Source organism: Diadema antillarum, unplaced genomic scaffold, assembly GCF_040938485.1.
Source record: "Diadema antillarum isolate AM-2024a unplaced genomic scaffold, OU_Dant_1.0 seq00001199_RagTag, whole genome shotgun sequence".
Lineage (NCBI taxonomy): Eukaryota > Metazoa > Echinodermata > Echinoidea > Diadematoida > Diadematidae > Diadema > Diadema antillarum.
This window is the reverse complement of record NW_027271993.1, coordinates 14435-302792: the sequence shown is the minus strand read 5'-3', so window position 1 is coordinate 302792 and position 288358 is coordinate 14435. Positions and strand designations below refer to the sequence as shown.

The 288358-nt window shown below is 38.6% G+C and overlaps 4 protein-coding genes and 1 non-coding gene across 5 annotated transcripts in view; 3 read left to right on the top strand and 2 right to left on the bottom strand.

The window, feature by feature from the left end:
* The first annotated feature begins 84171 nt into the window (after positions 1-84171).
* Positions 84172-84244, top strand: Trnai-gau (transfer RNA isoleucine (anticodon GAU)). Its single transcript has one exon. It is a non-coding gene; the product is annotated as a tRNA-Ile (tRNA).
* Positions 84245-116187: 31943 nt separating this feature from the next.
* Positions 116188-121831, top strand: LOC139744634 (uncharacterized). Its single transcript, XM_071655064.1, has 4 exons — positions 116188-117495; positions 118027-118162; positions 120652-120784; positions 121701-121831. The coding sequence occupies exons 1-4, from the start codon at positions 116756-116758 to the stop codon at positions 121784-121786; spliced, it is 1095 nt and encodes a 364-aa protein (XP_071511165.1). The 5' UTR covers positions 116188-116755; the 3' UTR covers positions 121787-121831.
* Positions 121832-137940: 16109 nt separating this feature from the next.
* Positions 137941-197694, bottom strand: LOC139744626 (uncharacterized). Its single transcript, XM_071655056.1, has 19 exons — positions 197407-197694; positions 173297-173463; positions 166389-166738; positions 163979-165328; positions 163328-163398; positions 162258-162339; positions 161140-161265; positions 160218-160289; positions 158287-158341; positions 155064-155218; positions 154365-154447; positions 152360-152395; positions 148945-149130; positions 146228-146342; positions 144803-144985; positions 143987-144120; positions 141560-141752; positions 139401-139511; positions 137941-138384 (listed from the first exon to the last, which is right to left on the bottom strand). Exons 1-19 carry the CDS (start codon positions 197508-197510, stop codon positions 137941-137943), a joined length of 4017 nt encoding a protein of 1338 aa, XP_071511157.1. The 5' UTR covers positions 197511-197694.
* On the bottom strand, positions 197695-283723 carry LOC139744625 (uncharacterized). The gene is made up of 4 exons (XM_071655055.1): positions 283541-283723; positions 272376-272494; positions 197797-198857; positions 197695-197752 (listed from the first exon to the last, which is right to left on the bottom strand). The coding sequence occupies exons 2-4, from the start codon at positions 272415-272417 to the stop codon at positions 197695-197697; spliced, it is 1161 nt and encodes a 386-aa protein (XP_071511156.1). The 5' UTR covers positions 272418-272494; positions 283541-283723.
* A 3654-nt stretch (positions 283724-287377) lies between these two features.
* Positions 287378-288358, top strand: part of LOC139744624 (GPI transamidase component PIG-T-like) — a 14624-nt gene continuing 13643 nt past the window's right edge. The window contains exon 1 of the mRNA XM_071655054.1: positions 287378-287573. Coding sequence (XP_071511155.1) covers positions 287378-287573 — 196 coding nt within the window. The remainder of the gene's footprint in view (positions 287574-288358) is intronic.

Below are 288358 nucleotides of genomic sequence, written 5' to 3'. Positions count from 1 at the left end.
AACCCCGTCCCCCTTATAAGTAACCCCCGGGGCACCCCTTATAAGGAGTCTCCACGCTTTTTTGCAATGCAACGCGAAAATGAAAGGACTGCGGCAATTCGCTTGATTATGTCCATAAAGCTTCACAAGTTTCCTAGTTACTCACGAAATTTGAGCAAAATCGGTTTGAGGCATCATATCTAAAATCATGGATTTAAATGCGATGTCAAACGACCCATGCGAATGCTGAAATGCGAGCGATTACTGGCATGAGTGTCGCCAGGCGCGGCGGCGCGGCAATGCTTGAGTGCAGACGTGTGCACTCAAGCATTGCCGCGCCGCCGCGCCTGGCGACACTCATGCCAGTAATCGCTCGCATTTCAGCATTCGCATGGGTCGTTTGACATCGCATTTAAATCCATGATTTTAGATATGATGCCTCAAACCGATTTTGCTCAAATTTCGTAACTAGGAAACTTGTGAAGCTTTATGGACATAATCAAGCGAATTGCCGCAGTCCTTTCATTTTCGCGTTGCATTGCAAAAAAGCGTGGAGACTCCTTATAAGGGGTGCCCCGGGGGTTACTTATAAGGGGGACGGGGTTACTTATAAGGGGGACGGGTTACTTATAAGGAGGGGCCCCCCTTGTGAGTGGGTTTCCCGAACTGAATTGACCCCCCATGGCAATGGCCCGACCTCCTTTGTCGGTAAGGCAGTTGCAGTTTGCTTCACACATAATTTCTGTCCATCTAGGTCTTTAGCTATTGCAAAACACAAACTTCATCATTTTTTTATTCCCACACTATCTTCATAATTCCACTCAGCCTGTTATATTCCAGGCATAACTATTCTGAACTTTCAGTTAACCTCATTTGCGTTGAAATTTCCCCTGAAATTTCCCCGATACTGAAATGCCCGTGCCGTGGCCGTGCGAAATTTCACCACGCAAATTTCACCACACAATATTAATACTGTATGTAGCAGCACGTGTCACGTACGAAGTCGTACTCGACATGCTATTTATACTAGGCCCAAGTTCAAACGATAAACTTTTCTTGGCAGTGTATACAACCACTTTTAAACGCGGGTTTACCACCTTCATCATTGTTTCACTAAAATACATCATAGTTCTAACAAATATGAAATTTAACTCGAATAATCTTCACTCATGTTCTACTTACATCATTGGTCTTGCGTGAAAACAGCAAAAAATAACAGTGATAAGGGATGTAGCGCGCACGCACCAAAAGACACGCATGGCGCACCAGCCACGAGCCACTGCAAAGAATCTCTTTGAGCCACTGCTTGCTGCGTGCGCTTCTATTATGTCACTGTACCAAATCTCTTTGCACTGTACTCTTTGATGTGCACATTACAGTTGTACTAATAGCTCGCTCGCGCTCCTCGCCAAAATCATTAGCGCCCTCAACGGCAATACTCAGAAAGGACGATAAAACTCTCGCTTCTGACGTCACAGCACTATCAGAACGTAACAATACAAAACCTCTGTAATTACGCACGACATAAATGATGAAGACGGGTCCACAAGTTTGACATTGAAAATACAGTAGGTCCATTTCTATTCATACAGCTCACGAGTTGTAGAGCACATAAATTTGAACATATGAAAATTAAGTCCAAGACTGATAAGAGTTGATGCCAAAAAAAAAAAGAAAAAGAAAATAGTGTCACGTGAGTGACTTTTTTTTCTCTCTCTCTGCTACTCTGACACCGAAATAATGGAAATTCAAACTGTTCGTATACAGTTATGTTCGAGTTTAATCTTTCAAGTCTTTGTAGCTTTCTCGTTCATAACAATACATTGAGCATAAAAGATAGTATGAAACAAATCACAAATACATAACTGGGTTATCTTGGATGGCCTGAACTGGTGATCCCCTCAGCTTGGCTCAGTCGTCATCGATGCCGAATACACTCGTCGTCGACCTCGGCGCAGTCGCTTGGCTTGTCTCTTGGAAGCACCCCTTGACTTGGCCACTCAGCTAGACGCTACCCTATCGGCGGTCCTCTCAGCTCCTCGGCCTTCACTAGTCCCTGCAACCACGCAGACTCCTGACGCCGGACCCGCGATGCCCGAGCTCAAGCGACGACGAGCAGGCAAATGGAGATTGAGCCCCGTTCCTAAGTTCGGATTTGTCGAGTTCAGTTTTATCGGCAGCTGGAGCTCGCATCTCACCTATTGCATAACACCTCTATTCACTCAATTTCTATAGTCTGAACTAATACATAATACCGCAAACCAGGCATGCTGTTGCCATGCTATTTCTTTAACTTTTGCTTTGTCTCATTTAATGTAAATTTCAAGACAGTCAGTCTCTTGCAGTTCGACCTAGTGGCTTTCTAGGACAACTTTAAAGCTCTAAATCTTTACAAATTCAAACAGGTTCGATTTCACTATACTGGCAGAATCAAATATAAATTTCTCTCCTGACAAATAGATGTATTGAATATGGGGAATATAATAAAGGTTAGTATAGAAGATAATTTTAGGGCCTTGTGTGTGTACCGGTATTCAAAAATATAAAGCGTTTATAATGACGTAATTAAGATTGATTATTGACATTGTTAGTATTTCTTAGTATTGAATATGCACACTTTGTGTGCTTAAAGCGTCTTGTTAAAATACACACAGTTTATAATGATAGTATTAAGTAGATAGGGGAAAAAGCTATATTTATATGTGTTTGTATAGATGCAGTGCATATACTGCACTATTAACGGTGGAGGGAAATTGATCTCGCACACTGTCACTTGACAAGTAAGTCGAAACCTAGAACAGAGTGAACGTGATGTGATCAACTGAACTGAGCTCATAGACTCTTTCATGGACTCTTCATAGTATGGACAGGTCACACCTCCCTGGTATGGAGAAGACGTGGCGTTTTTTGTTATTATTTCCTTTACACAGCCATAATAATATTACATAATATGTGGTCGCGATGCATGGAGACTGATCTTGTAGAGTATGGATTAACTCGCTGGGGTAAAACTCGCTATTCGGGAGCAAGGCCATTCAAAATTTTATACATGACTATATAGTCCAGGTATGTTTAACGAATTGTAACTTCAAAGAATCTACTGGTAGCATAATTTGAACTGGGGTATATGATAGGTTGCATCTAACACTAAGATGTTGCATCTAACACTAACATTAATGTTGTGTTATTTTGTGTATGAAAATGTTGTTGGAAATGAAATAAATGAAATGAAAGAGACAATATTACTTGTTTTGACACCTCTGTAGCCTCATTAAGTTTTTCTTCGACAGTGAGCCCCACACAGTTGAACAATAATCAATATAAGGAATTATCAAAGTGAAATATTATCAAAGGAGTACTGTGGCCCGTTGCATAAAACTTACCCTTGAATTTCAACGGTAACTACCGTCAAAATTAGGCGTCACAGCCAATCAGCATTAAGGATTATAAAATTTACCGCTAATTTGAAGACTTACCGCTAGAAAGGAGCGGTAAGTCCAGCGGTAAGGGTTTTATGCAACAGGGCCCTGGTTTCGTCAGACAGTGTTTAATCCTTCGCATTATTATGAGAGGATTCATAATTTTCTTGACAATATCGTTGATCTGAGAAGACCAATCTAAATTCTGATTTATATATACAATAACACCTAAGTATTTAAATTTGGTCACACTTTCTAACAATTTATTTTCCATTCTAATGTGTAATTGAACTGAATTTTTCTTCCTTCTACCCGAATTTAACATAACTCTAGTTTTATCGGTATTAACAACTAATCCATTTTCATTCAACCATTTACATAAAACATACTCATTCTGTAACTGTGTTTGAACAGCCTGTACTCCATATCCTGAAGAAAAAATGGTTGTGTCGTCTGCGTACAATGAAATATTCGTACTAATATGAAAAGGTAAATCGCTTATGTCATTAATGTACATAATACAAAATAAAAGGGGGCAAGTATTGAACCCTGCGGTACACCGGAAGATACTGGAAGAAAATCACTTCGATAGGGTACCTAGACACATTGCTTTCTTCCTAATAAGATGATTCAAACCATAATAACTTAATCCCGTCTGTACCAAAATAACTCAGTTTCTTAATAAGAAGATCATGGGGAATGATATCAAACGCTTTCCTCAGGTTTAAGAAGACAGCGCCAGTATATCGACCGTTGTGAAGGTTATCGTATAAATTTTTTTCACAAACTTCCATTAAACACGTTGATGTAGCGTGTTTACTCCTGAAACCAGGCTGCTGGTCACTCAATACAACGTACATCCTGCCCAATAGTTTCATCTAACCAAGTCTCAGACAATGACATTGCATAAGGATTTCAACCTTTCAACAAACAATTTACGTCACTAGGTTTTATTTCTAAGACTTCTAACATTTAAATGGGCAATTTTAAGCCCCTTTTCAATGGAAAATGAACATTCTTCAAAATTCGACTCACTTTTATTTTCATTGACAGTGTTATCAAATAAACCTGTACTTGTCTGCTGTTCTGAGTTAATATCATACACAAAGGGTAAAAAACAGAAAATAAACATTTTATTCACTGCCAATCCACACATTTCCCATACTGATCATTATACTGAGCACTTGAAATGCTCCAGCTTGATGGAAAGTCCCTATTGTTGCTCGTTTCAAGCTGGCATAGCTCACCCGGAAAGATGGGACAGCTCCGTTAGTTTGCATGCATAAACTTTTTTTTTTTTGCAAAAAATTCTGCATCGAGACTACCACACGTGCCACTGGCACTGTGCGTCCCATAGAGGCTTCCTGCGAGTGCCCGTGGTGGTTGTAGTAGTCTTAGCGTAGGCAGACTCTTTTTACGTTTGTTCCAACAAAATATGATGAAAAGTGGCCTGTAAAATTTTACTGATATCGTAATTTGGAGTAACATACTACGTGGTGGGGTATTCATGGAGGTCCCATCTACCACCCTGTATAGTCAAACCTTTTCTGCGGGGTGGGTTGAAATAACTCTTTAATTGCCCCTTACAGGAATTAGCGCCTTGACGTATTTTCAGCCTGAGTCAATCCTTGATCGCCAGTCAATAGAGGGCGCGACTTATTCAGGGGAGCTCCAAGAGATTTTTCTCCTCCCCACCACGACACTGGGGCAAATCTCTTTGGGGGGAGCTTCTAACCGGTGTAGGGCTCACACCTGTAAATAAAATGGACTGTCCCAGACCCCTCCACAAATTCATACCAAAGATACCAAAATAGATGAAGAAAAAAATTAACTAAAAATCAATGATGTAGTTTGGCAAAAATCTGAATAGCTGTAGATATCGAGTATGAATTCCTCTACAAACTGCATTTTGGTTGGAAGATGAAAGCTTTTCTGATGGAATTTGAGGGGACTATATTTCATTGGGTACGTGTACGTAAAATAGGTGATTTCTTGAGTGACAAGAACTCGTAGTCTGGAAATTTGATGGATGAAAGGTAATATCTCACTAAAATTATCCAGGTTAGTGAAGATGAGACACCTCATTTCTCCCAGCTATTTTACATAATTTTTTTGAAATTTGAATTTTAACACACGTCTCTGTGGGGTATTATTTACCCGTGTGAGCCATAGCTGTAGTGTGGTCGCAGCATGAGCTGTTAAATCCAACTCTTTGGGTAGCAGCTAGTTGCCAGTCTTCAATATCGAAGTTTCATTGGGTGAGCACCAATGTCTATCCAAGGAGGTTCGAGAAATGGAGTCACAACAATTTTATTCGTTTTGATCTCATGCTCGAAGCCGCCACTCAAAAATGTTTGAAGTATGTGTCAAACTGGATCTGCCGCTCAGATACGAAGACAATAATTATTGACTCGTGTCTCATTGCATAATCACTAGCCACTTTCCAAGTAAGATATAAGTCCATGGGCCAAGACCCGAAAAATTGGTTGTTGGTACCACCCGAGGTGGCAAAACCTTTTTGGTGTTATTTTGTTTGTCGGACATATAGATACAGTTTCAGTTTCAGTTTAGTTTATTTTGCACCAAGCATTAAAAATATACAGAGCATACAATAAAACATGAAAGTACAAAATGAGATGCAAAAAGAGAAAAGTGCATAGGACATACGACATACAAGTAAAAATAATGTGGCGGTATGACTACATACACAGACAATGCCATTGGTGGGGGAAGCATGTAGAAAGAAAAAAAGCCCTTGTGAGTAGCTGACCCATATATTGCAACATACATACCTTTGACAAATTTAAGAAAAAAAAAAGTCAGTTAAGTTGACAAAACAGAACAAGTCAAACCAATGCAATCATTACAGAAGAAAACTACGGAGGTATGGACGATAACAACACAGAAAACAGCAACATCAAAAATACGCCAGTGTTTATATCTAATTTTGAAATTATTTATAGATTTTGATGCTTTAATTTCTCCAGGGATAGAATTATGAGGGCCCTGATATATAACTGAATTTTTGAAAAATGAGGTGCGCATGTGATATAGATGATAGTTTGCAGAATTTATTGTTTCGTAATTAATGTTTTTACTCGTAGTGGTGATTCAGTGTACGCGACAAACCGTATGAGGGCGTGACACCCGAGGATTGCGATACGCCGAGAACTGCGATACCCGATGGGCACGCAGTCTCTCGATTTAGGGCTCACACGGGTAAATTATTCCCCATGGAGACGTGTGTTAAAATTAAAATTAAAAAAAAAAATCTGTAAAATAGCTGGGAGAAATGAGGTGTTTCATCTTCACTAACCTGAATAAGTGAGATATTACCTTTCATCCATCAGATTTCCAGGGTGGGTTGTTCTGCTCTAATTCTGTCCAGGAGTCCGAAAAGCCAGACTACGAGTTCTTGTCACTCAAAAAATCACCTATTTTCCGTACACGTACCCAATGAAATATATAGTCCCCTCAAATTCCATCAGAAAAGCTTTCATCTTCCAACCAAAATGCAGTTTGTAGAGGAATTCATACTCAATATCTACAGCTATTCATTTTTTTTTGCCAAACTACATCATTGATTTTTAATCAATTTTTTCTTCATTTATTTTGGTATCTTTGGTATAACGAATTTGTGAAGGGGTCTGGGACAGTCCATTTTATTTACAGGTGTGAGCCCTATAGTGAAGGTCATATTTCTTATTTGACTTTTAAACATCATAAATTTGTTTTTTATGATATTTGCCCCTACATCATGAGAAATTACACATTCAAGGATTATAAAGCTTCTAAAAGGGACACTTTTGGAAAATCATGCCCTTCAGGGTTTTTAAAAAAAATAAATCTTGCAGTTTTGATCAGTTCTTCATAAGATGAACACATAGATCCAGGCAGTTGTCCTTGATTGTGGGTGTGTCATCATCACCTTATAGCCTACAAAGTACTTGATAAGACTTTGTTTTGTCAAACAGACTAACTTTATGTATTTTGAGCTGTTTCAGTGGTATAGCCAAAACAAAGAAATACATTAGAATAACAAATAACAAATAACATTCAAAGTTGTGTGATACTGATGACTGACTGTTTGTTTGTTTGTTTGTTTGGTTTATTTCTGCATTTTCTTTCTCCGAATACAATTGCAAATGAAAACAAAATGATACAGATACATACAAATCAATACAAAGAAAAATCATTTGCGTAACAACATTCAGTCTGAAGTGGCATAATTATGAATCAAAATAACATATTAAGGCATACTAGTACTGCATCTATTAACAAAGGAGAAATCAATACAGGGGACCGTCATCATAAGCAGAGCTTGACGTGGATGAGGCCCTATCTGAATATGTGATACCAATGTAATACAACACCAAATAAACTCTTAATCTTAAAGGACAAGTTCACCTTCATAAACATAAGGATTGAGAGAATGCAACAATATTAGTAGAACACATCAGTGAAAGTTTGAGGAAAATTGGACGATCGATGCAAAAGTTACGAATTTTTAAAATTTTTGTGTTGGAACCGCTGGATGAGGAGACTACTACAGCTTGTGAGTCATATGCGTACAACAGTATAAAGAAAATGTAAAAGAAAATTCAACATATTTTCACTTTTTTTCGCATAATAAAAGAGCTCTTGACTTGCCTCTTTCTAAAGGCAGGGGGAATAATATTACCCATAACATTTGTCGGTAACGAGTCGGGGGAATGTGTACTTTTTTCAAAAGATGGAATTTTGTGAAATTCTCTTTATATTTTCCTTATATTGTTGTACGCAAGTTATTCATACGCTGCAGTAGTCTTCTCATCCAGCGGTTGCTGCACAAAAATTTTAAAAATTCATAACTTTTGAACGGATTGTCTGATTTTCCTCAAACTTTCAATGATGTGTTCTACTAATATTGCTACAATCTCTCAATCCTTATGTTTATAAAGGTGAACTTGTCCTTTAATACACTCTTAATCTTAAGACTGCTATGTACTAAGAATACCCTAGTGACAAGAAAATAATATTAAGAAAAGAAATTGTAGTAAGGCAGAGTTGGGGGGGGGGGAGTAGAGGAGAGAGAGAGGGGGGGGTAGGGAGGGGAAGGGGAGGGGGAAGAGATCTGACACAATACAAGATACACATTACAAGAATAACACAGACATTCAAAGTTGTGTGATACTGATGACTGCTATGTACTATAGATCTAGTACCACAAGAACATAATATTAAGAAAAGAAATTGTAGCAAGGGAGGGTGGGGAGGGAGCAGAGGAGAGAGGTAGAGAGAGGGGGGTGGGAGGAGAAGGGGGAGGGAGGAAGACATCTGACACAATACAAGATATACAATACAAGAAGTCATTCAAAGTTGTGTGATACTGACGACACTACACTTACTAAGATCTAGTACCACAAGAACATAATATTAACAAAAGAAATTGTAGCAAGATAGAGTTGGGGGGGGGGGGGGAGTAGAGGAGAGAGGAAGAGGGAGGGGGGGGGGGTAGGGAGGAGAAGGGGGAGGGAGGAAGAGAGATCCAACACAATACAAGATCGACATAAACCAGCAGAGCTAGTATGGGATGAATACTTCCCATAGACTTGCATGTATTGCGTGCATTCTCTATGTATAGGGCTCACACGGGTAAATAATTCCCCATAGAGACGTGTGTTAAAATTCAAATTTAAAAAAATTCTGTAAAATAGCTGGGAGAAATGAGGTGTTTCATCTTCACTAACCTGAATAAGTGAGATATTACCTTTCATCCATCAGATTTCCAGGGTGGGTTATTTTGCTCTAATTCTGTCCAGGAGTCCGAAAAGCCAGACTACGAGTTCTGGTTACTCAAAAAATCACCTGTTTTCCGTATACGTACCCAATGAAATAATATAGTCCCCTCAAATTCCATCAGAAAAGCTTTCATCTTCCAACCAAAATGCAGTTTGTAGAGGAATTCATACTCAATATCTACAGCTATTCAGTTTTTTGCCAAACTACATCATTGATTTTTAATTAATTTTTTTCTTCATTTATTTTGGTATCTTTGGTATAACGAATTGTGAAGGGGTCTGGGACAGTCCATTTTGTTTACAGGTGTGAGCCCTTTAATCGCAATCAGAAAATTTGCGCCCTCTCTTGGTTTATCGCACCAAGGAAAAGGGGACGGAGCCCAGACTTCGTGACCATGATGCCGCCAAAGACTGAGTATCTTGAAAAACTGGATAAGCAATATCTGACGCCTTCAAACGCCCCGGCACTGTGTCGATGAACAGCTATGGGCGTCAATTCCTACCAGAGTTAGAGCGGCCGACTCTCGAGCCCCAAAACTTCAAAAAGCCGTAGTGCGAGGAATGATCGGCGAACGTTTGCGAACGTAGCGAATTAGAGATTCGCCAACTTTTCTGACGAATGTTTGCTAAAAATCAAAGTTCGCTTCTGCCATTAGCGACAGTTAGCGACTTTTAGCGATGTTTAGCGACAATTAGCAACACTTTAGCGAATGTTAGTGAAAGTGTTTGCGAACACAGGTGGCGACTATTAGCGAATGTTAGCAAATTTTAGCGACAATTTTGCAAATGTTAGCGACAGTTTTGCAAATATTGGCAACTGTTTGCAAATCCTTTGCGACAATTTTGCGAATGTTCTTGGACCTAGAAAAGTACCAGGCGATTGTGTATAGTAAGACCCATAAAACGACATAAAACCTTCCACTGAATTCAGATCTCTTGTGACAACCGTTCAAGATGGATTTCCAGGATATGGAAATAAATTTCTGCCAAGAAGAGGCTCAAGGTGTTGCTATCCTTGAAGACCTGTTTTGTCAGGCTGCTGCTACAGCTATTCTCTCTAAAAAAGAAAGAGTGAAAATGTTCACTCTTGAAGAAGTGAATAACAGAAAAGAGTGAGTTTCAAGTGAAATTAGAGTGATTTTGGAGTGAAAATGTTCATTTTCACTCATTTTGGAGTGACCTCAGGGATCACTCCAAGATTTTCGAGAGATCCCTGAGGTCACTCCGAAATGAGTGAAAATAGATATTTTCACTCAAAATTCACTCCAATTTTACTCAAAATTCACTCTTTTCTGTAATTCACTCCTTCAAGAGTGAACATTTTCACTTTTCCTTTTTTAGAGAGTTGTGCAGCATAAGAGAAATAAAATAAAGAAAAACAAGAAAGAAAGAAGAAAAGAAAGAGAGTCAGAGAGTGCTTGTTGCAGAGGACAGACTTTAGTCAATATGAACAGCTTTGAAGCAATTACAATCATGATGGAGATGTCAAGAGATTCAAGACCTTTCTTAGAGTGGAACCTTGTCTGTTTCAGAAGCTTTTATATAGGAACCATGTGGTTACTTGTTCGCTAGCAGTGGTATCATATAAAAAATGTTAGCGACACCGTATTACGACCGTTTGCGAATTCTTACGAGTGTTTTGCGAATGTTTGCGAATGTTTGCAACTGTTAGCGAAAATACAAATTCGCAAAGGTTCGCAAAGAAATTTTGAACATGTTCAAAATTTCTTTGCGACAAGATAAACTGTTTGCGACAATAAAAACCATTTGCGAACTTTCTTGCGAATGTTAACGAACCTTTTGCAACCGTTTACGACCCCTGGCGAATTCCCAAATTCGCTTATATACGTTCGCAAACGTTCGCCGCTCAGTGAGATACCCCCATTATACGCCCATACCCTGGCAGAACTTCATGATGCCGCCGACGACAAGAGGGCAGTTGATGTGAGCCGCGTCAAACGATTGGCGCTGGATGGGATAACCAAGGAGGTTAGAGATGGAGTTCCAACTGGCTGTAATTATTCAAATAGTTGTCACTCTTCTATTGATGTACAAAAGAATTCCACAGGTGCACCTGTGCCTTTGGTGACGGAGTTTGATGACGCCGTCTTGCTGAGCAATCTGAAGATTTATATTTAACGTTAATTTACTGTTGGCTATATTTTGCTTGTTTATCTATTAAAATGATGAAACGAGATCTCACTTGATGATAAAGCTCATTAAGCAAAGGTCGATCCCTTCAAGAAATAATTATGGGGAAAAGTGTAAATCAGAGCTGTATCATACTGTGAAAGTGTTTGAAACTATACCCTCCCGGAAAGCCGGCTTTATCACTTTTCCACTTAATTCCTCCAAATAAAACTGATATGGAATAATCTTCGAGTATAATTCTATATTAATAGATATATCAGATTAGTGGCCGGACACGGTCAGTCGAGTAATTTTCATTTTCATTTCATCATTTTTTGCGCAATTTCTATTCCCGCATCCCCGTGTCTTTACCATTATAATATACCACCTATCTTTTATAAGTAGGGATGGGGAAAAGTAATTACCATCACAAAGACATATTGTCGTTAGAAAGTGGCTGATGATTATGCAATGAGACATGAGTCACTTGTCTTCCTATCTGCGCGGCAGATCCAGTTTGCCACATGCTTCCAATACTTTCGAGTCGCGGCATCGAACGTGACTTCAAAGGAAATACGACAGTTGTCTGCGTTTCTAATATGGCGTCGAGGAATCCAACGGAGAAAACACTGACGATCATGACGGTGTGTCGAATAGTGAGCGAGGAGGAAGCTTGGTCGGAGTAACTTCGGGGGATAGGTCGGAGTAGTGCCCGTCTGAACATGGTCGTGGTAACTTCCTCCGATTGGAGGAACTTACCACGACCTCTTCTTCCGAACGATCGAGATACTCCTGAGTTTTCTCAGGAGAATCTCGCTACCACGACTAGCCGGTCTGAGTAAATTGCCCTTGCGGACAAGCCCTCGGAGTATCTATGAACTTACATGCCGTACGACCTAGGTAAAACGTCCTGGGTCAAATCGCAATGTTGACATTTTGCGACTACACGTGCGGGTGTTGTAGTGCAATTCTAACCTAGTCGATCACGACGAAGAAGCTAGCGCTCATGCAGAAAATTCCATCAACAAGAATGGAGAAGACAAATGCCACTGGTAAAAAAAAATCCCATGGTCGACGTGCGCGGCGCTGCCAATTCAGGAAGTTACACCGACCCTCGCACATAAATTGGTCGGAGTTTCTTCCCACGACCGTCGTGTGGACACAAGGGTCGTGGTAAGATGTGCATTAATTTGAATTTTAATTGCCGTGCCATAAATTTTTACTCCGACTAGAAATACGTCTGAACATGGCTTCCGAGAGATCGCATCGCGTCGGTTCTGTTAACAAGGCGGAGCAAAGGTCTCGAAATACTCGCGCATCACGGAACACCAAAGAAGAGCCTCGTCCGATCATTGTGAAGTTTGTGCCATACCGAATGAGGAAGCTTGTCATCTCCAAACGACGAGCGCTGAAGGGATCCAACATGAGAATTGACGAGGACCTCACAAAGCAGAATGCAGCGCTGCTACACACACACACAAAAAAAAACTAAAACTAAAAACAAAAGTGTGCCGTCAAGTTCTCTCATCCTGGACATCGGATGGAAGAATAATCGCTCTTCTTCCTGCTACTGGATGAAAGACAATCAAGCGGGTCATCAAATCAGAGAGTGACTTAAGCCCAGCTCACACCTTTGCGGCTTTAGCTGCGTATAGCTGCGTCAGTCGAACGCAGCCTTAAAGGGAAGGTAAACCCAAAGAGCAATGTGGATTGAGTGAAAGCAGCAACATTAGTAGAACACATCAGTGATAGTTTGAAGAAAATCGGACAATCGATGCAAAAGTTATGAATTTTTAAAGTTTTGGTGTTGGAACCGCTGGATGAGGAGACTACTAGAGGATATGACGTATGAGTGGACAACACTACAAAAAAAATATAAAGGAAATTCAACAAAAATTCACTTTTCTAGAATTATGAAACAGCAATGGACCAATCGCTTTCAGGAAGCAGGGGGAATAATTGCTGCCCTTAACATATGTCAATATCAAGTTGATGGACTTTGTAATTTTCATGAAAAATGGATTTTTGTAGTATTTTCTTTATATTTTCTTGGTATTGTTGTCCACTCATACGTCATAACCTCTAGTAGTCTCCTCATCCAGCGGTTCCAACACCAAAACTTTAAAAATTCATAACTCTCGCATCGATTGTCCGATTTTCTTCAAACTTTCACTGATGTGTTCTACTAATGTTGCTGCTTTCACTCAATCCACATTGCTCTTGGGGTTTATCTTCCCTTTAAGGCAGCCTAACGCAGCACTCCGCGGCAAAATATTTTGTAACAGTCACATTGTTGCGTTGTAGCTCGTATATTTTATACAAAATGGTTGCCTACGGTTGCCTTAGTTTGCTTTCACCTCGCTCCAGCTCGCTTTTGCTCGTAACAGTACGATTCAGTACGAAGATTGCTCGCCCCGTTGCGCGTGTACCTCGTTCGCCACTCGTTCGTTGCTCGCTGGCATCTCGCACTAGCTCGTAGCAGCTCGCATGAACTCGCTTCTCGTCGTTTCACTGATCATCCACTCGACTGTTACTCGTTCCGGCTCGATCCGCTGCGTATCAATTCGCCCTGCTGCGTATAAGCTCGTAGAGAGCTACACTGGTATAAAAAATTTGACATTTTACAGTTACGGGGGAGGGGGGGGGGGCACAAGGACTTTTTGGTTCAAATTCTTCAAAAAGCACTAAATTTGGTACACGTGTTGCCAAAAGCATACTAGTGTATTTCAATTTTTGATGGGCGCCAAGAAGGGCGCCCTGAGTCCATATTGGCCAAATCCAATATGGCCGCCATCTGAAATTCAAAAGTCAATTCCATTGTTTAAAAAGGTAAATATTTCATAATAATTTTCAAAATCTGTATTATAGGTTTTCTGGGTCAATGAAATCGATTCTGAATGTTGTTTTCATGGTCTGAAGTCAACTTTTCCTTATAGGGTCACCCTTAACGTCGCTTTGGGTCAGGACATTATTTTCACTACAGGTTATTTCAAAATGGCTAGGAATGACAACCTTGCTCATTACCTGCAGTTGTTGAGGACTAAACAGAGCATATTACTGTGTTAAAAAATTACTTTTCAGCAATATACATTGTGTGGTAATACAATTCTGAGAGAGAGAAAAAAAATATTTTCCACAAAACCTACAATAACAGCGGGAAACTCAGTTTGAGGTGTTTTTAAAAACTGATATGTTTGAATCTGATGTTGCTGAAAGCACACAATCATTCCAAAAGCTTCATGATTTGATAAGCATATTGTGTTTCTTGGTCAACTAAGTGAATTCTAATCAAATCTAACTAGATTTTGTATGAACGGATGTATACGCAGTCATAGCGAGCTAAAGCGAGCAGCATCGAACAGGATCGAGGAGGAACGAGGTAAGGCGAGGATGAACGAGGGGGAGCGAGCGACGGACGAGCTAGATTCGCAATGAAGCGAGTTACATCCGCAACGGTCCCTGCTAATGCAAGCAGAGTACTAGGAGTAGAGTGAGGTGATGCGAGGTAAAGCGAGGTAACGCGAACGAAAGCGAGGTACTTAGTAATATCAGTATGTATGGTTATAAAGATGCATTCTCTTTATATTGAATTAGTGCCTTTTCATAAGAAGTTTTGTTTTTGTTTGGTTCTCTTTTTCCGTTGGTAATTTTTAGTTGACACCGATAATTTGAATTTCTTTTTTCCTTATTGCACTGATTCACTTTAAAAGTTGCTTGATGTTTTCATGACTCTATACCCCTGTGTATCATGTGCAAAAGCAGTAAAAAAATAATCAGAGAGGACAATGTACTTCACGTTCTGCCTGGATGCACACTACTTGTGCGGGAATAAATAAGGAACAATATGATGACATTCATTACTCATTATCAATTGGAGATGCACAAAATGCATTTTCCAATACTTACCTTTTCATTCGTCCTCATTTATATACTAAACCCAAGAAGAAATATATGGAATGGAGTGGATTAGTTGATCAAAATACGAGAACCCCACCGATAATTGAAGGAAAATTTCGAACTTACTGTTGTACAAGTGCAATGGTATGAAAATTGCTGTTCTTCCGTGGTTTAGCTTATAGATGAAATACGCCTCATTGTCAAGCAAACAGGCTTACATATCCTGACCTAAAGTGAAACCTACCTCTCTGATCTTATTGAAGATCCTGAAATTTCTTGTGAAGGTTATTTTATCGAGCGCAGAGCTATATACAGATCAGTGGTGGAGGTGTTGCTGTCTTTATCAGAGAAGATATAGACTATGTCGTTAAAAGGGATTTTTTTGTTTGTTTATGATCTAGAAATGATTGTCATTGTGGTTAAACGACCACACACCCCTACCCCTTCCACGTGTATTGTTAACTGGTACAGGCCGCCCAACTCCAATGCTGCAAATATAAATATGTTTGAATCAGTATTAGAGAGGCTCGACTCAACTCGACGATTATGTAATACTAGGTGATATGAATTGTGACCTTATGAAGATAGATAAGCCTCATTAAACGAAACGATTGTGTGAAACAATGGAAAGATTTGATTACAAACAATATTCTTCCCCCACAAGAGTGACAAAAGACACGGGGACTCTAATTGATTTAATCTGGACGAATGAATCTGAGAAAATTGGTACAGCTGACGTCATTGAAACGGCGTTCAGCGACCATTATTATTATTATTATTATTTACAATCGGGGAAAAAGAACTGTGGTAAGAAAAATGAACACAGATATAAAGTGGGACGAAAAATGAATAAAGTATATAATGAAAAACTTAGGGAAGACATTGCAGCTTTATCATGGGAAGAAATTGAATCAATGGATGATGTAAAAGAAGGCGTACGATTTGTTTGAAAAAGCAATGCAACTGATCGACATGCACCCATAAGAAAAACCCAAATTAAGAAAAAAGAATCCCCATGAATTAGTAATGATGTTTTGCTTTTGATAAGACAAAGAAATGATCAGAAGAAAAAAAAAGCAAAACTTTCAGGCTTATCTGAAGATTGGAAACACTTAGAAATAGAGTAACTGCACGTATCCGAATAGAGAAGAATTATGTTACAACCTGTATTAATAAAAGTAACGGTCGATCGGCTGAAATCTGGCAATCTTTGCAAATTAGTGTTTAATGCCACATAAGTTTAATTCTGTGAAAGTTTCATGCATCAAAAAAGATAATGTTTAAGTTACGATAGGGTTGAATTGGCTGATGGCTTTAATAATCATTCTATTGATATTTGACGAAAATTACAGGAAAGAGTTCAAGTTTCAGCCAAGACCTGTTTAAATGAAAACATACAATCTTTTTCCAGTGATGACTTGTATTCCCTATCTAAGTGTGACAGTATATTTTCTGTTTTGAACCAGTAACTGAACAACAAGTTTTAGATGTTATTAAGAATCTTAAAGAAAATAAGGCTTGTGGTCCAGACAATATGCCGGCTGCCTTCTGGAAAATGGTATAGCTGATGTTATAGTTAACCCTTTTACGTATATTATAAATTCATCATTCAGTCAGGGCGTTTCCCCTATAAATTGGAAAGAATCACGTGTTATTCCGATACATAATGCGGGCGAGAAGAGTGATATGAATAATCACTGGCCAAAATAAATTCTTTATCTCTCTTCTAAATTCTTGAAAAGTTGGCATTCGACAAACTATACTCTTACGTTGATCAGTACGGCATTTTAAGTAGCTCTCAGTGTGGGTTTAGACCAAAGCATTCTACCGCGACACCTCTACTCAATATCACGGAAGACTGGTCTGAGAGTTTAGACAAAGGCCAGTATGTCGGAGTTGTCACCTTTGACCTACAAAAGGCGTTCGATACAGTTGACCACCAAATCCTATAAGCTGCGCCTCATAGGGGTTGATGAACTATCTGTCAAAATGGTTCACTAGCTACGTTACTAATCGCATGCAATATGGAGTTGAATTCTAGGCCCTTAACTTTTTGCTGTATACATCAATTATTTATCATTGTGTTTGCGTAAATGCAAAATTTCGTTATGTGCTGGCGATATAAAAATGTCCCTCATTACGCTAGTAATGATCTTGAGTCCGTAACTGAGACGCTGAATACAGACTTGTCGATGATCGATGAATGACTACGATGGAATAGATTAGCTCTTATGCTAATAAATGTGAATTTCTCTTGATCGGAACTAAAAAACGACTCAAGTCTGTTCAATTTCCAGATGTACTCCAGTATATCTAAAATATTCCAATTTCCCGGGTTACTCACTGTAAGTACCTGGGAGTTTTCGTAGATGAATATCTAGACTGTATGGGATAAAAATATTGAGTATCTGGTGAAAAAGATAGCCAAGAATATGTTTAAGAGAATAAAATATTGTGTTACTCAACAAGCTGCACTTACATTTTACAAATCTGTCATACAGAGTATATTTGACTATTGTAGCATTATTTGGGGAAATGCTGGGAAAGGAAGACTGGATAAATTACAGAAATTGCAAAATAGAGCTCTCAGGATTATATTGAAGAAGGATTGGAGTTTTCCCAGTCAGGATTTGTTTGATATTGTGAAAATTGATAATCTTTCTGATACAGGAAATAAGCAAATTTTGTATTAAGATTGCATATGATATGATACCGGGAGAATTTTTAAAACATTTTGTTTTTAAAGAATATTATTATGGTTTAAAAAATATGTATAAATGCTTTGAGCTATTTAAACCACGAACCAATATTAAGAAACGGAGTTTTTCATTTCGAGGAATTAAAGAATGGAATCGATTACCTATAGGAATCTGAAAGAAATGTCCTTCACTAGATTTAAATTGAGTATAATTATATAGTTGCTGTTGTCTTTTTAAACTATTTATCTATTATTTCATTTCTATTCAGAGGCACGAAAAACAATGAGCTTGGATTGGGGACTTCTAAATAATCTTGAAAATTCAGATGACCGAGCCGTGAAAGATTTTGGGCAAGATTACTTCCTATTTGTGAAAAATACTGGTTAAAAATATCAACTATTGAGGAAACATCATCAAAAAATAAATCGCCATGTTTGATTTATGTAATACGGGATTTCCACTTATTTTTGTTGATAGCCATATTGATAACTTTCCAAGTATTTTGAATATCATGTTTTAACAAACTTACCTGATTACTGAAATATTTCCGTTTCTCCTAACGTTATATTTGTGTAAGGACGTTTTTATATGAAGTGTATTTATCATGAGATTGCTGGGTACGTTCAATTTTGTCAGTATAATACTAATAATACTAATAAGAATTATTATATACATTTGTGGTTAAAGCTATATTAGGCGTATTTTTTTTCATTAAATTTTTTTGTGATGACATTTTCCCGTCTTCTCTCTCTCTCTCTCTCTCTCTCTTTTAAAGTGGAGAGCGTTTTGCCATCTCGCCTTTTCATCCCATCACGTTTTTCTGACACCTTTCCTAATGATGAAAGGGAGAAAACAACTACAACAACAAAAAAGTTCGTGAAACACTTTTTCCTTTCCCCGTTGCCCTGAACGTACTGTATCCCAACTCGAATTTTAGCGCCATTGTACTGCGTGTTTTGTTTCATCAGCCACGTGCGGTCTAACTACACATAGAGTCTTGTAGTCTTTGATGACATCAGTGTATCAGAGATGGCTCCTAAATCGAAGAAAACTCTCGTATGGAACAGCTTTAGGGCTGGAAGCTTGTCTGCTTTCAACTGCAAGGGACATGGAACTCGGTCGTCAGAATGGCGCTGGTCAAGGGGGTGCAGCGGCAAGAAAAACTGCACGTTGTTTGGCACTGGACCTGGGCCCGTAAGTTTGCACTGCACTAAAACTGAATTTACTCATGACATTGTTATCAGGGAGGTGGGACCTCCCTGATGTTTCATGCTGTAACAGTGTTACTAGTCAAGGCGATAATTCCTGTAAGGGGCTTAATAAAAGGAGTTCGTTCAACCCACCCCGCAGAAAAGGTTTGACCTCACAGGGTGGTAGATGGGACCTCCGTGAACATCCCCAGGTAGTATGTGTTTCCAAAATGTAGTATCAATGAAATTTTACAGGCCATTTTTTTCATCATTATTTGGTTGGAACAAACGTAAAAAGTCTGCGTACGCCAAGACTACTACACGCACCACGGGCACTTGCTCTATTAGCTCTATGGGACGTACCGTGCCAGTGGCACGTGTAGTAGTCTTGACGCAGTTTTTTTTTCGACAAAAAAAAAATGGTTTGTGCCTGCAAACTACGAACGGAGTAGTCCATGGGCCAGGCCAGATATTGGTACCACCTGAGGTGGCAAAACCTTTTTGGTGTCATTTTGTTTGTCGGGCATAGACTTATCAAGCTTTGATAGCAATTCCAAATGTGTAGCTTACTCATAATAAATGAATTTTTAAACCAATTTAGTCTCGTTGTTATATCCCTATACTTCTGAATCGAGACTAACCTGTCCGGTACGCGTGTTTTTTTTTAGACGGCACAGATTGGGGAAACTAAAAATCTATCGGGGACCCTATCCCTAAACCTAACCCTAATCCTAATCCTAACCCTAACCATCAAACCCTAACCCTAACCCTAACCCTAACCCTAACCCTAACCCTAACCCTAACCCTAACCCTAACCCTAACCCCAACCCTAACCCTAACCATAACCATAACCATAACCAAAAACCCTAATCCAACGTTTTTCCCATAGGTTTAACACGCGTCATGCCCCAATCTGTGCCGTCTTAAAAAAAAACGCGTCCGGTACGCGTTTGTTTGTTTGTTTGTTTGGTTTTTTTTTTTTTAGACGGCACAGATTGGGGCATGGGCGTATTAAACCTATGGAAAACACGTTGGGTTAGGGTTAGGGTTTAGGGTTAGGGTTAGCGTTAGGTTTAGGTTTAGGTTTAGGGTTAGGGTTAGGGTTAGGGTTAGGGTTAGGGTTAGGGTTAGGGTTAGGGTCCACAATCTGTGCCGTCTAAAAAAAAAAAAAAAAAAAAAAAAAAAAACACGAGTCCGGTACCCGCGTACAGGAAAATCCTTACATGTACCAAGCCCGCGTAGCTTGCCCGAAAGGGTGACAGGGCTTAAACTTGACTGCGGGTTAATGGGACTTCCGTGCGTAACTCCGGGTAACTAGCCTACGGGCGAGATTCATACTAGGTGTTTCAAAAAACATTTCCCACTTTTGATCATTAATAGCTAAAAAACCATTCATCTGATAAAACTGTCATTGATATAAATAATAGCTGAATAGTGTACAATTTGGTTGAAGGTGCTTTGAATGTAAAAGCATAAATCACTTTCATTAAATATAAGATTGACTTTGAAGTAAGGTTTCAGATTTTGGCCAAATTTTAACCCTCTGTACAAAAATTGAACCTTGCACAGGAACCAATGATGTGTATGTGAGTGTGTGCTGACAATGGCCCTGAACAATGGACATGCCTGAACCACCTGTTGACTAGGCGTCAGTCTCGTGCTCCCAGGCACATGAATGCTTAATCAATAATTCATGTGGATTGCCCTGGGCACTGCTAGTCTGGATTCATGCACGGTAAAGGGTAAACTGCATGCACATGGAAAAAGGAAGCACACGTTTCCATGTGCTTGCAAACACCACATTCCATTCCAGCTGGCAATCATTTTAAATTTTTGCTTCACATATCACTAAATTTTGGATATAAATAAGCATAAATGATCTAAAGTTCCTCGTTTTAATATAACTGTCTACTGATTAAATAGTCTGACAAATGTTTCGCTTTTTGTTTTTATCATTTTTGGTAAAGAGTTCAGCAGCATTTATCATTGGGGCGATATGTTTCACAGTAGATTTATTTAAGGCTCCATTTACACAAGTGTATACTCTAATTGATTTTCTTTGCTGCCTGTCACCATGTTTACGATAGAACAGAAGGTATTCATTGTAATTTCGTTTTTCAGAAGTAGGGAGAGCACTGTCGAGACCCAACGACAGTATCGGCAGGCGTTTGACCTTACACAGATACTGCCAGAGGCTGAATAAAGACTAGTTGTGATAGTGGGATTTCTCATGAAAAAATAATGAAGCATTCAAACCCTAACCATTGTTTAGGACCATTGTCAGGGTGTTAATCACACACTCCCATGCACACCCATTGACCCCTGTGCAAAGTGAAATTTTGTACAGAGGGTTGAAAATAGAGCAAAATCTGGAACCTAATCGTGAAATTAATCATGGATTTTATGAAACTGATTTATGCTTTCATATTCAAACCACCTTCAACCAAATTGTACACTATTCAGCTATTACTCATATCAATGACAGTGTTATCTGATATATAGTTTTTGACTTATTAAGAATCAAAAGTGGGAAATGTTTTTTGAAACACCTAGGTACTGTCATGTGCCGTTTATCTGCGGGGACCTTTCCTCTGCACTTTTCCAAGGTTGTTTCGAATAACAATCGTCCTGTAAATACTCAAAAGAGTTAACATTAAAATACTGTGTCATCGGCTTAATTGCTCTCGGTATTCACATATATTTTTAAGGGAAATTTGTGTCCATACATTGCTAAAAACTACATTTCCGTGTACTTTGAAGTAAAATTTGTGTTGACAGTACGACGGATGCAACTTTCTAATGCATTTTACTGGTCGAAAATGATTGTATCTTCCTTTCAATGACTGTTTACTCAAAATTAGTTTTTATATTCCTTTGTTTACAAATTTTGCTGTAACTTGAGATTGCTTCGATATTTTCTTCCTAAATGCGGCGCCCTTTAGTATGCAGAAGGACATGCTTATCGAGCTTTCTGAAATTATGTGCTTGAGTTTTTAAGTTATTGACAGCTGTATCCTGATTGGATAATTGCCATGGCAACAGGAGAACTTTTTTTTTTAACAATAATCAATAAAAAATATGAACAAAATACCAAATTTTGCATCAGTGGGCATTTTGGGGTTACCAATCACATGTAAGTATCTGGTTACCATGGTAACCATGCACAATATTACCTTACAACGAATCCCATCGTCTTGCTGACATCTCTAGCAACATGTACATGTTTAATGGAGTTTTGATGAATTCTTCATGAAGTAAATGCAAAAACTGTGGTTATTTTGTCATTTTATAGCGACAAGCGTTACCGGCCCTAGTCTAGTTTCTAGCCATTTTTATTTCGTCTTTATTTCTCTCTTGCAGCGTGTGTATGTGCAGAAGCCCGTCAGAACAGTATCCGCAAGTGTTAGGACACGATCTGCCGGCGAATACTGTTTTACAGCAAAAAAAAACGCCGCGGAACGCTATGTCCCGCTATTATACCGACCCATACCTAGTCTAGCGGGCGACGTATTTTTAGCCTAAATCAGTGATTGGCAATCAAAAGAGGGCGCGACAATGTGGAAGTCATTTATTGATAGTGTCAAAAACAGGCAGCAACAGTGACGAAATCGAATCAGCCCACATTTTGATCAAGCAATAAATCAACTCGTCATATCACTTCATTGAGATATACGTGCTTCTCAATGTGCTTTGTCAAGGTGTTATATCCAAGAGATGTGTCCATTGGATTAGAGGGCTCAAGTGCATCAGTCATTTGTAGATAAAGGGTGACGAAAACAGGCAACAGCGGTGACGGAATCGAATCAGCCCACATGTTACTCAAGTAATAAATCAGCTTGTCATATCACTTTACTGAGAGCTGTCTGCTTCTAATTGTACTTTATGAAGACATTTTATGCAAGACATGTGGGCTTGGATTGGAGGGCTCAAACGCATCAGATAGTTGTAAATAACGGGTGATGAAAACAGGCAGCAGCGGTGACGAAATCGAATCAGCTGACAATATTCTTTATTACTAGTACACCAACTCATTATATCGCTTTACTGAGACTTGTATACTTCTCAACGTGCGATATCAAGACGTTATATCAAAGAGAAAAGTGTTTTGGAATATATGGCTCAAGTACATCAAAGAGTTGACAGACAGGGGAAAACCCCACGACGAAGAGCTGTACGGTTCATATTATGCAGTGACTACATTTTCCGCGATCCAGACTGTACAACGTGCATGAGGGAGAAACTGAACTTGCCAGCTCTTACCTTGGGATGCCAGGTCCGGAGATTAAAATCATTCTTCAAGGTGGCAGAGGGGTTGGTCCCAGCCCTACATTCTGGAATTGTTTTCATTAAAGTAAGACCCAAGCGAAATATTACAGCAAAGAAATATAAAGAATGTAATGTAAGAAAAAATGTCGAAAATTACGCTACAAATCAGACTAAATGTTACACAGTAATTCACTGTAGCACATCAGTATACCGACAGAGTTTCCATCTTTTTTTTGTGAAACTGATCCTGGTCTAGAATTAACTTCTAGCTGAAGTCGTTAACAGTATATTAAGGAGGTTTTCAAAGCAAAGATTGAGCAAAGTCTTCTTCACTTTGACTACCAACGCTCCCAACGTGCACTCTCTCACCCGCTGCCCTATACCGCAAGGTCCTGCACCGTACTACATCCAGAACCAGTGATGACGAAAAAAGGCAGTAACGGTGACGAAATTTAATCAAGCCACGATGTGTAGGTAATGCATCAATCCGTAATACCACTTTGCTGAGAGTTGCAGGTTCCCAAATGCTCTACATTAATATGTTTTCTCCAAGAGACAAGTGTTCTAGATTATAGGCTCAAATACATGATGACGAAGTGAATAAAGGGTGATGAAAAAGGGCAACAACGGTGACGAAATGGATTAAACCAACAATATACTAAAATATTACATCAAATCGTTACACCAATTTGTTTAGACGTACGTGCTTCTCAATGAACTATTTCAAAACTTTTTTTTGTCGCAGAGATATATGCTTTGCATTCGAGTTCTTCAAGGACAAGTTCACCTTCCTAGACATGTGGATTGAGTGAATGCATTTATATTAATTATGTATAATTCTTAAATCATGCAAATAATATTATGAAGTATAGTTCGAATTCTATTAATAATAACGAAGTACAAGTATTCCGAGGGTTAGCATATTCCGCGTGTTTAGGCAGTGCATCACACAAAGGCAATTTAAAGTAGTTAAGATAACAGTGTGCGGAGTGTGAGGTGTTCACGGCTATAAAGGAGTGGGGGAGTGGGTTTGTAAGGAGTGTTCATCTTTCAAAGATAAGTGTAAATGTACCAGTAGACTGCACGGTTACTGACTTATTCTTCCCAGGCAGATATAAGGTATTACTTAAATTAAAGAAAATGCTAAAAGCATGACTGTCTTTATTTAAAGACAGACAAGATGTTTATGGATTTTGAGATTTGAATATGGCAGTAATCGTGTCGAATATTAAGAGTAAAAAGGCTGTATACAGATTCATTCCTGCACATGCGGATGCATCCACCACAAGCAGTACAATAGGCAGAGCACAATCAGTCATTGATGCCAGGCACACAAGGCACGTCAACTTCTGTGAAACACGCGGGTGGGTGAAGGAATTGAAAACGGGTGGGACCCTCTTCTACTTGTACTTCGTTATTATAAATAGAATTCCAATTATACTTCATAATATTATTTGCATAATTTAAGAATTCTATTACATAACACTCGTACAAGTATTCCGAGGTTTAGCATGTTCGAAGCAATTGACAGAAGTTGATGTGAATGGATAAGACGTCATAACACAGACGCAAGATACGCCAGCTGTCTGATTAGTATACCTGACTTTATTACAAAGATGCAGGACATTTTGTCCCTTGTAGTCTTTTGACTCAACATTATCCCAAATGATAATACAAAGGCAGTTATCATTAATATAATCTAGAATATATGCAAAGGAGTACTTCCTCTTTAAAATCATTTACTGGCGGTTCTAAAAGAAAAAAAAAAATAACATTTTGCCGCCAGAAAAACCACGACTGCCATCCTTCTACTACCTTCTCCTCTTAACCGTCGGACCGCTAGAGACGGTCGTCATCACCGAGAATTACGCAGTAGAATTAAGGACAGCCGAATGATAAGAATCGTCAACAATTAGTTTATGATAGAAATCTCTGAATGTAGTCACGCGAGATAAATTAGCGATTGACGTTATATCCTTTAGGGTCGCCCCGTGAGCATAGGCGGATGAGGCTGATGCGCTTCGAAAACTATGCGCTTGAAATACTGAGGTATCTATTCCTGACAATTTTAGGATATATTTCATCCAACGTGCCAAAGTACAGGTGGTCACTCGAGTATGTCGCCTCCAGCTGGAAACAAAAAGCCTAGTCTCATTGTTATGTTCACGGAGAGGGGCGGTTCGTTTAGTGTACTCATTGAGGGTTCTTATCACACACATTTTATTGTTCGGAGTGTATGACGAAAACTTGACTGATTGACTTTTCAGAGTATTCTTAACCGAAGTAGTTTTTAACAAATCTGTCATGTAAAAAGTAGCGTGATCTTCAGAAATGGAACATGAAGAAATATCGAGATGAGACAAAGTTTGTGACCTCTGGGCAGAAACGAGCGCCATCAAAGACACTAATTTCTTACTCAATTGTAACAGGGACAAATCTTTATCATCTGGTAAACCAGCGATATAGTTTAGAACAATAGAAACCTCCCATGTGTTACAGTATTTCGGTTCGGATGGATTTTGATTGAAAATGCCTTTCATTAATCAAACAACATCGGGATGTTGGCCTATTGGCTGACCATTCATTCGTGGAATCGCAGATGATAAAGCAGATCTGTAGGAATTAATTGTAGAGTAAGACTTGCCTTGGGAATGTTCAAAGGCAAAGAAATTAACAATGTCAGCTAAAGTAGGCATGAGTGGATTGGTCTTTTGTTTATAACACCAATCAGTCCACTGTTTCCAGGCACTGATAAGTCAGTAACAGTATCTTGAAAACTATACGTGACTGAACAGGAAGCCAATGGAGCTGTTTCAAAATGGGGGTTATGTGTGAATTCTTCTTCGTGCGGGTGATCAATCTTGCAGCTGCATTATGAAATGCCTGGAGTTTATGTAGCTGTGAGTCAGAGATATTATAAAACAAACTGTTACAATAATCTAAATGACATATAACAAAAGCCTGAACAAGCTTCTTAGTGGTCTTAACATCCGAAAACTGACGAACTTTTCCAAGCTTATATACTGTAGAGCGAAGGAGGCTGATTTACATTTCTCTGAAACAAATTTGTCCATGACCATATTCTGATCGAATATCACACCAAGGTTTTTGGCTGTTTTACCAGGTGCAATGGAAGTACTGTCAATCTTTATCGCAGGAAGTTCCGTTCTTCTGCGAAATAGAGATGTAAGGTGTAAGATCTCATTTTTTTTTCATCATTCAGTTGAAGACCATTTTGGATTGACCATAGTTTAATCTTTCTGATACAGCATTCTACTTGAGAGATTGCATCCTGCATCTTACAAGGTTGAAATGAAATGTATATCTGAGTGTCATCAGCATAACACATCCCTGACATTCGGTTGGACACGATAATATCGTGTAAAGGTGAAAAATACATGGTAAACAACAGTGGGCCAACCAATGCTCAAAAACCGAAATATATGATTTTCAGCAATACTGTTGATAGTTTAAACACAAATATAGTTTTAGATGATTCTCATCTACGAAGAGTATCAAATATTAAATTCTTGGGGGTCATTGTAGATGATAAACTTTCCTGGAAATCACATGTTGATAATACTTGTAATAATCACGTAGTACAGGTGTTATTAATAGATTGAAATTTAATATTCCATAAAAAACATTACTTATGTTATATTCGTCGTTAATATTGCCTCATTTGAATTATGGAGTTTTAGTTTGGGGCAACACGAATGATAATTTACTCGAAAGAGTGTCCCTCTTGCAAGCCCTCCGCATTATCTGCCATTCCCCTGTACGTTCTCATACAAACACGTTGTTTGCCTCTAATAAGCTCTTAAAAATCAAAGATTTATTTTTGTATAATTTAGGCCAATTTATGTATAAGTATTGTAACAATTTGCTTTCATCTACTTTTGAATCCATGTTCCTAAAAAACCAATCATTTCATGAATATCCCACTAGGCGTTCCAATGAATTTCATTTACCCCTCTTACGCACGATCCTTGCTAAAAATACACTTATATATATCGGCCCAAATTATTGGAATTCTCTAAATCATGATATAAAAAAAACGCCCTTCAAGAGGAGACTGAAGTCCTTTTTATTGCAGTCGTATGACTATGCAGGACACAACTAGCCATTTGGCCTTCTTTCTCACATACAGACTTACTCATTTCTTCCTCTTTAAGAATAAATTGTAATCTTTTGGATGTCTGCTGCCATCTACGCTTTCGCCGAAAGAGTCAAAGATATCATGTCTGTCTTATTCCTGTTCTCACGTCCCTCCATTTCCTTGCTTTTCTCCTTTCAGACGCTACAATATCACTTTTTTCCCTCCACAACTATCATCTGTTTCTCTTGACACGCTTCTGTCGAAGATTGCAGTCTATGTTGTGCGTTTTCGTTTGCTATTTTGTCTTCTATTTGTTAATCGTTTCCATTCCGCTTTGTCCCGTACAGCCTTTTCTTCAGTAGTTGTCTTGTTGTCTAGTCTTGTCCTATGTTGTTCTATGATAGTAAGTGTATTTATCTGTGAATCTAATTCTCAGTGGGCTTCCAGACTTCTTCCTCTCTTTTTTCTCCTTTTGTATTTATGATGCTTCAATTAATCTTTCCATTGATGTTATTATTCCAGAGGGGCCCACATTCTACAAGCTCTGTGTTTATAGTGGGTCTCTCCATTTTTCGCACTTAAAGTAAAGTTATACATGTACTTTAGTTCGATCACTTCTGTTTTTTTACTATAATGTATAATTACTATAAGATCCTTCTCAACTGTTTTACATTCTTTTCGATATGTAACTTATAAGGTTCTGTTTACCTTATTCTCTGTTGTCAAAAGAAGTGTAATTTATATGTTTTGTTGAAAAATGAAATAAACTTTGAATTGAATGGAATTGAAATTATATCGCACACCTCTAATTCTGGAAAACAAAAGTCCCCGTGATGTCTTACTTATGAGGAATTGTCTATGTCTTCTGATACATTTCATGATGTCATAATGCTTATTCGTTAGTATAATATGTCTGGTGGGAAAATTATATGATTCCTTCATTTTGCATATTTGTTCATTGGGGGAGAGTGTGAACTATTTATTGCATTTCAGTCAGCCAACTACCCCTGGCCTATCATTATCCCAATATACACATGTATAAGACCCACACTATAATAAGATTTTGCATGTTATGCGTGGGGCACTTCTATGGAGTATAAGAGAATCGGATACAAAATGCAACTGGCAGACTGGTTACGAATGTGGTATTAATTTTCTTTTTATTCATCTTCGTCGACAAAAAATCGTTAGCACAATAAAGCATGCATAGCAAAATGATCATCTTGATTTGATGTGCCATTATTTTATTGAAATTCGTCTTTTGGGCATTTGGGTTTGACAAATTCATGATATTTATTCTGACCAGAATCCCGAACATGAAGGCTCAAAGTTTGAATGTTCGAAAAGACGCCCTCTCTTCCAATTCATACGAATTGAAGTGCTCTCGAAATAGGATTTTTTTAATAAGGATTTTATATGCCACTTTCAATCACTGAAAATCGAATATGAAAGACTACATTCCAAGTATAGTTTTTCTTCTTTTCTTTTCTTTTCTTTTTTTTTTGCGCGAGTACTCGAAAGTGGACTAAAACATAATTGAAGAAAGGGACAAATTTACGCACATAATGGCGAAACCATGAGTATTTCAAGTAATTGTAGAGTACAATTGGAGGTATGTATAGTGTAATAGTTTTGTAGAAGGAGAAGTGGTAGTGGTTGTTGTAGCACTGCTACTATATACTAGTAGTCAGTGCTATAGTAGTAGTAGTAGTAGTAGTAGTAGTAGTAGTAGTAGTAGTAGTAGTAGTAGTAGTAGCAGTGGTAGTAGTAGTAGTAGTAGTAGTAGTAGTAGTAGTAGTAGTAGTAGTAGTAGAGTAGTAGTAGTAGTAGTAGTAGTATAAGTCTTTGTATTAGTAGTACTAGTAGTAGTAGTAGTAGTAGTAGTAGTTGAAAATGCACTGATTAATAAAATAACGATTTTTCGTGCAGGTGGTGTGGTTCTTCGGCGACAGCCTATTGCGGTCAGCAGCATCAGGGGCTGTGGCCGTAGAGGACAACTCCGTCAGATACATTCTCAATTGCACACCAGGTGCAAAACTGGCGCACATTCGCCAGGAGCTGGCCGGGTTTAATGCCGTCGACCCCCATATGATTGTGCTACACGCGGGTACAAACAACCTACCAGACAAGGACATTCATGCCACAATCCAAGACATGAGGAGATTAATCTCTCAAGCTAAGAAAAGGTGTCCCCTGGTAAATAGTAGTTCCAAAATGAATCTCGTTCTGTATATGACTTGTTTCGAGACTGCTGTTACTATACCACGACAGACATGAGACAATAAGGTATGGGACAGCTCTTGTCAATTCACGTCTTCCCTCATTATCACTGTCCCTTTTTTTACACTATCACAGTCTCAAGAGTTTTTGAAACCTTGGCCACAAACCTCTCAGTTCTTAGGAATTCAGGAGTTGGTATAAAGCCCCATGATATACATGGGTAATGATTTTGAATTGATACAAAACAACACTCGATTTTCAAAGAGAGGATAACTCAGGCATGTCAGATTTTATTTTCTTGAAAGAGTGTAATTCAAGCATTTTTGAACCTAATAATACCAGTATTTTTTTTCTTTTTTTTTCAACCTTTTTATTTCCATTCACCACTGAAGTTGACAATGTCCAGAGCGGTGAACGTCGGTGTGGCCTCCAATGTCCATCATTATATTCACAATAATACCATAACACATCGACTTTACAATCTGTTTCAGTTCAGAATTGGAATGAAATACAATGTATCTACATTAATATGTGTATGTGTGCACAGAATGAGTTTGTACTATCAACCGATATTTAGTGGAAGACGACTGGAGATTTAATCAAATTTTTATTTAGAGGTTTTACAAGATGGCTTACCTGTTTTCATGAAGAGAAATCAATGGCAATTCTTTTTTTTTTCATCTCTCGTTGACGTATTCAATGTGACGAAACAGGCATTCTCGCTAGTATTTTACTTGAATATACCGTAAATACATTGTACATGTATTGCAACTGTCATTTCTAAATTTATGCACAAAATTTCAGAAATTAAAGTTTCTCTTGATTCATATAAATTCAACTTCAAAATAAGCATTTGAAAAAACGCATTCGTTCCTTTTTTTATGCCTCCGCCACGAAGTGGTGCTGGAGGCATTATGTTTTCGGGTTGTCCGTCCGTCCGTCCTTCCGTCCGTCCGTAATGAATTTTGTGGACAAGGTAACTATCAAAACCTTTTGAGGTATCCTAATGAAACTTGGCATGTAGGACCCTATGTGTATTAGGGGATGAAGTTGTGCCTATAAACTTTTGGTTGCACATGCTCAAGGTCAAAGGTCAAGGTCAAATACATAAAATTTCACTATTTCCATCATATCTATGCAATGCCAGAAGATATTTTCTTGAAACTTAGTGTATGCATGTATTACCCAATTAAAATTCTCTGGTGAAAATTTGGGTCACGAGGTCAAATGTCAAAGGTCAAAAGATCAAGTAAAATATTAAAACTTCACCTTTTTTCTCTGTACCTTGGAAATTGCTGAAGATCCCTTCATGTAACATACATGTTATGTAGTATATATACTTGTACTGACTGGCAGGGATTATCTAGTGAATTAAGGGTTCATTGGGTCAAAGGTCAGGGTCAAAGGTCAATGGCAACACTTCAAAATTTTACTAAATATTTCCCTTACTAGTATGTTTATGCAATGCCAGCAGGATTTTTTTTTACACTAGCTGTATGCATGTTTAACCTAATAGAGATTCTCTGGAAAGTTTTTTTTTTCTTTTGTTTTTGCCTCAAAGGTCAAAAGGTCAAAAATCAAGTGAAAGTGCTGAACTAAGTTTTTCCTCCATATCTCGGAAGTGGTTCAAGTTATCTTGAAACGCACTACATATTTATGCATCTTCTGCCTGACATTGATTATCTTATTAAATTTAGGGCCAAAGGCCAGATTAAAATGGTAACGATTTACTGTTCAATACAGAAATTGCACTTTTTCTCCATACCTTGAAAATTACTCAATGCATAAACGTATGAATGGGTCAAAGTCAAGTTAAAGTCCATAAATCCCAAATACATGCTCTCCTATTCATCCAATTAAACCTAGGTCAAGGAACGTGAGCATTCAACACATTTGTGACAAACTTGTCATTTTGACATTTTGCCAGTTGTGTGAAAATGTAATCACACATTGTCCACATGTACTATTTAGACCTATTAGGAGAAATATGCATTATGGCGGAGGCATACCAGTCGCCATAGCGACATTTCTTTCTTTTTTTTATTTCAGAGTGTGAGTTGCATCATTGTGGAGTCATGTTGAAAAAAAAGAGTAAAATTTAATGAGTAAATCACTTTGGAGAAATGTCCGTAAAATTCATCACAAGCTGTTTCCTGCCCTCAACTGACTGTTAAACTTTGAAAAGCCGGGATTTCCTTATTCCATACCAGATTGGCTCAAACTTGCGGTGATTAATTCAAACGTATCCAGCATTTGAATAATAATGATAATAATAATCTAATATGAAGGAAATGCTCCTTTTATGCATGTCAAAGACAACCTTAAGGAATTTAAATGCTATTTTCTGTGTACAGTATTTTCATTACTGCTATACAAAGACAGGTAAATTGACATTTTCCATTTATTTGTTGAGGTTTTAGGTTTCTAACATGAAGATCGGTTTTTGTCGAGCCCACCGGACTTGTGGGGAGACTATGGGATCGCATGCGGCATCTGTCCGTCCGTCGTCTGTCCGTAACGCTACAAAAACTGGAATAACTCTCTACTGAGGATTTCAATTTCAATAAAACTTGGAGGGAAGAGTGGTTATACAAAGTTGCACATTCTACCAAACATGAAGGGCACCATACAGGGGTCAACGAACTTTTAGGGCCCAATGTTAAGTTTTTATGGCGCGTTTAGATTATGGCTCATAACTTTTGATCCATAATTCCATTTGTGACCAAACATGGACGGTAGATGTCCCTTGGGGAGTGAATGGTCACCACAAGGTCAAAGGTCACAAGCAGGGTTCAATGAACTTTTAGGGCCCAATGTTATGTTTTTATGGCGCGTTTTGATTATGGCTCATAACTTTTGATCCCTTTGTCCTTTGTGACCAAACTTGGATGGTAAATATCCCTGGAGATTTAATCAAATTTTTATTTATTTATTTATATTTTTGATCCCTTTGTCCTTTGTGACGAACTTGGATGGTAAATATCCCTGGAGATTTGAAGGTCACCACATGGTTAAAGGTCATAGGTGGGTCAATGAACTTCTGGGAGCTGGAAAATATTAATTTCTTGTACGTGAATGGGCGAGACACAATTTGGCACTTGCCTTGTTACTCAAGTATATATTGCAAAAACGAACACACACACAGACACACACAGACACAAAGATGACGTTGAGAATCTCGAGGGGGCATTTGTTGTAGCGTTTTTCCGTCATAATTATCTATCGCACAAATTTGCTCTCAACCAGTTAGATGCAAGGATTTTAGTAGCGTATAACATTTTGTCACAATAATGAAATGTCTGACAAAATGCTTCATGAAAAACATCACAGATTTCAAAAATTTAATGCCCTTCTATCATGAGACCGCATTACAGCGCACTTCCATTGTAACGAATACGCAATCAAAAATTCTCTACAACGGAATGTGCTTGCATCAAATAGTCAAGGATTCCGAGCGTAATTGACAAAGGTAAATAAAAGAGAATGCACAGACCGTTTCTTGAAGGACAGCTACTTTTCGTTTTTTATACGTTTGTATGTTTTGCCTTTTCCTGAATTTATAGAAATCGCTTTTCTTTTTGCTCCTGTGTGCTACGCCGTCACCAATGAGAACTGGCGTCATCATTTAATTACATAAGATATAAGATTCACTATTCCGAAGGTTACTTGTTATTACAAGACAAACTTCATGTTCGTGAATTAGATATAAAATACTGTTTATTACGAACATTTTTGTTAGCACGTTATACGTCAAGGTTCGTCATTACGATGTGTATCGTTATCTGTTAAAAAATGCGTATTCCACTTCAGAATTTCACCAGACTCACTTTATAATGTTCTTATCTTAATATTGCTTTCCTCTCCACGGTGTACATTTGAGAATATTTAGAGGAAACACTTATACAAAGATACAAGAAAAGCATTTGATCTGTCTGTAATTAATTAAGGGCATCACCTTAGAAGTGAATTTAGTGTCAAACTTACACCTGAACTGAATCACATGTGTCAGCATGACATAATGTCGCATTAGAAAAAAGGACATCGTGCTAATTGTCTTTGTGTTTTTAAGGTGTTGGTTGTAGGAATAACTCCACGACTGGACAGGTACGGAGAAAGCGTGAATTTCTACAACGCAGCGTTGGAGGAGTGTACCAGAGCCTCTGGTGCACATTACCTGGACGTCTCCTCGAGCTTTCCGCAAGATGACTCTGGGTTATGGACAACGGATGGCTTGCACCTCAGCGACGGCTCCGGTCTGCCACGGTTGCTACGTCTGGTGGCGACCGAGGTCGGGTTCCATGTATGGGACAGCAACTTCCTTGGTATGTGGTTTTCATGAGTTTATTGTCTGATTCATATAGATTCGTGTTTTTTTCGATTTTGCACTCTTATATTTATGGCAATGTTTATACAAGGTAAATCCTATCGTTCGATTCAAGCTATTCGCGTGCCCTCGAAAACGAGCCCCAAATACCCGAGTAGTATACTTCTATGTGAACGCAGCCTTAGACATATTGGGCATGCACACCCTCTTTTTTATTTAATGTTTTTGGTTAAAACACAAAAAATAAAAGGGGAAAATGGAAGAAAGGGAAGCGTGAATGCACTCCCCTTTATTTTGTAAAGGCGCCTACCCTCTGCTTTACGGAATTCTTTATCCACCCCTGATTCCTGTCATTATAATAAAATAGCAGGAAACACAAAGCTTGAAAACGGACGAAGAGATAGTTCTCACGTTTGAAATGTTATTGTATTCTTGTAACTATAATATCTTGAATGTAATTATATTCTACATTTTCCATAATGTGAAAATTCACTTTTGTGCATTCAAAATCCAATAACGATATGTTACAATACATTTAGGTGGAGCTGTTCGAGAGCAGTCTGGCGGCAGGGTTTTCACCCGAGTCAAGCCAGCCAGAAGACCTTGGACTGGAACCCGGTAAATCTTATTCAGTACTTCTCTTAGAATTTGCTTCCTACCATATCCTTCATGCAATAAGATGTATGCATCTCTGAGCCATGTTTATTTTTTTTATTTTTTTTTGCTGCACAATGTCTTTTATTTTTTAAAGACTCCTTTAATGAGTGTTGAGGGAGGCATTATGTTTCGGAATGTCCGTCTGTCGACTACCCGTCCGTCCGTAATCAATTTTGTCTATGTTGTGGAGAGCATTACTCAAGAATCGTTTGCGGAATCCGCAAAAAAAAAAACAACCAAAAAAGAATTACATAAGAATACGAGTGGGCGAAGTTGCACCCACCATGAGTGCACATGCTGATGGTAAAAAGTCAAGAGCAAATTCTTATAATATAATTGTGGATCCCATGTCTTTGCAAGGCCCGAAGATAACTTCTTGGTTTGGAAAGTTTTAAAAGGTGAGATCAAAGATGGAAGTTCATAAGAAAAATGCTGAAATTCATTTTGTTCCTTTTTTGGCTCAAGAAAACTTGTCGAACCCTTAAATATAAATTTACTGCCAGACAATTATCATCATCATCATTTATTTATTTATTATTATTATTATTTTTTTTTGGGGGGGTAGGTCATGGAGTAAAAAAGTTGATGGTCAAAATGTGTGATTAAAATGCTGAAATTCCACACACACACATATACACACACACGCACACACACACACAAACACACACACAAAACAAACAAAACACGAGAGTCCCAAAACAAAAAAGAGCGAGCTACACTGGAAGGTTTTATTTTTCTGAAGTATCATGCTTTATGAGATATTCATGAATAGACAGATAAGATTCTGTTCGTTCACTTATTATTATAATATATATAATATATATATTATTTATAATCATAATTCATGCATGACTGAGTTAAAATTTGCACCAATTGCGAATTTCAGTGAATTTTGTATCAGACATTAAGCATTTTTTTTTTTTTTTTTGCAAATAAAGCGTAGCCCTACTATACATACTTTGTCATATGACAATTCAGGCATAACAAATATTAACACTATCTTGAAAAGACTTCCTGCAAATTATCATGATCCGATGTTACCCACATAGATGGCTAGTTGAATAAGAAGCTATTTAACTTGGCAGATAACAATGGCCTTCATGGTTCGATGAATTCACACAAAAGAGGAGGGTGGAGATGAGATGATATGATTAAAGGAAATTTACTCGCGCAGATATCGAATCTATCAATGACTATATTACTGAGTAGGGACAGGTGAATGCTTGTTTCAAATACATGTATATCCGTCGAATATATAGGTACAGATCAAGCATGTTTTTAACTTTTAAGCAACTTTTTCCTCGAGAATGGGTCGTTCATATTCCGTACGCATTAGGTCTTGTAATATGTTATGAAAGAAGAAAAGTATGGATATATTAGTAACTTTTGTTAAAAGATAACTGTTAAAGTAAAAGTTTGATCAAATGATCATCGCAGTCATAAAAATGACGGAAATGTGATGCATTGAGCCGGAAATGGCTAGGCCTAACACCGGCATCTGGTATATGAATTATCATTTTACAGATCCTTAACTCACAGAGTATTACAGATGTTGCAAACAATCTTCCACATGGGATGGCATGTTTTCCACCATGACATGACTGCAGGACGGATATATGCAGATATTCAGGAAGGGAGGGTCAAAAACAAAGTACTAGTAATCCCTGAACCCTCCCCCGATTGCTCACCCCCCCCCCCCCCCCCAAGTAAAGTAAAAAAAAAATAATAATACCGGACAATTACCTCCAATGACATTGCGAGAAAGTCATGACAAGTTTACACATTCTGGCTGGCTTTCCAAGATTAAGTTTTTGAAATAAGTCATTTAATTGAATAGAATATGTAAAACAGTAGCAATTATGTGTTCATGAACGCTATTTTACGATTGTGCTGTTAATTAAAAGCCTGTGTCCACAATTTATTAACACTTATGTTTGTTCCGTTTATGACTTTCTTACGTGTTTAGGGACGGAGTCATCTATCACCTCTGCGATGGCCTCGCAACATTCGTGAGGCCATCGAATGCAGGGTGTTACGGCAGCAAAAAGGTAATTGTACACCGTAGAACACCGGGACAGCAAATCCTCTTTTTTTTGTTGGTAATGTACATCGCTTTTATGAGAAAATAAAAAGAACATAATAATAACAGAAGTACAGAGAGGAACACCCGCTCCCGACTGTTATACCTCTGCCCCCCCCCCCCCCCCCCATCATGTTTCTCTTGCTTCGTTTCTGGTACGAGATTTGAAGCAGTATAGCACGAGGTACATCGAATATAATAATTTATGTCAGAGTTACTGGAGAAAAGTCAAGCGATGCACTTTCTTTTAAAATAACTTGATTATCCCTACCCCCTCAATAAAAAAAAGTCAAGCTTAACTTGAATAGTAATACATCAGATGTTTGTTGTTTGTGGTGTTTGGAGAGAATCTAATATTGGTCATGACATCAAAATTTGTTCCTGCGACAATCGCTCCGGTCATATTTTCTCCGAAGGCGTAATGTAAGGATTATGATACGGTTGCAGGTTTAGTTTAATTTGATTACAAGGATTAGGGGGAAGGTTATATATTTGTGGACAGGCTTAACCCTAACTAGGCTGACGTTCCGCGCAATAGGGGGTTAAAGGGGGTATCACACCGGGCTTTGCGTAGGGTTTCGTAGTGTTACGTAGTGTTGCGTAGTGACTATGCAATACTACGCCACTCTACGCTGATGACTTTTTTCTTTCGAGTCTCTATAGCATCTTTTGAAACCAAATTTGCGCTGCCCGGGCGCCCGGTTCCGAAGTTGCGCATGTACATGTCACACCAAAAATTGCTCAAAAACGTGAATTCGTGTACAATTTCAATACAAAATGTGCTTACAGGCAAATTTCATAAAAGCATGATTATTTGGGGGTTTTATTGATTAAAATAAATCAAAAACATATTTCCTTGTTCGGAACAATGCCGCAGACAAATTTCATCGAAAAAACAATGAAAAACAAAGAGTCGAAAAAAAAGAGAGAAATACATACGAAATTCAAAAAACAAAAAGAAATACGTAAGAAATCTTTTACTGATGGCACAATTTCTTCTCTTATATTTGCTCAGGACACTAAAAAGAATATTTACCCAAAAGATGTGCCCATTTTGAGCTTCATTTAGTGATTTATACGAAATTGTCTGATTTCATGCATCACTATGCATAAATTAGCACAATTCAGCATAAATGATTATTATTATTATCTTTTTTTTATAATTTAACTTTGAGGTACTTTAGATTACATCATAGGCAATATGTGTGCTAATTTTCGTTGCGATCGCGCGGTCGACGGCCGAGATCTGGATGGGGGACCTCTACCTAAATAGCCCGGCCTAGTAAGGGTTAAAGAATTTGACTCGAGACTCGTAATAGAACACTCGTAGCAGAACACTCAGCCTTGATACCACATGACGTAATAGCCCTACACAGAAGAAGTGCTGTGATGCGAGACATCACGTAAGATTAGACACGTCCTGGTCGCCTAAATTGATTAATCAAAAGGGATAACAGGATCGAGAGCAACGTCCGCTTCAAGTGTAGTTTATTTTTCCACTCACTCCCTCTCTCTCTCTCTCTCTCATCTCTCTCTCTCTCTATATATATATATATATATATATACATATATATATATAATTATATATTTATATATATGTATATATATATGTATATACATATACAACATATAAGATATAATAATATCAATGATGATGATACTAATAATGATTTTAGTTATAAACAATGTTTTTCTTGCAACTGATTGACAATTTTGCCCTACATCGACGTAAATAAGCTCTGAATTGATCAGTGTTTTTAGTAGTAGCCATGATAAAAAATCATGGGCGTACATACTCGAGCAGGATTCGAACCTACGACCGTCCTGATCACCGGGCAGTCGTAATACCAGACCAACAAGCTTTCGCTCGACAGCGTTGGTTCTATTCTTCAAATTTTCAAGGTTTTATTTACCAAATGTAGCCACTTAAATCTTGCCACTGCTCTTCCAGAGGGCCCTGCTATCATTGTTATTATTACCCTAGCGTTGCCAGATACCAATTCATACTCCTGAGTCGAGATGGACATTGTGGGTATAGACATCTTGTTTAAGGATATACGCGCTGGGCGGGAATCGAAATTGGGTACTCCCATCGGGAGTCGAGAGTCCTATCCATTGTACCACATCACACATACAATATTATATATATACACACACACGCACACACACACAAACAGACACACACACACACACACACACACACACACACACACACACATATATATATATATATATATATATATATATATATATTAATACGTTATCTCAACTATGTATTTAATGAAACTATCTATCTACATTTGATACACTCTAAAGTGAGACTGTTTTCATTCTCAATGTTTCTTCAACAGAAACGTGATGCTGGTGTCCGAGAAAGTAAGTAATTACATGAAGAATGATTATTAATCATTTGTAAGGGGGAGGTTTTCTTTTGAGCGCTGTACGGATTGCAGCTCTCTTTCGGAAAGTCTTCAATTTAGCATAGAGGTTTATTTAATATTTTAAGAAGAAGAAGAAGCCTATTTTTATTTTTTTATTTCGATATGCCATTGCTATGTTCCCGTCTCAACACACAGAGAGGTATGATCTTATTTTGACCGTGTTTCTCTACAGATTTTTTTTATTTTTTATTTTGTTTTGTTTTGTTTATTCAATAACTTCTTTGTTACTCATTCATTCATTCATTCATTCATTCATTCATTCATTCATTCATTCATTCATTAATCCATTTAATATCCACTTTGTCACCTGTTTAAACTAAAGGCTCTTCCTCCACAAGTCCGTGCATCTTCAGAATAGCTTATACAGAGTGAAGTATGAGTGGTCAGTTTACATGTAGGTATCTACGCTCTGAACGATCTATACGATCTTATCACGCTTTCACCCCTTTCAGAGAGCTGAAAAGTGCCCAATGTGCCCCGATGTACCCCGATTCGACTGTCGATCTGCCGTCAGACAACTTATTAGCATGCAGAACCGACGAAGAAATATACCGTGGACCTCGAAGAGGCTCCTCTTCTCACGGTTCTTTTGCAGCAATGCATTGTTATAAACAAAGACGTGCTGATTTTTCCAAGGCTTCTTCTTGATGTCCTTGCTTTTATAGTCCGTCTTCCTCCAATTGTAGATGATTTCATGTTCTTCAAAATTCTGCTATGTCCTCTTCATCCTCTTTCAGCATCACGTGCAGTCTCTCTTTCTTCGCCTTTTGGGTAGCTGCTTTGCTGCTTTCTTCTCTTCTTTTTTCTTCATCTTTACTTCTTCTTCGAAAATTACAACTAAAATTACTTCCCCTCCTTGTGCCGATGTTACTACGCTCAGAAAGACCTTGTTACGCTCCTCCCGCTGCGTTTACGCTGTCACTGCGCTCTCCCCGCTTGCCGTACGATTAAAAATGTGTCAATTTTAATCGGGGAGATCGGGAAGAAATTTTGGACCGGTTCAAAATTTCTTCCCGATCTGAAAAAATGCCAGCTCCAACCCCGACTTCCACACGCTGCTTCTACGATGCTTCCGATAATGGTGCGTTCCCACTGCCGATCAGATCAACTCGATCAATCCCGATCAAGCTTTTTTTGGCCTAGTCGGGCTCGCTCGGCATTGGTATTCGGGGTCGATCTACCTTGATCGGCATCGTTCCTGCTTCCTTCCCGATAATTTTGGACATGTCCAAAATATTCGAGTAGGAAGCCCGAACATCAACAGCTCGGGTAGTGATCGAGAAGAGATCGAGCTGATCGGGAATCGATCGTATAGAAATCTAGTGTGGTCGGGACGGATTTTCCCCCGAGCTCAGTTCCCGATCATCTCGAGTTATACTCGAATGCTACACGATTGATTTCAGATCATCTCGATCCAGGATTCATCAATTTCACGAATAACTCGACCGCTATACGACCGATACAGGACTGCTATTAATTGATACTCGACTAAACTCGATTACGCTTCGACCGGCACTCGATCAAATACGGAACACTTTTTGACAGTGGTTGCAGCATGTGCAGACGTACTTTCTTAGCACGCATTTTTTATTGTTCAGGTATTAAGAGAAATTACATGCAGTCCTTGGCCACGTTAGAAAGTTAAATATCGTCAGTATTTTCAGCCACTCCTGGCCCAGTGAAGAAAAGAATAGGGCCACGAAGAGAGAAAAGACAACAAACAGCAGACATGGGAGAATTAGAATCTCCAGACAAAATACCAGAAGAAAGAAAGGAAACACGACTGAAACTATTAAAAAAAAAATAAATGAATAATAAAAAAAATCGGTATACTGGCAATATGACTGTAACGTGAAAGAAAATTTTCTACATTAGTTACTTTACTTATAAACTGAGAAATGTTTCTTGAATTCTTTTGCTTGCTTGTGTGTTTCAAAGTTGAAGTTGGATACGTTGATATAAAATCTATTTCTTACGCTGACCTGTTAAAACAGGAGTTGTAACGTAGATTCATAAATGCTCAGTGACTTACTTTACTTCTATTTACGGAGATGTTACACTTTTGCTTCGCTTGATAAGGTTTTGGTTATTCAGAGTTGTATGTACATTGCTTGAAGGCCACCTTGATATCGATTGGCTGGGATGAGTTGACAAAAAAAAATAAACAACCAAGATTTTCATCATTTTTGCTAATATGAAATGTTATATATGCTTCATTTTAGTAATAATATACTCTCTTCCACATATCAGCACACTTCATGAATTTAGAAATTGATATGATACATGTATTTTCTTTTACACACTCTTGGGCCTATACTTTATCAATGAATACATACATATTTTTTCATTCACTTTTTCATTCTTTAACAATGAGAGCAATAAAGTCAAAGAAAACGATTCATTAGGGTTGTAGAACAGTCAATTTCTTTCAACTCTATAATGATGCATTAATGGGCATATAGGCCTATGTTTCATTTTAGACCAATCTAATTTCAGTCCACCTATCTAATGCACTTACGAAGCGTGGAGGTGTAACATTTTTTTTTTTTTTAATGAGACATCAAACTTACATGTAGATTTGCTATTCTTCTTATATATCATATTAGTGGGAAATGGGCAAAGAAAATTGGATTCCATCGGGATTCGAACCCGAGAACTCCGGATTGCTAGCCCGGCCTCTATCGACTGAGCTATAGAGAGACCTAGTACAGTGTTCTTCCCAGAAACCCTTAATTCTCAATGCTGGAATGGTCAGAAGCTATAGCAGTGTGTTAGTGTGTGACACACACGCGCACACTTAAACCTGGCATAAACCCGAAGGATAATTCCACTTGGGGATAAATGCGAGGGATCACCGAAGCGATGCAGCTTTTTGAGTATGTAACAAATAAAGACAGAATAAACTGACCAGAAAGAATACTGTACATATATTTTAGTGGAAAAATGAGCAAAGAAAATGGGATTCCATCGGGATTCGAACCCGAGAACTCCGGATTGCAAGCCCGGTGCTCAACCGACTGAGCTATAGAAAGCCCTAGTTTAGAGCTCGTCCCAGAAACCCTTAATTCCCAATGCTCGGGTGGTCAGAAGCTATCAGTGTGTTTGTGTGTGACACACACGCGCACACTCAAACCTGGCATAAACCCGAAGGATAATTCAACTTGGGGATAAATGCGAGGGATCACCGGAGCAATTCAGCTTTTCGAGCATGTAACAAATAAAGACAGAATAAACTGACCAGAAAGAATATATATCATAAGTGGAAAAATTAGCAAAGACAATGGAATTCCATCGGAATTCGAACCCGAGACCTCGGGATTGCTAGCCCGGTGCTCTACCGACTGAGCTATAGAAAGTCCTAGTTCCGTGTTCGTTCAAAAAAACAAAACCCTTAATTCCCAATACTCGGATGGTCAGAAGGTATAGCAGTGTGTTTGTGTGTGACACACACGCTTAAACCTGGCATAAACCCGAAGGATAATTCAACTTTGGGATAAATGCGAGGGATCACCGGAGCATTCAGCTTTTCGAACGTGTAACAAATAAAGACAGAATAAACTGACCAGAAAGAATATAAATCACAAGTGGAAAAATTGGTAAAGATAATGGAATTCCATCGGAATTCGAACCCGAGTACTCGGGATTGCTAGCCCGGTGCTCTACCGACTGATCTATAGAAAGTCCTAGTTCAGTGTTCGTCAAAAAAAAAAAAAAAAAAAAAAAAAACCCTTAATTCCCAATGCTCGGATGGTCAGAAGGTATAGCAGTGTGTTTGTGTGTGACACACACGCGCATGCTTAAACCTTGCATGAAACCGAAGGATAATTCAACTTTGGGATAAATGCGAGGGATCACCGAAGCGATGCAGCTTTTTGAGTATGTAACAAATAAAGACAGAATAAACTGACCAGAAGGAATACTGTATATATTTTAGTGGAAAAATGAGCAAAGAAAATGGGATTCCATCGGGATTCGAACCTGAGACCCGAGAGGTGTTCTTATAATTATATACTGCAAATATTGAATGCATGTGAACGAACCTATTATATCATACATGGTGTTCCGGCAGACAGAGTGCTACAAAACTGTCTCTTATATAAAAAGATATGAGCGACTGAATGAAATCGTTGCATTACCTATCAATAGAAAGAACATTTCACATTTTATTTGACACAATGATAATCCTACTTGACCGAGCAATAGTGAAGCCATAAAACGGATAACGAATGCATCCAATATAGCTACTGAAAACGGATAAAATGAATGAATACAACTGAATGCATTTTTGTACCTTTTTGAGTGGCTCACAAACAATAGTGATCAGTCTTTGTCATCGATTTATAGACCAGCGCAGCAATTTTTGTCGGAAACTTTATCTTGCAAAGTTGTCAAAGTTGTCCCTCTGTCAAGAATGGCTAGTGGCAAAAATATCAAAAATGCAAATCACAAGTTTTCAGGAAAAAATAATGTAGAAGCGAAATGCCTGCACGAGAATTTGATGATTGTGGTTTCAAAATAGGTGTTCGTCTATCAACTACTAAAGATGATAATTTCTTTCGTTCATTCTTGCTTTTGCAATTAAGAGTCAGTTTTATAGCACTCTTTTGGGCCATGCAGTATACAAGCATAAATACTGAGTTGTCTTATATAACCAAACGAATAACTGTAACCAATTCTTCTATCACTCGATCAGTGTACGAACCTGCCGACCCATTCGATGCAAGATCTTACACAGATCGAATCGTGTCGACCTGGTCTAAGAGGTCTAGTAGAAATCGGGTATTGACCGTGAAGTGATCGTGTATTGATTGTGTGTAGATCAGGATGTTCGAGTAGAGATCTGTGTGGTTGTCGAGGAGAGATTCTGGAGATGTCGAGAATGGTCGGGTGCATGTGGATCGTAAAAGATCGAATAGCGGTCGGGAAGGGATCGTGTTGAAGGACGATCGATCATTTTGGTCGGGATTGCTCTGGTAAAAATAGGTGATCGGGATTGATCTCGCTTGATCGAGTTGATCTGATCGGCAGTGGGAACGGGGTATAAACGTGCGCTTTTGCCGCTCTCTCCCGATCTGCTAGATCGGGACAGATCGGGGTCCAAATCGTGATGGTGGAACGGGGGCTTTAGATACGATGGTAGTTTTGTATTGTAAATGACACAAATTTTCATTGACAGCGCCCACATTGTTCAAACATTTTGTATGATGATATGTCACACAGAGTATTCCTGGTGATAGTTAAGATGTGCTATTCCATCCTCATTTCTCAGTATATTTATTGTATCTTGCGACTGTTATCGTATTATGTATTTAACCTTGAAAAGTCATAAAAATGTAAAGTGGAGGACGGGTTTGGGGTATACATGTGCTCGAACAGTCCCCGTGTGAGTACTTTAGTTGTATAATACTATTTCGAATCCAACATCAGCATGTAGAAGTGTTGACACAAAAATAGTGATAAAACCAAAAAAAAAAAAAAAAAAAAAAAAAAGCTTGTGTACTTCTTGAAGTAGCCGAAAACATAGTTTAGCATGAGTACGATTTTACTGTTATTCATACCGTGTTTGTCGTTAATGTTTGTTATGTTCAATAGCCTCACATCGCGGCCTCAATAAAGGAAAAAAGAAGAGCAGTGCCCAGGTGAGGTGATAACAGCATTACTAGTTTGTATTCTATCCTTTTGGGACTATAAAATTGGTTTGAAGGATTTAAAATAGGTTTTTCATATCTGAAAAGGAGTTTATTCCAACCACATTCAGGTATTTATCATGCTACTCTCACAAAACTCTCTGAAGACTTTCTTCTACATCTCTCAACATTCTTGTTTGGTTGCTCAGAAATTCAGCATAAATTGTTAGACTCCATGGAGTTTAATGACTTCAAACTCGTAACAGAACACTCGTAGCAGAACACTCAGCCTTGATACCACATGACGTAATAGCCCCACAGAAGAAGTGCTGTGATGCGAGACATCACGTAAGATTATACACGTCCTGATGAAGGCCTGATGACATGCCGAAAGCTCGATTGATTAAAAGGAATAGCAAGATCGAGAGCAACATCTGCTTTCTTTTTTCACAGGTTTTTAATGAATGCATTTATATTTCTAAATATATTAATAATCACAATAATAACCATTATAATAACGATTTTGATAATAATAAAGTTTTTTTTTGGCAACCTATTCACAAATTACCCTACATCGACGTAAATAAGCGCTGAATTGATCAGTGTTTTCGTAGCAGCCATGATAAAAAAAAAAAAAAAATCATGGGCGAACATACTCGAGCAAGATTCGAACCCACGACCTCCTGATAACCGGAGAGGCGTCATCTCCACTAAACCAACAAGCTTTCGCTCGACAGCAAGTGTTGGTTCCAATCCTTATAGCATGTAGCGTGTACTGCGTAAACATTCAAATTTTCAAAGGTTTTATTTACCCAATGCAGCCTCTTTAATATTGCCACTGCTCTTCAAGAGGGCCTTGCTAGTATCATTATCATTACCCTAGCGTTGCCAGATACCTATTTATTTACCTGAGTCGAGAGGGACATTGTGGTATAAACTTCTTGTTTATACGCGCTGGGCGGGATTTGAAATGGGGTACTCCCATCGGGAGTGGAGGGTCTTATCCACTGTACGACAGCACAACATATGTACAATATTATATATATATATATATATATATATATATATATATATATATATATGTATATATAATTTTTTTCCAAAAGGCGAAACATTTACAGATAATTATTATTTCAACAAAGCTACGCACTAATTTCTTCTTTTCTCATTTCTCAAATATATACATATAATTTACATATATATATATAAATTATCTCAGCTATGGTTTAAATGAAACTATCTCTCTACATTTGATACACTCTTAAATAAGTTTAACACTGTTTTCATGCTCAATATTTCTCTACAGAAACGTGATGCTGGTGTCAGCAAAAGTAAGTAATTACATAAGTAATTGTTATCAATAAATTTCATTGGTAACGCGGATGTTTTGTTTTGAGCGCTGTACGGATTGCAGCTCCTTTCGGAAGGTCTTCTAATTTAGCATTAAGGTTTAATATGATAAGAAGAAGAAGCCTATTTTTGTTTCTCTTTTTTGACGATGTGCCCTTGCTTGATCTGTCTCACTACACAGAGAGGTACATAGTCTTACTTTGGTCGTGTTTCTCGGAAGATTTATTTTCCTTCATAATTCATGAAGGATATTATAGTGTATTATAGTCCAGTTTGGAAATAAACCCATACCTACTGTATGGTAATGCTGCCCACCCCGTTCTACTTAACATGATTAAAGGTCACTATCGGGTCAAAATTTGCTTGAATCTTTATTTATTCAATAACTTCTTTGTTACTCATTCATTCATTCATTCATTCATTCATTTGTGTCCACGGTGTCACCTGTTTAAGCCACAGGCTGTTCTTCCACAGGTCCGTGCATCTTAAAAGGTCCAGTTTACCTTTGGGAGCAGTCATTTGAAAATGTTCAAGATATCGCCTTCTATGCGTATGTTTAGGTCTGTTGTACCACGAAACACCCTCCCCATAAAACTTTTGCGATAAAGCATTATACGGTTTAGTCTGGAACCATCATTATTATAGCTATTTTTCACATTTTCTATATTTAACAATAATTATCATCCCTTGTACTGATTCAAATTTTAACGGTGGTTGTTTCGACCCCTAACTCACATTTTAGAGCTATTTTAAAGCACTAATTCTGTGGTTTTTTTTTAAATCGTCAAATGGTAAAATATGCATTTAAGAATAGCTTATACAGACTGAAGTATGGGTGGTCAGTGTACATGTAGGGCACAGTAGTTTGTGATGATAGCGCCTGCAGTGTTCCGACGTGAATGCCATGTCACATTTCTAGTATGCTCTATCAGCAAAATTTTGTGTCGAATCATGTTCAAACTTGCTATTGTGGTTTTAGATACAATGGTAGTTTTGTAAATGACACAAATTTTCATTGACAGCGCCCACATTGTTCAAACATTTTGTATGATGATATGTCACACAGAGTATTCCTTGTGATAGTTAAGATGTGCTATTCCATCCTCATTTCTCAGTATATTTATTGTATCTTGCGACTGTTATCACTATTATGTATTTAGCCTTGAGAAGCCAAAAAGATGTAAAGTGGAGGACGGGTTAGGGGTATACATGTGCTCGAATAGTCCCCGTGTGAGTACTTTAGTTGTATAATACTACTTCGAATCCAACATCAGCATGTAGAAGTGTTGACACAAAAGTAGTGATAAAACACACAAAAAAAAAACAGCTTGTGTACTTCTTGAAGTAGCCGAAAACATAGTTTAGCATGAGTACGATTTTATACTGTTATTTTTACCGTGTTTGTCAAATGTTTGTTATGTTCAATAGCCTCACAGCGCGACCTGAATGAAGGAGCAAAGAAAAGCCGTGCCCAGGTGAGGTCATAACAGCATTACTAGTTTGTATTCTATCCTTTTGGGACTAAAAAATTAGTTTAAGGGAATTAAAATAGGTTTTTCATATCTGAAAAGGAGTTTATTCCAACCACTTTCAGGTATTCATCATGCTACTCTCACAAAACTTTCTGAAGGCTTTCGTCTACATCTCGCAACATTCTTGTTTGGTTGCTCAGAAATTCAGCATAAATTGTTTGGCTCTACGGAGGTGACATGATACTCGTAACAGAACACTCGTAGCAGAACACTCAGCCTTGATACCACATGACGTAATAACCCAACAGAAGAAGTACTGTGATGCGAGACATCACGTAAGATTATACACGTCCTGATGAAGGCCTGATGACAGGCCGAAAGCGAGATTGATTAAAAGGAATAGCAAGGTAGAGAGCAACGTCTACTTTCTTTCTTTTTTACATTTTTCATGTATTCGTATATATATGACTATATTAACAATCATAACAATAACCATTATTATAATGATTTTAATAATAATATTTTTTTTTGCAACCTATTCACAAATTGCTCTACATCGACGTAAATAAGCGCTGAATTGATCAGTGTTTTCGTAGCAGCCATGATAAAAAAAAAATCATGGGCGAACATACTCGAGCAAGATTCGAACCCACGACCTCCTGATAACCGGAGAGGCGTCATCTCCACTAAACCAACAAGCATTCGCTCGACAGCAAGTGTTGGTTCCAATCCTTATAGCATGTACCGTGTACTGCGTAAATATTCAAATTTTCAAAGGTTTTATTTACCCAATGCAGCCTCTTTAATATTGCCACTGCTCTTCAAGAGGGCTCTGCTAGTATCATTATCATTACCCTAGCGTTGCCAGATACCTATTTATTTACCTGAGTCGAGAGGGACGTTGTGGTATAAACATCTAGTCCAAGGATATACGCGCGGGATTCGAAATCGGGTACTCCCATCGTGAGTCGAGAGTCTTATCCACTGTACCACATCACACATATATACAATATTTTATATATATATACATATATATATATATATATATATATATATATATATATATGTATATATATATATGTATATATATATATATAAATACATACTTTTTTCCCGAAAAGTGGAACATTTAAAGATATTTATTATTTCAACAAAGCTAAGCACTAATGTCTTCTTCTTTTCTCATTTCTCAAATATATACAGATATATATATTTACATAATATAGAAATTATCTCAGCTATGTTTTTAATGAAACTATCTCTCTACATTTGATACATTCTTAAATAAGTTTAACTCTGTTTTCATTCTCAATGTTTCTCTACAGAAACGTGATGCCGGTGTCAGCGAAAGTAAGTAATTACATAAGTAATTATTATCAAACAATTTCAGTTATAACGCGGAGGTTTTGTTTTGAGCGCTGTACGGTTTTTTGTTTTTATCTGCAAAATGGTAAAATATGCATTTAAGAATAGCTTATACAGACTGAAGTATGGGTGGTCAGTGTACATGAAGGGCACAGTAGTTTGTGATGATAGCGCCTGCAGTGTTCCGACGTGAATGCCATGTCACATTTCTAGTATGCTCTATCAGCAAAATTTTGTGTCGAATCATGTTCAAACTTGCTATTGTGGTTTTAGATACAATGGTAGTTTTGTAAATGACACAAATTTTCATTGACAGCGCCCACATTGTTCAAACATTTTGTATGATGATATGTCACACAGAGTATTCCTTGTGATAGTTAAGATGTGCTATTCCATCCTCATTTCTCAGTATATTTATTGTATCTTGCGACTGTTATCACTATTATGTATTTAGCCTTGAGAAGCCAAAAAGATGTAAAGTGGAGGACGGGTTTGGGGTATACATGTGCTCGAACAGTCCCCATGTGAGTACTTTAGTTGTATAATACTACTTCGAATCCAACATCAGCATGTAGAAGTGTTGACACAAAAGTAGTGATAAAACCAAAAAAAAAAAAAAAAAAACAGCTTGTGTACTTCTTGAAGTAGCCGAAAACATAGTTTAGCATGAGTACGATTTTACTGTTATTTTTACCGTGTTTGTCAAATGTTTGTTATGTTCAATAGCCTCACAGCGCGACCTGAATGAAGGAGCAAAGAAAAGCCGTGCCCAGGTGAGGTCATAACAGCATTACTAGTTTGTATTCTATCCTTTTGGGACTAAAAAATTAGTTTAAGGGAGTTAAAATAGGTTTTTCATATCTGAAAAGGAGTTTATTCCAACCACTTTCAGGTATTCATCATGCTACTCTCACAAAACTTTCTGAAGGCTTTCGTCTACATCTCGCAACATTCTTGTTTGGTTGCTCAGAAATTCAGCATAAATTGTTTGGCTCTATGGAGGTGACATGATACTCGTAACAGAACACTCGTAGCAGAACACTCACCCTTGATACCACATGACGTAATAACCCAACAGAAGAAGTACTGTGATGCGAGACATCACGTAAGATTATACACGTCCTGATGAAGGCCTGATGACAGGCCGAAAGCGAGATTGATTAAAAGTAATAGCAAGATAGAGAGCAACGTCTACTTTCTTTCTTTTTTACATTTTTCATGTATTCGTATATATATTACTATATTAACAATCATAATAATAACCATTATTATAATGATTTTAATAATAATACTTTTTTTTTTGCAACCTATTCACAAATTGCTCTACATCGACGTAAATAAGCGCTGAATTGATCAGTGTTTTCGTAGCAGCCATGATAAAAAAAAAATCATGGGCGAACATACTCGAGCAAGATTCGAACCCACGACCTCCTGATAACCGGAGAGGCGTCATCTCCACTAAACCAACAAGCTTTCGCTCGACAGCAAGTGTTGGTTCCAATCCTTATAGCATGTACCGTGTACTGCGTAAATATTCAAATTTTCAAAGGTTTTATTTACCCAATGCAGCCTCTTTAATATTGCCACTGCTCTTCAAGAGGGCTCTGCTAGTATCATTATCATTACCCTAGCGTTGCCAGATACCTATTTATTTACCTGAGTCGAGAGGGACGTTGTGGTATAAACATCTAGTCCAAGGATATACGCGCGGGATTCGAAATCGGGTACTCCCATCGTGAGTCGAGAGTCTTATCCACTGTACCACATCACACATATATACAATATTTTATATATATATATACATATATGTATATATATATATATATATATATATATATATATATAAATACATACTTTTTTCCCGAAAAGTGGAACATTTAAAGATATTTATTATTTCAACAAAGCTAAGCACTAATGTCTTCTTCTTTTCTCATTTCTCAAATATATACAGATATATATATTTACATAATATAGAAATTATCTCAGCTATGTTTTTAATGAAACTATCTCTCTACATTTGATACATTCTTAAATAAGTTTAACTCTGTTTTCATTCTCAATGTTTCTCTACAGAAACGTGATGCCGGTGTCAGCGAAAGTAAGTAATTACATAAGTAATTATTATCAAACAATTTCAGTTATAACGCGGAGGTTTTGTTTTGAGCGCTGTACGGTTTTTTGTTTTTATCTGCAAAATGGTAAAATATGCATTTAAGAATAGCTTATACAGACTGAAGTATGGGTGGTCAGTGTACATGAAGGGCACAGTAGTTTGTGATGATAGCGCCTGCAGTGTTCCGACGTGAATGCCATGTCACATTTCTAGTATGCTCTATCAGCAAAATTTTGTGTCGAATCATGTTCAAACTTGCTATTGTGGTTTTAGATACAATGGTAGTTTTGTAAATGACACAAATTTTCATTGACAGCGCCCACATTGTTCAAACATTTTGTATGATGATATGTCACACAGAGTATTCCTTGTGATAGTTAAGATGTGCTATTCCATCCTCATTTCTCAGTATATTTATTGTATCTTGCGACTGTTATCACTATTATGTATTTAGCCTTGAGAAGCCAAAAAGATGTAAAGTGGAGGACGGGTTTGGGGTATACATGTGCTCGAACAGTCCCCATGTGAGTACTTTAGTTGTATAATACTACTTCGAATCCAACATCAGCATGTAGAAGTGTTGACACAAAAGTAGTGATAAAACCAAAAAAAAAAAAAAAAAAAAACAGCTTGTGTACTTCTTGAAGTAGCCGAAAACATAGTTTAGCATGAGTACGATTTTACTGTTATTTTTACCGTGTTTGTCAAATGTTTGTTATGTTCAATAGCCTCACAGCGCGACCTGAATGAAGGAGCAAAGAAAAGCCGTGCCCAGGTGAGGTCATAACAGCATTACTAGTTTGTATTCTATCCTTTTGGGACTAAAAAATTAGTTTAAGGGAGTTAAAATAGGTTTTTCATATCTGAAAAGGAGTTTATTCCAACCACTTTCAGGTATTCATCATGCTACTCTCACAAAACTTTCTGAAGGCTTTCGTCTACATCTCGCAACATTCTTGTTTGGTTGCTCAGAAATTCAGCATAAATTGTTTGGCTCTATGGAGGTGACATGATACTCGTAACAGAACACTCGTAGCAGAACACTCACCCTTGATACCACATGACGTAATAACCCAACAGAAGAAGTACTGTGATGCGAGACATCACGTAAGATTATACACGTCCTGATGAAGGCCTGATGACAGGCCGAAAGCGAGATTGATTAAAAGTAATAGCAAGATAGAGAGCAACGTCTACTTTCTTTCTTTTTTACATTTTTCATGTATTCGTATATATATTACTATATTAACAATCATAATAATAACCATTATTATAATGATTTTAATAATAATACTTTTTTTTTTGCAACCTATTCACAAATTGCTCTACATCGACGTAAATAAGCGCTGAATTGATCAGTGTTTTCGTAGCAGCCATGATTAAAAAAAAATCATGGGCGAACATACTCGAGCAAGATTCGAACCCACGACCTCCTGATAACCGGAGAGGCGTCATCTCCACTAAACCAACAAGCTTTCGCTCGACAGCAAGTGTTGGTTCCAATCCTTATAGCATGTACCGTGTACTGCGTAAATATTCAAATTTTCAAAGGTTTTATTTACCCAATGCAGCCTCTTTAATATTGCCACTGCTCTTCAAGAGGGCTCTGCTAGTATCATTATCATTACCCTAGCGTTGCCAGATACCTATTTATTTACCTGAGTCGAGAGGGACGTTGTGGTATAAACATCTAGTCCAAGGATATACGCGCGGGATTCGAAATCGGGTACTCCCATCGTGAGTCGAGAGTCTTATCCACTGTACCACATCACACATATATACAAGATATTTATTATTTCAACAAAGCTAAGCACTAATGTCTTCTTCTTTTCTCATTTCTCAAATATATACAGATATATATATTTACATAATATAGAAATTATCTCAGCTATGTTTTTAATGAAACTATCTCTCTACATTTGATACATTCTTAAATAAGTTTAACTCTGTTTTCATTCTCAATGTTTCTCTACAGAAACGTGATGCCGGTGTCAGCGAAAGTAAGTAATTACATAAGTAATTATTATCAAACAATTTCAGTTATAACGCGGAGGTTTTGTTTTGAGCGCTGTACGGTTTTTTGTTTTTATCTGCAAAATGGTAAAATATGCATTTAAGAATAGCTTATACAGACTGAAGTATGGGTGGTCAGTGTACATGAAGGGCACAGTAGTTTGTGATGATAGCGCCTGCAGTGTTCCGACGTGAATGCCATGTCACATTTCTAGTATGCTCTATCAGCAAAATTTTGTGTCGAATCATGTTCAAACTTGCTATTGTGGTTTTAGATACAATGGTAGTTTTGTAAATGACACAAATTTTCATTGACAGCGCCCACATTGTTCAAACATTTTGTATGATGATATGTCACACAGAGTATTCCTTGTGATAGTTAAGATGTGCTTTTCCATCCTCATTTCTCAGTATATTTATTGTATCTTGCGACTGTTATCACTATTATGTATTTAGCCTTGAGAAGCCAAAAAGATGTAAAGTGGAGGACGGGTTTGGGGTATACATGTGCTCGAACAGTCCCCATGTGAGTACTTTAGTTGTATAATACTACTTCGAATCCAACATCAACATGTAGAAGTGTTGACACAAAAGTAGTGATAAAACCAAAAAAAAAAAAAAAAAACAGCTTGTGTACTTCTTGAAGTAGCCGAAAACATAGTTTAGCATGAGTACGATTTTACTGTTATTTTTACCGTGTTTGTCAAATGTTTGTTATGTTCAATAGCCTCACAGCGCGACCTGAATGAAGGAGCAAAGAAAAGCCGTGCCCAGGTGAGGTCATAACAGCATTACTAGTTTGTATTCTATCCTTTTGGGACTAAAAAATTAGTTTAAGGGAGTTAAAATAGGTTTTTCATATCTGAAAAGGAGTTTATTCCAACCACTTTCAGGTATTCATCATGCTACTCTCACAAAACTTTCTGAAGGCTTTCGTCTACATCTCGCAACAATCTTGTTTGGTTGCTCAGAAATTCAGCATAAATTGTTTGGCTCTATGGAGGTGACATGATACTCGTAACAGAACACTCGTAGCAGAACACTCAGCCTTGATACCACACGACGTAATAACCCAACAGAAGAAGTACTGTGATGCGAGACATCACGTAAGATTATACACGTCCTGATGAAGGCCTGATGACAGGCCGAAAGCGAGATTGATTAAAAGTAATAGCAAGATAGAGAGCAACGTCTACTTTCTTTCTTTTTTACATTTTTCATGATTTCGTATATATATGACTATATTAACAATCATAATAATAACCATTATTATAATGATTTTAATAATATTTTTTTTTTGCAACCTATTCACAAATTGCTCTACATCGACGTAAATAAGCGCTGAATTGATCAGTGTTTTCGTAGCAGCCATGATAAAAAAAAAATCATGGGCGAACATACTCGAGCAAGATTCGAACCCACGACCTCCTGATAACCGGAGAGGCGTCATCTCCACTAAACCAACAAGCTTTCGCTCGACAGCAAGTGTTGGTTCCAATCCTTATAGCATGTACCGTGTACTGCGTAAATATTCAAATTTTCAAAGGTTTTATTTACCCAATGCAGCCTCTTTAATATTGCCACTGCTCTTCAAGAGGGCTCTGCTAGTATCATTATCATTACCCTAGCGTTGCCAGATACCTATTTATTTACCTGAGTCGAGAGGGACATTGTGGTATAAACATTTAGTCCAAGAATATACGCGCGGGATTCGAAATCGGGTACTCCCATCGTGAGTCGAGAGTCGTATCCACTGTACCACATCACACATATATACAATATTATATATATATATATATATATAATATATGTATATATATATATATATATATATATATATATATAGTATATATATATGTATATATATATATATATATAAATACATACTTTTTCCCCAAAAGGTGGAACATTTAAAGATATTTATTATTTCAACAAAGCTAAGCACTAATGTCTTCTCTATTCTCATTTCTTAAATATATACAGATATATATATTTACATAATATAGAAATTATCTCAGCTATGTTTTTAATGAAACTATCTCTCTACATTTGATACATTCTTAAATAAGTTTAACTCTGTTTTCATTCTCAATGTTTCTCTACAGAAACGTGATGCCGGTGTCAGCGAAAGTAAGTAATTACATAAGTAATTATTATCAAACAATTTCAGTTATAACACGGAGGTTTTGTTTTGAGCGCTGCACGGTTTTTTGTTTTTATCTGCAAAATGGTAAAATATGCATTTAAGAATAGCTTATACAGACTGAAGTATGGGTGGTCAGTGTACATGTAGGGCACAGTAGTTTGTGATGATAGCGCCTGCAGTGTTCCGACGTGAATGCCATGTCACATTTCTAGTATGCTCTATCAGCAAAATTTTGTGTCGAATCATGTTCAAACTTGCAATTGTGGTTTTAGATATAATGGTAGTTTTGTAAATGACACAAATTGTCATTGACAGCGCCCACATTGTTCAAACATTTTGTATGATGATATGTCACACAGAGTATTCCTTGTGATAGTTAAGATGTGCTATTCCATCCTCATTTCTCAGTATATTTATTGTATCTTGCGACTGTTATCACTATTATGTATTTAGCCTTGAGAAGCCAAAAAGATGTAAAGTGGAGGACGGGTTTGGGGTATACATGTGCTCGAACAGTCCCCGTGTGAGTACTTTAGTTGTATGATACTACTTCGAATCCAACATCAGCATGTAGAAGTGTTGACACAAAAGTAGTGATAAAACCAAAAAAAAAAAAAAACAGCTTGTGTACTTCTTGAAGTAGCCGAAAACATAGTTTAGCATGAGTACGATTTTACTGTTATTTTTACCGTGTTTGTCAAATGTTTGTTATGTTCAATAGCCTCACAGCGCGACCTGAATGAAGGAGCAAAGAAAAGCCGTGCCCAGGTGAGGTCATAACAGCATTACTAGTTTGTATTCTATCCTTTTGGGACTAAAAAATTAGTTTAAGGGAGTTAAAATAGGTTTTTCATATCTGAAAAGGAGTTTATTCCAACCACTTTCAGGTATTCATCATGCTACTCTCACAAAACTTTCTGAAGGCTTTCGTCTACATCTCGCAACATTCTTGTTTGGTTGCTCAGAAATTCAGCATAAATTGTTTGGCTCTATGGAGGTGACATGATACTCGTAACAGAACACTCGTAGCAGAACACTCAGCCTTGATACCACATGACGTAATAGCCCAACAGAAGAAGTACTGTGATGCGAGACATCACGTAAGATTATACACGTCCTGATGAAGGCCTGATGACAGGCCGAAAGCGAGATTGATTAAATGTAATAGCAAGATAGAGAGCAACGTCTACTTTCTTTCTTTTTTACATTTTTCATGTATTCGTATATATATGACTATATTAACAATCATAATAATAACCATTATTATAATGATTTTAATAATAATATTTTTTTTTGCAACCTATTCACAAATTGCTCTACATCGACGTAAATAAGCGCTGAATTGATCAGTGTTTTCGTAGCAGCCATGATAAAAAAAAAAAATCATGGGCGTTCATACTCGAGCAAGATTCGAACCCACGACCTCCTGATAACCGGAGAGGCGTCATCTGTACTAAACCAACAGGCTGTCGTTCGACAGCAAGTGTTGATTCTTATTCTTATAGCATGTCGCGTGTACTGCGTAAATATTCAAATTTTCAAAGGTTTTATTTACCCAATGTAGCCTCTTTGATCTTGCCACTGCTGTTCCAGAGGGCTCTGCTAGTATCATTATCATTACCCTAGTGTTGCCAGATACCTATTTATTTATCTGAGTAGAGAGGAACATTGTGGTATAAACATCTAGACCAAGGATATACGCGCTGGGCGAGATTCGAAATCGAGAGTCTTATCCACTGTACCACATCACACCATATATACAATATTATCTCTCTCTCTCTCTCTCCCTCTCTCTCTCCATATATATATATATATATATATATATATATATATATATATATATATATATTGAAAGATAGTTATTATTTCAACAAAGGTAAGCACTAATTTCTTCTTCTTTTCTCATTTCTCAAATATCAACGTATATATATTTACATATATATAGATTATCTCATCTATGTTTGTAATGATTTCTCAACATTTAATACACTCTTAAATAAGTTTGAGACTGTTTTCATTCTCAACGTTTCTCTACAGAAACGAGATGCTGGTGTCAGCAAAAGTAAGTAATTACATAAGTAATTATTATCGATCAATTTCATTGGTAACGCGGAGGTTTTGTTTTGAGCGCTGTACGGATTGCAGCTCCTTTCGGAAGGTCTTCTAATTTAGCATTAAGGTTTAATATGATAAGAAGAAGAAGCCTATTTTTGTTTCTCTTTTTTGGCGATGTGCCCTTGCTTGTTCCGTCTCAACACACAGAGAGGTACATAGTCTTACTTTGGTCGTGTTTCTCGGCAGATTTGTTTTCCTTCAAAATTTGTGTAGTATATTATAGTGTATTATAGTCCAGTTTGGAATTAAACCTTTACGTACTGTATAGTAAATCATGCTGCCCACCCCGTTGTACTTAACATGATCAAAAGCCACTATCGGGTCAAAATTTGTTTGAATCTTTATTTACTCGATAACTTCTTTGTTACTCATCCATTCACTACGTCATTTGATGTCCACGGTGTCACCAGTTTAAGCCACAGGCTGTTCTTCCACAAGTCCGTGCATCTTAAAAGGTCCAGTTTACCTTTGGGAGCAGTCATTTGAAGATGTTCAAGATATCGCCTTTCATGCATATGTGTAGGTCTCTTGTACCACGAAACACCCTCCCATATGAAAGTTTTGCAATAAAGCCCAAGATATGAGGAGACGTCACAATTTTTCTCAATAAACCGTAGCATTATAGGGTTTAGTCAGAACCATTAGTATTATAGCAATTGTTCACATTTTCTATATTTAACAATACTTGACACAAATTTTCATTGACAGCGCCCTCATTGTTCAAACATTTTGTATGATGATATGTCACACAGAGTATTCCTTGTGATAGTTAAGATGTGCTATTCCATCCTCATTTCTCAGTATATTTATTGTATCTTGCAACTGTTATCACTATTATGTATTTAGCCTTGAAAAGCCAAAAAGATGTAAAGTGGAGGACGGGTTTGGGGTATACATGTGCTCGAACAGTCCCCGTGTGAGTACTTAAGTTGTATAATACTACTTCGAATCCAACATCAGCATGTAGAAGTGTTGACACAAAAGTAGTGATGAAACCAAAAAAAAAAAAAAAAAAAAAAAAAAACAGCTTGTGTACTTCTTGAAGTAGCCGAAAACATAGTTTAGCATGAGTACGATTTTAATGTTACTTTTACCGTGTTTGTCAAATGTTTGTTATGTTCAATAGCCTCACAGCGCGGCCTGAATGAAGGAGAAAAGAAAAGCAGTGCCCAGGTGAGGTGATAACAGCATTACGAGTTTGTATTCTATCCTTTTGGGTCTATAAAATTAGTTTATGGGAGTTATAATAGGTTTTTCATATCTGAAAAGGAGTTTATTCCAACCACTTTCAGCTATTTATCATGCTACTCACAAAACTTTCTGAAGACTTTCTTCTACATCTCGCAACATTGTTGCGTGGTTGCTTAGAAATTCAGTGTATTATTGCTTGTTTCCATAAAGTTTTTGTTCCTTGATGGGTTGTCGTCAATAACGCGTTGACATCAAGCAGGATCTAATGTTTATAAATGTTATTTCAAGGTAACAAATTGTGATGGAAAAGGAATGTTTCAACATTTATCTGAATTATATTGAGCATCATATCATATCACACTAGGATTCAGAGTTATTTCCCGTTTTATTTTTGCGATGATAGATTCTTTCTTTGTAGGAATACTTGATTTTCGGGACGTACCTCTTGAACAGGCAGATTTGCACTTTACTAAAAATGACATTGACGACCACCAAAAAATGCAAAAATATTCGACAATGCCTTTATTGTACTGTTGAGTGAGAAGATTTTCATTTTAACTTTGTACATATCATCATTGCATTCATCTTTTTTTTTCAAATTGCGTTGATATGTTTTCTTGTTTTGTGAAGATAAACAATCTTTCCCAAACCTTGAATTGTGGGGGAATGGGGACTGGACGTCAAAGAAACCAAGGCAAGTTCGTTATTTCAAAGACTTTTTATTTGTATGTTTGTCTGTAGAGCAATATTAAAAAAAGGAGTGAAAATCACACACAAAAGTCATTGCTTATAAGAAGTGTACGTTGCACTGACTTGTTGTTGACCTATGAGGTTAAGGATTATTATTCTTCTCCCTGCTTAGTTTAACCCTAACCAGGCCAGGCTTTTTTGGGTGTTCTGTGGCCGGGGAGGGGTTGATTCAACCCCCCCCCCCCCCCGAGATCTCGGCCGTCGATTGCGCAATCGCCATGAAAATTGGCACGTGCATTACCTGCGGCGTGATCTACCAAGCTATACAAAAAGAAATTGAAATTTTCGTCATAATAATTAATTATGCTAATATATGCATAAAATAATTCATTTTGCTCTAAATCAGAAATTAAAGCTCCTAGAATCCGAATTTGTGGTGAAAACATTCTGTGTAGCATTCCTAACTATGTACTTGAAAAAAAAATTGGTATCAAAATCAATTTCTTATGTATTCTATTGTTTTATGAATTTCTTATGTATTTCTTTGTTTTTGACCTTTTGTTCTATCATTTTTTTCACAAAATTTATGACAGAACCTATATCAAGCACAATTATGCTAAAATTAATTAGTTTCAGCCTATAAAAGTGAAAATAATCATATCTTTATGAATAAGAAGAGAAAACTCCATTTGCATAGACACACAAAATTACGTTTTTGAGCCGTTTTCGGTCTGACAGGCATGTATAAAACGTTATGCAGGGTAACGGTATGCACGATTTTCGCAAAAATGGTGTCAAAAGATGCGCGAGACTTAAAAGTAAAAAGTCAGCGAACGGCGCGGTCAAAAAATTTCGCGCGGCAGAGTAGTCGCGAAAAACTTCGAGGGGGGGGGGGGTTGACTCAACCCCCCCCCCCGGCCTTTTTAGGGTTAAAGAGGTAAGTCAAGTGTGCTTTCAGTGAAGAGGAACTGTTGAATTTTATGGCGAAACAAAAAGTAAAGGTCACATCTCCATAGAGCCTGTGATATTGCACGCCTATCAACGAAAATTTATAATGACCACTGATTTCTGTTGTTATTGCCAGACATCAGAAGCCATCCAGTCTTCTGCAATAAATAAGATTGTCTCCCTTAACCCTAAAAGGACGGGGGCGCTCACCTCCATCCCCCGACGTTTCGCGCGATGATTCTGTAACGCGAGAAGGCCTCGTCGCGAGGCTTCTTGACTTTGTTTGTTGAAGTCTCGCGCAACTTTTGAGACCAAATTTGCAACGTTCGCGCATACTTTTGCGAAGCCAGGTCCATTTTTGTAACGGAATGTCGCCCCAAAACGGGCACAATTTTGTGATTTTATGTACATTTCCAATGGAAAACAGTGCTCCGTCATAGAAGTCATTAAAACCTGATTATTTTTACAAGTAATCACTTTCACTGATTAATTTTGTGCTAACTATAGTAGAAAAGTGGTCAGTGACAACGACCAATGCAAAAAGAAAGAAAAACAAATTTGAAAAACAAAGAAATGAATTAGAAATTCTGAAAACAAGACTGTCAATGCTTTTAATTCGGCTGAAATATGAACTTGAGCTAAATTTGCGTAATCAACAAAGAAATTGATTGTTTCATAAAATCTTATGACTCAATCTTGTAGATTATGACGTGGGTCTCACGCATGCAAAATTTCATCGCGATCGCACCATCGATGGCCGATGGCCGGTCTGAGCATAGCCAAAAAAGCCCGGCCCTTTTAGGGTTACGCCCGCCAAACGAAGTGCGGCTCACGACTTCTTAGTATACGACCTTATGACCATAAGGCCAGTGCTCTGTTTTATGAAGAGTTTTGATTGATCACATTACGCCTATAGTTGATTTCTATCACAAATCTATGGCAGCATGTGTGGCAAGGAAATTCATAATCTATTCATAAACTTATGATAAAAAAGTGCGCAGCTGGTCGTACGACCTGGCAACGCACACTTTACGACCTGGGGGGCGTTTCATCAACGAGTTCGTCGGAGTTTTCACCGACGAATTTGCTATCAGCCAATCAGACCAAGGATTTCATTAGCTTTTAACAGTTGTCAGTGTAAATCCTTGCGTCTGATTGGCTGATAGCAAATTCGTCGGTGAAAACCCCCGACGAACTCGTTGATGAAACGCCCCCCTGACCTGACAACTACTGTAGTCGTAAGACCGTTCTGGCTTCAGCAAACATGCGACCAATGAGTGTAATTATGGAAGAGCACGCAGTGCGCGCGCTTCTCTCACTCTTTGGTCAATTGACGCAGCTGTATAATTGGAAACTGGCAGTGCTGGTGATGTCAAACTTCTCATCTTCAGGTCGTATGACTGGTCGGATCGTATAAAGTGCAGCGGGCTTTATTTGTGTTTGTTTGTCTTGTATTTACTCTTGTTACATTATTTCCTATTGACCCAAGATTATGTCACATATCACTGTTATGTTTCATTCTGAATTTCATGGCTTGTGGTTCATTTTAGTATTATCATTATCTGTTAGAATATTGTTTTATTGTTCATCTTAGTTTGTTATACTCTTTGATGAATAAGTGCTTGGGTGACATTCAAGTAATTGTTCACTGAGTGAATTTTTGTAATTATTCCGACGTTCAATGTTGCAATCTTCAATATGAAGTAGAAAGGAAATTCCACATCATTATATATATATATATATATATATATATATATATATATATATATTATATTATAAATATGTATATATATACATATGTATATGTATATAATACATAATATGATATATATTATATATAGAAATCGTGAAACCTTTGACATCCACACCAAAGTATACACGCTTTATCAAAATCGAGCAAGCAGATTTCAAAGATCATCAAAATTCTGAAAATCGCAATTGCAAAATTTCCTTCTTAATAATATAATAAAACATTAAGTGCTTCCCTCTGCTGAAGTCGATATCATTCATATATCATGTGTAGAAATATGATATATTTATTGGAACAAAGAACCTATTGTACCTAGCAATGGGCTTCCTCACTGAATTATACCCTTTCCTCTCAATGCCGTTCGATCACATTTATTGATAAATGTGTTCATGTATTTATATGTTTTTATTCTTTCATATATTGCAATTTTGGCACTTTTATATGAATTCATCTCAGATACAAAAAAAAAAAATAATAAGAATCGTTACTTGACAATCCGCGATCATCTATCTCTGAAGTCAAATCGTTTCAATAAAGTGATCTATTGCATTTGTCGTAATTATGGACACAAATACCTTTTAAATTAATTATAAGTGCAAACGTTTGCATCTTAAGATGTTATGTATTGCACAATTATGAAATGCCGCCTACGAGATTGTAACTTCAAATTTCAACATTTGAAATCTGTGGAGTTTCCTTTTCATTACAGAGCATATTCAATTTGTGTGTTTTTTTAATATATGTATTTAACTGTTATTCTACTTTTTTAATTGTTCGTTTGTCTCTTGAAGGACATATACCATCAACCTGGAGCGAAAAAGTCATGTTGAGCTGGAGTCACTGGAAAACCGTTTAACGTCATTTGGCTTTTGTTTTATAATTCTATCACCTGCTACGTGACATTTATAACGTATGCACAACGCATAAAAGACACATTTTCTTTTTAATCACATGACTACTTTACATTTCTGCTCATTTTGTGCTTGTCATGGAATAGCCTATCAGACTTTAAAAGGCTAACGAAATATGGTGGCTATTTGAAAAGTGTGATAAAAGATGATTTATCAATTTGTGTAATAAAATGTTAGTGGATATATAAAGTGTAAAATATTTGTTAATATATTGGACATTGTTATCAATTCGAAAGTAACGCGGATGTTAAACGCTGAACACTGAAATAATTTCCCCCTAAAACAAATCGCTGTAACTTCTTAATCTGGGATTTTTTAGAAAATCTGAATACAGGGGCATGCATTTCTCAGCTACCCTTCATGTGATATTCAGGAAATATCAATCGACAACGCTTCAGTGAGCATACTCTATAAGCAAAATGGTCACTTACTGATGTTCATCTGCTCAATTTCGTGACTTCAATTAAATGATATCGGTACAAATTTCTAATTTCAAGTATAGGAAGGCAGACGGCAAACAATGTATGTGTTTCCTACTGTACCATTTTAACTTGTGAACAAGATATCAGGGTTGAGTGACCACAGGGTTAGAATAGCCAATACTGCAGTTTCGACATGTTTTTCTTTGAAAATTTTATCTTCAGAGATCGAATTCATGTTTTGGAAAGCTACCTAGGACATTTTAAACAATATGTGTCATTCCTCGGTTGAATAGGCAAGTTATAGAACAAGAACAAAAACAGTGATATTGTGCGGTATGTACTGATTTCATTCTGTGCACTTAAAATGAACTGAATAAGATGTCCATCACTGTGTTATGTAGCAGATGTAAATATAACAATAATCCTATTACATTTCTTTCAATGATCACGTTGTTCTGGAAAACCTCATTTACGCTAATGGATTTACTTTCAATAGCTATCTTTGGTTAAATATTGAAGTGTTATTGTGCCAAATTTCACTTTTGTTTTATTGAAGCAATAAATGGGTTTTTAATGCAGGCATCTTTTTTCCCCGAAAATTAATCACATCTTACAGGCAGGAATATAGTGATAAGCTACACTTTTCAAGATGGCGACCTCCATGGTAGCAGACAGAAGGGTGTCATAAAAATATCTAAATCTGAACAGTGAGGAAACTTTTTCATCTACAAAAATGAGTGATTCTGATTCATAATATAACTTGTACTCTTCTGCCAGGTATGAAAATGGAGATGAGATAAACATTAATGAAATTTTAAGTATTTAATGAGTATTTTTTGTTAATTTTTGTACTGTTGGGGTTAGCACTATTTTCGTGCTTATTCCACTGATCATGACATTTTTCGCCAGTTTTTTATTTTTGTTGAACTTATCAGGAAAATACCACAATCACTGGTTTTAGGAGTATTTTAGCATTGTGCATTATGACTTATAAGAAAATTAATGAACATTCATGGTCTGTCCCAGCACCTTAAAGTTTCATTAGTGGGTTAGCACTTTACTCATGCTGACATTTCGCTAATGTATTACATACCATATTGAAGATAATTTGATTGGCTATCAACCTGGCAGGTCAACAAAAAGGGAAACTTTACGCATGAGTGAACACCCTTGTTTTTCTCTTCCAGGGCATAAAAGTAAAAATTGCAAAACTGAACAAGTTGTCATTCATGCGTATGTGCTCTTCCATAGAACAATAAGAACAAACAACAAATTTCAAACAAAAGGAAACATGAATTAAGTTGCAAAAATAAACCTATGATCTCTATGATGTCTTTAAAGCCCAAAAGCTCAATGAATTATAAAAATATTGGAGGAAAATAAAGCATCTTATGTCAAATCTAAATTCAAATGAAATAAGAGAAGAAGTGAAAATTAACAGAAATGGTAGAAATTGGAGTGTTTTTTTTTTCAAATTAGGAAATTGTAAACAATGTTTGGTTCTGGAAATTGACACATGGATTCTTAAATCACTAGATTTAAAGAAATAAATGAAGAAATTCTGCTCATTTAATCATCTTTACGCTTATCATTCCCTATGTCATTTGAAGTTTGACTTGACAGAAAATTCTTATTTTCCCCTTTAGTTTCCCACTTTGTTTTTCTTAGAGGTTATAAAAAGATAAAAAGAACAGAAACTTATTTTTCCTATTTTATTCATGTCTCTCCTTGTGTTAAACTGGTCTTTTGTTGTCAATTTTATCGTGAAAGGCATTTCCAAATGTAAGAGAACATGTCAATTTTTGCACTTTTCAATTTTGTGCCTTGGAGGACAAAAACGAATGTGCTCACTCATGCGTAAAGTTTTCTTTTTAATTAACCTATTAGCGTAATAGCCAATTAAATTACCTTTAATATGGTATATAATACATTGGTTTTTATAAAAATCTTCTATGAAAAATATGACCTCGAAAAAGCGCTTACTTTCTTTTTTTGCTGAGTGTATATATCTGAAATAATTTTTTATCTGATTCTACGAATATGCCCCCTGAAACATTATGTTCAGAGAATCCGTTCAATTTTCCTCTCCTTCTGGGCTTTCTAGCAATATAAGAACATTATTCATTGCTCGAACAGTGGGATAGCGTTAAAGCTTTTATACTGAATACATTTAAGAGTACAACCGCATGCCAAATTGTCGCTAACCAATGCATGCTGGCGCGGCCTAGCCTATTAATGCACGCAATGAACCAAGCGGCTCATCCGCATTAAGAAATCTTAGAGCTAATGGCCACTCGCAAGATGTTGAATGAGTAATACTTGAGTGACTTTACCATAAACATTTCCAACAGTTTCATTAATAATGGAATTATCTTTAGAGGCAGCTATCAGTGTAGTTGAGTATACGAGAAACAAAAATTTACGATGATTCTTAGCTCTAGCTCGCGTCGTTCGCTTATTTTATAAAAATAATCATGTCTGGGAGGAGCATTGCATGACAAAATGTGACTTCTGTTATACTGCATTGAGTCATTAATAGCGTTTCACAAAAATTAGTCGATCAGACGCGAAAGTCTACATTCCGAAGAGTTCGCTCGCTTTCCCCATACTATAGTAAAGTGAATAGTCTTCGTATGTTGTGACCTTAGTCATTTGTGATTTTTTCATGTTTATTTCACTAGATTCTAAATTCTCTATTATTATTATTTTTTTTAACAAAAAGTCCCTACCGTGGGAGGGTATTCCCCCCCCCCCCCCCCCCCCCCCTCCCGATGCGTGGTTGTTTCGCTCCCTCGCCGGGAATCGCACACCGTCAAATGAAATAATGTCGTCCCTTGTTAGTTCCTCCTTCGCATTTATTTTTTTTTAAAACTGTGTTTAATTCCACATACAGTGTAATAATAAACACGTATTTTGTACACTGTACTGTTTCAAAAATGTCCATACTGAAAGAAAGATATTATTCAGAGGGGTGAAGGCTCAGGTTTGAGTTTCTTCGGTTTGTCTCCCTCTACAAATGAAAATTTGCTGAGATCGCAACTGCTGATCTGTAAATTAACGAAAATGTCGGGGTAAAAAGGATATTTGTTCCATGTTTTTCGTGTCACTGCCGGCAACCAGGGACAGCCTGGTGGTAGTGTCACTGCCCGGAAAGCAGTAGATGACAGGTTCGAGTCCCAATGTCCTTTTTTTCTGACATGTTTGTTAATCATACGATCTCAACAAATTTTCATTTGTAGAGGGAGACAAACTGAAGAAACTCAAACCTGAACATCCCTACTGTATGGGAGAGGATATGCCCCTCACACCCTTCCCCTCGGTCGTTCCCTCCTTCTCCGAGGATGTCATCCCTTCACATCATTATCATCTACCGCGAGTTATAATAATAGTCCTTCGCTGTGATATTTTTGATTACTATATGTTTAATTTCCCTAGAAATGTGTTCTATAAACACAATGTGTACACTCTCTTTTTATCAAAAGTCCTTACAGAGGTTATCGCGTCGTCACATATTACAATGTGCTACCGTCTAGATTCTGCCCCCCCCCCCCAAAAAAAAAAGAAAAAAAAAAGAGGAAAGTGTTCTGGCGGGCTTGTGATCAGACTTCCTATTATTCAGTCATTCTTGAACGATGTATGGCTATGGTAACAGCAGATTTTGAAAAAAAAAAACATCATTCACAAATACATGTATTGTGAAACAGTCCCTCACTTTAGTTTTGTTGTTGTTTGACTTCAATTTGGCGCATGTGACCCCTGTATAATTCATATGTACAAACTGTATATTCTGTTGTTATTGTCAAGGTCTTTACAATGAAAACCATACAAGACACCCAAGCCCAGCATCCGCGTCAGCTGAAGCCATGTTGATAAGGTCTATTGATGAACCGATAGCTCGGCGCGGCGGCCATGAAACCTGTCGAAGTCTATACGCCCACCTCTTCTTCTGACTTCTCACTATATCTGGCTGTCATGTAAAAGCAACAATACATATATCTATATATAAGAACGATTGAGTTTGGAAACTCATTAGGCTTGCTACAAGCCTGAATTGTGATATTTAAGGCATTAAATTTATTACGTTCTAGGTGAATTTAACTGATGGTCCGGTTGGTCAAGGGTTAAGCTAAAACCCTTAAATCTCACCTCGAATGCAACCAAGAAAGCTTTGAGCGTAAGTGATGCAACATTTAATTGTATTGTGATTTATTGTAGAGTATTCATTGTTTTAAGCATACCGAAATATCCCTGGATTCCATGTATCGAAAAACATGTTTACTGCGACGAGTTATTCAAATTGACGTATAGCCTCGACGAGGGTTACTATTTCAAATAGATTGTGATACGACGTTTCTCGTCATAAAGAAATATATTTTATTTTCTATTGGTTTTTTTTTCTGTGTTCCATTAATTGTGTTTGGTTGCATATTGTTCTTTTTCGGGTGTTAACGGCTGTGTGTTGTTGCTTTGTTGTTACTATTTTTCAAATGATTATCATTTCATTATTAGCATGTATGTAAGTCTGGGCAACAGACTGTCTCTGTTGATGTCACCTCGTGGCAAGACTTTTTCAATCACTTTTTGACTGGTAGCCTAATATCAAATGAAACGTTGACATCTCACTGATTTGTGCAGTGATTGAAAGATGCATTCCGTACCTCAAAGTGTATCAGACAGCAGAACGTAGTCGTAGTACAATGTATATGTCCCGTTATTTTTGTATAGGAGGATGCTGAATCTGAAAGGTTCCTCCTGGTCTTTGACGTATGTGAGTTTGACTAGTCCTCAAACAAAAAATAACAGCGTCCTATTACGGTTACAAAAGCTCACTTCAAAAAAAAAGTAGAATTATGTTTCGATTTTCTATGTTAAGATGATTAAATGGATTGGGTAGTTTTTTGTTTTCTAACATGTTTTGTTTTGCTTTGGTGAGATAATGATAAGCCTCTTATAAAATATGAAAGAGCATGTGTTTTCATGAGGATTTCTATGTTTATTTGATGACAATTGGTTAGGAAAGGCTGAGATATCCAAAACAGAGCGATTCTAATGAATTGTGTGTCCCACACTATATTACGAGAGCTTTGTTTTACCATTTTTTTGGACGTTTCACTCATTCCAGACCCGATTTTCATCAAATAGAGTTTGAATTCCTCTAAGATTTGTATGCTCTTTACTATATACAGTAATAAGTTTTTTCTTGGTATCTCGCAAAAAAACTTAAAAGCCAAATTCTCATCTCCATCAATACTGTACCATCCCCTTAATGTCTATATAATATCCTATTTTAAAGGATTGATGAAAATCGATGACTGCCCGTAAAAAAGCAAGCTCTCGTAATGAACTGTCATATTTGTTTCCACAAAGAAAATTTAGACACACACACAAAAAAATGCATATATTGCTTGCAAAGTCATTTCATTTACGAAGAGATATCCTAAATTGGTATCCGATTCATGTATTTATTTTTCCCGCTACTTATTAAGACATTTGTATTTGAATGTTATGCGTCACAATTTCTATATTATTTCGTATTTTACAGCACCAAAACGGAGGGTGTGGCTATGCCCCAAATGCCATGACAACGCCTCAACGGATTCCGTAGAATGTTGCAACTGCTTAAAGTGGATACACTTTAGATGTGAGAATTTGTCAGTAGATGAAGTAAGTTCTTTGTCCAACACAACCCTTCCGTACATTTGTTCAAGATGTTCCAAGTGCCATTCTACTCATTTCAGTTTTGAGCTATCCCTTGAAAGGTTGAGTGACAGGGCTTATAATATGCGTACGCTGCGCCGAGCAGTTGCTCTCGAAGAAATACTTATGAGGGATACAGCCCCATTCTCTCCATCTCAAAGGGAACTGTACTTTGACAACACATCATTAGCAATAGATACGATGTCATACAACATTCTATCTCCATTCAGCAATGGCAAACAATTGCCAAGGTTGCCCGTGAGCGTTACTGGAGACGGCAACTGCCTGTTTAATGCAGTTAGCGTAGCTCTAACGGGCAGTGAAGAAATTGCATGCGAGCTGCGCGTTCGAACGTGCATGGAATTAGTATCGAATGAGGCATTTTACACTGAACATTACAAGAATACAGAGGTAGGTCTGGTGAGCAGCACCTACGATGAGGCCTGTATCGACTGCGCCAAAAATCACAGATACTCAGGAGCTTGGACAATGGCTGCCTTGGCAACAGTAATTTGCAGGCCCATAGTTTCATTGTATCCCACCATGAATGGCCTCCATGACATGGCAGTTAGGGTGCTTAACACTGTTTTTCAACCGAGGCAACCCCACCAAAGTTACCCCACCGTTGATATATTATGGACCCGAATTTCCCCTCAAATGGGGTCTACATGGGTTCCTAACCACTTCGTACCCCTTATGAAACGTAAAATGACTGAAGTAATTGACCTCACGCTTGATCACGATGACGAGCCGTTGTCCGACTCACAGAAAGCAAACAATGAGCACAGTAATGACGTTCCATTAAATTTCGACACTTCTGGCTTTCACAAGTATGGACAGGACACAGGAAATGTAGATGGACGAAACGAAACACAAGTGGAGGGAGTTGAAAATAATAATGATGAGGATGCACGTAACAGTAGTGAATCATCCCCTTCACACACTTCACATGTAAGTTATTCTTGTATAAAGAAACCTACATATGACAGTCCACGTTTTTCACTTTCTGAACCTGATGAGTCGTTAGATACCAATTACACTGTAATTGACTCAGATAAGGTTGAAGATATTTGCGAATCGCACTGTGCAGAAAATGAGATCTCATCTGAGATCTTAGATGAGATCTCAGATGTTCAATCACTGACAAGATTATCCCCAGAATCTGTAAACGCAGTATCTAGTAGTGAAGAAAGCGATGACATGCCGGAAATGAATATCTATCAGCCTAAGTATCGCCAGAAAATACGCAAAAGGAACTTCAAGGAATGTGACAGTGATGTATCGAGTGATGATGACACTTCGTCCTCTAGTAGTCTGTGGGAGAGTAAGCTAGAAGCATCACCTGTATTTGGGCGAAAGACGTTACCGGCAAATCTTTCAAATCGGCACGAACGTTCCCCTACACTCAAGAACGTCGACATAAATACTAGTTCACCCTTGATTAGTAATGAGGCTAAAGATATCTGGCAACAAACATCATCTCCTATATTCGGACCGAGAAATATCTCGAAAAAACACCATCCTCTCCACTCAACTCCATCGAAATATGACGCAATTCACTTTTCAACATTCCCTTCCGCAAAACAACCCGTAGCGCATGCTTCTCGAGCTAAAAAAAGTCTTTATGATTTTAATGATAACAGCTTGCGTGGAAAATTCCTTTCTCATCAAAGACTTTATGATATAGCACTTACCAGGAATGCTAATTGTTCGTTTATTCCACCAGGTGTTAAGAATAACACCTATTTCGTATTAGATGACACTAACAATGTAAGAAGAAGAAAAAATAGGTTGAAGGGCGATTACACGGATGATTGTGGTATTTGGGATTCGAGGAAAAACGCAACAAATATAACCAATTTTGTAGATATTAATGGAATACTTCATCATATTCATAAAGTTGGAGATGTCTATTGTCAAATGGTAAGTGGCCAATTAGTTCCAATGGAGCCCCAGCCGGCAGCGACGAACGTTGTCATGTTAAGGAGATATTATTCATCTCTGAAAAGAGATTTGTCATACAAAAGAAGAATTTCGTATTTTGTGAGGACTGGGGGACCAGAAACTGTAAAAGAAAACATTACAATTGTTGAATACCTAGGAATTTTCCCCCGTGATAATAGCATTCATGGCAACTGCAAATTAAACAGTAATTATTATACACGTTCAGATCTCGACACAAGAGATATAATAAGACAGAAAGTTTCTGAATCTGCCCCAAGAAAGATATATTCAGATCTGGTTTTAACAAATGAAAAGAAGGCCCCTCGAGATCTTAAACAGGTACAAAATTTTAAATATAGAAATGGCTCCACCACGGATGGATTGAAAAGAAAAAATTTAGCCGACGATTTCCAAACCATAATAAATCAATTTCACGAAAGTAATATTATGCAAGAAATTATACAGACAAAAAATAGCCCGCCATCAATCATTCTGTACACTAACGAACAATTGATCGATCTGAAAAGCATAATTGCAAATGAAAATAGCACAGTCATTGGAATTGACAGAACCTTTAATTTAGGACCTTGCTATGTAACGTCCTTGGTTTACCAAAGTACAAAATTGGTCCGTAAATCAGTTCCAACTAATCCTATTATGCTTGGACCAGTATACTTGCATTGGGACGGCATGTACCAAACATACCAACGCTTTTTTTCACATATACAATCACAGTTGGACTTTGACATCAGAACTGCTAAATTAGCCACAAATCACATAATCATTGGATCCGATGAAGAGAAGGCTTTGAAAAAAGCAATTCACAAATGTTTTAACAATGCGGTTACTGTACTCTGCACACGTCATTTAAAGGACAATGTGAAAAGAAATTTGGCACGTGCAGGGTACAATGACCGGCGGGACGTAGACACAGTCCTTCATGACATATTCGGCTCATCCGGACCATTGTCCATGACCGATATGTATGGTTTTGACAGCAAAATGCAGCAACTGAATATATCTATTCAATCAAACCACCCCCGTTTCCATAATTATTTCATCAACAGAGTTGCCCCCCTATTGAAAGAGTATGTCTTTAAACCCCATCTTCAAAATAAATCAATTCCCCTTGACTGGAAAAACAATTGCTGCGAAGCAATGAATAATGTAATGAAACTGAAGTGTAATTGGACTCCCTCGAGACTGCCAAGTCTCGTTAACCACATTCAGGAAATCGTAAGACTACAATTTGAAGATGCAAAACGAGCCATATACGGTAGAGGTAATTTCGAATTAGCTCCATGGATGAAAAGATTACGGGTTCTTCCGCAGGTGTGGATAGCTAAAACAGAAGACGAAAAGCAAAAGCATTTTCGGAAATTTCTTTCCCATAAGCGGAAAAAAATGAGCACTGTCGTATCTTCCGATGGGAAACTTGAACTTCCTCATACCCCCCTAACAGCTAAAAAACCCGGACAAAGGAAAAGGGTTAGGGCAGAGAGGATCTCTCTGCAAAACAGGCTGTAGTGCTTGACGTGAAGCGAGATCATTTAACGTCCCTGCTGCGATCTACCCCTCAATCCAATTGTGTGTTTTGTTTTGTTTTTTCGCACCCACTTCGTAAATAGGGCTATGACTTCTGATTAGAATTTTTTAGACCTCTAGTAATTTTGCAGGGGAGCTTTAATCCACTCTTTCAGATTTCCTCAAACCACCTGCACAGTTACACTATTTCTCGCTGAAGTTTTGTCGAGCCCACAGGAGGTGAAGGAAGACTTGTAAGCCGTGGTCACAACTCGCCGTACTTGCAAGTGCGTGCTGTCTACTTGCAAAAACGTGGGCAAATTTGAGGATCCGTACGTAGCAAGTACCGCCTCAGTACGGATTTTGGAGCACGCAGACACGCCGTAGCACTTTTAGGACACGAGGAACTTTCGCTGCGTTCGGGATGCGGATTCACCCGAAGTGCGGGAAACGTACGTGCCCTCTACAGCGAACGTGCGTACAACGCACTGACTCCGTGCGTCTTTTAAATTTTTCCCATCACTTGCTCGACGGACGGCGCACGTAGCACGTACGTGTTGAGCACGTAATATGTGCGAAGCCCGTGCTTATTCGACACTTCCCTGAATTCAACTGTTTAATAGAGCACGCAGACCGTACCGAACTTGCCGAATAAGCACCTGCTCCGCACTTAAAACGCAAGTTGTGCGCAGTGATTTCTGCAATGAACACGAGCCGAGCCGGCGGAAGAGTATCATCATTTCGTTTCCAAGATGTCCTGATGTTGGCAATTATATATTCATACTGTTCTATTTCACCTACCGGGCAGAAATGACCTGTAAGGATTATGGGATCGAAAAAAATCGCATACACAGAAAAATGATTGTTATATTACTAGAAAGGGCTTTCAAAACTCTTTCGAAGTTATTAAATATATATACATATATATATATATATATATATATATATATATATATATATATATATATATGTATGTATGTATTTAAACTACGGCGATCACTTGTATAATTGTACATGGTTATCTTTGATTGATCACGTTTGTTTCTGTCGAAATGTGTGCCGCAGTTTCATCAACATGTTATTGTGTTTTTTTCTATATGTTTTTTTTTTCGGTTTTTAAGTATGAGTTTTGTTTTTGTTTGTTTGGTTTCTTTGTTCATTTCTGTATAAAATGTATATCTATGTTGTATTTTTATCCGCACGGACCTGCGGAAGAACAGCCTTCGGGCTGAAGTATGTGCCGTGCATAAATAAATGAATGAAATGAAATGAAATATATATATATATATATATATATATATATATATATATATATATATACATTTGTATCATATTTTGCGGCACATAAGACACAGTCAAAAACTGCTTGAAGAAGCAAGGTACATAGAAATCTTTAGCTCTGAGTGGTCAGTACATGAATTGACCAGGTTTTTGGAGTTTTGAAAAATTTTTATATTTAAGAGCTGCACAAGCGTGGTTAAAAAAAAGGCATTGACCATCGTTGTCTATGTAGAACAGTTATAAAGTCAGTACCATTCTCTGAAATTGAGAATGTGTATATTTTGAAATCAAGCAAGGAAGAAATTTCTATGACAGTATTACCTTATAGGGCCTTAATTGCAAACGTGACACCTTCAGACTCAGATAAAACTGTGCAAAACCATAGGCCTACATTCATTGTTCTAGTAATATGCTGATAAATCAAGCTCAAAAATACCTCCATGGCTGAAATGCCACCACCTCTGATACTGGATATAAAGATGGTAGACTTCATAACAGCAAATCATATGCATCTCACCTCCAGTTCCATTGTGTTAGGATGTTTCAACCAAAATAACGTCATACAATGTCATTGTATACCAGTCCTGATATTGACAGTAGCCTATTAGCCTACATCAGATATACAATGCCATTTCATAGGTGATGTAACCTATGTCCTATACCTGATATAGCTTATTAACCCTTTCTCTGTCAGTGAGTCAAATATGCACACATTTCACATATTTCATTTAGTTCATTTATTTCAATCTCATTTTCTTTCAACAAAATATAAAAACCTAAACTTATAGACATGAAATGAATATGACACACAGAAGGTTAAACTACCATTTACACGAATGGAGAAGACGCATGATTATACATATTCTGAAGAACCTCGGAAGGTGGTCCTATAATAGTATTAGGCCTACCCCTAGCTTCTGACGGGGAACAAAATCATCGCACCTGCACGCACTTACAACATGCGACAGAGTAGGGATACCGTACGTGAGCAGCACGTGTAATTACAGCCTCCGCAAGAGAACGTGGCAATCGCACGCAGATTTTAAGTTGTAAGCACGTACAACTCACTTCCCACGTGCACAACGTACGATGCACGTAACCCCTCACGGCCAGGCGTGGCGTGCGGGCCACGTACTTACACCCTGCGCAATCGTGCGATTGTCGTGCGTTGACGTACTTCCTCCCTGCGCTAGTCACTTCCTCCCCACGTTTTTAGAAAAAACGTGAATGCCGTGGCCTCCGCCAAGAACGTACGGACGAAAAGCACGCACGGCGAGTTGTGACCAGGGCTTAAGTGCTTATAGTCCGTACGTTTTTGGCGGAGGCACGGCATTTACGTTTTTCCTGAAAACGTGGGGAGGGAGTGACTAGAGCAGGGAGGAAGTACGTCAACGCACGACACTTGCACAGTTGCGCAAGATGTAAGTACGTGGCCCGCACGCCACGCCTGGCCGTGAGGGGTTGCGTGCATCGTACGTTGTACACGTGGCAAGTGAGTTGTACGTGCTTACAACGTACAATCTCCGTGCGATCGCCACGTTATCTTGCGGAGACTGTAATTACACATACTGCTCACGTACGGTATTCCTACTCTCTCGCATGTTGTAAGTGCGTGCAAGTGCGATTATTTTTTTTTTCCCGTCAGATGTTGGGGGTAGGACTATAGGACCACCTTCCGAGATTTTTCAGATGTATAATCATACGTCTTCTCAATACATGTACATGGCAGTTGAATCTTCTGTGTACCATATTTATTTCATGTCCATAGGTTTATATGTGAATTAAATGTGTAAATATTTGACTCACTGACAGAGAAAGGGTCAATACATCTGGGCCCTATTTCATAAAAAGTTGATATGATAGCAACTCTTGCTGGAATGGCAATTGTCAAAGTAACTTCAAGAATCCACCTTCCTGATTGGTTGTTGCCATTGGAAGTTGCCATTCCAGCAAGAGTTGCCATATTATATCCTAACTTCTTTTATGGAATTGGACCCAATATTTTGGTTTAAATAGACTAACACATTGGCACTGGAGATGAGCTTAGAATATACGTTTGTTATTTCAGATGCATATGATTTGCTGTTATGAAGTCTGCCATCTTTACACGCAGTTTCAGAGGTGGCCAGTGGTTCATTTCAGCCATCCAGCATATTTTGAGCTATAGATTAACGGCATATTGCTGGAACGATGGATGTAGGCCTATGGTTTTGCATTTTCTCTGAGTATGAAGGTGTCACGTTTGCAATTTATATAAGGTAATACTGTCATCATAGTAATTTTTTTCCTTGCTTAATTTCAAAATATACACAATCATGCTCAATTTCAGCTTAACTGAAATTGTACTGACTTTATCACTGTTCTACAAAAACAATGATGACCAATGCATTTTAACCAAGCTTGTGCAACAATTTGTCAGAACTCCAAAAACCTAGTCACTTCATGCACTGACCACTCAGAAGATTTCTAAATGCTTTTGCTTCTTCAAGCAGTTTTGACTGTCTCTTATGTTGTGCAAAATATATATATTTTTTCGAGCCAACAACCCCTATAGGGCATTTCTGCTCCCTATTAGGTGAAGTAGAACAGTACAAATACCTAATTGCCAACATCTTGGAGACGAAAATTAATGACACTCGTCCATCGGCTGGGCTTGTGTACCTTGCAGAAATCAGTGCGCCCAACTTGCGTTGTAAGTGTGGAGCAGGTGCTTATTTGGTACGATCTGCGTGCTCTATTGAATCACTGAACTCACGAAATGCCGAATAAGCACGGACTACGCACTTATCACGTGCTCAACACGCAAGTGCTACGTGCGTCGTCCGTCGAGCAAGTGACAGTAGGAAGACGCACGGAGTCAGTGCGTTGTACGTACGTTTACTGTAGAGGACATGCACACGGTGTACGTTCCCCGTACTTAGGGTGAATCTGTAGCCCGAACGCAGCGAAAGTTCCTCGTGACATAAAAGTGCTACGGCGTGTCTGCGTGCTTCAAAATCCGCACTGAGGCGGTACCTACTACGTACGGATCCCCAAATTTTGTCCACGTTTTTGCAAGTAGACAGCACGCACTTGCAATTACGGCGAGTTGTGACCACGGCTTGCAACAGTACTCCCTCCCCACGTTTTCAGAAAAAAAGAATGTGAATGCCGTGGCCTCCGCCGAAAACGTAAGGACTAAAAGAACGCACGGCGAGTTGTGACCAGGGCTAAAGGGATAGCCTGCGGCGTCTGTCGTCCGTCGTCCGTGCGTCGTCCGTGCGTCCGTCCGTCGTCTGTCCGTAACGCTACAAAACCTTCAATAACTCTTTACTCTGGGCTTCAATTGCAATCAAACTTCAAGGGAAGAGGGGTTATACAAAGTTTCACATTTTACCATGTATGAAGGTCACCTGAAGGTCAAAGCTCACAGGCAGGGGTCAATGAACTTATGGCCCAATGTTGAGTTTTTATGGCGCGTTTCTATTATGGGTCATAACTTTTGATCAATAACTACATTTGTGACCAAACTTGGATGGTAGATGTCCCTTGGGAAGTGGATGGTCACCACAAGGTCAGTAGTGAGAAGCATTGGTCAACGAACTTTTAGAGCCCAATGTTAAGTTTAAATGGCACGTTTATGACCCATAATAGAAACGCGCCATAAAAAAACTTAATATTGGGCTCTAAAAGTTCGTTGACCCCTGCTTGTGACCTTTGACCTTGTGGTGATATATCCACTCCCCAAGGGACATTTACCATTCAAGTTTAGTCACAAACGGACCTATGGATCAAAAGTTATGACCCATAATAGAAACGCCCCATTTAAACTTAAAATTGGTCATTTCGTTGACAAAATGTTCATTAAAGCCGTGGTCACAACTCGCCGTACTTGCAAGTGCGTGCTGTCTACTTGCAAAAACGTGGGCAAAATTTGAGGATCCGTACGTAGCAAGTACCGCCTCAGTACGGATTTTGGAGCACGCAGACACGCCGTAGCACTTTTAGGACACGAGGAACTTTCGCTGCGTTCGGGCTACGGATTCACCCTGAGTGCGGGCAACGTACGCGCCCTCTACAGCGAACGTGCGTACAACGCACTGACTCCGTGCGTCTTTTAAAATTTTCCCACCGTCACTTGCTCGACGGACGGCGCACGTAGCACGTACGTGTTGAGCACGTAATAAGTGCGCAGCCCGTACTTATTCGACACTTCCCTGAGTTCAACTGCTCAATAGAGCACGCAGACCGTACCGAACTTGCCGAATAAGCACCTGCTCCGCACTTAAACGCAAGTTGTGCGCAGTGATTTCTGCAATGTACACGAGCCGAGCCGACGGAAGGAATATCATCATTTCGTTTTCAAGATGTCCTGATGTTGGCAATTATACTGTTCTATTTCACCTACCGGGCAGAAATGCCCTGTAAGGATTATGGGATCGAAGATATCGCATACACAGAAAAACGATTGTTACATCACTAGAAAGGGCTTTCAAAACTCTTTCGAAGTTACTATATATATATATATATATATATATATATATATATATATATACACACACTTGCATCATATTTTGCGGCACATAAGACATAGTCAAAAACTGCTTGAAGAAGCAAAGCATATAGAAATCTTGAGCTCTGAGTGGTCAGTACATGAAGTGACCAGGTTTTTGGAGTTTTGATTTTTTTTTTACATTTAAGAGCTGCACAAGCGTGGTTAAAAGGTATTGACCATCATTGTGTATGCAGAACAGTGATAAAGTCAGTACCATTCTCTGAAATTGAGAATGTGTATATTTTGTAATTAAGCAAGGAAGAAATTTCTATGACAATATTACCTTATATAGGGCCTTAATTGCAAACGTGACACCTTCAGACTCGGATAAAACTGCAAAACCATTGGCCTACATTCATTGTTCTAGTAATATGCTGATAAATCTATGATGATAAATCTAGCTCAAAAATGCCTCCATGGCTGAAATGCCACCACCTCTGATACTGGGTATAAAGATAGTAGACTTCATAACAGCATATCATATGCATCTCACCTCCAGTGCCAGTGTGTTAGGATGTTTCAACCAAAATAATGTTATACAATGTCATTGTATACCTGATATTGATAGTAGCCTATTAACCTACATCAGGTATACAATGCCATTTTATACGTGATGTAACCTATGTCCTATATCTGATATAGCCTATTAACCCTTTCTCTGTCAGTGAGTCAAATATGCACACATTTCACATATTTCATTTAGTTCACTTATTTCAATGTCATATTCTTTCAACAAAATATAAAAACCTATAGACATGAAATGAATATGACAAGCAGAAGGTTAAACTACCATTACACGTATGGAGAAGACGTATGATTATACATCTGAAGAACCTCGGAAGGTGGTCCTATAATTAGGCCTATACCCCTAGCATCTGACGGGGGAAAAAAATAATCGCACTTGCACGCACTTACAACATGCGACAGAGTAGGGATACCGTGCGTGAGCAGTGCGTGAGCAGCACGTGTAATTACAGCCTCCGCAAGAGAACGTGGCAATCGCACGCAGATTGTAAGTTGTGAGCACGTAGAACTTACTTACCACGTGCACAACGTACGATGCACGTAACCCCTCATGGCCAGGCGTGGCGTGCGGGCCACGTACTTACACCCTGTGCAACCGTGCGAGTGTCGCGCGTTGACGTTCTTTCTCCCTGCGCTAGTCACTCCCTCCCCACGTTTTTAGAAAAAACGTGAATGCCGTGGCTTCCGCCAAGAACGTACGGACGAAAAGCACGCACGGCGAGTTGTGACCAGGGCTTTAGTTAATACAAAATGATGTCATTTCATTGCAAATAATCATTTCATCGACGAAATGACTGATTTCATTACAAAATATTCCAAGCGACACTTGGCACTCCATAGTTTTTGTCCATAGTTTAAAACCATGGTTTCATTTGTACAGTGTACCACCTTCGTGAATTAGGGACATTATGGCACTTGCCTAGTTTCCTAATCATTGGACCGAAAATCGGTGATTACACCTCCCTGTATATACCGAATTTCGATCCAGTGTAACCTTTTCTCTACCCAGATGGATTCTTTTACTTTATTTTGACCGAGAATGCCTTTCAAAAGGCAGTAACGTGGCATCATAATTTATCCAATATTCTGCCATGTGTTGAAGGCGCAGCTTTAATAATGATGGATGTGCTTGGCCTTTTCTAAAAGGGCTGTTTATTTAACTTCATTTGGTCATGTAGGGATCTGACAATTTCTCAACCACACAACAGTCAAAGCGATCTAAAGCAGGTCATATGCATGGCCGGCGCAGCTGTGGAGGCCGTGGGGGCTCGGGTTCCCACACTTTTTGTGTACCACACAAAGGAATACATAAGGTGTCATCACTTTGGGCCCCCACACTTTTAAACCCGGAAGTACGTAAGTGGCGCTAAAATAGAAATAGGTAGGGATCTTGAAGTATGACGGCGGTAAGGTTATGGTTTTTCTCTGAAGACCTTTTTTTTTTGGGGGGGGGGGGGGGCTTGTTAGCTCATGAAACCCGGAAGTGGGCCCCAACACTTTTGAAAACACTGCACCGGCCCTGATATGGTAGAAAATGTACCTGTCCATTATCCTCTTTGTTCTTTGTCTCCAGGGTGAACCATGGGCGTCACTAGGGAGATGCGCTGGGTGCGACCCCCCTTCAGACCCTTAAAAGAAAGAAAAAGACTTCAACATGCGAGCAACCTCAACGCCGGACGCTAAATGATCATTAATTTTTATCATCTTTTGTAATTATTATTTTGTTATTTTGCACCAGGAGCAAGAAATTCGTGGGGAAAAATTGCACCCCGGGCTCTGGCAGCACTGATTTTAAAAATATCTATTTTACAATGTTTATTATTTGTCAACCGTACAATGCACATCGTACGTTAAGGTGCACATACACTTTTGCGTGTACGTGTCCGTGTGCTGCAAGGATGTAGCGTCTATATATGTACAGCACTTTACTTCTTACCAATCGACATTGAAACTGCGAGAGCAAGTGCGAACCTTAGCCCAATAGAATTTTCCGAGGGGCAAGCATATCATTATTTTGCCCCCTCCCCCATGATAAATTCCCGAGATGAGAAGACTTCTGTAGATTTTTTTTTTTTCTGATAGAAATTTGTCCAAATATTTCACACAAAAAATGTGCACCAGGTAGCAGAATTTCACTCCTAAAAATGACAAGTCACTCTCGTGTGGGTGTGGGAGGGGAATACCCCTTCCCTCACCCTCTCCCGGTGGGTCTTTTCTCCATAATGGACTCCACACACCTCTAACGTTAGATTGATAGATTTACAAATGTTTTATTGCAAGTGTGCACCAGACCTGTCGCTTCACTTTCAAATGCAAAAATCCGTCGTGTGGGAGGGGATAATCATCTCCGTTGAATTAACCCTTTCTCTTCATATAATTAGTACACAAGGGCCCGAATTCACGAAGGTGGTACAGGTGGTGCAATATAAGAACAAATTGAATTGCTCGAACAATGCGATCACTTTTAAAGCTTTTGATGAATACAGTTCAGACTGACATGACGAATGATAACGTGAAAGTGGCTCGCTTTCTTTGCCCTTATACTGAGAGTAAAAGGAATAGTTTTCATCAATGATCACCGTCCTTCGCGGTGCTTTTTTTAACTATGTTTAATTCCAAAGAAATTTGATTGAAGATGATCTATAAACGTGACTTTTACACTCTGTTTTTACAAAAAGTCCCTCCAGTTCCCCCGCTCGGTCGCTTCGCTCCCTCACCAGGGATCTCACACCGTCACATAATGTACCCCCCCCCCCCCGGACGTTATAATAATAGTCCTTTGCAATGTTGTTTCCACTTCGTTTAATTCCTAGAAATTTGCTTTTAGATGCTCTACAAACGCGACTTTTGTAGTCTGCTTTCCTACGAAAAGGCCCTACCGTGGGAGGGGGTAGGATATCCCCTCCCATCCGAGGCTCACCCCCTCACCGCTTGGTCATTTCGCTCCCTCGCTGAGGATCTCACACCGTCACATAAAATGTACCCCGACGAGATTTTGCCCCCCCCCCCCCCAAAAAAAAAAGAAAAGAAACAAAAAACAACAAAACAGAAGTGTTACGGCGCGCTTGTGTGAGTGTGTGTCACTTTGTGTGTTTAATAAAACTCTGGCTAATTTTAAATTCGGTGTAGTACGTAAAGTACATCTAAACTTCCCGTGACAATTCGTGAGTCCAATAGTGAATACAAAAAATTATGTCTTGAAGTATAATGTTTAACCCAAAAAGTCCAAGGGGGTGGGGGCACATTGTGCCCCTCTACCGGATTTTCGTTTGCCACTCCTTCGCCCTTAATCCAATTTCAATCAAATTTGGTGACTTTTCCTAAAATCTTATTGCAAACATTTTGATTTATAATTTAGCTATATTTGATGTTGCTGGTTGCCATGGCAACCATAAACTGACAACCATGTCAGTCAGATTTTGCATCTTTTTTCTGTTCCCATTTCATTTAACAGCATTACAATTATGAAATGGGTGTTTCTTGGCTGAAATTTGTTGAAGGATCAACATTTGAAGTAATTATGGTCCTGGAAAGTTTTTCTTATTATTTCCTTTGTTTTTATGCGACAAAGGCATAAAACAATAGATATAATAAAGATAATTGAAAACAATAATATTTTCTAAAGATTGCCCTTATATTTTGAGTTCTTTTGATTCCTTCACCAAAGTTATGCCTCTAATATCATTAGTTTATCATATTATCAATTTGCAATCTCAAAATTCCAGTATTATGCAAATATGAAATGTCATAACTATACATGTACCCATCCCAACCATTTCATCTCAGGTCTCATAATGTATCACTATGTTGATATGAATAGCGCCCCCAAGTTGTGTCCTTGAGAAATTTCAACCATAACAAATAATAAAATTCCACTTTGTTATCATTTGTGGCGAATATAAAAATGATTGGTCTATAACAAGACATATATAATGGGGATAAAGAAATTACATAGAAAAGTCATGTTTTTAGCATATTTCCTATGTATTTCTCTATATTTTGGCAAATAGCGCATCCATGGGTGACCTTGTGAAAATTCAAATGTACGGTCACGTAAAGTATGAGTTACTCTACCCACGTGCCAAATATGACGATGATACATCAAAACTAAAAAAAAAAACGTATATCGGGTGGGGGGCCCAATGTGCCCCCCCCCCCCCCCCTTGGGCCTGCGAGGGGTCAAAATAGCTTGGGCTTAATAGGGTTAAAATAATACTCTATAGTATCAAGCGTGCACCAGATCGCACAATTTCACATCCGGAAAAAATGTCTGCATTGTAAAGGTGATGCAGAAAAACACTTTGAAAACAACTTATGCTAATGAATACGTGTCACTAACAATATACATGTATTATGCACAGTTTATGATTATGTAAATGGACATGATGATACAGGAAAAAAGCTGGGACGCCCTTGTGAACCAACCTGCTAATTACAGTGTTGGGACTTTTGAAGGCAAGATTGTTTCGTAAAGGAATGCTAGTTTCAGACGTTGAGTTATGTATTCTGTTATATTCTATTTCTTATCTCTTTTGGGATTTTTTACCTTTTTCTGTTTTTTGCTCTTTGCTTTACCCATGGTCAGTGATCTACATGATGCAAGCATCTGGTCAATGTGTTGAAATTCGCTGTTGCATCGCTGTCTGAAGTGATATTCCGGGCTTTCGATACAAAGAGGTCGCAACTCCAAATGCAGTGTTGAGGGTTGTCTCTTTCAAAGTTTAAGTAAGAATTAGTATGTGTACGTCTCCAGTACTGAGTGGTAGATACTCACAATCTATCGTATAAATGTACCTTGGAGTCTGAAAATGTTCAGCAACCTTTTTACGGGGAAACCTTGTAATTTTACTGTCATTTCGTTTAAATTCACACGTCTGGTCTTGAACTATGATGAAAGAGGTCTTAAAATACCTTCACCATATATGCTTATAGGAAGATGGGGTGGAAATGTGAGAAAATCTTTTCTTCCAGATATTTTAGAAGATGTATGTAATTAATATTGCACACCATTTTGGGATAGATAGACCCATGAGTATGTTTTCAGAAAGTGGCCTTATGTATATGAAACTCTGCCTTGAGAATACATGTGTTCTCAGGTCACCAATCCAGTGGCGTATTTTTTTTTTTTTTTTTTGGGGGGGGAGGGGGGGATGGAGGCACGTGCCCCGGGACCCACTCGTAGGGGGCGTAGAAAACGAAAAAACAACAACAAACAGACAAAGAAAAATAAACATAGACTACGTCGATGTAGGGCAATTTGTCAATCAGTTGCAATGAAAACATCTCGACGGAAGAATTTGTTGAATTTGAATAACAAAGCAGTACCCGCTGCATGCTATAAGGATTAGAACCAACACTTGCTGTCGGGCGAAAGCTCGGTGGTCTAGTGGAGATGACGCCTGTCCGATGATCAGGAGGTCGTAGGTTCGAATCCTGCTCGAGTATGTACGCCCACGATTTTTTATCATGGTTACTACTAAAACACTGATCGATTCAGTGCTTGTTTACGTCGATGTAGGGCAATTTGTCAATCAGTTGCAATGAAAACATCTCGACGGAAGAATTTGTTGAATTTGAATAACAAAGCAGTACCCGCTGCATGCTATAAGGATTAGAACCAACACTTGCTGTCGGGCGAAAGCTCGGTGGTCTAGTGGAGATGACGCCTGTCCGGTGATCAGGAGGTCGTAGGTTCGAATCCTGCTCGAGTATGTACGCCCATGATTTTTTATCATGGCTACTACTAAAACACTGATCGATTCAGTGCTTGTTTACGTCGATGTAGGGCAATTTGTCAATCAGTTGCAATGAAAACATCTCGACGGAAGAATTTGTTGAATTTGAATAAAAAAAAGAAAATAAAGAGAATAAAAACTCACCTGGACCGGGAAGGGGGGGGGGGGAGGGGTGAGAGAAAAACAAATCAAAAAAGTTAAAAACAAAAAATGACAAAGTTTATTGTGTTCACACAAGAATTCCATGTTTTGTAAGCTGAAAGTTCTGCTCGTTCCCTGCTCTCGCTCGCTACAATTCATGTATATAAAAAAGGAGATAAGAACAAAACGTGATGATTCAATGATGACGCGGACAAACTGACATTGTATCTCGTGTTTACACATGCCATAGTTAAAAGGCAAAATGTTACACGGAGCAGCGGCTGCAATTTTATATCTTTCGTCTTTCCTTAGCCATCGCCCATTGGATCAAACGAGGGCGCCAAAGGTGTCGAACATACGGGGGTGGGCGCAAAAAACAAATCAAACAAGATAAGAACAAAGCATAATGATGACGCGGAAATATACAAATTTCGGCTCACATTATTTTTCAAGTCCTCAGTTTGGTGGTCTAAATCATTAACTATGAGGCCGACACTATATCTTGATTAGAATTGTAAGATTTAATAAGCAAAATATAAAATGAAAAGAATTACACGTTTCGTTAGCTTATATCATTATTATTACACATATGATGTAGACTTCACGGGCAATTGTAGTTATTTTGGTTGGTCGTCAAGGACAGTTGGCAATACTGTATTAGCGGATATTTTCCTTCTATAGGGTACCCTGTTCACTGTTGACAAATGTTCAGTCAGACGGCCATCCGATTTTTGTCACCCATGCGTTGCCGAGTTTCCATAAACACCTGGGTCGAAAGGGACGACGCTGGCAAAAAAAAAAAATAAATAAATAAATAAAAAATAATGTCCTCCGACGAAAACGCTGGACAGAATTCAAACTCGGAACCTCTGATTGGGAGTTGGCGGTCTTATCAACTATTAAGCTATGATGACCCCTATAACATTCCTTGAAAATAAAAAGGGTCTTCAACACGTCGCGTACAACAACGGATCATTGACGTGGGGTAACATGGACCACCTGGGATTGCCTTGGAATATGCACTCTTTTAATCATCAAGATTTTGTAGAACAATAACTCCTTTATAGATATGATGAAATGATCTTTTTTTTTTACCGGGGTTAGCCTATTCATTGCCTCTTCGTCATATAAAAAGGCGATGCTCATCTTAAACTAATAATAATAACAATAACAAGGTTTTATTACCCAATACTTATCGAAGGACGTACCATGCACTTGGCGGGAATCTCACTCTGGTCCTCCTATTGGGAGTCGGAAGTCGTTCCAGTATGCCATAGTCTCCCCACAAATTTTACTAATGAACTTACCTGAAGTAGCAGGTGCAATCGTATGCACCTTAAACGGAATACATGTACTGTATGCAGTCTGTAAGTATTCCCTGGGAGTAGTTTTGGCTCCTCCCACAAATAGGGGTATCAATTATATTATGTACTGGCCTTGAGGAGGAAACGACATTTATTGCCCGAACTAGAAATGTATTGCCCGAGTCGAAGACGAGAGCGATACAATTCTAGTGAAAGCAATGAAACGGAACGGGCCGAATGCATAAACGCTAGCAATTGCTTGTGCTAGCCTTTTACTCGAATCCGTATGCATAAAAACAAGCAATTGCTTGCAAGCAGAAGCTTTTGCTAGCAAGCACAAGCAATTGCTTGTAAGCAGAAGCTTTTGCTAGCAAGCACAAGCAATTGCTTGCAAGCAGAAGCTTTTGCTAGCAAGCACAAGCTATTGCTTGCTGCCCGCAAGCAATTGCTTAGAGACCAAGCATTTGCTGAAAAACGTATGCATAAAACATACCATTTGCTAGTTCTTGCTAGCAATTGCTTACGATTTTCCAAGCTCTGTAAAATGAGCTTGAGCTTTTGCTTAACTGGAACGTTCCCTTTTAAGTATCATTTTCATATTTATGAAAGAAAGACCACACTTGTGAAGGAGTGGTATAAATCTACAAGAAATTACTCATAAGTAGTGTAAGAAACTTTTTCATTTCAACAACGGGAATGTCCAGTGGTTAGCACGCAAAATGTGATGAAAAACGGGTAGGATGTCTGACTTCGGTGAAGAGCGAGGAGACCTCTCTCCACGTGCGATCTGGCAGATCCGGGCTGCTGTAAGCCGCAGTGATGGGAATCAGCCAGTAATACGTGTGTGTGTATAGATGTGTGTGTATGTGTCTGTGTGTGCATTTCATAGCTCTTCTGCTATGTCAGGAAATGTTTCCACACACACATGCCCTTTCAAATACATGCTGCCACACTCGCCTTTTTTCTTGTGTTCGCACAGGCGTGACATCCCTTTTGTTGAAAACGCAAGCAATTGCTTGTGCGGGGCAAGCAAAAGGTATTAAAAGGTATAGAGCAAAAGATTATGGATATGGATTTAAGCAATTGCTTGAGCTAGACCTTTTGCTAGACGAGCTTGTGCTTTTGCTTGAAGCAATTGCTTACAAGCAATTGCTTGTTTTATGCATTCGGCCCGTTGTATCCGCCGAAAGTAGACAGTCCATATTGTTATTATTACGAATATTGTAGTTCTTATTTTGGTTGGTCGTCAAGGACAGCAGGCAATATTAGCGGATATTTTCCTTCTCTAGGAAACCCTGTTCACTCTTAACAAATGTTCAGTCAGACGGCCCTGCGATTTTTGTTACCAAAGGGTTGCCAAGTTTCCATAAACCCTTGGGTCGAGAGGAACGACTCTGGTTTAAAAAAAAAATCATGTCCTACGACGAAAACGCTGGACAGAATTCGAACTCGGAACCGCCAATTGGGAGTCGGCGGTCTTATCCACTATTAAACTATGATGACCCTCATAACATTCTTTTAAAATAAAAGGGTCTTCAACAGGTAGGGTAAGACTACGGGTCATGGACGTGGGGTAACATGGGCCACCTGGGATTGCCTTGGATTTTGTAGAACAATAACTCCTTTCTAGATATGATGAAACGATCTTATGCTTTCTGTAAGTATTGCCATGGGAGTAGTTTGGGCATCTCAAGTAGGGATATTGATTAATTGACTGGCCTTTAGGGGGAAACGACATTTATTGCCCGAAATAGAAATGTTTTGCACACGTCGAATACGAGAGCAATACAATTCTGGTGAGAGGAATAAAATAATGTCGAAAGAAGACAATCCACATTATTATTAAGAGGCATATGCAGTACTTTTGACGGGCAATTGTAGTTGTTATTCATGTTGGTCGTCAAGGACAGCGGGCAATATCAGCGAATATTTTCCTTCTCAAGGGTATCATGTTAATGTCGAAAAATGTTCAGTCAGACGGCCCTGCGATTTTTGTTACCCATGCATTGCCAAGTTTCCATAAACACCTGGGTCGAGAAGGACGACGCTGGTAAAAAACAAAATCACGTCCTCCGACGAAAACGCTGGACAGAATTCAAACTCGGAACCTTCGATTGGGAGTCGGCCGTCTTATCCACTATTAAGCTATGATGACCCATATAACATTCCTTGAAAATAGAAGGGTCGTTAAAGTATGGTGAACGAGACATTAAAATCAAGAAAATCATATAAAAGAAGGTGTCAAAGCAGAGGGAAATGTCTCCTAAAACAGATTTTTAATGTGACTTATTAAAAGATATTCGCGCCACTGAGAAATCGGGAGTTAAAACTGACTGATTTACTTCGCCAATTGTCGCTCCGGAACAGCCGTCTTTTTCGAGCCCTAAAATATGACGTCACGAAATGGACAAAAGTCTTTACGAGTGCAGCGGCACATCGAGGACTGCCATTAATAAATCACGTTTTTCTTGGTGAGCGGATGCAATATGTGGCCTGTCTTTAGTCGCATCTGCTTTCTCGGCTGAAACATTAAAACGTCCAAATTTTTACCTTATATTGTTCGGAAAGACTTTGATTTATAAAGGCTGCGCTTGTATTGACCGACTGATGCTAAGTTTGACTTTCTTGATATGGGCCTAGCTAGCTAGCGGCATGACACACGTCGCGACGCGTCAGCATCCTACTACTAGACTATTTTCTGTACTAGTAACGTTAGAGGTTCTACTACATCTGTATAGGGTCTAATGCTTCTTGAAAATGTCTCACGGTTACTTCTACTAGTAGCTAGCTGCCCCTAGAATGCATGACAGATCAAATTTGGTTAAGGATTTCTGTGTGAGGAGATTTGCCAGCGGCAGGCACACGACGACGATGTTCTAAACGAAAACAAAACATAACCAAAGACGATTTAGCGTGACATCGCTTTACCGGGAAAATACAACCTACAAGGTAACAGCCACGACTGGTTTGTACAGTTTCGTATGCTTGATTAAATTACTCGAAATTGCTAACCTAACATTTTAAGCAGGTCTAACGTTACAACTTTTTGCGGCATTGTCCTTCCTTCTAAGTTCTCACGTGTTAGCGTTCTAATGTTACTTCTATAGCAGATAGGGCCTAGGCGCCTACATTCATTGTATTTAGCACTTACCGTAGGCCTACTCTGCCTGTATAGGCCTTATTAGTAGAAGGGCCTACTGCTGGTTATGCTACCCATACTGCTGATATATAGAGCCTCTGGCTCTACTACTGGCAAGTGGTAGTTTTACCAAGGATCGTACACTTGGTGCTAATGAGTGTGCCAATCACTGTAGGCCTATCGTACGGAACAAAATTCAAGTCTTGAGACTGCTGGTCACTGCATGTTGTCAGTGTTGACCTACGTTATTACTAGTACGTATTACGTAGGTCAGAGTTCTGGTTCTAAGTTAGCGTGCCTAGGCCTACTACGAGCCGTTTGAGAGTCGAGACTGAGGCGCGAAAGTGCAAGCAGAAGTCTAAAACGGTTGTCATCTGTATATTTAATGGTACCGTAATCCTAAGGAAGATGGATTCAAGAAGTAAAATTATAAATCACTAAACCTTGTGCCTGATTGTGTGAACAACACACCTCGCTGCACTCAGGTCATCATGCGGAATTGAACCACGGCGCCGCGTAGCACAGCGCATCAGCGCAGGGCTGATTCGTCCATTTCGTGACGTCATAATTTTACTCACCAAAATTTCGCCGTCAGGTCGGGTTCAGATGGTCTAAAAAGGGTCTCAAAACACCATCTCTCCATCGTTCTAGATACGTTTGCACCTTCTGAAAGTTGATTATTCATATTTATATGGACTTAAGCTCTCCAGAATTTTATAAATCACCTTGTTTATGAATATCGTTTTTTTTTCACCATACTTTAACAGGTCGCGTACGATTACGGGTCATGGATGTGAGGTAACACGGGCCACCTGGGATTGCCTTGGAATATGCACCGTTTTAATCACAAAGATTTTGTAGAACAATAACTCCTTTATAGATATGATGAAATGATATTTTATCGCGGGTAGCCTCTTCTTTGTCTCGTTGTCATAGAAAAAGCAATGTTCAACTTAGAATAATGATAGTTATAATAAGATCTTATTACCCAGGGTAGCCTCTTCAGTGTTGCCAGTGTTCTAATAGAGAGCCCTGCCATTATAATTAATCTCGCGTTGCCATGTACCCATTTATACACCTCAGTCAAGAGTGATATTGTGGGGCGCAATACTTTGCACTTGGCGGGAATATAACTGTGCTCCTCCTATTGCTAGCCGGCAGTCATATCCACTTTGCCACAGCGCCCCTATGAATGTTACCAATGAACTTACATAGTAGGTACAATTGTATTCACCTTATACGGAATACTGTATGCTTTCTGTATTGCCCTGAGATTAATTTGGGCACCTCCCACAAGTAGGGATATTCATAATACGGACTGGCCTTGAGAGGGAAACGACATTTAATGCCCGAATTAGAAATGTATTGCATTAGTCGAAGACGAGGGCAATACATTTCATTCGTCTCAACGTAGTGATATATCATGAGACCTGAGATGAAATGTTTGGGAAGGGTACAAGTATAGTTATGACATTTCATCTTTGCATGATCCTGGAATTTTGAGATTGCAAATTCATGATATGACAAACAAATGATATTAGAGGCATAACTTGGGTGAGGAATCAAAATAACTCGAAATATACCGACAATCTTTAGAAAATACTATTGTTTTCAATTATCTCTATTATATCTATTGTCTTATGCCTTTGTCGCATAAAAACAAAGGGAATAATAAGAACAACTTTCTAGACCCATAATTACTACGAATTTTGCTCCTGCAACAAATTTCAGCCAAGAAACACCCATTTAATGCACTGTAATGCTGTAAAACGAAATGGGAACAAAAAAAAGCAAAATCTGACTGATATGGTTATCACTTAATGGTTGCCATGGCAACCAGCAACATCAAATATGGCTAAATTGTATATCAAAATGTTTGCAATAAGATTTTAGGAAAAGTCAACAAATTTAGTTGAAATCGGATTAAGGGTAAATGAGTGGCAAAGGGATATCTGGTAGGGGGCACTATGTACCTCCTTGGGTTTTTATAGTTAAACAGACAGAACAGACAGACTCTAAGAATCCTTTTACACTGAAAAAAAAAATATCAGTGCAGTAAGATTTATTTGTGGATACAGTGCACTTCCGTTTTGACAAACGCGGTAAGAATTTTAATCTATCTGTCTATACATTATTGTTCTGTTTACTGTAATAAATCGAATTGTAGATATAACAGGGAAAAAAGCTATAAGGGGGTGCTTTCTACTGCAACTAGTTTCTTCTTGTGCCACTGATATGTATCTCACTATACCAGAAAATATCCCTTCTGAGATTATGGGTGAGCCTCATCTTTTACCAGGAACTTTAGTGATAATTGCACCAGAATGAGGACAGAAAGATCGACACGATGTCTTGTCATACAGTTGTGCTGAGGGCTCAAGTGAGCTATTGCGATCGCTCTTCATCCGGCGTCCGTCGTGCGTCGTCCGTCGTGCGTCGTGCGTCGTCCGTCGTCCGTCGTCCGTCGTGCGTAGACTTTTACATTTTCATCTTCTTCTTGAAAACCCCTAGACCGATTTTCACCAAACTTGGACGGTAGCATCCCTAGGGAGATAGGATCTCAATTTGTTCAAGTGGGTACCATACCCCACCTGGGGGCTCCCAGAGGGGCCCAAACCCCCCAAAATTAAGGAATCTTTAAAAAAAAAAAATCTTCTTCTCTAGAACCAGAAGTGATAGAGCTAAGTTAATACTATGAATTAGTACATTGATAACTGTAGTTTCAAGATTGTTCATGGTGCGATCAGAGGTGCCCCCCTTGGGACCCATGGGAGGGGGATGGGGAGGGGTCCTAATGGGGCCCAAATTGTACATTTTCATCTTTTTCTTGAAGATGCCATTATGAATTTTCACCAAAGTTGGCAGGTAGCATTTCTAGGGGAAAGAATCTCATTCCCACATGGGGGCCCAAGGAGGCCTAAATATGGACCGAAATTGTAAATTTTCATTTTTTTTTGAAAACCCTTTCACTAATTTTCACAAAACTTGGCAGGTGGCATCCCTATGGGGATAGAATCTCAATTCCACCGCCAAGGGATCACACCCCCCCCCCCCTCCTGTAAAGAATCTTTACAGATTTTCTCTAGAGCTGGAAGTGATTGAACTAAGTTAATAAAATGAGTCAGTATATTGATGACTGTTGTATAAAGTTTGTTCATGGGAGAATCAGGGGTGCCCTCCCTCCCCCACCCCCTTGGGACCCAAGGAAGAGGGATGGGGTGGGGGTCCATATTCGGGCCTGAAATTTCATCTTCTTGCTGAAAACAACATAATTGATTTTCATCAAACTTGTCATGTAGCATTCCCATAGGGATAAGATCTCAAAGTGTTTGAATGGGCACCATGCTTTCCTTGTGGACCCCAGGGGGTCCAAAGCTCATAAATTAATGAATGTTAAATAATATTTTTCTCAACTTCTAATTAAAAGTGATAGGGCTTTAAGTCTTTTTTTCCCAAGCTGCATAATCCAACATTCTATAAAGTACAGTGTACTTGGCAGGTATTTTTACCAGTATGATAGAATATGTAAATGGACACCATGCCCCCATTCTCAAAACTACCCCCACCATAAGTTTCCAATGTTCTCAGGTAAGAGTCTGCAAGAATGCATGGAAGGTGAACTTGCGATACTCGTGACCCCCGGGTCTCTTGTTGCTTTTAAGAATGTAATCCATCATGGTATTTAAGTGCATAGGATCGTTGTGTGATTTTCCAGCAAGACACCGCTCAACCCTTTAAGTGTCTCTTGAAGAGTTCAATGGCAAGTGGTGACAAGACAGATGCCTACAAGTCATTCATGTCCAATGCTGAACAGTTCTGAGCCATTATGAACACTGCTTTGGGAGTGAAGAAACTGTTGAAAGCTTTGTTACACACTCAGCTCAATGGCACAAATCTTACCATCTTAAATTCGATAATTCTACATTGGAGAAGACAAAGACTAGAAATGTCGCTATGGCGACTGGTATGCCTCCGCCATAATGCATGGTTCTCCGAATAGGTCTATAGCACAATGTCTTGACAATGTGTGATGACAGTTTCACATCACTGGCAAAATATTAAAATGACAGGTTTGTCACAAATGCATCGAGTGTTCACTTTCCTTGAACAAGGTTTATTTGGATGAATGGCTACACTGTCTAAGGGTGCAGATATTTCGGGATCTGAGGATTTGTACCCAACTTTTGACCCTTTTATAAGTTAAAAGAAGAAATGACATTCAGGACTTTCACTTTACCTTTATCCTTTTGGCAAGAAACTTCCAAGAGAATCTGTGTTGGATAATACATGCATACAATAAGTTTCAAGAAAAATCCTTCATGGATAAATGAGAAATAATGACATTTTGATGAATTGACCTCGACCTTTGATCCCATGACCTTTGACCCATGACCCCTAACTTCCGTCCCTGATCACTGCCAGTCAGTACATGCATACTAAGTTCCATGAAGATACCTTGAAATATTTGTGAAATGTGGAGAAAAAAGTAAAATTGTAACATATTCATAACATATTCACTTGACCTTTTGACCCTACACCTTTGACCTCTTCACCCAAAACTCTCTGTTGATAGTTCATGTATACGCGAAGTTTCAAGAAAATACCTCCAGGCATTGCATAGCTATAGGGGAAATAGTGAAATTTTGAGCATTTCACCTTGACCTGTGGACATTTGACCTCGAGCATGTGCGCCCAAAAGTTGATAGGCACAACTTTGCCCACTCATACATATACACGCTAAGTTTCATTAGCATACCTCTAACATTTTTTTAGATACGGTGTCCATAAAAATCTATGACGGACGGAAGGACGGACGGAAGGGCGGACGGACGGATGGACAACCCGAAAACATAATGCTTCCGGCGACACTTCGTCGCGGAGGCATAAAAAAGAGAGTTCGCACCCCAAATGAAGATCAGAAGAGGCTCACAAAGCGTAGAACATTAAATATTCGTAAATTTTTCTTCTGTGAGAAAGGAGCAGAGGGTGGAGGATGTCCTCCATGAAGTGTCAACATCCGACGCAGATAAAAATATTCGGGACCTGATCACAGAGCTCAAAGTCACCTTACCAGTACAACTGCAAATGACATTTTCAAGGCAGGACAGACGCCATGAAACATAGATGAAAGGGCTCTTACTCTCATATTGTATCATGATCTCAAGGAATCCGTATGCCAAATGTGAAACTTTTATCCGCCGTGTAGGAGCAAAATGAAAAAAAAAAACAATCAAAAGAACAAGCAAGCAGCATCCTTTCTTCTTTTTTTTTACGGGAATCCCATCCCTTTTGCTCTGCCACCCCTCCCCCCGCCCCCCCCCCCCCCGAGTTAAGACACTTATTGTTATGCAAAAATGTTAACAATGCTTTTACCACAATGTCCAAATGAAGGTTCTAATCGCACCCATATGGCATGAAAAGCGGGCAGTTTGCCATATGGGAAAGTGCTGACCATTTTAGAGCTTGATTTCTTGTGTGTGTGTGTGTGTGTGTATGTGTGTGTGTGTTTCTTAAAAATTGCAGGACTCTTACTCTAATGAGGGATCCGTGCGCCAAAATTAATGCTTTTATCCGCCATGTATAAAGCAAGACGATACAAAAAAAGTACGCAAGAGAACAAGCGAACCACCACTTTTTAAGTTGAGGACCGCCCCTTTGCCGTACCCCCTCCCCCAGCCGTTCATAGACTTTACATTACGCAAGAATATAAACAATGCTCCTACCGCAATGTCCAAATTCAGGTTTTAAGGAAAACAAAAAATGAAGATACATATTCATATTGATTTCGTATCAACCATTCTATAAGTAATATATATGAAGAGTGATGGGTTTGCAATAAATGTCGCCCATTGTGAAATTTGATCTTGTGTGTGTGTGTGTGTGTGTGTGTGTGTGTGTGCGCGCGTAGTTAGTCTGATATTGCTTCCTAGTCCTCAAGGAAGCCGTGCGCCAAATTTTATGTTTTTATCCCCCGTGCATGGAGCAAAACGAGAAAAAAAAAAGATGCAAAAGAACAAGCGAAAAACCATTTTTTTTTTTTTTTTGGAAGGGGGAGGGCGTCCAGCCCCTTTTTCCATAATACCTCTCCCCCAGTAGTTCAGAGACTTTACGAGGCACAAGAATATAATGCTCCTAACGCATTGTTCAAGCGAAGGTTGTAAATCCAACCAAAAATTACAAAAACAAATGTAATATATTGTCATCGTATCACCCATGATATGAAAAAGTGAGAGTTTTGCCAATTAAGTTTCGGCCGTTTTGAAATTTTTTCTTTGTAGTGTTTTTCTAAAAAAGGAAAAAAAATCCCGGAGGGCTCCTATTCTACTAATGTTTAATAGTCCTAAAAGAATCCGTGTAAAAAAAATGCTGCTTTTATTCGCCGTGTAATGGTAATTTTGCACCTGATTATTACCTACGCAATACATATCATATTATGAAGAAATATCAAAATTCAGCATTTTCACCCGAAAATCGAAAAATTGCAGAGGACTCCTACTCTAATATCAATGAGTATAGGTCCTAGTGGGTCACCCCTCCAAATTTGGTGCTTTTATCCGCTCTGTAACGGTAAGCCCAAATTTTGAAATTAACATTTTGACTACTACTAGTGATTATCTAGGGAATGTTTGGTAAATGTGGTCGAATGTCAGGGTCAAAGGTCATATCTGTTCAACGCCTGAAATTACGTTCTTGAAACTTAGTGTATACCTGTATACATATAGACATGTATTTCCCGATCAGAGATTCTATGGGAAGTTTTTGACTATAATGTCAAATGAGCAAAGGTCAAATGTCAAGTGGAAATACTAAATTTTACGTCTTCCTCAATATCTCTGGAGTAGGAGTCATCATTAATCCAGTATGTATTGAAGCATGTTCTGCCATGTGAGTAATTCTATTGAAAATTATGGGGTCATGGGGTAGGTTTTCCCGGCCAATAGTTATTGTTTTGTAAGCAAGCATTTCATATTTTCGTATTCATTATTTTTAGACATTTTGGCAAAGTTTTTTTTTTCATATGTGCTTGAGTCTCCCAGTCAGAAGAGAGTGCATGTGGTCACAACTTATCTGGCCGTTGAGCGCTTTATTCCGAGTATGTCGGCCAAAGTTCTATGAATACGAAGTTATGAATATCAAATGATCCTAACAATTCTTTCTCTGTCTTCTTGAGATGTATGTCTGTATCTAACTTGTGCTCTCATGACTGTAAGAAGATGAAGTTAATCGGTAACATTGGCACGTGTAGGCCTATATGTATGAAAGAATAGGGGCGTCACAAAACAACATACTTGAGTTATATAGGTTAAAAATGATACTTTTGATGCTACAGAGTGTATCGATGAAACAAAAATGCACATAGAAGGCACAAGTTTAAATGTTCTCACCTCTTCAAAAAAGAGATAACATGACGTTAATTTTAACGAAAATGTATCGAAATTTACTGCCCATTCCCAAAAATGAATGACTCAAATACTCTTTCCGGTGAGTGGTGGCGAATTTAAATGAACATATAGTACCAGCCAAATTGAATGACCTTTTTACGAATTCCAAAGCCACATGTGCAAATTTAATTGATCAAAATGCCAAACTGAACGCAAAAGTTGCAATTTTCAAAATCAGATTGTGCAATAAGGAGGAGTTATGAAAAGGACTGACAAAAGTGCGAAATTGGCCGAGGGTATCCTCTTCAGTGTATGCTGAGCCTCTTTAACCAGAGGTCCCTGCTGTTATTATTACCTAGCGTTGCGAAATAACCATTTACACATCTTAATCGAGAGGGACATCGTGGGTAAAAGTTCTGGTCCAAAAACATAGGTGCTGGACAAGATTCCAAGGAGGACCTTCGATTGTTAGTTCGTAGTCTTATCCGCTCTGACATGGTAAGTCTGAATACAATGTATGCATATACATATATATACATATATATACATATATATATATATATATATTGTTTTATATATATATATATATGGCAGTATGTGATATAAAAGCTCACGGTGACCTTTCACTCTTTCCCTCAAATAAAAGCCGCGAAGCGCGAAATCTTACCGCCCGGGAGCGACTGATGCGATCTAGCAAAAATAAATTGAAAAATAATACACCCCTCCTCTCCTCGATCTGAAATTCAAAATCCCATGTTGTATGACATCGTTCTACTCGCTGGGGCTAACAAGAGCAGCAGCATCACCACAGCATACCTCTTTAACGTATACCTATACACTGCAAAAAGTCCGGTGTTAAATAGTGAACACCGAGCTGGTGTTAAATTTTCGGTGCTCATTTATGGTGTTAAATTAACACCCCCAGGTGTCATTTCCAAATTTTAAACTGTTTTTTGAAGAGTTTCTTAGTAACTGCACTTCTTGTTGATTTTTAATTTAAGCAAGACGATCAAGAATTTTACATTAAAATACTAGATTTTTGAAAAAATGTGAAAATAAATTTACACCAAAGTAACACCAGCTGGTGTGGTCCCTTATTAAAGCTTGACGGGTGTTAATCCATTGATATTAACACCAACAAATATCAAATCAGCACCATGTGGTGTCATTTTTGAATTAACACCAGTACAGTGTCAAAATAACACCAGATACAGTGTCAAATTAACACCACGAAGTGTCAGGTGAACACTTTTCAACACCATCACAGTGCATTTTTAACACCTGTGGGTGTGGTCCTTTATTGAAGTTTGATCGGTGTTAGATTTAACACCCGTGGTGTTAAATCTAACACCCATGTTTTTACAGTGTACCTGGTAAAAATACGTAGTATTTAGACGTCTTTTTACGCCTGATTCGTAAAAAATAGATAACTTCTTCATGACGTCTCTATGACGTTTCCCTTTATGCAATCAAAAAAAGCATTCAGGCTGATAAAACTCACGTGATATTCCCGTGTTCTAAGGTAGCAGCGACTACATAATAAGTTTATGTATTGAAGATGTTATCGTGTAAGAGGTAATGTCCATAACGTCTATATTCATGTCTATAAGACGACATTTTGCACCAGCGTATAACCTTATGGGAAGCGTCATATTTGTAACGTTTTCTCCCCGTCTCATTTGTTTAAAGATGACGTCGGTACATGAAATTTACGAAAAGGGTTATATTGTGGTCACAAATAGGAGAAAACATGTGTACAATTGAATACGTCATGTTAACGTTACGAGTAGTTTCAATGGCAATCGACCTCTGTCAGGTTTACGACACCTGAGATGCATTTTGAAAATAGGGAAATTGACGCCATGAGCGTACATGGACGAGTATTTTCGTAAAAATGGCATCATTCCACTTAAGTGAAATTAAGCCGTATTGTCGGCATCTAATTGTTTATGTGAAGTTCGTCTATGTGATGTTATACTTCTTACCGAAAGGAAACTTTAATACGTTTTCCTGCGATAGTTAAAATTTGCCAGAGTATAACAACGCATTTCTTCCTGTCTTAATTACAAATATGCATTGGTCGTTAAAGTGAAGTTACACCTAATAAGATTTTTAACATGAAATACGCATCAAAAAATGGAGAAAAAAAATATACAGATTGCATACAAACAGTAAAAATTAAACTCGGGAAAATATTTGAGTGATCCCTGAAGGCAATAGAAAATTAGTGAAAATGTTTGCTTTTTTTTTAACCCGAAATTCGCATCATTTTCACTCTAAAGTCGCTTATTCTGTTACTTGGCGAGTATTCAATCCTTGAAGAGTGAATATTTTCACTCCTTTTTTCAAGTGCAAATAACTGGTTTAAAAATCTGCATGCAATTAAACATGTTTGTTTTTTACGAAAATACAGAAAAATATGCTAATCAGGAAGGCATACGAAAACCATAAAGCTGTTACCCATGGTAACGTATAACGAGTTCAACAGTTTACGACTAGCCTTAAACAGACGTAAAATGGCGTCTTATTCTTGACTTAATCATGGCTAGTTGATCGGCTAGAATAAAGGGTCCATTGTACGCAATATTTTGTCTGAAAGACGTTCAAAGAGAAGTGGTATGAGGTGTACGTAATTGCTTAAACATTTAGCCTAGAAATTACGTCATAGATATGACGATAAAAAGTTGGTTATATAACGACTTCATGCGAAGTCATACCGTCATTTTATATCACGTAGGGCCTATGACGAATTGACCAGTTTATAGCCAGCCTATGTCATCATTCAGAGGTCAGTCTGCTATCAGGGATACAGTGCGTATATCCCTGACAGGAATACTTAAAATAGCTAAATTGGTTTAAAATTAGAAATAACAAATAGATTCTAGTCTACTATTCGAGACTGACATAAGTAGATGTAATCAAAAATAATAAAAGATAAAAACTGAGAAAGTGTGTACATCAGGTTTCTCAAGCAGAGTTCATGTCTTGGAACCTTGCTTTATACAACTTAAACACCATTGGCAGACGAAACAAAAACCCAGCTTTAGTGCTTCAAGGTCTAAAATTTTATTTAGTGTAGAAACAACCAACGTAAAATTGCTTAGCAGTATAATAAGGGGAAATGCAAATGTGAGCAGTAGTTTTATCAAAATATTTTCTAGAATAAACCATTAATTGCGCTGTGCAGTTACTGTTTATAAAAAGAAATCTTGAGTATCCTTAAATCTTATGCTTCATTGTACAATTTTTAGATGGTTTAATATAATATCTTTCAATCACTGCTCCCAGTGGTAAACAGTAATGAATAAGTTTAGGTTTGCAGCCATCACCTTTCAGTGCCTACCATGTGTTAATGGTCGTTATGACGGAATGATGTTGTTCTTAGAACAAATTGCGTATGATATTTGTAAGTACTTTAAAGTACGTTCGATGACAAATTCCGTTAAGTCTTTGAGTGCGCTTACGTAAAAGACGAGAAATTGACATAATGGAATGCATATATGATCACAGATTTCAGAACACTGTCAAAGCTATCCAAGTTTCTTCGCATTATCACATTACATAGGGAACCCTATGTGAAATGTATAATATAATGTTACATGCATAGGTCCTTTTGTCATGTTATGCAATGACGTCAATCAATAATGTTTTGTTATTGGGATAGGCCCGAAATGGTACAAGTTTCAAGTTAATTGTTCTACCGGCAACCGCTGTCCCAATTCAGCGTAAATGTATTGAGACTGGTGAAATCTGTGTAATGAATGTCTCTGATGCTGCTAGACTTATGTAATAACATCCAATGAAAACAGAAAATTCGCCATCTTGGGATATTGTTTTGAGCACCGCCATAATCTACTATGATGTAAGAATATCAAACAACACGGAAGGATTGTGTCTCAGAAGAAGAATGTAATTTTCTCTTTGATGACTTTGTAAGTTTATTGGGATTTAGGGACAGTGTCTCACCTAGAGTAAAACCTACACCAGGTTGACTTTTACTCGTCGAAATTACAAGGATTGCAAATCTACACCGAATTCGTAGAGCCGTGCCTAATTATGTCACAAATTTATGTAAACATTTCTCTGCCCCCCCCCCTTTTTAATTTCAAATGAATGGCTTTTCTCTGTGCAGATGGTGAAACAGAGTAATTTTGCCATTAATAGTTTTACATTGCGTGTGTTGCATTGTGAACCACTGTATTCCTTATGCAATATCACATTCAACCATAAGTATACACCAGTTGAAAGACTATCATTTGATATTTCATGTTCGAAAAAGACTGGGAGCAGGCCAGTTTAGCAGAAAATACATTTTTGAATACTTTTACAATACAATGTCAAAGGAGGACTATCTATCTATTTTTTGTTTATTGATTATGCTCGACAAATGGTCATGATCTATGCTAAATATCGTTGTGCAATGCCTCAAACACAGTGGACACTTTTTCGTCTAGTGAGAATAGGTTTTCACTGAACGTTGTGCTTAGAAATGTATCACGAGTCTAGATACTCCATCAAGCAAATCTTTTCAGAGCGCGGCAAATCTTCGTTAACGGTAGAATGCACAGAATCTTTCACATGAATATTTTACTGAAATGCACCAAATCTTTTGTGCTGTTGTCAACAACTTTCTTTCAAATTCAAAACAATTTAATCCGCATATTTTCGATGTTTCATCCAGTTCCGAACAATAAAGCGTAAATCACTTTCGTGCGATAGAGGGATAGATAGGCTCAACATAATTTGCATACCAAACGCCTAACAACTAAAGCATCATCTTACAGACTCGAAGGCAGAGTGCGTTATATTTATAACCCTTCGACTAGCTTACCTACCTTCAAGTAGCTTACCTGTTGAATATAATACCCCTTGGGAGCTGGAGGTGTTCTGGGCCGCGCTGATGCAAAGCATATGGTGAGCTGATAAAATTAGGAAGGCACTCGTCAACTTATGAGAACCGGTAGAACTGATTTCTCACTTAAATACCATCGTTTATACTAGACACAGCCATCGTGGCATGGAAGAGTGGGTTAAGAAATCTACGAAATCAATAGAAAAAGTGAATTTGAATTCAGAAATGCTTAATACGACAAGTGAATTGTAACCCGAAAAAAAAAAACCAGCAACAAGAGACGAGAGATGAGGAAGAAGGCAAAACTGACGTTGGACGAACTGGCATAAGACAACCGAGTGGTGTTCTTGATATCCGGTAGGGTATTTGCACATTTGAGACAATATAAAACAAATTCAATCGTCGAATGATCACGTAACTGACCCAGAAAGGGAGGTTTTTGAATACTATTCACACGTAACTCTAAACGGAGAGGAAACATGTTACACATAGGACATTTATATTCTCGTCACCGGCCGCCTGGTTGCAGATGATGTAAAATATTGTTACGACACATTAACTTCCCTCCCCTCCCCTATTCGTTGACACATACATTAAAAACATGCATACATTATGTTCACACTTTTCTAGGTTGATGGATGAAGATGTAATGCACAGTAGACGTTTTAGGAAGTTAGCGGTTTCATAATTGTCGGAGCCTAAAAATCAGATTTTATAAACGCGTTCATTCAACGCAGGATATACAGGGCTTATAGTTTGTAGTAATCCGAACCCTAGCATCTACATGTACAATATTATTATCGGCATTAAAACTCGCTCAATGTCATATCTTATGTTAAATCAATTATAAAGTGTTGCAAAGCCTTGCAGTGTTGGGTGTGTAATATGATATGTTTCCAGTCATTAGTTTGTTTGTCTTGTCTGTTTGTAATGATTTCCTCTGTCAAGTCTTAATGCTGTATGAACTTGTATGTCTTGTACTATATTTCAGAATAAAAATTAAAATAATTATATATGAGGATAAACTTGTGTCACAGAGTGAAGTGTTCTGTGCTTTTTGTTGTTGGTGGTCATCAAATATGAAATCAAGATGTATTTTGTATGCGTGTGTGTCTTATTACTGTGCTTCTGTAATTATAATTCATGATAAGAAATAGAAAAGTGTGTAAGCATTGGTGAGTACATTTTGATGTGCATGACTTGTGTAGTAAGTGTTCACAATATGTCCTTATTGCGTCTGCGATGAATTAAAAGTAGAATAAGCTAAATATCAACTTGCCCTCACAATCAAATTTTTCATTTCATTCCATCACAATCCATATGTACTTAATTTATGAAACATCATTTAGAAACTCAAAATCTACCCAAAGACCTCAGGGCTTTACATAATAATGTCTATATGTATTTACATATGCATAGATTAATGGATAGAGAGATTTATATATAATATACATATATATATGTATATATATATATATATATATATATATATATATATGTATATATATATGTATATACATATATATGTATATATATATATATATATAGTTTTGTATGATAATGTATATATGTATTCATATATGCATACATTATATATATATAGGTTTTTTTATTACAATGTTTATATATATATATATATATATATATATATATATATATATAAACATACATTTATTGTTGAGATTTCATGTATTAGCTGCGCAAAGAAATTATGAAACAAACTGTTCAAGCATTAGACAATTTCAGTCCAATAATCTCATGCTTTATCAGACATTATATGCATTAACAGTGTTTCTCTTCATATATATATATATATATATATATATATATATATATATATGTATATATATATATATATATATATATACATATATATATATACACATATATACTGTATTTATACAGTATATGTATATTAATGTAGCTATCTTTCCGAAGCGCAGCTCGGGAAAGGTGGCGGATATATATATATATATATATACTGGAAGAAATTGGACTGAGGCGGACGTTGCTCTCGATCTTAGTCTGCCTTTTATTTGTCAAGCTTTCGGTCAATCATCTGGCCTTCCTCAGGATCTACCAACAGAATAGTTATTATATGAAGAACCTGATGTGTCATATTATAATGTGTAATACAATTTCATATATTACCACTATTCTTAATCATTTCCTTTATATTCTTACGACCAAAATCACACTGAGAATGATCGCACAAAAGAAACCATTAACTAATGTTCAGGCGGTTTATTAACAGTGATATTGTGGGTACAGACTGATAATCGGTTTCACATTAGTACAATAATGATCAATAGAAACAATTACAAATCGGTAATGGAATCACTTACAGGCATCCAAATCTTAAATCACAAAGTCCCTACAGTTCCCTGGTAGTGTACAGATACGCTGTTCGATGCACAGATGAATGATCCTTGACGCACCGATGAATAAATTTTCCAACGCACAGAGGGCCAGAGAGATACCAAAGTACGCCAAAAATCACTTTGGGCACTTGGGATTTTTTAATTTTTGACATGCGCCTCTTGAGAGGCAATACTTTGAAGAATATATCATTAAAATATTTAAATCAGGTATGTACATTAAAGGGGTATATTTCCACCCTGAAGTAGCAAAATATAATATTTTAAGAGTTTCAAAGCAAATTGTAACCTCTTTAATAAATAAGTAATTTCAACATGCAGTTTTTGAGATATCAACCTGTAATTTCTCCCACATATTTCTCAGAGTTCATTATATGTTATCAATGCCGTAAAAATGCAAAGAAACTTAATGTTCATGAATATTTTACGCTAAATATCCTGGAAAAGAGGCTAATTATTTATCTTTTTAATATACCCTAATGAAAAGTTTAGATGGCCACGGATTTCCAACTAAAATATATTACCACCACATTCCCTGATGTCTCAGCTTTAAGCTGATACCAGATTTGGCTGCCACGTTTTGCCACTTTTTGTGTTAGAGCCGATTTTCCGCGACACGTTACGTCTATTTTGGACCTTGCAGCCGCTATGCTGTTATATCATAGGGGGCCGCACGAGGGCGGCATCTTATTTATTTATTTATTTTTTTTTTTTTCTCGCACGTTAAAGGCACAGAAACATGAATAACACTGAATAACAGGCAAACCCTCATTGTGGGGGATGTTCGCATACAACGAATTTACATCGGCTGTCACTAGTAATTATAAGTATGCTTTCTGGGGGGAGGGGATTCTGGGCCAGATTCAGGTCATTTATGTGGTTGAGAAAACCAGTTGTGCCCCTTAGGTAAGAGGGTAATTTTTCGACCAGGTGCGGAGGTGGAAGTCAAGGAATCTTGAAATTTGCACAGTGGGGCACGCACACACTGAAACAATAGGGCGCCCCGGGTTGTTGGGCTTGTGTTTTGTTTTGTTTTTTTGTTTTTTTGGGAGGAAGTACATGTTTGGGCGACGTGGGTCCTTTGGAATTAGTTTTTTCTTTAACCCTAACTTACCTGTGGGGGAGGGGGCCATAATGCCCCCCCCCCCCCCCCCGACGAAATCCGCCACCATTTCGGCGCGCATTTTTTTTTTTTTTTTTGACCGCGCCGCTCGCTGACTTTTTACTTTCAAGTCTCGCGCAACTTTTGAGACCAAATTTGTCGCGCCCGGGCATACCGTTGCGAAGCCACACCCCTTCAAAAAATTTTGGTCAACCCCAAAATTGCTCAAAACGTGATTTTGTGTGCAAAGTCAATACAAATATTATTGTGTTTTTTTCAATAAATTCATATAAAGACTCACATTTTTAATTGTAATGGCTGAAATCAATTCATTTTAGTATAATTATGATTCTAAAAATATGCATGACAAATTCTGCTGAAAAAAAACAACCAAAATTTCGAAAAAGCAGAGAAATACATTAAACCATTATAAAACAATAAAAACATAAGAAATTAATTTTGATACTGATTTTTTTGTTACGCACAAATGTAAAGAATGTCACTAGAAATATTTACATATAAAAACAGCATTCCATAAGCTTTAATAAGGCAATTACAGACGAAAATGAGGTTTTTTGCATATATTTGTATAATTAATTAATCTAAAATAGAAAATGCAAATTTCTTGAAAATTTTACTTAACAGTCTTATAGATTACATCTAGCTTAATGTTCATAGCAAAATTTTGCGGCGATCGCGTGATCAACGGCCGAGATCTGAAGGGGGCCATTATGCCCCCCCCCCCCCCAGGAATTCAAGCTCGCTAAAGAGCCGAGGTAAGTTAGGGTTAAGTCTGAGTCTACGTCATGGTTTCCCACAGCTGTTCTTACCTCTTTTAGTGTTTGGGTGTTGTCATGATCTTGGGCCTTGTATGTCCCACAGCTGTTCTTACCTTTTGTATATACTATATATATATATATATTATATATATATATATATATATATATTATATATATATATGTATATATATATATCTATATCTATATATATATATATACATATATATATATATATACGTATATACATATATATGGAATAGAAACAAGACTACAAACAGGTTAGTCATCGCTCTCATATTCTAACAAAAACAAATTTAAACAGATTGCAATGCTGTCAAATGAATATGCTCGTGTAGTATTGAATGGAGGTTATTACATGTCAGCGAAGCTCTACTCATGCTCTCAAATGGCAGTCGAATGAACAATAAATGCAATATTATTACTGTTTCCTGGCGTACAAATTGTTAAACAATTTAGACCCTTCGTACTATTATAGTCAAACTTGTGACCAAACGCCCTACTACTTCTACCACTCGATATGCCCTTTCTTGCCTTTCTTGGCAATTGCATATACCCAAACCTAGAAATTAATATACTTATGCTGCAAGCAAATCATATGAGTAACCTATTTCTTAATTCAAACAGCTTCCTCATTGCAAACGTTTAAGTATCGGGTACTCCAACACCACTCCCTCATATTTTGATACGAACCATTTGTACACACTTTGACCTATTCAAATATTTGTATTCTCCGCTCGTTTTATGTTCTTTCTTATGTTTTTTATGTTCTCACGAACCGATTGTTCTTTAGCTGTGTCATATCTTTAACGGTTTCATCTTATTTATTTTATTTCATGGTTTAATTCATTTTTCAAAAGAACATAAACATTTCACTTTCTTTGGTAACAAAGAATAAGGTTGCATAGTCAAAACAGAGTATATTGAGAAAAATATAATCGAGGAACCTTGGGATAACAAATACGTTGTAAATGAAAACTTACTAAAGTGACAAAAACGATATAAATACGCAAAACATCGAAAAATGAAGGGGGCCATTAAAAAGACTGTGCTTGTGGACCCCTACAGTTAAAAATGTCAATAGAAATTGAAGTGATGCAAAAAAGGAAGAAAGACTGGGAATAAAGTCAGAAAAAAAAGTCGGGAAGCCCATTAAGAAGATAGAGTATGAAACAGAAGTACATACGCAGACGAATAAACATAAAACGAGACTGGGACGACGAAACTAATAAAGGGAGACTCACAGACAAGACAAAACGAGACAAGACTAACATAACAGGAAGACAATACAACGGACAGAAAGACAAAACAGATCCAGTGATCCTCGACAGAATTCATTGCAAGAAATGATGGCTTGCGTGAAAATGATACGGAAATATAGAAAAGTATAGAGAAACAGATGCCGAAATGATATAAATGATATCAAATCTACTCAGTAAGTGTCTCAAGACAAGAGGGACGAGAAAATACGTGACAGTAAATCATTTGTAATCCAAGTTCTTCGAAAAGGAATTGAAATAAGCCAACAGGCTATTCAAATCTGTGGGATCATAAAATTGCAATAAAAAAGACTTTAATCTTCTTTTAAATGAATATATGGAGGGGCCTTTTTTACATCATCATTCAGGAAATTCCAGTTGGGCCAGTGTAAGTAAGTGTGTTCTTAGGTTTTAGCAAACATCGTTCATGAAAAAGGTAAATGAAAGTCATTGGAGGGTCGAGTTGGATACTCATGGAATGATTGATTTATTTGAAACATATAATAGAAGCGAAATGGACGGGAGTGAGTTGTTGCTGTACATAATTGTTCGTTTTGTTCTTGTTTTTTATTCTGTGCACATGACGTAATGTAATATTTATCAACGCAGGGCTCCCTTGTAAAGCAGGCCTTTCTGACTCTGAGAGGGACAACCCTGCTTTTAAAGAAGACTTAATGAATTAATAAAATTCAAGTAATGTGCAGTTTAATGCTTTAAGTAAGCATGCCTGTCTCGATACAGTGACGGGGTGATCGTTACGTTGAATTGCACATCACTTGAATATGAGACCATTCTGAAGTAAATAATTTTCACACAAGAATAGGTATATTATGTACTCTTAAATGAATCCCACAAGGATTGGAACAATCATCCCCAAAAATTTCCAATGATTCCCGCACTCATCAGTTACTCTCTAGCCACCCCCTTTAAAATCCGTTTCTGAAGCAGACATCCACACAAGGGTAACGTCTGCTCCTGGTCGGACGGATTTCAAAACTAACCTGCTTGTGATGGAATGCGTCTAGTCTGGTAGTTGCTGCCACAGTGCATGGTAACAGAGCAGTGTATTGTGCGCGTTTGGGGTAGCAACGAGACATCCCTGGACTGGTTCCCTCCATGATGAGCCAAAGATGAAAGGATTTTGTTCTCTGTAAAAACAAAACAAAACAAAAAATGACAAGCACAAATGCCGCTGGTACCTGTTCATTTGAATTTTGTCAACGTTGTGCTCCTTTCACAAAGATAAACCGTTAAGAGACCCAACTCATTGTCTTTCACTGACGCAATCTCACACTAAAAATATCCGGCCCCCATAGAGACATTCCATCCACTAGTTGTGCCCTTTTCCGTGATGGAATTCTGTATCAGACTTTCCTGATAGTAAAACAGCCTTTCCCGGTAGTCACCGAAAAAGAACAAATAGAAGTGAAAAACCTACATTAAAACACTCTCGCTTGGCGAGGAAAGCGCATATTATAGAAAGAAGACACCAAAATGTTATTCATAACGGTCAGCTATGAAAAAAGAAAATGTTGGTTGTGAGGAAAGAGGAATTCTTCCTCTTTCTATATGGATACATAATTATATTGAAAATGCGCCGTGTATGACCGAGCACATCCAATCAACTTACATGAAACAATGACAAATTGCACCTTTTTCAAAGGTTGAGCGTTGTCGTGAAGGAACAACGAAAGTCTTGTGAATGACTGGGATCTATCAAGGAAAGTGTCGACAGGCCAGCCTGCATGACTACAGGTTTGTAATTAAGGGATTCTTCTAATCTTTTAAGTGTCACCATGCCTCCCTTGTTGATATGTTGGTCACTCCCACAAAGGTCAAACAATCCAAACTTGAATTACAATTTTTTTTTTTTGATAGGCTCTCTGTATATATTCACTTCAATTCGTGTTTATATTAAAAAAAAAGAGAAGAAAAGTCACACATGGGAGGTACATTTATAAAGTGATATTGACCATACAAACGTTTAACAAGATGTGGAGGCAGCTAGAAAGACAAACTTTTATGGGTAGCTACTACCAGAACAAAAGCATTTATTATAAAAGTGATATTGAATTGGAAAAAGGGTATAATACATGAGCATATAAACTAGAACTAAAGCCTAGTAAAGACTATATAAACACATGTTCAGATAACTGTCGCTTTACACAAGCGTTACGTTACTGTAGTTCTGTACGATGTGAACATAGTCTGGTAGGAACGGGGGGTCCCCATGCACCCTCCGAACACATTTTTTAACTTACTTTTTTGTAACCCTTAGGGTGTCTAGTTGATAACTTTTTTTTTTGTTCCCAAGAAAAAATCGAGTAGCTCATGGGGGTCATTGGTCGCCATCTTGGCAGCCATCTTGGATTTTTCAGGAAAATCATTACCACAACATTTGAACTACACAGCATGAAATTACAAATGAAGCATTTCTTCAGGGTAAATGTTACATTAGCAATCCATTGAAATGGTTGTTTACATGATCAAAGCAAGTTTGAAACAAGAAAAGCCTAAAAATATGAAAATTTCGGTGTCATTTACACCGAAAATTATCCAACTAGTTTAACTTTTGATTTACACAACATACAGGGACAAATAACTCATTTCTTCAGAGTTAATACGGCAGGAAGAATCGTTAGAGATAATAATTTACATGATTCAAGCAAGTTTCAGAATTAAAGATTCAAGTCCAAAAAAGCGAGAAAAACCAGTGTCGTTTAGTCTAGAAATTGCCCAAATAACCATATACATACATTGCAATCTCATATCTCATAAGAGTGACTAACTACTTTGTCTTAACAGTCTGGTGGGAATGGGGGGTGCACGTCACGAGACCGACACCCACGAGTCATACAGCCCACAAGTTATACAGCTCACAAGGCATACAGCCCACGAGTCATACAGCCCACAAGTCATACAGCCCACCAGATATACAGCCCACGAGTTCGACATCAAGTAAAATAAGCCCAGGAGTTATACGGCTTACCAGACCGACACTACGCACAAAAGGCTCCTGAGACCGACACTAGGCAAACAAAGCCCACGAGACCGACACTACACTTAAAAGGCCCACGAGACCGACGCAACGCATACAAGGCTCACGAGACCGACATTACGCAATACAGAGGTTCACGAGACCGACACTAAGCAAAGAAGGCCCACGAGACCGTCATGATGAACAGCGCCACCTATAGACCAATAAATTGTATAGGGTGTCCTGATAATGGCATAAGGAAGATACGAGAGATAGAAAAGAAGAGTTGCCAGGGTGTTACCCCATCAGTTGCCCCCCCCCCCCCCCACTGCCTGAAATGATCAGGATCTTTAATTGTGTTTGCGTGGGTGTGTGTTTGTGAAACTCAAGTGAACAAAATTCAGTAAAAGTGTGCAACAGTTCTTTCCACATTAACTAAAGATGCAAAGACACCCTCGTTTGCATGTTAACCCTTTGAACTCTTTTATATATTCCAACTCCCAGCCCCCCCCCCCCCCCCCCAAATAAAGAGAGAGAGAGAGAGAGAGAGAGAGATCTGCCTTTGGTGATTGTTATTACATTCTAGTGGGATCATCGAGAGGCATTTTATAGAGTGAAAATCGGCATGATTCGAATATGCTTATGGGTTGAATAGAGAAAAAACGGCTTGTAAGAAATATTGTTCGTGCAATTCAATCTAATCTGTATAAACAAAGTGGCTACCAAAATCATTACGTTTTTAATCTTGTAGGCGGTTGCTGGTAGAAAACTCGTCACAGAACTGGCAAATTAACATCACTTAAATTACATGATGTGAAGGTGGAGCTGCAGAAAAGAATTTAATACAAGTCAACGAATTAGGAAGAAAATTAAGCATATACATTTTTTAATGCAAATACAATACACTGAATTGATGAGAGATAAGTGGTTTTGCTATACTTCACGGATTTTAGGAACTTATGAGATATTGTTGTACTATGATGTTAATCTGCATTGGTTCGACGAATCACATTATCAAGGACAAAATATCACGAAATGTGATGGCAGTAAATGATTAAAAAATGACAATTTGTCATATAGATCCTATAATATATACATATTCGATTTGGATTCGAAAAAAAAAACAAGATGCATCCAAGAAAACAGCTATTGTATTTCACGAAAAATGTACTGTTTTGGAGGAGAATAACACAAGCCACAAATCGAGGTGAATCCCTGCGATATAAAACGTTTTAATCAGTTGAATTACATACATTATAGTTACAGAGAAAATTACAAATAGATTTTACTCCAAAACGTCTAAGCAGGGGGGTAGGATATCTAATATAGCCTAAGAAAATAGTGAATAGAGAAAGGGAAGAGGTAAAAAGTACATCCTGTCCATCTTCTAGCTAAAAACTAGGAAAGCCTATTAAAAGTAACACGATGACATTATCAAAGCTCTAAAATTAATCCAAACGTCGGTCTTTTCCTCTTTTATCAATTAATTTGAATTCATTTCTTCTCCTTTTTTGGGGGGCGGGGGAGGGGGAGGGCATGAAGAATGCAATTCTATTTTTCTAATTGATAACGATGTCGCTCCCTGACAGACCTGCCCCCTGGAAGTATGTGGAAATACATATTTGATGTCGTTCATATGTAGATGGTTACCATCTTTCACTAAACGTGATAGCGTGACGAAATTGCACCCGCCAGTATGTTATTTTTCAATTCATTGAACACACTGTACAGGTAATTGACATGTAGATGGCGCTGTTTATCTTGTCAGTCTCGTGGGCCTTCTTTGCCTACTGTCGGTCTCGTGGGCTTTCTTTGCTTAGTGTCGGTCTCGTGAACATTTTTTGCTTAGTGTCGGTCTCGTGGGCCTTCTTTGCCTGCTGTCGGTCTCGTGGGCTTTCTTTGCTTAGTGTCGGTCTCGTGAGTCTTTATTGCTTAGTGTCGGTCTCGTGAGTCTTTATTGCTTAGTGTCGGTCTCGTGGGCTATGTTTGCTTAGTGTCGGTCTCATGAGCCTTTTGTGCGTAGTGTCGAACTCATGGGCTGTATGACTCCTGAGCCGTATTTCGTGGACCGTATGACTCGTGGGTGTCGATCTCGTGGGATGATCCCGAAGGGTGCACGTCACGAGACCGACAGCCACGAGTCATACAGCCCACAAGTTATACAGCTCACAAGTCATACAGCCCACGAGTCATACAGCTCACAAGTCATACAGCCCACCAGTTATACAGCCCACGAGTTCGACATCAAGTAAAATAAGCCCAGGAGTTATACGGCTCACGAGACCGACACTACGCACAAAAGGCTCATGAGACCGACAGGATAAGCAAACAAAGCCCACGAGACTGACACTACACTTAAAAGGTCCACGAGACCGACGCTACGCATACAAGGCTCACGAGACCGACATTACGCAAAAGAGGTTCACGAGACCGACACTAAGCAAAGATTAAGAAGGCCCACGAGACCGACAGGTTGAACAGCGCCACCTATCGACCAATGAATTATATAGGGTGTCCTGATACCTGTTAATAGCATAGGAAGATATGAGATGGAAAAGAAGAGTTGCCATCTCCGGCAGGGTGTAAGCCCATCAGTTGCCCCCCCCCCCCCCCCCCCCCCCCCCCGAAATGATCAGGATCTGTAATTGTGTTTGCATGGGTGTGTCTTTGTGAAAAAAAATGAACAAAGTACAGTAAAAGTGTGTAACAGATCTTTCTACAATAAACCTGCGAGGGTGTTGATTTAATATTGATTAAAAATAAAAAATAACGTAATCGTCTATTAAGGTAGCATTAGGGATTCTGAAAAAAAAAAAAACAGATGCATCCATGAAAACAGCTATTGTATTTCACAATAAAATGTACTGTTCGGAAGAGCATAACACAAGCCACAAAATTGAGGTGAATTCCTGCGACATATATCATAGTTACAGAGAAAATTACAAATAGATCTTACTGCAAAACGTCAAATCAGGAGGGTAGAATATCTAAAATAGAATAAGTAACTAGTGAATCGGGAAAAGAAGAGGTAAAATTTACATCTTATCCATTTTCTAGCTCAAAACTGGTAAAGCCTATTAAAAATAGCACGATGGCATTATCAATGCTCTAAATTAACCCATATATAGTTATTGTCCTCTTTTAAATTCATTTGTTTTTTGTCTCTTTTTTTTTGGGGGGGGGGGGGGAGCGGGGGCATGAAGAATACAATTAAATTTGTCTACTTGATAACAATGTCGCTCCCTGACACACTTGCCCCCCCCCCCAGAAGTATGTAGAAATTGATGACGTTCATAATTATGTACATGGTCACCATCTTTCAATTGATAGCGTTACGAAATTACACCCGCCAATATGTTATTTTTCCGTTCATGGAACACCCTGTACAGGTGATTGACATGTAGATGGCGCTGTTTATCCTGTCGGTCTCGTGGGCCTTTTTTTTTTTTTTTTTTTTTTTTTTTTTTTTGCCTACTGTCGGTCTCGTGGGCTTTCTTTGCTTAGTGTCGGTCTCGTGAGCCTTTTTAGCTTATTGTCGGTCTCGTGGGCCTTTTTTGCCTACTGTCGGTCTCGTGGGCTGTCTTTGCTTAGTGTCGGTCTCCTGAGCCTTTATTGCTTAGTGTCGGTCTCGTGTGCTGTGTTTGCTTAGTGTCGGTCTCATGAGCCTTTTGTGCGTAGTGTCGAACTCATGGGCTGTATGACTCCTGAGCCGTATAAGTCGTGGGTTGTATGACTCATGGACCTATTATTGATGTCGGTCTCGTGGACCGTATGACTCGTGGGTGTCGGTCTCGTGGGATGCCCCCGAACAATATACCTATGTTTCATGATACAATACTACTTATATCATTTACATGTTCATTCCAGGTATAAGATTAGCGCCGATAGTCACACTAAGAAATTGAGTAGACTTTTTTTTTCTACAAGGGGTAACCCATCAATATTACAAATTACATTCAATATCAGAAGAATTAACGTTTTTAACATGTATAAAACTAGTTTTATCAATATTTAAAGATAATTTATTGCATTTGAACCAGAAAGAAACTGTTAACCGATCAACATCTTCCTTTCTCGTGTTTGCAGTACTGTGATTGGTGGAAAGTTAACATTTTATTTCACTCAACAACCCATATTCTGGGTATCAAAGTCCACCGTAAAGTCATATTTCACGTTATCAACTGAATAATATATACAAACAGAGTTGCAAGTAACTTTCGAAATAGACAAACTGACTATAATAAAGTGAATAAAAGTGAAATACGATTGATGAAAAGAACAAATAAAATATACATAGATAATTATATAAGTCTATTGATCCACAATACAGTGGAAAAAAAAAAGAAGGAAAATATTACAGGGGGATAGAGGGGAAGGGGGAGAGTGAGAAGGACCCAAAAACTGATGGCACGAGTACAGCTGTCAAAAAAAAAAGGAGAAGGAAATACTAGTCCCACATAGTCAACCTGACAGTTGAGATAAACAAAAAGGTGAAAAATGCAAAGACGTAGGGCCTACTGACATAATTATATAGATAAGTGAAGAAAGTATCAAGGGAAAATGAAGGAGAAATGAAGGAAAGAGGGGGAGAGTGAAAAGACATGATAGATAAAGAAGTCACAACAGTAAAAAAGGCTTAATGCAGTATAAAAAAACTAAGAAAAGGACAAAATACTATAGCAAAATAAACAAGTGTAATTACGCCTATATAACTACAAAACTAGGATTAGTAACTCAAAAGGACTGCCCTGTTTTCACAGTTATTGATCCACCCTCATTTCATATGTGTATCGCTTGTGATATCTTATTAAGTTTTTTTTTTTTTTTTTTTTTTTTTGCTGTTCACTAAAGAGGCTGCAATGAAAAGGTAATGAAATCATCACCAATATCATTCTTATTGCAGTTGGTACAGAATCTTTAATTTCCAGGAATGTGATTATATTATCTTCCAGAAACAATTGGCAATTTGGGATTAACACAGCCGAATTTTCATAAAAATTTCTCTGAGAATCATTTAAGTATTGGGAGTATTTCTCAAAATAAAGCTCCTGCTTGAAAATTCGAGAATTCTAACATAGAGAATAAAAATTTCTACTACATCACTACCCCACTTTTGCTTGAAACTGCAATTCAATCTGGTGTTAAATAAATTTACGCTTCTGCAAGAATGAAATAATGTTGATACAGGAATGTGATTTGCTTGAAACTGCAATTCAATCTGGTGTTAAATAAATTTACGCTTCTGCAAGAATGAAATAATGTTGATACAGGAATGTGATAGAATTCTGTGAGACCAATTTGGTTTTTTTTTATGTCGAGGTGTTATATTTTCCGATATTTGTAATCAATTTAGGTAGTTTTCACGTAGGAAAATTTTTTGTTTTGGATTTTGCATTACTATAGTGTTTCGATGTGTCATTTTCCGATATTCGTGATGAATTTATATTGTTTTCACATTGGAAAACGTTGTGACTTGGAGTTTGCATTCAGTAGTATTTCGGGGTGTCATTTTTCCGATATTTGTAATCGATATAGGTGGTTTTCACAAAGGATAGCGTTGTGTTTTTGAGTTTGCGTTGAGTTTGCGTTAATTAGTATTTTGGGGTGTAATTTTCCGATATTTGTAATCGATATAGGTTGTTTTCGCATAGGATAGTGTTGTGTTTTTGAGTTTGCGTTGAGTTTGCATTAATTAGTATTTCGGGGTGTCATTTCCCGATATTTGTAATCGATATAGGTTGTTTTCGCATAGGATAGCGTTGTGTTTGTGAGTTTGCGTCGAGTTTGCATCAATTAGTATTTCGGCATTTATGATCGATCATTAATATCCGTATTTCTGTGCATCATTCTGCTTTACATTTTCTGAATTTTGAAAGCGAAATATATTTAAAACGATATCTATTTGGTCAAGAATTTATGAATTTAATTAAATTTTTATAAAATGTTTTTTTTTCAAGTTAGTGTTGACTGTTGAGCAGTTGCGTTTAGTCATTCTTCGATGGAATGGATTTACTTGATCGATACTAGTTTTTGTTTCGAGAGGACTAACGTGAGAGTGGCCTCGGAAGAGCCAGGTCCAGGTACTGTAATTCACCCTAATTTTCACCGATAATGGTTTGTATTAGTTTGCATTAATTAGTATTTTGCATTAGTTTGCATTGATTAGTAGTTTGCATTGAGTTTGCATTGAGTTTGCATTGAGTTTGTATTAGTTTGCGTTAGTTTGCATTAGTTTGTATTAGTTTGCATTAGTTTGCATTAGTTTGCGTCAATTAGTAGGACCGCCGGTACCGCATTTTTGTGAAGAGTGATGTGCTGTGTGTGAGAGGATTGGCTGCTTATACGAGGTTCAGTGCATGCGAACAAATGTGTCCATCGTACTGTACCTCTCTGGTAGAAGAAAAGGCGAGCTAGCCTAAGAAAGAAAGAAAGAAAATAAGGATTGATGGGCGAGATAGGGCTGTGAAAGGTCGTATAAATCTGAATCGCATTGTGTGAACCACTTGATTGGGCTCTGGACTGCGACTGTGGACAATACCACCGCCACCAGGCAGGGAGCTTGAGGGACGGGGTGCTGCGGATCTGTGCCGCATGCTGTGGACTGTCGAGTGTCGACTGACGACTGCCGACTGTGTGAATGAATCTTGCTAACACTGTACTATCAGTTATAGAAAGTACTTTACCAGCTCGATGAAGGCGTGTTTCTTCAGCAAAACAAAGACAGTTGTAGTGGTTAGTGCCCATCGTAGTGACCTGGCTTTGTGTGTGGGAACTGGCCGTTTCTATTCTAACACTGTTGTAGGCTGCCTACATTTCTAATTTCTATGTTACACCACTTGCTTACTACAGACAGTCACCAGTGGCAGTAGGCTTACAGAAATTTTATTGCCATGGGAAAACCTGTTAAACAAGACAAGGAGGAGGTAACGGCCACGGTGAAGAGAAATTTTGCTCGGATTAGTGAACGGATAGCAGAGCTACAGATCAACCATGCAGAATGGAAGAAGCTTGTCACGTCCAAGAAGGAATTTGACCTAGCCATCGATGGATGCAACACCAGCAAGTCCACAGTGTATGACATTATCAGAGTCCTTATCGGTGCAACACTTGTTATCGTCAGTGGACTCTTTCTCTTCTTCGCCCTTTGCTCAGCCGATGTAATTCCCGAGGAGTCTTTTCTGGGATCTGTTCACTATGGATTGTCCAAGTTTATCGTCGAAACAGTTGATGGGGCAGAGCTCGATGAAGAGAAATGCATCATCCCTTTCCATGAGGCTCTGCAGGATTTGTTCAGACCTCCTGTTGATTGCAACATGTGTCTCAACATGACTTCGATAGACACTCGCGTCGACCTGAGCCCCGAGGAATTTAAGGAGCGCTATGCCTACTCGGGTCGTCCCTTGCACGTCACTGATGGCATGGCTGGATGGACGGCCGTAGAAACTTTCAGCTTCGGGTACTTCAAGAAGATCTATACCCCTGGCTCGCAGGCGCTGAACAGCTCCGAGAATGACTGTCAGTTTTTCCCATACAGGACCAACTTTGAGAAGCTCGGGGACGTGTTTGAAATGACAGAAGATGAGGCCTACTTGCGAGATGATTCCAATAAAAAGCCGTGGTATGTTGGATGGTAAGTCATGTGTGCGCTCAAATGTCATCTCTTCTACTTCTAGAATTTTAAGGAGATGGTCAATTATTTTTTTTCCAAACAATACAAAGTGAATAATCATGTATTTTCAGTAGTGATGATGTGAGTTCCTAGGCCAGTTAAAGATGGTTATACATTTGTATGAGGAAACTCTTTAGATGTTAAGAACAATTTCAGTATGTTGACAATTATTATGTAACAATGGTATTGCACGCTGAAGAAACCTGTACCAGTACAGAACATTTATATTCTGAAAGTTATCGGCAGGAAATACTTTGTGCAAAGACAGAAAGATGGGAAGATGTGTAGGAAAAAAAAAATGTATGGGAGGTAAATAACACCCTCCAGTTGTGAGTAAATTTTTCAAAACATGACTATTACATAGGAATCATAAATATGGGAACCTGAGTATTGCATTGAAGTCTGAGCGTTAAGAACCCTGGAATGATTAATAGACATGCAATATTCTTCTGTCACACTATAAATGCTGTTTCCATCTTGTCATTTGTCCAGGAGTAACTGCGACTCTGCTGCGGCCAACATGCTGAGGAAGCACTACAAGAAGCCGTACTTCTTGCCGGAAGACTCCGAGTCTAGTCGCGTTGACTGGATTTTCATGGGTAGCCCTGGCTACGGCGCACCTAACCACGTGAGCCATCCCGCTGTCTTCTGTGTTTTTAAGATTAAACGGAACCCTGTGGTGGTGGGCAATTTGCTTCAGAAAAAAAAAAAAAACATAAACATTCAGATTAGATTATTAATTGATTTTGATCATTAAAGGACAAGTTCACCTTCATAAACATAAGGATTGAGAGAATGCAACAATAATAGTAGAACACATCAGTGAAAGTTTGAGGAAAATTGGACAACCGATGCAAAAGTTATGAATTTTTAAAATTTTTGTGTTGGAACCGCTGGATGAGGAGACTACTACAGCTTGTGAGTCATATGCGTACAACAGTATAAAGAAAATGTAAAAGAAAATTCAACATATTTTTACTTTTTTCGCATAATAAAAGAGCACTTGACTTGCCTCTTTCTAAAGGCGGGGGGAATAATATTACCCATAACATTTGTCGGTAACGAGTCGGGGGAATGTGTACTTTTTTCAAAAGATGGAATTTTGTGAAATTCTCTTTATATTTTCCTTATATTGTTGTACGCATGTGACATCTAAGTTATACATACACTGCAGTAGTCTTCTCATCCAGCGGTTACTGCACAAAAACTTCAAAAATTCATAACTTTTGAACGGATTGTCTGATTTTCCTCAAACTTTCACTGATGTGCTCTACTAATATTGCTACATTCTCTCAATCCTTATGTTTATGAAGGTGAACTTGTCCTTTAAAAGCAAATAAAACAAAATAATAATCGGGCTTTTCTGAAATCTGACTGAAAACACAATTTGCCTTGGAATTGTAAGTGAATTCACGTTTTTAAGCAATTTCTTGTCCAACATGCATATATTTATGCGTGTAACTTCAAAATCACACGCATAGGTATCACATATGTGGTCTAAAGATGGGAGACTGGAAAGCAAAAAGTCAAACATTGTGGTGATAGCTTTTTAGTATGGTGACATACATTGTATCTTGCAGAATGTTGAGGGGGGCCTCGTGTAGTTCATGATGTCTATGTGGATGACAAATCAAGAAAATACATTGTATAAAGGAGAATTCCACAAAATTTCTTTTTTTCATGAAAAGTTGTGCATTCCATTGACTTTTTACTGACATGTGTTAAAGGGTGTGTACAGTTCTGGTCGAGGTGAAGATTTAGCTTTTAATGTTTTGTGAGATATTCAGAAACCACTCTATGAGATGTCAAAGAGCATGCAGTTCTAAGGGGTATCAAAAGTTTATTCAATGAAAATCGGTTTTGAAATGGCTGAGATATCCAAAAACAAGGTAAAACAAAGAGATAATAGTAAAGTTGGGGCATGTCGCCTTTTATTATTAGCTCTTTTTTGGATATCTCAGCCATTTGAAAACCAATTTTTATCAAATAAACGTTGAATCCTTCTTAATATTACATGCTCTTTCATATTTCATAAAAGGCTTTTCATTATCTCACATAGGAATGTTAAAAACGTGAATCCCTACTTCAACCAGTACTGTACAGTCCCTTTAAGGGTAATATTACTCCCCATGCATTCTGAAAGAGGTACCGGTACTGTACAATAAGTCAAAAGCTCTTTCGTTATGGCAGAAAGGTGAAAATAAGTTGAATTTTCTTTATATCTTCTTTATATTTTTGTTGTCCCCGCCGAACGAGTTCGAGCAGGGGACTATGAAACGGGCTCCGTACGTGTGTGTGTCCGTCTGTCCGTCTGTCCGTCTGTCCGTCCGTCCGTCCGTCCGTTCGTCTGTGCGTCCGTGTGTGATCAAAATGTTCAAAATGCTACTCCTTCGCCATTTCTAACCTGATTTTGATTCTGTTTGCTTTATATGATAGCACTACATGGGAGCTTTGAAACTTCTATACAGAATTTCAGTTGTGACCTTTGACCTTGACCTTTGACCTATATTGTACATTTTGCTTCAAAATGCTACTCCTTCGCCATTTCTAACCCGATTTAGATTCCGTTTGCTTTATATGATGGCACTAGGTGAGGGCTTCAAAACTTGTACACAGAATTTTGACCTTTGACTTCTTTGACCTTTGACCTTGATTTTTGACCTATATTGTACATTGCCTACAAAATGCTACTCCTTCGCCATTTCTAACCCGATTTCGATTCCGTTTGCTTTATGTGATGGCACTAGGTGAGGGCTTCAAAACTTCTACACAGAATTTTGACCTTTGACTTCTTTGACCTTTGACCTTGATTTTTTACCTATATTGTACATTTTGCTACTAAATGCTACTTCCGGCGGGGACATATATTACGCACCGTGTAATTTCTACTTTTCCTTGTTATATTGTTGTCCATAATGATTTTGTGAAGTGTAGTAGTCTCCTTATCCAGCGATGATGGCACTGAAACTGGTGGTTTGTTTGTTTGTTTGTTGTTGTTGTTGTTGTTGTTGTTGTTGTTGTTGTTTTTTTTTTTTTTGGGGGGGGGGAAGGGTGTAAGACCAAATGCTATCTTCCCAAACACACTTTTTTACACTTTACTATTCCTTGTATTTACAGATTGATGCAGTTGACCTCCCCTCCTGGCAGGCTCAGGTCAAAGGTCATAAGATATGGACCTTGACCCCTCCGCCTGAGTGCTACTTTCAGTGTGGGTCCTCCATGGATGTCACTTTGCATCCTGGCTCAATCAGTAAGTTGGACACTCGAGAAATCTCAAATTCATCAAATGTAGATAATGCGTAGTACTGGTATAAAACAAACATAATGATATGGTGGCGGTCATCATGTGAAATCCCTGTAGATATGTATAAATCTATGAAGATGTAGTTGAGGGAATGGTATCACAACACATTAAAGGGAATTTACTTTAATTAAAATGCTTGTTCATTTATAACAAACACCAGCCTAAGATGACAGTATTCTTTTTGTTTTGTGAGAATGAATATATTTTCAAATGAGGGTAAAAATGTGTTCTTCTAGGTAACTACAGGCCTACACCATGCCCTGTACATTTTATCATTCGTCAGATGGTTTTAGTCATCAAATATTTTGATGCAAACTGCAGATAAGTCCCACTGTGTAGTATTATATGACCACATTGAAGTGTGTGAGTTAGCAAAGAGTGTGGGCACAGGAGAAATATGACAAATTGCAGGACAGAGTTTGCCAGGAAGGCAGGCAGGCAAGTCCAGAAAGGATTGAACTGTAGGTATCTTGGAAGGATTAACAGACACTAATATCTGTATGATGTCAAGAAGAGACTTCATAGGGTTTATTCCTTTAAAGTTATATGGTACTGTACCTGGTAATTGGTATGTTTGAATAGTCTGCCATCCCATGTACTGTGTAAGATTGTAAACCATAACAGAGCAGCTTACTTCAAGCGAACCTAAATTATAACGACTTGCTTGGGACGACTGAAATTTTCTCATCATATGTGGCATCTCTTCTTATTAGGGATAAAACATCAGAATATAAAAGGAACAGGACCTACACAACATTGTATCAGGTATCTTGCTATATCCGGACTCATTTTAAAGATGCTCTTTATCTGTCCTATAATTTCGCTCCCGAGTGATATTTCCTCTCTGTATTTCTTTCTGCAGTCATAGTTGATACGAACTCGTGGTTCCACTCCACGAAGGTCGTTGGCGATGAGATGAGTATCACCATCGGATCAGAGTATGACTAGAGCGTGGAAGGCCAACGTCTTAAACAGTCCGGGACTGCTCCATCTTTTGACAAAGGCCTTCTTCTGTTCTTACAGTACCGGTACATGTAATGGAAATGTCATTAAGCCGTAATACACTGTCAAATCCGTCTTTTATCAGCCACTTGTCCATAGTGGCTATATTTCCAGAGTGGTCACTATAAAAGTGTTTGCCAAAATAATCAAGCTCTGTCTCAACCGTTTGTGAAGTAATCTATGTTCTGTGGTAGTCTGTCTAGTGTTGTCACTGTTGAGTGTGGTGTACGGTGTATGGGAAATTTTTATTGCCCCGGTATATTTTGTGGTGAATATATCTGTGCTTCATCAGTACTACAATTACTACATTTTGTGGTGTTTGAAACTTATGTTTTATGGGTGCATTAAATAAGTCTAAGAAGTAGAAATTTGTGCTTATAATATTTTGTAGTGATCATCATGTTGAACAAAATTTTTATCAATCTGTAATATTCATGTTAGGATATATTTTGGTATTGGAAAGTTGTTGTTTTTTTTTTCCTCAAAGTAGTCATGCTATTTTATATAATGAAAATCTATGTGATAATGACCAGTAATTTGTTGTGGTGTGTAGAGTGACTTGGAGCATAGTTTATGAATAAGCTTTGTACAACTCTTATAGAATGTATTATGTATATACTTCGCATAAATAATTTTCTTAAATACACCGTACTGTCATTTAATTTTTGTCATGTTGCTAGATGTTTACCAAAAAAAAAAAACCCTTATTATTTTACATACGAAGTCTTTCCATTTATATAACAAATTGGCATTACCTGGAACAGAAATATTTAGTCTCCAAGGATCAGAGCTAGAGAAATTATGCATGAATGGTTGATAGGTGGCGAATACTGTCCACTCCTTCATAATCGACCTGAAATGATAGCGTATAAGCTGTTATTTTGGCTTAAAGATATTTTTGCGAGGCTATAGTAAGTGACAATTACTAGTGCATGGCAACATTTTTATGTGTTGTTAAATTTGCGGTCCAACGGTGATTTGCGATATTTAAACCCTCGCAAACATAACAGCTTAAATAGTGCTTGACTGGTCAAGCCAAATGTGGCTGTAGACAGCCAAGTGTATATGATGTACTGGAATATAGTTGGGTGAAAATTAAAACAAGAAGTTGTTGTGTTGTTTACGTTTTGTCTGCATGAATTAGTCTTCCAGGTGTACACGTTGTACAAGTTGTATCATTAGCTGGTCAACAGCGAAATAAAGAACAGGCAAAATTCTTGTTCTGACCAATTAAAAAAAGTGTGAATGATGCAGAGATGATCTCTGTGTGCTTGTGGATGTACATGACACAATGTATGTCAGCAAATTGTATGGTAAACTGGAGATATTGAGAAATATTAATCATGATAGGCATTTCTTAATACATTGTATTAACAACATTGTGAACATTTCACAAGAACAGAACCTAGGGCACTTAACCCTAACTAGGCCGGGCTATTTAGGTAGATCATAGAGCCGGGGGGGGGGGGGGGGGGGCTCCCAGGCCCCCCTCCAGATCTCGGCCGTTGACCGCGCGATCGCGACGAAAATTGGCACACACATTGCCTTTGACATAATCTAAAGTACTACGAAGTTAAATTAAAAAAAAAAAAAAATTATCATTTATGCTAAATTATGCTAATTTATGCACAATGATGCATGAAATCAGACAATTTGGTATAAATCACTAAATAAGGCTCAAAATGGACACATTTTTAGTGTAAATATTGTTTTTAGTGTCCTGAGCAAATATAAGAGAAAAAATTGTGCCATCAGAAAAAATTTCTTAAGTATCGGGTGTTTTTAAATTTCTTATGTATTTCTTTGTTTTTTAACTTTGTTTTTCATTGTTTTTTCGATGAAACTTGTCCGCGACATTGTTACGAACAAGAAAATATGTTATTAATTGATTTTAATCCATAAAACCCCAAAATAATCATACTTTTATGAAATTTGCCTGTAAGCACAGTTTGCATTGAAATTGTACACGAATTCACGTTTTTGAGCAATTTTTGGTCTGACATGCACATACATATTTATGCGCAACTTCTGAACCGCGCGCCCGGGCATCGCAAATTTGGTGTCAAAAGATGTGGGAGACTCGAAAGAAAAAAAGTAATGAAACGTCGCGGCGATAGCTTTTCGCGTTAGTGATACATCGTGCGAAACGTCGAGGGGGGAGCCTCGGAGGCCCCCCACCCCCCAGCCTAGTTAGGGTTAAAAGCGTGATGTTGTCGAGTAAATGTCCAACAAACCAACTATGTGTGACACCTATTCTCTTTAACGTTGGCCAAATTTTTTATGTCTTTCACAGTTCTGTGCAGATCTATTTTGCTATGAGGAAGTAGGAGTTTGAATTTCAGTATCAAATCCTGGAAAACAACCTTTCTAATTCCTTCTGTTGAGGTCATAGACTTTGGGCCAATAAAACTTGACTTTTATGTTTCCCTGTAGCAGAGTTTGCTACAAATCTTAATGGTCTTGTTTACCTTTGGGAGCAGTGATATGAAAATGTTCAAGATATCACATTTGATGCATATACAAGTTGTACACTATGTACATGTATGTGTAGGTCAGTCGTATCACAAAACATCCTCCCATCAAAGAATTTTGCAATAGAACGTAAAATATATGGAGATACCACTATTTTTCCTAATTAACCGTAACCGTAGATGGTTTAGTCTGGAAATATCTTATTATAACCATTGTTCGCATTTTGTGTATTTAACATTACTTACATTGATTATACTAATTCAAATTTTTTCATCGGTTGTTTTTATCCCTAACTCACATTTTGGAACTATTTTGAAGTATCAATGCAGGGTTTTAATTGTCCCCGCCGAACGAGTTCGAGCAGGGGACTATGAAACGGGCTCCGTACGTGTGTGTGTCCGTGTGTCCGTCCGTCCGTCTGTCTGTCCGTCCGTCCGTCTGTCTGTGCGTCCGTGTGTGATCAAAATGTTCAATTTGCTACTTCTCTGTCATTTATGAGCCAATTTTGATTCTGTTTGCTTTATATGATAGCACTACATGGGAGCTTTGAAACTTCTACACAGAATTTCAGTTGTGACCTTTGACCTTGACCTTTGACCTATATTGTACATTTTGCTTCAAAATGCTACTCCTTCGCCACTTCTAACCCGATTTCGATTCCGTTTGCTTTATGTGATGGCACTAGGTGAGGGCTTCAAAACTTCTACACAGAATTTTGACCTTTGACTTCTTTGACCTTTGACCTTGATTTTTGACCTATATTGTACATTGGCTACAAAATGCTACTCCTTCGCCATTTCTAACCCGATTTCGATTCCGTTTGCTTTATGTGATGGCACTAGGTGAGGGTTTCAAAACTTCTACGCAGAATTTTGACCTTTGACTTCTTTGACCTTTGACCTTGATTTTTGACCTGCATTGTACATTTTGCTACAAAATGCTACTCCTTCGCCATTTCTAACCCGATTTCGATTCCGTTTGCTTTATGTGATGGCACTACAGTCTGTAGGTGAGGGCTTCAAAACTTCTACACAGAATTTTGACCCTTGACTTCTTTGACCTTTGACCTTGATTTTTGACCTATATTGTACATTGGCTACAAAATGCTACTCCTTTGCCATTTCTAACCCGATTTCGATTCCGTTTGCTTTTTGTGATGGCACTAGGTGAGGGCTTCAAGACTTCTACACAGAATTTTGACCTTTGACTTCTTTGACCTTTGACCTTGATATTTTACCGATATTGTACATTTTGCTACTAAATGCTACTTCCGGCGGGGACATATTTTACGCACCGCGTAATTTCTACTTTTCCTTGTTTCATCTGCAAATGGTAAATTATACCTTTAAAGTTTAATTTTATGTATACTGTTCCAAGGGTTAATGGCTTTTGTATTGCAATAGACTGTAATCTGTGTACCTGGTACTCATCTGGGTCCCGTTTCATAAAGCTTGTTATCAGTAACCACTGCCACATTTCTATGACAAATATGCTCTCAGCCAATCAGATGCAAGGATTTCAGTAGCTTGTAACAACTATCGTAACTTGTTATTGATGATAACTTTTATGAAACAGGGCCCTGGTTGGCATCTCATGTTACTGTCCACTGTACGAATAAAGACTTCAGACTTACATTTTATTACAGAGTACGACGTTCTTGCTTGCATAGACTGTATCAGCATTATTTATTAGGTTCGTGCTGTTCTGTTAAAAATGGGTTTGGTATTATCTTGAGTTGATAAAGAGTGTACGTATGCACTGTAATATACTTCAATAATTGTCCCTGATGTGGTGACTGCATATTTGAATACCTTGATATTTATAATTGATAAGAGTGAACCTTGCAAAAGTCAACATCACAAGTCCCAACTTTTTCCTGTTTTCACATCATCTACAATTCTTCGCCTAAGTTTACAATTACAAGTTGACAAATCGCCTATGTCAACTTGATTTTGTAGTCCCAATAGTGTAAAGTCCTTTGTGAATTGCCTCATGTATGTCCCTGGGTATTTTTACTTGGATAAATATTACACAAAAGACACAGAATGCTCGATCTTTGAGGAATGTGTTTCAATTCTCTGCAGTATTGACCGATGCCCCAAAAATCAACATGTTCCGTGCAGTTTGTCTTGAAGTACCATATGTGTATGATTGTGTCAACTACATGTGTGTCTGTGTGTGCGTATGTGCATGTTTCTGTGAATGTCGACAGGCTTACTGTATTAAGTTCTATTTAGTACATTGGTTGAAATGAATTCCTGTGTTGTGCAGTACTTTGTGCTGCTGAGTGTACTTAAACAATAATATGCAGCTGATCTCATATACAATATCAGTACGGTACAAGCTACTGTACAGTAACAATCGAAGACAACCACAAAGCCACGCCCACAAAAAAAGTACTTGTAGGAAAATTCTCAAAAGTTTATTCCACCTCAAACACTTCGAGGTAGACAAAAACAACAATAAATATAGGGAAAAGAAACAAACGGAAAAGGTGATCCAAATTTGTCATGTAAAATCTACAACATCACAAGTAAAGCTGACTAAAGAAGTGACCGACTCTCCCTTTCCACAGAATTGTACAATCCTACACACCTTTGGCTTTTAACCTCAAAATATCACATCCACTGTGCACTTGTGTATCTGAAAACTCTATCTATAACTATTTTTTTTTCTTACGTTTTGTACAACTATGACACGTTTTTGTATCCTTCACTCAAATTTCTTGCATTTTGTCATATCTTACATGTGACTGTCGGAACACCTGTACACTTCACAGCCTCTTCACAATTTCCTCTCTCCACTTGATATTCTATCCCTCCGTAGTGCCTCGGGATATCCTTATGGAATCAATTCTCTGTACAACATCACAAAGTGCATCCTATTTTTCTGCCAATATCCACTGTACAGCATCACCACCTCCAAACTCTGCTATTCAGTCTAGCTCTGTCAATCGGCAGAGCTGGACAAACTACGTTTCATGTCCACTGCAAACTGACCATCCACCCACTTGGTCACCTGAAACAAACCAGCGTCCGCCAGAGATACCTCCTGAAATTCTTCTCCAAGAGGAGAAGCCGCCCGCGGAAATTCATTCTTAGTGCACAATCGAATATTCATGATGCCAAAAGACACGCTCTTCACTTGTGCTAACATCCTCCGACCCAAAAAAGTCAATCTACACTATAAACGTTACGGTATTTCTTCATGATATTTCAACATCTTGCCACTTTTCTCACCAACATTTCGGCAACTTCAGTCAGTACAGCATTATATTTCAGTCCTCGCCAATGCCAGCATGCCCACAGTTTCCACCCATCCAATTTTGAGCACCACTTTGTGCATTACATGTACACAACCTGGAAATTGCATGCAGCTTCCAATATCGTTCAACTTCCCCCATTGGTGTTAAATTTCTCGTTTGTCATTTTGCAGCTACATTGTACAATGTAACAGTTCTCTGCTTGCCTGATCTAGTAAAATCATCAAAAGATGACTTTTCCATCAACTTCAAGATGAACTAGGCATACAACAATAAACTAAGCTACCGCTACTGGTCAAACAGAACCTAAAAACTAACATGCACAAATGAATCCAGGCACAAGTCTATTAAACACAACACTCAACTACAACATGTAAAACCATCATGACTACATGCCTAGATCTTGGATGTGATAGGAAACGTGTTCTCCCTTTCGTCTGATTCAGTGATGGACAAAAGAAGCCATTTTAACATTCCCTACATAATTGCATAATATTTTTTTCTGCAATATAAAGTATGACATTCACACACAGTTTACACCAAGGAGGATCGAGGGATATATGATTGTACGTGGTAAGTTTGCTTCGATATTGGTCAGAAATAGAGTGAATTCAACAGTGTAAGTCTGACGAGGCACGTATTCGATGTTCCGAGAGAGAAAGAATGAATACATCGACTGGGAAGTCGCCAGGGAGAAGAACTTCATGCATATCTTCTGTTCTTTCCCCAAACTACAAAATTTTGAGTAATTATGCAGACACATGTGATGTCTCGGAGCATGGCATCAATGATTTCATCTACATGCATTCACTTAAAATCATAAAACCATTTGATAATAAAAGACAGGTATTTTTCTTATGAGGACCAAAAGAGGAAAAACATATTTCCAAACTGCGCAAACCTCACTAAATACCGAGTTCCCTGACAATATCACACAGAATGCACAGTGTTCATTAGTCCTACATGTACATAAAGCTTACTATGTGTCTGATGCTGTTCATACAATCAAAGGCAAATATGTAAAAATAAAAAACAAAGTTCAGATTAATGAAATTGGTCACAAAAAAAAAAAAATGGGGTAAAAAAAAATGACACAGAAAGATAATCAATAGGTATTTCAAACCTGGCTCTTTAAAAAAAAAAAAAATAAAAATCTATGATTCTGGACATATCATAACATTTTTATCCACAAAATATTCAATATACACAATTTCCTTTTCTATATTTATTTTGAATAGATCACTTTTTAAAGTCTGATAATAGAAAGAACATTGCATGTAGATGCAGGACGTACTAGTAAACCCCTATTTCAGCATCTACCCCGAATACAGCATTGTTTTGTGTCAAAATACCAAGTCAGCATGAATGAACAGTTCCACCAGCTGTTTTCTTTCTTCTTACAGCAACTATCACAAATAAAGTAGCTATGTTGAAATTCATCATTTTGTTTTTCATTTTTTTCTATGTACCTTCCTTACACAAGAAATACGTCCAATAGATTATCACCTATTACCATTGTGAAAAATATGGAAAGTATTTTCTGTATACTCGTAGTTATCTCATAATCAACTCTCTGACTTGAATCTATAAATATATTCTGTGACATCTGAAGAAAAATAGAGAATTTTGCCACACCCCTGTGAGCTGAATACTAAATTGTGGGGTTTACGTTTTTTCTTTTTCCATGTATGAATTAAATTTATTTACATCTACTAAAACAAAGGATTATTGGATATGTTCCATGTATAAACAGGTTCAAAGTTGGCGAGTATCTTCTTGCTCCATTCCAACTATCACTGCAGCAAGTTGTAAAAGACGAATAACTTATGACTTGATGCAAACAATCTCGGGCTAGAAGTATTGCCGATTTTTACGCCACCTGACATAATAACAAAGTATCAAAAACAAAATTTAAAAAAAAATCCTCCACATTTTTTCTCAACTGAATATGTGAAGCAAAGATTACAGAGCAATGACATCCAGATTCACCTATTGACAAGTTTTTCATAATCTGTGACGGCAAGTTGAGATAAGTACCTTGAGCACTCGTTAGATGTCATGCTGGAATAATCAACTGATACTCATTAACTCAGAATATCTGATTAATGACTCAAAACATGTGTGATATGCTGCTTTCACTTGAAGGCTCATATTAGAAATAATTTATCTTTGTTAATATGACTTTTATGCCAAGGACATGTATAAACTGTATTGTTCTATCCCAGAGGATGATGAACACAAAATGACCGACGACCATGATGAAGGATTACATTACTGGGCGATCATGTGTCCAGCACATTGATGACTGAAATGCTCAATAAAGACAAAACACAAAAACTACACCCAAACTCTGTTTTATGAACCACGAGGACTCTGCCATAGTACTTGTTTCAATGTATCTGTATAAACACACTCAGTGGAGCCCATAGAACACAGGATTTTAGCATGACACATCATTCCAAGTGATAGTAGAGCCCATTGTAATGACAACAATGTCGCATGTTATTGTAGCAACTCCCCAGAGTGCCATGGACAGTACATTCTGGTGTGACCAGCATTACATAATATTGTACCTTGTTGCTACCTTGACCAAATTCTGTCAATAGAGGGCCCATGGCAATGTTACATCTTTATTAAACAGAAAAAGAAAAAAAATATAAAATTTTTCCATCAAAACTAGCCAGAGCACACATAAAGTACTCGGCTAAATAAATATTGTGGTGGTACATGTACTTCATGCTTCAGCCGACACTTTAAATTGGTGCGGCAGGCTTTGTTAGCCATGTGAGGTAGGCAGGTCCATTCACAACATTTAGGATAATGGACTGTATCAATTCTAAACATTTTTCTTGTCAGTACAACACCAACTGTGAAGACGAAACTGGGCTCAAATACTAAGCAAGAAAAGAGAGCGTCAAACCCTTTCCACACTCTAGTCACTGGGATCTACAATGTATGTCTTGCACAATATTCTCTGAACATTTTGCTGCACGTAACCAATGTGCGAGACCTTATCAAAATTAATCATATTAATCTCTGTTGTAAGTCCTAGGTTCAATGCACATTGACATTTCACCATGGAAATTGTTCCCCAATTCAAATTAGCACAAGGCAGTTATGTTTCACTTGCATACAGCACATTTGCCTCTTCACACCTTCCAGTGTGCCAAACCGTACACTAGAATTAGCCATTAAAAGAGAAAGAAAAATGAGAGAACACAAAAAAGTCAACAGTAACGCTCAGAATGAGAGCAAAGTTAGCCGCAAAGTAGGAGAGCCACGAATACGGAGCCTCTTCACCTGCCACTTCTTGAAGGTACAAATTTGTAGCAATCACTGTTGGAATCGACAAGGATGTGTACAGCACATATACTGAGGATCCTTCAGTAAAATCACCGGGTGAAAGTACCATGCTCATCTGACTACAATGTACAATGTACACCCTTTGTGCATCTAAAGCCAGTTTCAAGCAATTCACAAACAATAACTTCCAGCTTCTATGTGCGTCAGTGGACTCCGATAACTGGTTCCTCCTAAATGTTTCTTGGACTCTACGTCACTGCATCCATCTAATGTTGTCTACAACTAAATACTAAAATCACAAGTCAGGCCAGTGACATACAAACATCAATGGGAAATTTGAAACCGTCATTGCCTTTTTTTTTTCAGAAACTTTGTGGAGCCTTGAGCCATCTTGAGTTACACGCTGTTTTTATTGCACTTCTGACGACGTACTCGCTTACTTTCACGGCATGGCGGGTCACCTCTTGCCTAACGAAACCAATAAACTATAGGGATTGCCAAATGCAATACCTGATAGAAAAAAACAAAACGAAACAAAATGATTGCCAATGCTCAGAGAAAAAAACAACAAACATAAGAGGGGAAAATGAAATATTTCCCAACAATGTTGGTATAAAGCCACGTAACTGTCTTCGTGGAGACCATGCGTCTATATCCATAAACACGCAACTACTGTCAGTAGTGGTCTCTTACACATTGCACCTGTAAGCCAAACTCTGAAGTCCTGACATAATAAAAGCAGATGATACCAATACAATAATCCTCACCTCCTTCTCATGCACCTGACGACACTGCTTTCGTAAAGCAACAACTGGAAGTAGCAGTGAAAAGAGAAAACAGTTCATGCCCGTCAATCAACAACGAAAATTATTCTCTTCTCCCAATTTTTGCAGTGTTCCAAATTATTATCACACACAGGACAGGGCCAAGATGTGAATGAACCGACAATGAGCATTATACGACATCTGCTGTTGAGATGCTAAAAAACGCCACCTGCTCCACAAACAAATCATTTAGAGTAAACTACAAGATGGTCAAACTATTATCACAACAAAAATCAAGGTTTGGCGATGATCAATATGCGGTGAAGTCAGCCCCTAACTGGATCAATGCGACATTTTATCTACAAACGAAAAACGAAAAAAGAAGCGTCCCTGTACAAATCATGATGGAATGTTGCAGAAATATACATGATTTTACACACGAAGAGAATTATAACGCAGAAAAACAAATGAAACTCATTAATGCTCTGTAAAACAGAAATATAAAGCAAAATTGTACAATCACAAGCATCTATTATCCGTTTCTATTCATGCTCAATTTCCACAATGAAGGCTTACAAAAGTGACCTGATTTTCATTAACGTTGGACATTACCCTGTGTAGATCAATACATCAGCACAACTCTATTATCTTAAATGACCACAATTTGATCACTGTCTTATACACACACACACATGCACACACAAAGAAATATGAAATTACAAAATTACAACAAAAAGAAAAGGAACATCTAACTTTGATTGGCTCGCAGAAATAACAAAAGGTATCTATGCTATTCTAGGGCTAATATCAAGAAAAACCAGCAGGAAAAAAAAAGGTGCATTGGCAATATACAATCGTGCAATGTAATGTACTTTGAAGTACACGTATGTTCCATTATTAAGACACTAACCTCCAATGTATTGGCCACGAAAAACTAATTATTATTTAAAAGAGCTGGAAAAGTGAGATAACTTAACACTATGTAATCCTTCAGCTTCTTTTGTTTTTTCTCCTTCTTCTTCTATTCAATAATGCATAGATCTAATTTTTGGTACTGGACAAATTGTGAAAATAAGATCTAAACAATTTCTCAGGTTTGTATAGTAGGCAAGCACACTTACAAACCAACAGGTGAGTTCTAAACAGGAAAGCATGGACCAAATTGTGATAATCTACTATTAGACTGTGATACCAAGGTACTCTCTCTGTGATGGGTCAACATTTCTGCACTGTAGTTTTTCATGCAAAATCACTAAAGAGAACCTTGCTCACATATGACTAATTTGTTCAGGTTCTATTCACAAAAATCTCTAACCAGCTAAGTCTTTCATTTTTTTTTTCTCATTCTAGATTACACATTTTATGTATTTCATCCGTTGAGAATGAGAAGGGCGTTAAGTTGTCTCAAACACTATTGGTGTAGTAGCAATTTAACGCCCTTCTCAGTCTCGTCCAACGATTTAAAGTTATATCCTTTCCCACAATTTCAGACCTAGTTGATAATCTTTAGTGGTGGAATCACGTTTGTGCCACTGAGCGGTGATGCACCCTCTACATGCTCAAATGAGGAAGTTTTTCAGCCGCGAGAGGTATCTTTGGGAATACGCAAACTGCAAATGGATCCCACGAAAGAAGTTGTGTTTCTGCAGCATACCAGGGACCTGAAGATTGCAGTAGCCTCATCCCAAAACACTTCAAAGAATGTAGGAGGAAATCACCGGCACGTTCTCACAAATTCAAATTGATTGAAGCAGCGTTTAGATACTATAGAAGCTGTTAGTTTTGCAAACGAGGTCACAGGCATATTTGCGAGGTGTTGTTTTTACAATTTGACACCGAGGCTATCGTAAGTGCATGCCACTTAACTGTACATGACGATATTTTTATGTGTTGTTAAATTCGCGGCCCAACAGTGATTTGTGAAATTCACAAAAATTAGACCCTTGCAAAAATAACAGCTTATACAGTACTGTTCCAGATTATCCTTTCTGTAGAAGCTGGGAATGAAAAAGTCTGAGAACAAGAGAGGCAACCTCAAAGATGCAGAGCAGTTTCCAGAGCGGATGAAGACCAAATAGGTAAATACATCACAGGATATAGCATAGGACAGCCCGGATGTGACACGTTGTACCTGATGTACAAGAAGAATCAAAAAGTACCGCTTGGCAACGAGGTGAAAATACGTCATCAAAGGCGTCACTTTCAGAAGACAAGAAGGCAAATATCCCGGTTTGATGCAGCATGGCTGGGAGACGAACTTCAAAAAAGCGACACGACACGACACGTCGATACGTTGCATATGGATTATTAGAACGACAAAACACAAATCAAACAAAGAGAAGATGGCAGCATTGAAGCTGAGGTCGGAAAAACAAAGTTTTACCATAGAATAGAACCAGAGGCAAGAAACACCTCTTACTGGCACATGTACACAGAGCCAGATACAAGATCACAACAGTTTACATACTGTGTCTACACTGCAGCCCTTATACGTCATGGTAAGACCGACTTGTTTTGTTTTTTTGTTTTTCTAATCAGGTAATAGTTGCATCCACACTTAAAGTTTACACTGACGTCAAAACCCACAGGTAAAGATCAATACTGATGTATCTAATGCATGACATATTCAGGATTTGTATGCCACACATATGTGGTCTTTACAAAGCTCATGTCCTCATAAACATTTTCTGCATAATTACTGCTGGGAGTATGAAATGCAGACCATTATTAACAACTAAAGAGTTCATCTTGGACATAAATTCAATGCAGCATTTGTACATGTGAGGATGTTGCTATGGCAATGTGACCGCAACACAATCTGTAAAGCCTTGAGCAAATGGGTTCTATCAATTTGCAATGTGTGGCAGGATGTAGAAATACAAAATGTACTACGGACACAAAATCTTGGTGGAAAAAGTTATTTCCAGATATAATTTCCTTTGTGATGCATCTAGGTAAGCATCATCTAACAGCATTCCTATCAACAATGTTAAATACATTTACGCATCGAGACACTTTCCAGAAAAAACAATGGGGCAAAATTTTCATTCTATCAGATCCTCATGAAGAAAAGCAGCTCTCGAGGCCTATTACTGCAATGAAATATTCAACAAATATTGTCCAGCAGCATGAAGGATTAGTCATCCAAAACAAAATCAACACATAGATAATCTGAACACATAGATGACTCTCATGTCATCATTTTGGCCATGTTACTACATCACTAGGAAGGAAAACAGTTATGATTTTTTTTTTCTTGCCTATCACACTTTGCACAAAATGAAATTATCTATTGCTGAAGGTCATTCACACAATAATAGAACACATTCTTGGAACCACATCCAGAGCTTGACAGATTACATCTATCTTTTCAGTATTGGACATCATTTTTGATAAGGGGAACAACAACCACCAAACAAATCATGAGATCATCAACGAGAAAGATAGGTGACTCTTTCCGGGTGCAGCAGTACTAAACATTTTGCATATTTTCAGGGAAAAAAACCCCCCACAAAATCGATATGTCGATTGCAGACATGCCGTGGGCGAGGAAAAGTTAAGAAAAACGAAATACTGAATCAGTAAGGCAACACTAAGTAAGATGTACTGGGAGTATTTAGTCTCATACTTTAAACGTGCATGACTCTGAAGATTTCACAATAATTGAAGTACACTGCCCATGGTTAATGATGACAAAAATATACTCTTAATTTCTCTCTCCCTCTCTCTCTCTCACACATACACACACACACACTCTCTCTCTCTCTCTTAAGAACTTACATAAGGACTTTTTTACTTCGATAACTGTGAGGTAAAATACAAACATGCAGATATCCCCAACAAGGTATAGCTTAAGTTCACACGTACAGTAACGACACGCAGTATACAAAATAAGATGTCGTTTCTCAAACGATTGAATATGCAGCATTTCGTAATCAAAAAAGAGACAATTGCGAGGAATGTCTTCGTTGCACAGTCTGCAGCAGTTTATCGACGTCAGGTGGAAATTCATCTGACTCATGCACCTCTACTACAGCAGTGTCTCTGATCTTCCTTTAATAAGTTACTTCCGTCGTTAAATGTCTCCCTCTATGGGTAATCACTCTCCTGGGTTCCCATTTGCTGCCTTCGTTCTGTCACTCATTAGTCATTTTCTGACTGGTTCACAACTTGCTTCTTAGCAAGTATTTTTTGCTTGTTTATTTGCTTGTTTTTAAGCCTACAGGCCTGGTGATCAGTCTTCATATTTGATCATGGTAGAATCGACTACAGCTAGATAATCTCCCGAAAAATTCACAGCAGCAGGATTTTATATAATTCAACCAAAAAAAATTATCATCCTATGCTTTGTTTGTTTATTTGTTATTTAGTTTATTTATCTGTTTGTTTGTCTGTCTGTTTGTGACAAGTCACGGGGGGGGGGTCCACAGACTGGTGAACATTGGCCTGAAGAGCCAGGCAATCTTGAGCTACAGAGGGCACCACAGTGGACTTGCTGGCCAACTACACTGAAAGAATCAACCTCTTGATTGAACCAGCTGGGTGGTTGGGGGGGGGGGGGGGGGGGTTGTAATATAACATAATTATGCAATTGGTTAGGAGACCAACACGTGGTATGTATGATCTCAAACTGGATTTAGGGAGGAAAATACAAAGAAACTTATTTGTACTTGATGGAAAATGATGCAATGGTATGTACAGGCAGTCTTTGTAATGACCACTGTGAATTGAAATCAATATCAATTCCCAGCCGAAATAATTGGAACACATGCAGAATGCTTTCATAGATACATGTATTGCATCATTCCTGTTGAACATGATAAAAACCTGACTTTCAAAAGTCTTAAGACAACAGCTTTCATCCAACATGCTGCTGGAATCCCCATTTCCCGTACCCCATTTAGAAATGCTTCAAAAACGGTAGTCCCTTGGGCAAGTTACAAATTTTAACTCCCCTTCATTCCTGCAAACTTCCCAGACAAAGAAGAATATGTAATTAAGAAGCCATCTAAATAAATTTGTTCCACCACACACAAAATGACAACGTTAAAAACATCTACAGTTTTAAAAAATTCATGTATGATCATCACAATAGCCGTGCCATTGCATCTCTCGACTGACTTCCTGACTTTCACAAACATTTCCTAAAGTGCTGCCATAATTTCTTCAAGAGCATTCACTTTTGTCAATCCAAACAGCTTGGACTGAATACTTTCTGAAGTCATATCCTGCTCTGATTTGTGTTTTTTCTTGTTTTATGTTTTAAGAGTTAGTGGTTTTGGGTTGCTTTTTTTTTTCCTGCTGCTGCTCACTTCAAGCCCTTGTCCTGTACGCGTCCATTTTCCAATTTTACGTTTGCCTGGTCCTAGTCCCATTCTCACTACTTTATGCACTGCTGTAGTATGGAAGACCAGATGATACTTTTTTTTTTCTTGCATGACCTGGTTGGATGGTTAATAACAGTAGCAGCATATAATCACAAAATACTCTGGAGTCATCAACACATCGTAAGAGACATGATTAAGAAGTTTCATCACAATCACTGCTTAGTACATTGGCCATCACCACGAACAAAGAGATTGATGAAAAAAGGAAAAGAAATGTGTGGGTTTTTTCCTTCTTTGCTTTTGGTAATATGTTTTCATCATCAACATCATCGTCACCTTCTCCTGGCCATTGAAACTAAAAGATATTACTACAACCCTAAAATGGACACTTCTTCGTAGAGAAAATGTTTGGGACAGTTGGAACACATACACACTCTCTCTATCTCTCTCTCTCTCTTTCACACAGACAGAAAGACACACACACACACACACACACACACATCACTGCACTGAAGAAGAGTTACCGAACGCTCCAGACGCACACTCATAGATACATAGGACATTGCCACCATTTTTCCACCTCATTCATACTACTCCCACGCCATTCATCCTCTAACTGCACCATCCTCCCTACGTCTAAAGGAAAAAAAAATGAAAACTATAACAACAATCAAGATATAGTGCTACAGACGATAAGGCTCTAGTTTCTAGCGGAGACGTTGCTAACCCACACGACGATTCCCTACTGTACAGGTAGACTGAATATCACATAGAAACGGAGACACTGCAAAAGCATTTGTTATTGACAGTGATAATATAATCCTGATGCTTCGAGAAGATGCACTTTATTATTGCATTGTTGCCATGACGATAACTCCAGTCTCTCGGGAGCCCACATCGTGCACCCTGGGGACATCCTCATACTGTTTGTTGTGACTGTTGCTCCGAGCAGAACGTCTCTTCTGACTGGATCTATTTCTTGCGTAACCTGGACTCCGAGGGTGGAATAGCTACTGTTGAATTCGCCGGACAAGATGGCGACGATGACGCATCATCGGGCTGTGGCACCGAGTCGGCAGATGATGGCGAGGGTGATGGTGATGGTGGCTGTGGCTGTGGTTGTGGTTGTTGTTGCTCGTTCTCCTGTTCTTGTTCTCCTTCTTGTGTTGGCGCTGGTGGCATGGGTGGTGGCTGGAGCGATGCCGGCACTGAAGTGGTAGTACTCGTGGTGGCAACACTCGTGGAAATGCACTCGCCTCGCGACGTTTCTGACACCTGGCGAGTCGAAGCTGATGTTGCCGTCGTTGTGGTTGCCTGCGTGGCTGACGTTGAAGCTGACGTTGCTGCTGACGATGACACTGTGTCTACCACACTGTTGGAGCACTCGAGGCTCGTAACAAGATCCCTGAGTTGGCTCTGTAGTGGTATTGCACAAATGAAGGAAAATTAATTCCTTTGGAGATAACATGCTGGCCAGACCAGTAAATACAAATGTCAGTAAAGTAACCAAATGTAACCACTTAAATTAATTTTCATCCCTACTATAGCCATCCCTTTGATGATAAAAACATGGTCCTGTTACTGAAACTATCTGAAAAAGAAGATGAAATCAAGAAGCTTTTTTTTCCAAACTTAATACAATAATTTCCAAATTATAACTGCCAAAAACTTCCTACTTCTTTTTTTTTTTTTAAAGGAATGTACTTTGCAACTTTACTCTCAAAGATGGAAAATGGAGGTCAAATTAAGAGATTACTCACTTCAGAAATTTGGCATCGTTCGTGATTTGGCATCGTTCGTGCACAAAAGATACTAAATAGCACAATCTAAAATGTTCAATATCAAAAGATAGGCATAGATGTCTAACCTAACATCAGATCCTTTCCCAGAGATTACTTGTCAAAATCACAGTCCATGATGTATATGTTTATCATCTTTACTACCTTTACAAGAACTATCGCACTATCACCATTGTTATCATCATAATCACCATCATTAAAATTATAATAAAATATCACCATTGTCCCATTATCATAATCACTACCATCATAATGACAATCATTATCATTAAAATTGCCATCATCATATCATATTATCATCGTCATTATCACCATCATCATCATCCTTAGTATCCAATTACATCATCATCACCACAATCATCCTTACTATCTAAATCAATCACTATCATCAGTATCATCATCTTCATCCTCCTCCTCCTCCTCATCATCATCATCATCACAATCATCCTTAGCATCTAAATCAATCACTATCATCATCATCGCCATCATCATCGCGATCACAATCATCCCTAGTATCTATATAAATCACTCTAATCATCATCATCACCATCATTATCATCACAATCGTCCTTAAGTGACCCAATCATCATCATTGTCACTATCATCACCACAAATGTCGCCATGACAACTCACTTCACTGTATCTGTACAGCAGCTTGAAGTTTCGTCCTGACATTGTGGTCTTGGTGATCACCTGTAGTGCGTGCCGCAGACAGTAGACCCTGTCTTCTCTCTCATTAACCACCTGCCAGGGACAGACAAACATGAAAAAGAAAAAGTAGGTTGGTATCAACATTTATCAATCCTTCAAGCAACTCTCACCACAGGAGTTCTGACTGTTACAAATAAAAATTAAAAATCAATCAACTTCAGGGCAACAGACCTACAAAATTTGGAGCACTAATTGGACCTGCAAGAATGTGAAAATCTTGGAAGAGAAGATACGACTGGTCCCTATGGAACCTGATCCAGTCACAAAAAATATAATGTTTCATTAGATTCTCTAAACTCTAGTAATAAGATTTGTTCCGCTTTCTTTTGAGTAAACCCACCAGACAAATACTAAGACAGCTGGCAACCAGGGGGGAAAAAAAGTGTTTGGAAAATTGGCTTTGAAGTTAAGATGCTGTATGACGGAGATTGGGCAAAAGCAGAAATTTTCCAAACATTTTCAAACTGTCAAATTCTGAGAACAGGTTTATTAAGATATCAGATTTCTGCTTCTAGAACCAACATGGACTGTCCCTATTTTCTAGCAAAAGTTGCCTGGTATACTCGGCACTACAGTCTACAATTTTGTCATGAGTACGTGCTGACACATCACACATGGGAAGGAAACTATGATTGAGCCACTCGTGAGTCTCTCCCCCTTTTCTTGTGTGTGGGTGTGGATATCAACACAATTATCTTGATCATGTGACTGCTTCTCGTTTCTACAATGTATGTGGTATTCCCTTTTGGTTTTTGTGGGTGGGGGGGGGGGTGTCTATGGGATATCTTAGAGGTGTATTACATGGCATCATGGAGAAAATAGATGCTTTGAAAGAGACAGTGAATTCTATTACACACTGCAGAAATGAACCAGTATAATGTACTTCATGTTTGCTTCTCCATTTCTTCATGTGTTTCAAAGAGGCCAAGAATAAAAGAAACCCTTTGTTCACACTGCTTCCAGCTATTTGGGTTATTTGATATACTGTACTTAAAGGACAAGTCCACCTTCATATACATAAGGATTGAGAGAATGCAGCAATATTAGTAGAACACATCAGTGAAAGTTTGAAAGTTTGAGGAAAATTGGACAATCCGTTCAAAAGTTATGAATCTTTAAAGTATCTGCGCAGTCACCGCTGGATGAGAAGACTACTACAGTGTATGATGTCACATGCGTCCAACAATATAAGGAAAATAAAAAGAGAATTTCACAAAACTTTACTTTGTCAATAAAGTGCACATTTCTTCGACTTGCTAGTGACGTACGTTAAGGGTAATATTATTCCCCCTGCCTTCTGAAAGAGAGAAGTCGAGTGTTCTTTTGCTATGCGAGAAAAATGGAAATATGATGAATTTTCTTTATTCTTTCTTTATATTGTTGTACTCATGTGACATCACAAGCTATAGTAGTCTTTTCATCCAGCCGTGACTGAGCAGAACTTCAAAAATTCATAACTTTTTAACAGATTGTCCAATTTTGCTCAAACTCTCACTGATGTGTTCTACTAATATTGCTGCATTCACTTAACCCACATGTCTATAAAGGTGAACTTGTCCTTTAATAGGTCGATATTTCTTTTATCGATTATTGATTAGCTAAACACCTTTTATGCACTTTTGATATTTCAAAGACTTTGAATGTCAAGAAAAAAATTATCGGCATAGCTTTATCTCGCAATGTTAAATATCTTGATAGAGCATCTATCACATCCATATTCCATTAGGTCAAGAAATACAAAGGGGTATGTACACATAAAATTAATCAATTGACTACAGATACCAGTCTTCTTTCAAAAGTTTTCATGTCACAAACATGCCAGGTAACCGACGGAATCTTTGATATCTTTAGTTGACATTTTGTAACATGATTTGTTATGAAGAGATTTTTGTTTCCATATGCAAATTATGACATAGATATATTTAATTGTTGAAAAACAAATTATGTGGTGTGCCATGTTCAACTGATCTTGAATTTTTTAGGCAGGAATTGGATAGCTGTCAGCAGTTCATCTGAAAAACCAGGCAGGTCATGAAGGGTTCAAAATATGCTTCAAGAAACTTTGGATCTCCAGTGCTGACCATTGAGAGGTAGCAAAGCTGATGACATGTATAGCAGCCCTTCTCCGATGCGTGCTGGCTCCGATTCTTGGCCGATGAGGCGGCGGCGGTCGGCGCAGACTGACCGTCTGCAGGCGTCTCGGACTCGGTGAAGCAGATGGAAGACTTGAGGCCGGCAGCGAAAAGTTGTTGGCGCAGACTCAGTTCCGTATCTCTGCAGCGGATCGGGAGAGCGTAACGAGGAGCAATTAGTGAAATCTCCGGCCTCACCGACCGGAAGGAAAAATGGGAGGAGACCTTTGTCGCCCCTTAGGGAGCATCGTGGTGCAGAAAACAACACCCCCTGTTGTACGGTGAATGGTATGCCACAACAATATATGACAGAAAGCTGCACGGAAGTCCAGCACAGAAGCACCGTGCACAGTCCCACACTATGCATTGTGTGTATGGTCTTCATTGAGCTGAAATGTCACATTCAGCATAGACTCATGTAATGTCATCTCCTCCTCCCCTCCCCCCCCCCCCCCTTTCCATTTTACCAATCAAGCACCAAAACAACAACTGGTCAACCCAAGTCTAAGTCAAACAATATTTACAGTATATCACCACTGCGATTCTCCTTACGGCATAAAACAATGAGCTCAACCAGCATGTTGCTTAATGACTTATGGCTGTACGACTCATCACATTTTTTCTTTTTTGTATTCTTTGAATTTCGTTCAATGGCACAAAATTCACATTCACAAAAACAGAACAAAGCATTTCACAACTTCAAACAAAATGCATTATACACAAACATTGTACAGAAATATGCCAATCTTTCATTATGACCCATTTGACCAAAAATATTTGAACATAGATATATATATCGTCGCTGGGGTGACAAGACCTCGTATCTCAAAAATGTCCAAAAAAAAATTTTTTAGCTTAATGGTCAAATAATGGGTCAAGTGATGTCCTGGCCAAAGCCCAACTGTCTTACTCCAAAAATGAAGCCACCATGACATGTCAAAGAGAAGGCTTTCCCATTCACTACAGTGCTTTCACCGCCATGTTTTTTCGCTCTCCTGAACATTTGACATTTTTGAGATACGAGGTTTTGTCGCCCCAGCGACGATATATATATATATATATATATATATATATATATATATACATGTATATATATATATATAACTCTGTATATGAATGTAAGACAGTTGTTCAGTCAATAATTCATATCAATAAGCCACTCCCCTATTTCAAAGTCATCACTGCACATAACTGTTACAGCTCTACAGCAACTTCACACATAAAGGATACAAATCTTCCTTCCTGAATTCCTGTCCAAGAGGAAGTCCAAGGAAGATTTATGTGTCAGTCAATAAGATTCTTATCCATGACTTCCTTCACTCTCATCTTCATTTGCATAAAATATTATGACTGTGACTAATATCACTCTTTTGTCCTTGAAATTCAGTTTTTCTTAATTCTTGTTTAATTCTAAGTACACTTTTTGTTTTGTTTATCAAATTCTATTCCATTCTTTTTTTTCATCCTCTTTAAGGCCCAGTCACACTGCCCAAAAGTCATGTAAACGCATGTATCACGTAAGAAATTTGAGCCTTACACGATACATGCGCGATTTGCGCATTTCATGAGTTTGTCTGACGTGGGACCTTCCTAGTTGTCCGCCAATGTGCGCTGGATCAGTGCTTTACGCGATTCCAGGTTTTGAGCAGCTCAAAACTCGGCTTCGCGTTGTTTTACATAATTTTTGCGTACTTTGCGTAGTTCTTACGTGAACAATGCGCGAAATATGCGTGGAATATCAGTGATCGTTCGCAAAAATGTTGCTGCTATCACGTTCATGCACGAATCATGCGCGATTCATACGCAGTTCATTAGTGATAAAGCGCAGATTATGCGTGGTTTTCCGTAGACATTAGTCATCGTGCACAACCACAAATTCGCCCTATTTGGGACCTTTGCGTGCCTATGCACTGAAAGTGCATGGTTTGTTAGTGATTTGTTATTTGATTTTCATCGCGTAAATCAGCAAAAATTCTCAACGGACAAGCACGCACAAACAAATTTCTTGCGTGATTCATGCGTTTACGCGACTTTTGGGCAGTGTGACCGGGCCTTTATGAAAGTGATTACAAACCAAAGAGATTTTTCTCCTCCCCACCACTAGAAGGCAAACTATACAATGGTGTTAGTGATTTCATGGGGGCTGCCATTACCCACTTAGTAATGGCGGATTTCGCGTACTGAAGTAACATTTTTACAGCGCGTATTACGCAAACTTGCAAAGTACTCCCCGTGCGCTCACAAAACAATAGTACAGGGCCTATGAAGAGTCCGCACTCTAGCAGTTACTGGGGAAAAGCTCTTTGTTACAAACATGGGGGTGCATTTTCACTTCAGGAGATTCTGGTCGTCTGTAGACCCGCCACATCCCCTCACCTGATAGCTGCGAGCTCGGTTCTGAGTTCCCTGAGGTGGTGCGGATCTATCTGGTCCGTGGCAGCATTTTTAGCTAGGATGCAGAGGAGATGTTCCAGGGAGAAGAGGGTCGGCTGTTTCAACTCCCGCGAAATCTGCCGGACGAAGGGGGAATGATCTTCAATCATTTCTCTTAATTCTGAATAAGCTGTTATTTTCAAAAGGGTTTCATTTTGGCGAATTTCATGGATCACAGTTGGATCACAAATTTAACAACACGCAAAAATGTCAACATGCGCTAGGGTAATAGTGCATTTACGAAAGTATCAGTATCAGTTCGTGAAAACAACATCTCGCAAAAATGTCTGTGATCTCCTCATTCAAAAAAATATCTGTTTGCGAAAATAACAACTTATAGAGCAGTTTTGATACACACTAACATAGGTACATACATGTACATCTGAGAGGGGAGATTGTGGTGTACGGCACACAAATTTATATCTTCTACTGATAATAGTGATACAACCTCAAAAGTATATCAGACAATCCCCATAAAGAGAACTCACCAACACTGATTACATACCAGCAATGGATAGATGTAAATGCATAGACAGATGAAGAGGTACAGTATAGATAGACAGACAGACAGACACACTAACAGACAGACAAAAGAGATAGACAGATCAATCTAAAGATGTACACATTTTTTTTTATGTTGTTGTATATAACAATCACAGACAACTTAAAGGAAAAAGAAACTTTTGCTGAAACATGGAGAACAAGATCATTCGACACGATTGGTTACGCTGCCATCACCTAGCCGAGCCTAGATCGTACCTCGAAAGCTTTGAAGCAGTGTTGTAGGCTGGAAGGCGAGGCGAATGGGATGCCCTCCGACATGCTGTACCCCGTGCATAGGGTGGAGCGGGCCGCGCCCTGGGCAACGATGATGAACTCCCCCGGTTGCTGGAGGAGGCGGTAGACGGGAATACCATTGGCAGCTAGTACTGATGGAGGCACCTGTGAAGGATTGGGGGGGGGAGGGGGGTTAGAGTGGTAAAGCACATCAATGACGGGTGCATGTGTCATTTAAATTTTGCAGTAACGATAAAAGTGTGATCAGTAAGGTGATGATGAATAGAAAAATAATCCTTTATTTAAAGACTGTATTCTGCCTCCTGTATTCCCAAGGAACAATAGACCATTTTGGTAACGTATGTAAATTTTCATGCATGTTCACACGCCACAAGGCTTGCAGAGGCTTGCCCTACCTAGCAACAATTACGGGAATTACTTGCGAAGGGACTTAATTGAAGGGAGCTGGAAAATAAGATGATTTGTTACCAGGCTGAAGAAAAAGAAATATTCATGAATTGTAACACATTACAGAAATGGTCTATAGGGCAGTAAAATAATGCAGTTCTTAACCCGTTGAGGACGAGTCCGGAGTATACTCGGGTAGGAGTCTATGGGAAATGCGTGCTGTAGAAAAATCAGCCCATCCTCGACGGGCTAATATAGATCCATACAGACATAACTGAGAGAGACAGAGACAGATATGAACAAACTAAGAAGGAAAGAGAAGAAAGGGAGAATGGAGTAAGCAAGAAGAAATGCAACTATAAACAGTCACAGACAAGGAAACACAATACAGTATGTCCCCCAAAAGATTACAATTCGATTTTCGCATTGATAATACCCAATATGATTAAACCGTCTAAATGCTACTTCAGGGTCTTAAAATATAACATCTTAGCTCTATTTTGCAGAAAACCCCATTCAATTTGGTTAAGAGGTCACAGAGAAATGTGGATTGTTGTAAAGCATGTCATGAATCCGATTCTTCAAGTTTAGCAATTGGATGCTCTTGGAACTGCACGTTAATGTGTGAACACAATAGACAGAGCTTGGAGGGAAGAGATTCCTGACATGCTCTACAAAATTCCTCATTTCTCTTTGACCATTGAAGAAAATCGAATGAGGTTTTCTGTAAGATGTGGGCAATGAGTTATAGATTCATGCCCCGTAATTGTATTTGGATTGATTCACTATCTTAATAAAGTTATTGTTGCGGAGGGAACCGTTATCGTTGTAATTTTTTTTTTTTGGACATACGGTACAATGAGGAATAGAGTGAGAAAGAAAGAGAGAGGAGAGTGAGTACAAAGAGAGACAGACAGACAGACATACAGAAACACAGACACAAGCACAGCGAGAGAGAGAAAAAGGGGATACAGAGGATGAGCCAGCAAAGGTGCTCACCATGCAATGTAAGTTCTGTTTGTAGAGGCAGTGAGGTTCGTTGGCGCCCGGTCTGGGCTCGTCTGATTGCAGCACATGTTGGAGATTATTGCAGTGGCTGGCTGGAACGCCATACCTGTAGGGGAGAAAAGGGAATGCCATCATGTATCTGTCCTTCAAATACACATTCATCATATTTCTACCGCCGACTAAAATCCCAAGTACAACACTTGTGCATTTAAATGAACTTTGCAATGCAAATGCATGTTGACTTGAGTTTCTTCGTGGTATCTCAACATCACTTCTATGGTCAAATGAATACCTAAATATAAGCCATATATGTTAGCATAATTTTTCTACTATTTTCTTTTTTTAGATTGCTTGAATACTCACAGACACAGACACACACACACAAAAACCCTTCGAAATCAAGATTCTGCCAGTGACATCATCAGTTAATTTCTCTAACATCATTGACAAAAGACATTGGGATGCACCTTCCCCGACCCTTGATATTAGTCACATGGAAACATGCAAGTTATGCTTGGTCTAGGGAAAGGCACACTTCATTATCTTTTGTTTATCATACAGGGGGGGGGGGGGGGATACTTTAACAATGATTGACAGTTGATATTACCGACAGAATCTTGGTTTGGAAGCTTTTTCGCTTGAGGGCACATCAATATATTCTGAAGGAAAGTAATAGAAAAATTATCATAAAATATAGGGCACGTACTTAGAATTTTTTTTTTTTGCCACTTACAAGATGTTTAGGGTATTATGAAGCAACACTGGTCAACATGTATTTGAATTGCATAGTTCCTTTAAGGATAGATAGTCCAAATTCCAGGGTTTGTCCTTGAAAGCATTCCAACTAATCATACTTGAATTTTAAACTGAATTCTGCCCGCTGATTATCATTTTATCTGGCATGCTTTCTCTAATGAGGGGCAAAAATTAGAGACATCTAAATCTCAATGAAGAACATGATTATGTACAATACCTTTTATCACTGAATCTGTCTATGGATTATGTGATTCCCTCCACTCAATATTCTCTACATTGACCTTTTCTGGGGGATTGACGCACTGTCACGCCTGACAGAATTTGTGTGATACGCATCAAGGCCAAGGTAAGTGGGCAGTTACTAAATGGTATAAAACAAGTGTGAAGTGACAGTGCTTTGCTCAGGCACGTATAGCATTGAGATTAGAATAAATCAATGTTGTTGCTTTCGTAAAGCACAAGTGCCTGGGAGATATCATTCATTGACTACAACCTGTCACCTGAGATGATCCGCAAGGAGTCAGCATGTTTATTTGAGCCGTTTCCTGCATGGAGTGTGAAACGGGCCACTTCACTATTAGTTGTCATGCTGCTCTTTGTAAAGGTGTGAAGTGGGTTTCTTTAACCCTTTGTCTGCTTTTGAGTATCAATTAGCACAGAAAACACCATAGCATTGTACACACTGTGCAAGGTCCCTGGCACAGAAAGTGTTAATGTGCATGCATCATCACTCTCTCACACATAGGACTTCAATTTTAGGCCTCATCTGAGCGATACGGTGCACTGCCTCCCAGCAAGTAGGGATTTGGTTTCATGCGACATTTATCATCTAATCTCTCCGGGCCTTGAACCCATGACTTCTTGATTGTAATACCCTTCTTCCACAGAGCTCTTTGCTCACCAGTTACTCGTCTGAAAAAGTTTTGTTTTGTTTTTTCCTGGTCACCCACTAAAGTGTATCATATCACAGTCAAATGAATCTGAATTGCGTTGCTCAACTATCAGGTCACTGTCAGACGTGTTGGACATGGACCGAGGAGGCAGGATTGTCCAATGAAGGAACTAAGCTCTGAGCTTAGTTCGCCATCAGATGCCATTTCCAGGCGCAAGTCGGGTCAGTGTTGGATTAGTGTTATTGTGTTGGTCAGTCCGATGTGTGTAAGATTTATGTTGTGCGGCTATCAGGTGAGTCTAGCTGATGTCCAGAGACAGTCTTTTGTTTTGAGTGTTCGATGATAAACAGCTACCCCACAGGTCAACTTGAGTCTTAGTTCTAGGGCTAGCTCTGGCATTGTTCACCCTTGGTGAGCCTTGGTGCAGGTCTGTGGAGCTCGTTGGCTCAGATTTCATCAGAACTCATCAGAATGCTGACATTTTTTGAATTTTGGGGATAAGACGAGCTTTAGATGGTCAGTGGGAGAGGGGTATAAGGCAGACACACTTCTAACTGAGCTAGCTTGCCACTCTTTGAATCGACAGCAAATGGCATGTGACACAAGTATACAGGATAGACAGTCAGTCTGACAGTCCCGGAATAAGAGATGAACCATTCTCACCGAATCTTAATAAATGCAAACAAAGAGAAACTGACCAGAAATCTATATAATATAAAGGACAAAATCAGCAAAGCAGCTGTGGAATCTCATTTTCTTTGCTCATTTTTCAGTCATATTATATACATTTCTGATCAATTTCCCTTTTTTTGCACATATTATATATTCAACAATCTGCATCATTTCGATGATCCCCCGCATTTATCCCAAACTTGATTTCTATCCATTGGGTTTACAATCTCAGCTTCTGACCATACAAGCACTGAGAATTAATGGGTTTCTGGGACGAACACCGCACTAAGGTTTTCCATGGCTCAGTTGGTCAGCGGTCTAGCAATCCGGAGGTCTCTGGTTCATATCCCGATGGAATCCCATTTTCTTTGCTCATTTTTCACTCACCAGATCTTGGCGGAGCCCGTGTGGAGGAACTCAAGCTGGGCTAGTCCCTGACCGTCCACCAGCCAGCCCTCCGTCCCGTACAGCATGGACAGCTTCAGCTCCGGGACGTTGACCCTCAGCCGGCCCGGCAGCAGGTGCAGGACGTTGGCCCGATTCTTGCCCACGTTCTTGCAGTTCCAGTTGTGCCTGTCAGTGCCACATGTACACGCACACGTACACACACAAACAAAGTAAACATACTTGGATTGGTAACGTGAAATACTGTACCAACGCATGAGCTGAACACTGCTGTATACTCACACGCATACATACTCACAGTCACACACTCAGTGTGTACATAAAAAACAGAGAGTGAAACTAGCTATCCTTGAATGAGAACAATACAGACATAAGAGTGCACTGGTAATAAGGAGAAAATCACGTGTGAACTGGTGTATGGTTGACCTTTGACCTTTGACGAATGAGCTCTTATCCCTTTTTCTTCATCTTTCACCCTGTTTTTTGTTTTCTACTATGTTTTCTTTCATTCTAGGTTTGATACAGACAGCATTGTATGATGAAGCATCAAAATGAAAATAAACCAATTGTTTGTTTGTTTTACCTTGTTTGTTTGTTTGTCTTTATTTTAATATCTATTTTTTCTAATGCAGTTGATCAGCAGAACAGTCACTGGAATGGTTTCAAATCACACATTTATTCACAACCCACAGGTTTTGATTGTTCCAGCCAACTGGATGATGCACAGTCTAGGATATATCAATCTCTTGAAAGATGACATGTTTCTTTAGCATTCATTTCAAGTCACTGCCAGTGTTCCTATTCTCAATTTGTCTGTGTGCATGTCTGTATTTTGACTATGTAGACACAGAAATTATGTGTGAGATAACATCTCCATGCATGAACAAAGTCTTATATGAAATATACAAATGAATATACAAATTCTATGTGTTCATTTCTCAGTCAACACACATGTTACTATAAAATGGTAATGATAAAGTAACAATACAAATACTGTAATCTTGCAAACTGAACAAAAAGAAAAATGAAATTCTGCGTCCATCGTATATTACTTTTGTAATTCATAGCACTATAGTCAACAAAAATTTCAGAGAGTAAAATATATAACTATATATACATGTATGTGGCCAGATGGAGAAATTGTTCAAATAAATCCAAAAGAACAGAAGAATTGGGATATACAGTGTACTACTGCTCTTTCCAGGCTAGTAACTCAAGTTTGTTAGTGCTTTGCAATTAGAGACACGATGCATACTATAAAATCATATTGCATATGATTTCAAGTGCCGAGTAAGTTGCAGGGGTCAACATTAGCAGATATTAATGGGCATGCTATTTATTCATTTTTTTTTTTAAGTGGGGGAGAGCAATAACTGGAAAGATAAAAGAACAGCAAAATTAATCAATATAAGGCATGATGCGAATATATATCTTGCTAATTTTCCAATACTTTTATCTTTTTTTCATGGAGGTTAGTGGCGAAGTTTTGGGCTTAAATATGTTAGCTGCATTTACTTCTTCCATGCGGGGGTCATTATTTCTTTTAGGCAAACTAGAAATAACAAAGGCATTCCTGTTGAGCATATCTAACTATCAAACAAAACTTGCAGGCATGATTTCTTTCTTTTATTCTTTCTCTCTTTTTTTTTTTTGGGGGGGGGGGGGGGAGGAGGGGGTAGCATGTGCTAACAAGACGTGAGCAATTTGAAAATCTACACAAGAGACCCGCGGGTCTAGCGCTCACCTGAGTATCGCAAGTTCACCTTTCACGCAGTCACTAATCTTATTCACAGCTCTACCAAAATTTGACCAGGCATTCTCAAGTAGAAGATGAAAATGTACAATAAGGGCCCAATTTTTTTAAGATTCCTTAATTTGGGGGGATTGGGGCCCCCGGGGCCCTCTGGGTGGGGCATGGTGCCCATTTTGATAAATTGAGATCCTGACCCCCTAGGGATGCTACCTGCCAAGTTTGACAAAAATCCATCATGAGGTTTTCAGGAGGAAGATGAAAATGTACAATTCAGGCCCCCATTTGGACCCTTCCAACCACCCCCCCCCCCCCCCCTACCCAAGAGGGGCACCCCTGAATCTCCTATGAACAAACTTGAAACTACAGTCATTAATGCACTCACTCATAGTATTATCTCAGCTCTATAACTTCTGATTCTAGAGAAGATTTATAAAGATTCCTTCATTTGGGGGGTTTGGGACCCCTGGGGGCCCCCTGGGTGGGGCATGGTGCCCATTTTAACAAATTGAGATCCTAACCCCCTAGGGATGCTACCTGCCAAGTTTGGTGAAAATGGGTCATGGGGTTCTCAAGAAGAAGATAAAAATGTACAATTTAGGCCCCATAAGGACCCCTCCTCACCCCCTCCCCTGGGTCCCAAGGGGGGCACCCCTGATTCTGCCATGAACAAACTTGAAACTACAGTCATCAATGTACTAACTCATAGTATTAACTTAGCTCTATCACTTCTGGTTCTAGAGAAGAAGATTTTTGCGGATTCCTTAATTTTGGGGGGTTTGGGCCCCCTGGGGGCCCCCTGGGTGGGGCATGGTGCCCATTTTAACAAATTGAGTTCCTAACCCCCTAGGGATGCTACCTGCCAAGTTTGGTGAAAATGGGTCATGGGGTTCTCAAGAAGAAGATGAAAATGTACAATTTAGGCCCCATTAGAACCCTTCCCCACCCCCCTCCCCTGGGTCCCAAGGGGGGCACCCCTGATTCTGCCATGAACAAACTTGAAACTATAGTCATCAATGTACTAACTCATAGTATTAACTTAGCTCTATCACTTCTGGTTCTAGAGAAGAAGATTTTTACAGATTCCTTAATTTTGGGGGGTTTGGGCCCCCCTGGGGGCCCCCTGGGTGGGGCATGGTGCCCATTTTAAGAAATTGAGTTCCTAACCCCCTAGGGATGCTACCTGCCAAGTTTGATGAAAATTGGTCTTGGGGTTTTCAAGAAGAAGATGAAAATGTAAAAAGTTTACGCACGACGCACGACGCACGACGGACGACGGACGACGGACGACGGACGACGGACGACGGACGACGGATGCCGGACGAAGGGCGATCGCAATAGCTCACTTGAGCCTTTGGCTCAGGTGAGCTAAAAATCCAAATGCACACTATCTTGGGAGATAAAATAGTGTTGGTAGGTGCATGATTGTGGCAAAGCCTGTGCACGAACTATGTGACAGAGATCATGCTATTAGCAAGATTAGGCATTTTTTTCCTCTATTTTTGAATGTCAGCGGGCATGACGTTTTCTTTCGTTTTAGCAAATGGCACTAATTCTACGAAGGAATCTTTTCTTTTCTTTCTTTTTGTTTTTCTTTTTCTCAAGACAGCACCACGAACAGGAGGAGGGGCCGGGGGAGACACTTACTTTGCATACATGTTGGCTCTATTAGTAGTAAATCCACTACAATTAGAAGGAACAAAACACAGAGAAGAAATTTGAGACTTCCAAAAAAACGCTCCAGATCATGTGGAGATAACAGGATGCCGAAAAGCGCAAGACCACACTCTGTTCAAGTTGACTTTTATAAATAGGGTAAACTCTTCACAAAAATTACAGGAGTTTCATTACAGTCATAAATAGACACACACACACACACACACACACACACCAACACACACACAAAAAAAAAACATGCAAGAAAGACCTTATTAATTTCCAAATTTCACACGATTTGGTGCAGCATATACTAATTAGTTGAGAAGACGATTTTACAGCCTCTTCCTAACTCTCCAGCTGGCCTGTACATAACTTAAACTACTCCTCAAATTTCTCTTCTCGGAACGGCAGGAGTTTCATTACAGTCATGAAAGAAAAGAAAAACATGTTATGAAATTTCAAGTTACACACAGTTTGGTGCTACATGTGCTACGCATGTGCTAAGTCTCTAGTTGACCTGCAAATGACTTAAACTTTTCCAAAAAATTTTCATATTGACATAAAATGAAAAAAGAATAAAATGATTGTACGGCGGTATTGATAGAGTACAGACAAAGGGTTCTCGCTTAGAAAACATAATTTTCATCATGTTTTCATTTACAAACATATAACAAAGGTATGCAGCAAAAAAAAAAAAAATAAAAAATCATCATCCAATCTTATTTGCATCTGTATAGTAATTGTAACAACCAATTTTGCTGTATAATGAAAATGTGGGACAATTTAACATTCCGGGGCCTTCTTATATTTTGTCCAACATCAATGAAATTTTTACAGTTCTTATTTATTGGACTTCAAAGGTTTCTTGCTTTTTGTCCAACAGTAATGAAACTTCTTTAGATCTGTTTGTCTTGTTTTATTCTATTTATACAAGTCAACTTTAAACATGGGGTGGCTAAGGACTTTGCTGTTTGAGTGGTGAAAGGCGATATTGCTCACTTGTTAATTTCACTCATGTAGTCAATTTGACACACTTCAATCAATCAATGCATTTGTCAGTCTTTGGATTGATACTGAAAGAGTGGAAACTTTTGCACGATCACCTTTTTGTGCTGGGCCAAATTCAGAGAACTTCATTGTTTATTTTATTTTTTTACACATATGAGCATTTTCTTAATGATTTGAATACCTCAAAATATTTTTGTGTAATTTCTTTCACGATGATGTCAGTGAGCACAAATGAGCAAAAGTTTCCACATTGCCGAATATTTCAAGTTTACAGTATTCATCCTTTTGTCAGTACCCTTCACAAACCACAACAGACCAGTTATGTCTTGCCATGCATGCAGAGAGGGAGTCTAAAATATTGCTTGAACACACTTCACAACAGGGCTTATAAAAACACTGCACTATTAAAGTCACTACAATGGTTGTATAATCATCACAAATAATCAAAATATCATGATATCCCAACCCCCCCCCCCCAAAAAAAGAAAATAAATTACACAAAAAAGATACTTTGAATCCTCTAAGGGACACTTTAAACAGTAAGTCTCAGTATTCCTAATGACTTCCCCTTTGAGAGCAATTTTTCTTTCATTTTTCATAAAAAACCTTGAGTTAAAATATATTGCCTGTTAACTGCAACAATGAAATAAACTTTTGAACTCTAGTTGTGTCCACACTTCATCCAATCGTCTGACTCCCTTTATTGAAGAAGATGTCATCCCAGACTGTTTATTCAACTGCAGACTTTCCTTTTTCAATTCAAACGATTCATTGTGCATGGTAATACTGTCCCCTGTTTTTTTCCGGAAGCTCAATGTTTGTTTTGTCCACTGATTAAAACTTGAGAGACCTGCCTTCATTTGAGGCAAGTCCTGAATTACAGTTAACGATTACATAGTGGCAGTGGCACAGTGATGATACAAAGGGTAGTAATACCCCCTAGTCTCTTTCGAGGCTTTTCTTGTTCGCTAAAAGCAATGTTCACCTTGCAGAGAGCGTGGCATTGAGCTGCCCAGTGTGGATGGCCACATGAGGCTCTCCAAGGTCCAGCATCTGCCAGTAATCGTTCTGGAAAAAGGATACGAGCAAAAAAACAAACAAATAAACCAAAGTGACACACAAGAACATTTTACACAGAATCTGCTGACTATTCTTCATGATTGACAAGACATAAAGTACAGGTATATCTAAACAGAAGTGAGATAACTTACGTAAAGTTTATTTTTAATGACCATTCCAGAAATTCCTATTTTTGAAAGAGACAAGTTGAATTTATGCAGACACTCAAGTGTTGGTCTGTGAATCAATATTTCCCTAATTCATCTGACAAAAGAGCATTATAAGCCATCGAAAAATTAATGTTTAGTTGTGATATTGATAGAAGTGCCACAATGAGGTCCTAAGAACATACTAGAAATCAAACTGAAACCTAAATATTGTCTGTATCAATAAATATTACCAGTTCCCCATTAAAAACAAAACATCATATCCTCTTAATGTTGCTTCTCATTTTCCCTTCTCATTATGAATCATTATCAAAAGCAGACCGGTGCTCCACAAATACACTGTGCCTGCAGTCATCAAACCTTCCGCAAAACCATTAAGCAAACTTAATAGATTGGGGGGGGGGGGGGGGGAGGGAGGAGATTGTGATGTATGGATAGAAGGGTCAAAGGTCACTCACCTCTATGCTTTCCGGTGATGCATTTGTCCTTCTGCAGTGCATTTGTTGTGACAGGCCCGCCATGCGACAGTAGTTGGACAGTGTCGTGGGCCGGCCTTTGCAGACAACTTCCTCCGACCTGTCGACTTCCGTGTTCTGTGACCTCAATCTGGCTGCTGCCGTTCAGAGAAGTACAAAAAGGTAAAGAATGAAGACATTAATGGGGTTAGTCGCGACCTGCACCGTAAAGACACCAACAACTGATCCTATAGCTGTAAATGTTGATGACTATAATGCCTGGTATATCTAAAATGTATCACAAGTCCTTGAGAGGTCATGTTATCTACCATTGTTTTTGATGGCATGGTATATTCAGCTGACACGACTGATTGCCATAATGATACTTGAGAAATAAAATATATATGGAAATACTGTATGACTTACTGGACATAATGCAACAAGGAACATTAGTAAATGACTAAATAAATGGATTTAAATAAACATAATGCTTGGTCTAAATAAAAATGATAAATGAAAATAAATGGATTAAGATAAGTAGAATGCTTGATGTATTTAAAATGTTCTACAAGTCCTTGGTAGGCCATGTTATTTAACATTTTGTTGATGGCATGGCGCATTCAACAGGTATGCTTGACTGCCATCATACTTCACAATATTTACATGGAAATATAACTAATTGGACACACACTTGTAATACAAATAGGTACATTAGCAAACAGATGAACACATAAATAGATATACAAAGTATGTATATATATGATTAATGTACATATAAGGTATACATGAAAAGAAAGAGAGACTCCTCAAAAGAAGAAAAAAAAAAGGAAATCTTTATTGGAGAAGCTATAGTAATTAATAAGAAGTTTTTAATGAAAAAAAAAACTGAACATTTAAGCCAGTTCAGTTTAAGTATATCTTTGTGAAATGCCTATAAAGGATAGTTTCTAATCACTGTATAAAGAATAATTGAATACACAAAGATATTTTGAAAATCCAACAATCTGTTCGAAAGTCATTAATTTGTTAAGTTTTAATTCCATGCGCTGCATTCCTCTAGATCAGAAATCTACAAGTTGTGATACCACTACGGCATCACAATTGATATCACGGAAAATATATGAAGAATTTCACAAAACTTGATTTCTTGTGGAAAGTAATCATTCCTTCAACTTGAATCTGAGATAATATGTGACTGTGCACCTCAAAACGAACATAAAGTTGCACACACTGATTTTGCGTGAGGACTGAAAATAAGTGAAATGGGTCAACCTAGCCGAACTTGACTTTTTCATATTTTCTGAAAGAGCGGGTCTTCTTTCACATTATGCTAAAATTTGGTATCATAAAACAGGCAGGAAAGTGTGTTTTTTTAGCAGTTTATCTTGAACATTTTTTGTAGAATAGTGTGATTAGGTATGTCTTTGAAATCCCTTTTTCATTTCTGAAAAACCTTGTCCACACTCTTCACTTTCAACTCTGATATCTTTTGAAAGGATAGCGCTACTGCTTTGAAAGTTTGCATTGATTATGGACAGAATGTGTTAATGAGGCATGCTTAATTTCAGTTTAATCTGATAATCCCTTCATTGTTGTTACTCTGGTGGTTTACTTCCTGTTTTTTGTCTCATTCATGGCACAGCCAGCACGGTTTGGTAAAGATTAAGCGCTTGAATAGACACTGTACTTCAGAGCCTGTTTTCTCAGTTCACACTTTTCCTGAGTTTGTGCTTTCTTTCCAATATTTAGATAGGTTAGGAGAGTCTATTTGATTTGAGTTATACATCATTTTAAAGCTTAAAGTCTGCTCTTTCAGAATATGGTCTGAACTGAAAATTCATGTCGGGCGACTTTTTGTTTGTTTTGAGGTGCGGGTCACATATGTTGTAAGCAATATCATTCTCTATGCCTTCTCGAGAAGGCAAGCCATGTGTTCTTTTCTTGTACTGAAAAAAATAAGAATGATTGCTGAACATGTTTAGTAATCATAAACCCATGAAAATGTTTGGGGAAACATTCCCTTTAAGTAATTATAGGTAATTAACACTCTCTCCTACTCCAAATAATGTATCCACAGACAGATATTGCTCATGGTTTCCAATGCGATCAATCTCATTCTCTTTCCTTCCATAAAGGGATGGTTTAGTTTTGGTTAAGGAGCGGTTTCAGGTTTCCAACTATTTGTGAGATATTGGAAAACCTTATCTGAAATATGAAAGAGTATACCTTTCTCAGAAGAATTCAAAGTTTATTTGACGAAAATTGGTTTTGAAAAGGCTGAGACATCCAAAAGAAAAAGTGGTCCCAATTAAAAAAGGGACCCACCTTTGACCACTTTGTTTTATTTTGTTTTTGGATATCTCAGCCATTTCAAAACCAATTTTCATCAAATAAACTTGATGAAAGTAAGAGGAATGGAATTTAAAGTTTATTTGATCAAAATTGGTTTTGAAATGGCTGAGATATCCAAAAAACAAAGAGGTCCTAATAAAAGATGGGACCCACCTCTGACCACTTTGTTTTATTTTGTTTTGGATATCTCCGTCATCTCAAAACCAATTTTCATCAAACTTTTAATTCCTCTAAGAATTTAATGCTCTTTTATATTTCAGAAGTGGTTTCTGATAATCTCACAAAAACACAAAGTGCAAACAAAGAGAAAACTGACCAGAAATGAATATGATCTATTATGAAAAATTAAGCAAAGAAAATGGGATTCAACTGAAATTCGAACCCAAGACCTCCGGATTGCTAGACTGGGGCTCTGCTGACTGAACTCTAGAAAGCCCTAGTACAGTGTTCGTCCCAGAAACCCTTACCGGTAATTCTCAATGCCTGTGTGGTCAGGAGCTGTTGTCGTGTTTGTCTGACACACACACACACATATTGACCTGGCATAAACCCGAAGGATGTCAATCAACTTGGGGATAAATGTGAGGGATCACTGAAGTGATGCAGCTTTTTTGAATATGTAATAAATGCAAACAAACTGAAAACTGACCAGAAATTAATATAATTTATTAGTAAAAAACTTGAGCAAAGAAAAATGGGATTCCATCGGGATTCAAACCCAAGACTTCCAGAGGTCTTGAATCTCGATGGAATCCCAATAGAATCCCATTTTCTTTGCTCAATTTCTCACAAAATGTTGAAATCTGAATCACCATCTCAATCAAAATTATACCATCCCTTTAAGAGGGTCAGATAAATGTATAAATATTCTCACCAACTTGTTGCTTCCTCAATAGTTCTGTCTCGATTTCCAGTTTCTGTTTTTCCTCCTTGAGTAGTTGAGAATTGTGGATGAAAAAACAAAAAGAGTGTTGAGGAGAGATTTATAGTGTCCTCACATCTTTGTCTATACACTGCTCTCAGCTAAAACAGAAAAGAAATAAAGATAACACTGCCTTCTTCGTCCCCTTCATATGCCTCCCAACAATAAAGATTATGTTTTGTCACGTACGATAGAAATACCACTTCGCATGGAATGCAAATTCTCATTTCTTCAATAGCCATTGATTCTTTTAGCTGACCCAGCAAGGACTGAGATGATGATGTCTGGAAAAGATTTCGAGTGCCACTATTGTCTGACAGGAAAATTCAAATTGCATTCAAAATTTGTCAATCACTGTAAATGATACTAAAGCATCTTTGCCTGAAGGCAAAAGCTTGCTTTGGCAATGCTCAATTTCATCTTCTGTTAGTTTAAAGGTATTATATACCATTTGCTAATGAAGCAAAAACCTAGCTTTTGTGCTTCAAAATAGTTCTATAATGTGAGTTAGGGATACAGAGAACCAACGCCAAAATGTTTGACAGTATAATCAATGTTAAGCATCGTTATTATACAACATGTCAACCATAGTTAAAACGAAATTGTTTCTAGACTAAACTGTCTACAGTTATGGTTTATTGAGAAAATTAGTGATATCTCCTTATACATGTATTTGTGGCTTCATTGCAAAATTATATTGTATCTATAGGATATTTTGTGATACAAGTGACCTACACATAGGCATCAAATGTGATAACTCGAACGTTTTTCAAATCACTGCTCCCAATGGTAAACAATACCTTTAAGTTGTCATCTGCTATACTCCCAATCAGATACTGTATATATATATATGCCACGTATTTTGTGCAAATACTTCAAGAATACTTTGTGTGCATACTCTAAGAGCGATTCAAATCTTGCAAGTTCTGCTTTTCAATATATCACACTTTTGCAAAGCTATATTTGTTTTTGTTACCATTGCAAAATTGTGTATTGTTTTCTCGTTATATAATTATCTGTACATATATATTTGTATTATACTTCATGACTTGTACTTCTAGCGTGAATTGACAAATGCATACTTTGTAGTTTGTATTACCTTTTGTTGGATGGAAATACAGTATAATTGAACTGAAAACTAATTTGAATCTATGAGAACTTACCACCTCTTGAGGTCAATATGATTAAATTTGTGTTATGGGAACCAATGTTTTGTTAAAATTGCATAAATATCAGTTGACTAGCAAAATTTGCAAATTCTAAACAACAGAAAAATATATGGCATATATAGTAATAGCAACTGCATTAAGCTCTTCTAAAAAAAAAAAATAATAATAATAATAATTAATTGACAGTGCTTATATAGCGCATAACACATAGTGATAATGTCCCTATGCGCTCAAGAAACAATAAATAAAATAATGATAATAAAAAAAGAACCGACTTTGCCAACCATATTACCCATCACAGATAACAAATTACTACTTGAAAATGAATTTGGGATGCAAGCATAATTACTAAATTACAATGAACTTGAAAGAAAATTTTTGTTGACGTGGTACATTAGAGAAATTTCAGCATGATAAGATTTCACAATCAAAACATGATCTGTTGTTCACAATTAGTGTTCCATACTTAAACTACGCTAGATACCAGCATAAATCATACATTGAATCACACTTTTTTGTGGAGCTGATACAGAACAGTTGCTTTTCCTTGAGAAAGGCTCCCTTATAATCTATACTTCATAATCCATGTTCACATTAAAGTATCAAGTGAATTTTCTTCACTGATTTTGTTTCTTTCTGGCATTTTACAATGCAGACTCAAAAAGTTTGTCAAGTCTATCTTGAAGAGACAGTTGCCATGACGACGGAACCTACCTTTGAGAGTGTGTCGTAGGATAAGAGGTACTTGCAATACACACTGTCCAGCCGGGATACCCTTCCTTGTATCTGCACATCCAAGCAAAAACGACATTCACTGGAAATTAATGTTCGTATTCACCCTGGTATTGTATTACGATCTGTGGCGTAAAGGCAAGACTCGAGGCAGCTTCAAGGCCGCCATGTCAAACATGGCAACTTTTATTGAACTTTAATGAGATAACCATTAAACATTTACAACCATTCTATCCACTGATAATAAAATGACTGTTGGAAGAAAATCAAAGGGATTTTTTTCATTATGAATAATATGCAGGGGGATACAAAAATGATGGTACCTGTAACCATTTTACGCAGCTGTGCCTGCTTGACTTTAATATTTACTACTTCCATTTATACCACTTGGTCGAAAGACTTGTGAAGGGAGATCTGCTACTGAAGTAACACTAAACACAAGGAGGTGCAAAGGTTGGAAACCTGGGGAACTACGAAAGGTGTACTTGATTATAACACTATGAAATATCAGAGATTCATCAGATTCACTTTTTTAACAAGGTCTTCATGCACAGCATTGACACTGAGCATTCTTTTGCTCAAAGTAAAATGGTCACAGGTGATCTTTGCTGCACAGTCGCAGCAGGGTTTTGAGTGTCATAGGTCAAAGCAGGTGTCTGGTGTTGAACAATCACAACAGGTGTTTTTCATTTGATGGGCCACTTCAGGTGCTATCTTTGATAGCACCCAGTGTTTGGTGTAATAGATCTCAGCGGGTGTTTGGTGTAGTAGATCTTAGCAGGTGTTTGGTGTAATAGATCTCAGCAGGCATTTGGTGTTGCACATTCACAACGGGTGTACGTTACTCAAGGTCTCAACACATGGTAAACGAATGTAGGGTGTAGAATTCAAGGAGTAAGTGTACCGATTTGGGTATGTGTAGCAGGTCGGCCACTTTGTTCCATCTCTTGTTGCTGTTGATGGTCTTCAGTCCGCCTTGCTGGGCCACGACCTTGGAGAATTCCACCAAGTCTATCTCACAACTGTATATCTGCAATGTACGAAATGTGTACAGGAAAAAAAATAACATCGTAACCCCCTCACAACACACAAATTTCTCCTAATGTATGCCCAACCAAAGTTGAAAAGGAATTCTTTAAGATTTTCTACACATTCTTATAATATAATAACAGCAACAATTCATTCATCAGTGAAGTTTCTATCAATTATCTATCATCCACATCACAGATTATACATTTCTGAAGCTGAGTATTAAGGATACACAACACAGCCTCACCAGCAGGCAAGGGAAAAATGACGAATTTAAATAACTTTAAAAGTGAATTTCATAATGGCATGAAGCCAGAATCTGCCCATGAATACATTTATTCATAGACATACAGAAATTGCGAGTATATGCAGTCACACACAACCATGTTGCTGGTTGCTGCTGCCTGTGTTGTTATGTGGCAGTTGCTGCTGATACAAATGTACCTTTGTTGTTGTTTGGTAAGTTACTGCCACTGTTGCTGTTGCTTAGTGATTGCAGCTTTTGTTGTTGTTGTTGTTGTTTGTTGGTCACTGTTGCTGCATTTGTTGTTTGACAGTTGTTGCTGCCATTTTTATCTGGCGGTTGCTGCCGCTTTTGTAATTATGCTGGTGGTGTGGATGGCGACAGTGGTGGTTAAAACTAATACTGCATGCTGAGCGATCACATGACCATGCTGAGCTTATCACATGACTATGCTGCAAGCTGGGCTCGTTCATGTTTAATCTTTTGTCTAGCTTGGGGCAAATTGAGTATTTCCTTCTCCACGAGCATCAAATCCTCGCCAATTCAAAGATGTTGAGGGGGAGGCACAGACAGAAATATTTATCCCTCTCTTAAGCCAGCGGCTCATACAAGAGGCAGCACTCTGAAAAAAAAAAGGGGATTGTACGAGCGATTTGTAGTTGTCTTTTCTCCGACCCAAAGCCGCCTAATCACTGTCATTAAAGCTTAAATACGGACACAAAGTCGTCGCTGACGGAGAACTATCTCACCTGAGGAGGGTTGTACGCCACCTTGTCTCTCTCTTCTAAGTGACGCTTGATGCACGCTAGCTGCTTGCTCCTCGATTTCCACCTAATCAAATTTGATAGAGGGAGTGTGTGAGTTCACATTCCTAATTCTATCAAGTGTCTTCTGGTGTGTCTGCCACATACTTTAATAATGACAGTAATGAAAAAATACAACTTGTGCATTCTAAATGAAAGAAATCAGAGAACATCATGCAAACGAATCTCGTAAAAGTGGAAATTTTTGTGAGAGTAGTTTTTGGCGCTCAGCCGGGAAAGATGTAGCTTGCATGTTTTTAATTCTGTGAAATCAGAAATATAGTATTACATATAGCAAGCAAAAAAAAAAAATTGCACGTTTATATTTTTGCACTAGTTTCATGTTGCGAGAAGTGTGCGAAAATTTCCACATTGCAAAAATTTCCACTTTCACAGAAGTTAATCTCTCAAAGGTTAGGCGATCATATGTTGTTGTTTTTTGGTGCATACAGCATACCAGTAAAATTGTTCCTTAAATTTAAGAATTATGCAGCTTGATAATTATAAAGCCTATATGACATGTAGTAATTGCCATTATACAAATAGATCTACACCCACACAGTAAAAAACATAAACACACATGTAGTATGGGTTGCATCTCACAACCCTGAAAAAGGCCATACAAGTATTGACATACACAGTAATGTAAAATGTGCACTAAGTTCTCTCTCGAGAGGTATACACTAAAACCTGTATACCCTGACAAATTAAGGAGAGTACTGTATAAAAGGTTGCTATTGTAGATATAATGTACAATGTAGGTGGCAAATAGGGACAAACTGGCAGCCCATTGGAAGTTAGAGCTGTAATTATATCACACTCATGCCTCCCAAACATATATCAATGTAAGAGGCCACAGAATAGTAGTAGCTATTTGAGAGATACATCTTGAAAAATCCTACTTTCTAGTTTCAGGATACAATATCTTCAGTGATTTACCATGCCATAAACTTTGACATCGCAGATGAAAACGTAACTTCTTTTTCACTCCGTTAACATGGATCATAAAATCTCACCTGTGTCTTAGTCTGTGAATGTACTGCACTTCTGTTGTAAACCTTGTGTTCACATGGAGCTTGCACTCCGGCTGGGTGAAACAAAGCAAAGCACGACAGTTGTAAATCATCACCCCCACTTTCACTTTCTTTCAGTTTCAAACACAACAGATTTTGAGGCTCCAAATGAACCAAAGTGGACAACTTATTAAAGAGATGTTTCTCACCTGATTAGTCAGTCAAGTGTCAAATGGAACACTATGGCTCATTTGTTTCACTCTATTATACAAAATGGCCTGACAGTCTACTTCTTTACTTCATTGACGTTTGGATGATATGTAGAAAACTAGTAATCTTAGCCGTGCCAGCTCCATATGCAATGGCGCACATACCTGCTCAGATTTGGCCTTCCAGATTATCACAGGTAAAGGCTTTCAGAAGTTTTACCAACAATCCTAACTCAGAATATCAACACAACCTACAATCTGCATCTAGACTCTAAATGCTTCTGCAGTTGATTTATTTACATGAAGGACATATTTTGGCCTATCTTACAGGCAGCTGTCACCGAGAACATACACACGGCCTACGTTCTAGAGCAAGAGTATCTACAACCAGGTAAATGTCTGATATTTGGAAGATGATGCCGACAGGCTAATGTGGCTCTCTTACCTTCCATCCATCAGGAGGAATAACCCTGCATATTCCATAGGTACTGAGCTGTTCAGCGATTGACTCCATGAAGGTCACGGGGTCACTCCACTCTTCGGGACTTGGTCTCAACACCAGGCCCTCCTGCACGTCCTTCACAAACTCACATGGTCCCGTCGGCACGTCCTGCTTGGCGGCATGGGCCGGCGACAAGCCATTCTTGGTGCGATTCCTCTTCGGCGCCTGGGCCTGGGACTTCTTTGGTGACTTTCGCTGAGGTGCAGCCGGAGCCGTGACCTTTGGTCGTGCCATCTCCTTGTCATTCTTCAGGAGCAGCGGGTTCCTGACCTTCTTGGACTGGGTGGTGGCTTCCTTCTCTCCCATCTCCTCTTCATCCTCCTTGATCTTCAACTCAGTCAGCTTCCTCTCTATCTCACAGTTGAGATGGGGCTTGGGGGAGATCATACTGTCTTTCCTGAGAACATTGTTGTTGAGGGTGCAGTTGGTGAGCGGGATGGTCAGCTTCTTGCTGATGCCGTTCGTCGACAGGATGGTATTCATGGCGTCTGCTTTGTCCAACAAGGAGTCCTCCATCTCCACGGCCTGCACCCTGTCCCGTAGCATCATGGAGCTGTTCCGCAACTTGCGGGAACTCCTCCTCTTGAACTCCTTCAGTTTCTTCTGCCTTTTGGCCGTCTTCAAGACCTCCTCGAGGGCGTCATCAATGGCAAGGTCTCGGTCGCCATTTTTATGCTTCGACGGCACCTTCATGGAACAATCTTGTGAGTGGCATGAGCACTTCTTTTCCTTGCGCTCTCTCCTCGTCCCTTTCAAGAGCTTAATTTGACTCAAAAGGGTGTGTCCATTGGCAGGACCTTCCAACTTCTCCAAAACGTGGTTGGACCCATTCAGGACACCCCTTCGCTCCAACTTGAGCCGATCGGACTTCCTGCCTTGCTTCTCCCTCAACTTGCTGTGCCGATTCTTCGGAGCCTCCTTCTTGCGGCAACTCTTGGCTGTTGAGGTAGCAGTGGGGGTTTGGTCCCGAGTGTTGGCTAGTCTATGGTTAGTGTTGTTCAAAGGCACGCAATTGTTTCGACCGGAGGTTCTCCCTGAGGATCTGCCCAGGCTGGCCTTGGCACTGGTCTTCCTGCTGGGCCGGAGGGCATCCTTGCTGCTGTTGGCCTGGCAACGCTTGTTCTCCCAAGGAATGATCGGGATGAGCGGGGGTGGATGTCTGTTGTGGGGGATGGCCAGGATTGGTGGAGGCACTGGGGAAAGGCTTGGAGGCAGCTGTTGGGTGCTGCCCAAAATGCTCTTCTGATTCGTCTTGAACGAGTTTCGAAGATTCTTGGTCAACTTCCCAGATGCCTACATCACAAAGAAAGAAAGACAAACAAATTTAGCTTCTCCAAAATATTGAAAGCACACAAATTAATTGCATTTTATAGGTACAGAGTAAAAATTTGAAGTCAGGGTTTGTACTGATCACCATTGAATTTAGAAAAAAAAAATTGCCCCTACGAATACAACTATTATCTTGTAATAGTAGTAATTAAAGTAAAAATAACAATACTGATAATATCAACAACAATAATAGTAACTGGAAGAAGTGTAAATATGCATCTCTGCTTGCATGACCTGTCAAACAAATACATATTAAAGTTAACTTGAAATTAGACTGAGATGGAAGATGTGATGTTGGGTCAGCAATGCTTTATGAAATATTCAAACAAGATATGTCATACTTTCTACAACATCACAATTGTTCCCATAATCATGATAATTATCAATCAATTTTACAGGAGACTTCCAGATGATTATCAGACTTTTGCATTTGAACATCTATAACTTGGGTATACTTGGTACAGAGTTTCAGAATTTATAGTAATTAGGATGAGGAATAAAAATGTCTTCAAAATTCACAACAAATCACAACGAACAAGGATGATGACATAGCAGCTTCACATAAGAATGCATGATTGGGTGCTCAAGGAAGCAGAATAAAAGAAGAAAGCATGCACAAGTTCTACACAGGTGAAGTTGTTAAGCAAGTGGTATTGTAATGAAATTACATTGCTACATTACTGGTATATGTGAGCCTCGTATGTCATCGTTCTTATTCAACGAATTTTAATTTGGGTTTTTCAGAATATTGGCTTATCTACTCAAGGACTACAATACATTGTAAATTCCACAAATCTATACAGTGTACATGGCACTATCGATTTACGTATTACATGATGCAAAATTATATAAATTGTCTGGAATGCCCCTTTCACCTCTCAACTGCTTTGATCATAAAAATTCTACATGTACATAAAATACACTCTGTATCAAAGACCATTATCCATAATTTTTTTGTATAATCACTGTTGTATTTGCTTTGTGATATGTAAGTATCCATGACAACAAGCTGCCTCCTCTTCACCTTGAATTGTCTCGCGTCCAATCTCAACCGCCGCTCCTTCAGTTTCAGCTTCTGCTGCAGGAGGGCGGGCGAGGCCCTGTTGGATCTGGGGGCCGAGGCCTTGGCGCTCCGCGGGGGCGTGGCAGTGGGCGTGGCAGTGGGCGTGCTGGAATCATCCTCCTCCTCCCCCTCCAGTGGGAGGGGCTCGATGCCCGCGATGCTGACGTCCTCGCCGACGCCGATGCCGTCGAAGCTGCTGCCGCTGCTCTGCTTCTGTCTGGGGGACTTCTTCAGGCCCGGCCACCTGGTAGTGGGCGTCGGCTGCTTTTGAACTTTGAAAAGATCGAGACTGGGAGGTAGAGCTGATGTGCCTGAAATGAATAACAAAGTGATGAAGACATTAATGAAAACTTATGTAGTATAGTTGTGGCATCCTCTGGTTTGTAAGTGTTAAATATCAATATATTTCCTTTTTAAGGAATGTTCATTTTCTGGGACTAAAACTGTGAAATGTTTTAATAAACTGTTAAAATTCAATATCTACACCATAATAAAATGGGTGTATTAAATGTTCCTCTGCAGCACTGGAGTTAGCAAATTTGAATCCCTTGCTGTGATGCCCAAAGTGGATAGTCACAGTGATAACTTTGTCTATACCACTCTTCAATCTATTGCCACATGGCTTCAAACTCTACATGTGGGTTCCGGTTACACACCATTTCACTCACTCATCACAAGTTCACAAGTTAATGAACAACAGCTGGAGAAAGTGTATGCATACAGTGTACACACTTTGCTGTTGTTGTTTTGCTCTCTCTCTATTTGTCCTGTCTCTAATTCAATGATTTGGGCTGATCACGGAGAGGTTAAAACGAAAGCACAAACAACATACAATGTACTAGGATGACGTTCTATACATATTGCTTCTCCCTCTATTCAGCAGGTAACATGATTCCTCATGAACTCCTACATTACAAAGGGCATGCAGGCTTACCTCCCCCTCCCCCTCCCCCTCCCACTCCCATTCCACCTCCCTCCAACTCCTCCACCCTTCCCAACTCAAATGTCGTTGTTGATGTGTATACACTGGTATCAATTCACAATAAACGTCATTGTATTGAATGTACACATTTATCTACATCAGACCATTCTGGCTTCTGATCGCCGTCATTCACGGGAAGGGAAAATAAGACAGATGCATAATACTGATGGGAGTAGCTTGGAGAGTGAATTGACAAGATGAATCACTGTAAAATCCGTATACGTCAAACATCAGTCTTCCTTTTCTTCTCCCTCACAAAAGACATGGCAATCTACGCAAACTTTGGTATTTACAAGTGGTAGACGTATCTCATGAACTCACATGCCCACATTCACACAACTGCATTGCACTCTGACGCAAAGACACGCGCAGACGACGTACAGACATGACCTTTGAAGCAAATTTGTGATGCTTACGAAGGCAGCAGCAATCAATACATCTTTCTCTCACTGCACAAATTAAGTAGAGCACACCAATTGTGGTCTCAGCTTGAACTAGATGTCGGCTAACAAGATCATTTACAATATTCAACAAGTCTCTTTGTAGATTATGAAACTTCTGTCAACTCGGGGGGGGGGGGGGGGGGGCAGGGGAGGGAGATTGGGCGAACAACTCATCATGAAGACTGTTTGATGATTTACATGGGAAACCAAGTTTTTTGCCAAGTATGTACAGCTCAGAGGCACTTCCAAAATGACTCACTTAAAACTTTAGTGTGATCCACCCCCCCCCCCCCCCCCCCCCCCCAAGCAGGCGGCTGATGAACGAAACACAGAACACAATATCGTCCCTAATGACACACAGAATGCTGCAGATGCTGTTGAAATCTCCCAGCCTACTACGAGACGAGACAAATGCGCTTCCATTGAGAACATGGGAGGTGAATTGCTTGTTTCCTGTTTCGGCTGAAGCACCACGTACCTAGACATGCCTGCATCGAAGTTATCTCACGCCACCAGAGACATTTTGCCGCTAAGTCCTTTTCCTGCTCGCTTTCCATTATCCTCATTGCCGTTCTTTGTTCACAGAAACCAACTTTCCAGGAACAAAAGAAGAGTTCCCCCTTCCGAAGGAGGAAATAAACTCTGGGCACCAGCAGATCTCAAACACAGCATCACAATTTCTTCCACTGACCTCCAAATTAACTCAGGAGGTCCCCTTAACATAGTAAAATTAAAATGGTATTACAACATAAACTTTACAATGTGAAAAGCACAGAGCTATAAGATAAAGAATGGGAATAAGGACTCACCAGATTTTGATTGGAGGGGGGAAAAATCCCTTATATATGAACAATATAGTCGCTTATCCCTAGTATGGTTACTAGGAGGGGGAAGTGAAGAGGGTGAGTTGGATGCTATTTCAACCACATACAAATGTATCATGCAGTCTCTATGGATGACTGCTGTTTGCTGTACTCCCTAAAACCTCTCTCCCCACCCACCCTCTTGCTCTCTCTCTCTCTCTCTCTCTCAATAAGAAAGGGGAAAAAAAGAGAAAAGACATGACTCAGATTTACCGCTCTTCTAATTCGACTAAAAACAAGGCTGTGACTGAAATACTTGTATGAAAACCTAGACGTCAGATGATTGTGATGTTCATGTACAAGGAGGCCACAGCATGACAACAGATCTACAGGCCACTCAAGATTTCTCTCATCCTCCACCCCACCCTACCCCCAAGAGGACAGTCTCCCTCTCTCTACCCTTCTATCTCACCCTCCGTCTCTATCTCTCTAATCCTTGTCACGTTGTTGAGTACTCTTCACAGCTTGGACATCAACAGACATACCACCAGATTAAAAATAAAAAAAAAATCATAAAATTTGCAGTTGGGAGACACAGGCAAATACAACCACCCAACACTCTTGGCCTTTTATTGCAAACCAACTCTTTAATGCTTGAGATGATTGGGCCACAGGCATTTAAAATGCAAAACCTGTCTTGTTGGGGAAAGGGGAGTGATAAACACAGTCGCAAATAAGCGAGGGATAATAATGAAAATGTAGGTGACTCTTCTGTCACTACATTATACTGTGAATGTGCCTCTCATTAGTGGGGTGGGGGGGGGGGACGACAAGACTTTCCTTGGGTTTAAGAAAAACACAGAAGAAGTCTGCGATGTTTGTATCACGGCCATGAGGAAAATGAAACTGTCTGCGCTTTACGTAATCATAGCGTGATGACATTCCCGCGCATCCCTGGACGGTAGGACTTCACGATAGAACTGAGATTAGCACCCTTTTATCAGTAGTTGCCTTTCACCAGTCTAGCATAGATACTGCACACAGTAAAACCAGAAATGTTTGTGTGCATATTAATTTCATTAATTTCAGGAGAGCCAAGATTTTTTGTGAATTCAGAATGCACGCCAAAGTTCTTGTTTACACTACATATGCATTGAATGCCTTTCGGCAATTCACAAAGATTTCATGCCACAAAAATATCTTGCTTGACATTATTTTAGCATTCATTCTCAAACAGACACATGCAAGTTTTTCCAAATGTACACCTACATGTATGTAAATGTATGAATACATTTTTACCATCGTATATTTTGCATACATGATACAGGTAATACAGAAAATGTGAAAGAGACAGGTAGAGGAAGAGCTTGGGAGGATTGACTCAAGAGAGGATGATGCCCCAAATCGGGAAATATACTGTAAAACACGATATATTCGCGGCATGAAAATTTCACGAATTGAATCCGACGTCCTTTCTCATGGCATGAAATTTTCGTGAATTGCCACTGGCATCCAATGCATAGCGCGTAGGCAAGCACTTTCGTGTGCAATACAAGTTCGCGAATGTTGGCACTCGTGAAATTCGAGAAATTAAAATGCACACAAACATTCCTCGTTTTACAGTAGCGAAAAGACGTGAGAGCCGTTGCTGTGACGTAATTCCGGCCACCCCCTCGTTGTAGGGGACAAACCCGCATAAAACTGATATGATGATGATGATGATGATACATACAATCTTGTAAAAACTGTACATACATGTGGCATACATATACAAATAGAAAGAGAGAGAGAGAGAGAGAGAGAGAGAGATAGAAAAAATAATAAATCTTTACACGTACCCTGGATTGACGAGTCATTTGCGATTGTTGAATGTCATTATGATAACAGTTTACATTGGCCAACACAAGGACAGCGTATATAATTTTATCCACTTCTGGTCAAGTGTTTTCACAATAATATTCTGGCACTTGACCAGTTTTAAAGGAGCAGAACGTGGTATAGAGCTGTGTTTTTATCCTTTGTTAGATCCTCCATCTCTTGAAAACACAACAACGCTTCAAACGTGTCGGTGTAGTTCCAATCATTACTGGTTTAGAAAGTTGAGTGTGGCGAACTATTCAAAGAAAAGAACGCACAGTTTCTATGAGTCCAGTGATCCAATGACTGTTTTCGTGCATGTTGAAAACATGCAGAAACATGAAAAGTATTCCCAGTAGAAGGTGATTTGGGTTTTCAAAAATGGAAAAATTTACATGGTGAATTATGATAAAATTCACGGCATTATTGTTCTTTGCATTAAACATTTCCTTGTTCAGAGGCATGGAAGCAATTTGAAGTCTACCCAGTCATTCAACAGTGTAGTATCAGAAACTAGTAGCATGCTATTTTCTCTCAGTCCCATGAGCTCATATTGATGTACAGCTTTGATGCTTCATCACTGCACCTTGTGGCTCAGGCAGTATAGCAATGCCATGATATACTTTCGCATTAATCTGGCATAATTTCAACAAAATTGAGAGTATGGAGCCCCTGTCAGACTCTCTTCCCAGGTTCATTAATTCAAGAGAGGCGCTTGAACGCACTTCAGAGTCAATCAAATTGTGACCAAAAGTAGCTACTTCTCTGTTAATTAATCTATCATAGATAATAATATTAGTAATAGCACAGCTGAAGTAGTTCTAATAATGATAATAATACTGATGACGACAACAACAATATTTACAATGATATCATTCCCATTACCACCATCAACTTTATCATTATCATACTGCTATTACTGTCATTGTTACCATTTCATTATCACCAACATCATATCATTCGCCAGTTTGGGACATGACATATGAGAATTCAGTAGCAACGATGACATCACGTGTGCTAATGAAGTTAATCTCTGCATGAGTCGCCCATATTTGACAGTGAGCTGAAATTACCCTATCTCCCCGATACGCACAGCCTACCGTTGTCTCCCCCACCTCTGGAATGGCAATGCGTTCCCTCTTCATTCTACGACTTTGCACAGTTTTTGCCATTTTTCATGAGCATGGCATTCCAACAAAAGACGCAGTCTGCAACAAAGACTATCGCAGTTCTTGAAATCAACACCATTTCTCACCGATGTTGTTGTCAATCATAACAGATGATGGTATTATCACTCAAGAGGGATTCATTAGGTTTCTTTTCTCGACTGTCAATATATGTAAATGATGCTCAATTTCAACACAAGCTCACACACAAAGGTAGCCTGTAGCCATAGTTTAGAAAAAAATGTGGAAAATATGCCAATCCCTTTTCCATATTCCACACTCCATGCAAAAATTAAAAGACATTCTGTATTCAACCCAAACCATATCTGAAAGCACTTCATATTCCACCAGTTTGCCCAGCATGAAGAGGCTTTGAGAAATACACATGTAGCATTAATACAACAACAAAATTGTAAATGTTTGAATGACAAAATAAGATAATTCACTAATTGATATTGTACAACATTAAAAAAGTAGTATACTGATTAAAGGTTTGCTGCTGTCTTCAGTGGAAATATGTTTGCACATTAAAGGCATAATTTACCATTTGTAGGGTATGAAACAACAACACAGCATTAGTGCTTTAAAATAGTTCTAAAATGTGAGTGAGTGATAGAAGCAACCACTGTAAAAATTTGAATTGGTAAAATTGATGTTAAGTATTGTTTATATACAATATGTGAACAATAGTTATAATAGAAATGTTTCCACACTAAACCGTCTACAGTTACGGTTTATTGAGAAAATACAGATATCTCTTTATACTCTTTAGGCTTTATTGCGAAAATTTTATATGATAGGATGATTTGTGGTACAACAGACCTACACATATCTATTAAATGTCATATCTTGATGATTTTTTTTTAAATCACTGCTCCCAAAGGTAAACAGGACCTTTAATAGAAGTTCTGACACACAAATGATACTACTGGAGTTATCCACTTTATGCTGAAATAGAAACCTACGAATATGGTTTAATTTCCTCTGAAACAACCATGACAACCAGTAACACAACGGCAATTTACTATTTTCCTTTCAAGAAAGAAAGATACAGGTGCACTCAGCTCTGATAAACAAACATATCGAGATGCAATATCATCGGTGTTTATTTTCTTCTCGTTCTAATCGATCAGATCCTAGGGGACTTTGCTGCAGAAATTATTACCTTGTCATCATTAAATTGGCAACTCTAAATGTCACTGCATGTTAATCAGATGAAGATTGTAGGAACTGGTTACATGCATTTACTCTGCACAAAATCAGAAAGAAATTTGCAAACCCTGAGAAAGAAACAGGATCTTCTAAACTGTATTGCCAATTTAAGAATCATTTTTCGATTTAGTGATTAAGAGGATTGCTAAAACTTCTGTAACAAAAAAAAAAAAAAAATTATGTATGAACAACAATGAGCTTAAATGCAACCTGAGAATTTCTTTTCTTTTCTTTTACTCAACCTTAAAACAATATCAATGAATAATAAAATGAAGAATAAAAAGAATAAATGAAAGAATTACAAATAAATTTAATCATGATAAAAAGGTTTCAGTATTAAACCACACAAACATGTTCTTCTGGGTCTTGAAACAGTTAAAGTACATTATGAACACAGACGCCTTACCTCTAAGACACAGGAATGTTAAGAAGTCTTCAGTGGAGGGACAGTGGTCAAAGATGTTGGATGCCTTGCTGATGACCGATTGTCCCCCATTCTGGACTTTGGACGGTGTGCAGCCAGGACTGTAGGCCAGTGGGTAGGCAAACTTCCTCTGGGCTTGGACCTTGGCCCTGCAAAGGGAGGAGAAGGGTGAACAAAATATAAGTGTCATTCATACAGACAAAGTATCGGGATGTTGATCGCGATTTTAATACTGAGATTTTTTGCGCCTGTCAAGACAGCAATAACCCGATCATGATAATATGCCGACGAAATTGCGTATGCCCGAAATCTACTGAAATGGTGACCCTTGCCATTGTGTTTGTGCATTGTTGTGATGTGTGTTTTGTATGATGGGATAATAAAAATTTGAAATTTTAGCTGCAGCGTTCACACAATCACCATGGAACTAATTACCATGCTTTTCTGAAATCATCACTATAATTCCATAATAATCGGACAATTTCTTGGGATTCGAATAGTGATGCTGATAACGCTACTGAGTGAGATTTATATGTCCACATAGGCAAAAATCTTGAGATTTGGATCGTGATGCCAACCTTGAGATTTGTACCCCACTAATTTGTGTCTTTGCAAATCCCACTATTAAGGTCCTTTTGGTCTAGCTCAGTTTTTGTCTAATCAAAAATCATCATCCAATATATTGCTCTTCTCTAGGAACAAATTCCTTGCACGCTTGGTCAAACGAGAAGACATGTCACCTCAGCATAGACACACATACGATACTGAAGCAGAAACTTCTGTACAACCAATTTTTTTGCATTAGGTCAGTTTCAGTGCAGTTTCAGTGAACCTTATTTCGTCAAAATTCTTGAGGATGAGGATATTTTTTGCACATGATTTCAATATCTCTTATAAGTGACATATCAAGCGCGTTGTCATTTTTGAGATATTTCATCAGAACAAAAAAAATACCAAAAAATTTAATAGAGTCCCAATTTTCTCTCTCTTCTTTTCTTTAAAACAACAACAACAAATATTTCCACACTGAAATTTTTCATGTTTACAATACACACTTAATCTCTCTTTAGGGTACATTTACAGCAAACTTTTTCGGCTAGAAATATGATTTTGCAACCGTGTTTTGTGGTTTACATTTTGCTATAAACAGTAGTCGTGATTACAAACTTGGTTTCGAAACATAAACTGTGGAAGTGTGGTTCAAAACCTTGCTTCACTGTATGGGAAAAAAGTTTTGAAAATCTTGTAAATGCAACTGTGATCTCAAACGAGGTTTAAATGACGTCACAGTTGAGTGTTCCCTGTTTGACCTACGTGAGTAACCGCCAGGGGACAAGCTGTGCATAATGAGATGCGCAATGGCACAGTCTGAGTGAGCCAGAAACACGCTTGGGAGAAACTCTTTTATAAATCCCCCACTGTCAAACCACGTTACAAAACCACATTTCTCTGTCTGCGAAATCTTACAAACGAAGCCTCAATTCTGCAGAGAAACTTGAAAGATCTCCAATTATGGAAATTCACAACGTTTAATACGTGTACAAATGGTATGCTTGACTGCATTGAGCTCTATCGGTTACCAAGATCTCACTCTACAATTACTCTGACATCACACTAGCTGTTTGATCTGCCAGATTTTTTTTTCACTATTATTTATAATTACCTATCCTCTGTTAAGAGAGACATGATCTGAATATCAAACAAAACAGAGCACTTTGCTGTATGTTTACAATGAAGGCGGTATACAATTACAACATCTCACATAACGGTGTAACCTGCAGAGAGCAATGCCCGGATGTGATTGTTTAATCAGATACAGCAAAGATTTGATTGCATATTAGTGGGGGTGGCATGACATTTGCTCCGGCGACAATTGCTCCGGTCTTATTTTCTCCAAGGACTTAGGGTTTGGGTTAGGGTTGTGATAGGGTTTTAGGCTTACTTTGATATGAGGATTAGGATTAGGGTTAGGGTTATGTTTGTGGGTAGAACTTTAAGTTTGGCTTAACGTGCAGATATTTCACAGGAGCAATTGTCGCAGGAGCTAATGTCATGGAACCGCTAATGGGATAGTGGTAAAACAGTGGCACCATCATCTTAGTACCTTTACAAATGTGATTATTCTGACTGAGGTCATGAACTCAGAAAAAAAAAATGATCCATTTAGAATTCCTTCAACTTCTTCATTCTTTATCCAACTGAACTGAAAACTTCTCTGATCTGTCCGTTTCATCATACTCCATCTTCTTCAAGTCAGTTTCACTTCGAGGGGAGTTCTTGTTCACACTCTTTTAACTTCATTCCATTTTTTTCTTTCATTGTCATCACTATTTGTAGCAAGCAATGCTCTCCCTCCGATTGATGCCTTCAAAAATCAGATGGATTCACTTGGTCGCCTCTTCTGTCATTTTGTTCCAACAAATATTGACAAACTGCAGAATTTACCGAGTGACCTGCACGTGTCAATATTTTCTCTGTCTGGAGCCCAACCCCATCCATCAGCGAAGAGTCAGAGTGAGGCGGGGGAGTGGTATGGCAGTTCATAAATCTGTTGCCTTGCTACTCTCGCAGATTTAAATCATAGCTACAAATGGCACGCTCTAATATTTAAACAGACAGTATATCAGTCAGTTCTGCATAGACCTATTCCATTTTAAAACACTGTAACTTTTGTCGGCCATATAAGGGGGGGGGGGCTTCCAAAATACAATGTGTAAGAAGATAAGATGACTGTTGTCCATATTCAAGCAAACCAACAAATTGCTCATGAGTATACTTCATGTGCACACTGTATCTCACTGTAAGCTCTAAATGTTGGTTTTCAAAATGGTGCTCACTGCAACATTACTTTTTTTTTCAATAATATTTATTCACTTCCATTCAAATGATACCAAAACTAGCCATTCAATTTTGTATTACCGTACAACATAACAAAAATTATTCCGTTTTCAGACTTGGAAAAAGAAATTGATTGATATGACACAAGCACACACAGAAATACACACAAACACAAAAGTGCACACAAATGCATCATATTTGTGAACATTTGCTTCACTAATGATAAGTTCGATTGTCACATGCACATGCACAGTCTACGATTGAATTGTTAGCCAGCTCACGGCTGACTGCCTATCAACTGATTTCCCCAGGTAAGACATCTAGGAACCTGTTCAAAAAATACATATGGGCATTGCTCAATACAGCCATATCATACAATGTATAATTAAATACTACCTTTTTCATACGTAGATTAATCACACATTACAGCAATAACCTGCTAAATGAAGATCCATATCTGAGAAAATCAGTTGTGCATACAGGGATATCTACAACCATTTCACAACCATGTGTCTTCTTCCAACTCCCAGAATATTTATCACACTGAAAAAACATATAAAAAAATCTGTCATAAAGAATGCCATAAAAGTAACAGAAACATGAGAAAATTTATCTCTAAATGGCTTCCCCTTTGTCAATCTTGTATCATCAAATTCAAATCTCTAGTAAATATTTTGTTACATTAGTGCTTGCAGGCTGTCAAAATGTATACTGCAAACAATGTTTCAAAATTTGAAGCTTTTAATGTGTTTGCCTACTGAAAGATACAATAGCAGTTTTGTTGCTAAGGTAACTCCTAATCCCATCCCCTCCCCCTCCCCCCTCCCCCCTCCCCCCTGAAATGGGGGGAAATTGTCATTAGCAAATCCACTGCTGTGCTATCTCTATAAACAAAAACACTAGCATCACTGAAAACTCATGAAATGTTTAAAAAAAAAAAAAAATGGTTCAGTTTTAGTGATTGGTCTAATCATCAAATGTGCACCCAAGCAACCCCTGCTTCTTTGGGGATATACTTCTCATTGTTCAAAAACATATTGCATAAGCTATGACTACTGGAGATTAATTGTAGGTCTCTCTTTCAACTGATTCTCAGGCAAATACATTGACTGGATTGGGTTTCCAAACTGACCTTTACATTCAACTGCTTTATTTATTTGAATATATCCATGTTCATGATTAAATCCATCTAACTGTTTCTCTTTTCCCCTATCCTATGCTGACAGGGTATCTTTCCTATCTTTGTAATCTCTGGCAGGAGGTTATTCTCATCGATCTAATCATATGCCAACCCCAACACCAGTCTCCAGATGTAAGGAAGCATCACGACCAGTATCTCGCTGGCTGTCCTGCGCATGTAAATACTTCCCCCCTTTTCCGTGTTTTGTCTCGGAGCCGAAACCCACTCGAACCTGCATAGGCTTCACTGGCTCCTCCCCCTATTAGCCGATCTACTGCTTTTCCTATTGATTGAACTCTGTATCACCTCGGCTCTCTCTCTCCACTCTTTTCTCTCGGATCCCTGCCTCATGTAGTGAGCTGAACAGAAGTGGGTCAATTAGTGGTAGTCAATAACAATAGGGATCACTGGGGTCAATTAAAGGTGATACCTCCCCCTTTTCCATACACACAGGACCAGGTCTGCTCTCAATGAAAGTACAAACAAACCCTACCCCTAGACTGGTGTTGGACTCACATGCACTCATTAAAGGAACCGACTTGCATAGCTCGCATGTTTCCATGCATGTCTTTTGTTAAAGGCATAATTTACCATTTGCAGATGAAATAAACACCCAGCATTTATGCTTCAAAATAGTTCCAAAATGTGAGTTTGGGATAGAAACAACTAATATAAAAAATTGAATAAGTATAATCAATGTTAAGTATTGTTAAATACACAAAATGTTAACAATGGTTATAATAAAAATGTTTCCAGACTAAACCATCTACCCTTTGATGAGAAAATATTGATATCTCCTTATATTTCCGGTTCTATTGCAAAATTCTCCTTATGGTAGGATGTTTTGTGATACAACTGACCTACACATATGCATCAAATGTGATATCTTGAACATTTTTTAAATCACTGCTCCCAAAGGCAAACAGACACTTTAATCATATCAGTAAAACATGGAAACAGGCAAGTTATGCTCAGTTTAGGGGAAGGTGCATTCCAATATCTTTAGTTACAACTTACATGTAATCATACCAGTACTTTAACAATGATTGACGGAACGTGTCAAAGGCAGAATCTTGGTTTGGAAGGTTTATGTGAGTGTATCCAAGCAAGGAGGTTCAAGAGAATGGAGTCACAACTGTGGTGTTTCCTTTGAAGTCACGTTCGATGCCGCCACTCGAAAGTATTTGAAGCATGTGGCAAACTGGATCTGCCGTGCAGATAGGAAGACAATTGACTCACGTCTCATTGCATAATCATCAGCCACTTTCTTTGTGATGGTAATTACTTTTCGCCATCCCTACTTATAGAAGATAGGTGGTATATAATGGTAAAGACATGGGGATGCGCAAATAGAAATTGCGCAAAAAAAATGATGAAATGAAAATGAAAATTACTTGATTGGCCGTGCCCGGACACTAATCTGATATATCTACTAATATAGAATTATACTTAGAAGATTATTCCATATCAGTTTTATTTGGAGGAATTAAGTGGAAAAGTGATAAAACCGGCTTTCTAAGAGGGTACAGTTCTAAATACTTTCACATGATACAGCTCTGACGGCGGCATCAAACCCCGTCACCAAAGGCACAGATGCACCTGTGGAATTCTTTTGTACATCAATAGAAAAGTGACATCTGTTTGAATAATTACAGTCAGTTGGAACTCCATCTCTTAAACCTCCTTGATCCAAGTAGTCAGAAAAAAAAAATTGTAGAAAGGTTATCATGAAATGTATAGCATGCATTTATGGCCACAAATGTGTTGTTGAGGGTATCATGATTCAACACAAATCAACAAGCATTTGCATTCAAGAGTTCCATTTAATCCTCTCAGTGCCATAACACTTGGAAATACCACACACATCCCATGAAGAGCGGCTAATGGAAGTAGAAATAGGATTAGGCTTGACTTGCAAAGCATCATGGGAAATAAAAACTGAATACGCAAATGAGATCTGAAAGCTCTTCCTTTTCGCCTGATGCTATGTTGATATCAAGCACTTGTCATAAATTTCCACGCACATCACAATTTCCTGTTTTGCAGGTACTCCTACTTCATCCTATATCTGTATTTTGCATGTAATTGTATTTTTCCTGTTACCAGAAAAACAAAAACAAAAACAAAAACAAAACACGCTGGCATCACATATTAGTAATGACTTACAGTCTGTACAAAGGTAGTTTAAAAAATCATACCTACATAGAATACAGGACTACATTACCAAAAAAAAAAAAAAAATTGTCGCAAGCACTATAAAGTCTTCTTACACGGATGTATGTATGTGGTAAAAACATTAATCATGTGTTAAATGACAACACTGTTCGTTAGCAAAAATGAATGACAAAGCATTGAGTTATCCCACATCCAATTAGCTTCTCAAACTGCCCTTTTTGTTTGGTTGTTGTTGTTGTTGTTGTCCTTTGTTTCTTTTTTTACTGTGTACAGGATTCTGTCAAGTTACCACGTGCTATTGGTCAAACATTTGGACGTGATTCTTGTCAAACTCTTCTGTACTGCTGTAGGATACTTTCTCTCGCTCTGGATAATCCGATGACCAAAAAAAAAAAGAAAAAAGAAAGAAGAAATCTGCAAAAATTTGAATCTGAATCTCTGCTAAAGCATGCAGGTATACGACATTCATTATTCAACGCCATTCAATCTCCGTGTCACTCCAAGGTTCTGGCCTACATTCGATGACGAGACCTAACTAGAACCCTTTCCGCGCAAATGAAGTGAGATGAAACGTATGGCCCCAGACAGCGGGCCTTGAATGATGTACATTTACTGCCTACTACCAAGTGGTATCATCACCACTTAACGGCAAGGTTGTTTTAATCACAGCCATTTTACAATAAAAACCCACATATAAAGCTTGCCCAGGGTTAACACAAAACAAAAACAAAAGCAAAACAGAAACCTGTGACCTCTTAGACATGCAAGTGATATCCACAAGACATTTGCCCCACCGTGCAACATTTGTTCCATTTTTGCTCTCGCCCAAAATGCATAGCAAAAATGCTGCCCAACTATGCATTATTTGTTCTTTTGTTTTCCCCCACAATGCATCATAAAAATGTGAATGATTTATGGTACTGACTGATAAAGAAGTGGTCTACACATTTGCATTCATGCATCAGTTGCAGAAACCATAAAACAAATGCGTGCGAACGTACATGTACTTAGGGCTCGTACTGATTACATTAACATACAATCTATCAGTTGACATCTTTTCTCCTCTCGAGGATCCATTATGAATGAAGGAACAGAAAACGATAACAACAAGAACTCAAAAGCAGTACCTGTCCTTGTCAATTTCATTTTCCGGGAGCAAATCAGTGTTCATTTTTAGGAAAAGTTTGATTTCAGTTGATGTACATTTCAAACACAAATCACATCTGACGATCTAAAACAAGTAGTTCTTATCACAGCTGCACATATGAAATCCACTGGATGTCATTTCTTGAGAAGTATTCAGTTCCATAATTAGTAGCTTGTCAAAAGTAGGTCAATAAAGATTTGTGATGAATGTATCTTGACATCAAAACTGGCAGCACTGCTCCAAATATTATGTTCATGAAAATTAACTGGTTGATAATGCAAAAGCTATCAATGTATAACTTGAACTATCGTTTGATCAAGATGTTGATATAAAAAAGACTTTAGTAAAGAAAGAAACACATACATCATCTGACTTACAGCAATGGGGCATGTCATGATATTGAAAATATCTTCAACAAAAGATTACCATGACAACGATGAGGTAAAGTGACAATTTCTGCAAGGCTTGGTTGCACAGCAAAAAATAGCTGTTACATGTATCACTTGCCTTCTGCTTACAGAAAAATAATCGTCTCTCATGATTTTATTTACCTGGTTACTAGCTGACAAGCATTAAAGACAAATGGAGGCAGGATATACAGTAACAACTACTCAAAGTCTATGAAATATTCTGGCATCAATAGAGGGCCATGTACAAATATGAGACAGTCATTTGCATATTTGAATGTTTAAATGCAACAGCGAATTCTCACTTTTAGATAGGTGCAAAACTGGGATCAACTGAAAGTGTTATTTGTCTACATTTAGCAGATATTTGCATGTATTCTCTCTCTCACTTGTACGATTATAAAATAGGGGGATTCACACATACAAGAACTTTGTATACAAGTTAGCGGGTTACAAATCTCGAGATTTGCATGGCAATCAAAAGCTCAAGTTTTTTGCAAGTGTGGACACAAAAACCACACAAATCAGCGCGATCAGCAGCACGATGCTAAACCCAAGAAATCTTGCACTTATTTTTTAATTGCCCCACGGTGACGGTGTGAACACTCAACCAAATACGCTCGAAATTTTATATCCCATCATTCAAAGTGCACATTACAACAGCATCCACACCATACCACTGAGAGGCGCAAGAACAATAGATATATCGATCATCAACTAGCTAGTATTTTTGTTCCTGTGAACGCTCGCAAAAATTCATGAGATTTGGAGTACCATCGCTATCCCACTATTTCTTAGCATGTGAACGCTTACAAGAAATCTTGAGATTTGGAGTACGATTGTCATCTCGCTACTGTAAAAGTGGTTATTTTCGCGCGAGTAATTTTTCGCGCTCGGCTGGGTGAGATGAATATCGCTTGTTTTTAACTCTGCGGAATCAAGACATTTCTTAGTGGAAACTATGATGTGCAAAAATATTTGCATGTTTTTATTTTCGCACTGGTTTCTGGTCACGCAAAAATGCGCAAAAATTTCCATGCAGCGAAAAGTTCCACTTTTACAGTATTTTGTACTCGTGAATGCAGCTAATATGAATCTGTGTTTATGAATAGCATTTTTTCTTATTTCATTGATCATGATTCGACATTTATGATTAATGCACAGATTATGAATCCCATTCTCTCTCAAAATTATCATAAGCATACGGATTGAGGCTTGTATTATTTTCTCTCTGGCAAAGTTTGGAAATTAATGTGAATTATGTACATCTTCTTTTTTGTTCATATGAGGATATGAAAAAGTTCAAAATGATTTGCACACACCCTCATCAAACATACAGTACTTCTTCCCTTCAATCCCAAATGTTTAACAAAGGCACATGGCACTTTTAATGATTATCACAGCTACCACTAAAACACTGAATAATCGGTGTATACTGAAGTTGATGAAGGGCGATTTCTCAATTATTTGCAAGAAGCACAACTTGACACAAGAATTACTCGTTTGAACTTTTCATGACTGTACGAAACTTCTCACTGCCTGGAAAGGTAGAAATGTGGAGTATCAGATGGCCACTTCAGCAAATCACTAGTGTGAACAGCACTAAGAAATTACGTGTTCTCTGCACCACAAGTTCAAAATCCCAGCTTTTGTTGTTGTTGTTTTTCTCCATCCGACAACTTGCCTGTAGAATTTCTGTCATTTGTGACTGCCCTCGGCTAATTTGTGGCTGCCCTGGTCAACCAGGCCACCCGAGATTTCCAGCCTTGCGCATTTATACTCACAAATATGAAAATACCTCAAGGAGCTGTTGACGGTTAGCCGACTGTTTTCTTCATATCAACGTGTCCATCATAAAGGAATGCAAAACTGGCTGCTTTCCAGTGCTTCTTCCATCCTGAAGTCTTTAACTACAATTTACCGCAAACCACAGAGTTGGCAACATCTCGGAGATTTCATCGCCCCGTAACCACCGTCTGTGGGTTTTTCGGTTCATGTCCGTGCCACGCACAGTTTAATCTAGTAATTATGTACTTTCCTCCCTCGGATACTTTTGGGGAATCACTTTGAGCCGATGGCCAAGTACGTGCAACTTGTGTATCAATTCTATACAATTGCAGCAACGGAAGTGGTGGGTAATGACCATATGAGAATTATATCCACAACAATCTCTGGTGAACTTTCTGCTACAACCGAATTCGGTGGTTCATCTTCAAGATGAAACACTTTGCAGCGGCTTTATGATGGGTTTTGGGTGAAACTTTGATTTTTTTATTTCCCCGTGAGGTACTCACTCAATGCATGAGAGGGCATACACTACACTGTACCTCAAATAGGGGGTTAACTCTGACCAAGTCGCACTTGACCAATCTAACTTCATTCTTCTTTGTGTAGCCCTACTATGTTACCACTAAGTGATACAAAATATCTGAATTGGATTGACAAAATCAAAGGGCTACTATGAAAAAAATTGAATTACATTGCAAAGAGCTCAATCTGGTCAAAAAGTCCAAATTCATAAAATCTTGTGCATCACATAACTTTCATGCTTCTGAAATAGGACCTACACTTTGACCTGGAGCACTGCCCTCATTGGCTAAAAACATAGTGTCACTAGAAGGATCTGTAGTTGGATATCGGTTTTTTATGTTTGCACACATGTGACTATCTCTGATGTCTACAGACCAGTCACTATGATGTCCCATTTGTTTGCTTACTTTATACTTAGATCAAACTTTGAGCATGGGGCCATTGTGTAAACATGATGTACCATTTTGGGTGACAGCTGTAGGCATCAAATGATTTTCAGCTTTGGGGATTTGTTATGATGAGTAGCTCTTCAAGTATGGCTGGTCTATATAATATGTTCATGTGAAGACAAGAAAACATTTCCATGAACCTAAATTGTCGACTTATAAGTATTCATGTACACAAGAGGTGGCTCCTTTAGTCCCACATTCCCAATTCCACGTAAGTGATTTTCATATGTAAAGTAAGGGTCTCCCATGAGTGCTTGGAGGATTTTGTTTCATATACAACTTTGTAAGTAGAAGACTTGGCACTTCCAATTTTCACGACATTAGAAGACAGCTCATCGAAAAATCACTTTTCAGCAAATTGATGTTGAGTCTTTCAGTTGCAGTCACACAGAGCCCTGTTGTCGTGACTGTCTTTGGGGGAATTAATGTTGCTTTCTGAAGTTTGCACCTGGTGAGGATGCTACCCCCCAGTCTCCCAGACTTGAAAGTATGCCAGCCACCATAAAGAGGCCATTCGGGTGTCAAGAGTATGGAGTCTAACCAATCTCCCTATCTCTCATACCATATCACAGAGCGAAGATGGCAAGATGAAGGACATGGTGAAAGGGATAGGGGAGGGGGATGGGGAAGGGGATGGGGAGGGGGATGGGGAGGGGGGTGGGAAAGAGGATTGAGGAATGAAGAAACGTTTGGTTCCAGCCAGCGAGTGGATACAATCTCGATGCATGTTGATCAACATCTAACAAGAGGTCGATGCACTCTTTGCAAATCAAATCCATGCCCGAGATAATTCACGAAAGGCAATATCGAAGTCACAAACGTGAATTTGGTGTGTCCCTCCCTTCCCCCCCCCCCACCCCCCATAGTTGTGTATATGTGTACATACTATGTGTGTGGGAGTGTGTGTTTGTCTGTTTCATATGTTCTGCCCAGACCTCCCGGTTTATTGTTCTTGGCAGGAATCGGTAAAAACTGGTGGATATTATTTGCCCGAATTTTACCAGGCCAACATGCGAGTCTCCGATGGCCAGACTAACATTATTGAGGGGTTCCCGATCGATCGGCAGACTTTGCGCCGTAATTGTGTCATTGCCAGAGAGGACGGAATCTAGAGTGAACTCGACTCCTTATCAGATCTGGATGGCCAATTCAACAGTCGGACTACAGAACCCATTATCATCAATGATAATACATTTACCTGGTGCTCGATGCAGGGCAGCTCTTTATGCCCCACATATGCACCTCGTGGTTCAATGTCATCGGAATCATCCCCGTAATTTTTCAGCGACACAATTTACGTCATCGTTTTGCATGCAGGCTGCTCACCGATGTACATTGGAGGTAGCCTCCTGAGGATTAGGATGTGGCATATAAATCACTTTTCATTTCAGCGGCCATTAAAGCATGTTCCATCTATGTAAGCCGCATTTCGTAATGGCACAAATCAGGGACAGAATTCTGCACGAAACAAGCGAGGAGCGGCCATTCACTGGATAATTCAAAAGCAATAAACAGGCTGTATATATTACAATTCCTCTTTCAAGTTCAAACAAGGCACATCCATCTAAAGATCTTGGGTGTCTCATCTTTGTAATGATTCACAAAAATGTGTCCGGTACTGCAGGCAAAGGAAGCAAAAGAGGGATATATTTCTATATCATTTCTATACATCCTTGTAAATGTCTGTCGAATCAGGTGAGGCATTTAGTTTAGAACACAAATTGTTACATCAAACATCAAAGTGGTGCCAACATTCTTTTTTTTTCTACATATCAGTAAACCTATGGCAAATCATGGCAGTAAACTTGTACTTGTTCATGAATGTGTTGGCGCTGGTTTTCATCAGGCTTTCTCCAGAGTAATTAGCAGTTCTGCAGACCAAGCAGAATTTATGGCCTGTTTATCGCAAAATAAAACACATAAAAGTTTACATGGAATGCCACGCCCTAAAGTGATAAAATGCTCGCTGTTTGCATTACCTCACTGACGAAAAAGATCTACAGCAAATCATCGGGGTAGAATATTCATTTATAGTGTCTGCTGACATACATACATTTGTATATTACTGAATCATGACTAGGACAAAATCTGCCTTGAAAGTCTACCTTAAAATATTATTTTTTTATACATTGTTTAACATTATTTGTCGTTTATTCTTGTTACAGCATATCGCAATGTTACATATATATCTCAATGGAATTGTGACATTCATTTCAAAATGCACAAATGTGACCTACACGTGTACTACTGTGAGATTCACATTGCACTGGAATTGGACAATGACAGTAACACATTGTTCGTATCCGCTGTTTAACATTAATGCTTAAAATCTGCTTGAATTTCACATTCTCTTTCAATACCATTATCTTGCAATATAGAACAACTTTATCCAAGAAATGAACATCATCACTTCTGACAGCATTTAACTGATACAAGTGATAATTCATGGTGAAACAAACGTCAATCATCAAATCAATGATGGGTCAGAACAGACTCTGCACACGAGGCATCATGACATGAAACATTGTCAAATAATTCTAAAGTGAGTAACACCATTGATAGACATGCCAATCAGGCTTTAATTCGGCATCCCCCTTGCCAACACCGCTCCATTTTTGCCACATCCTCACACAAATATTTGCCCACACCTTTCAGACATTTGGCATCCACACGTCATCACATGGGTGAACACATTTTTTTTTCTCCCTCTCATGCCTTGCCTCATTTAGTAGCACACATTAAAACAGTTTTAATTCTTCACTCTGCGCAGCTTAAAGGGATGAATCAGTCTTCACTCAAATATTTACCCACACCTTTCAAACATTTGGCATCCAGACGTCATCACAAAGGTGAACATATTTTTTTCTCTCTCTCTTGCTTTGCCTCATTTAGCAGCACACATTAAAACAATTATAATTCTTCATTTTGTGCAGCTTAAAGGGATGAATCAGCCCCCAGAAAAATATTTGTCCACACCTTCCAAAGATTTGGCCTCCAGACATCATGACAAAGGTGAATATACAATGTATATATTTTTTTCTTAACCCCTTGACTCATTTAGCAGTACACACAAAAACATTCATTCTGTGCAGCTTAAAGGGATGAATCAGTCCTAGATACATTAGGCATGTTACAGGGCCACCCACCTTCGCAAATCAATATCAAGGAGGTTCTAACAAGCCATCCGCAGGGAGTTCATTGCTTCACATGCATTTTGATAGTTGCATAAAATTCCAACGTCAAGGAGATGTTTTATTACTAATTACAATGAACATACTTTTTTCGAAACAAGGAACATATCAAGTTTCAGAGCTAGTACAGAGGAATTATAGGAAACTTGGTGGGTGTGAACTTCAATAGCAGTTACAAGTAGGATCTTACTACAATCATTCATGGAAAACCACACCTTCACTGACACAATTAATTCAAATCAATTGATTGAATATTAACAATTTAATAATCAGTAATGATAACAATCTACATACAGAGTTAATACGTCAGTTAGGCTGACCCTGGGAGATAAAACCTTGAATCTGTTACGACCAAAATCACTCTGAGAATGATCGCACAAAAGAAACAATCAACTGATGTTCAGGCGGTTTATTAACAGTGATATTGTTGGTACAGACTGGTAATCAGCGTCACATCAGTACAACAATGATCAATAGAAACAGTTATAAATCGGTAGTGGAATCACTTACACGTATTAAGTAATCCTTTGAAAGTGTCCAGATACGATGTTCGATGCACAGACGAATGCTCCTTGACGCACCGATGAATGATTCCTCCGACGTAACTCCAGAGGCACAGGTTACGATAGTCCACGGTATAGATCCGGGGTAAAATCCACGATATATGTTCACGGCGAAACGTGCAGAGTCCAAACGTTATGACGACCACGTCCAGTTGATGCGTTGAATGATGATTCACATAATAATGTTCAGCTAAGAATCCAGCCCGTCACAGCTTTGCCGTAGCAATGTCCACTGACAGAAAAATATGGAGTCTATCTCCAATGTAGGCAAATTCATTCTCTGCAGGCAAAATGTCTCCCAGGCCTTATCTCCACAAACATAACAGGTCAGCAGGTAACACAGGACTGACTATAACAAGTCACTTCAGAGCCAGAAGTGACGTAACTCTCAGAGCAGAGGTGTTGGGTACTCTGCCTACTGCAGAATTTCTCTGGCTTATATACTATCCATTCAACCCCTTCTAGCACATTCTATAACTCTCTCCAACCTACTAGCCAGTCCAAGTTCCAGGAAACCTGGATGACTCACTGCCTAACTATGTACAAAACATCATTACCAAGAATAACTACCAATCACATTGGGCTACAGGGACAGTGCCTCACTCAGCCAAATATGTTAGCACTTCCCAGAACATTCTGGAATGGGTGAAATCAATCTAAATTGAGTGAGCTATAATGTATTTCCTGCTACATGCATGTACTGTATAGCTACATTGCATACCACCTAGAAAATTCTCCACTGATCTGGTCAGCCTGTATGTACTATATCTATACCACATAGAATGTTCTCCATTAATCTGGTCAACCTGTGTACATACACATTAAAACAACCATGCATACAGTCCATCATACATGTACATAATTACTAGTGTGTACATTTGTGACAAATCTATATTTCAAAATTTCATTTAGATTTGAATCATGATTTGTTTTGCATGGCCACTGATGGAGAAATAAATGCTTGTAAGAAAGCAACCTTGGGGCTATTAAGAGCTTGAAGTCCCCTTCGAAGGGCTGGGACATGGGGATGAAGTCCTCAGGGGCTAAACAACCTATGCTTCCAGGGGGCTTGAACCCTGGGACTTCATGATTAATAACCCATGGCTTTATCCACTGAACCACAAGAGCTCCTCCAAGAAGAGATGAAAGGACATTTTGTATTTGTAGATTAGCAAGATATTTCAAACTGGAAAAGCACTCTGAGAGCTCAGACCTCTCTACCTTGTAGCTCATTTCCACCCACACATGCTTCTGAAAATAGCCTGATTTCCCAATGATGAAGAAGCCTTTGCTCTACATTACCTCATCAGCTACCAGCGTGCTGTGCGGCACCTCGAGCAGAGCACACGCTTTATAGTGCGCATGCAAACCTCAAATACGCGCAGCTTGAACTCCCAAGTTCATTGACCCTATCTGCCATAAGATTGCAAATCCTTCAAAGATTCAAATAAATTCCAGGATCACTACCAAAATCTAATCATCTGTTCCTTGTGTCATTAGCAACTTTTGCTGTGAGTTTCATCCAAATCTGTTCACAACTTTTTGAGTTATTTTGCAAACAGACAAACAAACAAACAACGACAAAGACAAAACCTCCTTGGTGGAAGTACAGTAACTAATATAATAGTAACAACAACCATCTTCTTAGTCAGTATCTGGATAACATAAAAAGAATTTTGCCTATGGACTAATTACAATGTGGTATAAAGCATAGAACTATTAACATATAAGCAAATGATAGGTATATAGTGCCCATCTTAGAGTGGAAAAAAAAAAATAACATGGATTTGAAAAGTTAAGGGCATCAGTAAAGTGACGACTTTGACATTATCAGTAATACATCAATAATGTTGATTTTGATATCATAATTACAACCAATATCACTATCATTGCATAATTTGTATCATAAATATCATAATGTATGCTTTCTAATAGCAACAGTAGATTTGTACTAGTTGGTATTATTCTCAATATGTTTGTGATCACTTCAATTTGGGTATGTAAGGTTTCATCAGAAATGAAAACTAACTCTACATGTATTTAATACTCACAAAAACAGATGTAGTGATGATGATGTACACTGTGTACTCTATCGAAAGGACTGAAGAGTACACTTATATCATATAACCAATGTACTCTTGTCATTCAAGTATGACATGCTGAAAACACTCTTGTTAATGGAGGGATATGAACAGATAAAGCATGGATGCAAGTTTCATATTGTTTCACATTGACATACAACACGAGGTCCACTTTCAATAAATGCAAGGCCAAAGGGTCGGATTCACGACACCATTCATTTTGCTAATTACACACCAAGCCAGGTATGAAGGCCATGTTCACAAACGCAGCATCACGCACTAATACCATTAAAGGTGACAGGAGTAATCACCCCAATGGCAACAGTTGCCTTCTGTCCTTTATTTGTTTTATAAGTTGAGTGTGGAATTGCTGTAAACTAGGATTAAGAATCCTTACACCATTTTACGAGGTTCTAAAGCATAAGTAGTACTCCAAATCCATGATGAGTTTGATAGAGTAAAATCAAATAAATGGAACAGCAAAAGTTTCACTTCAATTGGCCATGAAATAACTCAGTTGGTATTAATTCATAAGTTTCACAAGTTGTCACAAAAACAGTGATATCTGTCATTCACATATATCAGTAAGATGAGGCGATATGATGTCACTGCCTTGTGACTACCTCAAACAAATGATAAAAAGAAAAGTCAAGTTTCAGTTCATAACTTAAAAGTCAAAATTGAAGGATCATCATTCGTCTAATATATATATATTTTTTTAAAGAGACAATTCGTGAAGATTTGTGTAAATGTCAATGTGAGACTTATGGGGTGATGAAACCCCAACATGATTTCATTTGCACTTAATCAGATATGTGCAAATGTGATTAATACCACTACTTTTTGAAAACATGGGACACTTTAACCTTCAATAATTTTCTTCATTTCATATTAGACTATAAAGAACAAAATATTCTGTCAGTTTGACTTTACCTTAATCTTTAAAGACAACTTGCTATAAAGGAGAATGACATTTATCTACACCCTTTTTTTTTTCCAGGGACTTTAGACAGCATGTACAATGCTATAGAGTTTTATGTGCTAATCAGTACACAAAGGGTTAAAAGAGATTGATGGTTTTTTAAGTAAACATGTTCTTCCACAGTGAATCGTGATCTTCCAACTAGTTTTACAACCACTAGTTTGTTTCGCACCTAGCCATTAATAACAAATCACATCGTACAGACAAGACACCGTGAACACCAAGCAACACGGAGGAGCGTCGAGCATCAAACTCCGAGCGGCGTTTATGGCTCTTTCACGATATATGAACACATCTGGTTGATGGCATCAATCGAAACCACTCACAGATAACTCAGAGTGAGAGAGGAGACCTTCTGATAATATGACACACATTACACACCATTCAGCCTTAGATGCTTCACATGCTGCTCTGAATTCAAAGCACTCAAAGAGTTAAACTAAAAAGTCATAATTTGCCGAGGTCAGATACGACACAAATAAAGCCAGGCTCGATTTAGCCAACTTCTATTACAACAGACATACATCAACTGACATACACACTTACATAGTTACACACACACACATACACACACACCCTCACATATAATACACACAGAAAACAGAATCCTTAGTCACAGACATCAGCTCCTTTCATCATGGGCACACAGACTCAAAGATTGTGCCTACTATTCAGTCCCTCATCCCTCTCCTTGTTCTCCAAGCTGACCTTTGAATGATAATCAAGCTGGGTATGCATTCATTGCCCATCAGCATCCTCCATGTGAGGAAAAGAAGAATCTAAGAGCTCCTTGAAAGCTATTTGGTACTGAGGTCACTTCAAACACAGACTGGGACACCCTCCTGACTCCATCCATTCATTTATTCCACTCCATTTCTTTGCTGAAATCAATACGTTATCGTCAACTTTTTCACACTGCACAAAACACACTCGTTTTCTACTCACACTTATGACAGATACATTTAGAACCATTGTTGTTGTTGTTGTTGTTTGTTTTGTTTCTTGAGGGTTAGGTGGGTATCTTATTGGCCTGGAGACTAGATGATGACCTGGAAGCAACTCCAGTCTCCACTAGTTGCTGAGACATCTTGGCAACACTTCCTGGAGACTATCCTGGTCTTCAGGGAGTCATGGGAGAATTCATGGTCAATCTTTCCGGAGACCTTTTCCAGTCTCCAGCTTGTCTCTATCAGTTGTGGCCACATCACTGAGACTAATTATTGTCCGCGACTGGGGAGATGTCTCGGCGAAATCTGCATATCCTTGTGGAGACTCATGGTGACCTACTGATGATAATGAGGAGATGTCTCTGCGACTAAGAAGACATCTCGGAGAAGTCACAGCGACATCCTCGCAACTTCCAAGCAAATGTAAAGTTGTCCTCTTGTTCGGAGATGTCTCAGATATTGCTCTGGAGTTGCTAATGGTGAGAGCACAAGCCATTTTCTGGTCTTTCGGGTTGCATGAGTCGCCGAAACTGATCAGTCACAGCAATCAGAGCAATACCTCCTCCAGTGAGATAAGCCCTTTACAGAGAGGGTTCAACACCCCGAAATGGGTCTTCCTACCAAGCACAAACTGCAAAAAACATTCTATACAGCAGCTGTGTTACAAACTCCAAGATGTGTTAATCAAATACAAAGCATCCACAATCACATGCACATTTGAGTGCACATATGTACCAATTGGGTATATGGGCAATTCCACGGTAACTGACGTTACACGTAAGGATTTTCATGAAATTGTTTACCTTGTAGTTTTGTGAATGAAAGCACCTTGGACTTGCAATTAGCATTGATGAATAAGTTCATGAGAATGAAGAAATAGGTGGAAAGTTTTTCTCTCAAACTGCATTTCTTATCACATAGCATGTGAAAATGTGTCGGTAACTGACGTTACGGAAAAAGGACATGGGAAATTATGGTGTAGATGTAAATGGAAATATCTCATGTCCCTGACTTTTAGCCTTTATGTGTTTAATATGGCAATACACCTAGGTTCTTAGGAACAGGTGTGCAAAATAATGTGCACTTCAGTTGTCTCCTTTTACCACCATGCCAATTTCAGTGAAGGCATGACGGTAACTGACGTTACGTAACTGACGTTACGCTTACATTTGCCATAGGGTTTACACATGCAAAATCAAGATTGGGAATAGCTATGTGATATTTCATAATTCTGACCATTCAGAATGATTTCGTTGATATAGAGTCATACCTTGGTTCATTAGTCATAAATACACAATGAAATGAAACAGTAGTCCATTTTCTTTGTGTTCTATGAAAACTTAAAGGTAAACATGTCAGTAACTGACATTACGTAACTGACGTTACACATTCTTTGCCGTGGGGTTTATAGAGAACTAATTTATTTAACAGGTTATTATACTGCTGCAATGTACCAGTGACAATCCCAGGCAACTACAGCAACAAATTAAAACAAAATCTAAAGACACAAATAATATTGGGTGGGCCCTTAGGGGGCACCCCCCCCCCCCCATGCCATAGCACAGTTGGGCAAAAATAATGTAAATGCACAAGAGGATATTTCTTGACATTTGTCTGAAGATTTAATTTTTATTCAACATTTATGATTACACAGAGCCATTAATAGATTAAGCAGTTCCAAGTATAAATATATTGACATGACTAAGGGCTTTTTTGTTTGTTTGTTTGTTTGTTTTTTAATGAACAGGAAAGTTTTTATCTACATAGAGTGCTCCACCCATAATACCTTGTAGTACTACACAAAACATGGATATTTTTGTGCTTGAAAAAAATATCAAAATATCTTCCAGGTCATGGGGAAAAAAACACGTATCAACTCATAAATATGCATAAATATGTATGAAATCTATTGTGATATATTTCTCCTTCTTTTCTTTATTTTACTCTTGATGATCTCCATCATCAATTGATTTAAATGAAAAGTGTTGCACTTTTAATATTTCTCTGTGAAGAAGAAAAATAAATGCTTTTTTGGTCAAAAGAGCATTATTGTTTTATTGACTAGCTTGAAGTAATTTAACTGTTTTTCTTTTCCTTTTCACTGATATTCTGAATCACGGCTTGCAGAGACATTCGAGATACCAGAAATCGGACTTTGCAACGAAAGAATACTAAAATCAATATAAAAAACTCTTCCTGTTCATAATTATCATGTGTTGTATTACAAAATGTCCCTGCATGAATAGAATAAAGTAATCAACAAATACACACAGTATGAACATTTTTTTTTTTTTTAAACCCTATAGAATCCTCTCTCACTTTGAGCAATATCAGTGTTAAGTTTCAAACAATAATGAGTACATGCCTTACGTACCATGATAATACAAGATGAGCCATGTTAACTACACCACACATTTAAGTGCAAGAGAAGAAATATCTGTTTGTGCATTTGCCTTGAGGTAGAAACTTGACTAAGCTTCCTGAAAAAAAAAATGCCAGCAAAAGCAAACATTGGTGAAGATTGTTAAACTGTTGGTATACAGCTGTGCAGAAGTTTGTTTGTTTGTTGTTTTTTTTAATAGAAAATGTGGTTAACATGCAATCATGTCACTGATTAGGCCTACAAACTTTGGTAGCTTTATCATCCAGTAGGACTGGGAATGTACTAATTTGAGTGCATATACTGCATGTGGCAAACTAAACTTCCAGATGATTTAACCTTAAACTTGTGCTGAATCAAAAATCGAAAGCCCAAGCCCCCCCCCCAAAAAAAAAGGTAATCATGGTAAATGAATGAATAAATGAATTTAGAGATAAAATAAAATATAAAAAAATATCCATGGACATACCATGGTAATGACATCATTTCCTATGAAAGGGATTGCTGCTCTTTGTTGTAAGTTGACTTCCCAGATGTATTGAAATGGCCAAAAGTCAAAAAATTTGCCTCAGTTATAATTACTGTCATGGTAACTGACGTTACATACTCGTGTATGACGTTTCGGTAACTGACGTTACACATTTTGTAGTGTTCATTTTGACTCTCCAGTATATCAAGTATCCTTATTTCTGGTATTAAAATAAAGGCATATGGGCATACATTAGAAATCCCAAGTTACATCATACAGCTCACTTCCTTTGATGAATAAACTTAAAAATTCCTTGTTTTTGGTAACTGACGTTACATCCATCATTATCAAAGTAATTAACAGTTTTTATCAAATTCTTTAAAGCTACCAGCTTTTTTTTCTATCGTGTGGTAAAAGATTTCTCTGGTAACTGCATACATATGAAAGATTGTTGCTTAGAGTACTAATAAAGTGGATATACAGAGAGTAAGTTATGCGACAATACACTCTTTTCACCATTGAGTTATAGGCATATTTTGGCAGCCATTTTGAAAATCAAAATGGCCGCTTTTAATGAAAAACATAATGATTCTTAAAACTTCAACTCAAGTACTGTCTGAAAATGTATGGTGTTTGCAACAAATATCATTTTGAATTTTTGGCACATGTGTCCTAGTTACCGTGGAATTGCCCATATGCATGTACCATCTTCATATAATACAGGGTTTGTTGGTGAAAGTGAATGGAGTTGAACCCAAGTTCCTCTTTAAACATGGCTTGGCAGTCCAAGCGGTCAGAGTAAAATCGCACATGCAGAATCAAGCAAAATTTTCACTGGAAAGCTCTTCTAGACGGCAAATGGCCAAAAGTAATTTGAGTTGACAAGTAATTTGGCAAACATGTTTGGGAGAAACATGAATGAAAAGCGTCTTTGTGAGAAACATGATATAAAAGACATCCTTGCAAGAAACATGATCCAAGCTGGACTTCAGACTTACAAGCTGAATTACCATAAAACATGATTCTGAACATGTTTAACAGAGAGAGTTCGTCACCAATCTGAAAGAACTCCCATCGATTGAAATAGGGACGGCCACTTATTGCACTCTTTCCTCATGCCTCTTCAAAGTCTCACAGGCCTTTTAAACACAGTAATCCCTTTGTTCGAACATAAGCAGCAAGGCAGCTCAGTGGCATCCCACCTGCCTTGCAATCAAGAGGCTATGGGTTCAAGTCCCGGTACGAGTAGCTGAGTGCTGTTACACGTAAACATGCTGACAGCTCCAGTATTAGGCAAAAACACCCTGTCCCTCGTATAAGACATACACTGCAACAGGGAATTCCTGTGTTTTGAGAGAGTCGCAACTCACATGCGTATATGTAAAAAGATCCCACTCTGCTTCTCGGAAAGAGCTAGAGCACAAATGTGTTAAAGCCACACACCATCACACACACAGTCAAAGCAGGCAAACGATGGGCAACCACTCAGTCCCAGGTGACTAGCAACAGCCAGTAAAGTGGGTATCAACCCACCACATTGAGCCACTCCAGAAATAAGTACTGTATTCCTGTAAGCATGGATTTGAATTCATTTTACATCCACAACTTCTGCACATCATGCAATTGACATTTCCATTCCCAATGGTCATCTTTAAGAGGGCAGGTATGTATTTTTGACAGTAGGAATTTTTAGCATAGAAAAAGAGCAAGTGAATATTTGCTCTTTTGGTCATGTGTCTGACAAACGTACAATTAATGAATGAGGAAGCAATTCACTTGGCTTCTTCCAGTCTGACTTGGCTTCAAGTGCAGCACAATTTACCCCAAAACTGAATCAACTTTCACAGTTACATTCAAGATCTCAAGTTGCAAGTACATTATCCTACATCTGATAATCGCTCACACGGACAAAAATCTCTTGACAAAAACCGAAACCACCACTTCTCACTAAATCGCTGGATCACTCGGTATCGGACTCGCATTGGTCCAAGAAGGAAACAGAACTGAGACGATCTGTGAAGGGTTCGTTTAGAATGTCATGAGAATATGTCATGAGAATATCACACACAGAACACATAAAAGAGTGTTATAACACAGCCATGATGTCATGTGATATGGCTCGCCACAAACCATTGCAAACTCACAAAGGGGCATAGGCATTGTCAATGCTTTACTATGAAGTTTAGATTGGAAAAGCACATTTTTTCATTAAGTTTTATCAAAGTGTAACTACTTTTTACTCTTTGAACGTTATAACATCACGGGAGTGTTTTTTAAACGCGCTATTGAAAAAAAAGTTTATAGATTTTTTGTTGCACTGTTAATCTAATCAGATTAAAAAGTGAGAAGGCTTTTATTGCCTAGGAAAACAAACTTTGTCAAGTGACACAAAAGCTCACACAAAATACTTTTATAAATATTGTTTGCAAATATTCCATACCCCCTGTGGTTTATCTCATCTTTGAGATTATGTCTTGTATGTGTTGCTATAGAATCATGACTAATGTAATTCCTACAACTGCATAATAGCTATACAGCATATGAGGCAAAGTAGGCTTAATATAACCACACCTCTCAGGACCAAAACATATCAAAATACCACCAAAGTAGTGCCAGTGGTATTGAGAAAAGTGACATTACTCCATCCAGTCTCAATAACATGCTTCACTCATCTTAAACTACAATTTCCTGTTTGGAGTTATCAAAAGGATTAGGTAGCTTTTTCTTTTTACATGAAATGTCACAAATCAACATTTACAACAGTTTGATCTCTTTAGATGCCTACATAAAGGAATGAGAACACGCTCACGGATGACTTTAAACAACTTTGTGGCAGACTGCAGAATATCACAGAAACTTCATTAACTTCTGGAACCACTTTTCTCCACGATTAAAGTCAAGACAGTAATCAGCACAATAGCATACATCCTAAAACAGTGACACAAAATGCAAGAGAGAGTGAAGAGAACTTACTTCTTGGGTTTACAATGGCCATCTTCCTCTCGCTCCTCTCCTGACGTGGAGGATGCCGAAGCCGGGTTGCTCTTCCTCTTAGTTCCCAGTTTTTCTTTCACCATCCGCGGTCTGGGCTTTCGGGAATCTGAGGACGAGGTCGACTTTGCCTCATCTTGGCTCTCGGCATTTGAGGAGGCAGCGGAGGATGCCGCGGAGGATGCCGCTGATGATGCGGGCAATGATGGTGCCTGGTTCCTGGTGCTACTGCGAGTTGAAGGACCAGTGATGGGTTCCTGCTTGGAGACCTTAAACTTGGTCCTGCTTCTCAGGTCCCGTCGCAGCGTGCGCAGTGGCCTCTTGGCCACTAATTTAGGTTTGGAGTCCTTGTCCGCAGTGCTAGGCGCTTGCTTGGGCTTGGCGGCAGTCCTGTCTTTTGAAGATGGTTGCTTCTTGGCTGATTGCTTTGCCTGACCCTTTTTCTGGTGGGATGCAGCATTAGATTTTGACAGTTGCTTCTGCAAAGGTGACGATGACGGTGGCGGTTGCGTCAAATGCTCTGACACTTTGCTTTCCTCTGCAGATGCAGTTGCAGTGTTTTTACTGGTCGCTGCGCCACTGTGGTTAGATACTGATTCCTGAGTGCGGAATGGGCGCAATACATTTCCCATTGTACATGTAACTGAAGTTCGTAGTCTTTTAGCTATACTTTCAGAAGAATCAGTGCTGTCTCCTTCTACTTTTTGAGAAGGAACACTGGGACTACTTGACTTGGGGGAGCGTGCTCTGGTGGAAACAGCTGGAGGAGAGGACACAGATTTTTTGGAGGCTAGTTTTGCCGACACAGATTTTGACCCTTGTTTGCTGCCTTTGCCCTTGCTTACTTCCTTTTTAGCTGTGGAGCTCTTTGATTTGGAGAGTCCTTTTGGCTTAGGAGCTCCCTCTGCCTTGGATGATTTCTTTGTCTTTGATGTTTCCTTTGCCTTTGATGCTTCCTTTGATGTCGAAGGCTCCTTTGCCTTTGCAGAGTCCTTTGGCTTAGAGGACTTCTTCTTACTAGGAGAGTCCTTACTCTTGGACTGTTCTCTTGCACTCTGAGAACTGCCCGCTGGAAGGTCAGCAAACAATTCCTTGAACTCTGCAGAGGACTCACCAGACGTGCAACTTGCCTCCTGGACTGGTTGCACTCTTGCTTTCTCAATCAATCCTGGATCGGTTAAGCCCAGTGGTGTGGGAGGCTCCTGGAGTGCAGGATGTTCAGTCACAGTGGAGGGCGTGGGAAGGGTTGCTGGAGTGTCTGCTGGTGGCACTGGCATTGCTTGGTCTGTGGCACTGTCCGTGGGGTCCTCTTTCGACTGGTTCCGCTTGTCCGTGGCACTGACATCCTGGTCCGACTTGGGTCTGTGCAGGGAGGCATAGAGGGCTCTGATCAGTTCTCGTTCTTCCTTCCACAGAAGGCCTTCGTTATATTCCTGCATTAAAAATGAAAAAAATAAACAAACAAACATGAGAAATGATTCATATTAGTTGATTGGCGAGTACAGGAAAATACTGATTATCTGTAAAACAATTATGTCCTGCAATTTACAGTATAATGGCTCATTTCTGCATTATACGTGAATGGACAGTGATATTTCTCTCTTCTGGAGAAGACAATGACTTCTGTCCCCCTAGAATGCTGAAATGGTTGAAACTATACAAAAAACACTGTTGAGGAAAAAATGATGTTTTTTAACATGTTGTTCAGAGATTGAATGCTGTCCAGTGGTGAGACCATTAAAAGTTTGCCTTCAGATGGCAAGAAATACATCATTTGCAGTCATGTTCTAACGAAAGTATTCCTTAATATAAACTTCACTTTATACAAATGCCCTTGTCAAAAACTCTTGGCCTGTTAATGTAACACACAGCTCTCAATGCACATGGCTGCAAGATTACATATGTGCATATGAAATATACCCCAATACCCAAATAGCATGTGGTTGCTATGGAAACAAGTTCAAGGTCAAGGTAAGGTCCACCTCCATCGGAATGGGCTGTACCATCAAATGATAGGAAAGCTGTACGTAGGTTTAGTCTGACACATTTGGAAAATATGTGCAGACGTGATAAGCTGCACCGTTAAGAACATTCATGCATCCCGTGCTGGTGGGAATGAAGTGGTTAACGTACAGCTGTCGAGCTGCACATAAGAAACATAGAAGTAAATGAGGGAAGCAAGTAATTGTACATTTATTCATAATGCATACCTTTTTCCTTTAATACCCCTACAGAAAATCATCTACGGTGTAGATTAACCTGTTGAGGACGGGCTGATTTAGTTACGACACGCATTTCCCATTTACCTCTGCCCGAGTATACTCGGAACTCGTCCTCGATGGGTTAAGAATATCCTAACACTTTAACAAGTCAGGGGCAACATGCTCAGACTGTAATGTCCCCCTTCCTAAATTATGCAAATAAGGATAACTCCCTTCATTTGTACATTACTGGTCAGCGCACACTTTAAAGACTTGGGACAGTGGGGATTCAAGGGAGGCCTGATTCATTCGCTGCCCACCAGGTTACATTCGAACACCACAAATAGCAACGGTCAGCAAATATGTGCATCGAAGTGTACGCTCATTGGTAACGGTCAACTCCAGTTGAGATTCTTCAGCTGTATGTGTATTTACATAGAGATCAGTGATAAAGCTACATACAATTCATCATGGGGATTCTCGAATATATCCAAACCGGGCCACCCTTCCCACCCATGGTATCCACACGCTGTTGTGTCTGTCTTTAACATCATGACATGCAAATCTCCCTTACGCCATTAAAACACTCCTGCATTTCAAATTTTTAAGAAATGTTTGAAGATTGGCCCATTCTTGAGATGATGTGATTGGTCATCATAACAGCCACAGAATGTAAATAAACAGCTGGTTGGCTTGCGGCTTTGAAGAAGCAACAACAAAAATATCCCAGTAATGCTTGCCTATTAAAAGGAACTATGGCAACGATCGAACATGGACATCACTGTCAGAGATATGATTGACATGACACCCATTCTAACACAACCTTGCAGAAAACTTTGATAATTATCAACTTGAAAGATCGACATCTTTATCACACTATCAACCAAAGATCTCATGCCTATTATAATACCTCAGCATTTTGTTTGGGTTTGTGCTGCAAAAACGTAATTTGCTGAAAAAAAAAAAAAACACACACACACAAAAAAAGAATCTGTAATGTATCAAGGAAGTAATGACAAAGAGATATGGAGGTATCAATGGGTGCATTTCAGATTTTTATCGCATGTCAATTTTGACAGAGACTCGATTGTCGAAAGGATTATTTACAGGGCTGTTCTCATTTCATTGTTTGTGTTCACACTGCATGCTCGTCTTGTATCATTATTTTTATTCATGGTATTTCATTTATAACACATGTACAGACAGAAGAAAAGTACATTTTTAAACACGTGTGCATCAAAGTACTTGAATGAAGCATTAATGTATTGATGCATTAAAGTATTATCAAAAGCTCACTGAAGTGCAGCAAGTTTGAGCTACTCAAAGATAACTATCTAATATATATCTTTCAGCTCCTTGCTATTTGCAACTGATAGAAGAGAAGTTGTTTCTGGATATATTTAGGCCCCCAGGAAGGGGGAAAAAAAGGTGCATGTTCATAGTTGCACAGATTTTGATCATTCAACAAGACTGAGCTCAAATCAAATGACCTTTAGAGATCCAAGATGCTAATTGATTGAATATAAATAACATCTGTCAAGGTGTCTGCCGGTGTTTCCAAAAATAACAAGTAGAATATAGGAGCACACCTTGAACAACCTGTCTTTTTCTATGTTATGTCCTGCAGGGGAAACCTGTACCCAAGGAGGTATCACAGTTACCTCCTTGCTGTACCCCTGATGGTAGCGGGTGGTTACCTGTTGAACTCCTCGTGATTCATCGAGAATTCGACTTGGTTTACCGGCCGATGAATATCTCCACCCACCTTTTGGAACGAGAAGCGATGATGCCGGATTATAATCACAAGTGCGGAAACTTAAGTCCCCGACTTTGGTTTTGCTCTGCATGCGTGCATGCATGCTGCTTCAGCAGAAACGCCAAAATAGCAGAATTCTAGAAGAATCTGTGTTTTACTTCTTTCTTTTTTTTCATCATAGCTTGGATTTCAGCTGTATAAATATAAAATTTGCCTTAAAACCATCCAAAATAGAAAAGAACGAATGTTAACTCTGATATATCTTGGTATGAGAATATGCTTTTACTTGCATTAGCTAAAAATAAAAAATTTCTGAATTTCATCTATAACATACAGGGAAAATTGTGAACATCATCTACTCACTCATTTGAATATTCATACCGTCTAGTCAAATGATTTCTGCAAAAACGTAAAATTTCAACATGTCATATCTTCCTTATTTCTTATCTGATTTTTGTCATTTTTGTTTTGTTCTTTAGGGAATATTGTTCTCTTTCTTTTGAGGTTAATTTGTTTTGGGATGGATTTCCTCTTTAATAACAAGTGTCTTGTCACTGGACGTCTGTCGGCACTTTATACAGAAGAAATTTGGATGAACCATGGTCTAATTCTAAACCACCTGCATGAATTCAAGCCCGAGTACTGACCAATGGTCACAGAAAAACACTTAATAACACAGCTGTGCTTCTGTAGCATGGTTGTCATCTATAAAAGTGGAAACTTTTGCATATTTGTTTATATTTGTTCAAGTTTGACCAAATTCAGTGATCATCACTTGATTATGATTTTGTGAATGAGAGTATTTCTGCCTATAATATTATTTTGTTTGATATGTGAAAATAATTTTGCATGTTCTCATTTTCCGACTAGCTTGGTAGGGCACAATATAAACAAAAGTTCCCACAGTGCAGCATATTTAATGCGTAGGCCTACAAATGTGATAATGGACATGTTCAAAATAAACAATTGGCTCCAGCGTATATCTCCAAATCCATATGAATAGCTAATGAATAGAAAGAATGTCAAATATGTTACAAACTATTCTAGTATTAGCAACAAATGTGAACATTATGTTCAAATTCTTAAGATCATTGGGCATTCATTGGCTCAATAAACTCTAGTGTGACTCGGTCATAAGTTGTGTAAATAATACATATATTACTAAGTGCAAAGGAATTGAGAGGAAGATAACGACATGATGGCAGTTCTACTCTTACTGTACATGCAAGAAAAGAGATGCCATGAAGCTCTTCAGCAGTTCACCACTCGTTTGTTTGAAAACTGCATGCACAACGAGATTTACAAAGGATAAACAGCAGCTTGAATTCCTGAAAGTGAATGAGACAATGGGTCCAGCGCAACTTTCATTTGTGGTCGTACGACTGAGAGTGTGCACACTTGAGGAGAAGTTTGCCCCCGATGACAGATCATTGTCAGAGAGAGAATCTTCTTCAACCTCACTTGATGCTAGTTTTGGTTACGAAAAGCTTTCTGTGTGTGAACAGGGTGGGTTATCGAGATGGTGGATTGTAGAGTGAATTTTCAGGTTTTGGAGTACAGGAGATACTATGAGATCTCAAATACTGTTGAATTTGTGAGCTTTTCATGGAAATACTCAAGGATCTTTAAAAGATTCAATGCATTTAATAATAGAATGCATGCATTAATTGAATGATTAATTTCTATAATAGGTTTGCTCAAATATACTGACCAATCAGAGTTGTGTGTGCTGATGCCATGATTGATTGCAATGATAGCTAATAAAATCAAAATATCTGGAGAGTTCAGATCATCTAGGATAAAAAACCTATGGGAAGGTTTAAATGCTTTAAATACTTCCTTTTAAACAGCAGGCAGTACATCCAACAAAGGCAATGAAGAGAAATTCATGGGGGGTAGTTTATTACGCAGGCATTGAGTTGAATGCCAGTCATTGAAAATGTCATCTCTTTGTGAATGCATTCTCATACATGTAGTAACATTGACAGTGACGCTACACTTAAATTTATTTGCGCGTGATGGAACACACAAAGACGATATACACTGCTCTAATGGACTGCACCAGTGATGCTGCAAGCAGACAGAGAGAGGGGGGAAGAAAGAGGAGTGTGGTTCTTTTGAATTCTTCGCATTTCTCTGCTCACCACAAACTGGTCAAACTTTCGTTTTGACCAGGGAGACGCAGCCTTTCCATCAGTCAGGCCTTTGTCCAAATCCTCAACCTCAAATTTGAGGAGGAAAGCAAAGAGCTTAAAATTGATGGCTCTTCACCCCAAGGAATCTTATAACTGAACATTACACCAAGACTCCTCCAGTTTGCGGGGTTTTAAAGAAAGACTGGAATCATTTGTTTGAGAAAATAACAAATACGTGACTCTGTTGTTATATTCTCCTTTTTTCTGAGAATTGCAGCTTTAAATGTATAGCACATTTATAAAGCTGTATTTGTATGGTGTTTTTCAATGATAAGATGCATGCGGGGTCATGAGAGGGTCACAACCACAAGCAAATATGCAACATTCCATGGTCAAGAGATTCTGAACCGGCCAATTCAACTTCCAATCTTTGGGATATTCTAAAGTATTTTTTTCTTACTCCTTCCACTGACTATACTATCAAAAACACCTTATTAACATTCCTAAATCATTCTCTAAAAAATCCTTGATAAGACTTTGAAAACCTTGTTAACTGGTTGGTACCAGTAACACAGGGATTTAACACCAGCACAAATTAAAAAGCTATGTTTGTCATTGTTTTCTGTGAAATAATTACATCATATGAGGATGTGAGGGTACTACTGAAATAGTGACGTTTTTGCACAAAAATGTTTAGTGACTGATAAAAGTCCCTTGCCCTCCTTTCTGATGCCAAAAGGTCATGGTGTTACACATTATACAGTCAGATATTAAACCCTGTTCACACCCAGCTCCTCCGTCAGGAGTAAACCCTGTTCACACCCAGTTCCTCCTTCAGGAGTAAACCCTGTTTGTAGGCAAACACAACTAATGAAGCAGAGAGTGGTTGTGTTCACACAATTTTTCACAGAAGTGGGTCGTATCTTGGAAAGTTTACTGTAAAAGTGGAAATTTTTACTGTGTTAAAATTTTCGCGCATTTCGCGCAACCAGAAACTAGCATGAAAATAAAAGCACGCAAATATTTTTGTTTGCCATACCTTCCTGTACTTGGTGTCTTGATTCCGCGGAATTAAAAACACGCAAAACATTTTGTACCTGGCAAAGCGCAAAAAATTAGTCATGCGAAAATATCCACTTTTACAGTACTTCATCTTCTTACAACTCGTGAGGCAGTGATATTATGACCTGGTGTGGTTGCTACTTGTAGCACTGAAAATGTGAAAATTCATCATTCCATGACTTTCTTATTCTAGGTCTGAGTTTGATGATTCTGCTTGTATGAACGTACTCTGGTCGTTAAAGCCAACATCATAATGATGTGGTATTGTACTTTAAATCTTCTTATATGATCAAGCAATATTCAAAATCCTGGGATGACAAAAATATATCTCCTGCATGAGCATGCCCACGTGAGCTTTCAAGGCAAAACGGGAAAAAACAAATGTTGACTCTATGTATGTAAATCGTAAATGTATGGAGTTCCTGCTTAGAACATCAACTGAAACGAAAATGCTTCCAGGGCAGACTTGAACTTTTCGACGATATCAATGTCGGCCGGGGAATTTGAAGATGCATCCCAGCCCATATCTGAAGACCCGAGGCAGACACAAGACATCCATGCAAGGCGCCACATGTAATACCCTCTGGAAACGACATCAAGAGCAGTGTCCCCTTTAAACCTTTACCTGCCCCCCCCCCCTCCGAAAAATTAAAACAAAAGCAAAAAAAAAAAATATCAAATGAGTTTTAGGATGACGGCATGGAGAAAACAGGCAAACTTTTTTCTTTTTTTTTTAAAGGAACAATGGCATTTGTGCCAAATATTCCCATGCTTCCCTCAACACTCCAAATTTTCCTCAACTGGCATCGCCATCACTGACCGAGGACAAGGGGCATGGAAGTGACCACTATATTGTATGATCCTGTAGAGTTCTTACATGTGTACTCAAACTGACCCTTGCGTGACAAGCAGTGATACAGTTGTGGATGGTTGGTGACTAATTCGAGTATAGCATATTTTTGGACACACAACATTTGCCCCTTGATGGCATCGTTTTGTGGTTTGAAAAAAGCTGTGCCCCTTGTAGTTTTCGATAATTAGGGCCCTTTGTTTGTCTATTTCATACATCTAAAAAGATTTTGAAAGAGAAACTACCAAAATGAGGGGATAGAACCAGCAACTTATTTAATTTCTGTGTTTGTTTCAGTGAAATAAAGTTACCTCTACTCTTGCACAGCATTCTGAACACAAATTACCTCATGATCAGATCCATGCACATTTGTAGTTCCTTCTGATAGTCTCACATGAAGTTTATGGAAAACAGATGTCATACTCTGAAACAAGAAATCATCAATTTACAACAAATACCGACTTAGACTTTTATAGTAAAAAGACTGAATACCTTGTCAGTGCTTCACAAATCATGGTACATTCTCGCACCCTCAAAATTCCCAACTTCCGTGATGCATCACATGATTTTAAAAGGCCCTGAAAAGAAAGCTAGTTACTGATATATTTTGCCTATTGAATACTCTAGATATTATAGAGTATGGCACAGAGGCATTTATCCCTGTAACATTTTGAATTAATGTATCATCTGACAAATCGTTCCTGTAAATAATGACGGAGGAAGGAAATGGAGGAGAAATTGTAAAACCTGACCTCACTGCACCTTTAAAGTGCAACGAGAGTTTAGGGCTGGATATTGCTGTAGGAGAAATTGATCGGGGGTGGAGTGCTATCGACAATCATAACATGACTACGTTAACAGTCCCCGATGGCTCGATAGCTTTATATATTCACTCCCTCCTTTGTCAGGTGGGATATTCCGGGAGAGGGAGCGCGAGAGGAAAGGGCAAGCAGAGGGGAAGAATCAATCCCGTGCATCTCCCATGACTGTTTCCTTGTCTCTGACCTTTTCGGGAAAAGGTAAACTGGAGGTGACGAAGGCTGAAGGGAGTAACACCGGTTCCTGGGATTTTTGACTCACACAATTTCTTTTCCCACCATCTCTTGTTCTGACTCTCCACATTAGCAGCCATTTGCTCTCTTTCCTTCTTCTCCTTGCGTTCTCTTTCTTCTCCTCTTCCACTACTACTACTACCACTTCTTCTCCTTGCCCTCATCCTTCATCTTCTCTCCCGTTTCCTCCTCCTCCTCCTCCTCCTCCTCCTCCTCCTCCTCCTGTTCCTTCACCCCCTCAAGGGGACTGGTACTGATATTTGGATCATCATGGGGGGCCCTAATCTGAGATCGGCTCCCTGAAGCTCGAAATGACAGCTCATGTGACGAATGTACCGCTACATTCAATCGAACGTCAGCACTTGTGCAAAATGACGTCCCGGGGAACATCTCGAAAATAGCTGGCCCTGCTCAAGTGAGTGTGTGGTAGACAATGATGTAACCAGGGCGGAGAATGCAAGATGTCTGCTGTGGGCATAAAGGTTACAAACTGATCATTCCTCCTTCTTTTTCTTTTCTTTTTTTTTCTGCAGGAACACAATTCTGCTCAAGTTATACAACGAGCATTGTTTTTTATACACATCCCAAGAAACGGGAGGGCTACATATCTTGGAGTAATGCTTGAAATAACTGAATTTCTTGGCTTTTGCATGGATAACAACCAACAGGCTACTCAGAGATGGATACTCTCATAGTGCTCATTACATATATTGCAATGATGTTCTTGTGGTCATTGCATGTTCATCCCATGTCAAATTACATTTAACACTTTAATATGAGGATCTGTCTAATAATCCGATGTTCTCCCAACTGTGGTCTTTCCAATCAATTTATTATTGGGAGTCACGTTTCCTTTAACCCGGCTCAAGAACGATCGTTTTGAGGGCATGCGTTGTGACACAGAAAGTGAGTGAACGGAGGAAGACAGAGGTCGCCTTAGCTGTTCTCTCCTTGTTGCGACCCGCCGGTTCTTTCCATGAGTTATTAAATGCCAGGATGTTACCACATCTGCTTGAAGTTACGGCTTACAAATTGAAGCCTCCTGATGGTGAAGGCTTTGGAATCCTATGGCTCTCAGAAGCAGAAGTAAGATTTGTAAAGCCACTATTTGCTCAGTGTCAACTACGCAGCTGTGATTGTTTCTATCAACAATGTCAAATGGTAGTCTTGAACCAAAGCCTGATGGGGAATTTTCTGCTCATTAAATAACAGCCACTGCCGCTCTAGGTATTGGGAAACTGTCAAAAGCTGTCTTTACTGTAATTTTTGCACGCTCACATCTAAGTTTATGTACATGTAATACCACGGAGGTAAAGTTCACCTTGTACCTCCCTGGTAACACCGGGTACTCAAAACCATGTGCCTTTATAGGAGAACTCCATTACCACAAAAACAGAGCCAGTAGGGACTTGCTTTGGTGAAATCTGAGCAGGAGGCCTGAGCAGTATGAACATACACGCGATCAGTTTTTCGAAAGCGTTTTTGAAATGGTTTGAGGAGACTCCTAATTTTGGCTGCAGTATAAATAGGGGATTTGTTACTATTTCAAGTCCATGACATCATCCCCTCATCTAATTTGCATAGATGCACTTGCTACTAATACAAAGATGATGTGGAGTATAAATGTAGTATGATTCTGGAAGTTCTGCATTTTGGTGTGGTGGTGGAGTATCCCTTTGATATTGTCAAATGATTTACAAGTGTTAAAGTGACCTGGGTTCCCTCTTTTGATAATCAAAAGATAAAAAGTTCCCATCATTCAATGCAGAAGAGGCTAGTTTTCTAATGCACTGAAATCACAAATACCCCCCCCCCCCCCCATTTTTTCAGCTGAGCATCAAGCTTTGAATCCATCTATTCCTGCTAAAATACACTTAAAGGCAAAATTTACCATTTGCAGATGAAACCAAAACCCCGCTTTTATGCTTAAAAATAGTTCTAAAATGTGAGTTAGGGATAGCAACAACCAATGTAAAAATTTGAATCAGTATAATTAATATTAAGTATTGATAAATATATAAAATGTGAACAATAGTTATGATAAAAATGTTTCCAGACTAAACCGTCTACAGTTATGGTTTAATAGGAAAAATACTGATATTTTAGGTTCTATTGCAAAAATGTTATATGGTAGGATGTTTTGTGATACAACAGACCTATACATATGCATCAAATGTGATATTTTGAACATTTTTAAAATCACTGCTCCCAATGGTAAACTGTACCTTTGAATTCCAGGAATCTGGCTTGCATGCATTACGTGTTGCTATGATGGGTAAACCTTCCACAAGCTTTCAGGCTGTCATATGTGACATTTTTCATAATAACAGTATACATGGACTTTGAATGACTTGATGCACTGGTTATTCCTCGGATGTAGTAGAGGTCAACAAACTTTAGTAACAAGTGAAAGTGAGATATATCCCCCCACACATTTTCTCCCTTCTCATGCGTATTCATTCTTACTTATCAGCATCAGACACTTGTCACCATGCTGTACAGCAACGTGAATGCAGACTTGCCTATGAAACCAGCAGCTATTTCTAAACTTGGATATGACTTGGCAGAGATTGTAAGCTCTCTCATTATTAAAAAAAAAAAGGACACAAAACAGAAACAAAACAAACTGAAAAGAAAAAACAAACAAACAAAAGAACTGTCACCTCTGCATGCGAGCTGTCAAAGCAATTACTTTGCTTGTGATTTTGGCTACACTGCTGTCTTCATTTCATTTCATTTAATTTCATTTACTTTTATTTCCATCAAAAAATCACACACAATTATAATACCACATAATTATCTGAATACAAAGTATTTCAAATATTTACATCAGCATGTGAATTGTTATATGATAAGGTAACAATCTGTTAAACCTAAGTCATTTAGAATTAACGTCATATGAAATAATGGGTAAATAAGTAGGCTGTTGAAAATGGAGGGGACTGCTTAAAAACTGATGCCTTTAACACAGAACTATCTTCATTTTGAGATGCTGCTTAGAGACTCTGTTTAGAAAGTTCACCTGTTGTAATGGTCTTCCTTCAACCCTCTTACTACTACTTCTCCAAAATACCTTTGATGAGTTATGCATCAAAATTGCTAGAAGCAATGAGGGACTTAATGTAAGGTGTGGAATCAGACTAGTGGGGATGGGGGGGGGGGCTCAGATTGTTTGCAGTTTTGTTTACTCTGCGCTTATTGATGAAGCTCTGAATTATGGATGACTGTAAATGTTTACTATCCACACAGAATGGAATTCTACTGTTTTGAACATTCTGTGTATTTGATATGAAAATAGTCCTGAATGAGACCTCTTGTTTTGTTCAGAATGCTGCACAATTCAAGAAATGCATTCTTTGGGGATTCATATCTTCTTTCAGCTTTTACTTGATCTCTGAAACCTATAAAGAGAAGGAAAACTTTGTTTACTTGTGATTCACTTGATTGAAAACCTAGAATCACCCAAAAAGAGTGGCAATTTATCAAAGTTGGCTATAACAACCATATTGCTGTTAATCCTGGAAGCAGCAAGCGTGTTTCTTAGCTTCGGTAACCAGCATATTTAGGCCTGACGTGCCCCACAGAGGTTATCACATGAAATTTGCTCTCTCGCAGGGTGAAAAAAAAAAGAAAAAAGAAGAAGATTGAGGCGTTCAACGTACATGTTAGATCTCACGCGAGAAGGATAAACCATGGTGCAAGAAAGCAATGTCTTTTGCACTGATAAAAGTTTTGAGTGTAATAAAATTCTGAACTTTCCATATTTGATGAACAAAAGCTATTTATATCAGCATGCCATCTATTATGAACCAAAAGGGCCATGTTTCCGTGAAATTTTGCGCATACTAAAAGCCATAACTCTGTTTAATGACATGAATATCCAGCTTTTCATGGGTTTTGGTCCACAAAAATTGATTTTCCAGACTGCATTCTAAAAGAGAGAGCTGGAGAAAAGGACATAGTGAATTACTTTAAAGCTACATCAAACATGACCATAAAGTTGACACCCTCACTTGAATCAAACATTCCATGCCAAATCTTCTTCATAGGCATTTACATAGACAAAATACTGAGATAGCAATCGCGATCCAAATACAAATATATTCTGCGCCCATTCCGATGGACAGAAATATCGGGTTAATTGCCAATTGCAATAATTTGTCAACCAAACTGACCACTATTCTTGTAAGTACGGTAAAAGAAAAAGAGTCATAACATGGAGGAATCAGAATTGGGATCACTGCTAAAATTTGGTTGCCGTGACGGCAGTGTGTAACTGTACATCTTACAAACACAAGATGGTATAACAGGCAGTGATAGGTTTGATCCCTTATAGCAGAGGGTATTGCATAATTTATGCATATGAATACTTTATTGATATTAAAGATGGAGGGCAATTTTTCAATCAGTTGTAATAAAAAAAACACTATGCAAGAATCATCAATTTGAATTAATGTTAAATGGTTGAAAAAGTGTTAATCTCTGAGTGCCCATATCTACCATACTAAATGCATCCCATAGGCAGTAATGAAAGAATAAATCATTCAGTAAATGGTTAATTAGCATGATGACATTTGTTCATAAATCTCTTGACAGTAATAGCAAAAATATATTGTATGTTTTAGTGTTTCTTCATGCATTTTGAGCATCAACATATAGACAGCTCTGTCTGTGAAGTTTGACAATTTATATCATTCCCCAGTGAGATTACAAAATATATTACTTGCACTTTATTTACCCTTATGGGTCTTAGAGTCAAGAGTCCCATACTTTAAATAGGGAATCGTGCCCATTCATTTTCCGTGCCTGACAGTGCGTGTTAGTTCCCCAGGGTAAATGGGTCTCGTTGACAGTCCGCCCCATCAGATCGTATCCTTCTGTTTCAAAGAGGATTTCTGTGTGAGACGGCCAGCATTTCTCATATTGTTATGATTAATTACAAATCACATATCTGCTATGATTACTTACAAATCCCCTGGCGCTAGTGATCAATTGAAGCCCGATCACAGTTTGACAGCCACTCGAGTTGAGAATCATCACTGCTTTGCTTTTATATTTCAGTGTTTGCATTTTGTTTTTAGCTTCTTCTTTTATTTGTCTTTTTCACTCTTTCTGTCTCAAAATGTTATCTTCTCAAATCTCTGTGCAATATATGATAATGCTGATTTTCCCCAAATATCAAATAATTGTTGCTTGGTTTGAGTGTATCTTTGCCATGCATTATTTCAGGTAATAATCAAGCCCTGGGTGTCTACACAAACCCCTAAATACCACAAATCTTGAACGGAAACCCTTCAAAAAATATAAGAATGCATGACTTCGTAGAACCATCAGAGTGTGCAAATGATCAGGTTGATGAAAGTGCTGTGATGTGCTGATTTGACCGGCAAACTGATAATGATGATGATGATGATGATGATATACACTGTACTGTAGGTATACTTAAGAGGTCCATCTGATATAAACTCAGAACAAAGTTCTGTGTGCCTAATTCTGAAGCAGAGATATCTGCACAAGTTTTTGATTCTCTCTCCTCAGTTCTGCGAAAACTTTGCTACATTAACACAGAGTGGGCCCATACGAAAACCAGGGCAGTTCCGCGGTAGCTGACTTCTAATCAATAATTAACATATGATGCAGTTTTTGGGTACCCTGGAGCACCAAATGGAAATTTGCCATTTTATTGAATTACTTTCTTTTTTTAGCACTCTACCTTGGGTTATCAAAAGGGAGTGAAAGTATAAATTTGTAGTGCTTTATGGAAGTGAAAGTTTTGTTGCAACAATGAGCTCAGCAGTGTAGCAGCATCATAACACCAGCGTTCATCACACACACGTCCTATACCAAAACACGAGTATTAAACAAGAACTGCATCATATACAGCCAAGTACTCAAAATATCCCGTATGATTTATATTCTTCCAGTTTAGACTCAATGGTAATGAGATGCATACAGTTCAGAATCCTTGTACTTACAGTACTACATGGTACCTTGTTCCAGGCTCATCTCTACAGTACGATTCAACAATTTAGTAAACAAAACAGTGATGAGTTCCCACCCTACCCCACAAATCAATTAGCCAATGTTGCGATTTCCTATGTGACGTCAACAGTAATCATCAACCATACTGTACACATAGAGCTCTGCCGTCTACTTCACCAGTATTCTTTAATCAAGGAGGTCAACATTTGTATTTTCATGCTGTGTGTATGCAGACTGACAACTGCAAATTACAAACAAGATTTCATACTTAGAGTGATGCTTACATGTACGTTACAGCCTGCTTAACACTCCCTAGACCACTATTAGTGTTTCTCCGACTGCTAAGCCCAACAGGGATAAAAAATAGGGATAGAAATAAGGAAATCAGCGAGGCCAGTCTCCTTTTCATGCTACTTTGGGATTTTCGAAGCTAAATGCAGCACCTCCCTTTCCCTTTCCCATGTCTGGAGTCAAGCTCCTGGCAAGGTGGTTGGTCTGTACTTGAGGGACTCTGTGGAATTATATCTCACGGTCACATTTGCCAAGAAGTCACTTTCTTACACCAATGTAATGCTTTCTTGGGCCGTTTTCACATGAACTGAGAGTACTTGATTTTAACTTAAATCACGATTCTAATGATGCATCGGTAGAACCATGATTCAAATGACGCATTTTGGCCATGTGTATGCATACTGGAATCGTGCACGGTGATCTGAATCATGATTCAAATGACGGCCTGGTGGTGTTTTCCTATCATAATCCTCCAGAATTAGGAAACGAAACAGTCGAGTGATACATATTGACCTCCAAATAATGTTTTGGGGCGGAGCTTACAGTGACCTTTTAACCACTTCCACAAAAACCAAGCTCCTCAAATGCTCGCACTGCAGTCAACATGCACGCTACTTTTAAAATACATGCAACATTTACTGCTCGTGAGTGATAAATGGGAACTCAACAAGAAGCCACACCTCCCCTCCTTGCTCTGAAATTCAGAACAACAGAACTCGCAAAGCCTTCCCCAGTTGTGAGTACGAACAACAATTCAAATTATAATTGTAATCGCAACTGTAATTCAGGATTGCCATAACATTTCTCAACCCATGTGAAAATGGCCTTAATTTATCTAAGGCGCAAGTCCTGCTCTGCCTTTTTTGTTTCTTTTCTTTTTCTAAGGCTCAAGCAATCATGTCGTGGTTTGTGCAGGAGAAAATGCACACTCGCGGGGCAGGCAGGACATTCTGACTTCTGCAGGAAGTCCATAACATAACTCTTAACCTTTATTCGGAAAACTTTATTTGGAAAACCAATACATCATCACAAGTGTGCAAACATGAAAAATGGCACTGCAGCTCATGCGACACAAGAATACTGATATCATTATACGACAAAGAGTTCTAAATGGCAAGTTAGCGGCTACCAAAAAGAAATACACACATTTTAAAAACACATGTTGGCAATTCTGGAAATGGACAAGTCCCATTAGTTTTCAGTATATATCTATGGGCTTTTTCAGTGGAAGAGAAGTACATTTTACGTGGCTTAAAACTTGTCCTCTTTGCACTAATTTCCTTCTTTTCTTCTCATCCTAAATAGCTAGACCTCTTTCTACTGTCTATGATCTGTCTATCATCTAAAACCCACAATCTAGTTCAATGCAAAGTTCAATATTATCAGGAACACGCTTGTCTCGTAACTTTGGCAGGTCTGTGATTCTGTTTTTTTCCCCTCTCACATCACGCTAACCTTTTTCTTCTAACCACATGAGCATCCTAATTAGAAGTTAGAGAAACCGAGCAGCCCCCGTTGGCTCAGAGTGAATCAAGCACAATTGTCACACAGGATTTCAGCATACTCTAAACTGACTAATGCCAGCTCTAGGCCAACAGGGGGAAGGAAAAAAAAAACACCCTCACTGTCATTTACACTATGACTGCGCGGAATCTATACGTTCAAAATGCGTCATCGCTCTTCAAGGATGATCATAGCTTGATGCGTATGAGCAAGCCGAAAACGAACATCACAACTGTGGGACAGCTTCCGCACACCTTGGCACAAGAGTTCGCCTGAATGATGGCGGTTTGTTTTGAACGAAAGCCATGACATACAAGCAACAGACTCGTGAAAAGTTGACAAAGGTAGGAAAGACAACAACAACATAAAAAACGCTGCTATTTGTGTAAACTGAAATTCATTAGAACCTTCCTGAGAGACCATGATGGTGCTTGTCTAGTATTCCCCCCACTTCCTTTAAAAAACAAAAACAAAAATTGAACGAATGACTAAGTATGTTACCCATCCCCCCCCCCTTCTTGTATTTAGACACTGAAGCCGACTTCTTCCCATTTCCACTACCAGTATATGCCTGAGCACTACATCACTCATTTACCTCAAGCAGTGATGTAAAAAAAAAATGATAATAACGATAGAAATGTTGCTATGGCGACTGGTATGCCTCAGCTATCTTGCACTATTTTCCCAATAGGTCTACAGAACATCTTGTCAATGCCAGACAATGGTTTCATATTAGTAAGTAATCACTATCAGTGTACACCAATTTTCATGACAAAACTTTGAGCCATTTTCAAAATATGGAAAAAATAATTAAATTTCAGCATTTTCTATTGACCTTTGACCCCATGGCCCAAATCTTCACCTACAGAATCATTTTGCAGAATATAGTAAGTCATTCTAAGATACATCTCTGTATGGAGAAAAATAGTGTAATTTCACCAGTAAGCAGTGTAATTCTAGCATTTATAACCTGACCTTTGATCCTTGACCTTTGACCTCATGACCAAAAAGTTGCCAAGGGAATCTTTGTTAGGCAGTACATGTATGTGTAATAAGTTTCATGACAATACCTCAAGCTATTTCTGAGATGCAGAGAAAAAAGTGAGATTTTAGGAATTTTACTTGACCCTTGACCCCATGTCCTAAAACTTCTTTAGAGAATCTTTACCTGGTAATACATCTATACATCAAGTTTTATGAAAATACCTTCTGGCTTTGCAGAGATACAGGGAATAGTAAATCTTTAGCATTTGGCCTTGACCTGCGACCTTTGACCTTCAGCATGTGCACCTACAAGTTGATGGGCACAGTTTTGTCCAATCATACATACACGTGCCAAGTTTCATTTGGATAACTCAAACGGTGCTAAAATTACACCGTCCACAAAATCAATTACGTACAGAAAGACGGACAGACAGAAGGACAGAAGGACAGATGCTACAACGAATGGATAGATGGATGGACGGTCCGGCAACCCAAAAAACATAAAACCTCTGGTGACACTTTGTGGTAGAGGCATAAAAAAGGAATAGAAGAGCATTCAAAACCAGAAATCTTCACGTGCATGAAACTTTCACAAATCGTAGTTTAGCCTCATGTAAGTGCACTTGAAAGTTAGCCATTTTTCAGAATAATCAATGATTGCAACTGCAAGATTTCTTTGTGGTTAATGCTTTATCCAAAAGTCATGGGGGGGAGTGGGATCCCCCACTTGTAGTTTTGAGTTGTGTGGACACAATAATTAACGAACTCGAAAGTTAGCATGACCTCTCTGTGAACCCCATGCCCCCTTAGCTTCCACGTCAACCTCCAGTGTATGGAGTACACTACTGTATCGTTGCATATTAGCAGGTTTATTGCGAGCGATGTGTGCATGTATTTCTCCTGGTTCCGTGGTGTAATCATCGAGTGGGACTCTCGCTCGAAAGCGTAATCTTAAAGATTAGGTATCTTGTGGACGCTCATCGTAGTTCAAAGGGTTAGCCCTTATCGTCTAAGATTAGCTATCATCATAATTAGCCTCCTTGTGAATGTAGCTATTAAATAAAAAGAGTAGGATTCACAAAGTAACACCTCTTTTTGACGTATACACTACAAATTAAGGTTGCCTTGAGGCACATACTATACACATGTATACATTTTAGATCTATATACACATCAATTCGTAATCAAAAGTCTCCACTGAAATTAATTTCAAATCAATATATCATAATCGTTTAAACATACTCCACAACACATCATAGCAACAGGGAAGGTTTCCTGTCACTAAATCAGTCACGTTTGCTGAATGCTCGTAAACAAGAGACTGAACGATTCTAGCCTGCTCCCACATCAGAAAACAAAACAAAACAGAAAACAAAGATGACACAGAACACAATTATATCCGCCCCCATTATCATCCCACAATACCTAGCAGAAATGATTTCCATACGACATACGTGTACGTCCGTCTACAACATACCTGATACATTATCATGCAGGATATCACCAACAATAAAAAAAGTGAAAGGCATGGTCACCGTCCTTCCAACATCCCCTCAATAGCACAGCACACTTCCTTGAACGAAAGACCCACTCTCTTCACCGCGTCAATAACACGGGTTGGCAAGTGAAAGTAATCATTAACAGATATTCTTATTCCATACACAACATTCATCCTCCCCCACCCCCAACTTCTCTATCCCTTTCTCTCTCTCTTTCCTCTCCGCACGTACACTGTACGTCCCCCAAACAAAGCCTTTCAGGGGGTTTCAGACTTGCACAGAGAATTCCTTGGTAGCCGTGTTTCCGCAGCAATATTTCTGAACGTGTGTGACAATTCTAGAGTGTTCGGACACTGGAAAAGTCTCCTTGCCAACAAAATACAAATGACATTCCATATAAGATTTTGCAACTCTGTCACAAACTTTGCAGCCTCTCTCTCTCTCTCTCAAAAAAAAAGAGAATATTAATATGTGCATATATATATCATAATATTAATATATATATATATATATATATATATATATATATATATATATATATGCTTCCTCAATGCCCTCACATGCAAGGATACATAGATGATGATAAATGGGATCAGCCTCACAAGGCCAATGGCTTGCTGCTGTATTTCTTCACCTAGTATCTCAACTTCAGCGTCCATCTCTATCATACATGTATGTACTTTTTACCAATAAACACTATATTTGCCTCTATTATTCTTGGGGGATATGTACAACTGTATATGTGTGTATTTTGACTCATTGCCTTCGTATGTACTCTAACAAAGTTTGTGGAAACATGAAAATGGAATGACTGTGTGCTAAACATAGTAGAAGTGAATAAATGGTGAAAGCTCAGCTCCGCCCCTCATCGTGTTTAAAAGATGTCAAACCATTGAGAACGCTAACGTGAAATCTGAATTAAACAAGCGTAAGAAAAAACCTCTGGACAACAACTGGCCAAGTGAGCCTATTTGAACAATTGAATGGGGAAGAGTTGAGTGGAGTTTACTGCCAGACTGTTGATTTTAGAAGCAACGTGAGATATGAGCCTGAAAATTTTTCGATTAAACACATGAACAAACGGGTGTTTCCATCAGTCTGAATCTCCCTGACTGTCATTTCCTGGACGTCCTAGTTTCTCTTCCAGTGCAGGGTTTCTGACTGAATTGCTCTTTGGTTCATAGTAGCTGTGGCTATCAGAAATCATCTGACCATTTAGACGACATGAGTGAAACCACTTTTTAAAGGAAAACACAATCATTTTTCTACTAGGGGTGCATAGTAATGGCTCTACAATACCATGTGTGCCACATACAGGAAATGAGTGTGTTACATCTTTTTACACAAGATATCAACGAGTCATGACGCTCAAGAATTCACGTCAAATTGTGTTGGCAATCTGACGTACAACTGAACATTTCCATTAAATTTAAGATGATGTTTAGAGACAATCCACATGGGACAGTTTGTCCCGTATATATCACAATTAGTCTGGCAATTCCTTGTGTGACTTTCATCTGTTTGCGTGTGTTAATGATACACATAAATATGTTCAATGGTTTACTGCTTTTAAACTTTCACTGTAACAATAATAGTTCAGCATCCACTATATTCAAGAGTGATACACTGTATAGACTCACAATATTTTCACACATGCGCACGCGGTGATTTTGACTGGATACATGGAAGGGGATAGCAATATATCACTGCAGACGTGCAGTATTCGTCTAGTGAAGGATCACAACAGAGGGTCAACATAGTGAAAGACTACACAAAAGTCCCATAGTAGAGTATAATTCTTTTACATGAAAATAGTTGTGATATGATTCTATGTTTATGAGTGGTGTACCTGTCATATGTAGCAAACACACACACACATACACAAATGCCAAGTGGCAGCTTTCATGTCGACTGCCTTTAAAAACAGTTTGGTGTAAAACTTTCCTACCCTTCAAAAAAAGTAAATGCATACATCATCTATCTGGAAAATAGACTGGTAGTACACATATTAGACTTCAAGTACTTCAAATTACTATGTGTGTATCAAATCTCTGCACCAATATGATAGATGTATGGCAGAAGGTCTCAACTCTACAGACTTTATCCAGTGTACAGTCTTAAAGTCCTTCTGCTTCTAAATTCATAACGCATCTTTAGGTTTCATTCATAGCAGTCATCTTCTTGGATACAGTCCAACTTGTGATTAGCTGAAAGCTGATTTTTGGAGATCATAACAGCTAACGTAGTGGGCTGATAAATACTCTGGCAGCTTTATCTGATAAGCCATGGTAGTGCAGCTATGTACTCTAGAAGACATCCAAGGCGAGTGCCGGTGAGCCCAAGGCATGGCGGTGATGCATTCTGCATTCTACGCCAAACAATTTCACAGTATCAGGTAAAATGAGCGGAAGAAATTCCACTCGGTGCGTGAGTGAGCGTCATTCCGTCAATGAACGGCAACTTCAGCCGTTTCCATGGCATCTAATATGACTCTGTCAGTTCGCTGGAAATTTGTACATCTCATTCTTAGGCAGGTCTTACCGGAATCATTTTACTGCATTTAAACAGCCATTTCCAATCCCCATTCAAAATCCTACCGAGGGGAGTGTCCCCAGTCTATGAATACATATAAATATGATGGGAGTTTATGCCCACCTACATACATGTACAAGCTAGTGAGGATTCAAGAGTAGATTTCACCACACAAATCCCCTTTGCACAAAAAAATCAATATAAGACGCACAAACATAAAATGAAAACGAAAAAGAATTGACTCAGAAAAAGAAATTAAAGCTTGGTTTCACTGGAAAAATTGTTTCCGACTGCGTCATCCAGAATGCGTTTATTATCTCATGATTACCATCAGTCTATACGTAATCAACCAGAAGCTCCAAATATTGCATGTATGAAAGACAATAAACATAACACAGATGATCTAATATATTCATAAATGTATGAATACTTTTGTGTAATAAGCAACGTTGAGTCACATTCCTTATTCTTAAAAACATCTCCCTCACTGAAGTCATCCAAACAAATGAAATGGCGGAGACAGTAATCTCATCGACTTTCCGTCGCTGTGAACCACCATATGTCTCTGTATTTTCGATTTTGGCTGACGCTCATAAACAACGAAATGATAACAAGCTGAATCATCCCACCAAATAAACTGTTGTCATTCCCGCAATTATTCATGATGGATTTCTATGATTGTTTTGAGGTGCCTTTACTGCTCCTTTTTGGCTCTTGGCACTTTTCTAGCATGACTCCAACAAATTAGAACAAAACAATTCTCACTCGACACAAAAATAGTTTCTGCTATGTCTGGCAAGTCAGAGAAGGGAGGCATTCTCTTTTTTTATGTCATGGACAACTTTTCTAATAAAGGTACCCGTGCAATCTTTTAATATATCAGTAAATCAGTTGGTTGTCAATGGCAACCTTTGTTATAAAGAGGCATGCATAAAATTTTACTCACGCATTGACATTCATTTTTGTGTTTCTGGTGACCAGCGGATAGTCTGTGAGATTTGAAATTTATTGTCTTCACGATATATCAATTCCAATTTATGCAGTGAATAATAGACTTGAAAAGTGCATTGTCTAATTGCTGTGCAAAATTACTTTTCAGACAAAAATCTGGAATACAAAAATAGCATGATCGTTTTTCATCTTTCGGGGTCTGTGATGTCAAGGTGTAATGAGATGATTGGTAAAAGACATCAAATGTCACGGACTGGAACAGTATACTGATTCTACCCTGCGTTGCCCGCTGACTACCGTGATGTTTCCCCCGCTCCCGTAACGTGACCCTGGATTATTACATGCCCCATATAATGTGCCTACAGAGGAAGTATTATACTATAAATAATCATCACATTGCATTCATGCCATTCGATTACCCTTCCCCCCACCATCATACTTTGAAAAACACGGTCACGCTAAAACTTACTTGGTCTCCCAGCACAGACATCCATAGCTCGTACTAATGTTCATGACAAAAATGCATCTGGAGCTTCACCCGCTAAGACATACAATGCATATCTATTACCCATCCATCTTTAAGTTCTCGTTTCACCCACGCCATTGTGCCAACATAGTCAATCTCAAGATTTGCCTAACGAGGACAGAAGACAAAAAGATAAAGCATGCATATAGGGGCAATTAAGATATAAAAGGGCATCACGCAAGGATGGATGAATTTGCTCTGACTGGGGAATATCGGTCGATGATAGTGCCACCAATTAATACTTTCCTGTGTGGGTTTTGTGGAAAGATATTGAGTGGGAGGGGTGGGGGGTGCTTGCACATGAAACCGCAGAGATTGCGGGACAAGGACCCTAGTGCAACTAATGACGAAGTCTTATGCGAAGAAGCGACTCAGCGCTGCTGCACATCCCACACACAAAGACATCAAATGGGGCAACATGCTGTCACAGGGAAATCACAACCACTTACAACATGATACTGGCGATCAAAGGACTCACAATTACAAACTAGAATATTAATCACAACTGCAAACATCATTAAGCCAAGCCTTCTTATGGGTAATAATCACAAAGTTACATGCACAAAGAAATTTAAGCAAACAGCATTATCAACCTGCATCCATTTTTGTTGTCTTTGGCAAGACTTCTAAAGACATACTTGGAACAATTTTGCCATCACACACTGTGATAGAGATTTTCACGTTCGAAGGAGTAGCTCTCTTTGAACTTTCATCTCTGCAAGTCTGAACAAGTACTACATTTGTTGCCCTTAGTTTTCCCATGGAGCTACGTTTGTAGCTCCATGGTTTTCCTGAACTGTAGGTATGGATAAAACAATTCCCCATCAATGTCATCATTCATTTCAATGATCCTAAAGATGATATTGGAAACCACACAGCCTGTTTTTAATTATTTCCTTGTTGACAGGAAACCTATATAATGCAATTGTGTAATGAATGTGAGATTCGGTCATCACAATACCTGATTTAGAGTGAATAAAATATTACGTGCAGTAGCCTGTTCCCAGCCACATTCAATAAAATACGAATAAAAGGAAGGAAATCTTCACATCACAGATGCTACACTAACTTTACAGATGGGTAATCTTTCACGGTCTTCAGATTTGACACAAGATCTGACCAAGCATTCAACCCTCACACTCTTGTAGCTTAGCTCCTAGGCATGTGGTTCTTTACTTGGTTGCTCTTATAAATTAAATACAAAATGTTTTTCTAATAATGATAATAATAATAATTACATTTATATGGCGCTTCATACTGGTGTTTCTAAGCGCACTGGTGCTACATGTATTCATATAAGAAGACTAGATAACACAATAGCATTAGGACAATTCAAAACCAAAACAACAGTAATAACAAAAGAAGAGAAAGAAGAAAAAAAATACATATGATACAGAGTATACTATTAATAACTGACTGTGTGCGCCTCCAGAAAAAAAAAATACAACTGATTAAACAGATGAGTTTTAAGAAGAATTTTAAATGATTCAATAGATGAGGCATTCCGAATATATATTCTCTATATATTTGGCTATATATCTATACATTTGGTTATGTACCTACCAGTTTATCATTTTGGATTCCCACAAGGCACTTCCAGTATTGCCAAGGGTCAGTGCATGCTGTATAATGTATCTGCCCCTCAAAAGAGTTATTTGGGAAGTATTTAACCATTCTTCCAGTTGGCCTGTACTGCATGGGGACAGAAAGATTTGGGTCTGGAACCAAGCCTATATACTGAATCCACAGTTATAGGGCACAAGACACAGTCAAAAGGAGAAATCATGAGAGGCAATTCAAACAATTATGTAATGGGGATGTGAGGAGGTGAGGGAAATTGATATCTAATGGTGTTCTTCACACCAGAATCTCCCCTTTCTCCAATCAAGAGGTGAGCCATGGGGGCACAAGACAATACCAGTCAGGTTTTCATGGAGGATTTAGCCACCCTTGTATCTTATCCAATCAACAGCAATCCTCCCCGACCTTACAGATACTGTTTACCATTAGGAGCAGTGATTTAAAAAATATTAGAGTTATCGTATTTGATGCATATGTGTGTAGGTCAGTTGTATCACAAAACATCCTACCATATCACATAAAAATATTGCAATAAAGCCTCAAATATGAGAAGGTATCACTATTTTTCTCAATAAATCATAACAGTAGACGGTTTATTCTACAAACAATTCATTACAACTTATTGTTCACATTCTGTATTATCTAACATTGATTATACTGGCTAACATTTTTACATTGGATTTTTATATCCCTAACTCACATTTCAGAACTATTTTGAAGCACTAAAACTGGGTTTTTGTTTTATTTACAAATGGTAAATAATGTCTTTAACTCAAAATGTGTCTGCAATCCTGCTTACAAGAAGTTCAGCCGCCCCCAGATGCCCCCACCCCCCCCCCCCCATCCCCCATCCCTCTACCTCAGTGAGGGGTTTTGCCTTGCAGCAGACAGGCTTAGAAACATGTTCCATGCTAAGTGGGTAATTTCAATCCCATCACTTTTTTTCACTCTCTCTCAAACCATGTGTGGGCAGGCATGGGTCTTGATGTGTGTTTTCAAGTGAATTTCGCCATTTTTTTTTTCTTTTTAAGGTTGTGGGAGGAGAAATTTGCCAGTCACAACGGTTTGACCACTAAAACATGATCAGGTACCTCCTGTATAATACACAATATACCTCAGTGTATGTCTGTACAAAATACATGCGTTTATATGCATTTTGAGGGTTAATTCTCTAGACAGGACATGGAATTTGTGGCACAGCACATTGTATAGCAAGTCCTTCCCACGTGGCAGTCAGCAATGAGACTCATGCATGTGTCTCAGTAAAGTACTGGGTAACTCTCAACCATATTACTCTCAGTAAATTGTTTGCGTACATAAAGTCAATGGAAGTTTGAGGGAGAAGCCTTGAAAGGGTTTAACAAAACAAGTTTCTGAGCCATAATCACAAACAAGACCTTTTTGAAAGTCTGAAACCCCTGACTGACTGACCACCACCCCCCCCCCCCTTTATTGTCCACTGCCCTGCCTAGGGCGTACTGCCCTCCTGCAAACCCTCTCCCATAAACAAACAGATAAGAATGCAGGTCAGCTGAGGTCACTCTGAGGTCAGCAGCCTTCACCCAAAAATAAGGTCATGAGGTATTACATGTATATACCCTAACCCTTCTCACTGTATTCCTCATAAAGCCACTACAGTTTGTTCATATCATACTGAGAAAATAGCACTTCAAATTTAACACAAGGTGCTACATAAGCACTAGCCCAGTTGCCTGAGGCAAGTGAAAAATCAAAGTCAGGCAAGTGTTTTGAAACAATACGGAAAAACACTTGCCTTACTTTGGTAAGCATAAAAGTTCTACTTTTTACTTTTTACTTTTCCCACCAACAAACCCACAAAGTCAATCATTCAAAAGCCCCAAAATGATGACTGTTTAGTAATGCAGCGACTTTAAAACACTTAGGTAAAGAAGCCCTAATCCAATGCAACACCAACATCAAGCCAAGTTTGTTACTCCAATGTGTTTAAAGGTGCAAATCAACATGTAGGCCTACTGTTTATTCAAATGATTGTGTTTTCTTAAGCCCTTGACTTACAAGGGATTTTCTTTGCCATTTTCTTGTATTTTTGGACTTTCTTTCTGGGCAAGTGGTATTCATGTTGGGACACATGTTCTGCAACAATTTGAAAATCTGTTTGCCTGGCCGAGCAAGTGGTAAAAATAAAGTTATGTAGCACCCTGTTAACACAAGTCAGTCCTGAAGTTTTATGTGGCATCCCCTCGTCATCAAATTAAACAAAATTCCTCCAAATTATAAATGATGTAAAAAAGCAAAGTACAGGTGTAAATGATTGCCGTAAAATGTAGTGTGTAAGGAATATGGACCTCTGTCTGCCACATCGTAAAATTTCAATCTCCTTGGAAATGAAAACAGCCCTGTGTCATTACACTGCCACTCATCACTGTAGTTATGACTGTCCTTTGCTGAAGCAAACCTTATTCCACAAGGAAACTTGCATCATTCATGTGTAGAGTCCATCAGCACGGTATTAACAGCATGATACTCACTCAGTCCAACATGGCCATATATATGACTCCCCCAGGAAAACTGGCAATTTTCTACGAATCTTTCTGAATTTTTCAGTAGGACGACAACATCACCATGTACGAATTACATCCAAGCATTTCTTGGATGCGCTAATTAACGTCATCACATTAGTGCGGTCCAAAACCAGCCCGCGGTATCATCTGTGCTGTATACATTATCTAACACTGTTCTGTTTGGCTGAATCCACAACTTGAGCTCTAGGAGAACAATTATCCTGCCTACTGTCGGTGAAATACGAAGATTCTGAAGTCAGAAGCAGACAACAGATAAACAATGGAGTATCTGAATTTAAGAATGACCCAAGTCCATGGAAGACCACTTCGAGTAAACTTAAAAAAACTTCATATCTATCTTATTTGTCCAATAATATCTTATTTAACTGTGATGGAAATGCAACATTGTATATACAAATTACTGTATACGCTATATATTTCGCGGGGGTTTTATTTTCGCGAATTTCGCGAGTCGGGAGCTATTCGCGAAATTAACAACACGCGAAAATATTACCTTCCAAAATGAATCCCTTGCCTTGATGATACGAACATTTCAGTACTAGTATACCATGTCACGGCTTACCGAACAGACCATACTGGCTAAGCTTGTTTACGCACGTCCACGTCTACTTACGAATACTGTAGAGAGCCAATCCATTATCGCAAGGGGACCACTCGTCAGAAATCTAGCGCGATGGACTTAACCACTTCAAAAATGTTGAATTCTAACTTACTAGTTCGCAGAGTTTGGTAAGTTTTTTTCATGCAGTGTATAACTAGTATCATTCTTATTTGCTAGTAAGTTGAAAATTCACACTTTCTTTGCCACTTCATATTTTCTCTGGTCCCCCAATCGCGAATTTAACCACTCGCGAAAATGTATGACGGCGGCAATTCGCGAAAATTTATGTACGCGAAAATTATAGCGTATACAGTAGAACATACATATTATCATGACAATTAACATATCCATTAATTGTGGAGAGGCCATTTTGTGTGATGGACTTGGGTCGTTCTTTGAATCATATACATGATATTCTGCTATAGAGATGAGAGAAGGATGAGAGAGGGCGCTATAATATGAATGTAAGAATGACCCAAGTCCTTCATTCTTACATTCATATAAGATTTAACTCATTCATTTCAGGCACTTCCGAGGGTAATTAGGATTTATCATTTACACACAAGATGAGTCCATGCATAAGCTACAATTTCCCATGTCAAACAGAATTTGGCCAAAAATTGGACTTGGGTCGTTCTTATATTCAGGTCTTCAATTTTGAAGATGACACATCGGAATGTACAGATTTGTGTAAACCCTCTTTCTAGATCATCACTGCTACAGCTGTGTGACACAGGGGTGATGATTTTGAGATTGCACTCCTAGTGCTGACGATGAAGCTAAAATACAGAGCAAATCTCAAGATGAACTTGTGAGCACACTAATACACTCGTAATCAATAAACTATTAAGTGAAATTGTACAATGAAGTATGATATACATGTACACACACAAAATGAACAAGTAAAGCCATCAACAATTCAAACAACATTTTTCCCAGACATTCTCTCATTTCGTTAAAAGAAATAAATGAATTTAGAAAAAAAAATCAAGCTGGACAGACTATCGCATTGTGATGCATATCAAGAGTAAATATTTGTGTGTGTGTGTGCGTGTGTATCTGCCTGTCTACACACAAGAATTAATGATTTTGCATCACATTGCAAAAACTGATATTCACAGACTAAATTAATTTCGAGAGTATGTGAATGGGACTACACTTGCTTCTCCCCAGATAGTTTTATGTGCATGACGTTCGGAGAGTTTATCTGATTTGTGATCGCTCTAATCAAGCATATGATTTATACCGTGTGGGGGTTTGCATGAGCTGGCATTCAAAAAGATATTTTGCCACAGTTTCTCTCTAATTTGATTTGACACAGTGATGATGTCATCATCTCGCAAAGTCTCCCATTCACACTTCTTCACTTACCCTAATTTTTTTTTTTCCTTGAAAGGGAGTCGCTAAGAATTTCTTTGCATTGAATTAGTGAAGGATTGTAATAATCTATGGCAATGATTGCTTTATAAAAGGGCAAGAATTGCAGTTTTGAAATCATCAACATGATTATGCTTACAAACCTATGGAGAAGGCTACAGTAAAACTCAATCATTTTTGTGTGATTAATTTTTCGCGCTGAGCGGCTCAAAAACATATTGGCGGGTTCTTGAATTCACGCTACTCAATTGTCATCCCATTCAAAACGGGCAGAGAAAATTGTGAAGATATTTTTGAGGGTTTCAGAATTCGCGCTAGCCAGAAGTAGCATGAAGTACATGAAAATTCATGTACCACCAAAAATTTATGCATTTACAGTATGATGCAATAGTGCCATCACCTAATTTTATTTCCACACGAGGTTGTAAACAAATATTGCTAGCTGCTTTATGAATACATGCAAAACTTTCGTTTCACAAAGCCACGTCCAATTTTGAGGAAACTTCTACTATTCCATCCATTTCATTGACAGTTTAGTGATCTGTGGTGTGTAAAATTTATGCATAATCAATATCACAACAGAAACAGAACAACAACAACATTGGAGATATTGGATTTTGTGCAAAAGGAATATCAACTTATCTTCTAAACTATAAACAAGCAAGGTTCAGTGAAATTCCTCCACGAAAAAGAAAGAAATAAAGAAAAAGAAAAAGAAGGAAGCTGTGTGTTTTCTGCCGTGAGAATAAATAAATCATGGGTGTGCAAATTTGATTCACATGCCCTAATACACTTGCTGACATTAGAAAGAGGGACAGAACAGTGTGACAACAATGTCTTTGTAAAAAAAAAAAAAGCTCGAAATCATCCTGACATTGAAGTATTTCCTCCCATTGTTAACACGTAAATATCCAACAAAGTCTTTATCTGGAAAAAACCAAACAGACCTCACGATCACACACCTGCAAAACCTTTTACAACCCTGCTGAGAACTTATCATTCACTCACACGCACGAGTATAATGGTGTCCCCGCGTCACGCAGACTGTTCGTCAGCAACACCAATCATAACACAGACCATCTACACATATTACTCTCCTCTGTGTTTGCCCACAATGGAGTAAACAGAGCATCAATTCCCCCGCATCAAAGTTTCACATAACTGAGCGTCGAGTTCAGGATTGTCTTTTGCTGCGGCTAAAACGTGAACTTGTCACCTGATTACCCTGCTACCTTGCCCCTCGGAACAGGGACACCCCCAGTCCTGAAGTGCAGTCACCCGTGGAAGCACATGATGCAGGCCTAATGACTGACGGAGGAGGAGACGCTATGGATTTGGGAGGTCACAATGAGGTCAGACAGACGGACATACTCCGACACCAACACCTGCGGTGTAGACTACAAGTCTTAGCACCCCTCATACACACAGCAGGGACACCATTCATGTTATTGTAGCAATGATTAAAAGACCTCTCTTTGAGGTGTACACTGCAATCATAAAGCCTAGACTTAGTCTGAAAATAGCTGAATTCAACTTGAAGGCATAAGTTATAGTTTGAAAGTACAGACTACCTCTTTAAAAAAAAAAGAATTACTTCGAAACAGAAATGTAAGGTGAAAGGTATAATTCCATATCTTTTAAAGAAAGAATGCACAAAAACAAAAACAAACAAAATCACAATTCACATATTCTTCTTACAATATATTTCAGTAGTCTGGCTGTAAAGCAAGCACCCTTTACTGGTACCTGATAATCTTTTATGGAGGTATTAGGGAAACTGTACTTCCTTCTGTCACTCAAGTTTTAGTGGGAACAAAAAACTTGGATTGTAAAGAACATGCAAAATGCAAAAATAGAATGGTCTTCAACCAATGTAGTCATAAATGCATGACAACACGCACACACACACACACACACACATATGCACGTTGTACACATTTACTCTTAATTAGTACATCTCTTGCTCTTCCAACCAAACTTTGGCAGCAGATGACGATCAATAATAGACTCGTTGGAGTCAACATTAGCCCGGACATTCCATGCAAAGAACTCAACGCTGTGACAGCCCTTAATCATGTCTCTCCTCAAATAAAGTCTCGATTCCCTCATATCCAGTGAGACCCCCCATGTTGATTTGCACATGCAAACCATGTTTGAGCTCTCAGGCTAAATGCTCTCTGTAGCAATACTTACGTCTCGCTGTGTCCACCACACTTTGTTACTGAACATGAAAGATTTCACTTTGGGGGGATTTTTGTTGGCATTTGGCCACTGAGATACCAGCAAAAGACATGGACAAAAAAAAAAAATGTTGGCTACTTTTCTTTTTACATGCTTATCACCAGTACAAAATTATCAGTCTGCAAAATGTAGAGCACTCACAAATCTAGCTTAGCTAACCAAGTGTGAAAAATCAACCGTGTGAAACTTCACATTTTTAATGTGATCAGTACAGCACGCATGAATGGTTGGTGTAACATACATGTACCATCCAATTTAGAGGCAAAGAAAAAAAAATCTTTGCATTACATGTATCTTTGATGTTTACAAATGCCAAAAAAAAAATTATCCGGTTGCCATAACATTAATAAGTTATGCACCTTATCTTTTTAGCAACCAACAGAAATAAAACATGTGATGAATGTATATCTATCACATGGCATACACACTATGTGTAGTCTTACTTTCAGGCACAATGCTCACGTTTCTGAACAAGGTCCCCCCCCCCCCCCCCCCCCCCCCACATTCTGCCCATAGGGGCTGTGCCATTACAGCCTGACATCAAGGCAGTACTTTAGCAAAGATGCACACACACAAACACACATACATAAAAAGAGATAATCTCAATTCTAATTCCTTACATCATGCATTCACATGCCCTTTATGCATAATCAGACACACACACTGCATACTGATAATCTACAATTTCTGTATGAGATACTGATGAACCATGAACACAATAGCAGTGTTGACACTACGTTGTTATTATTTTTCTAAAGTATGTGAAAAAATACAGAATATTTCCTTGCAACAACACAACAGACAAATTGATTCTCTAACCAAGCAAGAAGAAGGCATAAAAGGCAGTTAGAAAAATAATATGAATATCTTACATTCTTGTTTATGAACTATGAAAATCAGGTGGGGCCTATCTTTTATTAGGTCCATTTTGTTTTTGGATATCTCAACCATTTCAAAACTGATTTTCATCAAGTAAACTTTAAATTTCTCTTAGATTTGTACACTCTTTGCTATTTCATAAATGTGGTTTCTAAGTATCTCGCAAAAAGTTAAAACCTGAATCCCCATCTCAACCAAAACTATACTATCCCTTTAACCTGTGATTGCTCTGCATTCTTACTTTCCTATTTTATTCTTAATTTTCTTCTTGCTTTTTGTTTCATACACTACTGACTTTATTCTCCTTGAAAGCATCTTTGGGTCATCCTATAGCCAAACACCTGTCACCATCTTCCCTAAGAGAAACTGTCAGGTTTTGTCTTCGACCAACAATTAAACAAGATCAAAAACTTCTGATAGCCGACAATCAGTAGGCAAAATCAGCTACTCAATATGCACACACACTGACACAGAAATATGTACTGAAATAGCATAGGCCAGCTGTGACCCTAACTTGCATTGGGGTTTTGCAGCAGGAAGTCAAATTCCACTCCACTCACCAGCACTGGAAGACAGAAAATGACTAAAAAAGAACTTGTGTGACCGATGAATCAACTTGACCTCACCCGTTTAGCGAATCAGAGGCTGTTTTCTGTGTCCTCGAAGGTCAGACTCTTGGGCCACAACTGCGGATTTTGGTGGGTCTAATGTCCCTTTTCCTTTCCCTTCTATATCAATCCATACACATGTAGTGAAAGGAACCTGCCAGGCTCTCAGTAACTATAAGCAGAGGGTTCAGACTTTATTATGTGGGAATTCTTGGCTAGTTACAATGGTATGAGACAGTCATCAATCTATGACAGCTGTAAGGGTACCACAAGCATTAGATCAGAAATATCAACACTAAACAGCTATGATCACATATGAATATAATGATATAGACAGACCGATAGATAGATAGATAGATAGATAGATAGATAGATAGATAGATAGATAGATAGATAGTATTTAGTTAGACAGATTGATAGAATGATAGCACAAAAAAAAATTGATATAGAGAGATAAAGAGAGAGAGATGAATCTAATATTGTTGTGATATATAGGCCTACTGTATATTATAGACATATAGATAGGTACATGTATAACCTACACACCTCAGTCTTCACCTTATTCTCACACAGCAGGATCTTTTAGCACCACTTTAATCAGCAGCGAGGAATGTTGGGTTTATTTTCTCTGAGTCTACCGGTTTGTCCAAAGACAAAACTAATGTCATTATTTTGAGTTGAATACCATTCACAATGCAAACAACCATCTGCACATGCCGTACTTCTGTCATATATTTGAATTGTTGTTGTAAAGCTCGCTGCACTGATTGTCTTGTTACGCTTTGATAGAACTACAAATGCAGACAGCTACAAAGCCTTTGCCTCTATACAGTAAATCCCATTTATGTCTTCCGTACATAATATGTCATTTTTCACACAGAAAACAGTAGCTCGAGTTGAATACACAGGCCCCAGGTAACTTCAATGCACTACTAGTAAGTAGCTTTTCCAACAACGCCTTCTTTTTAAATCATCTTCGTGAAAAGGATGTTTGGCATTGCCTTTGGAACTACCTCTGAACTCTATTTAGACAGGGAGGTGCGTCCGATGGCCTGTGATATATTTACCCTGTGGAATGGAACACTGTGTGATATGGGGTGTTATTCTTGTTCTGAAAATCCGACTGGAAGAATGCAAAGTGCACGACGGATAAGCAAACATACTGTCTGCACTCTGATGCATGATATATATATCTTTCGCAAAACCTTAATCACTGGGGTATGTCGAGTCAACTAAAAGGCTAGACGAACAAACTGGGTCTCAAACTTTTTTTCTTAATAGGTGGTAATAACCAACAATCAAAACAGCAATTAGCAGTCTACTACTACCAAACGCTGCCATGTTCCTAGAGCTCATGAGGTCTAAGCTTGCAATGTCAAGCATTCACCGTAAAAAGCAATAATCATTCTTTTGTTCTTTTTTTTTCATGTGGCAGGAAACACAGGCCTGTGCTCCACTGCAATCTCAAAAGAGACGCAATCACACACAGCAGTTGTCAAATTTTGCATCATGATACGAAACTCACATGGCAAAAAAACAAACAAACACTTGGCAATAAATAAAGCACTTTGAATCTCCAGGTGGACTACGCATGTCTTAAAACAAATGACCACAGCTTGCCCCAGGCCCCCGAACGTGCAAAACTAGTATGCCAAGTTGCATTATGGGATTTAGAAAACTGATAGTTTCTTTGCGTGCCTTTCATACACGCCCAGCGGGGCAAATTATCAAAGAGGTTCTTTTGAAAAATCAAGTTGGACTGATTTTTGCATCGTGACACATATTGTAAAAGTAAACAGATTTTTTTTGTGTGTGGGTGTCCATACACCAAGAATGAATGGTTTTTTGAATCGCGTTGCAAAACTTTGATTTTTCAAACTATGTTAATTTTGGACGTGTGTGAATGCAGCTCATGTAAACGCAGCTGATGAGGGATGAGATTGCCCCCGAAGCGTCCTGTATTTGTTGCTGGTGCATCCCCAGCGGAGAGTAAACAGACTGGGCGGGTTGCATGGGAGCCTATCGGGAGGGTGAATTCCTGAGCCAGGAATGGCATAGCAGTCTCATCTGTTGTCATAAAACATGAGTGGTAGGATTTCATTGGGGGGGGGGGGGGGGTGAACGGGACTCCTTTATGGGTTGGAAAATATTTTGGGTGGTGAAGTTATGGTGCCCTCAACCATGAGATATTGCCTAACAAATGACTGTTAAACATCATCCAATAGTACCCCCTCACATACATAGTGGTATTCCTATGCATTTCTGATGACGTGTAGAACTTAGGTTTGTTCACATTGATCCACTAAGGTGAAACGGTGTGTGTGCGAAGGGGGGGGGGGGGAGGGAGGGGAGTCATTTGTGACCAATCAAGATGTGTAAGCATTTCCAAAGCACTTATTGGATGAGCTAAACATGAATTGGAGTCAACAGCATTTTTCACAGCATGAAATTTTCATGAATTAGAGCCAATGGCCTTTTTTTGCAGCATGAAATTCTTGCAAAGTGCCAATGGCATTCAATGTAGACAAGAACTTGCTCGTGCATTTTGCTTTTGCCAATCTTAGCTTTCGCGAAATTCATGAAATTAAAATGCATGCAATATGTACAAAGCAGCGTACGCTTGCCGTCAAATCTAAACACTAAGCCGAGATGGACTAGAATGAAGAACTATACCGATGGTCATGTCACCAATTTGGTTTCTGGGCTATTTTACCATATTGGCTATACGTCAGAGAGGGACATCCATAAGCAGAAGCAAACCGCGGCTGGAAGACGAAATGGCATGAACTTCAGTGAGGACAATCCATCTCGACAGCAGCAGTCTAGGATGCAGTGACCTCTGGCTGACCTCCACACCACTTCATACAGACGGACGGACATTCCTCTCCCTACACCTTTCTGTCTCTGTCTCTCTCTCTCTCTCTCTCTCTCTCGTCATCGTTAATATCGCTTACAAGAGTGCGGTCTAGCTCCCAGCGCTAGAATACCCCGTCTGCCGATATCTGGGTTCGTATTCCGACCGACCGAATCGGGTTGAGATGCATCGATGGAATCTTGAGGTGACCTGGGTGGTAAACAATTTACGGCTCTTCGTGAAATAATCATGTATCACCAAGTAGCAGTGTCACAGCAAAGTCCCAAGATGAAATGAGCATGCTGACGTAGACTCTCGAAATTGCTGATCCAGAATATCATATAGACTTTGAAGCTAAACCAGTGGGAAGGGAAAGCAAACATTATTTTGATCTTTGTAATTTGTACTAAAAATGACTTGCCTAAATAAAGCTAGGTGCATAGACACTTCACAAGAATAGAACAGGCGACAGCGGCCATTTTTTTTTCTCTCTCTCTTTTGAAGTGAAGCGTTTAAAATCACATCTATTGTATTCTGCTTGAAGTATTATATGCATCACATCAACAAGGGTTTGGGTAAAATATTCAAGGCTTTACGTGTCATAAACCAGTCACAGATGTTTCAGTCAGTACTCTTCATCATCAAGTTCACTATAAAGCAAATCTGTGAAAATGAAGGTCCAATTGCTGTTTGGAGGGGTTGTGCATATATGTGAGAGCAAAAGAGAAAGACAGAGTAGGCCTGTGTGCATGTGTATATTTGTATGAGAGAGAAAATAGAGAAAGAAAAAGAAAGTATGTTGCCATTAGAGTGACAAGACCTTAGGCCCTACAGTATATCTCAAATTCTAGTGAAAAATCACTTTTCTGAATGAATTGTCTAACAATCAGTTTAGTGATGTCCTGTCTAAATCATAGCTGTCTTATCAACAAAAAAAAACCAAAAAAAAAAAAGCAACTAAGCAACTACAACATGTCAAAGGAAAGGCGATCCCATTCACTATAGTTTTTTGGCTGCCATGTTTTTTTGCTTTTCTGAACATTTGACATTTTTGAGATATAAGGTTTTGTCACCCCTACAGCCATGTGTATGTGTATAGGCCTATACATGTATGTATACATGTATGTGCTATGTAGACGTGTGTGAGTGGTGTGTGCGCATGTGCATGTGTGTGTGTGTGTGTGTGTGTGTGTGTGTGTGTGTGTGTGTGTGTGTGTGTGTGTGTGTGTAAATGAAATAATGGAGGTCAAATTAACCCCCTCCCTATGTGACAGTGATGGCTAGAACAGATGGTGGGATATTGTGTGTCGGTAACGGACACCATCTCCCATCCAGGTGGTAACACCACCATGCAGGCATCCTTGGTCCTGCAAAAGCTGTGATCACAGGGTGAACGCACCCCTTTGTCTGTATGTGTGTGTGTTTGTGTACACGTATGTATTGAAAGTTTACAGGTAGTGTAAGATCTTGAGAAAGACTGTGCCTAGAAAAAGAATTTCAATCCTAGTTCTGAGTGGACAACACATATAGAGGCAAAGGTACTATTTACCATTTGGAGCAATGATTTAAAAAAATGTTTGAGTTATCACATTTTATGCATATATATGTGTGGGTCAGTTGTATCACAAAACATCCTACCATACAAAAAATGTTGCAATAAAGCCTACAATACAAGGAGATATCATTATTTTTCTCACTAAACCATAACTGTAGACGGTTTAGTCTAGAAACAATTTTATTATAACTTTTGTTCACATTTTGTATATGATTTTGATTATACTGATTCTATCCCTAACTCACATTTTAGAACTATTTTGAAGCACTAAGACTGGGTTTTTATTTCATCTGCATATGGTAAATAATGCTTTTAAGGTCATACGATGTGATGGCGAACACAATATCATTATGCGATGTATCGGGCAAGGGAAGGGAAAGGATGTAAACAAATTGTTATGCAGTCTGAAAGTAAGGCTACCAACACATGCCTGGATCTTCAATGAAAGCCAGACCCAGAAGAGGGAAGAGTCAGATTAATAATGCATTTGTTGGTGGCAGCTGAGAATTATTAACTCACTTCGAATTTCCTGTTCAGACTAAAAGCAGGCAACACAATTGGTCACGGCCCAAATTGCTTGTTGCATTTGGCGTTTCCAATCACAGTCATTTGGGCACGGCTGAGACAGACACTCTTGTTCTGCGCCTTCGACAGTTTTGACATATGCACAGAAAATATCAAGTCATCGAGATCTGATCACGAAGAGGATCACCGTGCAGAAAGCTGCCAACAATGTGTACATCCCTCTCCCAAACCCCCAACCCGCCCAACCTTCCCAGCCCCCTCCTCCCCGCACTTGTTTTCTGCTCGTCGCTTTCTCCAAACATTTGTTTTGGTTTCTTGCCCAGCAAAGATGATGTCATCGCTGATGTCACGAATGATGCGATGGGTGATGTCATGCAGATGTCAGCGGCGATGTCACGTCACATCTGGGGCTCATTCCCGACGGCAAATCAGATCCATCAAGACAGGCTTGCCCTACCAGCAGGCAGGCAGGCAGGCAGACGGGAAGGCAGGCAGGCACGTTTGCCGTTTCGGATATTCCAGCTGCGCCTCGTGGGGCATTGGGAGCAGCAACAATAGGAGATGAGTGAAGGACTCTAGGCACCGCCCCGCCCCCCAATGCCCCCTCCCCACCCCTGATGACATCACAACACAATACACTACCAGACCTCGCACACCACTACACTGCATTGACAGGTGACAGTACTGTACGATCTTTCTTCCCTAAGACCAAAAGTGCACGTCGTTCATATCCCTGATTGTTTCTCGTTCAGGTGCAGCCTTCTTCACCATCACGAGTAGCAATCACTTCGTGTTTGCCATTGGATGACGACAAATGCTAAGCAAAATCGTCTCTCCCGCACTATGAACTCCTTCTCAGAGGAAATTGGTGACAAACACAATGCCTCTGTGAGGCAACCGACCCCTCAGTAGGATTTTCACAGGAATGTTTCAAATTGTTTTTACATGGGCAACATTAACACTCTGAGACAGGAAATTACACTTTACACAGTTAGCTTGAGAATGAGCTCATTAAGGCAAGGCTAAGGTGTATAATCAAGAACCATTTCCACATCACTTTATGAAACACAGTGACCTGTGATAAAGAATCAATAGAACACTTTTTCTAGGCAGGTTGGACAACACATTTTGTACACTCACTGTCTAATCCTTATAGTAAAGATTGTGACATACTCACCACAGGTATTTTGTACATGTAACTTCAGCTATAGTGCTGAAATAACGATCGCATTTTTGCTTGTATTATAAACAGAAGAAAAATCATCTTCCTCAACATCAATTGCATGTGATCTGAGAAATTTCTAAACCCTGAATAATTGTTTCCCCCTTCAATCACATAGTTCAACAAGATATTAATAAAAACAGCAAGATTTGTATATATTCCTTGGCTTTTGCAGCAATGTATTTGTTGAGGACTTAAATTGTTTCCTTACACTTTTCTCTAAATATATATTTTTTTTTTCTATTTGAACATCATCGCATGATGACAGGCCAACATGTTCTGTGATGTCAGACTTGTGAACATAATATGATCAAAAGGGGAGGATATTTCTGTCTGCAACAAACATACAACGGCCTGTACTTGGCTATCTTCCAGTCATCAGACTCCATATTTCGTCTAAGCTACCCATCCCCAACCTCCTCCCCCCCCCCCCCAAAAAAAAAAAACAAAAACAAAAACAGAATCTAGCTCTGGCAAAAATTATGGCGAAAGCAGACACAGGCATAGATATTAGGAGGTTAACCATTTAGGCATGCACGTGGCTTCCGCCAGATTTCATTGGGTTGTGTAGTACAGGGAGACAGACCTCTCGCGGACAAAAGACTCCAGCCTTGTGGAACACTTAACTCTCTTTTTTTGGTGGGGCTTTGAGAATCAATACTTCGGTGCACCTCAGACACAACACACTGTGCGGGAATGCCTCTTAACAACTACATCTCCACCCCTTATCCTATCTTGTCCTCTATGTACTCAATTACACCACACCTATCATTTCAACCACCCTAGCCTCCCCCCCCCCCCCCAGGTATTGTATCTTTAAAAGATAGCAAGTAAACCTATAAGTCCTAAAAACACTGTATTTTCACAATACTGTCTCAAGACTTTTGATTCTCTTTAAAGGGAGTGCCATTTGGTCATTTGATAATAGATCAAATTATCTTCATATACCTGACTACTATAAGCAAGATATTTTCGTGGCATTAATTTTCATGAATTGGAGTCAACAGCCTTTCTTGCAGCATCAAATTTTCGTTAATTGTGGTTGACATTCAGTGCATATAGTGTAGACAAGAACTTTCACGTGCATTTCAATTTTGTGAATCTCGGTTATCACAGAATTAAAATGCTTGCAAACATTCTTTGTTTTACAGTGTGTAAGGACAGGACAAAAGTTTCATAGACTTTCTGTTCACCTACTATTCTCATTGTCCAATCATCAAGGAAATACACTGTCATAAGCCCTTTTTACACTTGTGTTTCTTAACCCCGGACTTTCTCTGACCAAGGACCATCGTTAGTCCCGTACCAATTTTTTCAGCTTTTTACACTGGCCAATTAGTCCCGTACTATCTCGTGTCCGGGACTAAGGAGAAAAATGACCTTTTTACACTCGTATTTCTTAGCCCTGGACTTTCCAAACCACATGAATATTCATGATTACGCTGTGTACTATACACGTACACGCACGCACCGGCAGCAATTGATTACCTCGTTTCTGATTGGTCAGTGAGGGTCGGACTTCGTCTCCGTCGCTTAGCCCAGGATTATTTTTTCGTTCTGTTTACACTCACTTGCTTGGCACCACAATTGCGGTGCTAGTACCGCAATTGCGGTGCTAACCCTGCTATTTTGCAGGGCTAGATAGTACCGGACTATCAGTGGGGCTAGCCCACTTTGGCAAAAACGAGTGTAAACAGAAAGTGGGCTAAGGATAGTCCCGTACCAACGGTGGGGCTAAGGCCCCCCCCCCCCCCCCCTTAGCCCCACCGTTGGTACGGGACTAAGCAAAAATTTACAAGTGTAAAAAGCCCTATATATATCAGGGAAAGTTTCGAGCTGTGAAAAGGACTGTCGCCTCCAACTCGTAAACATTTCATGCCACAAAAATATCTTGCTCTACAGTACTTTGTCCTTCAGGCAGGACTAAGTTCAACTCAGTCATCAACAATAGAACTACAGCACTACCAGAGAAGTTTGTGGTCAAAACACACTGTTGGTCATGTCTTTACCCTTTTCTGTAACAGGGACTTTGGACAGTGTGTATAACCCTATGGGATTTTATCTGCCAATCAATTCTGAAAGCACACAAAGGGTTAATTGAAGCTACAGTTGAACCTCTCGTATCCGGACAAGTTGGAACCGGGGCTCATCCGGATAAGGGATTTGGCCGGATACGGGAGACTCAATGCTTTATACATCATGTACATACATAAACATGTACTGATGTAGCCCATTGTAGTACCACATGTAGAAATGTGTATACTGCAACCTTTTCATTGTTACACTCAGTAACAGACCCCAAAATAGAGGTTCGTGTTTGCAAGAATGAAATCATTTTCTTTTATAAATTCTTGGGATGATTTACCTAAATAATTATTAAGAAATGTATCAAGTATATGTAATTCATGTGTGTTTGTGTAGGAGTTCTCAAGGAGTTGGGAATCCCCCTTTCCTCCCGTAATTACATCGTATTAAAAAAAAAATCACGGCGAGATTGCGTCCGTATAATAGAAAGATCCGGATAAAGGGAGGCCGGATAAGAGAGGTTCAACTGTATATCAAAGGAGACAATGAGTCTATCCATGTTTTGTCAACAAATCTGGGGTGGTGGTAGAAGGTTGCAAATGTTTTGGCAACATTTGGGTATACTTAGCAATACTACATGTACACAGTAATCCAGCGCTCCACACACACAGCTCTGTGTAACTAGTCAAACTGATCAATGTTTTTCCTCTTTATGTATTCAACATGACTGAGAGATGATACCACATGCAGACCATAACAAAGCAGGCACAATTCCACCTCCTCCTCCCTTCCTTGCCACCCCCCCCCCCCCCCACACACACACACACCATTTCCCCCTTTTCTCTTGCCTGATTATTGTTTGTAGATATTCCGGCATGAGCACAAAGCAGTCTAGCTGGCATACTTTGTACACTACTAGTAGCACACAAAACAAACAAATCCAACTTGGCAATAACAATAAAAGAAGAAGAACAAAACAAAACAAACTGGGCTGGGGTCAGACAGACAATAAAAACCCACTAGAGAATTCACATCTCCCCAGTCTATAAATAGATGAAGGTCAGCGATAAAATATCAGTGGGAACAGCCCCTGTTGTTATCACAGATGTCTGTTTACACTGATCAATGACACAGCCCAGGTGATGAACAAGAGAGGTGTGTGTGTGAATGGGTGCCTACATACAATGTATGAGCATCTGCTTGTTATGGAAAGGTCTATTTGACCTGTCTGTAACATAACTGACCTTGCACTGACCTATGGGGAGGCCAAGGCCAAAGCGATTGACCTTTTGTACAGTAAGGGGGGGGGGGGGTCATTGAATGCGAACAAAGATACAATATCAACAAGTAGGCTACTGGTATTCTGAGCACTAGCCAAGGAGCTTGTGAATTTTATTTCTCTGCTGCTAAGAACTATTCTTTCTCTACTCTTATAAAACTTAGCAGACAAAGTGGATCCCCCCCCCCCCCCATCACAAATGCCAGTCAGTTTTGGCCTCTGATGGGGAAGGACATATCATTTACTGACCCTTGTCAATTGCTGTCAATTATCAAATTACGTCAAATCACACAGCTGACCCAGAGGGAGGTCATCTGACAGAGAGCCAGTAATAGCCGACTGCATTTTCAGAGCTCCCACTGTGAAATCTTGTTTTTTTCCTCATCTACTGTAAAACGGGTTATTTGGTGCGAGTGATTTTTCACTCTTGACTGCAAAAGACAACTTATGCATGTTTTTAATTATGGGGTCAAAATAGGAAATAATACAACATATAACAAGCAAAAAATTTGCATGGGTTTATCTTTGCACGGATTTCATGTCACACAAAATGCACCAAAATTACCACACAGTGAAAAATTTCATCACTTGTGCTCCTATCCTTCTAGTGATAAATATTTCTTCATTCTTGTCTTAAACTTAACCCAAAGGACCTTGCGGAACAGGACTTGCCATGTAGCTGAAATTGAACAATACTGCTACATCTTTTGCAGCAACAGCTTAACTAAAGATCAGTTGACATTGTCATGATGATCAGTCCAAACATCACATAGATGAAGGAAATGTTGGTCTGATTTACACTTGTGAAAGATTTGAATCACAACTACACTGTTGTCTTGATATTTTTATGTGTAAACATCCACACGGAAAAAATCTTGTGAGCTAGCATTAATATCACCCAAACAACCCATGCTTGCGATTTAACCTAACTATGACCATACGGTGAGCTATCATCCCAATGTTTTTGACAGTGTGAATGATGGGATAGAAAAACTCAATTTCTTCCTTGCATATATTCATTATTCTCATACAATACCTTTCGAAAGTATTGTGAGGGTTCAAGCATTTACAAATTTCTTCTTTTTTTTGGGGGGGGGGGGGGGGGGAGGGGGTGATCTTCATTTGAATATGAGACGATTATAATGTCCCAATCTTGAGATTCATATTTGGCTATGTCTAGATCAATATTCGGATCTGATTTATATTGGCGTGTGTGAACGATGTGATTCTGGGTATCCTGTTGTACGCTCCACAGAGCACTTGTCAAAGTAGGTCAGAGAAGAGACTTGGCACGTTGCCAAGGTGAGGGGCTATCAGTTTGCTAAGTTGTCCAGTCTGCACCCAACATAAGATAAGAGTTCACAGGCACTCACTATTTCACTAGAATTCACTAGAACCTTTCACACACAGGAATTATACCTGAATCAGTTTTTTTCCCGAGTGTGCGGACCTAATTTGGCAAGTGGCAATATGGGACTAAAGAAATCAACGGTTTGTCTGCATGGCATTCACGCACGCAATGCCGGGCAAATTAGCATTTAGAGTTTTTTTTTTAATGAAATAAAATTCAGCTGTTTTTCCTACGCACTGCGTATCACAAGAGCTGATGGTTTTGTTGTTTCCCAACACAAGAACAGATTCAGCATAGCATTGATTTTTTTTTTTTATCAATTTTCAAAAACAGTGAATATCAGGTGTATGTAAATAGGTCTAGTGTCCAGTGTCTGCCCTACTTGCGGCATAAGAGTTCACTGCCAATGGATGCCATGGTATCTACAACATATCCTGAGCAATGGCTGCGGTGCAGGGGACAAAACCCACCAAAACTATCTTGTTTACCATAAATGTGAGAAAAGCTCATTATGGTTGTCTGCTGCAAATTGCCTTGAATAGAGCTATTGCTTCCATGGCCAAGGTTGAATAGTTTAGAATGTCATTGAGAATCAATGAAATGAGATGTGATGTACAGAGAAAAGAGAGATAGACAGATAAAAGCGGAGAGAGAGAAGATTAAATACAGCTAACAGTAGTTTAATAGGTCAGATGAATTTATTCATGGACGGTGATGACAATGGCTCCGGCAGCTCAAAACCAGGTCGAGGTAAGAAGTACCTTTGGCCTCCTTTGGCACTGTCATCAAAGGTCGAGGAGAGGAAAGGGATATATGCTTCCAGTATATGGCTGCCCAGAAGTGGGTTAAGCAGTAAACCAAGTTCAAGTTTATCTATGTAGCAGGCTGCCAATTCCTACTCAAACTCACAGACGACTTTAGCATGACTTCTTTGCATTCTTTTCTTATTGTCAGCCCCGTCACAAAGGGCGATTGTCGCAGACTAGACATTTATCACCCCCTTGAATCGAAGCTTTTATTCCTATTTTTGTCTACCCTGGTCTCGATTTCATCTCTTTTTCACAGCAGCACACGGTAAACAGTTCTTGTCCTTTAACAGTTCTTGTCCTTGATACTGCCGCAGCAAGGAACTCTGTCTCTCATGACAAATATGCATATTTACAGTCTGGCAACTTGACTAAAGCAAGCACATTCTTCACACATTCTACATCTATTCGTATCATGAGGGATTTACAGTATTTTATCTGCCATACCTATACACTGAACATTTTGGTATCCCTATATCAAAGACTCTTATCTGTCGGATGCATCTGTATCACCGTCAAAATTAGAGCTGTCACCTTCCACGGGTGCCATATTTGAAAACTCCGACATCCTGCACTGCCTGAGAACTGATTTCCCCAGCTTGGAAACAAATTTTGAAGGTGGAAAGATGTCCTTTCAGAAAAGTCCATGATATCTCACAGGGGGACATCACTGTAAAGCTCATGTTTATCATAAAATGTTTGAAAAATCCAATTTCGGGCGATTGAATGAATTCACAAGGACCTTGTAATGATGTGTAAACCCCATAAGAAGCTGTAGTGGAGGAATCTAATCATGATGACCAATACTGCAGTGATGTTTCAGGAAATGTACAAGGCAATAAAAACAGTTTTGAATTACAGGAGGAAATGATAGCAACATGCTGATAAGACTCAAGAGTGAAAACAGGGGTGTTTGAAGAGGTCATGACATTAAAATGTAGTAGGTCACCTGATTCTATCTTTCTTGGCGTTAAAGAAGCTTTCTCAGTCATGTGACCTTGATGTTGCTGCCACAGAAATCTTGTTTTAGTTTATGAATGTAAATAGTTCCACTGCATATACAGCTGTACAGTATCACAAATGTGGATATCACCGATGAATTTGTGCCATTTCATTTTTACCTTTCGCAAGAGACTAGCCATGCTTCACTCCTATTGCTAGACTCTTGACGAGGCCAGGACAGACCGATCTGTTTTGTACAATTTTGGAATATATATGTGTTCGCAGTCTGCACAAATTCTTTTTGGCTATTGACGGATAGCTGCAAGATAATGCTAGTACATTACTGTTTGTGTTTGGACATTTATCGTGGCCACAAAGATAGCACTTCAAGTGCTTATGAGTGAGCTTCAGTAGAACCAACAGCTTTAGAGTTCCCTTCAAAGGACCTCACAATGAGGGTGACATACTTTGGTTTGGGGGACAGCCATATTGCTACAAGAGGACTTGAACCACGGACCTCATGATTGTGAGCCTGTGGTCCCAGCCACTGAGCCACAACCACTCCTCAGTCTGCACAGGTGGCTGTAAAAACAGATTCCACTGCTGTAAATGTAGATACCTATGAATATTAACCCATTGAGGATGATCTGATATTGCTATAACACACATTTCCCATAGACACCTGCCCAAGTACAATGTATACTTGAAACTGGTCTTCAATGGGTTAAGTCTAAAGACCCTGTGGTGTGTGGATTCACTGGTGGCCCAATTCATCCGCTGCCCACAGGGGTACATTCAAAAACCAGAATAGCACTTTTCAGCAAATATGTGCACTTGAAGCATACGTTCATCGGTAACAGTCGACTCCAGTCTTCGGCTGTGTGTGTACTTGCACATAGAGATCAATGATAAAGTTTATCCAATTCGTTACAGGGATTCTCAAATGTATATCTGAGCTGGACCAGCCTTCCCAATCCACAGCATCCCATGCTACAGGGCCTTAAATAGCCAACTAGTTAATAGCATTCAACTCGTTGAAACAACCTTATCATGTCCCATATCTCTCACAATTTCTGAAAGATTGTCGTTACCAACTATACGCACTATAATGTTTCCATTTGCAGTATAATCCTCTTTCAAAACTATGCCTGAGGTTAGTTTGCTACAGCATTAAAGAGGCAGGTACAAATGTAGACGAGCTCCTCCATGTTCACAAGTTTAATCTGCCTAATAAAGTATACATCAAAACAATTACAGGATTAATGAGTGCATGGAATGTAAGTTAACTTGACACTCCCCCAAGTTTTCCATTTGAAATGTCGGTGGCACATTAATGGTTAAAGGGAACGCAGGAAGTAATAGCGATACGATCACAGTCAACAAGGCTTGGTCAGCTGACGGAGATGGCTTCCTGCGAACTGTTCGTCGAATGGATTCCCACTCTCATTTCCATGTGACTGTTATACAAGAGTGGCTCAACGCCACGGAGTAGGGGCCAGTAATGACACCAATAACAAATGCGCTCCATTTGAGTCCATGCTTCATTGGCTTCCTTAATCAGCGGATCGTTGCCGACATCCAACCCAGCCAGACGACCCACAGACAGCGGTAAGGGAGATTTGTCTATTTTTTCCTCCACTTTTTCTGGTCCCCGAAATGGCGGGCAGGAAGCGAAATGTCCGTCAAAGGGAGTGGATGCAACGCCGGCAAACGCATCTCACCAAAAGGATGATATGGTACATTACAATGATTCAGTACATCACAACTTGGTACAGGTTATACCAATTCAGTGAGTTGTGGGTATATTAGAACAATATTCTCTTTACTGAAAGCACATTACATTGATGCAGGACTTAAGAACACTCTGGGGTACATTGTATTTCGCTCGTTGATAATCAGCCCATTTCAGAGCTTGTAGGGGAAAATTGCTGGCAGTCGCAGCAGCAAACCTCTGTAGATAAGAGGACAGTACCACTGTTATAAGGGAAAAACATGAATTTGACAGCAAAATTCAAATTTGTTAAAAAATGAGAAAACTACACAAATCAAGCATGCTAAATGATATGCCAGAAAGAAAAAAAAAATCATTAATTTGATTAAAAACTAATTTTCTCACTTCTGATGATTAAACATACAAAGCACAGGGCAAAAATTCTGATTGGCAACTCTGAAAATGGCAAAGGGTAGACCTACAGTATGTAACTGCTGCCTTGAATGCTGCTGCGAGAAACCCTCAGAGCTAATGTGTAAAGATATTCCCACTTCTCACTAATTCACTGGTTTCTTTGGCACCTTCCGTGTCATATAGGAAAGCACAAAACCAAGGAGATGAGACAATGGACAAACCAACAAACTGGCACACAGACAGACTGACTGACGGACGGACGGAAGGAAGACTAGAAGGATAGGCATCCGGGAGGAAATCCAGCAAGACAACAAAAACATGTGACATCTTAAACGCTCTAATTAAAGCAGGGGGTATGGAACCATGATATTATACAAAAACAATGCCTCTCCACCCAAGGTGGGGCTTGCAATTTAAATGATTTGTTTTGTTTTGTTTGTGTTTTTTCCTTTGTTTAGGTTTTGTTTTGTTTGGTGGGGTTTTTTTTTGTGTGTGTGCATTTATATGTATCAAGTGATATCAAAGTTGAGGATCTGGAAAGGCAATGCACTCCAATCACATCCTCCTTAAAGCAGGAACCCGGAACCGTGCTGGCAGAGGGAGCACCTCTTGCCAGATGCTATACATGCAATGCGAGTAAAGGCCCCCATCACTCCGGGACGACAGAAATTGCCCGTGGGTACTTCCAACAGGCATGACCTCCAGCCTATAACTCTGTCTGACTCTTGTGTCTGCTTCGGTGTGCCCTCGCTCATAACGAAGTTGAATTCGCATCAAAATTTAGGTTACCTGCACACGCTTCCCTCGCTTCGTCAACTAATCAGGGAGACGTACATGTGGCATCATTGATGCCCGGTCATAATGTAACGTGTCGCTGTTTGTGGTTCAGTGGATGTCATGGCAGTCTCTCAGTATGGAGGTCCCAGGATTGAGTCATGTGACAGCCAGCATTATCATGCCCCTACACGGAGACATGGCCCCTCCTCCCACTGTCTCCCATGGAGAGTCCCTTGGAGGCAATTTTATCACTCTTCCCCTCAGTTCTGTTGAATAAAACTAACTTGGTATAATCTTTGAGTACTGTACGAGTTGAAATTTTCGCGTACAGATATTTTCGCGAATTGCTACTTGGAGGACATTTGCGTGTGTTGTTAATTTCGCGGTTGCGACGGTCTAACTGAACGTAACTATTTGCGTGTTGTTATTTTCGCGGTTCAAAGGCGATTCGCGAAATTCGCGAAAATAAAACCACCGCGAAAATTTCAGCTCGTACAGTATAGTTCTCTACAATCTACTATGACAGATTAGTGTGCCGATGTGCCCAGTCTAGTAATCTTTTTTTTTTTTTTTATTATTTCATACTATCTACCCTGTGTCTATACCATTATGCATCGCTCATCTGTTATAAGAAGGGATGGAGAAAAGTACTTACATTGTACCACCGTAAAGACATACTTTAGAGTGGCTGGCCATTATGTTATGAGACATGAATCAATTATCAGGTCGTTCTTCTTGTCTGTTAGACAGATCCAGTTTGGCACATTTTTGAGCAGCGGCATCGAACATGGGTTCACAGGAAATAAAGACTGTTGCGACTCATCTCTTGAACCTCTTTGGTGCAACAACCTGCCTCTATACAAATTTGTACTTTTAATACACTTGAACAACTATGAAACACAACTCCCAAATTATGACTTAAATATTTCATTGCTATCGTTGAAGACATGATTACCACTTCACTACCCCCCCCCCCCCAAAGTCCTTCATAAATGACACGCTGACAGCAATGAACAATCCCCAATCAAAGGTACACAAGACTGAAACATCTTGTTTTAAAAATCAGACAACTAAAATATTATATGAATGCACCAGGTGCCTGTGAACTCTTCCTCAAATCAGTTGCTGGTCGTTTTTCCCCCACATGAGTATTTTTCATCTTTCTCTTTTTATCTTCTTCTCCTTTCATCTTTTTTTTTGTGTGTCCTCCTCTTCCTCTTCCTCTTCCATCTTCTGTCATTTCATCTCAGTAACGGAAAGAAGGATTTGGACGTTCAGTGATGTTGCCATCCACTCATTGGATAGCCTTTAGTCAGACCTCCTGGCTTGGGTTTATATTCCACACCACGTGACTTACTCTCAAGACTAGCTTGTTATGGTGGAGAATGCCGCTGAGGCACGGGGAGAACACGCAACCAAGAGGGGTCACAGGGGTCAGCCACTACGCCTTTTCGGACATAGCCTTCCCTCATCTCCCTAAGCCATGAATTGATGAATAATTTGCACAGCATATGATATGCATCATTCATGGTGGGTATGGTAATCCACGGTACCAGCTGAGCGTTGGCTGACCGGTCCGAATGAACGGATTGTCTCCGAATCGTCCATTATTCCCCTCGACACTCTGGGGCACAAAAGTGGGTATATTTTCCACCATAAATGAGGATTTCTGAAATTGCAAACTGAAACGATGATCACTGACACATCCCCTGATGAAATGCTACCTTCATGCGACAAAGCACAACATTATATCCATTACACACATCATCGTTCAAATAGTATTCATTCGTAATCCTTTTAATAAAACAAAACAAAACAAAACAAAACAATGCGTACAAGGTAATTGCCTCAATATACCACACTCTTCGGGTATCCAGTTGGAAGCCTTGTGTGTGTGCGTGTGTCGTGTCCAATACAGAATGTACCGTCTTCAGTTGCATAAGATTTGCAGATTAAATGAAGGCCAACATCATCTGAATAATACCACTGCTGATCGACCGCTACCATTTTGGTAAAGAAACTGAGGAGAGACAATGGATTTACATTTGCAAGAAATCCAATCCAAACGTCCTTTTGGCAGGTGCATCTCTGAAGTGTTTGCCCCTTGCCTTGCTGTTGGTCTTGAATAAGATATGCGATGTGAAATGAAAACCTGAGCCACAGGGCCAGGCTGTACCTGAAGGCTAGTAAAAAGGTGGACAGTGGCGTGAGAGAGGATTACCAACTTGCTAATGGGAAGAGGGGTGGGGATATCTGGTTTAACAAAGCCTCCACACCGGCAGACACTACCCAAAGGTCAGTAGCATATAAATTGGGATGAACGTCGAAGATGAGACCACTGGGCATCTCTTGGTCGATCACTAAGCACGTCCTAGTATGGACAAAGTATTTTGTCCACTAACATCACACATCTCCACTGAATTCCACGGACATACTATAAACAGTCACGTCCCTCACACATATGGGTGAAAAGTTCACTTCATGCCTTCTCAAACAATTCTAAAAATCAAACTATCATGTACATCTGTTGTGAAATATGGCATGCTGTATGTCATCATGCAATGTTTTTGGAACATAATAATATAATATAATAATCAACTGTCAATTGCGGGATGTTGGCTAGATACAGGGCAGCGGACGGTAAATCTTCAGATAAAAAAAAAAGAGAGACCAGCCTCCTGATGATCGACACCTGCCAAGCTCATCACTGTCTTAATCACAAACTTTGATGCTCGGCTCTGCTCTCCTCTATTCAAGACTATTATTGCAACATTTTGGCAGCACTACAAAGAGGATACCTCTAATGTTCCCTTGGGTTAAAAACAAGACGGATCGCACATCCAAATCAAGATGGCAGTGTTTACAGTACACCACACATCCTATGTAACTGGTGGGGGGGGGGGGGGGGCTGACAATGCAAGCATATTATACACCCTACACTCGTTGAGTCTTTTGAAAGAATGTCTATGTTCCGTTTTCACATCCTCTGGGGAACACTGGAAAGGCCAGATGGCAGGTAAGACTGTAAACATTCTTCGATTACACCAAAACAGAATTCATCCAAGTTGGAAACACAAGACATCACGAACTTGGCTCCTGTGTTTTCACATCCCAACATGCATAATATTTCTTTCTGTAAAGGATGTTGTTCCTGAAAATGGATCCACACATTCAATGTTTTACAGTACTATAGTTGGTGTGTTCTAATCAACAACAAGATGTTTCTTAAATAGGACAATGGGGAATTGAAAGTGACTAGAAAATGTTCCAGTTGCATCTTGATAATGACTGACACACACCCATTGATGCTAAAGACTAAATGAGCTCTTTTTAGACCAGCACCCCTACAAAAGAAAGAAATCTACAAGGACTGCATACTACTGAAGCAAGAGTAACTCATCCCCTGAACATTCGCCACTATAATAAGTGGAATACAAGAGGACATCTATGAATCTAACGTCTGACCCCATCTTATTCAATGACTAGCCCACACTTCCACAAAAAAAAAGTTACAGCAACCTATACCATCTTTTTTTCTTTTTTTTTTAAATCCGGAAATCCAACTTATAACTGTTTTGATCTAAACAATTGTTTGCTGAGGCAAAAACTCCCTTTTAATGCTGTGCAAGGACAGCTTCGTACGCAGACGGAAATGAGAGTGAAATGATTCTCAAATTATGGCTCAGGAAGTCATCTCCGCAAAAAAGAAAAAAAGAAAAAATAATGTTTCTGACTTCCTGTCGTTTTACAGGGCAAGGTAAAAACACATGACAACCAGGATGTGAAGTGCATGCATGGCCAACATGTCAAGAATAGACAGAGGATGCCTGCAAAGTCTGCGAGTATCAAATTTGAAATGTAAAACACAGATCTCTCCGGATCGACATCTGGTACAAACTCTCTCCGGGAGCGCATAATCCGCTTTATTGACTTCCCCTGTTCCCACAGCTTTAAAAATGCCATTCTTCCATTTGATCGGGATTCAATCATCTGAGGCAATTGGCACACTTCCGAAGATCCACATATCTCTAATTTGGGTGTTGACTGTCAAAATGCTATACTTGACTTCTAGAGGTGTTGTCATTCATTCAACATCACAATGTATACTGGACATTTCTATCTTTGCATATCATGCCCCAAAGCAACACAGGCAGACTCTCATGAAATGCAGATTGTGTATTCAAACTGTGCTTGAAATGAGCTGTTCCTATCTGAACACAAATTTATTACACTGAATATACACAAATATTAGCATACACCATATATTTAGCGAGTCTAATTTTTCCTGAACCAGGACTGCCCAATGATTTCACGAGTGGATAAATTCGCGATTGTGGAGTACAGTACTGAATGGAGAAATGCATGCGTGCATGTTGCATTTAAAATGCATTTATGTCGGGATCAGAGTCCATATTTTTGCAGTCTTTAATTTTTAAATTCATGAATAGCATCTGACTCGCGAAATCTGCGAAAATAAAAACCTCACAAAATATTTGCCGCATACATTGAGTCACGTTCCTATGCCATCTTTCCATCTGGACCAACATCTCATGCACAAGCAGACTGGTTTTTCGTATCAGTACATTAATGCCATGTGTATATTTTTTTCTGCCATCATTGTCCTTGTACTACCTCTGATTCAATTTCTTCTCTTCCGGAAATTTTCCATTAAAACAGAAATCTTCAATTGGGACTTTGGCCTTCAAAAACTGAGTTCAGACCAATCAAGCTCAAGATCAACTCAGTGAAATGCAGGGTCATATCTCATTCTAGTTCCAAATTTGATTGTACTTGATCTAATAATGTCTCTGTCTCTACAACAACAACAAAATCCTTTTAAAAAATATAAGAATACGACACTTCCCTATTAAAGTCATTACACCATCATCAGATCTTTCTCATTTCAATGCCAAATTGGATCATATAAGATCTAATAATAAATGTTTATGTTATTAGTGAAAAAATACATTGGTATAGCCTAATGACCTTTGACCATCATTACTGTATATATCTTTCCCATACACACACTGGTGAGTGAATCAAAGTCTATGAACATTTACATGATGTTACTTTCTGAAGTACAAACAATATGAAAGAATCCCTGCATTCCTTTAAAAATAACAAAAAACAATAAAACTTCATAATTTTACCTTGACCTGCAACTACAGAGTGCTCACATGTGTTTACGATGTAAACCGAAATAGATGTACATCTCTAGTGATTTGTACAGTGTGTGTGAATATCATGAACTCACGAATTACTGTTCTATCATATCATTTTCTTCCAGATGAACAAAGTCCAGACTTACATTGGTGATGGCTTTTGTGCAGATTCAAATATTCAACAATTTTGTCTTTTTCGGATTTTGTTCTGATTTGTTTTTTTCCTACTCTGCACAATCACGGGCACAGGGATTTTGTGTATTCTATCTCAAGAACAAAGTCTGGCTGGTTTCTCTGATTACATTAGTTATGACACTCAAACCTACACAAGGTCTTCACCAATGGAGGAGCACCGACCAATTATACCATACTTAGCTCGTAGGGGGGCTTCAGCAACAGAAATAATTGACAGTTTGTATCCAGGCTAATGACACAAATGAGACAGATTTTCTCCCTGCACTCCCGACTTCACAATCTCAATTCTAATCCACAAATTGGCCTAAATTCCAAATCAAATATGGTATACACTCAGACACACACACACACACACACAAACAGACACAGATGCACTTAAACATAAAGAAACACACTTGAACTTTCATCAAAGTTGACATCAGCACTGCCACAGACATGAAATCAGGTCACCTTTTACAACAAAGATCATGTTTACATAAATTTGATCAGAAATTCACGGCAAATGTATTGTAAAGCACAAGTGATACAGAATAAACTTGACCCTCTGAGCACAAGTAGATAAAGGCATTCTCTCCGCACTAGATTCTGGTCCACTGAACATTTCAGGCCCATAACCAGCAGAAATTGATGTCCAATACCCCTTTCATACTGGACAATTTTCAGTAAGTGCACTTTTTGAATGTGAAGAGTCTCTCTGGTTAATCTGTTTAGAACCAAAACCTTAAAATGCCATTGGCATTTATAAAACAGGTTGCCTTTGATATAGTGGACAGAAATAACTGAAAACATTTCGTAATCCATTCTAATCTTACATGCCCTATTGGGCCACCTAAAGATAACCTTTGTGGAAATTTGGTGGCCCCACATAAATTTTTAGTGGTCCCGGGCCACTGCTAATGTCGAGTCCGGGGTAAAGTCAGTCTGAAAGGGGGTATATATGGCCGATGGGTCATTCACATCACGAAAGGATAATGGGAAGGGAAGACAGTCAGACAAATTATTAAACCACGAGATTAAGCCTTGTAACTCTTTTATTACCCCTCCCAACCCATGTGAATGCGATACCGGTACCAATGACATCTGATAGGCTGGCTCTAAAAGGGTTAAGCGGAGTTCGAGACTCATTAGGGGCGAAAATCCCAGTTGTGCCATGGCACGAGCAAGGAGAATAGCACCCAGGTACTACTAATCAGTGTCTTGGCAGGAAAGGCTTCCTTGCATGATAACAACAGATTGTCTGGACAGTGGCAAAAAAAAAAAGAAGAAAAAGGAGCAACAACATATTTTCAATTGCACTAATGTTGTGTACATGCACTCTTGTACACTGAAGGGAGGTCACTGACATGAATCAGCCCCATTTATTCATGGTGGTAAGTTACATCACATCATACCATCTAAAAGACAAAGACAACAGCCCAAACTTACGGTATAGAAGACTAAAATGGCCAATGCATGAATGTAAACTCAACCCTACGTAAAAGGACATCAGTAGCTTTGTGACTGTTTTGACCAGTGAAAAAGTGGCTCTGCTTTGTGAGACATTACAAAGATATTTTCATAAGGAAAGGTTTGTTCTTTATTATCATTTCCTTGGTTAGATAAATATTCACCAAACAACAGAAATCTTCACATATTTTACAGGTCATAAACTTGTGCAATGCTCAATCTATATCCATGGATCCTTCTAAATTTTGTAGTTACTATAAAAAGAGGCCACTTCATACTAACATTTTCAAGCAGAAGCATCATGATTGTGCTGTGGGATGCTGTACAAGTATTAAAAAATTCTACATATTTTTGCAAGCCTTAGTGCGAAATCCCTAAACACCGTGAAAGAAAACAGCTTGCCATGACTCCACACACTCTCTCAGTCATCACCCCGCAGCCAAAGAGACACAATTAAGATGTGTAACATTTGCAAACTAAGGCATGCTGATTTAGAGATCCAATGTTTCGCTCGAGATCCAACTGGCTTCTTTTGATCGGAAAACTTGCAGAAACAAACCGCTTCCTCGGTGTACCTCAGGCTAAAGACAACCCAATGAGCAGGAGACAAGTGAGGGAGAGATGAGAGGGGGAAGGGGGGAGATGGGGGGGGGGGAGAAGAAATCTGGGGGTACACTATCTCCAGGAGTCATAATCAGTCATGGTTGAAGTTTGTTTGGTTCCTGTGCAGTCATGCAAAGGAGGGATGTCAGTTTTCCTACCTCAGAAGCAACATTCACACACAGGACTTTATCGCTTTTTGCAGTGCGATGCAAATTTTACGATCAATTTTATTTGCCAGTACTCACAACAAGGCAAAAAAAAAAAAAAAGAAGAAAATTTGCTCTGGTGCAAATGAAGTGCTTTAAATCTCCAGACTGCACATGCCTAAATGCCTAAACAATACCCAGAGCATGATCCCAGGCACCCAGAGTCCAGAATGTGCTGACCTAGTGTGGCAAGTTGCATTATGGGAATTAAAAAAACAAATGTAGCAAACAAACAATGGTTTCTTCACATGCCATTTACAAAGGGCAAATTATCATGAGAGTTTCACCAAAATAACAAAATATTACAGGATTGATTGTTGCATTGTGATGCATACATTGTATTGCAAGAGTTAATAATTTTTAGTATTCACATGCCGGACTGGTCAAAGGGTTTTCACATCACATAGCAAAAATTGATTTTCCAAAACTGTTCATTTCCGGTTTGTGTGAATGCAGCTTATTCTGTGAGAGATGTGATAATAACAAATTTTTGCCCTCTGGCTTTGTCAAGGTGTGGACAATATTTATTTTGTCAATGATATTTATGGCAGAATGTTTTTGTAGCTCAAGTGTCCCAAAATACAATGAAGACACACTCCCGTGGTGCCCAGTCGCACAACCTTGGAAGAGGTGCAAGATATGTGCATGTCAACAGAGAAACGATGCACGTGAATAATTTCACATTCTAAATAATTGGACAGCTACTCAAACCATTACATCTTGGGAAATCTATTTAAGAAATGGAGGCTTTAGATTTTCCCACCATTCATTTAAGCTGTGCACTCCCATCACATTTTCATTTCTCCTGTCCCTTTTAAAGGCGAATCTCCAAGTTATGCAATTATCTCCCTCCTTGCAGTTGCTAGTTGGCGGTACATGTGACTCACCTACGTACGAGCAATTTGATGCGACACTTAATATGTTTCAACTGCCGAGAAGGAAAAGAACAATGCGTCCAAGGAGGTAAACTTAGAAGAGCGATATACACATACAAACAAACGGACAAACACACCAGAAAAAGATGCAAAAAAACACCTCTCATCGCAATCACCAGCAAAGAGGGAGGATGCCGTGACACCGAGAAGCAAGCGGATACGAGGGAGAATGCTCGCTCCCTGAAAATAGAACATCACTCATCGACTGCAGTCGGGGTGTGCGGAGGGACGGACATGTGCCAGGGAAAGATGCGTAGATGACTAGCCGATTGAGGCCCGTCAAACAGACATCACGACACTCACCAAAATAATGTCACACTGAAAAAACAATTTTCTCATTTTAAAAAAAAAAAATGATATCACAACATTTACCCTAAATTTGACACATGTACACATGTGCAAAAGACATTGTAAGAGGGAAAATCTTAACCAAATGAGAACGAGTCCCAAGTACAGATACTTGGGCAAGTATATATACAAATATGGAAAATGCGTGTTGTAGCAAAATCAGCCTGTCCTCAATGGGTTAAAAAGCAGTAAAGAAACCAGAAAATGTTAATACAGCACACCTATTTACCTTTCAAAAAACAAAGGAGACATATTAAAGCAGCATACTGTTAAATACCCCTGCCACTCTATTTATAGTCTCGTCAATTCTACCTGCCTGATTAGCTCCATCAATCACTCCTACCATGTTTCGTTTCTCCACATGGTTAAAATGCTGCACGCTGTCGTAATCACTTCAGAAGTTCTACATCTCAAATGCCCTGCCTTCACCTTTGACCCCTGACCTACAAGGGAGCAATCCTACAAATCTAATCAAGAGCAACTCTTGTTTTCTCCATCACGCTTTCCCTGTCTACAAAGATCGGCTGAAATTTGAGAAATGATACTTTGCAGCACCTCATACAGAGACTGATCAAGATATCTGACCTTGAACTTGACACAGCATAGATTGTTTTCTGATGATTCAAGCTCACATCAAGTCAGATTTGATTCAATAAGGTATTTCTCGAGTTATTACACAAGTTGGTGACATTCTAGTCTCTAACAATGATCATGAAACTTCATCCTATTGAATTTACATCAACCCAGAAATTCAATAGCCCCATCATTGGTTATACAAGTTTGTATCAAGTTCAAATAAATGTCTGTGAAGGCCTTTCGAGTTTTGCTAGACATCTGAAACGGGTATCCTTACCCGCGATTTAGAGACTTTGACCTTATATGGTCCATTACTATGCACAATTAATCTCTGATCAGTCAAAAACATGTGTTTAAATGTGAAGCTACCCTACAGTTATGGTACCACACACACACACACACACATAAAGTAAAGTGTAACATAGACGAATGAACGACCAGACAGCAAAATGGCAAGGATAACCAGAAAACGAATGTGTAGGAGGCACCGAAAAAATGGCTCGAAGCGGACTGACGCATGTCCATTCCTGCAGTCACTCTCGATAAAATTCTCGTCCTGAATGCGTGCCATATGGGAGTGTAGTTAAAGGCACTGCGCTGGTTCAGCTAAAGTTCAGTGCTACTGTTTCCGTCTCGGCGAATGCTAATGATTGCCAAGTACTGAGACACAGCCTGGGGGCATGGATTCCCTTTTTTCTTTTCTTTTCCTTTTTTTAAATCTTGGTCCTGCTGCTTGGTTTCTCATGTTTACTGTTTCATGCTCGCAAAATAAAATATTTAACCCTTTGTATGCCCCAACACTTTAGCTTATGACTTGCGATGATCTTTCATCATCGTTCAGTCTTCATCCATCCACACTTAACCTATAAATAATTTGTAGATTAGCATAGCCCACCCGGGAGCAGCAATGTGCCTGAATCATAAAGTTAACCCGTTGGAAGACAAGTCCTAGGTATATTCGTGCAAGCATCTATGGGAAATGCGTGTTGTAAAATTAACCAGTCCTCAATGGGTTAACAAGAAGGCTATGGTGAATTTGAAATGAGGATTGGGGGGGGGGGGGGATTAGGTTATCTGTATTCGTTGAAAATTAGTTTCTCGACATCTGTGCCAAGCTGCGAAAGCTCTCTAATGTGCCAGCCAATTGGCGAACAAAGCACAGTGAAGATATTTTTTTTAAATCATTCTTGCAGAGCCTTTACTTGCCCACTGTGCTAAGCCAGGAGAAACACTTTACAAAGGAACAGTGAGCACATATATTAAATTAACACATTCCATCAATAGGGCAGTCGTCCCCATCCAGAAAGCCAAGTTGCAAGCTAGATCCTAGTTGTCCAAATGAAGAATAAACCACACAAAAACAACTGAGTATCAATAATGAGAAAGTTATGAAGCATAAGCTGATGATCTGTCTACACATTCAGCAAACTATCACATCATTTTCAAATGCCTTGAAGATTGTGCAAAAATGTCAACTTTTCCAAAATGTAACATGTTCCCTTTGTGTATCAAAAAAATGTAAGAAAGGACAGGAAATTACTTTGTATACTGCTGCAGAAAACTTTGTTTGGTGCCAAATGTACAACAGTTTTTGTGAAAATATTTACAAGTTTTCAAGCAACTCTTTCTTTTTCCAATATCCAATTTCAAGCTGACAAAAAAAGAAAGAAATAATAAACTGATAACTTGATTCAAATCAACAAACATGTTTTCAAGAGGAACATACATTTTGTATCTGCCAACATCCTTCTTCTCTATGTATTATATTTCAATTTATTGTTTTATTATTCCGGTGGGTATTCCACCCACTTTTACAAAACATATGCAGATATATTAAATACATCAGATCTCTATTTCCTGCGTAATAGTATTACACCTACTCGCATCCTTTTCCAACTGTTTGCAGAAAATCTGATAACTGTCACAAAATACTGACTTTCCAGCTATGCGTGGGAACAATTCTGTCTGATGCAATAGAATGATCATTCACAAGTCATTCAAAACAGCGAGAAATAAAAACGTTTTTCTACTACGACAAGCAGCCACTTCAAATAATTTCTTCCAGAAGAAAGAATTCAACGCAATTTCAATGCATGCCCACGGGAATTTTTTTGTCACTAATTCTGAGGTAAAAAATACTAAAAAAAAAAACACTACAAATATTCTACAGTCAATCTTCACGCCATGTATCTACCCCCGCTCCTGCCACTGGCACTAGTCTCTCTTTTATCTATAACCAGCTATTGTATCTTCCTACTGAGTATGTTTCCGTTTTCTTCACCTTGCCTCTCCTACAGCCTAAAAGGGCAACCAAAGTGTCTTTATACTTGAGTTTAGGAAGAAAGGAAAGAGATGAGGGGAGAAAAATATTTCACAGTGGCCTTGTCTTCTCACCAGCTCACAAGTATTCGAAACGTCATGCATTTTCATGAAACGTCTGCACTAAATGTCAAGGTTCCTTTGTTGAATACATCGACAACAAAATTTCGGCGAGACCCGACATTATTTTCAAACACACAAATTCTGATGAATTAAGATTGTCTTGTAACACCTGCTACATTCATTTTATTAGTATCTTTGACTTTTATCATAATTATTACTGATCAATGTCAGACAAAGAATGCTATTAGAGAGTATTGAGAGCTATCGAGGAAATTAGCAATTAGTGAGAATAAAAGATTTCCATAATCACACAAAGTACTTTCATTTTATCACTCAAAAAGGAATTGTATGTGTACAGAAATGAATGCAGTTTATTCATTAGGCCACAAGGAAAATTGTACATCATTGTGAAACATGTTGCTACAATAAAGTTTATCAATTCTTTTCTTTCTTTTTCAATTATCTGTATTTTCACCTGCTTGATGGGTTGCCCTTCTTCAGTTACAACCTTTTATGCATTTCACCAAGCACAGTTTATACAGTAGTTGTGTTAAGGATATTGAGTAATGGAGTCTTGGAATTTGAGGTTTCATTTGATTTATAAAACTGGGAAATATGGTTTCCAAATTTTACATATTTTTCTTCTGCAATAGCATTCAGGATGCGACAGAATGTATGCAAAAAGCTCCATTCCAAACATGAAATTCCCATATTTTCTTTGCTTGCACTTCCTGGAACAATAGCCGATCAAACATTCACTCGATGAAATCTTATTCCTCAAGCAGTCATGGATCATACACGGTTGGGAAGCACATAGGGGCTTCACAAGTCTGGCTGGACGCGTGCCAACACTGCCGCCTTCCCACATTCACAAAATATTATCTAATCAATGCGCTAAATACCCACAACTGCTGGCTGTGTGTCAAGCCCACAAATCGAGGCGGCTATGATATAAATCAATCACAATGCGATGCTCGGAGTCGAGCCGGGTTTTGACGCGCAATTACATGCATTAAAAAAGAGATTTGTTGCTTCGTCGTCAGCTTGATCGGCCAACACTGACAGCAATGATGACATCACAGCCACTCCACATCCCCTCCTCCCCATCTACAACAGTCTCCACTCCGAAAAGTTCTCCTACAAGAAGGCTCTTTTAAACAAGAAGAATCCAAGGAGGACCCTCCCCTCCCCCCCCCCCCCCTCCTCCCCCAAACAGATGCTGCTCCTTCGGGGTCATGCAAGGGTCAGCGTTTCAAGAGTTCTGCATCTGACCACGCAAGGCTGCAGTCTGTGCGGGGCTAGCCGCGTCCGGAGGGGGGAAAAGGGGCCCAGGCAGAGCAGGACGGAAGTCGTATCGAGAGAGGAGAAAGAGTCGGGATTCATTTCACTGGCGTGGCCATGCTGGCGTTGGCCTTACGGTCACAGCACAGGGGATATCCCCTTTTATCTGAACCGGTTCGTAATCACGGCCAAATTGATAAACATCTAAGCCAGAATACTGCTCTCAATATACTCACGTCATCACACACTTACACGTCCTCCGATGTTTACTTTGCCACGCACGATGTTTGTGCATTGGCATTGAGGGTGTCGCATGACTTTACATTTGAATGTGCAGCAATCTTATTTGTACTCCCAATATTGTCCATTGGAACTACCACAAACACGACCTGTATACAATCAAAACATAAATTGTGTCATTGTGCAATCCACATATCACTTTTGATATTTTGAATATGAAGTATTCTCATCAAAATCCCACGCAACAGGTACATTTTTTTACAAGACACAAAAATAGAACAAGACTAATACACCACATCACATTATAAGACTATTCCTAGTTTTATAAACCAGTATAAAGCTCTTAAAAAGTCAAATGTACAAAACTTTATCACACAAACCTCCGACACTGTTTCATGGCATAACATCAATCTGTAAAATTTTTACTGATAATTGTATTAATACTCAACCTAAAAAGTAATTTGGCATGTGAATCACATGACACATGTACACAATATATTAAACTACAGATCTATTCAAAATGCACTCATGAACGTTGTACTCTATCCAAAATTTCCCATTAGCCTCAATATGCCTGGCACCTAAATGGTTTCAAGCTTGTTTGGAACATGCGCTGGAAACTGTTTCTAAAATTTCAATCATTACAAATCCCTGTATCTTAGTGAATTTGGTGATGGTTCTTATTTTCTCAATAAACAATAGATCAAAGGGGAATTCTTGTGCTCTTATGCAATTATACTGTGTATGTTGTACAAATGTACTGTAAGTATGGAGGAGGCTTGCACATACAGTACATGTACGTACAATGTACAGTGTACATGCAGACTGTAAGTGCTTGGGACCTTATTGCAAATCTAACGGTACTCTGGGTAAACTGGCTTTGTTCTGCCAAAGAAGAAGAAAAAAAAAAACTGTGCAAAAAAACATGACCTACCCCACAACAGAAACAGTTCCAGAATTGTACTCTCTGTTAAAAAAAGGAGAAATGATAGTAATAATCTTCTAGCTGTAAATACTGTAGAATACTTCACATTTTATCGATATTCAGTGAACCATATAATCAGATATAGTTTATTAAAACATCCTACACAACAGGAATTTTGTGTGTGTCTTTGAATGACTCCATAGTATTCTACTAAATGCATGATCTCAGCACTGGTGGAGTTACATGTAGTGTTTATGTTTAGTTTTCTTTACTTTTACATGTTTCCATTCTTTGTCCTCGAAATATGATCTCAATTCTTCTGAGCTGCATCAAACCTTTCCACCACAATGGAGTATTTCCTCTTCTGAATTGACGGAAACAAAACGAACAATCACATTTTGTTCCTCCGCTTGTATTAAAGGATCTGATAAATACTTTTCAACGTACAATAGGAAGCAAAAGTGGAAAACAAGAATAAGTCTTGACTGTACAAACAACATGCCCAAACTGGGGGGGGGGGGGGGGGGGAGGAAAAAAATATAGAACAATTTGGGAAGGATGAAACAAATCTGTGAAATGGAGACACTGCCAAGAAGTGACAGATGAGATTTCAGCATGCAAACACTGGTACAATGTAGTAGCCTACACTGTTCAGATACCCCAGTGAAACAATGGCCAGAACCATGACGGAATCTCCAGACCTATCCTCTGTGTTTGCGGCTGTGTTTGGGGAGGAGACCTCACACCACACCACCAGCTCTCTCGGCACAGCCAGCTAGCGCCGGGTGACTGGCACTGACCTTGGCGCCTCACAGGACCTCAAGGACCAAAGGTCACGAGTCTGACAAGGTCATGACCCTCATTTAGCCAGTCTAGACCGATTTTGAAGAGGAGCATAACGAGCGTTTAGCCGGGGCCAACATGGCTGCCAATAGAGCATGTGGGGGCATTGCAGACCCACGCTCTTCATTGCACTGGGCAATCACGAAGCCTCATTTAGGCGTAAAAATTTTGTACAGGATTCCAGATGCTACACAGCCACTTGTCCACTTGCCCCATGCAACTGAAACTCACGGTGGATGTGCAGCAAATATAAAATGCATGGGCATCTGCCTGCTGAAGGATTGGTTAGATTCATGCTGTCATTCATGAACGTAATTTGCAGACATCATACACTGTACAGCAACAGCCATCAACATCAAAGAGATTGTAGTTGGTCACTATCAAGAACAGTGAGTTCATGTGTGAAGGTATATGAACTCTGAGACAATCTCAACCATTACATGCCTCTACTTTTAGGGCAGCTTTGTAACTTGAGTACCGGTAATTAGCCAAGTTTGATGAGTGAACTCTTGAAAAGATAACAGAAATTACAACAGTATCTGCTTCATAGGGATGAGTATACTACAGGAAGCCACAGTCTAGATATGAACATGTTTGCAATGAATTTTCTAGTTTTCAATATGAATAGTAACAGGAGTATGCACTTAATGTATGACTGTAAGAACAGATTGATCAAAAGATACTGAACAATTTCATTCTTTTATTTCAAGACACAAAGCAATGTCATACGCCCAAATTTGAAAAGTTGGTTGGGTGTGAATCTATCGTGCATGTCATCATCCTGAAATTGAAAATCTCGTATCAAATCTTAATGGATCTATTAAGAACCCAGGAAGTTGTTCAATACGGTTAAACCAGTTTTACAATGCTTTTGAAATAAAACATGAATGACTGTAACTTTCACAATGAAGGCTGTCTGTGATAAATCTGAAACTTGCCCAACACTCAACACTGACTTGCCTGATATAGCCCCAACTAATGTGATATGCCGTATCATGCCATTCTTACTGAATGAAGCATGTACTATGCAAAGTGATTAATCATGTCTGCAGCTTTTAAGCATTTTTTTTTTTTGGGGGGGGGGGAATCAATGACTCAGAATCTTACCTACAAATGAATTAAGGGCAACTCAAGACGCAGACAAGAACTAACTGAACATGAGCATGTTGCTGCATATGATTACAGTTTGTAGGTCCACGCGAAGGGAACAATGCCGAAGAGCCTGGTCTGCCATACGGCCTGTTCTAGTTTGCATGCCACCATTTTCTCTATTGTGACACCTCATTGTCTGGGGGTAGCTTGAAACATGAATGCAGTGTGAGTGGGCTATCCACTGAAAGAAAAAGAGAGTAAAGGGGGGGGGGGGAGGGGGGGAGTGGGAGCAATGGACAGAGAGAGAGAGAGAGAGAAATGAGACGTGGTGCATTGTGGGATTGCTACCTACTGTGATAAGCACCCAGCCTCTCTACTCACTCAGTAGGATTGATGAAGCTGTATACCGAGGCAGCTGCAGCTGCAAGCCAGCGAGAGAGCAAGAGCTGCCAGCCGGCTTTGTCCGCGACTGTGGCCATACATCCCAGGGCGGTTCGTCTCCTAATCCATGGGAGTCTCGCCACTCACACACTTACCAGCCATACATGTGTGATGCGCATACAACATCAAGATTACACGATTAGGTAAAATGTGCACTGCTGGACTAAAATTTAACCCTCTGGAAGATGGGGCAAGTGGCTCATAGTTGAGAAGCAGAAAGTCGTTAATACAGTACTTGTACATTCTTTTGTTTCTTGAACAGACAAGATTTGAATGAATGTTGATGGTGACAACTAAGGTCCATTTTTCATACTATAATCCCTACAGCACATTTCAGCCATCAGGGCCACACTCTCATCATCTCACGAGACGTTACCATGGATACGCATCCTGCATACGATGTATTCATCTGGCTTGGTTCCTCACCACTCTAACGATTCCGTGTCATGTTAAAGCACCTCATTAGAACAGAGAGATTATTTTTTTATTTTTTTTTTTTTTGAAGTCCAAACTGAATCAAGCAGCCAAAAGGACACTTGTCTTTCTTTTTTTTAAACCTTTGACCTTGGGTGCATGACCCCTTCGTGGGTGATGGTACTTGTCTATATTGGCTGTGGAAAGGGACCCAGACATGGGAAACTGTTGTCTTCATCAACACTGCTGACATACACACAAGTGTACGTTTCACAATAATCATACCAATATCATTTCTTAACGTGCCGAAAAACAAACAAACAAACTCATCCATCCAAACCAGTCTTTAATTTATAGCAGGGTAACAACATCCTGTATATTTCATGGTACATGTAAGCATCAATGTGACTTATGAAAAAAAAAAAACAGGAAGAAAGAAAGGGACACTTCTCATGGGGGGAAAAGCAAGATTTGAGACACTTCATGGACTGAGCCAAACAAAGAACATTACTCCAAATGATGCCAAAGTCACATGGCCCACATCCAGCAGAGTCTATTTCTGAGAGAAAAGGGGCCGGCAGGGATTTACAGGTTCAGACGTTCAGTAGTCACAATTTTCCATTAATTTGTCAAATTTCAGAGAAATCGCATTATAAACAGGCTTTTTCTCTCAGTGTTTGCGAAGTATTTGTACAGCCATTACACTTAAAAATAACTTTCTCTCGCGGAAGGAATTGGCCTGCAGTCATTTCATGTTATTTTCAGCTTCCCGCACGTTCTATATTTCTACTTGAATCAGACAGAATTAGGTTATCCTATCGACTACATATATACAGAAAACAAAACAATCACCCAACAATGTGAACAGCAATGGCTCACTGGATAGTATCCATTAAACATATCATATTACATGTTAACCACCAGTTTTACATGTAGGCCTACATGTACATGTAACCTACTTTAAAGGACAAGTTCACCTTCATATGTACATGTGGATTGAGTGAAGGCAACAATATTAGTAGAACACATCAGTGAAAGTTTGGGGAAAATCCGACAATCGGTTAAAAAGTTATGAATTTTTAAAGTATCTGTGCAATCACTGCTGGAGGAGGAGACTACTACAGTGCATGATGTCACATGCGTACAACAATATAAGGAAAATAAAAAGAGAATTTCATAAAACTTAACCTTTTGAATAAAGTGCACATTTCTTCGACATGTTACTGACTTTATGTTAGGGGTAATATTATTTCCCCTGACTTCTGAAAGAGAGAAGTCGAGTGTTCTTTCATCATGTGAGAAAAGTGAGAATATCCTGAATTTTCTTTATACTTTTTTCATATATACATGTGTAGTTGTACTCATATGACATCACAAGCTATAGTAGTCTTCTCATCCAGCCGTGACTGAGAAGAAACTTCAAAAATTCATAACTTTTGAACGGATTGTCCGATTTCCCTCAAACTCTAATTGATGTGTTCTACTAATATTGCTGCAATCACTCAACCCACATGTCTATGAAGGTGAAGTTTCGTGCTTTCCTTCTTTTTTTATTTTTGCATCAGACCAATTTCATGCACCTACTTTGTTTATGATCTACAACATGTAGCAGTTTAATAACAGTACAAATCATCAACACACACTTTTGACATCTCTGATTTAAAATATCTCTGTTACTTTTAGTTGGTTGCAGAATTCATGATAATTTCCACATCAAAAAATATTCCATGTACAAAGTATGCTATACATTATCCTTTTCACAGGAAATGGGTAGTTCCCAGAGTCTTAATGATAATCATAAACTCTTTGTTTATAATTTCTGTTTTAACGACGTGTCAACTTGAGTATTCAAGTGGTCGTTATCAATATCATCATCTTCATGTACATTTTATACATTGTAGAATGTGAGTGGGACGCTCAATATTTATTGGGCAATCATTTCTCAGATCCTAGTTTCGGCGATGAAACTTTGCGGAGCTCCGCCAAATATCAGACAAACCCAAAGTAGGAAGGAAGCACAGTCTGTCTCATGTGGCAAAATAGGAAGGAGTGCATTTCATCTCGAGTGATAGAGTAAGAAAAACAACAACAAAATACTACACTCCCGCATCACATAAACCTAACTCTGTGTCACTAGATGTGGGAGAATGGAGGGAGGGGAGGGAGGAAGGAGGTGTAGAAACTAATAAATTCTACACCTTGTCTTCCGTTTAAAGAAACAAAACAAATGACACATGAAACGTTTAAAAAAAACAAAACAAATGACACATGAATGTTCCCAAGCACTTCCCGAATAGAATACACTCTAACATTTCAGACGGAGCAGATCTTCAATACAGAAACTACTACTCCACACTTTGTCTTTTTTAAACATTTGTGAAAAAAGATATCTCTGTACATGTATGTGTAAATTTAAAAAAAAAATCCCATTGGGAACAAGTACTTCCAAAACAGAAAACATGTGAGCTCTAAAAGTTCATTACTGAACAGATCTTTAAATTAAAGGAAACCAAAACCCAAAGAGAATGTGGATTGAGTGAAAGCAACAACATTAATAGAACACATCAGTGAAAGTTTGAGGAAAATCTGACATTCGATGCAAAAGATATAATATTTTAAATTCTAGTGTTGGAACCGCTGGATGAGGAGACTACTTGAGTTTATGACATCATGTGTGGACAAAATTATAAAGAAAAATATACAGAAAATTCAACATGCTTTCACTTTTCTAGCATAATGTAAGAGCACTTGACTAACCGCTTTTCAGAAAGCAGGGGGAGTAATTACTACCCTTATATGTCAGTATCAAGTTGATGGAATATGTAATTTTCATGAAAAATGAATTTTTGTGGAATTCCCTTCATATTTTCTTTATATTGTTGTACACACATGACGTCATAACCTCTAGTAGTCTCCTCATCCAGGAGTTCCAACACCAAAACTTTAAAAATTAATAACTTTTGCATCGATTGTCCAATTTTCCTCAAACTTTCACTGATGTGTTCTACGTGTACTAATGTTGCTGCTTTCACTCAATCCACATTTCTCTTACGGTTTTGGTTTCCTTTAACATGGTTCTCTTCACTAACTTGACTTTTCACACAGTGACACCCCTCCCCATTTGTTCTTCCATATCCATACAGGATGTCTGACCCAATTTAATCAATCCATCCTGTTGTACATTGTCATTTCAATAAACTGCAGATGTTCTAATGTAACTTGATATGTTTTTGTTCTTTTGTTTTTGGGGCTATATGACAATGTCGGATACGTTATTGATGTATCACTTTCATTAATTGCCATTTTGATGCAGGAGAAAGTGAAGGTGAGTTACAGGGATACTGTACCTTTCAAGGTTGAACTAGCTACACAGTTTATGTTTCATTTCCCCCTCGCCCCATATGAATATCTCTCCATGCAGTGCCAATGTTGTATAGCTATAGCACCTCCTACACAAAAGTTCAAGCCATTCACTTTTTTTTAAGTTCTCAACCATCTCCCTACGCACAAAACTGACTGAATATTTTTGAACAGATTATGTTGATTTAACTGCCCGAGAGGACCAACACTTCTCATGTGATTCTATTTTTACATAACTGTGGGGTATTTTCGGGCAGCCCAAATCCCGACAACCTGAATTTCGCGGCGGAAGAATTCAAGGTCATGACTTGCCAAATTCCGTCAGTTCGCATGGATGATGCAGTATTCACACAGCAAAGCAACATGGTCAACGTGTATATGATGCCTACATCCCAATGAATTAACATCAATTTTATACAGTCGCCTCATTTGCCAGGTATCGGTGGACAGTCCTTGTGTAAACAGTCGGCGACAAAATGAATGAAACAATCAATTACTCTCATTGCGTGACAGAGTGGTTGTTGAGTTGATTCTTGCTTGAACAAAGTTCCTGACAGCATTCATTATTTTCATTGCCGTATCTTTCACTCTCAAGACGGGTTCAACCTCAGTTTCGTGTTGACAAAATTGTATATCACCTGAACGCACCTGGGATGCATTTTATTAGCTCCAATTTATCACCACTAGTAATTGCTTTAAAATAGTGGCATTGTAATTTCAGTACAATATCTGTGAGATTGCAACCAGTTGAAACATGACCAGTCATTTTACCCGAAATGGCATCGATGATTTGAGTACTGCTGTCTCGGATAGTCGCCAATGACATCACTGGCATCAAATATGACAAGTCTCTGGTATAATGCAACTTACACTGTAATATGTACACGGTAATCATTGTTGGAGATCATTTCTAATGAGAATGGTTTGCTTTAGATGATGTGCCATCAAAACATTACCGGTACCAATAAATCATAAACACTCAATTACAATAAAGAGCACGATGTATGGTCCCTATCACAGACAAAATAGCAACAAAAAAAAATAAGCACTACAACTTGTTCAGTGTCAATTGTACATAGTATGTATACATGTACAAAAGTATGTACATTTAAAGCAAAACACAATTTGTTTGGGTGGTGTGAAGCATGTTCTGCATATTACTGCACCTAAGATCATGGTCACACACTGTATTAAAGTGACAAAACTTAACCCCAAATATTTTTATGGTATTTGTCTTTCTTGCACTAAAACCCAAGAGATAAATCTGCTTTGCTTTAAACTTCTTTTATTACAGACAAAAACACATTTCTCAGCACACTCAAATACTCTCTCACACACACCACTGTGTCACATGTTCACAGAAACCTTTGTTCCTGCCATGATTTCTAGAATTAAGTAAAACTTGGTGCATGTCCAAGAATGGAAAGAAAATGATTGATCGTGGTCTCTCAAGATAAGGACAAGGCAGAAGGGGAAAAAAAAAACAACAACAACAAAAGGAAACAAAGAAACAAAACAAGAACCTGACTGGCATACAACTTGGTATCTTTTCATCTCTCCTGGACCCCATTTTTACTCCATTCCATTCATGTCTGGCCTTTGTAGTAGAGGGCCAAGCATTTTGCACCACCTCTTTCAGTCCGATCCTCGGTTCTTTCTTTCACAAATTTTTCTTACCCCTGGTTCAGCGATAACCAATGGAAAGCAAGAAAGAAAAAGTAAGAATGGGCGGGGGGGGGGGGGGGGGGGGGGGGGGCTAGGAGAAGGGAGGGGAAGGGGATCTCAGGCAAACAATAAGGTGTGTGGAGTAAGCCAGGTGCAAGAACAAGTGAATGAGTGTTTTGTGTGGCCAGACAGAAGAAGAAAGGTGCTTGCTTGAAGACTGAAAAGGACTTTCACACTTGCAAAGAACTCGTTTCTAAACGTCCTCGGTTTCTAAACACATTGTCTGTCAATGGAATTACACTTGCATCTTAGGTTAGAATGCAAATTTGAGTGATGTTTTAAAATTTCCCCCAAGCATATTTCTCAAATCACATTTGGCCTATCATGTTCTGTCGGTGTCTTCCAATCTGGTTCTGCCTGATTAAAGTACATGGGCGTGTGTTTGTAATCCCAAGTGCTTGTTCTCTAAAATACACTTGAAGAGGGTGGATCCAACCAAGCTTGACTTTGTATTCAATTCTACCAGGGTGTGTGCGCACATATAGGCCTACACATACATTTGCATGTCAGTGTTTCAAGAGTTGCGTGTTTGATTGACAAGGTGTATGCAACACAGCTGCGGTGTGGAATGTTATTTGCACCATGTACACTGTTCATGTACATGTTGCTGGTGAACGAGACTCATTTTGGTTAAGTCTGAACACTCGAGGCAGCATTACAAAATGCATTTCATATATAAAAATACAAGTTCTTTTGAAGTGTGAATACTCCCCTCTCCCTTTGAATGGTACCATTTGTGGAGTTTTCCAGCCATTGTCATTCCTTATATGGCAAATAAATGACATCGCAAGAAACTTTCAATGAACAAAAGACATGCGAGTAGTGAAAGAGTGCAAAGTTTCCTCAAAGGGAGGGGGAGGGGATAAAAAAAAATGTACTTATGTAGTAACCATAACTATTAAAACCACAGCTACATTGTACATGTACTACTGACGCATTCTAGTAAAACAACGTCCATGTCACTACTCATGCCTTCCAGATTAAAAAATTACCAACATTCATAACATGATGCAATGACCCATTATTAAATGGTTCTTGAATTGAAACATTGTACAACGTAGTACAATCTTTTCCCGTAACACTGGCCACATGCATCCTCTGCAAGACATCTAGACCTGTACAAACATCAGTGGCAAGTGCCATGTAGAGATGCCTTCCCAACATTTGCCGCAAAAATCAGATAGAATCCATACATAGAATTAGAGAAACAATCTTCACAGCCGAGCGAGATCGGGAACAATAGTGTCTAAGTGGTTCTCCCATTGAAACACTTGCTCATAAAAACGGGTGAAATGCAACAGCGATTCTGTTTTGTTTTGAGCAATACAAGAAACCATAAAACATTCAGAGTTTGAAGAACAAACCTTTCAGTTTAGCATCTTGCACATACATGTCTCTATTACAGTGGCATTAAAACAATGTCTTTTTTTTTTTCTGAACAGATATGTTCCTCGTATGTACATCCCAATACAATGTAGCTGTTCTGATTTCTTTTGGTTTTGCATGCCCCCAAACTAAACAAACTCACATGTGCTCCGTACTGATTTGGCAACAGGAAACAGTCTGGAGGGTCTGATCGCCCGGATTGACTCTCTTTGGGAAGTATTTTAAGTCAACTCAAATTCTATTTTTACTCTGCGTTGGGAAGGGCAAGAGTATACCACTGGCAACCCTAGATCCCAAAATGTTTCGTGCCCCCCTATGAGTCAGTGAGGGAAGCCATGTTCGAGACCTCTCATCCTTGTGAAATTAACGGTTTCCACTCGGAGTGCTAGATATCAATCAGAAGTGTTTCTTTCAGTCACGGTTATTAATTTTCTTTTTCCAGTTTTTTTTTTCCTTCGGGGGGGGGGGGGGGGGGGGGGGGGGGGGGGGGGGGGGGATGTTGGGTGACTGGCAAGATTCTGTCCTAATATTGGTTGCATTAATGAGTTGAGCTGTCTGAATGTCTTTCTGTTTGCACACGTACTAATCTGTATACTGTACAGCATGCACATACAGTATGTCCCCCAAAAAATTACAATCAAATTTTCACATTGATAACACCCAATATGATTAAACTGTCGAAATGCTACTTCAGGGTCTTTAAAAAAAAAAAAAAAAAACATCTTAGCTCTATTTTGCAGAAAACCCCATTCAATTTGGTTAAAGCGGTCACAGAGAAATGTGGAATGTTGTAAATCATGTCATGAGTCTGATTCTTCCAAGTTCGGCACTTCGATGCTTTTGTGTGTGAATACAATAGACAGAACTTTGAGGGAAGAGATTCCTGACATCCTTTACAAAATTCCTCATTTCTCTTTGACCACTGAAGCAAATCAAATGGGGTTTTCTGTAAGATGTGGGCAATGAGTTATAGTTTCATACCCTGAATTTGTATTTGGATTGATTGACTATTTTTAAAGATATCGTTGCGGAGGGTCCCGTTGTAATTTTTTTTGGGGGGGACATACGGTATAGTCACACTAGTTAAAGGACAAGTTCACCTTCATAAACATAAGGATTGAGAAAATGCAACAATATTAGTAGAACACATCAGTGAAAGTTTGAGGAAAATTGGACAATCGATGCAAAAGTTACGAATTTTTTTAATTTTTGTGTTGGAGCCGCTGGATGAGGAGACTACTGCAGCTTGTGAGTCATATGCGTACAACAGTATAAAGAAAATGTAAAAGAAAATTCAACATATTTTCACTTTTTTCGCATAATAAAAGAGCACTTGACTTGCCTCTTTCTAAAGGCAGGGGGAATAATATTACCCATAACATTTGTCGGTAACGAGTCAGGGGAATGTGTACTTTTTTCAAAAGATGGAATTTTGTGAAATTCTCTTTATATTTTCCTTATATTGTTGTACGCATGTGACATCTAAGTTATTCAAACACTGCAGTAGTCTTCTCGTCCAGCGGGTACTGCACAAAAACTTCAAAAATTCATAACTTTTCAACGGATTGTCTGATTTTCCTCAAACTTTCAATGATGTGCTCTACTAATATTGCTACATTCTCTCAATCCTTATGTTTATGAAGGTGAACTTGTCCTTTAACATCTCAGGGACATAAACTTTTCATCAGCAAAGATGTTGACAAATCCGTCGCATACAGAGAGACTGTGCATAATTAAAAAATCTTCCAACATGCACATATGTGCTTCTGGATGCAAGGCAAAGTTTTCTGACACATACACGTACCTAGAAATTGAATTCTCATCAGCTCTGTGACTGACCTGGATGAACAATTTTACGCACTTCCCTGTCATAGAAATAGGATCACTGAATCTTTCTTTTCGTCTATCAATCCTTCTCCTTAATATCATCTATCAATCCATCCATCTATCCTTCTATCTATCCATCAACGCATCCATCTCCAGCATCTCATCATCTCCACTCTTATTCATCACTTTCTCTTCCGTTCTGTTTTAATCATTTTAGATCCCTAATGTTCAACAGGAACCACTGTAAACATTGATATTTTTGGGCGATTAATTTTTTGCCCAAAGTGGCTCAAAAACATAATCGCTGGTTCTTGCAATCGCGCTGCGCAATTGTCAACCCATTCAAACTGAGCAGAGAAAATTGTGAAGATATTTTCGCAGGTTTTAGAATTCACGCTGGCCAAAAGCAGCCTGAATCAAATGCAAAAATTAATGTACAATGTATCACGAAAATTTCCGCATTTACAGCACATGTGTCCACGTTTAATGTATATCACACAAAACTGTTTGTCATAATTTATACCACTATAAACAAATTACAATAAAAAGAGCATATCAATGAATTTAAAATTCCATAAAGACTTTCTCCTTTAAGATCCGATTTCGATGAAATCTGAGCCACTCTCTTTGTGCAATCTTAATCTACACCGTGTGGAAACGTTGCATTTTAAACACACACTCAACTGCCATTAAAGCCACACATGCAAGATGTTTCTTTCCAGAAATCTCATTGCATCTGTAAACCGTCATTGGTCGGTAGAGTACACAAGTGAATCGTCACTTCACGACCAGTAGATGAACTGGTCAGAAAAATCATGCCACAAAAACAATAACAGCAATCCAACCACACTCCACCATCTTGCAACTGTGCTTTCTGATTAATTCTTGTATTTCCCCCCTTCCTTTTACTTTTCTTCTCACAACTTACCGATTTCTTCTGAGTAATGATCCTCTTAGGACGCTTTTCCATCTTGACAAGCAATCATGCAGCCGCGGAAGTACCAGGCCGTTAATGATCCACCGTTTTCTCGATTTCTCGGGAGCAACCTGCAGCACACGAAACGTTCAGTTGGACAGACAAGCAAAATTCTTTAAAATCTTACCCAAAAAAAAAAGAAAACTGTTGAGACAAATTTACAGCCCATAGTTTACGATGACATATAACATGGGTACAGTTTTTTAACAACTTGTATGAAATTTACGCATCCTGTGTGTTGAAGACTGCATGGAAGAATAATGGGCCAATCAACAGCACCTCATATATTGTCAGTACACCACAACATACAGTGTACATGGTATGCGAGCTCACGTGTAATGTATTTCCGGCCATAAACACGTTTTATTGTATGTTGAGCTACAGTCTGAAGACAATTGTACATGCATCCTTATTCATTCTTCGTTTTTTTTTTTTTAGAATGTCGTTGACAAGTTTTAATGATGCGAATGTTTCCTCTTTACAAGCACATGAACACAAACAAACACATAAAAGCATGTATCTTTTGCTCTTTTTTTTTTCGTTTTTTTTTTAAAGTCCGTACTCACTCACTTCCATGTTTCTCAGTCTTAATAACAGCAGCAAAATGATGCTGTTATCTTCTGTTGCACGTACCGCTGTATTTCATGTCTTCTTTCTCATGTGGGGGGGGGGGGGGGGGGGGGGGAGGGGGGGCATACAATATACCTCAAGCCACAATCAAATCTTCTCTACATGCATTATATATGGCTGTACAGAAGCCATACTTGGCATGAAATCTCTTATCTCTGTGATGAAAAAAATCAGAAACTCTCCAATTTCACATTACATATTAAATGTTCACATGTGTTTTACAAATTGTATGCCTACAACTTGTGTGACAGAAATAATCTACACCAAACACCACAGTTGTACAGTGTATAGCATATGTTGTATCATAGCTCCTACTCTACACATTGTACAGTGTACAGCATATGTTGTCATAGCTCCTACTCTACACCAAACACCACATATGTACAGTGTACAGCATATGTTGTGTCATAGCTCCTATTCTACACCAAACATCACAGTTGTACAGTGTACAGCATATGTTGTATCATAGCTCCTACTGTACACCAAACACCACAGTTGTACAGTGTACAGCATATGCTGTATCATAGCTCCACTCAAAACAGGATACAAAATCACCAGGCATTTCACTCATGCTTGTTAAGCTTCCATTCCACAGTTTTAATGCTCTGACTCATGCAACATCATGGCAGAGTTAATAATGAACTCACAGATCTACAACTTTCCTTCGTGATGGCCTTCATTTACTTATCCCATGAAAACCCTCATTCTAACCTCTCCACATATTAAAACACTTACAATGTAAGTCTATTACTCTGATTCGAGCAAGACCCCCTCCCCCGAATGTAATGCAATTTATAATACATTTAATCTACATCACTGACAAAAACTTTTGACAACATACTGTATAACAAGAAAACAAATAGCTACTAGCTAAAAGCTAACGTTGTCTGGAATATATATCAATTTATCTGGAAACATTAGAACCCTTTCACTGGAAATACCACATTTTTTTTTTGCAACATTAAATGATCTTTCATGCATTGCTATTGATATATGATTTGTACTTCATAATTTTACCCTTACTAACTGCACGTCACTTTCACACCATATTCACTCATTCCTTAAAATAGAAAAAAAAATAAAAATATGAAAACAAGTTGTTGGCCAAAAGCAATTCTATACATGCACAGAATATGTTACTCTTTTACCTGCCAACAAGTATAATCAAATGCGACTGCAAACACTGCGCTGTGCTCATGTGGACTTTATGTCACTTTAAAAGAGTAGCGTTGATTATTTTACCTCTGACGAAGATTCTGCTACAGTAGGATCGAAAGCTCAGGCCCCTTCTGACTCCATTTCACTCTACTGGCTCACCATTATTGGATACGCAGTTTTCAGCAGCCTCTCTTCTTCTTTTTTTCTGCCTTAAAAGTGTAATGTCATACACATCAAATATCGAGTGTTTTATTCAAATTGCACAGAAAAAAATATTAAAAATGTCACTATGTATTGTAGTCACTATGTAGACTTGCATGTTTTTTAAGAAAAATGTGATACTAGTCACATTCACAAACAGAAATTAGATGACATGGCAAATGCATCAATCCCTCAGACATGTAAGCCATCCCAATAGCTGACAATATGTCATAAAAGTCATTTTTTGTCTCATGTCTCAATGAGAACAAGATTGCATTTGAAACGTCATCACTGCTAAATCATGAAAACTCTCAAATTAAATATACTGTTTACCATGGGGAGCAGTGATATAAGAAATGTTTGAGATATCACATTTGATGTATGTGTAGGTAAGTTGTATCACAAAACATCCTACCATAAAAATATCTTGCAATACAGCCGAAAATATAAGGAAATATCACTGTTTTTCTCATTAAACCAGAATTGTAGATGGTTTGGTCTAGAAACATTATTATTATAACTATTGTTCAGATTTTGTATATCTAACAATTACTTAAAGGGGAAGGCTAGTAACTGATCAGTGGGAATCAGTGGAAATGCTGGGAGATGATTGTTCCAATCCTTATGGGATTCATTCAAGAGTTCATTGTATATCTATTGTTGTGTGAAAATGATTTGTTTCAGAATGGTCTCATATTCAAGTAATGTGCAGTTTAATGCTTCCAGGTTAGCGTCCCTGGTCAGTGACGGAGCATTAATCTGCACATTACTTGAATATGAGACCATTCTGAAGCAAATAATTTTCACACAACAATAGATCATATGAACTCTTGAATGAATCCCATAAGGATTGGAACAATCATCTCCCAGCATTTCCACTGATTCCCACTGATCAGTTACTAGCCTTCCCCTTTAACACTGATTATACCAATTCAAATTTTTACATTGATTGTTTCTATCCCTAACTCACATTTTAGAAATATTTTGAAGCACTAAAGCTGGGTTTTTGTTTCATCTGCAAATGGTAAATAATGCCTTTGAATCAGTGCGAAGGATTCAAGTCCTTCTCTTCAGAAAGGAAAATTTAGTGATGACTTGTGAGCAAGTCTGCTAGGAAAATGATAGTGCCGTTTTCATTGCACTCAAAATAATGTCTTCTTTCTGGTTGCGATCCTGATTACGACTCAAATGTTAAAATTTCTACAGTGAGAATGCAAATAACACATATTTTAATACAATTTGGGTTGCGATCCACATCGCACAAATTAGTGCAATCCTGTGCAAAATGATACGAAGCTGTGCAGTGAGAACGGTGACTGCAAAAAATTTTGAGATTTTATATCCCACAATGCACTGCACGTGTCGGGCCTTGCTACAGTATTTTTACCAGCTCTGACATATTGAATTGGCATCGTGACGTAGTAGGCTTACCATTCATGTACATGTGCAGGTCAGCTCTTCGCAAATAATCATGACCCAATAAGCTTCGACATTTTTTTCATTTTTTTTTTTTTTTGAGAACACTAAATCAAAAAGATGCAACCATGATCGTGAGCCAAATTTCGAAATTTTCAGAATGAAAGCGGCACTTGTAAGGAACAACTCACCCTCAATTGGTGCCATGTGATGGCGCCACAAGTATTACCCCACATACGGTTTACACCAAATATTTTGCGAGGTTTTTATTTTCACAAATTTCATGAGTCGGTTGTTATTCACAAATTTAAAAACAAGCGAAGATATGAGCTCTAATCACAACATGAATGTGACCGTGCACACACATTTCTCCGTTCAGTACTGTGCTCCACAATCACAAATTTAACCACTCGTGTAATTGTCAGGAAGTCCTGATTTGCGAAAAATTAGACTTGCTGAATATACATGTATAAGTAACGCATACAGTAATGTGAAACTCTGAAATCAGATTACTTTGCATTTTACCCAAATAGGAAAACAAACAAACTGACAAAATGTCACCAAATTCTGTTTGTTTAACTCTTATGACTGAAGTCTACTTGCACAAGGAAGAGAACAGAATTTCCCCTCAAACGGATTCTATGGCATAAATTAAAAGAAAATTGCTTACTCACAGCATGGGACTGGAGAGAATGTGAACTACACCAAAAGAAAGAAATCCACTAACAGTGTTCTGACAACCATATCTTTTTTTTCAATCAATATACAATAGACGAATATAATGGTCAGACTCACATTATGAATGAACATGGGCATGAAAGGTTTCAACAAGAAATTCATCTCAGTACCCATTTATGGTATCTAAATCAAATGTCTGATTCCCGTTCCAAGAAAGCTATGGAACAAAAAAACAACAAATGTTCAACATACGCTGTACATGAACTTCCTGTGAATCCCAATTAATACGTTAATGATACAATGTGTTTGGCACGCTTCTGGTCTCATCTGGCTGTTTTGAAGATTCTCCAAGAATACATTGATAATATCTGGATACCTGCATGTGATATCAATTACCACTACATTCATTTAGGATGTACATGTATCATATGCAGGGTCTTGCTGAATTTCAGTATGGAGGGACTCCAGGGTTGTATTATTTCTTTTCAACAAAAAACGTAGCATACAATGTACAGTGTGTAATGCACCCAGTAGATTATGTACCAATGCCGATAAAGTAATTGTCTTGCCCCTCCACATTATAACCTCCTCCCCCCCCCCCCCCCCCAAAAAAAAAAAATGAAAAAATGAAAAAATGAAAAAAAAAATGGAAAAAAAATGGGGGAAAAAAATGTGTGTTTGCTTAGATTCGCACCGTTTCCATTAGGGAGATGTGAATGTAACCGTGTCCACAGTCAAGGCAGTTGTTGCATAAATGAAAATATAATTCAGACCAGGATATGACAATAGCCTAAAACAGCAATTTTATCTTCTACTGCAGAATGAAAGCAGCATCATTCTTTTAATCAGTACAGAAGTTTACATTGCTACAATTTGTACTTTCACTGAACTGTACATGTACAGTAGCTCACGCACAACTCTTTAATGACAAATAATGTGGCACTGTTGGCTTCAAAACATGAAGTTGCTGTGTGTAACCCATAGGATGGGCATAAAACTGCTTACATACAATGAAGGCCTACAAACTGTACATGTAAAATCTAGAATTATAGCACTCTCATGACATAGCTTGGCTTGTGGTATAAAAAAAAAGAAAAAAGAGGAATAAATAAATCATCAGAAAAGGCTGCCCATATCATCACATCTAATAGAGTCAATCCAACCCCACTAAATGATGTATCACATTCATCAATGGCACAATTGCAGAGTGAGCAATTGCAATTACAGGTGGCAAGTGAAGGCTGCATTTCCTGTCAAAACTTAAGGAAAAAATATTATTTAAAAAAATCATATCTTTTGTCCGACTGTCCATCAGTCAGTTCGCCATCATCTCCGTACTGCAGACCCCCTCTCCTCTTCCTGCCCTTCCCACCCCCCCCCCCCCCCCCCATTAATGAATCATGGGCTAACAGTGTTCTGTTAGTGTTCTGTTTATGTCATGAGGTACCAATACATCAGCTCTGTGTGTCAAAAGCACGGGAACATTTGGCACAATTTGAGAACTGGGGAAGGTCAAAGTTCACCCCGAGGTCCCTGAATCTCCTACGGTGCCTACTGTAAGTGAGGCTCGAGATCCCGTGAAGGCGTCACAGATCACAGACATGCACATGAGCATGAAAAACATTGAAGGGGGAGGGGATCAGTGGAGTATAATACTGCAAAACCTTCCTGTATTTATGTCATACCAGTACAGTGTAAAGCCAGAGCCCTCACAGAAAATTGAAATACTCATTTCAGGCTTCTCAAGAGATGTTATCAAGGGCAATATACAGTGTACTTTGTATTTAAAAAATGTGCAAATACATGTACCGGTATTACCACGTCATGGAATATCCCTCAAGCTTTAATACCGTGGGTAATTTCAATTTTTTTTTTTTCTGTGTGCATTTTATAGCAAAGATTCTTCCTCACAATTGAAAAGACTTTTTCAAATTCTGCTACCAAAACAAACTACTGTATTAGGCTCTGTATAATAAGAACAGCAATGGGATAAAACAAATGAAGATTTAATTTCCTATCCTATTAAACACTTAAATGAGTAGTAAAACAAAAAAAAAATCATAAAAGTTCTAGCACCAAATGACACATACTAGGTTTTTCAGACCTTATGGGGAAAAAAGTGGCTTTAATCTTCAAGGGCGTAATCTTTTCTACCGCCTTCGCTGGTACATGCGCAATGTACTTTACATTGTACATGTAAATGTGATGGCAGATGCATTGCTTGTGCGGCAGACAATCATTGGTACATTGCAGCATCTTAGAACATCTGCCGTTTTCACCAACATGCTTTTGCAAATTGTCCCCCATTGTACATCCACTGAGTGTTTGCATTTAACACTTTGTTCACACCCCCATCAGCATGACCGAAAAAGTTCCAATCTTTTTTTTTTCCCTCTCTCTCTCTCTCTCTCTCAGTGTGCACGGCATAACTGACACGTACAATGTACAGTTCAAGAGCTTGAATAAACACTACAGCAGCTAAGAAAATTGGCCTAAAGAGCATCCAATTAGTATAGCATGCATGGAGATTTGGTTATGCGGATAAAGCTTAAAAGTAATGAAAAAAAGATGATCAAACAAAATTTTATCCACTTGACTAAGCAGGAAATGTTATTTGTAAAAGGCAAATTGAACTCTGGAATAATAGCCTGTGTATCTACAATTGTATCTGAAATCTTTACATTCTCAAAACTCTGGGAAAGAAAGGGCAAGATGTACAAATGTAAGACATACACAATTTTGTAAACTGACTTCCCGATAGACAGTTATGACAAGCTCTTCTTATACAAATGTACACATACATACATAAACACAGTCATACAAACACACACACACACACACACAAATCGGATTTAAATCTGCAACTCTCAAGGAACTCTCCTATTTAAAACTCCGCTAAGTAATAACTGCGGTGAAAAAAAAAAAAAATCAGTCTTATCATTTCTTCACAAAGTGAAAATCCTCATCTGAAGCTATTTACTTTGGCTCTAGTCTTATGGTTTTGTGTTTCATTTGGCACGCACATACTCTGGTTGAAAAAAGGGGGGAAAATGTCACTACATGGCAACGTCTTCATAATTCAAAGCAACAAAATGTGACAATCGTCATGACAACAGAATTAGCATTTGATGCAGATAAAATCATGTGTGCCTCACGTTCTCTGTTCTTAACCATAAAGCCATCTCACCACGCAAAATGATTCCTTCTCTGTGAAACCTAAAGCAATAAAATAAAGTCTTTTGTTGTTGTGTTTACGTTATGTAGAAAGAAAATCATTCCAACAGATATGCGAGATTTGACTAATATTCTTAAAGGCATAATCTACCATTTGCAGATGAAACAAAAACCCAGCATTAGTGCTTTAAAATAGTTCTAAAATGTGAGTTACGGATGGAAACAACCGCTGTAAAAACTTGAATCTGTATAATCGATGTTAAGTGTTATTAAATACACAAAATGTGAACAATACTTATAATAAAAATATTTCCAGACTAAACCATCTACAGTTACGGTTTATTGAGAAAAACCCTGATATCTCCTTAGATTTTAGATTTTATTGCAAAAATTTTATAATGGTAGGATGTTTTGTGATACAACAGACCTATACATTGTATGCATCAACTGTGGTATCTTGAACATTTTTGAAATCACTGCTCCCAAAGGTAAAGTGGACCTGTAAAGCATAACATGACAACTTGATGGGGGCAATACAATGATAAATATAATACACAGAATTGATTAAGATTTTCTCAATAGATTTTGCTGGGTTTTTTTAAATACTTCTGTAGGGGGGGCAACAGCAACACAATTATAAATATAAAACATTTTGCACAGATTAAGACTTTAGATGATTACTTTTTTATGCCCCTTTTCAATCAAAAATTAATCATTAAAATTTTCTAGAATAGAAAATGATATCTGATATTTTATGTCATCCGTACTGCATGGTACATTCAAAATACAATGTAGACAAAATTGTAACTGCCTTGTAGGCAACAATACATTTTGCTTAGATTGAACTCAATCTATGATTATCTTTTTGAAATAATGGCCCAAATAAATCAAGAATTTACTTTTGTAGCTTTCCTGGAGGTGTATAAAAATGATTTTGGTCTTATGATTTTGTAGATTGCAGTTTCTAAAATATGGGTGCCATTACAGGGTTGAACATGCTGTCATTTTGCATGTATACATGACATGTGGCTGTAAAACTGTACATGTGTAGTCAGTTACATCCTGGTCAAAATGCATGCTTTTTCTTTTTTTTTATATACTAAAGACAGAAGTAGAAGTAGAAAAAACATTAAACAAAGCATATAGTGTAGAATTGAATTGCAGACATTGAGCACAGGAAATAAACTTGAATATACATTTCAGGTACTAATTGTAGACATGTTTGTATTGATCTACACAGAACTTAAGCCTCATGGTTACTCAGTAACATTTTCTCGGTGTATTAGACAATGAATTTATTAATCTGTATATTAGGAAGATTTTTTTTTTTTTGCAAGCACCAAAAGAAAAAAAAATCCAAGAATATTGATTTTCTTAAAGTTAAAGCAATGGGGCTAATCATGTCATATACACATACAACTACATATTGTAAATCCCAGCATTAAAACAGAACTAGTTTACAGTAGATACCCGGTAACATGAAATGTGTAATGCTATAAACTGCATTTCAAATGTTGAGAATATCATATTTTCCCAATCTTGTATGGTTGGGTATACGTATACAACTACTGTAGCTTACAGTCCTCTTGAACCATCAATGATGTCAAATCATTGACATCAGTAGACATGAATGTTTATTCAACCAATCTTATCAAAAGCCTCAAAACAGATATATTCAACTAATTTCATTGAAAAACAGTGAAATTACACACACACACACACAAAAATGTATAAAAAATGTTCTGTGACTGACAAAATGACATATACTTATAAACCAAACATGGTATGACATACACTGTGTAGTGTGTAAATTGGACAAGTCACAACAAAGCAAGGAAAATATAAATGATATCTACAATGTACACAAAAACATACTACAATTGAAAGCATGGACATTTTTTTGTCTATGGACAGAATGCAGTTTTCAATTTTGTAGTGCTATCACACATAGCTTACATGGAAATTTCAAAACAAAGAATTTTTAATGTTTGCAGAACTACATTTGTACAGCACATGGAATTGCCTGATATACAATGTACATATATGTGATACTATTTCTGGGGATGGGGGGGGGGGGGGGGGAGGAAACTTACTTACAGCACTTGATGACTAGTCTAGAAATATTTTGGTCATTATGACACATACGTGTATGTTTTCTTTGTAATTCTTGCCTTCTGTATCTGTTCAACAGTTTCTCAAGATCACGGTGAAAGATGGAAATGCATAAGATTTCCACATGCACAGGCCATATCCTCCACCAAAAACACATATTACTAGTAATACAGTATTGTTCCTCACGTGTGGATTAGGATGAGGTCAGAATAAGGGATTTGGCAAGAGGTAAAAATGTACTAAACATCGTGTTTGTAGCTACATGTAGCTGTACTGCCTGATGAGTATACAATGTATGTTCAGCAGGGGGTTCATACATACAATGTACATCAAACTCTAAGAAATCGTGTGGTGATGTAATTTCAGATACTGTATACGCTGTTATTTCTGCGAATGACGAGGTCATACTCCATTTTCGCAAGATGTTGTTTTCGCGAGATGTTATTTTCTTGAATCGACACCGACCTTTATGCTAATGCTCTATTACAAAGCGCATGGAGACATTTTCGCATGTTGTTAGATTCACGATCCAACGGTGATTCGCGAAATTTGCGAAAATAACAGCTTATAGTTATACAGTACCATGCCGGTTCATATGGGGTTGGGGCTCCGGTTTCTTTCTCTCTAAATTATTGGCTATGAGGCCTATCACAATGACACATTTCGTTTAAAGACACTATGTTGATTGAGTTTGCGACAGAGGGCATAATTTGAAACTGACTTGGCTTCCAAGGAAGCATCTAGATTCTATTTTGAAAAGGGTAGCTTTCTGCAAGACATGCAAGGTGGCACTGCACACCGTGCAGCAAAGTTGTCACAAGATGATTTTCAATTAGAACCTAAAATTTATGTCCATCTACCAGGCGACTAAACTTTACCTTGATTTACTCTGTCGAGTGTTGTGTTGGATGCTGAACTGTCATGCAACAGCAGGACGATTAAAACTAGTAGGTCCTACTCCCAGTGCCCTTCTATTCTTATTTCATCTTACACCGAGTTGTTACAGATCAAAAGATCCCAGGCAATGAAACGGGCTCTCAAACTTACCTTGTGGCAGTCGTGCATAGGTTAGCAATTTTGTTTAATACATAGGTCTACATGCCCTGAGGCTAAAGATGACCAATTTTTATTTTTATCCCTCAACTTATTTTGATTTCTGATACACTCTATCCCTCACGTCTTATGTAAAATTTATCCTGATCTGGAAACGAAATCTCTGAAATGTTTTTGTAGTGGATGGTACCGCATATGGAACTCTTTTCTTTCCTCGTCTTGTTCACGCTGGATTCTATTGATGTTTCTACTCAACATTTTTAACAGAAATCTGACCCTGTATGAGACTCTGAACTTCATCTTTGAGGTGCTAATCATGTACTTAGCAAGATCGATTCTCAATGAAAGCTCGAAGTGTGGCCTTCTAATCATTACTGCTCTCGAAAACTACACATTGCCACATCCCTTTGGAGAGCCGGTCAGTACTCAAACACGAGCTACACTAGGTCGACAAATGGCCAGCCCTTCTACACCAGTCGCCGCACGCCGCGGCACCGGGCGAGCTCTTCGCGCTTTCAACCCTGTTATGACCCTTTCTGCATTAGTGCTGTGCGGCGACAGTGGAAGGTGTGTACAGCGGCGCGACACACACACAAGGGGTGCGGGCCACTGGCTGGGCGACTTGATAACATCCCCTATTCGCCCAGTATCTCCAGTCTCGCTAGACGCCGTCAACACACAAGCCACAAACTCACCTAAAAATAACGCGTGCCGTGTCCAAATATGTATTCCAAATATTCATCCACACAGCCGGGAAAACCGGCCAACTTTACGCAGCTCTAATGCATCCTAACATGCGGCGAATTTAATAAATTCCAAGGGTAGAAAGCTGGACCTGACAACAAAGAAAGTCTCGCGACGGGGCCATCTTGCTCCAGTACATGTGCAAAATTTACGACAGTGCGCATGTGTAGACCAATCAAATTAGCCGGTCATTTAATGTGATACGCACGTGTGTTGTTGTTTTATCAAAGTTGGTAGAATCATTTCCGGAAATAAAAGTGAAAGTTCGAAGCGGTAATCCCCTTTCCTTCCCTTACACACGTTCTCTATGGGAATTATGATACGAACTGATAGTCTTTCTCCCAGAATAAATAAACACTTGTATGAAATTCTGATCTCTTGAATCGAAGTTGGAAAGGTTTCCCTGAAAGCCCATCGAACTTCTTTGAATTAAATTGCCGCTTTCGGTTCCAAACACTGGCATGTTTCATCGTCATGTAATTACGCATGCATATATTAAATATTATATTGAAATACTAGTTGTTTGCTTGATGGTTGCAAAACTACATGGTATCACAGATAATCATCTCATACTACCTCAATGTACTTACAAATCTCAGAGGTGGATATCCTAATCGCAAATCGTGTCACGATTAGCTGCAAGGTGAGGCCGGACATGGTAGATAAAGAAAAAGGGATCAGTAACAATTACCGCTAACGAGGGTCACTGCACACTCATGACTTCAAGAAGCCATATACTTTTAGACACTGACGAGATCGAGGTAAGATACCTTCTGTTTAAACAGTTGAGAGCAGAATTTAATAGTGTGGGTTTTGTTTTTGTATATTTTTTTTTGTACTTTTAGTCTCCTGTAGTTGCAATGAAAGGTAAGGATGGTGATCAGGTCATCAACGTGGGAGTCTTTACGTCATTGCCACACACACAAACAAACAAATAATCACGCACATACACAAATATCTTTGGCAGTGTAGGTTGTTCGAGTTGTGGAGATGCATTTTATTTGCCGCCCACGTACGCTGTAGATGTACTCTCATTTTTCTACATTCTATACTTTTGGAAGACCGAGAAGACTTGTGCAGAAGCATGGGGAAATCCCTTGGCATTTTTCTTCCAAAGAACAAATAACATTTCCTCTCGACTTTTTTTCTCTCTCTCTCTGTCTCTTGATTCTTGAGATTTGAGTGGGCGGCTATTATGTGATATTCTTACAAAGTTATCGTATATCAAATTCTAGCGATCTCTTTGGTTTCAATCTACTGCCCTCTACGATAAGAGTTATGTATGAAAGTGGCTGACAGAATTCGGGGAATATCCCTCGGAATATGATGTACAATAACTTTAAGTATAAGTAACTCAGTATAGAACAATATACTTTTGAAGTGTCAGTATTAACTCAATTCAGTATTAGTCAGTTTATTATTAGGTTGATATATATTTTAACATAATTCACTTCAGTTTATTTTCTTCTACTATAATTTCAGACGGTCCTGACGATTTGTGCAAATCCTTCTAGCGCTAAAAACAAAATGAATATTTAATGAAAAGATAGATTTGAATACGGATGTTTTACACTTTAGGCAATAATTTCTAGGCGGACAATGAGTATGTATTATTAACTTATGTATACATAATTTGTGATCAGATCCTATGTATATTATTATCTGTACATACATTTGTATTGTATATTATTTCAGGACTTGAATTATTTTTGTTTCAAAATCCTCAACAAATTGTTTTATGAATTATCTGTTATTTGGCGGAAATACTTGTAAATTGACTTGAGTTGAAAATTGCATTGACTGTGAGCAGTGAGACGTTTACCTGCTTAGTGAGCAGATTATGCAATTTGGTATATACACCAAGAACGTCGAATAAAATGAATCTAAATTTTTGGAAGTGATCTTGAGTTGTAGCAGTTTAAGCTGTGATGACGAGAAAAATATGATCAGTGCATTTCATTGATGTGGTGCAATGGGCATTGGAATTATTGCTTGTTCATGAAAATATAAACAAATTGTTTTCCATACAAATAATGAATTGTCTCTACCCTGTGCAGTGATTTAAAAATGTTTGAGTAATCACATTTGATGCATAGGATGTGTAGGTCAGTGTAGGTCATATAAAAATTATCAATAAAGCCTAAAACATAAGGATGTATCACTATTTTTCTCACTAAACCGTAACTGTAGATAGTTTTAATATAAACATTGGAAATAATTTTATTATAAATTATTGTTAAAATCTACTTTACTTAACATTGCTTATACACTGTACTGATTAACTTTATTACATTAGTTGTTTTTCGGTATATCCCTAACTCACATTCTAAAACTATTTTGAAGCGCTAAAGCTGGGTTTTTGTTTCATCTGCAAAATGGTAATGCCTTTAATAGTTGACTCAGTTCAGTTCTTATATAGGCCAATGAAAATGAAAGAATTGAAAATTCGACAAAACAACCAGCCAGTGTCAGCTTCATTGATACCTAAACCGTAAGTCAACTGTCGTACAATAATTGTTCTTATAGAATTAGAGCCAGTGAGGTGAAAGTTGGCAGAAATCCAAAGCGTCTTGTGTCTGGACTTGTTTCAAAATAAATGTCATGTCTGGAGCCAATTGACTTTTCACAGAATGACCATATATGAGTACTGAGTATGATACTGATTTAAAGGAACTATGCAATTCAAATGCATTTTGATTTGCATTGCTCCATACTACCCTGGTCATCACCTATGTGGCTAAGAGAAAAAAATAAGAGAGAAAAATGATTTTCATACTATTTCTTCTTCATTCAGAATATTTGGATATGACCACAAACAAAGAGGTATCCAAAACAAGATTCTGCCAGTGATACAACCTGTCAATTGCTAAAATATAGGCTTACCTAAAGACATTGGTCCGTGTACCTTCCCCGAGACCGATCACAACTCGTAGGGCCTATGTTTCTCTGCCATGTTTCTGTTACCTAATTATCAGACTAGCATGGAAAAATGATAATTATGTTAAATCTAGGGAATTGTTCATTCTAGTATCTTTTGTTACTCAAATCAAGTAAATATAGGTCCTACTGTAGCAGTATGATTGACAGGTTACTGGCAGAATCTTGGTTTCGATTCTTTTTTTTTCTTTTTAGATAGGCGTATCCAAGTAATATTAAGAAAACTAGACACGATTATATAATTTAGTACGCAATTAGATATACATTTGGTCACCAATATCACGAATACTCGCAAGTAAGCATGCATTGCATTGCATAGTTCCAATTCAAAGTGGGAACATGAAAATTTTCACACCATTGTTAAAAGCTGGGCGACACATTTGTTTACCCACTTTGTACATGTCTACATTCTACAGGCATTATGCATTTCGACACTGAAACTGTATAGGCCTACAAAGTTGTAAAATGTATCGGATTGAGAAAGTCCTTATTCCTTGAATACCGGACACAATCCAGTCATCAAATGGGAATGGAGACGCAAACGGACCTGGTAATGATCCGGGAGCTGCTCAACTTATGTCTTTTTTTTATCCATGGAAATGAGAAAGAGTGGATCAAAGAATACATGAACATTCAAAATACGTTTATCTTTGATATCATTTTTTATTGGGTAACAGATGTATACTGTACTTCAACACCTGCAGCGCCCGGTATAGCATGCCCTTTTTCTGATTAACGGTATCCCTCGCAGCTGCCTGCCGCCAGCATGCAACTGCACCACTGTACCACCCACCCACCACCCACCACGTGTGTTTATGTTTTCCCGTGTCTGATCTACTACGCTAACGAAGATGGCGCTACTCAGGTTAGATCACGGTACCTGGATTTTTCTCCGGATTTTGTGGCATTTCGTATGCATCAAATCATGTTTTTCATCTTACGCAGATGACAGCTTCAAAGAGGAGCTATTGATTACACCCCTCGCCAACGGATTTGTTAATACACATTTTGAATTCACCACGGAATGGAACTCGACCCTTCCTCTGGGTAAGACAAACGATTAGTGATGTTGTGTAGTCCCACTCGAGCACTTACGTGTCGGTGTAATCTATATCGCCCTTGCTATAGTAGTTCTATAGATCTAGTTAGCCTGACCAGACCGCTGTGCACAGCACAGCAGTCTGACATGTACTAGTGTGTAAACGTACGTAAACGACTGACGCTTTTGACGGCAAGACCACAAAAATGTCTTTTATTTTGTTTGATTTTAACAGTAATACCACCCACCTATATCGTATATTGCTGATGGTTGAGTTGAATTTGGTGTTTTGTTGGTATCCAGACCTTATTGTTGAATTTTTCGGAGTAGATTGTGCGATGATTCACAAAATAAACGAACAGCTACGAACGTTCAACCCGAGGTACCGTGTTAGCATTTTACGTACGCCCGTGCGTTTTGTGTGTTATGTAAAGCTTGTCGTCTTCTACCATGTATTTCCGCGCGTGCTGCTCTCATGATATGACGTCACTCCGACTACCTCCGACTACCTACGTTGTAGCATAGGAGAGTGATTGCCATTCAATAACACGCAGAAGATGAGGAGTGAAGCAATACGGACGCTCACAGACCTGATTTTAAGGACGGATTTCGGTAGGTTTTTGGCGTAATTAAAAAAAAATATGCATACCGATTATTGGATGATTATCATAGATTACGGGGATTCCTTATATTTTAGTTTTCCACGATTAAAAAAGATATTCATGAAGGAGTCGCACAACCACCACTGAAAAATGACAACGTCTGCGAAGGAGTAGACGTGCAGCCGCTGTCG

What these genes read in the sequence shown, in the direction of transcription:
- LOC139744634 (XM_071655064.1), top strand. Translation starts at nt 116,756, where the DNA reads ATGGGAAAACCTGTTAAACAAGACAAGGAGGAGGTAACGGCCACGGTG. An exon ending in AAGCCGTGGTATGTTGGATG is followed by an intron (nt 117,496 to 118,026) that starts GTAAGTCATGTG and finishes TCATTTGTCCAG; the next exon opens with GAGTAACTGCGACTCTGCTG. An exon ending in GCTACGGCGCACCTAACCAC is followed by an intron (nt 118,163 to 120,651) that starts GTGAGCCATCCC and finishes TTGTATTTACAG; the next exon opens with ATTGATGCAGTTGACCTCCC.
- LOC139744626 (XM_071655056.1), bottom strand. Translation starts at nt 197,510, where the DNA reads ATGGTGAAAGAAAAACTGGGAACTAAGAGGAAGAGCAACCCGGCTTCG. An exon ending in CATCACCGGAAAGCATAGAG is followed by an intron (nt 154,448 to 155,063) that starts GTGAGTGACCTT and finishes TCCTTTTTCCAG; the next exon opens with AACGATTACTGGCAGATGCT. An exon ending in AATGCCACGCTCTCTGCAAG is followed by an intron (nt 152,396 to 154,364) that starts GTGAACATTGCT and finishes TTCTAATTGTAG; the next exon opens with TGGATTTACTACTAATAGAG.
- LOC139744625 (XM_071655055.1), bottom strand. Translation starts at nt 272,417, where the DNA reads ATGGAAAAGCGTCCTAAGAGGATCATTACTCAGAAGAAATCG. An exon ending in TCATTACTCAGAAGAAATCG is followed by an intron (nt 198,858 to 272,375) that starts GTAAGTTGTGAG and finishes TTTTTAATGCAG; the next exon opens with GAATATAACGAAGGCCTTCT. An exon ending in AGGACTGCCGCCAAGCCCAA is followed by an intron (nt 197,753 to 197,796) that starts GCAAGCGCCTAG and finishes AACCTAAATTAG; the next exon opens with TGGCCAAGAGGCCACTGCGC.